We start from the raw sequence: 284,498 nt of genomic DNA on the forward strand, positions 1-284,498 counted from the left end.
AGAGAAACCCTGCACAAGGACTTGCAGAAGGTAACTGACCTTTGCTATGTTACATAGTTGTTGTTGGAAAGGGTCAGAGCCTCCCAACCCATAGATAGGATCACCCACTGCACTTCCCCATGCAACCTACAGTAACATGAGTTAGGCTGTTAACTTGTTTTCTGTTTAACCCTGTTTTTGCAGGTACAGTAATCTGTTTACGTTTTGAACGGCATGGCAAATAAAAAGGCAATTTTCTCTTTAGACGTCTCCTGGTCTGAAAACCCTCTGCACACATCTCCTACAGTACTATTCAAGTAGTAATTCAATATTAAAATATAACAAAGTGCAGCAATTGAATTTTCAAAGGGTGTATATCTATATATATATATATATATATATATATATATCAGAAACGGGGCATGCACAAAACAAAAAATTAATTCGGAGTGCATAATGTCCAAAAAGATACAGAAAAAGGGAAACAGGACAGGCACTCCTTGCATATAGGAGTGCCTGTCCTGTTTTCCTTTTCCTATATACATACATACATAAATACACACTAGCTACCATGTATTTGTAACCATGTATCTGTCATTATAACTCTGCCCAGGACATACTTGAAAATAAGAGGTAACTCTTAATGTATTACTTCCTGGTAAAACATTTTATAAATAAAATATCTTTTTAATAATGCCTCAAAAGTGTCCCTATGTGAGCATGTTAGAATGTGAGCATACATGCATGTCCTTTTACGGCATATCATCTATGGGAGACATCCTTTAATATACCAAAAAATTGATAATACAGTACCTATGTTAGGCAGAAAGATGAATATCCTTTGAATATTCAATTGCTGCACTTCACTACGTTTTGTTATATTTTAATATTGAATTACTACTTGAATAGTACTGTAGGAGATATATGAAGAGGGTTTTCAGACCAGGAGACGTCTAAAGAGAAAATAGCCTTTTTATTTGCCACGCCGTTCAAAACATAAACAGATTACTGTACCTGCAAAAACAGGGTTAAATAGAAAACAAGTTAACAGCCTAAGGCCTCGGTCCCGCTGCGCTCGTTGGCGCGGGCGGCAATGTAGCGAGTTCCCCACCAGCAGGGGAATCCTCGCGAGCCGGTCCCGGTCCCCCCTGGCTGCACAGAGCACTACACGCTGTGGCGCGTCAGCCGCTGGAGACACCAGAGAATGGTGTTTCCTAGCGTTGACGCGTGACGTGTGTGGCTGTGAGCCAATGGGGAGGGGAGGCTTCGGGAGGAGGAGAGGCTTCGGGGAGCGGGGAGGAGTGTGGCGTGAAAGCAGGTGAGTGCCTGTCTGTGTGTGTGTCCCTGTCTGTGTGTGTATGTGTGTGCCCGAGTGCGTGAGTGCCTGCCTCTGTCTGTGTGTGTGTGTGTGTGTGTGTGAGTGCCTGCCTGTGTGTGCGCGCGTGTGTGTGTATGAGTGCGTGAGTGCCTGCCTGTGTGTGCGCGCGTGTGTGTGTGTATGAGTGCGTGAGTGCCTGCCTGTGTGTGCGCGCGTGTGTGTATGAGTGCGTGAGTGCCTGCATGTGTGTGCGTGAGTGCCTGCCTGTGTGTGTGTGTGTGTGCGCGTATGAATGAGTGCCTGCGTGTGTGTGTTTAAACTTACTTTCCAGCTCCAGCCCGAGTCCGTGGAGGGAGGGGGGGGGAGAGTAGCGGGTCCCTCCGCTCAAGCCACGCCCTCCTCCCTGTCAAACCACCCGCCCACCTCCCGCTCCGGCTCCCGCTCCCTACAGACCGCATATCGCGGTCTGTGTATCTCAGCGCACCGCCTGTCAGCAGTGCGGGTGCGCTGACTCTGGGAGCGGGGCCTTAGCCTAAGGCTAAGTCCCCGCTGGCGCTGAGCGCGCTCATGCTTGGAGAGCGCTCCAAGCATGAGCGCCGGGTGTCTGGCTTGTGCGCGCGGGGGGCTATTTCGGGTAGTTCAGCGTGCGGGTAAGTATAGATTTTTTTGTTTACTTACACGCCGATCGCGGCTGAGCGTGTGTGCACGAGCGCCGCGCGCACCGCGTGAGCGGGGACGTACATATCTATATATGTAAGTCTCCTCCGCAAGCGCCGCCCGATCAGCGCTAGCGGGGACTTAGCTTACTCATGTTAGGTTGCATGGGGAAGTGCAGTGGGTGATCCTATCTATGGGTTGGGAGGCTCTGACAATTTCCAACAACAACTATGTAACATAGTGAAGGTCAGTTACCTTCTGCAAGTCCTTGTGCAGGGTTTCTCTCCTCCGAGGTCCAGGGTCCAGTTCCTTCCTGGCCAGAGAGATCCAGTTCCCCTGTGATCCCTTCACCAATCCAGACTAGAGATTCTCCCTGCAGTGAATGCTGCAGGCTTTTTCAAAGAACTAATTAGCCAGCTGAGCAGTTTAATTAGTACAGTCTCCTCTGAATTAACATGCTCAGTGCTGGGCCAAGCTCTGCCACAGGTTTTCCTACAAAACTACTTCATCTGGGAAGGCACCCTGTTACATTCCTCCCTTGTTTGTGAATAAAAACGGCTAGCCACGGCGGAGGCCACAACCGTTCACTCTCTCTTGAGCCCTAGGTCGAGGGAGAACGGTTGTAAGGAGAGAGACCACATATTTAGTCTGTGGTTTTCCCCAGAGCAAAGTCTTCTCTTAAGGCAATCCTTGCTCCAACCAGCAACCTTGCTTTTTTTCCCCCTTTGGGACAGTTATCTGAAAGTCAGGAGATGAAGCAGAGATGCTTGCTACCTCTCTAACAGTTAGTGACCAAGATATGTGGCCGTGGTTATAAATGACCCCGGTGACAATGTCCTTGAAGCCAGTGTAGATAATCAGTATCTCTTCACGTAGACTCTTGACTTCAGCGTGCTTTAGTCGCTCGTGGAGGACTTTTTCCAAGCACCGCTTTCCATGATGTGCTTAGCTTCGTCAACTATGCAGAGGACTTCTCGCTCAAGCTCCTTTTTCCATTTTACCAAGCCTTCTTTTATTTGCTTGGCAAAGAGTCTTTTCCCACGTCGTGTGATCGTTTCTTCCCTGTCACTAGGGTAACCACCCATGTCTGCCTATCATCCTTGATATCCGTCAGCTCAATGTGTGTAGAGTTTTTATCAACTCTGATCATCTCCTGTGGAAGCTTTGTTTGGAAGCTGGCAGATTTATGGTCTTGGGCCTCCCTTGCTTGATGCAATAATGTATCCAGCCTGTCTGCTTCTTCAATGTGTGGAGAAATTCCAATTGTTGTCTGTCGGAGTATCTCTACTAAAGTAGCCCCATTTTGAAGCTTCTTCAGTACCAGGGGACCCAAGCCTACAGCTTTGTCATCCATCACAGATTTATCCGCAACAAGCACAACCCCCAAATCAGTAGAGGGGTCATTTGCATATGGTTCATGATCCTTAAATTCCAGTACATCAATGTTGTTGTAGTTCTCCTCACACGCTATTTTTTTTTGGAGTTGGAAAACCTGTTGTCTTGTGCCTTTTTCCCTTACATAGACAAGTAGACAACAAGTGTTGCATCTTTAGGGGTCTGATCCCAGATAGTTCTGTCTCATTCTAGCCAAACAGATGTAGCTTTTGGGGAGCGCAGATATCACCATATGTGGAAAAATTATAATGATATATATAGTGTAGTAATTTCCAAAAACGAATGACAATTAGGTATTGACAAAAATGGGGACTCACTTTCCCAATCAGGTAACAGCAGTATGCATACAAATATGCTCTGGACTCTTCATATGAGTGGAAAGCAACTGGTCTCAGCGTGAAGAGTCCAGAGCATATTGGATCCTATGTCGAGTGTAATATAAACTCTAGACCCTGGTATTTTGGGAAATGAAGAATGAATGGTTCATCAAATACCCTTTACAGTCCATAAATACAAAGAATCCGCACAAAGTGGTAATTAAGGGGGAGAGATGATATGATCAGTTAACTTCAATGTTTGTGCATACACACTGCAAACGGTGCGGTCTGCAATAACCTCTGGTAATTGCCTGTAGTCAGGTGAAGATGTCTGTGTCTTGACTAGCTGGTGCCTGCTGTACTGCACCGTTGCTTACACTGGTGCGTGCTTTCTGTATTTGATTTTCGGGGTTTTTCATTTGCCTCTTGGATTATTATCTCGGGGTAATGTTTTTTTCCTAAATTTCTCTTTTAATACATCAGGCTGTTATTCAAAATGTTCTATAGTGCAACAATTGCATCTTACACGCTGAAATTGCCCATAGGGGACATTTGATAGACATTTTGGGTGATGGTTATTTTCCGCAAGGATATAGTTGTTTCTATCTACTTTTTTGTTGACGTTTTTTGTTTCTACTTTACCCTTATTGATGTAAAGGGGGCAGTTACCTTCTTAGGATTCTGCAAGTCCCAGTACAGGGTTTCTCTCCTCAGCAGTTCAGGGTCCAGTTCCTTCCTGGCCTGAGAGATCCATATCCCTTCAGCAGTCAAGGGCATCTAACTGGACTAGAGATTCTCCCTGGACTGGGCTCAAGGTCTCCACAGGGTTTCCTGCAAAACTACTTCAACAGGGATGGTATCCTGTTACAATTCAATGATAGTGATTATACTTTCCAGAGAACAAATGTTAACTGGAAGACAGCAGTTAACTACTTTTACCCAGTGAATTTTAATATTGAAATGTATGTGCACAATGTGCAATATACTGTACGGCCCAGATTTATAAAGCGACAATTTGGGGCATTGTAACTTGATCCTGAGTTAACTGTCAGTGACTTAAACGCCACATCGGCACTTAATGAATCTTCCCCTAACCTCTTCTCCAACGCTGAGAATTAAAAACTTATTCTTCCATGGGGACGGTAGATTAGTCCAGCAGAGTAACATTGAGGTACAACTGTATTAAAAAGTAATGCACTCTCATTGTGACTTCTGCAGCTGTGGTCCTTTAACTCTAAAGAGTAGAAATTCAAATAAACAGTGGAAGTGTAAATATTTAGGATTGTAAATTTGTTAGGAACGCACATTTTACCCAGCGTAAGAGGGTATCTTTAAACCTTTGTATCAGTTTTCCTCCAAATTTCCTTGATATGTCAACCACAGTCTCTTAGTTTTTTTTATTTATTTTTTATTTATTTCTTTCTTAAAATGCTGACGTTCCGTAATCTTTGCTGCAAAATTGATTGAATAGGTACAAAAAAAGAAAAAATTATGTTTGAAGAAAAAATGAATGTTGCATTTAATGAGAATTTTGAATTTGATAAACCTGTGCTATTTTTGCCCCAGTTTTGCAACCAGGAGACTTAAGTAATTACCTCCCAAGAGCACATGTTAAGGTTTTATACAATGTGTTCTGGGGTTAACAATTATCTGAAGTTTTTTTTAATGGGGTGTATATAGTTACAGATTCATAAATGAAATTGCCTGCATTGACTGATTTAGTCAGCCTCACTCAGTGGTTCTGTGTATCTCCAGTAAAATGTTTAACATGTCCCAAAATCCAACAAACTTGGACGGAAGTGTTCACCTTAATACACAAGATCCTAGAAATCACTGTCCCACATGACTCAGGATATATATTGTTAGGCAAGCCAATAGCCAATATTCCCCGAAAAAAAGCTAGAGTACTAACCCAAAGGTTAAATGCTACACGGTGTACAATTGCCAAAAATTGGAAACAACCTGCCCCCCCATCCTTAAACCAAATAAACAATAAAATCTGGTATATAGTTTATATGGAAAAACTCTCAGCCTATCTGACTGGCTCGACCTCACAATTCTCTGAGATTTGGGCTCCTTGGTTTCGCCATGCAGGTATATCCCCATATATAGATTAGAATACTTGGAACAGAGTGATATATGTGACAATTAAATTGTTGTGTACAATGCTATATTTTTACAAATGCTATCCCTTTCCCCCCCTCCCTCCCCTATCCCCCCTTTTATATGTTATATGTTTTGTTAATTTTTCTTTTGTATGAAAAAAAATGTTTAATAAAAATTGAAGTAAAAAAAAAAAAATGTTTTAACACAACGTATTTTTGCAAAAACCACCTTTATAAAAAACAAAAACAAAACAAATCATTGTCTTTGGTAGATGCTGGTTATTTTGCTTCAGTTTGTCAGCTGGGAGACTCAGACATTGTTGCTATCTATATGCCTGACAGGAGGCAGGCTTTGCTTTACTTCCGGCCCAGTCACATGAGAGTAGAAGCACTGACTGCACACAAGCAATACAGCTGCATGACTGGAGGAGCAGCTGCTGTGCTTGTGCTCCCCAGGACTGTGAGAGAGTCACTGGGGGCTTATCTCTGCCATTACCATCCAGCACCTGCTGAGATACAACTGTCTGACTCTCACCACGCCTGAAACATAACCCTGTAACAAACAGCTAGGTGCGGCAGAAAAGGAGTAGTGGTGATAGCTGTAGTCTTGGTGCATTTCTGCATGTAGTCTATGAACATTGCACTTATTTAATGAATCGCGGCGAGCAGGTGATTGCAAGGCATTGCTCAACCCCCCCCCCCTCGGCTCCTTGCTTGTGCCCTGCAGCTTCTGTGATTGCTGCTCATGATCACGCCTCATGTGCTGCTGCTTTTGCTGACTTGTGTGAGATCAGCCTGAGCAGAGACAGTCACTGAGACTGGGGAAGGGAGGAGGAGGAGGTGCAGAGCTCCATCGTCAGCCCGTGCTGTGCTGCTAGGGTGGCAAGACAATCTCATTAGCCAGGACAATAACTCCAGAGACAAAGGGTAAGAGTCCATTGTGGAGATGGCTTCACTGAGCCTGTCTAGGAAGAAGAATGCCTCCAGGAATGCTGCAGTGGAAAGGAAGAACCTGATCACGGTCTGCAGGTAAAGCAATTGATGTTTAACCTACAATCTATGCATGCAAAATAATGCTGGTCCTACTTCCAGCTACTGGGCACAAAAGTTACCACCGAGGTTCCTTACAGACTAATGTAGTTGGAGTCTGGTGCCTTTCATATTCTGGGGGGGAGTGTTTGAAAGGAATGGACATTCTTTATGAACACAAACTGATTATGTCAACCTACCCTTGCTCCATAAAGAGAAGAAAAGAGCAAAGCCAGAAACTGAAAATGTCAGTAGAGTGGGGAAGGTGACTGTTGGGATTTGGTTTCAATATTGTTTTCTCATTAATGCAAAACTCAGCAATTTTTATATAGAAATTTCCTTTTTTTTTTTTTTTTTTTTTTTACATTTGAACTTTGTCTCCTGAATTCTGTGTCTGCTATCTCTATCTCATATCTGTGTGTATGGTACTGAGCTTGGAGCTGTGTTGTTATGAGAAACACTACCAGGCAGTAGCTTTTATTTTCACCAGCAGTGCCATCACAGACTGTAGTGCAGTGTATCATGTGATAGAGTATGATGCGGAGATGCAAACTACCAAGGACCAAAATCGGTGAGAGGGTTCTGGGTAACAACAAAAATGCATTTTGAAGCTAACGCGCTGCAGACTCCTTTCCGAGGTCTATTAACCTGATGCTAAAAAAATCAATTACACAGACTCCCAGAAAATAACTGAGTTGAAAGGTCTGAGTATGTAGAGATTTTCTTGTGATCTAGCTGATCTCTGCAGTAAAACTGGGTGCCTTGTTTTAAATAATGTAACATCGCAGTATTTGTACCGGTTTATCCTAAAAGGTCCGATCACACACACTATTAAAGGGACGGCTTTCAATCATGTAACTCTTTCTATACTACTAGTATTGTTTGAACCAAACGCAGAATAGCACAACAAATACAGTGGGATATACAGTATCTGCAATATTTGAGGTATTGCACCTGCAACATACAAATTGATGGTAGTTAAGGACCATCAGGCCAACCTAGCCAGTTCATTCTTCCTACTCCTTGGAACATCAGACTTTTTTTCTAGATGGCTAATAAGTAAAGGCCTCTTATCAAAGTCCTTTTATGTTTCAGAATTTGTAGCATTAATAATGCAGCGCCCACAGGATTTCTCTTGTTTTTGCAAATGTTTTTCCTATTAGTTTAGTAACACCACGTGGGCGAAGAGATGCAATCTTGGAACCGTCAATGTTCTCTGAATCACTTGTCCAAGTGTAGCATGGTTCATATACAGGTACACATGCTACGGTACAGTGATCCCGCTTTACCTTAACCCTTTGGGAGACAGCGGTACCAGAGTGCTGCGGCCCCTCTGGCACGTGCAGTTAAGTGACCCATTATCCTGGTACCTGAAGAGCAGTCCTTCCCTTCCAATTTTCTACAGGCAGTTTAGGGGGGGGGGGGGGGGGAATGACGTAGTGATTACATTTTGGGTCATCCAAAGGGTTAATGTATAGGACTGCAGTGAAGTCACTGGAAGAATATTACTCTGTCGAGAACAATATAAGCCTTGGAATAAAAAAATGAAAGTGCACTTATTTCTCTTCCCCCCCCCCTCTCAAACTTTTCTCAATATAATTCTTTAATTTTTCAGGAAATACAGGGTTTAAATATGGTGACAGGTAGACCTAATCTTCCTCACACACAAGCAACATCCTACTAAGAATTTGCCTAAAAAACAATGACTACATTGATAGTGTGTGTAACATCCACCTGGAACACAATATTCTAGCTCCGTCACAGACACGTTAATTAGATTGTAAGCTATTTGGGACAGGGCATCCCTTTGCCTTTATGGTGTCGTTTACTTGCTGCTATTATCCAAATTGTGTCTACTTTTATTTATTTGCCTTGTATGGTAAAGTTTTAAATATCTACATATACTATTTGCGATGTATGCAAAAAATGATTTATACATTATATGCCCATGATAGTCTTTCGTCAGAAGGCAAAACAGTGCTGTTTTCGGTTCTTTGGAGAAAAAAGTGGGTATTCTTTTAATGTAATGTAGATTATTTCCACTCCAAATAACATAAATAATCAGCAGCAACATTTAGATCTAATTAAAAGTAAACACCAATCTTCCTTATTTATGTTGTCTTCAGTTTCCTTTGCTTTCTATTTTACTGCTGACACTCGAAAGTGTCATTTTGGGGGGCTTTTAAACGTATCTATTGTTGTATTGGTTAGAAAATAAATTTGTCGACTGCTTAATAGAAACAAAAATCAATAAACAAAGCAGTTATCTATACTATATTTCTAAGTTTGTTATTCCGTTTGTTTAGCATCGAAATCTCACAAACGGCACGACGTAGCACAACGAAACTTTTACTGGACATTGTGCTGTGGATTTGATGTGCCGGCAGCGAGGGGAGATGCGGCAGCAACGCGGGGAGATGTTCTGGCAGCAGAGGGAGATGTACCAGCGGGGGAGGGGGGTACGGGGGGGGGGCGCGAGGAGATGTGCCGGCAATGAGGGGAGATGTGCCAGCAGCAGGGGGGGAGGGGGTTGTGGGGAGATGTGCCAGCAGCAGGAGGGGGGTGTGGGAAGATGTGCCAGCATGTTTGTATTTGAAGATACTGTATTTGAGGATGGGACCTTTTTGCAATCATGAAAGCACATGATCTTCTCCACAGAACTTTGCATCTTTGGTCCACTTCTGCTGCACTGACAGCCATTTAGTGAACCCTCAAGCCGAATCTTCGCAGATCGACCATATGAGAACGGATTGATTGGCTAATTACTTATTGTGTGAACTGTATTGATGCACATATTAAAGGGGAGGTAAAATAATAATATAATTTTTTTTTTTAATATTTTTATTAGGCAGATATAAAATATACATACAGAGGTCAATATACACAGCTTAATACAGAAACATTTTTGTATTTTTTGGAGGAGAAGAGTGGCAAAACCTGTTGCTAAAAGTTGGTGGCTTTCCGAAAAAGGAAAGACCAGGGAAATAGGAAGAGGGGGGTGGGGGAGAGGTGTCTACCCTGGTCACTGAGTGTCCACCTTGGACGGACTCTTACTAAGCACTGATTGTCACCGGCTTCCTTTTCCCGGCATTCTATCTTCTGGGCTATACCTTGGCAAATTTGACTTGTTCTATAAAGTTATCCATGGTTCCCAGATTCTGTAGAAAGCTGTTGTGTTTTGCTTCAGGAGCGCAGTTAGTTTTTCCATAACCATCACCTCGTTTATTCTTTTTTTTTTTTTTTTTTTTTTAGCATTCCTTTGGAGGGGGGAGCTACTTTCTTCCAGGATTCCGCTACCTCACACCTCGCCGCTGTGAGAATATTACTGGGTGGTCAATTTCTTTCATTGGCCTAGCCAGTAAGAAGGTCAGTGGATCAATAGGTAAATCGAGGTTGGTAACTTCTTTTAATAAAATTTGAACCATGTCCCAATATTTCTTAATTTCTGGACATGACCACCAGATGTGGGCCATGTCCCGCTTTTGTCCACAGCCTCTCCAACAGAGATCAGATGCCAGAGGATAGATTTGCTTTCGTCTCACTGGAGTGAGATACCAGTAAAACAGTATTTTATAAATATTTTCTTTGGTTGTGGTGCAAATGGAAGTTCCTGAGGCTGCTTCCCAAATATCGTCCCATTCCTCTCTGTTGATATTTATATTCAGGTCCGCGGCCCATTTCAGCATATAGTCATGAGTTGGAGGGTCCGCTGTTGTGTCCAATTCCGTGTAGATTTTTGATATTAGTCCTTTTTGGTGAGAGCTATCTTTGCATAGTCTCTCGAACTTAGTGAGAGGGGGAAATTCTGGATTTGGGGATATTGTTTGGGTGAAATGTCTAATTTGGAGGTACTTGAATGTTTCCAATTGTGGTATATCATATTTAGCACGTACGTTTTGGTAGCTCAAGAGTTTCCATAGGCTCAGAATGTCTCCGATCGTCTTGATCCCCTTTAATTTAAATTGATCATATAATTTAGACGCACATCCGGGAGGAAATTTAGGATTATTAAAGATTGGCGTGGGTTGCGAGCTGGTGGAAGCAAGTCCGAATCTAGTCTTGGCTTTCAACCAGACCTCCCATGTGTGTTTCATCGCTCCCAGCTTAAATTTGTGCAGGTGCATATCTCCTCTATCTAAGATCCAAAGGCATGCTGGCAGAGAAGGCATTTTAGCATATTGCGATTCTATTTCGAGCCAGCAACGCTGGTCTGGGTCTGCGTTCCACATGGCCGCTTGTTTTAGCTGGGCTGCCTGATAATATTTAGAAATATCTGGGACACCCATACCCCCCCTTGCTCTTGATGCCATCAGTACCGATCTTGCGACTCTGGGTCTTTTGCCCCACCAAATGAAATTAAATAGTCTATTTTGGATGTTTTTTTAGTTAAGAACCAGGAACGTGGACTGGAAGTGTTTGAAAGAAATATAGTAATCTAGGGAGTATATTCATTTTAATCGTGATCATTCTTCCAATCAAAGAAATCTGGTAACCTTCCCATTTATCCAGGTATTTTTTAATTTTTCCAAACAGAGCTGGGTAATTGTGTTGATATAAAGAATGGTAGTTCTTTGATACATTTACTCCCAAATATTTGATGTACGAAGAACTCCATCTATAACTGAAATTCCGTTTGAGCAGTTTCACTTCTGGTTCTGAGAGGCTTAGATTGAGAGCTTCAGATTTATCGCTATTTATTTTATATCTAGATATTTTGCCAAAATCTCCTAGTTCCATTTGAAGGTTAGGGAGGGAAGTCTGGGGTCTGGATAGGGTCAGGATAATATCGTCGGCAAATAGGGACATTTTGTAATTTGTTTTTCCAATTTCTTTGCCTTGGATGTTTGTTTCGTATTTTGGACGCTAGAGGTTCAATAGTGAGAGCATAGAGGAGGGGGATAAGGGGCAACCCTGTCTCTTGTTCCGTTTTTGATTTGGAACCTTTCAGTGTTCCCTCCAGGTAGTCTAACAAGGGTCGATGGGTTTTGGTAGAGCGCCCGCACACCTTCTAGATAAGAATCTTTAAAGCCGAATTTCTTCATAGTATTATCGAGAAATAGCCAATCAATTCTATCAAATGCCTTTTCAGCATCTAAACTCAGTAGCATTGCCTTGGTGCCTGTGAGGTGCACATGATCAATTTATGTTAATTATCTTACGAGTATTGTCCGAGGCTTGACGCCCCGAGACAAACCCCACTTGGTCTAGGTTTATTAATCTGGGCAAAATTGAGTTTAGTCTATTTGCTAGGATCTTGCTGTACAATTTAAGATCATTATTCAGGAGGGAAATTGGCCTATAGCTACCACATTGAGTTGGGTCTTTCCCTTCCTTATGTATAATAGCAATGTTTGCTAGTGACAATGACGATGGGATCGGGTTTCCCTCCATGAATGAATTAAACAAATTCAGTAGGTGAGTGGAAATATTGGTAAGAATTTCTTATAATAGACATTGGAGAAGCTGTCTGGGCCCGCGGCTTTAGAGGTTTTTAGTGTTTTCACCACTGCAGACAATTCTGCCTTCGAGATTTTGGCATTGAGTAATGAAGGAAGATTGCAATCATCGAGGTAATTTGTGATTGCCTCCAACCCAGTTGGCTCTGATGTGTCGCTCCGGGTCCTCAGGTTATTCAATTTGGTGTAAAATTTGGTAAATTCTTCTGCTATTTTTTTTTGTTGTATAGTATCTCACCAGACTTACTCTTGATCGCTGTTATTTGGGATCTTTTCTGCACTCCTCTTAACTTGCTAGCAAGAAGTTTGTCGGCCTTGTTGCCCTTATCATAGTATTTTTGGTTAGTCCATTTAAGAGCTTTTTCTACATTCTCCAATTGAATTTGCTTAAGCTCGTTTCTATTGGTGGTCAATAGTTTATATATATTTTTTTTTGAAGGGTTGGTTTTGTGTTGTTTCTCCAGTTCGAGAATTTTGTCTGTTAATGTTTTTATCATTTTTACTTTGATTTTATTTTTGTGGGAGGTCGATTGAGATGAACGTGCCTCTAATTGCTGCCTTATGGGCTTCCCACAAGATTGCTGGGGATGAGACCGATCCAAAATTGATATTAAAATAGTCTTTGAGGGCTTTTTTAATTTCTCTTTCCACTTCCACATTGTTTAATAGGGAGTCATTTAATTTCCAATTATAAGTGGTCGTTTTCATAAATGGTATGGAGATTGTCAGGGTTACCGGAGCATGATCCGACCATGTGATCCGGCCGATCTCTGATTTGGTGGCGGCCTCTAAGAAATTCTTGGTAACTAGAAAATAGTCGATGCGTGAGTACGTCTGGTGAGGAGGAGAGTAAAAAGAGAAGTCTTTTTGGCCCTGGTGGTGGGTTCTCCAAATGTCCATCAGAGAGAATTCTTTAATTATCTCTTTAAATTTTTTCCCAATTTTAAGCGATTGGACAGAGTGTGAGCAGCATGGAATAAGTGATTTATCTGCAACAGGGTTTAATACCACATTTAGGTCTCCACCAATAATATAATTTTTTTTAAAATGTCAGCTTGGACTGCTGCTTTAAGCTCCATTCAAATAGGAGTGGGGTTTCTTTGTCACGAGAGCTTGCGACAGGCTGTAATTTACACCAAAACTATATATAAATATATATATATACCTGGGTTTGAACTGGGACGAGACTTAGATATAACAAATATAATTTATTCCTTGATAAAGGTGAACACAACAGATTATACAATAACAGGCAAAATATAGACACTTACTTAAAGATTATGGCAAGAAAGTCAGCAGGATTACAGACTGCCACCTCTCCCATAATTCCGTTGACATCTCAGCAAAGCAGGCAGGTCATAAAAGACACAGGCCTGATGACATGCAGACATCAAGACATTTGCATCAAGACAATGAACAGCATGAACAACTTGATAGAGGGTGGACAGCTAGTTTATATACCGTTTGTCCCTCTATCTGTAACCTTAGGTGCCGAGACGGCTAGCAAATGTCCCTTTGAAGCTAGGTGGTCAGTGTGAAAAGTTCCACTTCCTCTGGTTAATTCCTTTTGTCCGTTGGGCCAAGCATAAGCAATTAGCCACTTAGTCTTTGATGATCAGGTTTGTAACTTCTCCTTTCCTGCTCATCACAACAGGGGTTCCTCAGACTCAACCAAAATTTCATATTTACTGCAAATCATTGCATAACTTCCGTTCCGTAATACACACAGTCAGGTGAGATATATTAATACGGCCGGTGACACCTGACGTTCGCAGGAAGACCAAAAATTACATTGTAATATGAACATTAATAGAGATATTAATATCTGGCATTTAGCAGCAGGTACCTATACAGGGTTTAGACTCCCCAAGATCGTCTGACTCCCGCCAATACACTTATGTAATTCTTAGCCGGTTCAGCCAAGGACATCTCATAGTATTCTTATATTTAATAAAGTTACTCACTTTTGATATCCTGTTGGGGGTAGCCCCCCCCCCCCTGGCCCCATCAATAAAACCTTTTGAAGTGGGCTATTGGCTTTTCGCATAACCAATTAGGTCAGTTACCTATTGATCAGGGCGATGTATCACACCTCTCTGTTGATATACACTTCCAGTGAATAGACTCACGTGAATACTCATATGAGGCACCATTTGGTTCCTTACGCATTACAAAGACAGGCATTCTGCCTGTACATTAGCACACCATTAGCATTCTGCCTGTGTATTTCAAAACCTGCAAAAAGTCACTTTATCAAAAATATATGTCCCTCTTATGACAAAGTTATATTTTTAATATGTGTGTACTTGGGGGCTGACCCGGAGGCTGTACCCCAAGGCTCAGAATACCTTGCTGGCAGGCAAGACAGGTTAAAATATTCCCCTCATGTTCCAGACATCCCTGCCCTGCAGCTATTCCTCATAAGAGGCCACCCATACAAGGCAATCCACTTACACGCTGACACAGGCAGTTGCAGGCCCATGAGGCAAAGGGAATACACAGATAACGCATTAACTAGCCCACTGGGCTTACACCATTAACCCCTGATGACCCAGTGTGTGTGTTATGCAGGTACTGATTAACCCAGACATTACAATGGGACAGGGACACAGGGGAGAATACATTTACAGGTTATAACAAGGGTAAAATCACATTTCTGGGCCTCAGCCCAGTTAACCCCTTGTCTCCCTGGCGACGTTAGAGGGGGGCCCTTGGGGGGTAACCCCGTTAACCCCGGGCCAAACCCTCCCTACTGCCACACCTCCCCTGCTCAAGGGCCCCTGGTACCCCAGCGGCCTCCCCATGGCCCTGGGATACCACTGGCGCTCTTGACGCACTCCATACGTCCTGAGGAATTGGCCTGGCAAAATTGTCCTCCAGCATTGACCAGTACACAGTGGATTGTAAAGTCCAGTTCCTGCAAAGCCGGGCATTCTCCTTTGCCTCCCTCTGCCCCAGCAGGAGACCAGCTATATAGCACAGACCGTCGCTTTCCTGTCAACCAAGTCTGGGACAGGGTTATGTCACTATTCTGTAGGGACCCTACCTGCCCTGGCTCTGTGCCCACCCGTAGCTGCTCCGCTATACTCCTGACTCTCCTCCCTGGCTGCCTATCTACCCACAGCCCTTCCTTTGGGGACCCGGGGGAATCTGTCAGGGGGGTCACTCCTGGCCCGTCATAGCAAGGGACTTTCTGCCTACCTAGCCCATCCCTAGCTTCTGCCAGCTGCCTGACACCCCACTGACCTCCTATCTCCCCCTGCTCCATGGTGCCTCCCTGCCTAGCCTCCCCTAGGCCCAGCACCTCAGCCTGCTGCTTACCTCCCTGCAGCCCACCTGCACTCCTCTCCTCCCTGGGCAATCCTACCCTAGACCCTGGAACTACCTGAGTGCACCTACCTCCCTGAACTTGTCTCCCCCTTACCAGGGATGAGCTCAGGGGCACCTCTCCAGATGCAACCGCCTTAGCGCTTGGCTGGCAGGTATCCCTGGGGTGGCACAAGCCTGCCACTGCCCCGGATACCCCCAGCCCATAGCTAGGCTGCAACAGGGGGTTGCTGATCTGAGAAACCCCCTGGGGCTCTGCCAGGGTAACGGGAAACTCTAGCGTCACTACCTGATGCTTTCCCTCCCTGGCTACCACTAGCCCTCCTTCTCTCACTGAGATCTGCTGCTGGCTACCTACCTGCAGCCTCCCCTCACTCCGCTTCTCCCTAGCTAATCCTAGCCTGGACCCTAGGGACACCTGAGTGAGGCCATCTCCCTGACACTGTCTCCCCATTACCGGGGATGAGCCCAGGGGCATCTCTCCAGATGCAACCGCCTTAGCTCTTGGCTGGCATGTAATCTGGGGGTGGTCTAACTGTGCCACAACCCCTGGTACCTCCAGCCCATAGCAAGGCTGCAACAGGGGGTTGCTGATCTGAGACACCCCCTGAGGCTTTGCCAGGGTAACGGGGAAAACTGGCTGGCTCACTCGCTGCCTTCCCTCCCCGGTTCCCACTGGCCCACCCAACCCTCTCCCAGGCAATCCTACCCTAGAGCTGGGTGCTAACGGGGCTAGCCCCTCTCCCTGAAGCTGTGGCCCCTTTACCGGAGGTGAGCTCAGGGTTGCTGGTGCAGATGCACCCACCTTAGCTTCTGGCTGGCAGGTAATCCGGGGGTGGTCTAACTGTGCCACAACCCCATGTACCTCCAGCCCATAGCAAGGCTGCAACAGTGGGGCTCTTAACTGAGAGTCCCCTTTCTGCTCCGCCCAGGTAATGGGGAAGCCTGGCGGCCCTACAAGCTGCCCTTCCTTCACCACCCCTGAGAACTGATGCTGGCTACCTACCTGCAGCCTCCCCTCACTCCGCTTCTCCCTAGCTAATCCTAACCTGGATCCTAGGGACACCTGAGTGAGGCCATCTCCCTGACACTGTCTCCCCATTACCGGGGATGAGCTCAGGGTTGCTGGTGCAGATGCACCCACCTTAGCTCTTGGCTGGCAGGTAATCTGGGGGTGGTCTAACTTTGCCACAACCCCTGATGCCTCCGGCCCATAGCAAGGCTGCAACAGTGGGGCTCTTAACTGAGAGTCCCCTTGCTGCTCCGCCAGGGTAATGGGGAATTCTGACTGCCCTACAAGCTGCCCTTCCTTCCCCTGCCCTGGTACCCCTATTTCCTGCCACCCCCCGGTCACCCCTATAGTGAAACAACAGGGTACAGTCATGGGGAAAAATAAGTCAGGGTCAGTCTGCGACTTGGTCTGGCTTACCTTGCTGGTCCCCGCAGAGACCGCCACCTTCGTTGGTCCCAATTGCAGGGGGACTGGAGCGGCCGCCGCCGGCCCCATCTGGGCTGGGCAGCACCGGGCCGCTGCCACAACAGCGCCCGGGTTGGGTACAGGTAAAACGGTGCAGGACAAGGTAAAATAACCCCCTCCCACAACCCCTGTCCCTCCCCCCGAATAAAACTGCCGCCGGCAGGATGCCGGAGTGGCGGCGTCTTCTCTGCCGCCGCCACTGGTTCTCCGCCGGGATCAGGTGGATGGCCGCTGCTCTCCGCCACTGTTGCTGATGCAGCCTGTCCAGGTTCTCCAGGAGACGTCCCGAGGAGGGTTGTAGCCCCGGCTGGGCGGGAGCCATCAGAGGATGCCGCTAACTGGGTCATCTTTTCCGCAGCTCGTGAGCGTTGGCCCTGAGGGGCTTCTTCACCTGACCGCGCACGGTCAGGGCACTGGGCATTATTGTGGCCCATTTGTTGGCAGTGCCGCAGCAGCTGCCGGTGCTTCTCCGCCACCGGTGGACTAACCCCAGCAAGGGGCAACGGAGTCCAGAGCGGAGTTGCCTGAGCGCCGGGCTCATTCCAGAGCTTCTCCGCCGCCGGTGGACTAACCCCAGCAAGGGGCAACGGAGTCCAGAGCGGAGAGGCTTGAGCGCCGCCGGGCTCTGGGAGGGGATATGTGGGTCGGATCATCGCCAACTTCAGCTGCTCGAGCCGCTCAGCCGGGGACATCTCTCCCTGCGCAAACATCAGGGCCAGCAATTCTGGGTAAAATGGACTGGTCGCCGCAACGGCCAATACCTCTCCTGGTGCAAGACCACCCGCTCCCTCCACAAGTCTCTGCCGTCCCGGAGCTGGGTCCCTTCCCCGCTCTCCGGGCGGTGTGATGGTTACAGCAGCTGCAGCTGTGGATCTTTGCTCAGCCTGCCGGGTTTCATGCTCACCGATTTGCTGTCTCTCTCTCAGCCTTGCTGGCTGCTGCTCCCCGCGCCGACTTGATGCACTCCTCTGGTCTCAGTGCCCGGCTCCAGTCAGACGGATGGCCGGCACTTTGGTTCTGGAGGAAATGCTTCTCACAAGTAGGGGAACAGTGAGGAGGTGCCATATCTTGTGTTATATGTTGTACACTGTGTGTTCAATATCTTTAGTCCCAGGAACTTGCAATTACCATCAAGTTCCCACTGGATCACAGTACCCCGCAGAATACTGTAATCCAGGTCCAGTTCAGTCCCGCCAGCTGCCACCAGTTAATTACAAGCCTGTCACGAGAGCTTGCGACAGGCTGTAATTTACACCAAAACTATATATAAATATATATATACCTGGGTTTGAACTGGGACGAGACTTAGATATAACAAATATAATTTATTCCTTGATAAAGGTGAACACAACAGATTATACAATAACAGGCAAAATATAGACACTTACTTAAAGATTATGGCAAGAAAGTCAGCAGGATTACAGACTGCCACCTCTCCCATAATTCCGTTGACATCTCAGCAAAGCAGGCAGGTCATAAAAGACACAGGCCTGATGACATGCAGACATCAAGACATTTGCATCAAGACAATGAACAGCATGAACAACTTGATAGAGGGTGGACAGCTAGTTTATATACCGTTTGTCCCTCTATCTGTAACCTTAGGTGCCGAGACGGCTAGCAAATGTCCCTTTGAAGCTTTTGAAGCTAGGTGGTCAGTGTGAAAAGTTCCACTTCCTCTGGTTAATTCCTTTTGTCCGTTGGGCCAAGCATAAGCAATTAGCCACTTAGTCTTTGATGATCAGGTTTGTAACTTCTCCTTTCCTGCTCATCACAACAGGGGTTCCTCAGACTCAACCAAAATTTCATATTTACTGCAAATCATTGCATAACTTCCGTTCCGTAATACACACAGTCAGGTGAGATATATTAATACGGCCGGTGACACCTGACGCTCGCAGGAAGACCAAAAATTACATTGTAATATGAACATTAATAGAGATATTAATATCTGGCATTTAGCAGCAGGTACCTATACAGGGTTTAGACTCCCCAAGATCGTCTGACTCCCGCCAATACACTTATGTAATTCTTAGCCGGTTCAGCCAAGGACATCTCATAGTATTCTTATATTTAATAAAGTTACTCACTTTTGATATCCTGTTGGGGGTAGCCCCCCCCCCCCTGGCCCCATCAATAAAACCTTTTGAAGTGGGCTATTGGCTTTTCGCATAACCAATTAGGTCAGTTACCTATTGATCAGGGCGATGTATCACACCTCTCTGTTGATATACACTTCCAGTGAATAGACTCACGTGAATACTCATATGAGGCACCATTTGGTTCCTTACGCATTACAAAGACAGACATTCTGCCTGTACATTAGCACACCATTAGCATTCTGCCTGTGTATTTCAAAAACTGCAAAAAGTCACTTTATCAAAAATATATGTCCCTCTTATGACAAAGTTATATTTTTAATATGTGTGTACTTGGGGGGTGACCCGGAGGCTGTACCCCAAGGCTCAGAATACCTTGCTGGCAGGCAAGACAGGTTAAAATATTCCCCTCATGTTCCAGACATCCTTGCCCTGCAGCTATTCCTCATAAGAGGCCACCCATACAAGGCAATCCATTTACACTCTGACACAGGCAGTTGCAGGCCCATGAGGCAAAGGGAATACACAGATAACGCATTAACTAGCCCACTGGGCTTACACCATTAACCCCTGATGACCCAGTGTGTGTGTTATGCAGGTACTGATTAACCCAGACATTACAATGGGACAGGGACACAGGGAAGAATACATTTACAGGTTATAACAAGGGTAAAATCACATTTCTGGGCCTCAGCCCAGTTAACCCCTTGTCTCCCTGGCGACGTTAGAGGGGGGCCCTTGGGGGGTAACCCCGTTAACCCCGGGCCAAACCCTCCCTACCGCCACATTCTTCTTCCACAAAATTCTCAATTTGCAGCTTGCATTCTATAGCTGCAGAAAACCTTTTTGTGCATTCCCCCCCCCCCCCCCCCGACTTTGTTCCAGAGTTTAAACTTTATAGCACATACAGTACAAATTGGTACATTTCATAGCATCAATGAAGGTAGGAGTTTGGTTGTGCTTTTTATGTACTGTAATATCCTCCAGTCAACAAAATGCATTCTAGGCTCTCATAGATATTGAAATCCTGTGTTTCTTGTTTGCAGCAGGCCTATCAATATAGTCAAAGTATACAGAATCTATTATTTGATTCCCTTTGACTTTGTTTCTATTTCACATAATCCAATATTATATTACATGGAATTCATAGAGTTATGTGACCCGGTCCCCCCTGGATCCCCCTTACCCCCTTACATTCTGCTGCGTCTGGCAGCGGAGGATGGGGAGAGTGTGGGGAGGTCTGTGGGCAGTTGGAGCAGCGATCGGATCGCCGGCGGCTCCCTTAGCAGGGCACTGCCATTTTTTGCATGGTCGCGCATGCGCAGAAAGAAAGTGGAGTTGCGGCGGCCATCTTGCTTCACCCGCGAGCATGTGCAGCATAGCACAAGCGGCGGCGATTACACCCAACAAGCCCCATAATGCGTAGGGGCTGTAAGATACATTTCGCGCGCTGAGACCACGCCAGCAGTCAGAGCTGGGACAAAGAAGGGGTAAGTTATGTATGCAGGTGTCTATGGCACCTGCACTAGCCCAGATAACCCCTGTTGGGCCCCAGCTAGGCCCGACTCCACTTTCAGCTGGTGGTTGCTACAGGGACAGGCCCAGTAGTTAGGGACCACTGCCTTTGTAGCACCAGAGAAAGGGACACAGACAGGACGCGGCTGCGCTCTGGCGTCAGGTGGTTTGGGACCAGATCACCACCTATAGCAAAGGACATTCTTCATGGTTACAACGTTCAGACGGGACACCAACCAACGTAGAGGCAGAGGCATCGCAGTTCCTCACTCCGGATGCGTGGATCCCATCGTTACCATCTGCGAGCTCGGGTGTGGGAGCACCCAGCAGGTACCCAACTCACCAGTGCACCAAGTCCACACTTTAGTGGGGCAGCGCTTGTCATGGGAGAGGGGGTTTGGCCCGGTATTAAAGGGGTTGCACCCCATATGGCCACCCCCCTGACCTCACTTGGGAGGCAAGGGGTTAACTGGACTGCGGTCCAGTAATGTGTTTTTACCCTGCTTCAGCACCCAAATGTGTATTCTCCTGTAACAATGTATTTTTCCCATTCCAGTGTCTGCACCAACACATACACTGGGATCTATGCTGGAGGGAAAGGGTTAATGTTAATTCTGTGTTTATGGCCCTTTGTCCCATTTCCCGCCTTTGCAGGCTCCATTTTGCAGTTTCTCCATAGGTCGCCATGGGGGCTCAATACAATCCTATGGAGATTCCGGCGATTTGGGCCCGTTTCCGTAGAAGACCTGCAGGTGGCGCTCGAGAGGAGGAGCAGCGGTTCCCCATTGAAAGTGAATGGAGTAATGCATTTCAATGGGGATTCCTGGAAGCCGACCTCCGGAGACGAGCTGGCAGCCTGCCATACTGCAAAACCGCAAGAGCGGCAACATTATAAAAAAAGAGCTTTGATCGCGCAATTGGCGTGGGAACTAGGGCCTCGGTCAAGTTCACGGCCAATTGGCGTGGGAACTTTTGTTCTAGGGCACCCAGAAATAAAATTCCTGTTGCCCCTAGATGTTGGGAACCCCCTCACTTGACCCCAACAGGGTCCGACAATTAATGGCGACGAGAAAGGGTCCCGCCGGCCAGGAGGGTCCTACCATTGACCGTAATGGTGGAGAAAGCCACGTGGCGTTCAAACACTAAGTGTGAAACAGGGTAAACTGAAAACCCATAACTCTGGTTCCGTGGGGACCCGAGGGTTGGGAGTTGGCAAGGATGTAGTCACTGCTCCGGCATGACTGCGTGGCAATTTCCAGCCCTCTCCCCTCAACCGAACGGAGTGGGGTTAACTGTTAAAAAATGTGTGTGTCCCATGTACTTCAATGGTAGCGGAGGTCCCATTGAATCCTATGGCGGCGCCGGCCCATGCATTTCCTATGGAGGCGCCGGCCCTATTGATTTTAATGGAGGGAAGCCGCGTGGAAAAAATGGCTTAGTCAGAATGAGCAGAAACCTGGAACCCATAACTCCGGTTCTATTCAACCTAGAGGCTGAGATTCGGTCACCATGTAGTCCTAGTTCCGGCAGGATTGCATGGCAAATAGCGACCCTCTCGGGGCAACAGAACGGAGTCAGGGTAATGGTAAAGTTTTTAGGTTTCTGCCATTGACTTGCATGTCAGAAAAAAGCCACTTTTGTAATGTGCTTTTAAACTGTATTTTTGTATCTCCGGTTCTGGGGGTCGTAGAAGGCTGATATTTGGCCACTATGGCAAGTGTCCTCCGGCATGAGGACCTGGCAAATTTCAGCCCGCTCAGACCCACAGATCAGATTATTTTAATATGTGTAGATATTAAAGAATGTATTGTATTTTGGGTCTAGTATAAAAGCCCAGAGCCCATATGGGCTCAGGGGGGAGACAAGTGGTCTACAATAAACCCAATAAACCCCTGATCAAAGGCTTCCCCACCCTGCTTGTGTATGCTACAACAAAACAGAGCAGGACGTGGGTACTTGGGATAAGTGTTGTGTTTCACACCTTGGAACAAAGGGTTTCCTATCCCAAGCAGACTGGGTGACGCCAGTCTTGTGGGAAGGGGGCTAGGGAAATAAGCCCATGATTAGAATACTGTCCACCCAGTGTTCAGGTATTACTTTACCTCTCAGGTGAGGTGACAAGGAGGGATTGGGTGCAGATAATTGTCCTCCAATGACTTGCACTCAATGCCAGGGTATAGGACTGAAATCACATATAAACTAGTGTCAGCCCTATAGCCAGTGTCTTTCGTATATATTTTCATTTGAACCTGTATTGCTGAATGAATTGACAATCCTGTACCTGATTGCTTCATTGTCCAACCCTTAAGTAAGTGTCCATTTCTTGTCTGTTATTTGTATCATCTTGTATGTTCTCCTTTTTTAAGGAATAAACTATATTTATTATATCCAAGTCGTGTTCAATTGAACCCAGATATTTTGGTGTATATTATACCCTGTCACAAGCTACCGTGACAGCGCTGTCTCACACATTTGGGTGGGTTTGCTTTTTGGGGGACACTGGGACGGTTTTGTGCCAGGAGCACCTCAGTATATTGGGGTAAACCCCACCGGAGTATGGACACGTGTTGGGGAGGCACGGTGAGGAGTTGCGGCCCTGGAGGCCAGTTTTACAGTTGTGGCACTATTGCATGTGGTTTATGATCATTTTTATGCCATCAGTAAACTTGTTCTAATTATACCATTGTGTATTGTTTGTGTCCTGTAACTGGATAATTCAACATGGCGGAATCCCGTACAGGTGGAGGCGCTACCGATCACCAACCCAGATACACCCACGGTTCCCAGCAGCGAAGGGTCAGGTTTCCTGTGAGCCACAGGTATCACACCGCACCACATACACCGTAGTCACACATCTCCCAGGGGGTGGGGGAATGTGTGCTAAACTTGGAATGTTAGTTTATTTTAAATCCTACAGATTTCTACTTATTACGGATTTCAAGACTGTATTCTGATATGATTTGTAACTTCATGATGAAGAACAAGGGACTACTAATGTGTGAGATTCAAATGTTTAAAACAAACACTACCACAAGAGAGCACGCAATATATATGTAGTAGGGTATACCTCTGGGGGTGCTTACGAAGCTCCTCGGCCTTGCTCTGAAGGGACTGTTGCAGCCATGTTGGAGGAGGCAGAGTAAGGGGCTAATATATATTTGAACTGTGACGAACAGTCAGTGCTGGAGGAGCCCGCGGAGCGCACAGACTGTCCTGGGAGCCAGTTAGGTATCCCAGGACTAGTACAGTGGTTCCCCATAGGCCTGAGCTAGGCCCCAACCCTGTAGCATGAGTATTGTAGGGCGGCCCATAGTTGGGGACCTTTCCTACTAGTGAGAGTTCCGGTGACACTGCGGAGCGGGACGGACTCCATTGAGGAACTCCTCGGCGTTTAGAGACCACGAGTAGTGATGCCGTTGGTAAGGAGTGAGGGGAGTTTTGTCTGAGGCCCCAAATCATGGGACACTGCATCTGCCTCCATCCAGGGAGTGAGGCCAGTGTTTCCCAAGCTTCTGAGGGAAGGTACCCAACTGTGCGCCAACAACACTAAGGGGGTAGCGCTACCTTTCATACACTACTGGACCTTGTGGGTGACACGTGCTATCCTAGGGGTCTGGGATAGGACTAGGAGGGAGAAGAATTATTGCTATTCTTCCTGTAAGAGGAGAAGGGGTTGTGTTTACTGTCATTACTACTGTTTTCATGTGTGTTATGTTTTTATACCTTGCTGGTAAAGTTTACTATGGTTCATATTATTGTATGAGTGGTTATTCACCAGGACTATAGTTTCCTGTGAGGGATCATCCCGTCTGTGGCGGGATCCTCCACAGGTGGAGACGCTGTACCTTGCACCCCAAGCTCCCTATGCGCGGAGGCTCAGGCCTTCTGTATACCAAACAGGTTAGCACCATAATGCCACATTACCTGCAAATATCCCTTGGGGGGTGGGAGGGGTATAGGGGTTGTGTGTATAATATATTGATATATCTATCTCTCTTTTTTTTTTTTTAAAGCAAGCTACAATTTAGTATAGTGATTCTTAGACCTATATATTTTTTTTATTCTTCACTTAGTGATGGGCTTCAATGTTTATTCAGCACAGTGGATTCATTTATAAATGAACGAATATGTGGAAACACATTTATTACCATTATTTTTCTAAGACTAATCAATTATACTAATGCTTAACAGCTTTAAAACAAATAAGCATAACATTGAAATTTGTCAGTATTTTTAATTGATGTTCAGATGCATCTCACCCTATAGGAGGGGTATAAATAATACACACCTCTCCTTACCTCTGTACTCCTTGAAAAAGCACCAATTGGGTGTAAAACGCGTGGGAGGAGATTTTTGGTCCGTTTTTGTTATGTTTAATGTTTTTTATTATGTAATTTTTTTTATTTTTGCTACTGCTGGTGAGTTCCATTATACTTTATGGGTCCGCTGTCCCACCAACCTACTGCTTTCTTCTTCATACCTTGAAACTGGATATCTTCTTGCCACACTGTTCTAATAGTCTTACAACAGACATTATAGAATAATAAAGTGGTTTATTTGCAGGTTGCAAATGCACAACGTTTTTGGGGATATCCCTTACTCAGGTCTAATATTTATCTTCTTCATACCTGCTCGTGATTGGAGTGACACACTCGGGCAGCACTGGTTTACTTTTCACTACACGCTGATTCAGCGTTGTGCCCACTGAGGGGGAGACGGTGCCACACAGTGAGCAGCCCTGCTCCACACCGCATACCGCATTGGACACAGGGTAAGACTACACAATCCAGGCTACGATGTGGAGGTAATACATGGACTTCTCCCTGAGTGCCTGGCAATTGGTCTTTACACCCATACTGTTTTCCTGCTTCTCTTTCCCCTTGATATACCTTGGCTTGCTAACCGCATTTTTTGACCTTATATTTATTTATAAAATGTTTTACCAGGAAGAATACATTGAGAGTTACCTCTCGTTTTCAAGTATGTCCTGGGCACAGAGTTAAAATGAAAAATAATACGTGGTTACATATGTGAACAGAGTATACGTTATATACAAGACATAGCATGCACAGTTAGAGATAATATATATTCTAGACTTATGTAGCAGTTACAGACCAGGTGAAAATGTGAGACCGCTTTGGTTTTGAAAGAACTTAGACTGGTAGAGGCTGTGAGTCTCCGGTAGATTGTTCCAGTTTTGGGGTGGACGGTAAGAGAAGGAGCGGCCGGATACTTTGCGAACCTTGGGACCATGAACAGTCTTTTGGAGTCAGATCTCAGATAAGTGCTGCATGTGGTAGGGGTGAGGAGCTTGTTCAGGTAGCTGGGTAGCTTGCCCAGAAAGTATTTGAAGGCAATGCAGGGGAGATGAATTTTGCGCCTAGACTCAAGTGATGACCAATCTAGTTCTTTGAGCATTTCGCAGGGATGTGTGTTGTAGTTGCATTGGAGAACAAAGCGGCATATTGAATTGTAGAGGGTGTCATGTTTGCTAAGGTGGGGTTGAGGTGCTGTGCCGTATAGTATGTCCCCATAGTCGATAATTGGCATTAGCATCTGCTGTGCGATGCACTTTCTGACCAGCAGGCTTATGGAGGATTTGTTCCTATAAAGTACACCTAGTTTGGCATATGTTTTTGATTTCAGGGTATCAATGTGCATCCCGAATGTTAAATGGGAGTCAAACCATATGCCCAAGTATATAAAACTAGTAACAGGAGTTAGGGTGGTTTTAGCATTGGTTCTGATCTGGAGCTCAGTCATTGGAAGCTTTAAAAATGTAGCCTTGGTCCCAAATACCATTTGTCACAGTCCTGTCAGTGTTTAAAACAGTTTGTTTTGGGAAATGCAATTTTCAAGTCTCAAAAAGTCAGATTGAAGTATGTGTTCAAGGTCGGAGAGGCAATGGCTGTGGGTATAGAAGATTGTGTCATCTGCATACATGTGTATTGCGGCTTCCTTATAAGCTGTAGGATAATCATTGATGAACACGGAGAAGAGAAGGGGCCCCAGGACAGAGCCTTATAGTACTTAAGCCGAATGTGTACCCCTTATTCTATTATACTGTGGTGGTTTTCCTTGAGCTTTTATTCAGCTGTTTTGTTTGCTAATACAATTTGCTTCCTTGGTATATTGCCAATCCACCAAATTAATGGTGTTTGGGCTAAATTTGTGTAACCCCCTGTGTGATGAGCTCCACACACACTCACATTGCCCCCTGGCTTGTTCCTCTCCAATGTGCTCTGGACATGTAACTATAATGAACATGAGAGCAGCCAATGATCACGGCTGTGGAAGAGGCGGATCTCTGAGGGCGAGGAGCTTTTAAAAAGGGGGCCGGCCATGTTGAGTCAGCTCTGCGCGGAAATGAGTGCCATCAGGTTCGGTCGAGGGTTGTAGAGCGTGCATGTGGCAGCAGGAGTAGAGCGCTCCAGTGCCACACGAGTGTTCCAGCGCCGTCAGAGGGGGCCCTCAATGGCTATAAAGCACTGTGGTACTGAAGCACTCTTTTCAAAGCACAGTGGTACTGAAGCACTCTTTTCAAAGCACAGTGGGTACTGAAGCACCCTTTTCAAAGCTCAGGCTTGCAACAGTTAGTACACAACGAGCTCCCACAGCGTGCCGGCACCATCACAAGCCAACATACCCAGGATTGGGTGGCTGATTCACCACTGACATTGATTCACACCAGCGTAGCGTTTTTTTGGGATTGTGTTATATTTGTGTAGTGATCCTTGCTATAGGATCACAAGGTACCAGAGTTGGAAAGGCATAAGTAAACTAGTTGTATCATCCATATACTGTGTGTGTTCTTCCTGCCATCTGAGTGTAGGCACGTGTGGCCCAGTTAGTAATACGGACTGAGGCCTCACAATAGTCATTAGTCTAAGAGCTAAAAGTAGAGGGGTTACATTTGAAAAGTTACAGATATGACTTTCCCAAGTGATACTGCTTTATTATAACCTTCAACTTTGAGTAATATATATATATATACAAAAGGCCACCCTTCTCTCACCCCTCCTCTCCAAAACCTACTCTCACCCCATCCTCCTCCTCTTCTCCTCTCACCCTGTCCTGGAACAGGATTGTTTATATCTGCGTATTTTTCCTGCTCTCAGGCTGCCAGCCCTCCCCAGCTAAAGTTGCATGTTTTTCCCTGCTCTGAAGCAGGCAGAGCTGTGTATATTGTAACATTATTGTTACAAATAATAATTCCCTTTACACAGCGATTAGCCAGTTGCCATGGCAACCTCCCAATGCTCATTTTTGAGATTGGTTTAGGCCAGGGCCATGGTCAAAAAGACCATGCTGAGCCGCGCTGAGGGGAAACATCATCCCTATTGAGCACGGCTTTAGATGGCGCTTCCGCACGCTTGTAAAATTGCAGCCAACAGCACAATTAAAAAAATTTCCTGTGAGGGAAGCGCGGGGCCGGTCACGTGACCGCCAAAAGCCAATGGCAGTCCGTGACGTCAGCGACGTGGCGCGCTAGCCCCGCCTCCCACCAGGCTCACAAGCACGCACGCTGACGCTCATGCAGGGACATAAAAAAAGCTCCTGCTTGAGCAGGAGAGCATGAGCGTCAGCGGTGGGAAGGTCACCATGTCCGAGGCCTAAGTCCTCTCCCCCTGCCTTTTTCTGTATGTTGTTATGCCCCATAGCCGGTGGTGGGATTCAACATTTTTAGCAACAGGTTCTCTCTCACCAGGGGGAGGGGGAATGGAGACGGGGGGTGGGGGTAGAGAGAGAGCCGGGGGGAGGGGAGAGTTAGAGACAGATGGGGGAGATGTTTTATATATATATTTTTAATGTTTTATTCAATTGAACAGGACTGCATGTGGGTGGTGGGGGGAGGGGTGGGTAAGAGAGACCAGAGCCCCCCTCAGATCTCTCCCAGCCCCCCTCAGATCTCTCCCTGCCCCCCCCCCCCCCTCAGATCTCTCCCTGCCCCCCCCTCAGATCTCTCCCAGCCCCTCCCCCCTCAGATCTCTCCCTGCCCCCCCCCTCAGATCTCTCCCAGCCCCCCCCCCCTCAGATCTCTCCCAGCCCCCCCCTCAGATCTCTCCCAGCCCCCCCCCCTCAGATCTCTCCCAGCCCCCCCTCAGATCTCTCCCAGCCCCCCCTCAGATCTCTCCCAGCCCCCATCAGATCTCTCCCAGCCCCCATCAGATCTCTCCCAGCCCCCCCTCAGATCTCTCCCAGCCCCCCCTCAGATCTCTCCCAGCCCCCCCTCAGATCTCTCCCAGCCCCCCCTCAGATCTCTCCCAGCCCCCCCTCAGATCTCTCCCAGCCCCCCCTCAGATCTCTCCCAGCCCCCCCTCAGATCTCTCCCAGGCCCCCCCTCAGATCTCTCCCAGCCCCCCCTCAGATCTCTCCCAGGCCCCCCTCTCCCAGGCCCCCCTCTCCCAGGCCCCCCCTCTCCCAGGCCCCCCCTCTCCCAGCCCCCCCCTCTCCCAGGCCCCCCTCACATTTCTCCCAGGCCCCCCTCACATTTCTCCCAGGCCCCCTCACATTTCTCCCAGGCCCCCCTCACATTTCTCCCAGGCCCCCCCTCTCCCAGGCCCCCCCTCTCCCAGGCCCCCCTCACATTTCTCCCAGGCCCCCCTCACATTTCTCCCGGGCCCCCCTCACATTTCTCCCAGGCCCCCCTCACATTTCTCCCAGGCCCCCCTCACATTTCTCCCAGGCCCCCCTCACATTTCTCCCAGGCCCCCCTCACATTTCTCCCAGGCCCCCCTCACATTTCTCCCAGGCCCCCCATACATTTCTCCCAGGCCCCCCTCACATTTCTCCCAGGCCCCCCTCACATTTCTCCCAGGCCCCCCTCACATTTCTCCCAGGCCCCCCTCACATTTCTCCCAGGCCCCCCTCACATTTCTCCCAGGCCCCCCTCACATTTCTCCCAGGCCCCCCTCACATTTCTCCCAGGCCCCCCTCACATCTCACCCAGCCCCCCTCCATGCCTACCTTGGTGGACACAGGCACGGGGAGGGCTCCCCCGGTTTAGTAGAATCTTTTGTCAGAGCAGGAACAGTACGGTGAGAGGAGCGCTCTATAGCAGCAGACAGGAAGTTCCCGGTCAGGCTGCTAGATGGCGCACCTCCCCTGTAGTCCTGCTCTGACTCTCACTCAAGTGATTATGTTACCGGCAAATATTTCAGCCCGGTGCCGCACACCATCTGCCGCCGCCGTATTCCATCTCCTGCGCCGCCTACCATCTTCCACCGCAGCATATCATCTCCCCCTGCACCTGTTAAGCACCGGTTCGGCGAACATCAGAAATCCTTGGAACAGGTTCGCACGAACCGGTGCGAACCGGCTGAATCCCCCCACTGCCCTTAGCTTGTTCCTGTCTGACAGGAAAGTGTGCTCTTTCTTTTCCATCAGCAGACAGTGAGTAAGACATTTCTCTCACAGCTCCCTTAGAAAGGAAATCCTTTTAACCTTCCCCTCAGAGAAGCACTTCCCTCCATAGCAGAGCACCTTTATCTCACCAAGATAATTCTCCTGACAAAATACTATTACAATCCACATATAAGAACTTTTCTACTTCTGTTAACTCCTCCCAATAAAGTTGAAGAAAATAGAAGGACTTTATGTGCTGTTAAAGGGGACGAGTTAAGCTACATGGACTTACTCACATGCTACAAGTTAGCCTGGGTCCAGAATACACCCCCTCCTCCTCTTCTCAACCCCTCCTCCTCCTCTTCTCAACCCCTCCTCCTCCTCTTCTCAACCCCTCCTCCATCTCTCAACCCCTCCTTTCTCCTCTCACCCCTCTCACCCCTCCTCCTTCTCCTCTCAACCAACGTGTCCTCTTTCTCCTCTCAACCCTTCTCCTTCTCCTCTCACCGCCTTCCTTCTCCTCTCACCGCCTTCCTTCTCCTCTCACCGCTCTCCTTCTTCTCTCATCACACTCCTCCTTCTCCTCTCACCGCCTTTGTCCTTTTCCTCATCCTCTTCCTCTCACCCCAAACAGAATCACTCAGAAATAAAGTTTATTTTCATGTGAAAGTGCACTACCCCAATGCTATCATCCTGGATACCGTCAAAGAATTTGTAAAGTGGTCTCCATAACATGACGTTCAAGAAGGGAATGTGTGAAAGATTTAGTAGATGCATAAACCTTTTCAGCAAGAGCATTGTGGAAATGCAGTTAATTAAAAGGTGTTTAGGTCGGGTCCAACCGACCATTCCATCATGTGAGACCATAGGTTCCTAAATAAATAGACAAAATGGACAGACTAGGTACACCAAATAGTCCTTTAGTGCCGTCACTTGTTTCTACTGAATAAACAAACGTGCATCAGCCTGTTTTCTAAGCATAACATCACAGATTGTGAGTGTCTCAGATGAAAACTCTCTGCACTCGCAGCAACAGGTCCATGGTACTTCATATCAAAAGACCACAGGCTTTGTTGATGAGGATGATTGGATCTAGCGAGCAGGAAATAAATGGCAAATGTTGCTAATATCAGGAGTCTGAATAAAACACAAGGGGGATATCAAAGTGACACGTGAGCTGTGGTGCTGGCTGTTGCATTTTGCTGCTTTGTAATCTTTCAAGTGTTGGTATAATGATCCTGGGTATAGTTGGGCTCCTGGCTAATTACATTTATGTTACTGTCAGCAGTATTGTATTTATTTATGTACATTTTTATTTTATTTAAAATGTAGCCTCCCGAGTGTGAGACCTATTAGAAATAATGTATGCATCTTTCTTTTTGCAGCATATTTATTTTTAACAGCGTCCTTCTTCGAACTCAGTTTTATTGAAACATTTTTGTTGTTGATGCAGCTTTCTAACTAGCTTTGATATGAATTTTGCCCTGTTGCCATAAAGAGATATGTCAGATTTTTGTCAACATAAAAAAATCTGCGATGTTTTCTCAGACGTAATAATTTTGTAGCTATCGTGCTTTATATACTAATTCTGTACACTTAAAGTAAAAATGGAACACGAAAAAAAGACCAAATTTTGGATTGCTGCTCAGATTTCTTGTGTGCTCCCAACGTGTACCGAAAGACGGTTGCAAGAACCAAAACCTGCACACAATGTACGTGTGTATAAACAAGGGGACTGAAACTCCAGTTCTCGAGGGCCACCAAAAGGTCAGGTTCAGGCTATCGCTCTTCAGCACAGGTTCGTCAGTCGAAGACTGGGATATCCTTAGCTTGGCCAGTTGGTGGCCCTTGAACTGGAGTTGCCCACCCCTGGTATAAACACAGATACAATTGCTGTTTAAGCACCTTTCGTCTGATGGTATTTGGGCCGTTTTACGGCCCAAATTTTTTTTTTTACGTAATTATCTTCATTAGACAAAATAACTATGCTACAAATTAATGTTTCACATTTTATTCTCAATGTGTGTAATGCATGTCAAATGTGTTCCTCCATCTTTTACATGGTACCATATCCAGCATCCAGTAAGCGGAGAAAGGTGGGTCTTGACCAACACCCTAAAAGGAGGGGCTTTATGAAATTAAATATATAGTGAAGAAATGTACTCAAATACCTTTGTTAATAAGTAAACAGAAACACTAGTAGTGAAAAATGGACAAAAAAAAGATTGTGACCGTGTCTGTGAAAGAATGTTTCTCCCTGGATCAATCTCCTTCCCATGTTTACTTATTGGCTATATCCCTGTATACATAGTTACATAGTAGATTAGGTTGAAAAAAGACGTACGTCCTCCAACCTTAAGGGATGCTCCCAAGTTCTTTGGGATGAATAGTTCTGCTGAAAGCTCCTTGTATTGTCCCCGAATATATTTGTATATAGTTATCATATCCCCTCTTAGACGCCTCTTTTCTAATGTAAATAAATCTAATGTAGCTAGCCTCTCCTCATAAGTTAGATTGTCCATCCCCTTTATTAATTTGGTGGCTCTTCTCTGCACACTCTCTAGTTCCATAATGTCTTTTCTTAGGATTGGTGCCCAAAATTGTACTCCATATTCAAGGTGTGGTCTTACTAATGCTTTGTAAAGGGCATAATTATGTTTACTTCACTTCCATCCATTGCCCGTTTAATGCAAGATAAGATCTTGTTTGCCTTTGCAGCTATTGCATGACATTGGGCACTATTGCTAAGCCTGCTGTCTACAAGCACTCCTAAATCCTTCTCCATCAAGGATTCCCCCAATATATCTCCATTTAATTTGTAAGTCGCCTATTTATTCTTGTATCTCAAATGCATAACCTTACATTTATCTGTATTAAACCTCATCTGCCATTTACCTGCCCATGTTTCCAATCTCTCTAAGTCCTTCTGAAGAGAAATTACATCCTGCTCTGATTCTACTACCTTACACAATTTAGTATCATCAGCAAAAATGGAGATTTAGCTCTCAATCCCAACCTCAAGGTCATTAATAAACAAGTTAAAAAGCAGGGGTCCCAGTACCGATCTCTGAGGTACTCCACTCACGACTTTAGCCCAACCCGAAAAAGTTCCATTTATGACAACCCCCTGTTGTCTGTCCTTTAACCAGTTTTCAATCCAGGTGCATATATTATTACTGAGTCCAATTTTCTTTATTTTGCACACCAACCTCTTGTATGAAACCGTATCAAAAGCCTTTGCAAAATCTAAGTAGACCACATCAACTGCATTACCCTGGTCTAAATTCCTACTTACCTTCTCAAAGAAACAAATAACGTTAGTTTGGCATGATCTATCCTTCATAAATCCATGCTGACTATTACTAATAATTTTTTTTTCCATTAGGTATTCCTGAATATGATCCCGTATTAAACCTTCCAGTAGTTTCCCCACTATTGAAGTCAGGCTTACTTAATGTAAATAACCCTTTCCTTTGTTGCTGGTGAAATCTCCTTTCATCCAACCTTAAGGCTGGGTCCCTGGTGGCTGCTGCGTGCGTGGCGGGTGCAGGGCCCAGTAGCTTCCTGCATGCGCATGTAGAGATCGCGATGCGCAACCACATTTTGTAAAAGACAAGGCGTTTGTCTTTTCTTGTGGCGACGGAGCGCTGGCCACGTCACGGCGGCAGTTCAACCAATGTGGGTGAACCAGCCGCGTGACGTCATGGCCACGACCCCCACCCCTTCGCGATCTCCCGCTCTTCTCTTGCAGCTCAACCACAGATCGTGGCCTTCACCCGGGCACGCGCCGCAAAAGCGTGTGCAGCAGTGAACACTGGGGCCGTAGCCTAATGGATGACCCTGTGTTGTTTGTACTGCCCTTGGGATGAATAGTTATTTTGAAAGCTTGTGTTGTCCCTTAATAGATTTTGTGTATAGTTATCATATTCTCTCTTAGACGCCTCTTTTCTAATGTCAAAGAATCTAAATTAGCTAGCCCCTCGTAAGTCAGACTTTTCCATCACCTTTGGTGGCCCTTCTCTGCACTCTGTTTTTGTTCCATAATGTCTTTTACGGACTGGTGCTCAAAACTGTACTCCATATTCAATGTGTGGTCTTACTAATGCTTCACAGAGGGACATAATTATGTTTACTTCTCTTCCATCTATTCCCCATTTTTAATGCAAGATAAGATCTTATTTGTCTTTGCAGCTACTGCCTGACATTGGGCACTATAGCTAAGCCTGCTATCTTCAAGCACTCCTAAATTCTTCTCCATCAAGGATGGACCTAATTTAGCCCCATTTAATTTGTAAATTGCCTGTTTATTATTGTTTCCCAAATGCATAATCTTACATTTATCTGTGAGATGAAAGACATACCGCACAACAGAGGTGAGTATCGGCTAAATGTATTAAAACACACAACGTGTTTCCAAAACGTACAATTAAGTCATAAAATGTGCTCCAATAAGTTGCAATTCAGAAAGGACCTGGTGCACCGGGTCCCCGGACCACAAGTCGCCGCCTGCAAGCACGCAGGAAGGTGGAAAGAAGATATCCGAAGCAACGGCAGATGAACCGGCAATCGGACAGACGAATCCGGATAGAAAAAGGCTTTATTGGTTGCACACATGTTTCATGCGACAAGGGCGCTTCGTCTAGGACCTAGTCTGTGCCGATTGCCGGTTCATCTGCAGTTGCTTCAAATAAATTCTTTCCACCTTGCTGTTATCTTTGGGATCCAGGACACACGCCAGGAGAAAGCATTACAGGGGAGCCTTTGGAAGTGCCGAGCCACCCGCACCTGATCACAAGGATCGTGGGACTGATACAGTCACTTGGGACTTTTTGCCTGAAGCCTGAATAGGATCGGAGGACTAGCTACAGAGGTGAGTTTTACCTGAGTATACCTCTGAGTCCCGATCACTGAGCTTGACGGAAATGTCCCCACACTTCTCTTCTCAACAGACGGCATACCACATTACATATTAACTATGTGTATAAACATATAAACTGTGTATAAGCAACCTACCAGAGCGCAAGACAGCATCAACATTACTTTGGAAGGATGCAGGAGCTGAGACGCATCACAGCATGTGACTCAAAATACTTTTTCCTATATTTTTATTTACAGTATCTGTCTAAATTTAGAATAGGTTGAACTTGATGGGCAAATCGTATTTTTTTTTGTTTGTTTCAACCTCCTTTACTATGTAACTATGGCCTTTGGTCGATACGGTCAATTGATGCTGAGGACTGAAACTTGGAACTAAGGCTACTAGTGACATATCATAAACTAGAAAGTGGAGCGGTGATTCATTACATTTGGAAGCCTCTGTGAAATCTATACAAATCTGGATGATTAAAAAAAACTAAAACAATAACTGGTGTATAAGAGCTCTCCAGTGGCTGTTGTATCAGCTAATGGCATAAGATCCATAAATGTCTCCTGATAAGTCTGTAGATCCTCTAGCCTTTTTAAAATGAGTACATTTCATGCTGTCGAAGTAGTCTAATTACTAAAATGTTTTGTAGTTCTCTGACATTTTGATGGAAATAATTTTTGCTTTCAAAGTGTCACATTCTGCATGCGAGTCCTTATTATGTTTTAGGTTGACCACAGCTGCCCTACAGGTACACAATTCAATCTGATTTAATGACTGTATAGGTTAAGCACATTAGAAGGGGCAGGCATTACATTACAGATGAGAGCCAGTCATAGTCAAGAGTTGAACACATGCTAAAATGTAAAAGCCATCAGTAAACTCTGTTTAAGTTTTCATAGAAGTATCATATAAAATATTAATGTCAAGCAACAATATGACGTTATAGGGATACAATAACCATGTTAAAATGTACTAAAGCCAATTCTTGTCAGTATTAGATGTGGTGAAAACCAGGGTTAATGGGAGGCACCTGGGAGATGCCTGGGTAACACTGGATGGATTTGGATTTTGAAAGCAGTGATACAGCTCTGTTTGGGAGGTGGTGGTCACTCAAGGGTTTACTGGACTTACTCTTGCAAAAGTGGCTATTATCACGGAAGATCTGAATCAGAGTTTGGCTTTGTATGTATGCCAGGGAATGGAAACGCTTTGTATGGGCCTGTTATGGTTTTTTTTTTTTGTGGCACGTTTGGGAGGCACAGGGGGGAGGTCGACCGTTTGTTTGTATCCTGAAGCCAGAGCATTTTCCTGCACTAACAGCATGGCGTCAAACTCAGCTGGGCACCTAACTTCAACATTTTGTCGGCTATATGCAGCTGAACAAGCACTTCATCGGAGCTTACAGGATTGTCACAATTCATATTTCCCTCCCCTCTGTGATACTACACTCCGATGTGTTTTTTTTTGTAACCCATCCCCTTGTTTTAGTGACCAATTTGGGTCTCCCCACTTGTACCTGACTAGATCCAGATTTAAAGGGTAAGCGCTGATTAATTGGTCCCATTCTCCAGTGTTTTTGAATGGCGCCCCGGTTACTATAACAGGCAGGAACTCCTCCCATGGGAGGCAGGAAACGATGCACAGCCATCATGAAGAAGCGAAAGGAGGCTGGAATGGTGACTAATAAAACTTTATTGAGACAAAGTGTAGTACTGACGGATCTTCTGACGCGTTTCAGCCCATGAGGCCTTTGCCAAATAGCACGCCGGGCTGCTGTTCATGCGACTCCTTACCAGTGCAGTCACCGCCGGTCATGTGACCACCCTTCGCGACGGTACAGTTGCTTGAAGGGTTGGCGGTTCAACGGACTGCATTTAAAACGGAGGATCATTATGCACGGCGCTACAAACTTCATGAACCGTGAGTCTCTTTAACTCAACTTTATTAGTGCTCTTATGGGAGCCAGTTGCTGGGAGAGACTACCACACTTATTTGCTCGAAGTTGCCGTGACTAACTTTAAGATTGCATTTGCTAGCATTACTCAGCTATCAGTTTTCTTCTGGAGCACCTCTTGGGTTAACCCTTTGTTCACCCAGTTACATGTTTACTATAACAGGTAAGCCAGAATTCTGTGTGTGTTGCTGGTAGGTCTCGGTGACTGGAGACCCTGTGGATTGCATCAGGACACCATTGGGCTATCAGCAGGAGAGCTACCTAGAGAACTAAACTTTGAGGGCTTCCAGGAAGGATTTTGAGCTGCTTGGGGTATTCTGATTTTGTGGGTGGTGGTCCCTACCGCAAAGGCAGGAGTAGCCAGGAGGCTACCACGATCCCCCTGGAAATCTGGGAAGTAGCCGGAGGGCTAATCTGTGTTCTGGACTGAAACGTGGGCTCACTGGAGTTACTTATGTGGTCTGAAATGCCCAAGATTGCTAAGCTTTGGTGGCATCCGGGAGGAATGTGACTGGCTCATTCTGTGAGTGTTTGCCCATTCAATGTTAGACCGATGTTGAGATACCATGTTGTTACCTGTTACTAAGAAATACTACAACTTACTAACTCCCTGTGTCTGGCTAATTGTAACCTGGGTCCATGGGACAGCCTCCCCCAGGTGAAAGAGTGGGGGGAGTGATGGGTTGAGCCTACCCTACCTACCCTACAGGCTCTGGTGGCAGCGGATAGTGACACCTCCCCACCCCAGGCAGTGAGGTCAACCCCGTTATGCGACCGCTATCTAAAAATGGGACAATATATTCAATAGATTGTCATCATGTGTATTACTTATGTAGCCCTTTTTCTGAACCCTCCCAAAGGAACTACTGGTCACTGTACAACACCTGCGGCTCCAGGAGATCTGAGCCTCCGCTAGCTGGGAGCCTGGGGTAACACTTATACACTTACGTAGTGCAGCGCCTCCACTTACCCAGGATCCCCGTGATGTGAGATTCCCATGGGCAAGAAATACAACAACACACATATATGATGCAACCAGTTTTACTATATGATAATGCACGGAACCTTATCACTCTATTATAGCAATATAACCTTAACGTGTAACCTTAGTGGTTCGGCCACTCATCAGGAGCAGCGTCTCCGTCCCCTCACCGCGTGCCCCACACACTGTGTCCATATATATTTTAAAGTGATGGTATAGGCTCAGTTCTTTAACCACTCGCTTAGTGTTCCTAAAGAGTTTAGCCTAAGGCGGGATCAGCGCCTGTTGACCGGTGTTGGTGCACTTGATGTTATAGTACCTTCCGGTCACGGCGGTGATGGTACCTCTTCGCAAAGGGTCAGATGAATCAGCGGTCTGTCTCCTGGGTCCCAATGTCCAGTCGTCTGGTCCCAGACGGCTCGCCAGCAAACCTGCTCCGCACGCTTGTCCGTTTGTCCCTAGCTGTCCACACGGTAAGGGGTGATGCTCGCTCTCACTATGGGCGTCCCTGCAGCACAGCAACCTATGGTGACTTCAGGGAACACTCCTAGGGGCCTACGGGGTAGCCTGTCCTATGCAGGTGGGTCACTGACCCCCTGCACCCACACTACCTCTCCCTTCACCTCCCGGATCCCCTCTGACTACTCAACCTAAACCTGCAGCAACCACACTGCACTCACACAGTACCTGCAGCAACCGCACTGCACTCAACCGGTACCTGCAGCAACTGCACTGCACTCACACACTGTGCCTACTTGTCAGCGCTCACAGCACTGCCAGCCGTGACACTGACAAGACTGCACACTCACACCTAAGGGCAGGGTCCCTAACCTAGGGGCCGTCCCTCAGTACCTACCCACTACCCTGGTGGGGATTGGGGCCTGCCTGGGATCTGGGGAACTACCTTACCTGGTGTAGGAGCCACTTGCTCCCTACACCCTTCCTTCCCCTTCTTGCTCCCAGCTCCAACTGCCGTGCTCCAAAGCCCGCGAAATGTATCTATTCCACTGTCTGGGAATCCTGGGCCCTCATTGGCCACTATGAGGCACCTGGTGCCAGCCTCCCTATGTCTCATGGGACTTGTAGTCCCATGGAGGCTGTCTTTGTATTGGGACTGCGTGCGCGCTTGACCTGCGCATGCGCGAGTCCCTGGATGGCCGCCGCAACTCCCTGACTGTTCCCGCGCATGCGCGATCACTCGCACGCTCGCGCAACCTGTCATGGCGGCCCCCGCTAGCCGGGTATGCCGCCGGGACTCCAGGGACTCGGATCGCTCCCTGCACCGGCCTCCACCTTCGCGAGTAGCCGGCGGGTCCGTCGCTGGCTCCGGCGGGACCCGCGACCACTCGGCAATCGCGGAAGGGGGTCCCTGGGGGCAAAACAAGACCGGGGCTACACTTAATATAGCAAATATAAATAAATACACAAACACAAAGCCTTATAGTTTTTGGGCAGCAAGTTATAAGAAATAGAGGAATTAAAGGAATTTGGACTCCAAATATGATAACAGGAAAGGGGCATCAATAAACCATTGTTGGGCTTGTCAACAAATTCAGTTCTGAGGCAATATTTTTTTTAAACACTTTTGTGTCCTAGTACATGCCACTGGAAATTTGTATCATGAATAAAAGCTAAATGGAACGGAAGGATTTCCCTTCTGCTCACGTCATTGGTGGATCTCTGTCACAATGCTGGGTGGGCTGTGGCACTTGGTTCCATCAGACTTTCCTGCACAGCAAGGGTTAAGTATATCTGTAGCAAGAAACCTGTAATGCGAGTCCACAGGGAGACATTGCCATTGCCAAGAGTTTACCGGAACGCTTTGCACTTGTCTTCAACTCATGGTGAAGCAACTACAGTAGGGTACATCCATGATCTATGTGATCGTTATATGACCGTGGAAGAGATAGTTGAGCTAATAGATAAGTAAACATTAACAGGTGCAGATGCTGTTAAGTAGAATCTGAAATAAGGTATACATTAAATTGCAACTTATTGTCAAAAGGAATGTGTAATGTAAGAATTTATCAATCTTTACAAAAGTCTGATCCTGAAGGGTGAAAATATTGTTTAGATACCTCTCAATATCTATCTATTCTATCTATTCTATCTATCTCATCTTACACATAAAGCAATAGATGAAGCGGTGAATCAAGGGACTTTGGGCTAGGAAGAGACTTGGAAGTGTAAGAGAAGAGTAGTGTGTTACTTTATAGCAATACACAGATGCCCTGCTTGGTCCGTGAGTTTTCTGCTGCTAAGTGAGCTTATTACTGATTACTTGATTTGATTGATTATGAACACTTTCAGGATTTAAAACCGCAGCTTCCGATGCGTATATCCTGAAAGGATAAAATATCAGCAAGTCTAAATCATCTGAAAATATGCATGTTCCGCAGGTGTCTCTTTAAACAATGGACAGTTTGCTTCTAGCACTACTGTAACTCAAATCATTCAATCATATCTTATTGTGTCTGCCAAGTCACATCAAACGGGGCAGTATTATGCTGGAGATGGAAGCATAAAGACTTGGTCAGAATCATAAATATCATATTAACCTGTTATTTCACGTCCCTTCCTCCGAATGAAGATTTTGTTTTCTCAGTTTGTGTTCGAACAACATTTAACCACATGCAGTTTTTGCTTTTAAAGCTGAAATCCCACTCTGCCACAAATATTGGAAATTCCATCAAATGAAAAGCACTTCGATACACAGCATGTCACAGTAAAATCTGTGATTATGGCAAAGGAGTGACAGTAAAGGCCATTTATAGAAGAAAAAATAATTTATGATGTAAAAATTAGAAGGTTAAAAGTGGCAACCCACAGCGGCCATATAGTTTCCCCAATCAAGAAATATACTCTGAGGAAAAACGAAGTATTTCTGGAACAGAGAAATTCTGGAACTCAAAATCAGTGTGATTCGGCTTCTGTGCAATTAAAAAAATAAATGAAGATATAAATAAGTATTTTTTTTAATGAGCAGATTGGATTGCTGCTTTAGATCTGCCTCTTGTGAACATTGGCATAAAATGCTTGCATACTGCAGCTTTTATTCATATCTGAAGTTGCATTTCTGCTCATTACAGTTGCATCTATTTCAAATGGAAATAGCGTATACGTTTTGATACTGTGAACTGGCCTGTTTGTGCATTGCAGAATTCTGATTTACAGCAAGTATGTTGCAGCAATGAATTGAATATCGCTGCTGGAGGCACTGCAGTATGAGTTACATGATGTCAGAAGACATTTCTGTTGGGATCCTTATCCTATCACGGGTGTGCTTGTGGTCTTGTGTTTACAATTGAAGTTTTTTAGATTTTCATACAGTATTTGTGTTTCTCAAATTTGGATGGAATTAGACAACAACAAAAAAATGGACATTGGCACCTTGATTACTGGACCCAGATGTGTTTCATGTGTTGGCTTTCTGTGCTCTGTTGCAGTATGAGAGCGAGACTGCCTTACTGTATGTTTGAAAAGAGCGTTTCTCCAGGGCGCGCACACGACACTGCTTTTTACATTTTGCACTGTTTGATAGTAGTCAGTTGTGAAAACTCTGCATTCCTTTTTGTATCAGCAGAACCAAGACATAATTGGAAAATAACTAAACTGATTTTGGTCATTATGAAACTAGCAGGACCTGTGAACTCGCAAAGCTCTCTAAACGGGAAAGCACATCTTGTAAGAAGGATGCTGCTGGCTAAGTCAGTGTGATGTTCTTACAAACAGGGTTTTTATGTGGGAGCACAATGGCAAAGCAGTGCAATCATGCTGCTAGCTTTTCCCTTGGTTTTCTCATTATTGGTGCATTTTTCTTTGCTTTTGAATCGTGTGTGTGTGTGTGTGTGTGTGTGTGTGTGTGTGTGTGTGTGTGTGTGTGTGTGTGTGTGTGTGTGTACTGTGTCCAAATCAATTATACAGGCAGCCAATTATTGCAGTATCTTTTTTTTTTTTTTTGCTTGTTTTTTGCCAGGATTATTTATTCTATTAATAATTTGCGTTATAGAACACACACTGATACAGATTCCTGCACAGAAGAACAAACAGACATGTACAATATCTGCCCCAAACAGCTTGCATTTTATTGTTTTGTTGTTCTATCATTAGAGGGTTGAAGTGATCAAACAAAAATGCATTTTAAGGCACCGCTGTTTATTTTGTTCAATGTTAGTGGTTCCTTACTACTGAAAGATAACCAAAGCAATAATCAGTTTGACAATATTGGCTCTAGTGTATGTATACCAACTATGTCTTCTAGTTGGAGAGAGGACTGACCGGCAGTATTGGTTCATAAATTTCAGCTGCTTAACCTCATTGGTAACTCCTTGATAAAGTGCCTTACAAACACAAAACGCGTAGGAGTATTGTACCCTCCACCATTTTTTTTTAATGCAGCCTTAATAAATATTTTTCATTTGCCACGTGACCTGTTCCTTGTTTGCTGTGCGCCTATACACAACTACTCTTGGATATCTTTGGACTTTGGATGAGGCTGCACGCCTGTGGACACTAAGGGGTAACAGTGAGTACTCCATCTTTTTCTATGGGCCATCCCAAGGAGGAGGAAAAGTTATAATACTTTCGTCCCATACCCTCAGGTATTATTGAATCTATGCCAAGACCGAGTACTACACTTTTAACGCATATATCCCCCCACCTGTCTACGTCTACATGGAGAAATGATGGGACCAAGCATTTGAGCTCCTACATACCTATACATATCACTGCTTAACCTCATTGTCTGCTACTGACGCAACCTAAACCCCATAGAACAGATTCTTTTTGAGATGGCCACCTCCGTTTAAACATGGCATTACTGGAAAAATGGTCTGTTTCACCAGTTTAGCAAGACATAATTTATATACTGACACCCAGGCAACCCCTTGACCTCTTTCCCCCTCCCCACCTGTACACCAGCTCTGGACCTCTGCACCGGCTCCTCCCGCTTCTTGCTCCTCTTGTCCTCCTGCTTGTACCAGCAAAGTAAATAAGTAAATCACTGCTTAATTTGGCAAGGTACCAAAAAGTCCAGGAATTTTGACTAATCAGAGTGTCGGAATTTTTAAAAATGCCTTGCATTTCAAGTCAATTAGCCTATAAATATTAGTAGTTTTGACTTACAGGTAAATTAATCAAAATATATTTTCTGTAAAGGTTATAATCCCCAAATCTTGGTTCTTATATTTCTTTTGTGTGATCTTAATAAATTGAGAGCAGGGGGGCCCCTCCAGCCCTTGTAATCACACGACTCCTTTTGGAGATGTTGGCTGCTACGTCACTGACGGAAGAGTCCTTCCATTCCACTTACGGCAGAGCGCGATCTCCCCTAGAATAACAAGCAAGAACGTTCACATACTGTAGATACTACGTCATTGTGCCCCTGCTGTAGTATATGTATCTGTGTCTTTAAAAAATAGTAATGTTGGATACTAGGGGGCGCATTGTGTATCTTGTGTTACAGCTCAGCTATGCAATGGCTTCAGACTCAACACTGGTAGTGAGCAGTTTGCATGTACAATTTAATTATGTTTAATGTTCAATAAACATCACCGTTTAAGAAGCAACAGGTTCCTGGTATTCTGACGTGGTCGTGGAAAGATCAAAAGGTTTTAAACTAAACAACATACTCGACACCTGGAGTGCGAGATGCCATGACGTTGTAGCTACGTCTAAAGGGCACCCAAAAGGTTTATGCAACTGCAACCCTCCCCCCGCCCCCTCATCCCCCACTCCTTGTGTTGGTTACTAAAGTAACTAGGAGTTAACAGTGAGAGTAGATGTTGAGCTGCACATAGTGGTGGCACAGCCGTACTGTCATCCGAGGTATAAAGGATAGGAGCAGGGGTTTCTGGGAGAGTTACAGCATGGCATTTTAAGAGAAGCTTCAGAGAATTGGGTATGGGAGATGTTCCACAAAGTATAGCATAGACCAGGCCACCCTTTTATTGTGTTTCAGGTGGGATCCAAAAGTATGAACAAAAGCGATAAGATCATGTCTCGGTAACGGGAATGGAGAAGTGCCCCCAGGATCCATAGTATTGAGTACTTCCTGAGGAAGTGGCAATTCCAAAGCAGGGGCTGAAAAGTAACTGTAACGTTGCACAGAACAGACCAGGATCTCAAAATGGGCCCACAGTAAAAGGGACAATAAGCATATTACTAAGAAGGGTGGCCTGGTCCACCATATGAAGTCCGTAAAGTAGCAAGTAACTCCCATGTGTGTTAAGAGTGGGCACCCAGGGAAGGCTATATCAAGAGTGGTTGCGGTATGAATGAAATGACGTGTAACTATGTCAATCTACATGTACTGTGACTGCAGTGTTCCCAAGCCTGGGAACATAAAGATTGAAGTTGTACTATAAAAGCTCCTGGCGCCCATATTTCCCATCACCCTGCTGACCAGACAACCCACTGGGACAAGGTAAATCACTGCGGATGTCTAATACACCACTACACCAATGTAACCTCCCTAGGGAGCCGGGCAGGGAGGGGTAAACAACATATCAATCTTTTTCCTTAATGTATTCTCTCTCTGCCCTTTCCTGTATTCATGTTTCATTATTTGATATTGTCTCGGTCACATTTCCGCTCTTGAATTTAAAGGTTGCAAATGTCTGAAATACATTTAAATTAAAGCCAAATATATATTTTTTTACCAGATGCTTTTTTGCTTTTGTCTGTGTTCCATAACACTCCCAGAAAACACTCTTGTATTTGTTTATTTTTTCCTCTTGAAAATGTTGCCATAAAACGGTGGTCCCTTTTGATGTTCAAGGCTAGTAAAGGAAGTGACATACCTAACAAGTTCCACATTTGGGAACTTAAATATATGTCCGCCGAAGCGGCCGACCGAAGTTTTTAGCTGAAATTCTCCATTGAAGTCAATGGGAATGGACTGCTTCAGCTGAGGTAGAATAAGCACTTTTAAATGGGAGGTTAAAAATAAAAATAGAACTGGCTGTCCCAGCTGGGGTCATATCAAACCAAATAACAATAATTATCTCTTGCATTTGACCCCTTGTTACTAACTGAGGCTGGTTGTAGTGGAAATCTTATGACAAATATGTAGGTGAAAGACAAGCAAAGTGAGCAAATATGATGGTAAAATCAATTGCTTGGAGTTTTATTTCGATGTACAGTTAGTCAACCTCCCTAATGCTAACAGCACAGAGAAATCTGTTGCTTATTTGCATGTCAAAAGAAAAGAACATCGCTTAATATACTATTGTTAATTCACAGCTGAGAAAAGTCAATTTACTTTTCCCTGCACCCAATTTTTTCCCTCACAATGCGCTGGGCTCTGCGGCTCGAGCCGAAGTCTAATTTTCATGATGCTAGCGCACAACAAAAAATATTCAATATCCTGTTTTCCAGTAAAGCCACTCTCCTGGTTTAACACCTGGAAGAACCAATCAGCCGTATTGTGTGCTAGGAGAGGGCCATTGTCCCCACCATCCGTTTAATTAGAGACACCTTGGTCTGGTTAGCAACTTTTGTGCGAACACTGGGATGGATCTGGGAAACGTGAAAAAAATGAATAAAATGCCAGGCTGCTAAAGTAACAACTTTTGCCTCTTCCCTGTCAGGGTGGCCTGTAACGCAGGCCAAAGAACTTAACTACATCAAATGTATCTCTGGGGAGAGCCGTTGTTGTGTTTTTTGCTTCATCTTTTGATGTCGTGCTGCACCTGATTGTGAAATTGTCTGTTTTTACAAGGCTCCTCTCTCACTAAAATCTTTAATATGTTATCTAGGTAAAGGCCACTTTTTTTAATCATCCAAGTTTAGACTTGACTGATTTAAAAAAAAAAAAAGAGCCCTTTACCTGGATAACATATTAAAGCAGTATAGTATTTCAGGAGGCAGATCCAAGCAGCTCTTAAAATGATTATTTTTTAAATATATATTCAGCCTTTAATTACCTTAACTGAAAACTAATTACCTAGGCTGCCGATCGATTCATTCTCCTGTTTCAATCAATCCTTCAGCCACTGTAACGCGGTAGCTACAATATATTACGAAGGTAACATACTGAGCATACGTATGTCCCCCGCACTCATAAGTGAAGAAACGTAAAAGTCAGTAGGATGAATTTAATCAATGATTATTTACTGCTCCTTAAGGTAGAAAAAATACAAAAGGGTACAGTAGAAAAAGAAACAAACAAGATGATAGACGCCAATCGGGCACACAACCAAAGTTTTGGCACGAAAAAAATCATAAGCGGGTATTAAGCATCACACACACAAATCAAGATAACGGTCAAATAAGGGGGGGGGGCGATGACAAATTCAACGTTTCATGATTCTAGATCCTTTTTTTTTTTTTTTTTTTGCCCTTTCCCACGTATAGTAAAAGATGTGCAGATGTGTCCCTCCTCAGAGTTGTACAGTGGCAGACAGCCACTGCGTATATATCCAGATATCTCATTCCCGTGTGCAGAGTGATGTTACCGCCTGATAGTCTAAGGCTGCGTTCACAATGGCGCTGAGCGCGTTTACTTCAGTGAATCTGCACGGCCACGCTCACGTGGTGCGCTCGTGCACTGGCACGTATGCTCTCCCAAGCTCGGCGCTAGGGGAGTCAATGAAAATTGATTTTGAAGCGCGCTCCACAGCAGTCAATGCACACCGCTACACACACATCAACACGCACAAACACACACATTACACACAGAAATGGCCCGATCCACGCCCACCCCTCACCCCACCCTCTCGTGCTTGCAAAACTATGCAGGACAGCTTGCGCTCATGCTTGGAGAGTGGGTGATGTCACCGCACTCAGCGGCAGCGTGGCCGCAGCCTAAAGTAGCTGCAGAGTGTCTGACGTCACCCATGATGATAGACACTATCATGTCTCTACCACAGCTGATACAGATCAAAGCAATTGGAAGTCCATAGTAATTCTGCCCCGATGGCATAGCGTCTCTGCTGCATAGCGGGTTGTCATGCCGACCGAAACCTGGAAGTCAATGATGTCAGTAGTGTCCAGAGAGCACATGGACAGCGTATCCAAAAAGAATGAAAATACGGAAAAGCATTACTAGAGTGCAGAGAATATTATAGTGTTATTGGATTCACAGGGATCCTTCCTGTTCCCTGCATCACTATAGAATATAGTACATGATTTATCACATATTGGCAGTGCTGGCTGTCACTTTATATATACTTTACTAAGGTAATATTATTATCTATCATTACAGTTTGCAGCTCAAACTGCTGGGAATATTGGCAACAAATGATCACAAACAGCTTAATGCTACAAAGATCTTGCATTGCTGGGGTGGTGGGCTAAAGCCTGCTATAGAAATCAAACGATACTCCGTATATTAAAACTCATATTAAAAATGGCATTGAGATGAAATACAAAAAACACAAGTAGGATATTGCTTGCATTGCACCTTTAAAGCAATAACCTATATCCTGCTCAACCTTGACACACAAAATATACATGTGAATACGTGTAAAAGATTATTTGATTCCAAACGCAGAAGCACTACAGAAACGCTACAAGAAGTGTATATTCTAGGAGATCTCCGCGATGTTGTGGGGAGGACATCAAGACCGGCTCAAGGTGGTTCTTTAGTGGTCAACGCCTCCAGTCCAAGAGGATCCTGAGGCTTCAGGGTGCACCTCGTGGACACTTCTTCTTTGCTCTATAGCCATGCTTCAATTACTACGCCAGGTGTTGGTATGACTGAGGTTTATTGAACAGCAAGGCACATGCACTAGAACGCACAGCTTCTGTACTCTAGCAGGAGAACTCTCTTCAGTGTATGCACACTCTGAAGTCTATCCCAGAACCACACACTCACACACTAACTACTCTACATAGAAGAATAACCCCTCCTTCCATGGGGAAGGGCTTGTAAACCAGCCTATTCATTGTCATAGACCCCCCCCCCCTTACAATCACAGGCTAGTCCTTTATTGAACATGTACAATGAACAATAGAACATACCCTACTGCTAACACTGCCCACATAATAAAGGGGGCTTACAGTGTTACTGTATGAGGCCTAGAAGTTGGTAGTCCCAGGAAACTGGCCTACATAGATAGATCAAGAAATGTAAATGAAAGAGCTTGCATAACATCAGATGCAAGTCCTCAAGAGATCACTCCACATTATATGAAATATCTGTGCCATATGGTTAAGGGGACCATATAAATCTGCATGGATTAAGACCCCACTTCACCATGTGTTTATAAGTCATTGGTGTTTATATTTCAGTACAGATGGTGGTTGGTGAGTTAAAAATGTATTATAACAATTTAGAAATGTGTAGACAAGTGTGTATATTTTTATAGCAATGCAGATTCTCGTTAATTGTTGGCTTTTTCTCAAATGTTTTGATATTTTTTCTAGAGCAGCCCTCATATTTTTGGTTGCCTCTTTCTCACAATAAGTACAGTATTTTTAAAAGATTTATTTTTGAAGAATTTATAATCCATTGCTTATAAATATTTTAATCTGACGTTTATAGTGATTTTTACTGCACTTACTGCCCTGCCTATTCGCACTCCTGTCATAGCCTGCTTTTTGTGGTTAGTATAAATCCTATTACCTTTGTATTGAGGTGGAATGAAGGTGATGGACAACCTACAGTATAACCCCCTTCATTCCTGTAAAGTCCTTGTTTGTGGAAACAGATCTAGCCAGACTCTGTTTTAATTAAAACAAAAACAAAAAAATTAAATAGTACACCCAATCACCTAATTTTCAACTATTACACATTACTTTAATTACTTCTGGGGATCGCAAACATTGGGAGTTTTAGAAAAGGAAAATAGAATTCCCTTTGATACCAACCTTTTATATCAGAGAAGAAAGCGGATGATCTCTGCTAAAGATGGAAAGCAGAGTATCAGCAAGTCCCCAAATTGCATGCACTCTGTAACCCACACAGTATGTTTTGAATAGTAACTTGCAGTAGTGCAAAGGTAATTGAATAATAAGCTAACTAATAATTACGTATTGGTAACCCAGGGTAGTAATGATGGAATATTGGTGGATTAAAAGGAATGTTCTTTAATAGAACAATCTAAAATAATTGGGATGATGATACCAGAGAAAAGCGTTACTGCTATGAGGAGGCACATAGGCATGAGGCCAAATAACAACTTGTAACAATGCATGTGTGTGTAACCCTGTTTCCCCCACCCAATCTCACATAGGGTCTCCTAGAGGAAATCCTACTCTGGTTACATGGCTTTGTGTGGTGCATACCTGCTGGTAACAGGGGCCCTGAGTCTCCCGCATGGTGGTAAAGGGGAATAACAGGACAGGCTTCTGGGGTCTTGCCCAAATTCTACTCACAGGTGCAGCGCCTCCATCTTGTGCAGCCCCCAGATGTATGGGGTGAAGTCTGTAAAATAATTCTCGTCCCCCTCCTCCTAATATACTTCAGTCTCAGGCCAGGAGGTATAGGTAAAAAGCACAGGATACTTTATTTGGGTTCCTTGATTCAGCAGCCTCAGATTACAGCAGTTCTTAGGGTATCCACCAACCGGATGTCCATGAACCCACTCCCAGCGAAGGGCACCGAGAGTGGTTATTGCTCTTCCACTATCCCCTTGTGGGATAGGGGGTATGGTTAACCCACACTCCCCGGAGAAGGGCCTCAAGCCTGCCAGAGCCCTGACAGCTTGGTACGGGTAACCTGTCTCTATCAAAGGTAGAGACCAACTGTCTAATCAGGAAGTACAATGCATTAAGTACAGCTCCAGTAAGCACCACCCCTGTGTCTCTAATTGGACACAAGGCCTGATGACACTACCTTCACTGACTCACTGCACTGCATGTGTGAGGAAACCCCATGATTGCTCCTGGCAACCTGCCCTTACTAGGTATTACTGCCAGGAGGAGGGCAGACCTATAGCCCAAAACTACCCATGTATGTGTGTGTGTGATGAGCTCAGGGTGTAACCTCAAATAGACTGTCTGCTGTCAACCATGTGTAAGACAGCACTGGGGATAGGTATATTTGTCGTGTCGTCTTTGTGTCTGTATAGTGGTGGTAACACTATTGCTATGCGTATGTATAACATTGAAAATAAACAATAAACAATCTGGTCCGTGGATGAATTATAACAAATGAGCAAGTCGATCTCCCTGTAATGCGTCTATATATTTTTTTTCCCCCTCAGATGCTGGGAGTAATTTTAGGGTAGTGGCGGCTCATGGGGCAGCACTCTCAGTAATACAGATTGGAAGCGCATGTTTAGAGAATAGTTCCGGGGCAGACTATTTTATTAGATACATTGTATCCCTCGATAAGGCAGACTTTATAGGGACAAATCCTCCCTAAGTTTGCTGGTCAGAAAGCGAATCGCCCAGCAGATGCTAGTACCAATTATAGACTATGGGGACATAGTATACGGCTCGGCACCCCAAACTTATCTTAGAAAACTTGATACCCTCTACAATTCAATATGCCTTTTGTTCTCCAATGCAACTACAGCACACATCACTGCGAAATACTCAAAGAACTAGATTGGTCATCACTCGAGTTTAGGCGCAAAGTTCATCTTTCCTGTCATGCTTTCAAATACTTTCTGGGCAAGCTACCCGTCTATCTGAACAAGCTCCTCACCCCTATCACATGCAGCACTTATCATCTGAGATCTGACACCAATAGACTGTTCATGGTCCTAAGGTTCAACAAAGTATCCGGCCGCTCCTCCTTCTCTAACTGTGCACCCCAAAACTGGAACAATCTACCGGAGACTCTCGCATCCACCACCAGTTTAAGTTCTTTCAAAACTAAAGCTGTCGACATTTTAATCTGATCTGTAACTGTTACATATGCCTATAACATATACTATCTCTTACTGTGCATACAATGTCTTGTATATACCCTATTTCCTCAATTCTAAGACGCACCTTTTTTTAGATTTTTCACATGTCTGAAATCGGGGTGCGTCTTAAAATCGATGTATTAAAAAAAAGTGTCTACAGTACTAACCCCCTCTTTTCACCTAACATGTTTCAGGAGAGGTCCCATGTCAGCAGAGGACGACGTGTGCGGCGGCGGCAGGAGAGGTGGTGGTGGAGGCGGCTAATAGATCATAATAGCAGGAGCATAGCGGCATAGGGGAACGGCTTGGGACGTGCACACTATAACACCGGAAGTTGACCGGTGTCTGACTCCGGGTACAGTGTGCACCTCCCAAGCCGTTCCCCTTCGCCGCTCTGCTCCTGCTCAGATCTCCTGCCACTGCACCACACGCCGTCTTCTTTCTTCATTCACCTGCAGACTTAAGACCTGTCCTGCTACCGCACACCCACCCGCTGTCCATCTTCAACTATGTGCAGACATGGGTCCTCTCCTGCCGCCGCCGCCCGCTTCATCCTCCGCTGACATGGGACCTCTCCTGAAACATGGAGAGTGGAAAAGTAATTTTCCTCGATTTTGTAAGGGCCAAATCGATGGTGCGTCTTACAATCGAGGAAATACGATAATGTATTACCTTGCTCACTTAATGTAACTACGTATTTGTAACCATGTATCTGTCTGTTATCATAACTCTGTGCCCAGGACATACTTGAAAATGAGAGGTAACTCAATGTATTACTTCCTGGTAAAACATTTTATAACTAAGAAATAAATAACATTATAGTATACGGATCATATCTTATACTTCCCGTGGATAAAAGGATTCAGTTACAGCGTTGCATTTATTCATTTGTGCATTATACATACCCTTCGGTGAGTTATTGTAGCACTAGTCTCACGGGACATTGTCCTACTTGCGTACTTTGAAAAAAACAATACTGTGCATACAGTACATATGTAGCAAAATTATGAAACTGGCTTGTGCAAAAATGCACAGCCTTGTTTTGGGGAATATCTATTCAGATTTTTGTTTGTTTGTTTTTTAGTGGATAGTTAAAAGCATAATTTGTGATTTTGGTGTGCAATGTTTCTAGCTCACATTTTGTTTACTTGCTGAATACTTCAGGCACCGCCATGGTTCATGATGTGTGCATCAAACCTAAATTTATGCATTAGGAATAAGGACTTGAAATCACTGGAGTCCCTAGAGTTTACAGGATATGTTGAGAGACTTAGAAATACAGAACTGTATACGTTTTCTGTTTTGCAGTGTTTAGACAGTAGGGTAAGTTTTTGTATGGAAAAAATCTAAAGCTATTCAAACACATAATTTATAAGGTGGTGAGAGTAGGGTTGCCAGGTGTCCAGTTTTGAACCGGACAGACAGGCAAAATACCGGTCTGTCCGGTAAAAAAATGAGGTAATACCGGACATGTATGTGTCCGGCATTTTCCCTCTCTGGACGTGCGGGCAGCGGGATTGAAGGGTGACCGTGTGCACTGTCCCTGCTTTTACCTCTGATTCAGAAGCAGGTTGCAGCGTCTGGCAACCAAGGCAACGGGCGGCATCATCCCCCTCCTCCCAGCTATAGAGAAGACTAACCAATGAGAGGGCTCCACGTCATTAAGGAGCATGCACAGCTCCCTCCATTTGCATGCTGGAAAATGTCGTTTCCTTCCAGCTTTGCTTGTGGGGGAGGAGAGAAGAGCTCCACTGAGTCCCTGTCTGCCAGGAGGACCACAGATAAGATACCAGGAGGGGAAGGGGAAGAGGAGGAGGAGGAAGGAAGGGGTGATGGTGGTGAGGAAGGAGGATGAGGAGGTGGTGACAAAGGAGGGGGTAAAGGTGAGGAAGGAGGAGGGGTGGTGTGAGAGGGTTAGAGGATGAGGGGGGTTGCAACATTCTTGGAAGTAGTGGGAAAGAAGCATTAAGATCAGTATAGCTCACCATGTATGACTGCAGGTATATTATTTATCAATTATGTGACCGTTTATGGTTTTTTTTCTTCTAAATTTCACTCCATGTATGCACCGATTTGCACTATTTCATATTCTATTTTGTAAAAAATGCTGGGACGTCACTCAATCCCCAAACCTCTCCCAGAGTTTTTTTTACGTAATAGGATGTGAAATAGTTTTAATTGGTGCATAAGTGGAGTGAAATGTAGAAAAAAATTACGTAACTGTCTGAGACTGTATAAATAACATACCTCCCCACCGACTTGTTGACCGTGCCACATTTTTCACTATTGCGTCCAGTATTTTTTGACAAGCCACCCGGCAACCCTAAGGGAGCGAAGGTGCTTGACAAGTGCTAATGGGATCAGAATTCCAGGTATGGGGCCAGTGACTTAGCAAGATTTTAAGCTTAATAGAGCAGTAGAGATGATGGGGCTGAAAGAATCAGAGTAGAGTTGGAAATAAAGGAGCTCAACAGGGTCAGTTAACATCTGAGATCTCCCCAAATCTGTGTGTGTGTTCTGCTGGATAAAAAAAGTCAGTGACTTTATTTCAGGAACTTGGCAAATAAACAAACAAACAAACTTAAAGAATGGTCACCTGATAATTTGTACAAAAACAGGAAGATGTGATTTGTGCTGTGTGCAGTTTTGCAATCCATAGTATACCAGCTATATGAAATGGTTGCAGACTATACAACTGACATTATAGTTTGTCTGTTAATGGCTGGTGTGGTTCACTTTTAAAGGGGAAGGCCCACCTAGAAACAAAACTAGCTAATAGCTGTGGCTTGTTCTATAAATTAAATGTTGTTTTTTTTTTATTATTATTATTAAATTGGACAAGTATACATTTAAAGTGGCAATCCAAACTGGCAATTTTTTTTTTTTTTTTTGAGGATTGAAGCGGGGCGTCTCCGATGCCAAACGTCATAAATGTCAACTCCAGGGACACCCTGCTTCCGAAGATACTTACCTTCAGGGTAGGTGCCGGTAGTACGGTTGTCAGGTGTCTGGTATTGAACCAGACAGCCCGGTATTTGGTTACTTTGTCCGATAAATTAGATAATTACCTCTCTGGACTTAGTAACCAATCGCAGGATTTTCCCTGGGAAGGGATAGAGCAGGGCCGCTGCTGCTAGGGGGCTGGGCAGCTTCCAACATCCTGATTTGCTGCTGCTGTGTAATGCAGCCAATCAGGAGGAGGTGACTGGAGCCCGGGGGGTGGGGCCAAAGAGCGAAGGAAAAGCATAGAGCAGAGAGGTGAGGCTGTGTCGTGTGTGTTTTTTCTGTGTGTGTGTTTTCGGTGTGTGTGTTTTCTGTGTGTGTGTTTGTACTTCTCCTGTTTTGTGTGTGTGTCTTCTCTGGCTGTCCTGTGGGGGTGATAATGACAGGGGGGGGGAGGATAAAGGGAAGGTGGGTGAGAGAGGATGAAGGGAGGGGGGATGAGAGAGGATGAAGGGAGGGGGGACGAGAGAGGATGAAGGGAGGGGGGACGAGAGAGGATGAAGGGAGGGGTGTGGGAGGGTGAGAGGATATGAAAAAAGAGAGAGGATGAGGAGGGGTGCAGTATTGCTCGCCATAGGCCTTTATGACTGCAGGTTTATAAATGTAGGTTTATGACTGCAGGTTTATATAAATATAAATTATATTTATAAATGATCTGACCATTACGTCATTTGTTCTAAATGTCACTCCAAGCATGCATCAATTTGCACTATTTCATATTCTATTTCCTAAATAAAATCCTCGGCAGGGCGCTCCCTCCCAAGACCCCTCCCCAGATCTTTTACGAAACAGAATATAAAGTGGTGCAAATTGGTGAATACTTGGAGTGAAATTTAGAAAAAAAATACGTAACATTCAGGTCATTTATAAATGACACCTTTCACCATTTTGTCCAGTAATTTTGGACAAGCCATCTGGCAAACCTAGCCTGTAGCCACTCTGCTCAGCTAGCAGTTATCACGTATTGGCTGCTTTTCAAAGCTCCTGCGGGCTAATAGGTAGCTGTGACGTTATCCGGTGCGACTTCCTGTGCGGCGCGGGAGCTTTAAAAAGCAGATAGACACCAGCACCAACTACAGCGGTAAGTTTCTCAGTAATCCATGGTCCCCAAAACTGAAATTAACAGAGTTCAGTTCCGGAGACCCCTGCTTCAATGCTATTTAAAAAAAAAAAAAAAAAATATATATATATATATATATATATATATATATATATATTTTTTTTAAGTGGCACATTTACAAAATGGTGCTCTGCCATAAGATGCCTTCCAGTGTTTGACAGGGCCATAGTGTCTTCGGGTGCTAAAAGGTGTCTCTTAGAATAACACGCTTAGTAAATATGGGCCTTAATGTCTTCATGTTTGGAGTATTTAGGCTAGGTCCCCACTACAGCCTCTCACCAGCCTCTTACCTCCTCCCTAGCTGTCCCCAGTGACGCCTCGCTTCCTGGCTCACTGCACACTGTGACGCGTCAGCCAGCAGGGGCTACAACAGGATTGTGATCTTGTGCGGCGACGCGTCACGTGGTGCGCTAGGGAGCCAATCAGCGGGACCCTAGCCTCTGCCTCCGCATCCTTTCCACTTTCTTTTAATTAAGTGCTGCTCCTCCGTCTTGTGTCTGGCAGCTGGTGGGGGGTGGGGGAGTGTATTGATTTTCAGCCCCTATTCGGGGCTGGGAGGCTCAAAAGGCAGCTCGCCCTGGCAAAAGTGTGTGTTTGTGTATTTATGGACAGCAATCTTGCACATTACCCCGTCATAGCTGCGCCCACCCGGCCCGTTTGGCCACGCCTAAAAAACCTCCCTACAGACCGTAGATCGTGGTGAAGTGCCGTGCACGCGCCGCTAGGACGCAAGGCGGGCGCGCCGGAACGTGCAGTGGGACCGTAGCCTTATACGGTAGAGTCTTCTCCTAATCTTTTCTGTGGTACTGTAGCACTCTTTATAAACTGTCTGTTGTATATGCAGAGAGACTGGGGATGAACAGTCTTTTCTTTCATGTATTATTTGTGTATGGCAAATTAAAAATACCACTTGTGAGCACATTCACATGCCTGACAGGTCTGCAACCCTGCCTTCCCCAGTATCTCTTAGCATACAATGTGCTTCCACTGCAGCCAGGGATTCTGGGTAAATGTATTGAGGGTAAATGGGTGTTACAGCTTGCAGGGATTGTGTGTATTTGTAAATTGTCAACTAGTTAGTGACCCCTCCTCCCAGGGTTTAAGCTCACTCCTGCCCACTTTTTAAGTAGCAGGTTTTTTCATGCACGTGTGGAAGACTGGTCTACTGTATCTCGACAGTTCTCCCTTCACTGGAAAGCTACATTAGAATATTCACAGGTGGTGGTAGGAAAACACTGATAGCATGAATATTCATGTAGAGAGGAATATACCCCTCCCCTTTACATTTTCCAGCATGACTATTGGTGGCTGAGGTGACCAATGGGTTGCGCCCTTTGGGTATTTAAGTATCCACTATCCTACTTGGCATTTACACCCCCTTCCCCAGAGAAGAAGCGCGTAGATCGCGCGAAACGGTCGTCGGGCATTAGTGACGTCACTGCGGTGACGGTCACGTGGAAGCGCGACGGATAACACTTGCAGCCTCTGATTCTGATCCATATTGAAGATCTGTGAGCTACCTAGGACGTTTATCTCAATGGTGTCTTTGCAGCAATTCACATCCGGTTGTATGCTCTCTGCCTTATTAGAGGTGATTTAGTTCCTAACAGCAGTCTCATTCACTGCTGTCTGTGTGGGTATTTGTTCAGTCCACTTTACAATGAACCCCTTATATCCACTCTGCACCATCATTATGGTGGTTACTAATGTATAAGTGACATATCAACTGTTACTTTTGGATATGCTTTATTTTGAGCCTTTTTGGGAACCAATGATTATTGTGATATGCTGCTATCCTGCAGTGTGTTGTGGTGAAGCTAATTAGTGATGTTAGTATGTTATGGACACTGGCCCCTCATGTTCTGATAGGGTTTTACACTTGTGTTCATACTAGCATTCTTGTTCACCTTATACGCTCCGTTTCGTTCACATGGGGACTTTTTTTATTTATGGTTTATTAGTTGTCATTTTATGCATTTCGTCATTTTTTTAGCATGTAATAAAATTGTATATGTTTTAGTTGTGTTATAGTTAGGTTTAGGTGGATATTTCCCATTTGGTCTGTATTAATTTCATATCAGTGGTACTAGTTAATTAACTGGTTCTTTGTGTATATTTTACTATTTACAATGAGTGCAAGTTATAGGGACTTTTAGTGACAACCTTCTGTCACTTATCAGTGTTTTCTAAACGACTTTTCCCTATGCACCGTGTATTCATTTCTTTGTAGTTGGTGAGCAAGGTGTTTCTGTGTTATCCTTTTCTCAGGTGGTGTTAGGACCTGCATAGTGGTAATTTTGAATTAAGATCGCCTAGGGTAAATAGAAACAGACTAAGGTTTACACTGATGAATAAGTGAGAATTTTACTGCGTAGGAGACTTAAATATTTTGAAGCAAGCACCCTTAAAATTCTGTGATTTAACAGAATTTTATGGTCACAGGTTATATCTGCTATTTTTAACTCTCAAATTTTGGTGTTTTTGTTTGGGTTACAAAACAAATTCTTAATCCCCAGGTGTAGGCTGCACAGAGACGCCTGTTGGGAAGAGACGAGGTTGAAGGATTAAGCTGCTTCTATTGAATCATTTTATTTTTAGTCTTCGCTCAGTTTTACCTATGTATTGCAATCCACATGTACATTGAACCAAATAAACAGAAAATTGAGTGTTGCAATTGATTATCTCGATATATTATGCCAGTAGCAAAAGCCTTCAATTCACATGCTGGTTTCATGGACCCACAAGCTTTGCAACGGGAAGATCAGAACATTTTTTTGGTGGGGGGGAGGGAGGTTAATAACGTCGAAGGATTTAGCCATACCCCCAGTTCAAAAATCCAATGCCATTGTTGCCAAGTACAATTTTCTTCACATCTACTGATCTACTATCTCATATACAGTATGGTAATAAATGGGATCCTCTTTGTGTCTTTAACTTGTTTAGGGCCTAGGAGGGTGTTCTTGGATATTTTTATTTTGCTTGTTTTAATATTTCTTCCTTATATCCTCTATGGGTAAATGTATTAACCAGTCATTAGCCCTTTAAAAAAATAAAGTAAAAAAAAACATTATTTCATCAGATCCTATTCTCCTTACTCTTATTGCTCTTACTAGTTGACTTCTTGGTAAACCTTTTTACTCGTGGAGGGTGAGAGCTGGAGGCCTGCAGCATGTTATTTGTATCTGTAGGTTTCTTAAAAATATCAGTAACAAATCCCGGGCTTCTTTTAATTTATTTTCCCTTTTTTTTTGTAGTTGCATCTAGATAACCATTGCTATTTCTTTACTATATTTCATTGTATATTTGATCGCATTCTGCTCTTTATTTGCCACTTCCATTGCCATAAGTTCCTTTTCACTACCTGTCCACACCATAAAGATCCACATATCTATACCATCTTGGGATATGTGGCTATATCCTAGGGTATCAGGAAGGTGTTATTCTTTATACAGTAGTGGACACAAAAATATCACGAGGGGCCCATGTTGGCCCCCCATTGCCGTACCTTGTTTCTGTAGATAGAAATCCTGATTGAACCTAAAATAGTTATTTTGTTGAACAAATCTCAATAACTCTACTGGGACATATACAGTACAACATAATTAGTACACTTTTCTTTAAGCAGGGCTTCCTCTACACATCTAATGGGCTCTTGATGGGGAATTGATGTATAGAGGCTTTGAACATCAATCGTACATAGTATCTCATGTCCCTTCAAACCCCTATGGTTCTCAATTTCTATGGTCATTTTCTACTATCAACTGCAGAAAATGGGCTGGTCTAGAAGATATTTAGTCAGCAGCACTACGGAAAATACAAGTTAATAAAAAATTAAAACTGCTGTATGTAAGATATTTCAAAAGGTTATTCTAAATATGATTTATCTATCTTTACATTTGTACATTTGTGTGTATACCTTGTAATTTACATATCTTGTATTTTGTGTTTCGTTTGATATTTCCTTTTCATAAAAATGTGACTGTGTTCTGATGCCCTCTCTTCCCATTGGAACAATGTAATGTCTATTCAGTTGTAGAACAGTTAATATAATATAAAAGGGAGACTATGCTGGTGTGTATATATAAAAACAATTGATCAACAAAGTTTCAAACTTTCCGAAAAAGCCATTGGATCATTAAAGGGTAATTGCTTCAGAGTAAAGGAGATTTCCAACTTAGAAAGAGTGGTTAATTACTGGACATGTGATTAAAGTCCCAGGATGATAGAGTAGGAGGCATCAGAATACTATTGCAAAACCTGATGAAGGGAGGCGTGGCCCCCTAAAACATTGTGGCATTTCAGATTTTGGCACCTTGGTAAAGGACACAATAAAGAGGAACATGTTTTGAGTAAACCAAAGTGTGGCGTGAGTTCCTGAAGTGATCGCCCATATTAACAATTCATTGGAGAACTGCAGCTGAAAGTGCTAAAGCAGGGCACTTGCGTGAATCGGCTCGAGAAGCAAGATGACTACTTCAAATACCTAATATTATATGTGAGTGTGCTGAGAAACAACCATGTATACCTCTGGAGTGTGGGACACAAGTATCGAGGGAAAATATATTTCAGAAGACGCTGACTCATGAGATATTTTAGTAATATTATCTCCTGATATGTTAAGCTTCCTGTCACTAGAACTGTTGCAGTGTGAAAACCTTCAATACATTCAGCGGCTGTTCTCAATTGTTGCTTAGCACTTAGGCGGTGTCACGCTGTGCTCACCACAAACAAGGCGGGAAAGTGCTGAGGTGGGAAAGCATATTACGCCACCTACAGCTACGACGGCGCGCCTGGATTGTAGATTTGGTCGGGGTAGCCGGGTTGGGGTTGGAGAAGTACGGATGGTCGATATACTTGCCGGGGTCAGAGTAGGAGAGGTGTGGAACGTTGCAGGTACTATTAGCCGTGTTCGGGTTTGGAGAGGGTAGAACCGTTGTTTTCAGGTTGCCGACGTCCGGTTTGGAGAGAGTAGAATTGTCGTTTGTCCGAATGCTGAGGACAGGTCTGGAGAGGTGCGTATCGTCGTGGAAAGCCGGGTCAGTACACAGAATAAGGAACAGCAAGACAAGGCGAGACGGAGGAGGCAGAGAAGAGGTAAGTACAAATCAACTGGTTCTATGGTCAGCCAATTTGCCAGTGGGGCAGCTAAGCATAAGTAGGATGGAGCGTCCAATGAGGACTCTGCAGCATGGACGTGTGTGCAAGGCGAGGGCTGTGGTAGGGCAGGGTGCAGGTGCCGAGAGTAGAGCCGAGTGAGGAGCAGACCTTCCGTGCTAGAGCGCGCATGTGCGCCCGTGATTGGCGCTATTTAGGATTGCCGCAGGTGTGCCAGTGCAGCGGTGGTTGCCCGGTGAGGTGGGAGCGAGCAGCGCGGAGGAGCCTGTGGTGGTGGAGGTGAGTGGGGAGCACGCTGATGCAGCGTGGCTCCCTGAGCCTCACAGTACCCCCTCTTACCTTCAAAAGCGACATCCGGGTATTTCCAAGCTGGTTTAGAAGGATGCTTCAGATGGAAAGCCCGTAGGGGGCGTGAAGATAACGGTGGAGAACCCAAGACCATTCTTCTGGTCCAAAGCCCCTCCAGAAATCCTAGAGTACACAATAGACTGGATCTCGTACTTCTGTTGCCCTTGTACGAGTTGAGGAGGAGGTGGTGAGGTAGTAATGGAGAAACGTGAGCTTTGGAATTCAGGTTTTAGTAAGGACAAAGGAAAGGCAGAGGGGATCTTCATCGGACGAAGGCGCAGTCGATATGCCACCGGGTTGATCATTGTATCACGGGATAGGGACTGAGAAACCTGGGTGCCAGCTTGTGTGGGCACCTTGAGGCGTATGTTTTTGGAAGATAACCATACCCTGTCTCCTGGGCTAAATTCCTGGATCTTGCAACGGTGTCGGTCTGCTTGAAATTTTTGTCTATTAGTTGAGACTTTCAGATTTTCCTGGATCTTTTTCCATGAGTCCTGTAGAAGGTGAATTCAGTTATCCACTGCTGGTACCCCAGAGGAAGGAGAGGCCAACGGCAGTCGGGATGGGTGAAATCCATAATTTATGAAAAACAGCGACTCTTGGGTGGACTCGTTGCATAGGGAATTATGTGCAAATTTGGCCCAAGGCAGAATGTCCGTCCAGTTATCCTGGGTGTCGGAAATGAAACAACGCAGGTACTGCTCCAGAGTTTGATTAGTTCTCTGTCTGACCATTTGTTTGTGGATGATATCCTGAGGAAAAATGTAAGTAGATGCCCAACCTTTGAGAAAAGGAACGTCAGAACCTGGATATAAATTGTGACCCCCGGTCAGAGACGATGGTCTGAGGTACCCCATGTAGGCAAAAGATCTCCTGTACAAAAATATCTGCGAGCTTGGAAGAGTTAGGAAGTCCTCTTAATGAGATAAAATGTGTCTGCTTGGAAAAGCGATCGACGATGATAATAGGGCTCATCCCTTTGGAAGTGGGTAGATCTACTATGAAGTCCATAGACCAATGGTTCCAAGAGTGGTCCGGAATTGGAAGAGGATGTAAGAGTCCCAGGGGTCTGCTTTGAGGGGTTTTGTTACGGGCACATGTTGCACATGCTTTGACGGATACTTTGATGTCTCCTTGCATACCTGGCTACCAAAAGGTTTGCTGCACGAGGTCGAAGGTTCTTAGAGTACCTGGGTGTCCAGACGATTTAGAAGAATGGCACCACTCAAGGACCCTCCTTTTGGTATAGAGGTGCGGTGAAGAGGTGGCCCTCTGGGACTTTGAGACCCTCTGGGACATGAGATTGGTCCAGACGGATGTTGTCCATAACATCAAAGGAGTTGGCGGAGATTATAAATTTGGAAGGGAGCACTGTCTCCAACTGATTTTCGGACTTATCTTCAGCGAGGAACTGACGTGAAAGAGCATCCGCCTTGAGGTTTTTGGAATCATGTACAAAGGAGATGGTGTAGTTGAAGCGGGAGAAGAAGAGCGACCAGCGAGCTTGTCGAGTGCCTGGGCGACGAGCCCCCTCTATGTAAAGTAGATTCTTCTGGTCAGTTGATGGTAATGGGATTCTCTGTACCCTCCAGTAGGTGCCTCCATTCTTCAAGAGCAAGTTTGATTGCCAGGAGTTCCCGGTTCCCACATCATAATTCCGCTTAGCAGAAGATTTTTTTTCGAAAAAAATGCGTAGGGTTGTAGTCTTGCCAACGGCGACTTTCTTTGAGACAAGATGGCACCGGCCTCAACATCGGATGCATTACTTCCAGGGTAAACGGTAGTTTGGGATCTGGGTGGATGTGGATAGGAGCAGACACAAAGGCTTTCTGTAGATGGTCGAAGGCTTGGATAGCATTTGCGGACCACGAGGAGGAATCTGCGCCTTTCTTGGTTAAGGCCGTGATGGGAGCTACCGTAGCCGAAAAGTTCTGGATAAAGCTGCGATAATAGTTCGCGAAGCTCAAGAAGCATTGTATGGCCAAGAGTTGTCGGCCGAGGCCAGTCTAGGATAGCCTAGAGCTTAGCTGGGTCCATAGAGAAACCGGAATCGGAGATGATATATCCCAAAAATGCCATGGAGGTCTGATGAAATTGGCATTTCTCCAATTTGGCAAATAGATGATTCTCCCGAAGACGTAACAGTACCTGTTTTAATGTGAGTGATGTGTTCCTGGGCAGACTTGGAAAAAAATCAAAATGTCATCTAGATAAACTATGAGAAATTTGTTGAATGTCCCGGAATATCTCGTTGACTAAGTCTTGGAAGACAGCAGGAGTGTTGCATAGGCCGAAGGGCATGAGCAGATACTCATAATGGCCATCGCAGGTATTGAATGCTGTCTTCCATTCATCGCCTTGGCGTATCCTCACCAAATTGTAGGCACGCCGCAAGTCCAACTTGGTGAAGATAGTTGACCCCTGTCGGCGGTCGAAGAGTTCCGTGATCAAGGGTAAGGGGTAACGATTCTTTAAAGTAATCTTATTCAGGCCTATAATCAATGCATGGTCGGAGGGACCCATCCTTCTTGACAAAGAAGAATCCGTCTGGGGAAGGGGATTTCTGAAAAAAGCCCCTTTCTAGATTCTCTCGGATATAGTCATTCATAGCCTTGGTCTCTGGGAGTGAGGGTGGATAAGATCTTCCCCTGGGAAGCACTGAGCCGGGCAACAGGTTAATAGGACAATCAAAGGGACAATGTGGGGATAGGACCTCGGATTGTACTTTGTCGAAGACATCGCAATATTCTTCGTATACATCTGGTAGGAAGTTCGCCTCATTCACAAACATGCACAAGCCACCAACCTTATGGACCGACACCATATAAGACTCTGCACAACGGGTACTCCACTGGATAGGCTCTCTATTGGTCCAATCAATGAGAGGATTATGACGTTGGTGCCATGGAAGACCCGGAATCACTTCAACTGAGGGAGTATGGATCACGTCAAGATAAATCTCCTACTTATGGTCCCCTCCCATCTGTAAAAGAAAGGGAATGGTCTGCAGGGAAATGAAGGCTGGTTGTAGTGGTCGGCCATCGATGGCCTCCAATCCTACCGGTACCTTTTTGCGGGTAAGTGGAATGTTATTCCATTCTGCGAAGGCTTGATCAAAAAAGTTGCCTCCCGAGTCAGAATCCACAAACGCCAGTACAGGGCCGTGAAAACTGTCCCCTGTAAGATAAACAGGTATCAGAATTCTGGTTGGGAAGATTTCTTTGGTGATAGGGGAGATGGACAGTGTTACCAACGAGACTCCCTGGGATCTCATTGGGAGTTGGCATTTTCCGACTTGTGTGGACACTGGAGCACTTGATGGCCGGAATTGCCACAGTATAAGCAGAGGCCAGCACTGCGACGGCGTTGCTTCTCGGATGGGGACAACTTATTACCCCCAAGTTGCATGGGTTCCGGAGCATCAGGGTGGGTAGATAGCGAAGTGGCAAAGTGATGGGAGGGAGATCCAGGTGCCTGTTGTCTATTGCGGGAACGTTCTGCCCTCCTCTCTTGCAGGCGTTTGTCTACCCGTATACGGATGGCGATTAGTAGGGCTTCCATTAGGGGTTCCGAAAGGCCCTGCCGGAAGGTGGAAGACAATGCCTCATTGTTCCATCCAGTCTCGGATGCGATGGTGCGGAACTCCAGGGCATACCTGGCGACCGGTCGGTTTCCCTGGGAGATGAAGAGAGAGGAAGCTACGGTCATCTTACGTCCCGGAGTGTCGAAGACCCTACGGAACTCCCTGGCGAAGAGACCGATGTCCTGCGTAAGGTCCGATCTCTGCTCCCAGATGGGGGAAGCCCAAGACAGGGCGTCGTCAATAAGTAGTGAGATAATGTAGGCCACCTTGGATCTTGAGGAAACAAAACTAGAAGGGGTGATCTCAAATTGTATAAAACACTGGTTTAGGAAGCCTCTACTCCCATGGGGATCTCCGACATAGCGGTTGGGCGTCAGAAGGCGGAGCTCTGTAGCAGTCGTGGTGGGCAGGGTGCAGGTTCTGAGGGTAGAGCTGAGTGAGGAGGCAGACCTTACGTGCTAGAGCACGGCTGTGTGTGCGTCCATGTGCGTGCCGCGCGCACCCGTGATTGGCGCTATTTAGGATTGGCGCAGGCACGTGCCAGTGCAGCGGTGGTTGCCCAGCGAGGTGGGAGCGAGCGGCGCGGAGGAGCCTTTGGATGTGAGTGGGGAGCACGCCGACGACGGTGTGGCTCCCAGAGCCTCACAGGCGGTAATCAATATACTCCGAAGCAGCCGTTAAGGGTCGTTTTGGCCTAAAATCCCCATTGACATAAAATAATCCGTAAGTGTTTTTATATACACATTTGTTACAGGTGTAACCCGGGGCGTTGTACTGTGAAGGCCCATCCAGCACTTCCTTGGATTTCTGAGTCTTTGATAGGTGATCAGCTGTGAACCGGCTTTATAGTGGTTGGTGGGACTCCTGCACCAGTGGTTACACACTTATGAGTGTTGGCTATAGTACCGCGTTGTCTGCACCATTGGGAACAATAGAGGTATCTGAGCGAAGCATTCTTGTACACTTCCCCAGAGACTGTTTAGGTTTTAAGAATGAAAGAAAAGCTTACTGCCTTGACAGATTGGTCATTGTCCACCTCGCACGTGACAAGCTTTCAGCCCTATACTTACCAGAGGCCGCACATGCCATATTGACCAAACCACTCCTTATAATTGATTTTGAACTGATCTGGATACTTCACCTGGCTCTGTAACCCATCTCCGTATCAGGAGGAAAAATCATATTACTTATGTGATCTCCAACATGATCTTCATATACATTTGTCGTGAGCATTGGGAGGTTCACCTGCTCAGGCGTACCTAATGTGGTCATGAATAGATTTATATACATCATTCATTTGTTTTGTATTCGACCCTTATATTTCAGGTTCCGCGTGGACTTCCCCTAAGGTAGGACTTGTACCCCTTTGTATCTTTTTGGTTTTTATTTTTTGTTAGCTACTCATGGACATTTTATATGTAATATGTTCACTGCCACATATAAACTGGATTTCCTTTACAAACTGGGATTGAACGTTCTATTTGTATTTCTGGTCTGTTCTAGCATGATGTGCTTATCTTGGAATGCATTCCTCTATGTGCTATTTCTGCCTGCTCATGTGCATATACTTTATTTCCCTTATTACATTTTTTTTTTGTGTCATACTTTCTAACCAGCACATAAATAAGGTCCTATTTACTGGAATGTCCAGTCGGGGAACATAAATAGGCAACAGTGACACCAGCATCACTTCACATGTCGTTGCTCCCTCCCTCTGATTTGTGTTTACACTCAACTGCTGTTGCCTAGCAACAAATTCAACTGGGGCCCCAGCAATTGTACAGTGTTTTTTGGGTCAGTAGTGTTTCACTTGGGTTTATATAGTGGTGGGCAATGGGCTCCGTGCGCTCCCCCTCAGTTTGGAAATGTTCCTGGGTGAGGCCCAGAATGTGGATTATTTATGAATAAATGAGTTCAAGATCAGGAATGCCAGTCTTTTTTTTCCATTTTGTGTGTACACGCATATCTTCAAACACCTGCTTACATCACATATGTGTGTATTTATATAATATTTATAGCTATGTAGGGTTATTCCTTAAGTGCTAAAAATACAATATTATGAGTCTCTTGTCCATAGCCCTAACCCCCTTGAAAATGGGGTCATCATTAATTCATACATTTTATGACAACTCTGTTCTGTAATCTGCTGGTACCGATATCCTTTATTATATATTATATCCTATAAACCTAAAGAGAATTGAACCACTACAGAATCCATCAAAGATGAGCTAAGATGGCTGTTGTCATAAACCTCCACCAGTTGGAAAGGGAAACCCACACATTAATCTTTGAACTTGTTGATTAGCTTTTTGTAGGAAATTGTTCAGCTGCCATTTAGCAACTGTACAAAACAAAATGGAACTGAGGGATCTCAGTTTTGTACCACTACAGTCTAGGGATCGGATTGCGGTTTTAAACCTTAAACCAGCAATTGCCATTACAGTGCTGCTTTTATTTTACAAGCGCTTGAATTATGGGAAAGAATAAAACCCTCAATCCAGGGATTTCTTTCGACGGGACATTCTGGTAAATGGGGACCTAATTTATGTTCAGCTCAGCACTGTTTAGTATCTTTGACTGTGCTAAATGTAAAATATTTGTAATTTTTATTGTTGGCAATGTATATGAAGAACTGTTGCACAAGTATAATTACTATGCTTGTTTACCTACTCTAGTTTGTGTAGAAATAATATATCGACTAAGATAGTAGCACTAAACAGCTCTTATTATGCTTAAACTTGGAATACAGTGAATAAGATTCAAAACTCGATGAATATCAGATCTCTTTTAACTGTATGTCACTGTTCCTTCAATTAAGTGTTAAATGTCTTGATTCGTTGCTTATCTCTTCATCAGGTAAGCTTATGTCCAGCTTTTCAGAGCAGATCATGCCACTATTGTCTTGCCCTTCACAATGAAACAGTCCGAGTGCTTGGAAACATGGTTTGAGTTGCACAATTTGCCACGCTTGGTTAATAAGGGCACTGGAAGAGCTACTCTAAAGGATTTATTTATTTTTTTAAGCAGTTTACAAACTTGTGAGAAGGTTTTGGCAACGCCATAGCAGAACTGGTAGGTGTCCATACAAGACATAACGTAACATGCATCAGAACTGTATGGATAATCTGCAAATCTTGTATTCAAATAATTTGCAAGTCTGATACGAACTTGCAACCTCTGCGCTCAAGCAGTAGCAGTGAAGTGAATCGGCTGCTATATGGCTCCACTGCTCCTTTTGTACTGAGCTCTACTTGCCCAAGCCTGCTGCCGCACTAGTTTCATATCAGCCTCTTGGACACACCACTGGTTTAATGTAAAAGCAGGCTGTTTCCTGTTACCTAGTTGGCAGTTCAATGTGGTTCTATTTTGATCCAGCCTTGCTACAAGTCTGTTCCTTATCACTGACTGTCTTGACTTTGGCTTGCTTGACTAAAGTGTATGCTCCTGTCTGCAACTTGTCCCAACCTCGGCCTGATTTGACCATCGCTCTTCCTAGACTTCAGGCTAGGACCAAACCTGCTGGCTTCAGCCACTGGAATCCACTCGTCTTGGAGGTCACCATGTCCGGTGCCTACCAGGTTTTGCCATCCCATGGCTGAGCATTAATTTAAGAGCATTATATTGTGTCCACACAGTAACAATTAGGTATTCATGTTTGCACAGACTACAGCAAATACGTGCTAGACAAGAGAACATTGCATTAAATAGAAGCAGAAGCAGGTTTTCAACACTAATCTCGGTAAATAAATCCAGACAGGTACCTTAAAATAGTTAAACCCAGATATGCAAATATGAAATACCTTATTGATCATTGCGGCAAGCACAAATATAACCAAAGAAGGTGCCTGTGGGCACATTACTATAGTGTTACAAAAAATAATATAGTATGTAGTATAGACCAAAACTTGAGCAACCATCTTTTTCGGCTGGGATCTACCTGCCATTAAGAGATTTGGCATAATTGTGCTGCCATGTAGTAGGACAACAAGCAAGGTACCGCCAGCCCCCCTGCCAAAATTGGTCTATTTAGTATTTTCCCTTTTACTCTCAGTTTCTTATAACCCCATATACACTTACAGATCAGAGACTGAAGCGAGAGTATGTCCTTCAGTCTCAGTGGCACCGTATTGTCTGGAATAGGTAAAGAATGCGAGGGAGAGGATTAATTTTGATGCAATATATTTTACAAATACATGAAATATTGTTGGTAGACCATACTCTGATGTCATCGCTAAGAATCTGGAGTAATTTGGGGTAGTTGCCCCTATGTAAAGTTTTATAGTTGTTTGTGATATGGATCCCTAAGTATTTGATGTCTTTCTGTTGCCATTTAAAATTAAAATGCATGGCTATCAATTTTTCCATCTCTTTTGGTAAAATTATGTTCAGGGCTTCCGATTTCGTTTGGTTAATTTTAAAGCCTGAAACTTTGTTGAACTTTCCCAAGAGATCAAACAGATTGGGCAGGCAAGCGAGAGGCTTAGATATGGTTAAAAAAAAAAACATCATCTGCGTAGAGAGCTACTTTGTGAATCTGCTGGTTAATTTGTATTCCCGAAATATCCAGATTGTTCCGAATTTGTGCTGCCAGGGGTTCCATGCATAAGGCAAACAGCAAAGGTGAGAGTGGACATCCCTCTCTTGTACCACTTTTCATTTTAAAAGGTTCCGATGGGAATCCCTGATGTATCACTCTTGCTGTCGGGCTGGAATACAGTGCCAGTATTGCCTCTAATATTCTACCCCCGAAACCAAAAGCCCCCAGCGTGGCCTTTAAGTATTGCCAGTCTATCCTGTCAAACACTTTTTCTGCATCTAGACTCAACACCATAACCTGTATCTTTTTTGTATTGGCTCTCTCTATCAGAACAAAAGTTAGCACAAGGCCAACCCAAGAACCCAGATACCGGCACTCAGAGTATAATACAATTTCAAATAGACTACAATAGCCTGGGATATCAATTGTCCCACTAGTGGGGTATTTAAGCCCCTTTCCAATGACACACTAGAGTGAGTATTGACTCGCATAACCAAGAAAAATAATAAAGTTTTATTAATATTAGACAGAGACGACGTTAAAAAAAAAATATATATATATATATATATACTGATATATATACTGAGTTAAGTTATGGTGAGTAAAAAAAGTGACAAAAACCCTCCACAGGAAAGCAAATATGCAAATATAACTGTATGCTCATCTGCATGTCTTAGGCAGGTCTGCAACCCCGCCTTTCCCCATTATCACCTAAATGGTTATTGAGGCAAAAAGTGACACTGTGTGCTCATTTGCATGTCATTTCCCAGAATCCCTTGCTGCAGTGGAAGTGCTGTATGCTGGGTGATAATGGGGAAAGGCGGGGTTGCAGACCTGCCTAAGACATGCAGATGAGCATACAGTTATATTTGCATATATATATATATATATATATATATATATATATATATATATATATATATATATATATATATATATATATATATATATATATATATATATATATATATATATATATATATATATATATATATATACACACACACACACACACACACACACACACACACACACACACACACACACACACACACACACACACACACACACACACACATAGTACAATAATGTTAAAATCCCCTAGGAGGCGACTCGTGATGTTACAAATCTCACTGGGATAAATGGTAGCTATGTTGGCAAATCAATGCTATACTACAAGCAGCAGCTGCAATAATAGTTCAATTCACATTGCCATTTCTTGCAATTATGAAGTCTGTTAAATCTCTGGACTTCAAAAAGGTGTACATAAAGCTCTCATCCAGATGCTCATTAGCCACCTTAGTCCACAGTGGAGTTGGTATCGTAATATGTTGCTAGTCAGACTGCAATCTAGAAGCACTGTATTAATACACGTTAAAATCCTGCATATGCAAAGTTTATAGTCAGACAGGTATTAAAGGGTGTATATGTACATTAGGCTCCGTTGGTAGAATACAGTGCAATTAACCACTTAGTCTCCTAAGACACTGTAAGCATACAACACAATTCAATGCGTAAGGAAGTAACAAACAATCAAACACCTACTGTATAAGGACAACCACCCTAGAGCCACACACATATATGCAATCTTGTCTCCGTATACATGGGTGAAGAGAGAAGTTTACTCCGTTTTGAGGCAGTCCGTTATCAGTGAGTGCATCACGCTCGCAGCATGCTTGAAGAGATCCAACAGGTAAAAAAAGCAGAGCACAGCAATGACAAAAATATGGGGCTACAAGCCAAAACGAAATAAAAACACCTTTATTTTATCGTGGTGACGACATGAACAGGTCAATCGCTCTAATGCGTTTCACGCATAGCGCTTTTTCAAAGAGTGTTTGGCGCCCCAACATTTGCCAACCTATATTTAGGTTGGTGGGAAGAAGTAGAGGTCTTAAATAAGGATTTGGTACAATATACACAACATATTTAACTATGGACAAGATTTATTGATGACATCCTGCTATTATGGAATGGTTTCACATTATTGGAAGAATTCATCAATAAACTTAACAACAATACCATTAATCTAAAATTTAGTGTAGAAATCAATAAAACTACACTCAATTTTCTTGATCTGAAATAGAACGCGGTCATCTCTGCTTATTGCAGACCTCTATTTGTAGAAAGGAAAACTCAACTAATAGTCTATTTACGGCTAACAGTCATTATCCAGATCACCAAAAAAATGGTATTCTCATAGAGCAATATCTGTATACATCGCGTCGTCATTACGTCACTAGCATGTGATTCTCTGAGGGCACTCAAACGCATTACCTGCTCTTCCGTTCGACTTTGTTACCAACGGAGAATTAGCAACAAAGTGTTTAGTGTTTATGGGTACTGCCTAGCATATTAGAACAGCAGCGCAGGGTCCGCATATATATCCCCTTCCCATGATTTGATCAGGGCTTGGAACAGTGACTGACACACACACACACGCGCTCTCGCTCTCTCTCCCTCCCGGCGCTTTCGCTCTCTCTCCCTCCCCGGCGCTCTCTCTCCCTCCCCGGCGCTCACCTCTCTCTCCCTCCCCGGCGCTCACCTCTCTCTCCCTCCCCGGCGCTCACCTCTCTCTCCCTCCCCGGCGCTCACCTCTCTCTCCCTCCCCGGCGCTCACCTCTCTCTCCCTCCCCGGCGCTCACCTCTCTCTCCCTCCCCGGCGCTCACCTCTCTCTCCCTCCCCGGCGCTCACCACTCACCTCCCTCCCCGGCGCTCACCACTCACCTCCCTCCCCGGCGCTCACCACTCACCTCCCTCCCCGGCGCTCACCACTCACCTCCCTCCCCGGCGCTCCACTCACCTCCCTCCCCGGCACGCCACTCACCTCCCTCCCCGGCACTCCACTCACCTCCCTCCCCGGCGGGGGAACAGGCAGTGGACAGGAAGGCTGCAGCTGCCTCGCGGCGCCTAAGATGGCGGCGCCCGGAAGGACCCCCTTCCTCCCTCGCGGCGCCGAGTGCTAAGATGGCGGCGGCCGGAAGTAGAGGTAGATGTCGCGTGTGTGTCGCCTGTGTGTCGCTCTCCCACTCTCCCACTTCCCCCCACCTCTCAGAGCACGCTCTCTACGGCTCAACATCCCCGAGGAGCAGGAGGAGGGCGGCAGGGAGTTGATACCTCCTTTGTGCCACCGGGAGTCGGCGGAGGCCACGAGGGGGGAGAGAACCAGTGGCAGCCCGAGGAGCGCGGCATGCTGGCAGGAGAGGAAATGCAGGGGGAGGAATCCATGCCTTTGACGCCCCCCCCTGCCTTTGACGCCCCCCCTGCCTTTGACGCCCCCCTCGCCTTTGACGCCCCCCTCGCCCTTGACGCCCCCCTGCCTTTGACGCCCCCGCTGCCTTTGACGCCCCCCCCTGCCTTTGACGCCCCCGCTGCCTTTGACGCCCCCCTGCCTTTGACGCCCCCCCTGCCTTTGATGCCCCCCCTGCCTTTGACGCCCCCCCTGCCTTTGACGCCCCCCCTGCCTTTCACGCCCCCCCCTGCCTTTCACGCCCCCCCTGCCTTTCACGCCACCCCCCTTCCTTTCACCCCCCCCTCCCTGCCTCCGGGCAACGCCGGGTATATCAGCTAGTGTACACATATAGTAACTTACATGTATATACATAAAAAACACACCACACTCTAATAATTACCCTTGGTTTAATCACATTTTTATTTGTGCTATTCACTGTATATATTATCACCAATTTGTTTTATTAAGTATTCTGACCATATTTTAAAAAGGTTAAATATTAAGAAATGTATCATTACACATTAACTGTATATGAGAGTGCAGCATACAAAGATCTGTTTTCTTTTGCTATTTATCGCTAAAAAATCCTGTTTTGCACCTCTATTACAAACGAAGTGAATTAACTACATGCTGATCTAGGAGAGTCTCTGGGAACTATAGCTCTATACTGGCTTGGTGTAACGATCACTTGGTTGCGACCGGCCTGCATTGATGTGAATGAAGTGTTCTTCTGATCAACGTAATCTTCCCCCTAGAAAACAAGCAATAATAGCATGAAGCTCCCTGAACGTCCTAAGGGCCCCTGGCATACCAGAACTCATGGCATTCAAGGCACACCATAAGGTTATCCTAGGGTTATATAACTATGGACAATAACTCAGGATCGAGCTCGAATACATCTTATTGGAGCTTTGTGAATACAAATGTTTGGACATGGACCGCAATGTTGATGCAGATGGTTTTTGTCTGGGGGATTTGGATAAAGCTTTTAGCTAGGTTCTCATGTAATATTTGGGCAACCCTGTAAATCATCACAAAGTAAGGAAACGCTGGCGCGGGTGCTCTATGTTAAAGGTGATATAGAGGCTGGTTTAAATAACTCACAATTCAAGTAGAAGAAAGTATGTTCCGGAGCAAATTAACTGCATGTAGTGGTACCTGGGTAAAAGAGAAAGATCTATCCTAAACCACTTTTGCTTGAGAGATGCGTTTGATATGACCTACTGACCCTTTCCAACCATGTTTTAAGCGATAAATTCTATATATTTGGCAAGCAATTATTCCCTTCCTCTCTCCACTGGTTTCACCAATTATTAGTGTCTCATTGCACTGCTTGTTTATGGCATTTTTCTGACTCTGCAGAATTCTGTCAAGTCTAGTATTTTATTTGTTCTAGGAGTGTTAAAATGGGAATTTCAATTGACCATCTGTAGAACTGTCTATTAAGATGAATACCGAAATTGTAAATATCTGTTAATCTTTTAAATGATTAAATAATAAGGATCAACTGTTACATTTGTTATTATGGCGATGAGCAAATCAAATTGCATTTGACTCTGCAGGAGTCTTTGCTTCGATGTTCTAATTTAAATGACTGTAAGTTAATCTTCTGAAAAGATGTTCCTTATGCTTTTAATAGTTTTATTCAAAAGCCTTTAGTTGGATCATTGGAAAGAAGCTAAAAAAAATAATCTTATTAATCTGGCATCAATGCACAAATCCATGGCTTGTTCACCCTCATCCTCCAAGAAATGTAAAAAAAAATATGGCAGATCTCTTATAGTGAAGTTGTGTATAGACCACTGGATAATTCCAAGAAAGACATAAGTAGAATGGAGAACCGGTGTCATTTATAGGGCAGCTATGCAGTACTCAACATTTTTTTTGTTGAGGTATGAAGCAAGTGGTCTCTAGCGCTGAACTGCATTAATTCAGCTCTGCTTCCCGAGATACTTGCGCCCGGAGGTCATGCCAGTAGCAGCCCCGGCTGGGTAAATAATATGGAGGTTTAAATGTCACGCGTCATCCGTAGCGGCTTCCTATTGGCCTGCGTCACGTGAGGGTGCTTGAAACGGGCATAAGGAACCAGCAGCACATTTGGAGGGAAGTATCTCGAGAAGCAAGGGTTCCCGGAGCTGAAATTAATGTGTTTCTGCTCCGGAGACCCCATGCTTCATACCTATTTTAAAAAAAACAATTGCATTATTCGAACAGTGATGACAAATTGAATAATAGCAGCAGTGCAGCAAAGTTAACTTTGCCATCTGATTTGGAAAAGACTTACCATCCACGATAAAATACGAAATCAAATGTTCCCTTTTATCTGAAGTGAATTAAAGAAGCAATCCTCCAATATATTTTTTTCTTGCTTTGTGTATTTTTTTTAGTGTATATCTATCTGGTGACCCCCTGGCTTGCAAAAGGTGCCACCAGTACTTCCTGGTTGTTTAAATCCTCCCCGTCACGCAGGCCTCAAAAGGACATGACAGATTCCTATTGGCTCGCGTGACACTGGAGATTTAAACCTCCATTTTGTTTACGCTAGAGGGGAGGAACACAATCTAGCTCTCGAGACCCTCTACTTTCAAACCCATGTTACAAATAGTGTGTAACTTTTTTTTTTTTTGTAGTGGGAAGTGCTCCTTTTATTTATTTATTTATAAAATATTTTACCAGGAAGTAATACATTGAGAGTTACCTCTCGTTTTCAAGTATGTCCTGGGCATAGAGTTAAGACAAATAATACATGGTTACAAAAACAGTTACATAAGTGAACAGGGTATACATTATATACAAGACATTGCATGCACAGTTAAAGAAAATATACATTATAGGCGTATGTATGTAACAGTTACAGACCAGATTAAAATGTGTGAGAGCCTTAGATTTGAAAGAACATAAACTGTTGATGGATGCGAGAGTCTCCAGTAGGTTGTTCCAGTTTTGTGGTGCACGGTAAGAGAAGGAGCGCCCGGATACTTTGATGAGCTTTGGGACCATGAACAGTCTTTTGGAGTCAGATCTCAGATAAGTGCTGCATGTGGTAGGGGTGAGGAGCTTGTTCAGATAGCTGGGTAGCTTGCCCATAAAGAATTTGAAGGCAAGACAGGAAAGGTGAACTTTGCGCCTAGACTCTAGTGATGACCAATCTAGTTCTTTGAGCATTTCGCAGTGATGTGTGTTGTAGTTGCATTGGAGAACAAAACGGCATATTGAATGGTAGAGGGTGTCAAGTTTGCTAAGGTGGGTTTAAGAGCTGGGGAGATCCCATTGTGTTTTTGGTTTAGTCATAGAACAGATATTCATCCGTAATATTAATTCTACTAGCTGTACCCGGCATACCATATGCCGATCTAGAAGATTTGAAAGGTTATTAATTAAACATTCATTTTTTTTAACTTAGATTTTTTTTTAGTCAAAGATTTCTCTAAAGACACACTTGTCAATTTCTGAGTTCTTTTCCGACACTACAGTAAGTTAATGAAATGATCTGAGTCTTGATAGTGCAACATATAATTGACCATAAATAAAACCAGGCCTAGGTAGGTAAAAGCATATTTTATCAAATTTGGCCTTGTGACTTATTGATGGTCATTGAAAAAGCCAATCGTATGGGAAATTGTTTTCGTTTGAAACTGAATGGGAAATCAATGGCTGTCTCTGGGTGAGTGACAGGCCTTTAGCCTATAACAGAGGGGGAAAGATGTGTAAGGCCCGGGCCATAGAGGGGTGGGGAGAGCGGAGGCGCGCTAACGCTGAGGCTCGCCTGCTTCAGTCAGCGCGATTGCACGGACTTGCAGGCGAGCCAGCGTGTGCGAAGGGAGCCGGGGGGAGGTTGTTGGAGGCGGGGCAGTGACGTCGCTGGGCCAATCGCCCGCGACGCACTGACGTTAATGTCACGGCGCCGTGACGTTGACGCTGCTGTGCTGTGATTGGAGGTTTTCAGCCGACAGCGTTCTGAAAAACAGCTTGGCGCTCGGTTGAAACCTCCAACGCCTCAGCACGCCTGCGGACGCTCGCGTGAGCCCCCTCTCAAGGCATCCTCATTGAGGATGCAGGGGCTCAGCGCGGAGCGTCCGCACGCCTCAGCACGGCTGTTCCATCTATGGACGCAGCCTAACCTACATTAACAGGACATTAACACTTGTCGGTCTACCTCTGCACCCCGTTGTCATTAAAATTCCTTGGCCAGTGAGAGGCCACTCAGCCGATCACAGATGGGGAGGGATATGCAGTCTCATTAGCTGTCTCTGGGTGAGTGACAGGACGTTCAGCTTATCACAGAGGCATGTGCAAACACTCTTAATATAAATATATAATATATATATATATATATATACAGTTAAGTCAGGAAATAATTGGACACTGACACAATTCTCATAATTTTGTTTCTGTACGCCACCACAATGGATTTGAAGTGAAACAACCGAGATGCAATAGAAGTACAGACTTTCAGCTTTAATTCAAAAAGTTGAACAAAAATATCGTATGAAACGTTTAGGAATTGCAACCATTTTCATACACATTATTTCAGGGGCTCAAATGTAATTGGGCAAATTAACACAATCATAAATAAAATGTTCAATACTTTGTCGAGAATCCTTTGCAGGCAATGACTGCTTGAAGTCTGGAACGCATGGACATCACCAAATGCTGGGTTTCCTCATTTGTGATGCTTTGCCAGGCCTTTACTGCAGCTGTCTTCAGTTGTTGTTTGTTCGTGGGTCTTTCTGCCATAAGTTTTGTCTTCAGCAAGTGAAATGCATGCTCGATCGGGTTGAGATCAGGTGATTGACTCGGCCATTGCAAAATATTCCACTTCTTTGCCTTAAACTCCTGGTTTGCTTTCTCAATATGTTTTGGGTCATTGTCCATCTGTAAAGTGAAGCGCCTTCCAATCAACTTCGCTGAATTTTGCTGAATCTGAGCCGGCAATATATCCCTATACACTTCAGAATTCATCCGGCTGCTTCTGTCTTCTGTCGCATCTTCAATAAACAATAGTGACCCAGTGCCATTGGAAGCCATGCATGTCCATGCCATCACACTGCCTCCACTGTGTTTTACAGATGATGTGGTATGCTTCGGATCATGGGCCGTTACAAGCCTTCTCCATACTTTTTTTTTCTTCCCATCATTCTGGTACAGGTTGATATTGGTCTTTATGGTAGACTTGGATAATGATATGTCTACCTCCTGGAGAGTGTTCTTCACTTGGCTGGAAGTTGTGAAGGGGTTTTTCTTTACCATGTAAAGGATCCTACGATCATCCACCACTGTTCCATCCACTGTGCACACCACTTCCGTGGACGTCCAGGCCTTTTTGTGTTGCAGAGCTCACCAGTGCGTTCTTTGTTTTTTGTTTTTTTCAGAATGTACCAAACTGTTGATTTGGCCACTCCTAATGTTCCTGCTATCTCTGATGGATTTGTTTTTTTTTGTTTTTTGCAGCCTAAGGATGCCCTGTTTCACTTGCATTGAGAGCTCCTTTGACCGCATGTTGTGGGTTCACAGCAATAGCTTCCAAATGCGAATGCCACACCTGGAATCAACTCCAGCCATTTTACCTGCTTAATTGATGATGAAATAACGAAGGAATAGCCCACACCTGTCCATGAAACAGCTTTTGAGTCAATTGTCCAAGTACTTTTGGTCCCTTGAAAAAGAGGGGGCTACATATTAGAGAGATGTAATTCCTAAACCCTTCCTCCAATTTGGATGTGAATACCCTCAAATTAAAGCTGATAGACTGCACGTTAAGCCCATATTCATTATTTAACTGTAACTTGAATTTATTTTGGTACAAAGCCGAAATAACAAAACTTGTATCAGTGTCCAATTATTTCCGTAATCATCCAAAAATCTGCTCGCCGAACAAAAAAAAAATCTACTCGCCACGTCCCCAGTCCCGCCTTTAAAAAAAAAATTGAATAAATTCCTAGTAAGCACTAATAACATGATTTTGACATAACAGTTTATTGTATTACATTTATACTTTACTACAATTAGTCCTTGGTGTGTGTGTGTGTGTGTGTGTGTGTGTGTGTGTGTGACCTCACTAATCTAGAAAAATAAAAGCCAGATATGAATGACTAGTTTCCGGAACCCCTTAACCAGTGTCTGGATGCCCCCGCTTCACAATTTTCTAAAGCTGCAATCCCACCTGGGATCCTACCTGATCCGCAGTCCCTCAATATCCAGGTTCCCTCATTCCCGCAATGTTGTATATTGGAAGGGAGGTGTTCCCTACCTGCCTTCTGGGTTAGGGGGGATTCCAATGTGTCCCGAGTGAAGCTTGAGAGTCAGATCTGGAAGAAAGCAGGGTTGGTTATTTTGGTGTAGGTATAGGGCCGTTAAGGCCTAATATAGGTTAATATAGGGTAAATAAGATATCCAGATACAGAGTGTGAGAGAGACATAGTGTGACAGACACACACAGGGAGAGGGAGCGGGTGGGCGAAACAGACACACACCGGGCGAGGGTGGGGGACACAGACACACACACAGGGAGAGCGACACAGAGACACACACACACAGGGAGAGCGACACAGAGACACACACACACACACAGGGAGAGGGTGGGTGACTGGGGGGATACTTCTGGTGTCTCACGCTCTCTCACTCTCTCTCTCACACTCTCTCCCATACACACACACACTCTCCCATACACACACACACTCTCCCACACACACACACACTCTCCCATACACACACACACACTCTCCCATACACACACTCTCTCCCATATACGCACACTCACAAAGTGGAGTATGAGAGGCAGCGATGGGTGTGAGTGACGGGAATGGGGGGGGGAGAGAGAGAAGGGAGGGCATTGTCCCCCTTACCTCTGCAGAGAAGGAAGGACGGGCTTGACTTGCAGCGAGTCAGCTCTATCAGGTAGGGGGATTTTTTTTTTCGAGCAGGAAAATTGTAAATCGCCAGCAGGCAAAATCCGATCACCCGTGGCGACAGTGCGACCGGATTTGTCGAGCAGTGTGTGTGTGTGTGTGTGTGTGTGTGTGTGTGTGTGTGTGTGTGTGTGTGTGTGTGTGTATATATATATGTATATGTATGTATATGTGTGTATGTATATGTATATGTATGTATATATATGTATACAGTGTTCGACAAACCTATACATTTGCTCGCCCCGGGCGAGTGGATTTAACATCATGGCGAGCTTTTATTGGCCCAAGCAGCATACGTTTGGTACTAGGTGGCGAGTAGATTTTTTTTGTGTGGCGAGTAGATTTTTTGGTGATTTGTCAACCACTGTGTGTGTGTGTGTGTGTGTGTGTGTGTGTGTATATATATATATATATATGCCATCCCATGATGAAATCACTTGATGTGAAGAAACTAGTAGAGTGAATTGCTAGTGAGAGCAAGCAAACACCATACCTCTACATTTGGGACTCAGACATTGATGCTGACAGCTTACTCCTCACGGTTCCTGTTTTGGTTTACCCGGTCTGGCACCCATTGCACATGCGGATTGTTTCCAGAGGACACTAAGAGAAGTGACACGATACCCGAGTTCTTGCTGGACGGTGGCTCAGAGGGGTTTTGATCGCGTCCTGATCGTGTGCCGTGGAGAGGCGTGTGAGCAGAGCAGCAGAGTTCCTCTGTTTGGTGCATGAGTATTACTCATAAAATGCTCTTTTATTCATGTTTGTGAGTTTTAAATTGTTGGATTCTTTTTTGTATATTAAATGATATTATTTTACATATTGCACTTGGATTGGGCGCTCTCTTTTTTCGTATATATGGATATATATATATATATATATATATATATATGTATATATGTGTATATATATATATATATATAATGTATATATGTATGTAACGGGTTTCCCCCCCCCCCCCCCCCCCAATCTCTTATTGGCCTGGGTACGTAGTCTAACCAACCCCCATTACGTGTTTTGTGTTTGGTGGTGCACCTGTAGGCAACAGGACTCCTGAGTCTCCCGCTTGATGGTATTAGGGGACAGGTAGCTGAGGTAGTGGGTGCGAGTTCAACTTACATCATGTGCAGCGCCTCCACCTCATCAGGATCTGTGCTTCCGCAGGGAGATGGTCCTGGTGAGGAACTCCTTCTTGGTGGTGACTGCCACTGTTGAGTAATTTCACACTCACACAGTGGAGGTTTCGTTAACAAGGTCATCTTTATTGCAGATTGGGATGTAGCAGACTGCCCCATGCAGCTGCCGGCTCTAGCCGCACATCTCTCCGTGCTGTCCCTTTGCCAGGTACGCCCTCCCAAATTGAAGTGGGATTCCCTCTTCTCCTAGGGAGATCCTCTCTGTGCCCGGTCCCTGGACACAGATTGGCTTAGACAGGCCGATTGGTCAACCTGGACCGCTAGTTACTGCACTAGGGTCACAAAGTGTTCCTACAATCCCTTATGCAGGAAAATACAACCTCCCAACAACTTCCCACAGCTGCTGGAACACACTGTCACTAACTGTGTTGTCCCTTATATACTTCAGGAGGCAGGCGCATCCCTGATGTCACTATCCAGGGACTCAGAGCATACAGCTACTCCCCTCCATACTCAGGGCACCTCACCATGGTGTGAGGGAAAACCTCCATAACTATTGCTGGCATACCTGTTCTTACCAGGACTTACTGCCAACAGAGAGGAAAGTAATATACCATTATTATGCATGGCTATATACTCCCCCTGGTGAATCCCCACCGTCCCGGCTGGGGCCTAAATTTGGTGTACCTTGCTCCAGGAAACACTGTAAAAGAACACACAAATTAAGAGTCAAACGTTATTACCTTTACATAATAATGTAAGAACCTTTCACTCACTGACCAGCAGGGTGCGTTAAAGAAAAGGGCAGACCACTCTTTGACGGGACCTAATAGTAGTGTCGAGGGTCTGGTTTCTTCACCTCCCGCCCTGCTGCATTGGTGACTCACACTATACTCTCGGGGCAAGCCTCACTCATTACAATACACCACCGTGTGCATATAAATGCTGCGCCCGATTTTCCAAACCCTCATCAGTTGGGAAACCCTCTGCTCAGCCTGAACTCCCTTAATGGCTCCTCCCTTATTAACGATATAATATTCTATATCATTACGAAGCCACCTCTCTCGATTGTCCTCTATTTCCCTCATCAGAGGTTCGGGGACATATGGGTATTCAAGCCCATGAGACCTTTTATATTTGGCTGTAATAGCCCGTTCAGCTCGACAGGCCCGGGTTAATTTAGTTTGCCCAGCCTTTCCCGGTAACACCCATGACAGGGGCTCATCTAACTCCACTGGATCATCTAACCCTTCAGATCCCTTTGGGGTAATAAGACCCCCTTGAATTCGGTCCCACCTTACTCGTAGCTCCTTGAGGTAAGCCTCATCATCGAAATCCCCGGGAGCCCACCAATGGTCAACCACCCCATCCCTTTCTAGAATGAAACGGGTGCGGTCTATCCAGGCGACATAACCCTCATATAATGGGGCCCACCATCTAGTTTCCCGTACCTCTTCCGAGTTGGATTCTAGTGGCTCTTCCTCTTCAGGCCCGCCCGATGATACCCCTGAAGTACCCTCAGATTGCGTAATCTTTCCCCGCCTCTGTGACCAGTGTCCACCCGTGATGCTCATCATACTGGCACAATCACTGGGCACCGACCCTCGTCGGGAAATCCTCCCTCCACCCTCCGACCCATCATTCGAAGTTCCCCAGTCCAGGCTTCCAGTCCGTTCCTCAGTAGGACCCCGGGAATCCCCTGACATCCCCAGGCTAGAGGTTGACCCGATGGAACAGGTGACAGGGACAGGGGATTGAACTAGGGCCTTGGGGCTAACTTTGGGGATGGACGGGGTTGGGGGACGAGGCCGGATGGTAGGTATCGACAGGGTTACGGCCTGCTCCTCAGCAATACCTGCCTCACTTCCGCCACAAAGTCCGTTCTTTCCTCCGGCAGCTGAGCCTCTCGCTCTCCGGCTCGAACGCCCACTCCGTCTGTCAGTAGGGGATCGACTCCCACTGCTCGACCGTAGAGGCACGATCACCTCCCACTCGACACCGCTTTGGTCGTCCGGAACTGCCTCCGCACACGCACGTGCTGCGACGCCATCTTGGGTTGGTTCCCCAATCGAGACCTCTTCCTCCACGAGGACATCCGGCAATGCCCTTCTGCTGCGCGGTCCAGCCTGACCCTGGATCCGCTCTTCGTTCACCTCCACCCCTGGGATCTGCGGCGAGCACGGAGTTAGCCTACTGCTCCACAGCGTCGGGGTGGATCGACCTCCTTCCGACCCGCTAGTCACCACGGCAGTGGGACTCCGGCGATCGGGTTTGCGCGGTACTGGAGACACTCGACTCCGTGTCTTCACACCACGAGGGATAGCATCCCGCCACGGGATACCACTGGTATGGTACTCCATCAACAAGTCCTGTGCATCTGCCAGCCTGGCACACTCCTCGTCCGAGGACTCTAATTTACAGTTCGGGCGGGGTATTCCAGTAGGGGACCGTCAATGGGCTCCTTTCCAGTCACCTCTCCGATGGCTGGGTTTCTCTGCCTTACGAACTCGGCTTAATTCTGGCTCCGCTGGACCTGCACTCGCACTCCACAGTGCACGCGGAAGCTCAACTGCCGACATCGGGGTAGGATCTTTCATCCCCACGGCTTGTACCGGCACAAACGTCTTCATAGGCCACATATATTGCAGTCCACAATGAGGACATCGAGCCTCGCTGCCCACAGCTCCGCCCGGCAGTCTGCACTGCAGGCAGAGACAGACCACTGTCTCCACACCCTCTACGTGGATAATCAGGAAGTCTCCTGGAGCCGAATCGGGATGGGTAGATATCAAGGGACTCTGTTCTACTTTCTCCGCTTGCTCAGCCATGGTCACCAACGGAGGCACTCGTCTTAGCGGTCTGTATTGATCAATGGCTCTTCGCAACTGAAGTGCAGGGGATGATTGAGCAATCCTTCCCCCCACTTCCTCCATCGGCATCCGGTGGAACTGCAGACCACTCCCCCTGGTTGAAACTAGGGGGATGTCTCGTAGGCTGACCCAGCACAGGGGCGGAGTGAGTCATAGTCCATGAGGGCGCGGCTCCAGCTTTCGCGCCAAACTCCCCGGCAGGGTGGAGTTTTCTCGTTGCCGCCAATCCTGGCCAACAATTAGTAAACTGCAAAGTTGCAAGACTTTCTGCAGCTGGCCCACGCGGTGTCCCGGGAACCGCCATTTTGGTGAGTACTGTCCTTCATATTTGAGGTAGCGTCTGGCTGTTTGTTTATTGGTGTATAACAAAGTCCATTTCGTTCCTCCCATTTCGCAAGGCTGTCGTCCTCACTAGTCTCGAGGTTATCTTCCCGAGAACATAGGCAGGACAAACACGGCACAGCCACGGCTTTCACGCCATTCCATAACAAACACACAAGAGTCTCTCCTGTAGCTTGTTCTTCTTCCTCATTCCGGCATCCTGGACCTTCTGCTCTTTGCAGATCCTCCATTCTGACGGTTGTTTCTCGATCACTGTATACTGGATTATTGTACATGGAGCTCCGCTCTGCGGGGCAGTTACCACATCAGTACAATAATCATGCCTTGTACACCACCTTATGTACCTAACGTAGATCTAACTCGTGTTTGCACTACCTCAGGCTAGGCTCACTCTCTCAGTGTCTACTGTATCTCCTTCCTCCCAGTCTGTGCTCCCTTTGGTAAGTGATCTGGAATGGGCTAGAGTACTCTGGGGCTTCCATGCAGTACTTGGGCGTCTACCTCTCTTGGTCAGCCTAGTGCAGACCCTCTCCAGGAGTCCTGACCTAGTTAACAGGCTATCCCTTCAGGCATCCTACCCCTAGCGCTACCTCAAGGTGACTCGGACAGCTATAGCCCCTCTCCAGACCCACTTACTCCTCTCAGGTTCCCAGGTTACTCCTGCGGTTCCATCCCAACACAGCACAAAGTGGCAGCATACACTTTCCCTGTTTCCTAGCGTGTGCCTAGCAAAAGCCTGTCCTGTTGACAGATATCATCTCAGCAGCACCTCCAATTGTAACGGGTTCCCCCCCTCCCCAATCTCGCATTGTCCCGGGTACGTAGTCTAACCAACCCCCATTACGTGTTTGTGTTTGGTGGTGCACCTGTAGGCAACAGGACTCCTTAGTCTCCCGCTTGATGGTATTAGGGGATGTCATCAGGACAGGTAGCTGAGGTAGTGGGTGCGAGTTCAACTTACATCATGTGCAGCGGCTCCACCTCATCAGGATCTGTGCTTCCGCAGGGAGATGGTCCTGGTGAGGAACTCCTTCTTGGTGGTGACTGCCACTGCTGAGTAATCTCACACTCACACAGTGGAGGTTTCGTTAACAAGGTCATCTTTATTGCAGATTGGGATGTAGCAGACTGCCCCATGCAGCTGCCGGCTCTAGCCGCACATCTCTCCGTGCTGTCCCTTTGCCAGGTACGCCCTCCCAAATTGAAGTGGGATTCCCTCTTCTCCTAGGGAGATCCTCTCTGTGCCAGGTCCCTGGACACAGATTGGCTTAGACAGGCCGATTGGTCAACCTGGACCGCTAGTTACTGCACTAGGGTTACAAAGTGTTCCTACAATCCCTTATGCAGGAAAATACAACCTCCCAACAACTTCCCACAGCTGCTGGAACACACTGTCACTAAATGTGTTGTGCCTTATATACTTCAGGAGGCAGGCGCATCCCTGATGTCACTATCCAGGGACTCAGAGCATACAGCCACTCCCCTCCATACACAGGGCACCTCACCATGGTGTGAGGGAAAACCTCCATAACTACTGCTGGCATACCTGTACTTACCAGGACTTACTGCCAACAGAGAGGAAAGTAATATACCATTATTATGAATGGCTATATATATATATATATAGAGAGAGAGATATATATATATATATATATATTTATATATATATATATATATATATATATATCTCTATATATATATATATATATATATATATATATATATATATATATATATATATATATATCACATTTAATTAGGACATTAACATCATCACTCTCCCTCTGCACCCACTGCCATGTAAATCACTTCTCCCAGTGATTCCTGCGTGAGTGACAGGCTGCTTAGCCTACTGTATCACAGAGGGGAGGGATGTGCATCCTCAGTGGCACAGCCACATTATTATTATTATTATTATTATTAGTATTATTATTTATTTATATTGTCGCGCTCAGGATGTGTGACAGTCTGATCCTTGGAATGATTGCCAATCACAGTTTTATAATTCATAGATTTTAACCACTATTATCATAAATGCAAATAGTACAGCACATTCGGCTGCTATTTTCATTAACATATTCCCTAAACCTATTTCCCTGGTGCCTTTTCTCCATGCTGTCCTCTCACTACTGTTTCATTTTCTTTTTCATATTAAGAACAGTCTGTGGTCTTATGCAGGACTTTCGTAAATATGGATACGTTTGAACATGTTGGGGGTACAATAGAGGGTGGTGACGAAGTGGTGAAAAACTTAATCTTTTACAAGCTATTTGAATTCTTCCTTCCAATTGTGTATACTGCTTTATGTATGGCGTGAGCATGGTGAGTGCTCTAGTGATAATTGGTGCGGTGCAGTATGGCATGAGCATGGTGAGTGCTCTAGTGATGATTGGTGCGGTATGGCGTGAGCATGGTGAGTGCTCTAGTGATGATTGGTGCGGTATGGCGTGAGCATGGTGAGTGCTCTAGTAAGGATTGGTGCAGTATGGCGTGAGCATGGTGAGTGCTCCAGTGATGATTGGTGCGGTATGGCGTGAGCATGGTGAATGCTCCAGTGATTGGTGCGGAATGGTGAATGCTCCAGTGATTGGTGCGGAATGGTGAGTGCTCCAGTGATTGGTGCGGTAAGTGAGAAAACCTTTTAAATGTGAAAGAGCAGTAGACACGAGGGATCATCTTCTAAAGCCTTCTAGTGTCAAAACGGAGGCAAAAAAAGAAATATCAAAAGAGCATTGTATTAATCAAAGAAAATGAACTGCCATTAAAAGCAATTCCATTTTTTTTTCCATGGGCAAATCTGGACAATTATTTGCCCTAGTTTTGCACTGGGGAGAGTTTAGTAAATAGTCCGCACAAATAAGAAATGAGATACGCACATAGCACAGAATATGAGCAAGATTATTGCAGGGGGTCAGATATGAATTATTATATTTATTGTATTTGTTTTAAGTCGTATGCGCCGATGGCTTTGAAGTCAAGTAGCGCATATGTATAGACTGGTCATGTCTTTATGTGCTAAACGCTGTTTAAGTCACTATTGAGTATAGTCTGATACTCCTAGTTTGATTATACATACAATTTTATTTAGAGCGCCAACACTGTATGCAGTGCTTTACAAAACTGAAATTCAAAGTAAAGAAAGTACAGACAATGAGGATATGCGCAACAGATAAACAACGACAAAAAATCAAAAGGAGACCTGTCCCAAAGAGCTTACAATCTATGCAGACACAGTAGGAGTAAAAGTGCAGACGGGGAAGGACAAGTGCACCTGGAGTTAGTAGTCGAGGCGCAGAAACTTTAATGAGATGCTGCTTTTAAGAGATGGATTTGACTGTAAAGTGAACGTGCTTGATGAAAATTGAGTGGAAGATTAGTGAAAAAAGTTTGACACGAGAGCGCTGTAAAGTTAAAAGGTACAAAGATGAGAGAACCTTGGGTTGAGCGCAAGACGCGATATTAGATGATCACCAAACATTTATCATTCTTGCAAAAGGATTATGGTCATAAGATGATGCATGTAAAATCACACAGGGTGGAAAAGCCGGCAAAAATATATTTTTATTTGCTTTTGAGATGAACAGAAACAGGAGGAATGTTAGTACTGTGCAAAATAATTTCCTTGTAGACTGTAAATCCCTTTGTACCAGCCTTTCAAGTAATGAACACTGATGATGTAGGAAATCTCAGTAGTAAACCAAAGTGCAATTGCCAGCAAACACCATGCTTGGGAATATCTGTGTATCCACACATCCGTGTCAAGCATGAAAACAAATATGAAAGGTATTTATATATAGCTCACTTTTTTGTGTAGCAAACATTTTCTTATTGATGGAGTTCTTCGTGTAGACTTGGTCAGGTTCAGCTGCTAGACCAGTGGTTTTGTAACTTTTTTTGGCTACAGTAAGTAACCTTCTTTAATAGCGCGTCTAAGATGTGATGCATTGTAAGGAAACCCAAACCTCTCTAATAACGCGTCTGAGATGAGATGCATTGTAAATTGTTCTGTATTTTGTACAATTTTATAATGACCTGTAAATTCCAGGGAACCCTCAGGCTGCGCTTTTAGTGCCGGCTACGGCTACAGATGACGTCTCCCGTCTCGGAAGCCAAAGCAAAAGTTGTAATTTGAGTTTGGGAGACGTCTCTTGCTACAAGGTGAGTGACGGATGGCAGAGGGACGGGGGACAAGGGCAAGGGTGAAGGCTCTTTGAATGCTGAATTTACAGTACTTTTACTTTAAATTACGGGAGAATTTACTATTTTAAAGTTGTTCATATAGTGTGTTTCACTTGACAGACACACACACACACACACACACACACACACACACACACACACACACACACACACACACACACACACACACACACACACACACACACACACACACACACACAATCAGGGCCACCAACAGAAATCATGGGGCCCAGGACAAATGAAAGGAGCAGGGCCCCCCCACCCCCAACCCATAGCGCACCTACCACAGAAAAACAAATTTTAGCGCACAACTTTTACTTAACCCCCCAATACATATAAAAATACACCCCCACCCCCCCCAATAAATATAAAAATACACCCCCAACCCCCCAATACATATAAAAATATACGCCCACCCCCCAATAAATATAAAAATACACCCCCAACCCCCCAATACATATAAAAATATACGCCCACCACCAATAAATATAAAAATACACCCCCAATAATAAAACACTGTGCCGTGTCTCTCGAGGGAGGTCCGGCGCCCGCACGAGCAGCCATTGTGGGAATGAGAGGTACCTGCAGTTGGGCAGGGCCGGCAGCAACTGCTGTGTCCTGCAGCCGGGCCCCTGCCACTGCCAGCCCCCAGCAGTCCCGCCAGCCGCCGGGCCACCGCCACCCACCGGCCCCCCGCAGTCCCGCCACACACTACCCCCCCGCAGTTCCGCCGGCCCCCCACAGTCCCGCCAGCTGCCGGGCCACCACCACTGCCATTCCGCCAGCTGCCGGGCCGCCGCAACCGCTAACTACCGGCACACCGCCCCTCCCCCCCCCCCCCCCCCCCGCAGCCACCGGCTCTACCTGAGATCCCCAAGGTAAGCCTGATTTTTATACGTATTGGGGGTGTATTTTATATATGTATTGGGGGTGGGGAGTTGGGGTATTTTTCAGATGTATTGGGGGGTTGGGGTATATTTGTAGATGTATTGGGGGGGAGTGGTGTATATTTGTAGATGTATTGAGGGGGGAGTGGGATATATTTGTAGATGTATTGGGGGGAGTGGGATATATTTGTAGATGTATTGGGGGGAGTGGGGTATATTTGTAGATGTATTGGGGGGGGAGTGGGGTATATTTTTAGATGTATTGGGGGGGTTTATATGTATTGGAGGGTTAAGTAAAAGTTACGCGCTAAAAAAATATTTCTGCGGTAGGTGCGCTATGGGTTGGGGGGAGGGGGGCCTGCTCCTTTCATTTGTCCTGGGCCCCATGATTTCTGTTGGTGGCCCTGTTCTCACACTCTCACAATCACACTCTCTCTCTCACACACACTCTCTCTCTCACACTCTCTCTCTCACACTCTCTCTCTCGCACACTCTCTCTCTCGCACACTCTCTCACGCGCACTCTCTCACGCGCACTCTCTCACGCGCACTCTCTCACGCGCACTCTCTCACGCGCACTCTCTCACGCACGCACTCTCTCACGCACGCACTCTCTCACGCACGCACTCTCTCACGCACGCACTCTCTCACGCACGCACTCTCTCACGCACGCTCTCTCTCACGCACGCTCTCTCTCACGCACGCTCTCTCTCACGCACGCTCTCTCTCACGCACGCTCTCTCTCACGCACGCTCTCTCTCACGCACGCTCTCTCTCACGCTCTCTCTCACACGCTCTCTCTCACGCTCTCTCACACGCTCTCTCACACGCTCTCTCTCACGCTCTCACACACACACTCTCACACACTCTCACACACTCTCTCACATTCTCTCTCTCACACTCTCTCTCACACACTCTCTCACACACACTCTCTCACACACACTCTCTCACACACACTCTCTCACACACACTCTCTCAAACACACTCTCTCACACACACTCTCTCACACACACTCTCTCACACACACTCTCACACTGACACTCACACACCCACACACCCACACACACACACAATCCCACACACACAATCACACAATAACCCCCCCACACACACACACAATCACACATCCCCCCTTTCCCTGCACTCACACACAGACACATTCCCCCTCTCCCTGCATCAGAAGCTATCTGATAGGTTACAGCCTGTCACATGATGAGACCGTCTCTGTAAAAATTCTACTGATTTCAGATATTCACGTCGCGCCGTCGCCATCGCGCCTACTATAAGCGCATGCTACGTATTCAATGCATTTGTTTTGAAGCGACATGTGGCACTGTATGCGCAACCTTAGGGATGCCCACGGAACTCGAGGGTTGCTAGGAACCTCAGTTGAAAAAATCTGTGCTAGACAATGAAATACTACCAGTCTCCAGAGGGATGATGCAAACAGAGAAAATGCTGTTCTGCTTTAGCAGGGGAGCAGGTATATTCACAAGTCTGCATGAATGATGAATGCACTACAGTTGACAAAATTGAGATTAAAAGCCTACAATGGAATTCCTGAATATGGCTCATAGGAAATATCCTTGATGAATTTTTTATTTTATTTTTAATATTGATTTCTCCTTCGTGAAAAGTAATGCCCATTTCTTTTTTCCACAATCCATCTTTACTTTCAGTAAACACTTTTCTCACATCCATTATGATTTTTATTATGCACTGTATGCTTGGAAACATTATAATTAAAAATGTATTTGAGGTGTTTCTGCTATGCATTATATTTTTAGGTGTTGCTAACTGCAAGTATGCTCTGTGTTTTTCTATGGAAACCATGCTTGCCTATGAATATTTTAATCATGTTCATTTTACACAATGGTGACAAAACACACATTGTTGCCATTTTATTTTTTTAGAGAAAAATTGTCAAAAATCCCTTAACTCAGACAACTGCCAACATACAATAGGACAAATGTATAATACATTTGGCACTCAAGTGGTCTTGTGACAAAGTATCAATAGATTTATTGATACTGTAGTTGAGCGATGTTTTGGTCCGCAATTTACTTGGGTGCCAACTTTATTATACATTTGGACTGATGGTGGGATCCACTTTGTTGCGGGACCACTTGTACTGGGCACCGGTGGCAAGTATACGGTTATCGTGAGTGCACCAAGCTTTTGAACTTCCGGCATAGGGATAGAATGAGACAGTAGAAATGTCAGGAAGTTCCATACATGGCAAAGCAGATGGGTAAATGTGCTTGGTGAAACATTTTGATGCTCCTTTTTTGGTTAAAACCCTTCTTTGAAAAGGTGTTTTTGTTTAGGACTTAAGAGGGGAGATGAGAATCTCTGCAAATAGTTTACTCCACTCGTTTCTGCTACTTTCTGCTACTTCTTCTAGTGGGCAGAACCATGTGGGGCAAAGCGAAAACGTGTGACGCAGACAAGCTTTGTTAGGCCGTGCCTATAGTGCCGTCGACACGACGGGTGACGTCACCCGTTGCCGTCGCCACCGGCGAAAGTTATATTTCGCCAGGCGGCGGTGCGTGTTTCCGGCAATTTGATTGGTTCAAGGGCCGTCACGTGACACGACAGCCCTTAAAAAATCAAATTTTGCCGGCTCCCAGTTTTCGCGACGGCGACGTCGCTCCGTTGCTTTATCGCCGTCGCGTGCACTATAAGTGCACGCGGTAGCGGCAATGCATTTGTTTTCGGGCAACATCGCGTCGCCGCCGGCACTATAAGCATGGAATTATGGTGAAGGTTGAGGCAGAAAACTGGATGTCCCCAAACAAACTGTTTTTAAACACTGACAAGACTGTAACAATGGTATTTGCGACCAAGGCTAAATTTTTCAAGCTTCCAATGACTGAGCTCCAGATCAGAACCAACACTAACACCACCCTAACTCCTGTTACTAGTTTTAAATACTTGGGCATATGGTTTGACTCCCATTTAACATTTGGGATGCACATTTGATACCTTGACATCCAAAACCTATGCCAAACTAGGTGTACTCTACAGGAACAAATCCTCCCTAAGTCTGCTGGTCAGAAAGCGTATCGCACAGCAGATACTAAAGCCAATTATAGACTATGGGGACATAGTATACGGCTCAGCACCCCAAACCCTCCTTAGCAAACTTGACACCCTCTACCATTCAATATGCCGTTTTGTTCTCCAAAGCAACTACAACACACATCACTGCGAAATGCTCAAAGAACTAGATTGGTCATCACTTGAGTCTAGGTGCAAAGTTCACCTTTCCTGTCTTGCCTTCAAATACTTTCTGGGCAAGCTACCCATCAATCTGAACAAGCTCCTCACCCCTACCACATGCAGCACTTATCTGAGATCAGACTCCAAAAGACTGTTCATGGTCCCAAGGTTCAGTAAAGTATCCTGCCGCTCCTTCTCTTACCGTGCACCCCAAAGCTGGAACAATCTTCCGGAGACTCTCGTACCCATCACCAGTCTAATTTCTTTCAAAACTAAAGCTGTCTCACATTTTAATCTGGTCTGTAACTGTTACAGACGCCTATAATACTATATACATTATCGCTTACTGTGCATGCAATGTCTTGTATATAATGTATACCCTTTACACTTATGTAACTGTATTTGTAACCATGTATTATTTGTCAACTTAACTCTATGACCAAGAAATATTTGAAAACGAGAGGTAACTCTCAATGTACTACTTCCTGGTAAAACATTTTATAAATAAAAATTAATAGTACCAGAAAATCTTGGTAATAAATATTTAGCTCACCATTCTCTTCTCTTATATATAGCTGAACCCAACTCTTCGCTGTCTCCATTGTTGAAAAACTTTTACGCTTCATTAGTTATAAGTTTTAAAGCAAGTCTGAAAGAATAAGGTTTTGCTCATGTAACACTGACATTTCTTGTGGACAGTCCTACAACATCTTCTTTGACATTTGTATTTTCACCTACAATCGAACATTTTAATTGCATCCAATTATTCAATAGTAATTCATTATTTAAGTACCAACAGTGTTGCAGATCATTAAATATTGATGTGTACAGACTTCAGTTGAGAAATCTATCCAACAATAGTATATCTTGTTCATTATTAGACAGTCGTTCCCATTGATGGTTTTTAGGGATTAAAGTCCGTTTTTGTTCAGTTTATTGTTTAACATGTTTGTTTATTGTAGGAATGGCTAATAATTGCGTTAGAAAGTGATTCTCCTTCTACCTATTAAAGGTGCAGTCCCTCAGTCGACAGACAAAATGTTACAAAACTTAAGAATCAAATTATTTTTATTAAACAAATATAATCATACTTTGAAAAATGACTTAGCTGCTTGTGTTCCTTTGCAAATTAAACCATTGTTATCTTCCTTGTGGCCTCAGGATGGGGAAAGTATTTGTTAAACCAGTATTCCTCTATCCTTGGCCCACTCCTTATCAGTGAGCCGATAAAGATTGGAGTAGAAAGTGGGGGGATTGCCTGAGCAAACGCTTGTTGAAAGCACTGACATCAGACACGAGATTAGCCAGAGGAAATCAACCCCCCTCATTGCTCTGTATGGTATGTTTACAAACTAACTTATTACAAATAATAATTTTAAAATACTTTTAGGTATTGGACTTTGGTAAAAATTGCATCATAACCTCCTAAACATTTCGCTACCATTAGTATACTTTCGTGCTAGGAGACACTGCACTACTACGTTTTTCCAGGGCTCCACAGTTTTGTATGTATGTATGGTTATACATTGTCCTAACTTTTATTAAAGTCAGCAATACCACTTACTTTTATTTCATATTGTTTTGTATTTTTATGCAGCAACTTAATTGGTATGTCGGAAACTTGATGGATCTTTGGAACTAAAAAAACACTTAATGCACCTCTGGAGGCCCCCTAGTTATGTATCAAAATAATTCTATTCGAAAAAGGGTGAGATTGATGCTTTTAAATTGGTTTTAATTTTGTGCCCAGGATTCTCATATTAATCAGGTTGCAAAAGGTACTTTTCTCATTAACAACCATAACAAATATGATTATCTTATTTTAAGGTATAAAAACTAGTCTAAATGCTAGAGAGGTATTAAAGGTGTGTGTGTCTTTCTGAATGAAAAGAAGGGGCCCAAGGGCATGAACCTCCACGGAGCCCTAGGTGGGGGGGGTACCCCCTGGTATATACGGAGGCCGAGATCATGAAGGAGGAGGTTAGTTGTGGGTGTGCAGATGGAAATACCGGGGGGATGGTCCCCGTTCACCAACGAATAGCCCTAGCCAGGGAAGGGGTAGTCCCTAAGCCCAGGGTAGCCCTGTGACAGAACCCATACTAACCGAAGTACTGCGGCGGCTAGCTGACACCCTGACCACATCTTCCCAAGCTCACCACTACCGCAAACTAAAGGCCTTCTCTGGGGTTTTGCCCACCCCGCCGGGTGAGGAAGAATTCGGGGACTGGAAAGATCATACTCTCCAAGTACTTGGGGAATGGTCCTGCTCTGAGGCCATGAAGCGGCAGACAATTGTAGAATTCTTGCGACTGCCTGCGGCCAATATAGTCAGATTGTACCGCGAACAGTATGTGGATACTGGTGCCCGTGACCTGGTTACGGCTTTAAGAACAGCCTACGGCTCTAAAGACGATGACGTTGAGTTACTGAGCAAAGTCCATGACCTTAAAATGACGGGGAAGATAAGTCAGTGTTTCTCTGACGCTTACAATTAAACCTATGGACCTTTGGTCCGAGTTGTGATTGAAGGGATCTACGCGTATTCTCTATTGGACACCTATTCTCATGTAATCACTGTCAACAGGTCCTTCTACGATGACCATCTGCAGCATCTGACATTGGAATCGGCGGAGACCATGACTGTGGGGGCTCAGCAGCCAAGATTACCCAATAGATGGGATAATCTAAGTGTGGGTGGACATACCTCAATCAATACTAACCTTACTCACCCTATGGAGGTGGAAGCACTGGTGTGTCCCGAACCCAGGGAACACCCGAATTCACTCATTATATTGGGCACCAATGCCGACATAGTGCGATCCCTAATCAGGGCGTTCCTCAAAGAAGCGGGAGAAATGCCCTTGTCCTCTGTGAAGATTCATCCTTCTTTCATGGAGGAATGCCACTGAATTTCTGATCAAGAACGACACGGACGATTCTTCAGTCGGGAAAAAGGAGTGACGAGTTTCTGACAGAGGGAGTACGGCATATGCTAGCCGGCACCAACTACCTAGCGATGATGAAATTGACTGGTACTTCGCAGTGTAGTCGAAGCCTGAAGAGGATCAGAAGAGAGGCTGGAAGGTGGTGCCGGAGGTAAAGGAATGGAAGTCTACGTTTCCCTCTCGGTTTGCCGTGTCCATACAGAACATCTCCCTTCATCCTGTCCAGCTTGACTACAATCAGGAGCTGGGAAAAATATATTCTGTGACGGATGTGAAACCCTGTCCTCACGTAAATGCTGCATCAGTACCGGGAATTGACCCCGCGCTACAGTTTAACTTCGGAGACTCCCCAATACCGGCCGAATGGAAGAAGCGCCTTCAGGCAAAGTTGACTGAGCGGGAAGAAGTCTTCTCAACCCGTAGACGACATCCGTGACATTCTGCAAAATATGACAGGCGCCGGTATAGTAGAATCCCGCAGTCCCTACACCTCGCCCATTATGGTGGTACAAAAGAACAAAGGCTCCGTACGGCTGTGTGTGGACTATTGAACCCTAAACTGCTGGACTATACCCAATCAGTATACCTTACCTCAAATTGAAGAGATCCTAGGCGCCTTGTCCGGCAGTCAGTGGTTCAGCGTGTTGGATCTGCGCTCTGGGTACTACCAGGTCCCCATGAGTCCCGAAGATCAAGAAAAGACAGCATTCATCTGCCCGCTGGGGTTCTATCAGTTCACCTGCATCCCACAAGGCATATGTAGAGCCCCAGCCACCTTCCAGCGACTGATGGAAAGGACACTTGGTGACCTGAACCCCCGAGAGTGTCTAGTCAAGATTGTGTTTGGACGGATGCTGGAAGAGCACGAGGAATGCCTCTTGAAGGTTCTGGATCGATTTGAAGCAGGAGTGCTTGAAGCTATCCCATGACAAATGCAAATTCTTCGATCATCGGTCACTTATGTGGGTCATATTGTGTCCATCAAAGGGGAGGAAGCAGTGGTGAACTGGCCTCGCCCCGAGAAAATGGTGGAGCTCTGCTCCTTTCTGGTGTTCTGTGGCTATTATAGGAGATTTGTCGAAGGGTTCACGTGTATCTCCAAAGCTCTTAATAATTTGCTGAAAATCTGTCCCGACGACCCCCACCATAAATCCTAAGACTCCTTTCGGTGCAAGATGAACTCCCGTCTGCGAGGAGGCTTTCATAAAATTAAAGAGACTCACTGAAGGACCGGTTCTGGCATATGCCGACCAAGACCAGCCGTATGTGCTACATGTGGATGCCAGCTGTGATGGACTGGGAGCGGTGTTTCATCTGAAATATCCTTCCGGGTTGCGCCCTGTCGCCTACGTGAGTCGCATACTGACTGAGTGAGAAGAACTTCCCGGTTCACAAATGAGAGTTTCTGGCGTTGAAGTGGGCCATTGTGGACAAGCTACATGACTACCTCTATAGGGTATCATTCGAAGTAAGGACAGACAATAATCCACTTACCTACATTTTGACATCCGCTAAATTGGACGCCTCCGGTCACAGGTGGTTGGCTGCTCTGTCCAACTACAGTTTCACCCTGAAGTACAAGCCGGGGCCAAAGAATATTGGAGCCAACGCTCTGGCGGAAGGCCCGGATTGGGTCAGTGCCTGAAGATGAAGAATGGGAAGAAATATCGGGTCCCGGGATTTGTGCTATGTGTTCTGCCATGACCATTTTGGACGGAAAAGTGACCACCTCTGAGTTGCGAGTGGCGGATTCTCTGGGATGTCAGTCCAATGCGTTCTTGGCGGTATATTGCTATCCAGAGGCACTATCAAGGGCGGAAGGACCCAAAATAAGATGGAAGGATATCATCGAAGCACTGATGGCTGATCCAGTGTGCGTCCCCTGAGGAGGACAGTACAAAAGAACCCTAACTTAATTAAGTGTGCTCCTGGACATACTGTGGGTGCTCTCATGAAGGAATGGGACAAATTTCAGCTGGACAAAGGGTTGCTATACCGAATGGTCCCTTACCATAATCATCCGGATAGGAGGCAGCTAGTGCTAAAAGAAATCTGCAGTACATGGCGTTGAGGTCATTACATGATGACCATGGACACTTGGGCATAGACAAAACGTTTGGGCTCCTGAGGGACAGGTTCTACTGGGCGAAAATGAGGGAGCATGTGGAACATCATTGCCAAAGATGCTTAAGGTGCATTCAGAGGAAAACACTGCCTACGCGTGCAGCCCCAATGTGCCATCTGAAGAGTTCTGGTCCTATGGACCTAGTATGTATGACTTCCTGTGCAAAGAACAAGACTCCAGGGATATCAGGAATGTCCTAGTAATCACCCACTAAAGATCAAAAGGCTCTCACGGTAGCTAAGGTGTTGTGGGAGAAATACTTTGTCCATTATGGATTGCCAAACCGCATGCACTCGCACCAGGGCCGTGATTTCGAGAGCAGGCTCATAAAGGAGTTGCTAAAATTGATTAACGTCAATGTCCCGTACAATACCCTATCACCCTGAGGGTGATGCATTGCCCGAATGGTTCAATCAAACTCTGTTTTATGTGCTGGGCACCTTGAAAGACACCGAGAAGGTTAGTTGGAGCAAGCACATGGAACACCTGGTGCATGCCTATAACTGCACCCGGCATGAGTCCACTGGGTTCTCCCCATTTGTTATGATGTTCGGCAGAGAAGCAAGGCTACCGGTTGACATCCGTTTGGGATCTCTACTGATGGAGTGCCCAATAGGACACACTACCAATATGTCAAACGACTGAAAATCAACCTCCAAAGAGCCTATCAGTTGGCAGAGGGGACCACTGCTAAGATGAATCAAAATAACAAACGACAATATGACTGTAAGGTGCGTTATCGGGAGCTTTGTCTTGGAGACAAGGTCGTTCTGAGAAATCTGGGAGTGCCAGGAAAACATAAACTGGCTGATCGATATGGAGAGAGAGAGCCCTTTCGAGGTGGAGTCACAGCTACCTTGGATTCCTCTGTACCGAATTAAGGACTCTGATGGACCGATACAAGTTTGGCACAGGAACCATCTACTGCCCATTCCTCAAGTTGGTGAGCCTGATCAATCAGATTCTTCTTCCAATGTGCAGGAGGTAATTAAAGACGAGCCTATCGCTTGTCCTAGCGATCCCCTGCCTAATTTGTCTGATACTGCTACCCAGACTCTAAATCCTGAAAGCCCAGCATTCACCCCAAAGGGTGGTAATAACAAGGACATTCGCTCTTTGAGAGGGCTGGGACCTCAAGCCGCTGGAAACCTCTCCGACCAAGAAGATGAAGAAGAGCTTTCAGGGTTATCAAACGTACTGGCTCCCGAAATGAGGAGGAGTCAAAGAGTTATGTGCCCCCTCCAATTAGAATGGCGTATTATTCAATAGGCGAACCCCACTGAGTCTCAGCAGACGTCTAGGGACAGGTTTGCCTCTATCATTACTGTCCTGACTGAGGTGTTTAATGTAATTTAAGAAGTACTGTATAATGGCTGTTTATTTTCATTTTATATAAGTCGTGTGTTGTGAATATGTTTCTCATGCGGGGACGATGAAGTCTTTGCCAGAGGGAGAGTGTAGCAGGGTACCTTTCCTTGTCTCCTCCCTGGCAGTGGTCCCGTCGCTCGGGAGGGTTTGAGTGACTTGCGTCGGCCATGTTGTGGTTGGCGCAGCCACATACATATGGACTGTGTAAGGCATGGCCATCTTGGGGTTTGCGGTGCAGGAAGAGGAGGTCTGTCGTTAAGGATTTTCTCTGCGGACTGGAGACTGCGTGGTCAGTCCTAACGGAGCTGGCAAAGGGAGCGGTAGTGTCCAGGAAGCTAGTCAAGCCCCCTGGACTAGGCCAGACCCGTTCCACTTAGGCCCCAGTTAGTTTCCCCTACACCGTAGTGGAGTATAGTACGGCTGCCCAGTAGTAAAGGGTGTGTGTGTGTGTGTGTGTGTGTGTGTGTGTGTGTGTGTGTGTGTGTGTGTGTGTGTGTGTGTGTAGCAGACGGAACCGCAGTAGAGGATTCCCCAGGTCTGGTGGAACGGCTGTGCGGTGCTACAGGAAGTAAGGCGGATTGTGTCGGAGGCCCTGCATCGTGGGATCACGGATGCGGCCTGTCTAAAGGAATACTCTGGTGTACCAGAGTACCCAGGAAGGTACCCATGTGCACCAAACTGCACACGGGAGGGTAGCACTGCCCTCACATATATCCTTGGGTGGGGATTGTTCTGCTGGACACCGGGTTCTAGGTGCCCAAGGCACCATCAGTACTGTGGGGGGACAATTACCGTTATTGTTACCTGCTGGTTATTATTGTGTGTGTGTGTGTGTGTGTGTGTATACTGTATTACGGAGAATGCTATGGGACCATAGTAAATAGTGTTGCATATATATTGTTTGGATTGTGGTTATTTGAGGTATACCATATAGGTATACTGGTTCGTGTGAGGGGCTATCCCGCCAACGCTGGGATCCTCACGGGTGGAGGCGCTGCACCAGCCTCCCCTGGAGCGGAGGTTTAGGCCTTCTGTAAGCCGAACAGGTTTGCACCGTAACACATTGTCTGCTGTTTCCCTCGGGGGAGGGAAAGGATGTTACATAACCATGACAGGCCTTAATAGTTATCAATACCTGTCTCGGTATTGAAAATGGGAATGGCAGGCCATTATAGGGTTAAACGTTATTGACACGTCTCCATAATGTCAATAAAATACAGGGACAACAATGCATCCTTTGGTCTAGGATTTTTTTTTACCAACTCAGGGCCTCGTGATATAACCTTGAATTCTATGTCTTGTACATGGAGTTCTATTTGTGTTGTTGACTTCTAACTCTACAGATGTAACAAGACTTACTGTTCCTGTGACCATTTAATTCCCAAGCACTTCATTGCATGTCGCGGCCTTGTGGCTGCCAACTGGTTTGCGGCTGCCATAATACCTACCAGTGTGTGCTAGTGTGTCTTTAACCTAAATTCAATTAACCATATTCCAAGGCTTTTGCAACAGTAGTGCACGTTTTATACTATTCTGTGTAATGTAAACCACCCCTTTATTCCCATGCACTCTTTCAATGCTAGGAAACTTTGGACAAGTTTTTATAAACTATTACATATTTATTGAAGGGAACTAGAGAAACATGTACAGTATTGTACTGTACATCAGTGTAAGCTTTATGAATATATTTATTGCTTTATGCAATAACAGAAATGACAAAGACTTGGGAAACCGAATATAAATGTCCCACCAACAAGCTCTGGCTGTGTCTTGTACAGACCTGTAAGATAATCGAGAAATAGATGCATTCTTTAACCACTGTGTTGCTTTGCCCAAATACTGCTGCGCATGCGTGTGCTATGTAGACCGTATGGAACGCATGTACAGTAGCACCCCTCAAATTGTTTGGCATAGCCATCTTACCAAGGGAGCCATTAAGGTTTACATTTCTGTCACTCTGGGCATACATTTCAAAATGCACATGATGTTGGAAGATTAATTTGGCAATTCGATGTTTCTGTCCCCTGCAGCTGGTAGCATATCTTTCCAAAGTTTCCGTGAATATTATAGAAAGATGTCAGGTACTGGATCCCCAGTGATGGCAAGACAGGTGTGTCACCACCTCCGTGGTTGTGACTGCAGGTGTGCTTTGGAAAACAGGCACTAGTAACTGCTCCAAGATGCCACTTTCTTGCAGGTCTGTCCCAGTAGCCTGAGGGTCATAAGTACAATTTCATCATTGCTGAATGAGCAGGACGGTATGCACGGGCTGTATGGATTCCCAGCATATAGCTATTGCTTGAGGCACATGTTGGTGTGGAGAAGAGGCTTCCTGTAGCCATGGTCACTCTTGCAGCAGTCTATCCACAAGTGAATAGAAACATCCATGCACAATATGATCCATCTTTTCCAGGAGGTCTGTTTTTTTTTTTTCATCCATTAAGTTCACTCTGTGGTCCTGTTAAGGTATCTGTGCACGATCAGTGGCAGGTCTAGCCACAAGTGCAGAGGCGTAACTATAGCCTGGGCAAAGCCCTGGGACCCGTACTCTTGGGGGGGGGGCCTCAGGGCCGTCGACAGGGGAGAGCCCTCAGGGCCGTCGACGGGGGAGAGCCAGGATATTTGGCCCAGCAGTCTAGCCGACGACCACAGAAGTCTGGGCCCCCTTCCTCCTCGGGTCCTCTTAATAGCAACTTGCCGGCGGTGTCTTGTGCTCACAGAACAATATCAAAGCTGGATCGGGAGCTGGGAGCTGTGAGATGCGAGGGGGGGGGGGGGGAGCAGTTGGGGGTTGCAGAGAGCAGTCAGCAGATGCTTGGGGCAGAACTGAGGCAGAGGGCTTCAGAGCACTTCCCGCCCCTGCTCTCTATAACATCAGGGGGAGGAGTTACTGGGCTGCTGTGGGAAGGTATGCAGTGTGTATTTGTGTGTCAATTTGCTGTGTGTTTCAGTCTGTCAGTGTGCTTCAGTGTCGATATGCTGTGTGTTTGTGTGTAAATTTGTCAGTTACAGTTTGCTATCAGTTTGCTATTTGTGATTCAGTGTCTGTCAGTGTGCTGTGTGTGCCTCAGTGCAAGCTATTGAAGTAACACGTGATAATCTTTTTATTAGAGCATTTTAAAAATAGTTTCATTCTTTACACAGTTGTCTATAGTTAACTGTATTAAAGGAAGAAGTTACTGTGCAGTATAATGAACACCAGTGATTTCCGTGTGTGTGTGTGTGTGTGTGTGTGTGTGTGTGTGTGTGTGTGTGTGTGTGTGTGTGTGTGTGTGTGTGTGTGTGTGTGTGTGTGTGTGTGTGTGAATGAATGTGAGGGGGGGAGGATTGAGGGAGATGGATTGAGTGTGGAAGGGAGGGGGGTTACTGAGTGATAGCCGGGGGGTGGGGGGAAAGAGTGAGAGAGGAAAAAAGGGATAGTGAGGGAGGGGGTGTAAGAGGGGAGAGAGAAATACATGAGTAGGGAGAGGTGAATAGAGGAGAGTGAGGTGTAAACTAGGGGGGGGGAGGCTCGCAGGGCACCAATACGCTGGGGGGGGGGGGGGGGCGATGGAAACTCTGGAATGTACGGAATATGTTCACTCATAATGGGGCCCTGGAAAAAAAATGTGCCTTGGGGCCTGCACATGTCCAGCTACGTCACTGCACAGGTGTGCAAGTTATACATCGGCATCACCATTATAAAAAAACAAAACAAAAAAGGACTCTGGACAATGCTTTGCAATTCCTGCGCTACGTGTAAAATTGGAGTGTGCTGGGTTGCGCTAGGTTTGTGGGCAGGTGAATTGTGTCTGGAGTGGGGGGCAATGTTTCTGTGGTAGGGTGGAATGCAATGGGTCACAGGTAGGGTGCGATGCGTCCCAGGTGGGGTTAGATGGGTCTGGAGTGGGGTGCGATGGTACTTAGTGCAAAACCAGCTTTCCTGGGAAGTTGATGCTTCTCGCTTGTTGCTACTTCTAGATTTGTCTTCCCCTTTGGAGTTTTGGATGCTTCCACTCGGTTTTCTTTTCCCCACCTTATTGTTTGCATGATTTGTTTTGGGGGGTCACGGGTCGTCTGGTATCATCGACAAGTGTCCTGCATCTTTTTCTTGTCCTTAGTGCATTTAGTATTCTCTCTTTGTACACTATTTAACATGTATGTATTTTGGATATTTTGTTTTGATACAGTATATCCTCTTGATTTTGTACTTCAGTCTGTTTCTGATAAATTACTATTTATCTTAGGGATATTATCAGGGTTTTTTTACTCATTTATTATCAAACGGTAGAAGTGCAAAACTGCAACCTTTTGTACATAGTAATTTATCAGTAAAGTACTTGAGATACATCTACTGTAATCCTTTTTCTATTCTGTATTGTTGCCGATTCCTTTGGTAACCGTGTATTTGCTCTTTCATGATGCCCCTTCCCCTGTTGTTTTTATTTACCTCTCCTGTCGGGTTTTGCAAAGCGAGCATCATCGGATGCCTAGCAACCGTAGGTATTTGGATTCGTATTTGCATTTTTTCAGTCACTTGGTTGCACTGCCTTGTTTAAGTGCGTGTGCGCGCGTTTTGGTGTTTGTATTACTGTATGTTGGCCCTGATGAAGCTCTCTTAGGGGATCGAAACGATAGTCACTTGTATCAGCAAAACAGTGCTTTATCTTTTCTTGATACCTTCAGTGTGTTTCGCACGTACATGTACACGTATACACACACATGTACATACACACATGCACTTTTATTGGTCGATTCAGACGCCATTGGTTTTTTCATTTATTGAAAAAAATACAAAATAGGTACTAATTTTTAATAGATTTTAGAGTGGAAATTTAGTTCCAAAGTTTGACATCCAAACTTAGACCATGAAGTTTGAACTTGTGAACTTGCCAATCCTTAGCTATACATGTGTACTGTATATATACATATCTATATATTCACTACTGCAAATCTGTTTCTGCATCCTTCTATACCTACAGTATTATTGTAAATGCGTGAAACAAATAAAATGTAGATCAAATTAAGTATAAAATCTATACTAAACGAAATTTCCTCTTTGTCAGGTTTTCTGTGAAGACTCTGATTGACCGTTCCTGCTTTGAGACAATTGATGACTACGCTCCGGAATTTGTAAATTTTGCCTATATTCTGGAACATATTCTGAGTCATCGCCTCAAAGGTAAAAACTTTAACAGCGACACAAATTTATCAGTCAAGCTGCAAACAACTATTTTTGATATCTGATCTAAAGGTCCTCCTGTTGTAATGATGCTGACTGCAAACTTCGTTTTTTATTTATTATTATTTTTTTTAAATGCAACAACATTTCAAATGTTTGTTTTCACATAATACAGTACATTGCCAGCAATTTCAATACCCCAGAGTTGCTGGGGTAGAAAAAAAAATATCTACTGAACCTAGGGGAATATTGGAGGAAAGAGAGAGGTACTTTAGTGCTCTGTTACTGTATGTAGACCCACTGTTCACTCAAGATGGGAAAAGAAAATTAAATTTTTTTTAATTTTTATTCGTCTTGCTAAACGTTACCTGCAGCTTGTGAGCCATGGCATTAAGCAGATATGCATTATAATGTAACATTACTCCCTTTACTGCCTCAACACCTTGCATGTCTCCTGTAGTGAGGTGGATAGCAAAGTGTTGTGACATTTTTATGTATTGGTTTGTGTATGTATTGATTTTTATGAAGTACATATCCTACGCATTTTAAAGTGGCATTAATAGAAGTTCATAGAAGGCATGTCAATTCTAAAGTCAATCAGCATCATCCATTCTTTTCTTTTCTCTTTTGATAATTGTTAACCAATATTGGGAACCTTTTGTGGCCTCTGCATTGATTTTTTTCATAGACTTTTGAAATGACAGTAATACACAAGATGATTGGCTCCAAAGAAAAGGGAAGCGGGGACAGCACCATAGGAGAGAGAACAGAAAATGCACCATTGGGTAATGGCAATCAGACTGGATGGACGAATTGTCTGGTAATCTTCCAAATATCGTACTCACATTTTGAACGCTATTACCCTATGGGGCATTTTCTGTTTTCTCTCCTACGGAGGTGTCCCCTGCACCCCTTTTCTTTGGAGATATCGTGTGTAAGAAGAGACCATTGAAACGGGTTCTGATTCAAGGTTTGAGTGGAGGTTCTTTTTTTTCCGCCCTTTCTTGCCTTATATTTCACTTTTTATATCACATTGAAATCACTGTCACTATTATATTACGTTATTCACATTGACACTGTTAAGGTGATTGTTCATCATTCACTACTCACATTATTGTGGTTTATCTATTGACAAGGTAATTTTTTATTGCACGTTTGTGAGAGTGCCACCCTAGACTCTGTTTGGTACAAGATGATTGGCTACCACAAGGAAACCACTGCAAAGAAACTCTTGCGTGCATAAAATCCTACTGTAATTGTTGTATTACTACTGGCAGGAAAGGAGTTAAGAGAGAGAAGCAATAGCCGGCACTCCAGAGAACTTGGTATAAACGTTTATACCAAGTCCTCTGGAGGGCTGGCTACATTGCTTTTCTTGTGGAGGTCTGAGCACCCGTGGCAGCTAACAGAATTAATGTGATTTGCTCCTTTGAATTAATCAGGAAAGGAGTTAAATCAGTTTGTGGTCCCAGTGAAAAATGGTATTAAGGAAAGAAAAAAACTAGAGTGTTTTGTTTATGGGCTACGTGCTATCTGGCTCCCTGCAAAGCGATGATTGGGCTACTTCACATATCAAAAGAAATGTGTTGCTAGCTATCAAATGGGCCTACTTTGTATGTGATAGATATACATTGTAGGCTAAAGCTGTAAAATTCTGGGCATTATTGAAATCCCTGCTCTCTGATTGGTTAAAATTCCGGGCATTATCCAATCACTAATGGGCCGGAATTTTTGGCACCGTGCCAGTTTTTTAAGCCAATCGGCTTTCAGTTTTCATTCACAAAGAGTGAAATTTGCTCTTAGACAGGGGAGGTGATTGGATAGGGAGCAGCTGCAAGGCACTGACTCCTCCCCCACCCTACCTGCAGAGAGCTCCGCACAGGAGAGTGAGGGGAAAGGTTTGTTTGTCTGTGTTTTTTGTGGGTGTAAAGGGGGCCAGCAGAGTGTTTTATTAATGTGTGTGTGTGTGTGTGTGTGTGTCTTCTGTTGGTGTGTGTTTTGTGGATGAAGAGGGGACAGCAGAGTCTTGTTGTGTTTCTGCTGTGTGTGTTTTGTTGGTGTAGGGGGGAGCTGCAGTGTGTGTCTTCAGTGTGTGTTTTGTGTGTAGAGGAGGGGTGCAGAGTGTTTTGTCGGTGTGTGTCTGCAATGTGCGGATTTACAGGGGGGATGTAGGGAGGGTGCTGCTGGTGTGTGTTTTTGTGGATGTAGAGGTGGCAGAGCCTGTTTTGTTGATTTGTGTGTATCCGTGCAGTTTGTGTTTTGTTGGTGCAGAGGGGGGGCTGCAGTGTGTGTTTTGTGGGTGGAAGATGTGTGCAGTGTGTGTGTGCAGTGTGTGTGTGCAGTGTGTGTGTGCAGTGTGTGTGTGCAGTGTGTGTGTGCAGTGTGTGCAGTGTGTGTGTGTGTGTGTGCAGTGTGTGTGTGTGTGTGTGTGCAGTGTGTGTGTGTGTGTGCAGTGTGTGTGAAGTGTGTGTGTGTGTGTGTGTGTGCAGTGTCTGTGTGTGCAGTGTGTGTGTGTGTGTGCGTGTGCGCAGTATGTGTGTGTACGCGCAGTGTGTGCGCAGTGTGTGTGTGTGTGTGTGCGCAGTGTGTGTGTGTTCCGCAGTGTGTGTGTGTGCAGTTTGCATGTGTGTGCAGTGTGTGTGTGTGTGCACAGTGTGTGTGTGTGCGCGCGCAGTGTGTGTGCGCGCGCAGTGTGTGTGTGCGCAGTGTGTGTGTGTGCAGTGTGTGTGTGTGTGTGCGCGCGCAGTGTGTGTGTATGTGTGTGCGCGCGCAGTGTGTGTGTGTGTGTGTGCGCAGTGTGTGTGTGTTCCGCAGTGTGTGTGTGTGCAGTTTGCATGTGTGTGCAGTGTGTGTGTGTGTGCACAGTGTGTGTGTGTGCGCGCGCGCAGTGTGTGTGCGCGCGCAGTGTGTGTGTGCGCAGTGTGTGTGTGTGCAGTGTGTGTGTGTGTGTGCGCGCGCAGTGTGTGTGTATGTGTGTGCGCGCGCAGTGTGTGTGTGCGCGCGCGCGCAGTGTGTGTGTGCGCGCGCGCGCAGTGTGTGTGTGTGTGTGTGTGCGCAGTGTGTGTGTGTGCGCAGTGTGTGTGCGCGCACGCGCAGTGTGTGTGTGTGTGTGTGTGTGTGTGCGCAGTGTGTGTGTGTGCGCGCAGTGTGTGTGTGTAGTGTGCGCAGTGTGTGTGTAGTGTGTACAGTGTATGTGTGTAGTGTGTGTTTTGTGGATGTAGAGCTGGCAGAGTCTGTTGGTTTGTGTGTTTTGTGGGTGGAGGAGGGGTGCAGAGTATTTTGTGTGTGTGTGTCTGCAGTGTGTGGATTTACATGGGGACGCAGTGGGTGTAGAGGGGGCAGCTGGTGTGTGTTTTATGGATGTAGAGGGGGCAGCAGTCTGTTTTGTTGTCTAGAGGTTTGTCGACTTCTCAGATCAGTGACCCCTATATGGCATTTTGGACGGACTACATTTATATACACATTTGTCAAAATATGTTGCATTTGATCAGCAAGCCCATAATCTTCCAGGATTTGTCATCTTTTAGCCATAGATTTAATTAAGAAGAGTAATGTTTCTTTCATTTATAGATCATATCAGAGTAATGGCTGAGTGACCTTCCAGTTAATGAAATTCATATTCTGTGTTCAGCATGTTTCTTAGTGGAAGAAAGTGTTTCATGGTTAGTGTTCTATTAGAAACAAAGTATCAATGCAGCACACTATATATTTTGTTTTTTAATTGTAATGAAATTGAGTTATGTAAACGATAAAAAGTAAAGCACAGAGCCACCGTTCTTGACTAAATAATAGATTTTTTTTACATTTCTCTTCTAACCCTGCTTAAAGTATATTGGTACTATTTTCCATCCTTTGTGCACGGAAAAAGAGGGAACTGGGAATGGGATGAAATAACCACCATGTGTTTCAGAGAAGCCAAAGAAAATAGCACCATCTACTTTCTATTTCTAGGAAAGTTACAAAAAGTGCTCAAGGGTTGTGCTCAGAGAACAAATTGCTGTTTTATGGGGAGTCGGGATGAAAAAAGTTAAACATACTGTACTGATAAAAGGGGGAAAGAGGTGTAGGTGAAAAGGGATATAAATATTTACTGTAGAATAAAGAGATCATTGCGACAATGAATCCCTCCTGAGCTCAGTGAAAAAAGCACAAGTGCCTGAGAGGGGAATGTTTTGCCCACTATTCTTGGGGGCAAGAGATGATTGTATTGTTAATGTAATCCCCCCCCCCCCCCCCCCTCTGGGATTATGTGCAATTAAAGCGGCGTGGCTACTCTTCTACTGAGCAACCTTGCAACAAATGTGTAGCCAAGTCCCCTCTGGCTCCCCGGTCCTATGTTTCCCCCTCCCTTACCTTCGCCATGGTGGGGGTAGTTGCGAGTAGCGACGGGCTGGCCGGAGGCTCCCTCTGCAGGGCGCCGCCATCTTTGATGTATTAGCGCATGCACGGAGGTTCGCGCATGCGCAGTAGCAATGCCCTGGACATTTTGATTTTGGAGAACTGGCAGAAGAGATGCTCCATACTGCATGGATGGCCCACAGTCACGCATGCACAGTTGGCAGCGGCCATTAGAAGTTCGCGCACGAGCACATGTGATGCCACAACAGGAAATAGGGATTACAGCTTTCCCTGAGGGAGATATACATTGTTGGCTCTGCACAGGAAGAGTCAGTTGGAGCTGGGTCACAGACAGGAGAGGGTGGGTATGTGTAGGGAGCCAGTGGCTCATACACTAGGCCAGACATCCCCCTTAGGCCCCAGCTATGCCCCAAGTCACCTCAGCTTTTGGTTGCTGCAGTGACTCCCCTTAGGATAGGGAACAGGGTCCTGTAGAACTAGACGAGTGAGGGTACAGCCAGGAAGAGGAATATCCTGGCCAGTGTTTGCACGGAATCATTCTCTGCAAGAGCAGAGACTGTCTGGGTGGTGAGGTCCACAGCAAGGAGACTATCCCCCAGGAGGAGGAGGCCATCGCTGAGGCGTTGGACGCAGACCGATCTCCTGGTTGTTGTTCTGCTGAACCCGGGTGCAGGAGCACCGGGCAGGTACCATCAAATCACCAAGTGCACCACCTATACACATCATCTTGGTGGGCAGCGCTGTTCCACACTTGGGTGGGGTTGCAGGACTATTGGTGACTTTTGGGAAGTGAGGTGTGGGGTACAAAGCCCTGCGAGGTGACCAGGTAGTTGTGCCATTAGTATGATAGTGACACCCTTGCTAATGTGAATGTTATGTGTATGCAGTAAACTGTTTTATATATACCTTTGGTGTATTGGTTACTGTATGTGGGTCCTGTGTCAGGGAAATTCTACCCTTAGAATCCTACACAGGTGGAGGCGCTATATTTATGAGTATTAAAAATAATTAATGTTCCCAGCACACAAAAGAAGGATAATGGGGGGAATGGTGAACCAAAAAGTTTCTGAAGGGGTTCATACCCCGAAACATTGCTGTCCCCCTTTTCCCCTATACTTTTACGTTTGTTCATCCCCACCCTTTCCTCCCTCCCCCCTTTTTGTATTGTGGTTTTTTTCACTCACTTTGTGTTTTGCTCATTAAACTTTTTGTTTCACCATTCCCCCATTTTCCTTCTTTTGTGTGCTGGGAACATTTATTATTTTTTAGTATTTTGCTTAGGAGGAATTAGGTCCCCCTTGTTCCACATTGCACCTATTACCCTTTATACATTTGTGTGCGGTCTTTACTTTGTCCTTATATATTTATGAGTATTGTTCCAGAGGATACACCCCAGACTCTCACTGGTAGAGGCTCAGGCCTCCTGTGAGTCTTACAGGTAAAGCACCACACACCTGGTAATACATATAGATTCCCCACACCTGTCCCTATCCGCGATTGGGGGGGGGGGGGGGAGAGAATGTGTTGCATATGGAAAAGGGCACGGTACTTTGCAACAACCCATACACAGTTAACCTTTATGGGCCTTACCTCCTTAACTGCTCATAGTAATCACAGAGAGGGTGGGGGGTGTAACACTAATATTATACATTAAGACATTTTTATGAAGATGGGACAGGCTGCTTGTGACCATGTCAGATGACGATGTCGGTCCTGCAAAGTTTGCCCAGACAACCAGCTACATGATGAGGGTACAGTAAAAGGGGCTGTAGGGGACAGGATGAATGATATCGCTAGATTTGTAAGAATTCTGAATAGACTGTTTAACGTGCCAAGAAATCTTGCCAAGTCCATCACACACGCATTTTCTTCTGAATGAGTAAAGGTGCCATGCCATGTGTCACTTGAGTAACCTAAAGTTCTAAACTGTGAGTGGGGTACTTAGATAATTTGATATGATCTCAAGTTCAAAGCAGTGTTACTGAAAAGCATCATGTTATAGGGTGAACATGTCTCCGTATACTCCGTAGAACTTTATCTCTGCAGCCCCAGGATTATGCTGTAGTGCTGTGAACACCATGTCAAAATAATCAGGTGAACAAATAGATTCCAATGGCAGCAGTTTGTCAAAGTTTGAGCATAAAATGAGCACCTTGTTTGCAATGTTTCAAGTGACTGCAATACAAAAAGTTGTTTTGATAACTGGTATTTGAAAGTTAAACACAGTTGGCAAACAGGATTTCTCCAAAACATTGTGCATTTTCAGCTCTACTGTAGTGCTGACGAGTATTCTAAAACAAATCTGCGGCAATCACCAACAAGACTTGGGTACATGCTGCAACATTTCTGCAGACAGACTAATGGCCCATCGGATTAACAGCGGGGGTCCCTGGCAGCCCCATTCAAACTGAATGGGACTGCCAAGGACCCCTGCTGTGTTAATCCGACGGGCCATTAGTCTCTGCAGAAATGTCACTGAAATGTTTGCAGCATGTACCTGGATCTTGTTGGTGATAGCCCCAGATTGTTTAAGGCAAGTTTTAGAATTCTCGTCGGCGCACCTGTAGTTCATTTTTTTTTTTTATTTTTTATTTTTTATAGTCAATGTCCATCTACTGTAACTTAGATATCCAAAATCCTGAGTACGTTGGAAACGATTGTTTGATAATTAGACACTTTTGCCTCCTTAGAGAAACAAAATTAAATATATTTTGGTGTGTGTTAGATGCCCTCCACAATCACTGTTAACATCCAAGGCAAGTTGTTCAATGCTATCTGTAGGTTTGTACTGGAATAAAAGTACAAGAAGGAATAAACAACCCATTTTATCTGATTTTCAAGTGAGAACTCATGTCTAACATGATGTAAATGTCAATTTCACACATGTAGCAAGTAATATCTCTGCCTTCGATAAAGATTTACCACTCAATCAGAATCACAGTTCAACCCTGGACACTGCAAAGGAAATTGCAGAACAAAATACATGGATATACTGTATGGAAAAGCAGTGCACTGAAATAAGCATAACGGTCAAGGACCAGTCTTAAACTTGGAACTTGGACACAGTGCCTTTCAAGGCCGTCACAATCTTCATAATGGAGAGAGATGGGCAGATAATATAAGCCGTTAAAATGGAGGTCCAGTAGCAGGACATAAACATTACAGGAGATTCACACTCTTAGTCAACATGGAAACTGCCACCCATATAGAAAATTCTACAAATGGAACAGAGAAACAAAGTGGCACAGAAAGGTAGTCCTCCACAAAGACACCTGCAGTATCCATCCATATCATGGTTGGTTGTGTGACACCATCTCAGACTCTGCAAAAGTAAAATCTAGTATTTTGATTCAATGGTAATAAAACTGATTTGTTATGTAATGTAGTTTAAATTATTTTGAGGTTAATGCATTATATTTTGTGTTTAGCATTGAGTTAATTTAAAACCTAAATATGAATACTATATTTATTCACACGTGAAACACGTATAGGCTTGATGTCTGTATCCTTAGGCCGAGCTTATAGTGCTGGCAATGCGACCAATGCCGTCACCACCAGCGAGGGTCATTGATTGGTTCAGAGACAGTCACATGTGGCAATAGTCTCTGAAAAATCAAATTAACAGGCTTCCAAATTTTTGGTTGCCCCGTCGCGCTTTCTATAAGCGCTCGCGACGGAGTAATTTGTTTTGTTTTGGCCACGTCGCCATCACAGGCACTATAAGCGCAGCTTTACACTGACTCTGTTGGACCAGCTGTGGGACTGCTTCCTCGCCGGTAGATCCGGAGACCATTACGCAAGGTCTCTGTTGAATCATCGTCATCTATCACGGGATTTCCTACGTACTGAGCGGCTTGTCACAGTTGCAACTGAAAGTTTCTGATAGTACTTTGTTTTTATACACTTTCACCAACTCACCTTGGATGTGCTTTTTCTCTCTCTTCCTCTCTCCATTTATACATGTTTACGTTTTTAGGAGTTAAGAAGGGGTAAGAAGTATAGTTAAGGGAAGTTCTACATAAGTAGTGTGGCTGGACGGCCTTGTGGCAGGGTCTGTAAGATGCTTAGACAGTGGGTTAGGCTTAACTGCAGTGGTTTATTATCCAGAAACCAACGAAACATTAGTCACACTGTCTCTTTAAGCAAACCAAACCATAAAAAAAAACCTACTCCCCTTCATGAGACTGACTACACAGCAGGTCCCTCTCTAATTGACTGGCCAGCTAAACTGGTTACCAGCCAAAAACACACTTATGTTTAGAGAGATGATATATACGACAATATCAAAGTCCTTATCTGGTAGGTGGGAACACAGTCCCAGGAAAGTCCAGGAAAATCCCTCTGGATACAGCAATACAGCTTTAATCCCTTCGCAGAGTTGGAACCCCAGTTCCTTGGGGACAAGACTGTATCCCTCAGCTTGTTGGCCCTCCTTGCAATCCTCTGTTTCGGAGTGAGTCCCGGCTGGTCCCAGCAGACCCGGCTTCCTGCAGGCCTGGGGAACCTTTTTTTTCCTCTCTCCCCTCTCCTGGCTGGAGAAAATCAATCTCTTTCTAGGCAGCTTCCTGCCTGCCTTTAAAGCCCTGTTCATTCAGGAGACCAATCTGATTAGCTTCAGGTGCCGCTAGCCTCTACAGGAGGAGGTTAACCATTTGTATGCTGGAAAGCACACATATGCCCCTCACTGCAGCTTACCGAGCCAGTGACTGTCACAGTAGTTAACTGTAAGCTTGTTTATGGAATATTGTTACATTGATTATAATACGTGGTGACGTATATTTAATTGGGAGTGAATGTGTCATTCCCAAAAGAAGGTGGCATAGGCTGTGTGTGACAGTGTCAGCTGACCATGTAACGTTATACAGGTTACTGAGGATGCTATGTTATTAGGATGCTGAGAGCACATTCAGAGAGAAGTTGGAGACACACCTGAACAGATAGGTATGTATAAGATAACAGGATAGCTAAGGGCTAGAAGTAAACAGTTTATAGCCTTCTTGCCTTGCCAGTCCTATCTTCTATCTCGCATTGGTTGTGAGGGAAAGAAGTTTATTATTCTGTCTCCTATTCCTGTTGAAGCATAAAGCCTGCAGTCAGTGAAAGGAAGCGAGGGGTGCATATTGGTAGCGGTATCTATCTGTGTTTGTGCTTTTCGGAAAATAAATTGACTGCGTTAGTGTGTCCATATAATTTGGGAAGAGAAACGTTAAAACCTCATTTCCCCTTTCTTAGTTTCCCAAAAAACGCACTGTAAAATCCTCTGACAAATGATCAGCTTTGTGTGCATCAATTTAGAACATTAATTTTGATCAAGAACAAGGTAGCCAGGTAACATGTATTTGGAATCAAATAATTCTTTTAAAACAGTAATACTACATTCTCTCCCCTGCCCACCCAGTCCCCAAATATAATCTCATGTGACAATGTATAATTCTACATTTCTTACCTAAGCTGAAAATCGTTTGTTGCTCCTGTACCTAAATCTGTAAAAATCCTGATTGCGTGCCTAACGAAATGGCCGTCTTCTAAATTTGTGCTGCAGTCTGTGACATGCTGCAGCTGATCTGTAACATTATATTACGAAGTGTAACACATTTTTGTTTCCGCTTACAGAGTAAAAGGCAGTCTGCTGTTTGGATCACAGCAACTGATCTGTTTGATACTTTGTTGCCAAAGGGCAGACCTCAAAAAGGTGCGTCGGCCCCTGTTTCAAAAGAGGAAGCGGATGTGACTTTCTAAATAGTTGCTGTAGCAACCAAAAGATGATCAGTACATTAAAACTGGCATTAGAAAAATGCAGACGGTATAAATAATACCATGGATCCTGTATAAGAATGCTAGTATAACATCAATAATCTCTCTGCATTAACAGTCTGATACCAGCTTTCATAAATCACTAGTTACCTCAAAACTTAAACATTATTGTTTAATTTATTGTTTCTTGTGGTTAGCAATGTCACTGTAGCTGTATTTCAGATATGCTGTGTGATTCAGCTCTCTCAAGAAATTACTCTCAGAAATCTGTTTTGTAAACTATCAAGTGTACACTTATCCTGGACCAGATGGTTTAGCAAGTGAATTCTCTAAAACATGTTGGCATATTGTCAACATAACTTTTTTTTTTTTTTTTATGTCCGTAAAAGCTGCTTTTGGTGCATTGCCAGTTTCTTAAAAACCACATTGAATACCTTTTATTAGAAAACAAGGATATAAAACAACATACAGCTGAACCCCGTTATAACGCGGTACTCGGGGTCCACAGACAGCGTTATAACCGGGATCGCGGAAGGAGAAGAATTTTTTTTTAAATGGCCGCCGCGATCGGGACTTACCCGGAGGTGCAGGGTATCCGACACCACGGGGGGGGGGGTGCAGTGCAAACTCCTCCTGTGTCCATGACTGCTAACCCCTTCTCTGAACGAATGGCCAGCAGTGTATTGCAGAATGGGGGCAAACTCCTCTTTTGTACTTGGCTGCTAACCCCTTCTCTGCCCGAGGGGCCAGCAGTGCATTTTCTTCAGCAATATTAGTGAGGTTAGCGGCTGCTGGATAACTTAACTCTTACACTGCCCTGATTGGGTAGTGTCAATTGCTACCTTATTATCCTAAAGTCCTTTCCTGTCAGGTGTAGGTGGATGAACTGTATAGTTAAAGCACTTTTCCCCACACTTCCAACTACAGTAGCAGCAGCTTTCCTACTTTGTGAGGGGCTGCAAAGACAGCAGTCTGTAAGGTTAAGGTTTCCCCATGGTCCTAAAACCCGACTGCTTCAACCTAAAGCTGTATTCCCACTTATGCAGTTCTCTCTCTGCTATTAAAGTTTGTGTCATGCTATGGAACAATGTGTTACCAACCAGGGTATGTTATAGTCATGCTCTGTGTCTGTGTGAGTGAAGCTTGTATGTTTTACTTTGAAAACGGGAGCTACGCCCTTACCGCGTTATAAGCGGATCCGCGTTGTAGCGGATCGCGCTATAACGGGGTTGAGCTGTAGTTGTTTTTTACATACTGTACTGCCATAACCTGGATTCACACAACATATGCGCACATAGTTACATTTGTATTAGATGTTGAACGTTCTGTTTTTCTTTAAAGATAAGTGATGTTTTATGACGTAGCTTTAAAGTAGCCAAATTGCTTATAGAATAATTTGTCAAGCTTGAACGTCCAAATGTATTTGAGACTATTCTTTTCTTTTTAAACTTGATCTGAACAAAAAACTTTTTTTTTTTTTTTTTTTTTTAAAGAGAGCATTACATTGACATCCATCATTTAAAACCATCCCAACTAAAATATGAAAACCTTGTTAGGAAAATCCATCACATATGTTTATGCAGATTTAGACAAGTATACAAGTAAAACTTTATAGACACTTACAGTATTATTGCAAACAACTATTTTTTTATGTTTTAATCTTTTGTTCTCCTAAAATGTATAGAAATATGAATTAATCAACATGCAAATGTATGGCACTTACAGGTGAAGCGGAAAACATTATTTAATTAATATTACAATACACCGTGCTAAAATGGTAGTGGAAATATAGATTTTTGAATTGCTTAATTAAACATGCAGAATTTGTTTTGATAAGCGAAACAATTGGTAATCCAAAATCAGGTTGGTTGAAAATAACATGTCATTACATGGATTACATTTTTTCCTGATTTTTGTGAGTTTTCTTAATGTCAAATACTATAGATATCTTTTAGACTACTATGAGTAGACTTTGGGAGCATGAAAATACTACAGTACTTCCCTACTGTCGTTTAAGGGAATCATTCTGTCAGCAATCAGTACAATTGGAACCCAGCAGGGTCTACTGTGGCACTCCCACAGTCATAAAATCGTTTAAGGAAGCTGAAACGCATTGTCCCATTACCCAGGGCGGTGAGAAGCCGAGAGAGGACCATGAGAGACCCGTCATTTGTTTCCGGGTGGCCGTAACCAACACCATCAGACGGCCAATCGTCGCAGACACCAGTATCCACGAAGGCGGTGAGATTGCAGCTCATTCTTATCCCGGGAAATCACAGCTTGATTGATTGTATTTTAACTGCTCAAAAGAATGGACCTCTCATCACCTGCACCCACCAGATCATCCACAGATTGCAATGAGTTTGATTAATTCTGTTAGAATGTGTAATATAACCTCTGGAAGATTATACAAAACTCCACGTTATCGAGTGCCTGCAATATTACCCTATTGTGCTTCTTGTGTTTCCTCTGGTCTCTCAGTGCTGCCCCAAGCAGTTGGGTTTCTACTGACTTCTATTAGCTCAAATAGTTCTACAATAAGACAAAAAAGCTCCAATTCTACTGTACATCCAACATGACAAATTATTAAATACGATCTGTTATTCTCATAACTAAGGGTCATTAGTCCATCCTTTGGCAAAAGCATTATAAGCTTAAAGTATAACCACCACGTCAAGGTGAACACTTTCTGCAGGTCCTACACCACCTGCACGTTCTCTTTACCGCATAGTCCTACCCTGAGCCATGATAGTTTCCGGCAGAATTTGGTTGTGGCCTGGCACTTCAGTAATCAGTAATTCAGGAACACACATTAGTATGCTTTCGTGTTGTATGGGCTTAAACGTTATAAAGTGATGGTAAAGAGTTACATTTTCTGTCAGGAAGAGCGAAAATGGAAACATTATCCATACATCAGCAACATAAAGGCAACAATTAAATGTTACATTGTATATATTTATTGTTTGTATTAATATTGTTCTCTTTAACTAGGATTTTTCTTTTAATTGGCAGTTTTTTCCCCAGTATTGTACATGTAGCCAGGTCACCTTTTTCTCCCTGGAGACCCCCCTTCCCTGACGCAGCTCGATCGCGGGTACTGAAAACCCTGACGGCTGCTTCCAAGGGTGGGGGCTGGAGCAGGGAGCAGCGCGGCTTCTCCTGCCTGTGGCCGGTTGCCGGGGACGCGATCGGGCCGTTGCTAAGGCCGCGATCGCGTCTCTAAGGTCCCGGCGGCCGCAGAGCAGGGCGCCGCCATTGCGCTTCGAGTCGCGCATGCGCAGTGAGTCCCCGGCGGCCCAGTTATCTCGCGCATGCGCAGGGAGGCTGCGAGAGGCAGGGAAGAGTCGCGCGAGGGCAGAGACAGAGCAGGAAACAGTGAGGCGGCCATTGGTAGTTCGCGCAGGCACAGGAGAAGCGCGCACGCGGCCCCAATGGTGTAGCAGCCCCCTGGGAACTACAATTCCCAGGAGGCATAGGGAGACAGGCACCAGGTGCCTGATAGTGGCCAATAGGGCTGGAGGAAGCTCAGCCCGGGAAAAGAGATACATTTCCCGGGCTTTGCATGAGTCACTTCAGTCAGAGTCAGGAGCCCAAGGAAGGAAGGAGGTAGGGTGCAGGAGCCGGAGACTCCCTGCACTAAGGCCCTAGTTAACCCTGTATTACCCCAGGTTAGTGAGTGTTGCCAGGGATAGTCTCAGAGAGGGACCCTGTCACTCATGGTAGTCAGAGCTAGGGGATAGCCAGGGATAAGGGGGCTTAGGTTAGTCTGCAGAGCGTTGCGGCAGGCGTTTAGGTGAATTAGTGGCACGAGACAGCTGGGGGGTTCATAGCGGTAACCAGTCCGGGGAGCCATAGCCCAGGGTCCGTGTTGCGAGTGGCGAGGCGAGGGGGGGGTTCATAGCGGTAACCAATCCGGGGAGCCATTGCCCAGGCCGGCGTTGCGCGTAGTACGAGGCAACTGGGGGGGGTTCATAGCGGTAACCAGTCCGGGGATCCATGGCCCAGGGCCCGTATTATGAGTAGGGTGGGTACAAGACCTACCTATATAGGATAGGCAACCCCGAATGCCCTAGTAGATTGACCCTTAAGCCACTTAAGGATGCTGTGCTATAGGGACGGCCTATAGTGCAGGGTGTGTCACGTTGCTGTTCCCGGAAAGCGGTTGGACCCACGTTGGGGTCCACAGAGACTGTGTTACTGTCTGCAGGAGTTCGGTTGGAGGATCAGAAGGAGGCATCGCTCGACTGATCCTTTTAGAAGCTTGTTGCTGACCCGAGCACCGGAGTGCTCGGCAGGTATTATGTCATCACATGTGCACCAACAGGCCTAGAGGTTTAGTGACTGCGCAGTCACCCAGTGACTATCTCTGTAGGAGTACGGGACATTGGGTGGGGTTCTTGGGACACTGGGTGGGATCACCTGGTGTCGGGGAATCGTCCTGCGAGACGTCACTGTCAGTGTCCCCTCGTGAGAGGGACACAGGTTATTATTATTCTTTGTAGTAAAGTCATTAGTTATAATATAAATCACTGTGTGTGTGGTTTCTGATTGAGTTCCTATGTAGGGTCATTCTACACTTCCCTAGAATCCTACCTAGGTGGAGGCGCTGAACCAAGAAACGTTCCAGAGGATTCACCCCAGGCTCTCATTAGCGGAGGCTCAGACCTCCTGTGAGCCTACAGGTATACGCACCACACCGGTAACACTACATGTTCTACTCACCCACACTATATATGAGATTGGGTGGGGTGGAATACCCGTTACATTTGGAGGCGCTGCTGAGAGAGACCTGGGGTGCCCTGTTCCATTTTTTTCCTCTAAATTGTCCGATTCATATTTTTCATCATGTCGGTGCCGTCACAGCAAGACGTCGATGACTGGGCCTTAGCGCGGCAATTATCCCCAAGGCGCGTGTTTGTAGTGGCCGGAGTATCCCATGATACGGCCTTGTCCACAATGCGCGCACAAGTAAGAACTTGCCCGGAATTGGCCACTGCCCGGGTGACAGACTATAAGCTGGATACTGACGGCCGGGGGATTACCTATCTCCTGTTCACCACGCGTGACATATGCCTAGAGACTGTTCCCCATGTATTAACCCTACCAGAGTCCTCCGCAAGGGACTGTCTCATGATCTATGCAAAAAGCTGCAGTGTAGTTAACAGGACTGTAGTCAAAATGGAGGCTTCTGCAGCAGGGAATACTAACAGTGAGTCACAGCTAAAATGGCGGCTCCCGCCCACTCAAAATGGCACATGTGCTTCTGACTGCCAGGCTGCTCAGAAAAAGGTTGCAGAAATCTGTCCGGGGTTGGCGGGAAAACCAGAGCCCCGCCCCCGCCATGTGAGTGAGCACAGTGAACAGCTATCAGCAATTTCTGTTCCTCCTAAGGAAAGTACGGGATGCAGAGAAACACACCCGCAGCTGTATGGAGCATGGCGTAGAAAAGGAGGAAGCTTGTCTTTTCTTTTGTGCCCATGTTTGCAAAAGGACTTAAATTTGTCTGGTGGTATGGACTTTAACCCCTGTGGGCCACCAATAGACAAGCAGGTGGTAAGGGTGGACAAAGAGGTGTGCATACAATGTGTTTGTACTCAGTGTGACTTCCCAGGTGGAAAATTGACTTGGGGACCCAAGAGTGTTTGCTGCGGAGCACAGTTCCTGCAGCCCATGATGCTGCGGCCTACGGAACCCACCGAGGAAGATGCGATGAACCCCTCTACTGAGCCGGTCAATGCTGCTAATATACCTACCTCAAGAGCGGAGGTTTTGGAGGGCCCGTGTGCCCTCGTGAACATTCTAGATCCGGTTCCTGAGCAGGAATCACCTGCCAAGCTAGCTATGGAACCAAGTGACCCATCGGTGGCGATGCGCCTACCGGCGAACCACCCCAGCGGTGATGCAGAGGATACAGAGTCTGCTGTGGGTCCGTGTACCCTGGAAAAGGTGTATCCCGATGTTGCGGACCCTGCTGTGGGCCCGTGTGCCCTACAATGGTCAGTCCGACCTACTACAGAGGTACCATCGGTCCTAGGCGTGGGACCAGTACCTACAGACGACCAGGGTGAGTCGACTGCCCCAGGGGTGTCGGGGGTGAGCCTCCAGGTGACCGCGGAGCGCGATGGCTCCTTAAGTCTGGTCGCCCGGGCGAAGGGCTCCCCTCTGCATCGCGTCCTGGTGGAGGTGTCCTCATTAGAAGGTAGCTGTCCAGAGATGAGAGTGGACCAGTGTCTACCGTCGATCCTTCCGGAAGAAGGGAAGCCCATCGTCAGCCAGCAGAGTGGTAAGGACCCCCCTTGTTCCCCACCGACTCAGATGGAGGTGGCCGTGAAGAAGGCCAAAGCTACGGTTCCTGAGCGGAGTGTGAGCCCGTGTGCTCCGACGCCAGTGGTCCCAGGACTGGGATCCAACGCTCCCGAAGTTCGAGTCCGTGAGTGGACTGTCCCAGAAGAGTTGGGGACAGGTCCCGATACCACCAAGGTGGAAACTGACAGCGTCCCCGAGGACCTGTTGGCCACTGTGAATCACCGCAGGGGTAAGGTGTCTACTCTTTACCCCCTGCCAGGTGAAGCAGAGACTTTGAGTAAAGAGACAGTGTCCAATTCTCGCTTCTCAGTGGAAGCTGAGCACGTATGTAGGGACAAGGACTATGTGGCAAAGGAGCTAGTAGAAGTTGCCTCCTTTGCGCCCAAGAAGAAGCGGCCCATTCGTCAAGTAGTGGACCGAGGGAAAGGTCCTGGCCGCCTTGCCTGCTGCTTCCAGGCCATGGATGATCAAGTAAAGGTTGGTGTGAAGGACACTGTGCTATTCCTTCCACCAGGGGGAGGAAGTAGCACTGAACCAGTGACTGTTACTCCAGGGTGTGCTTTCCGCGAGATTCACTCCGGGGAGGCTCACGGACGCAAAAGTGAGGTACCCCCATCTGATCAGTTAGGGGCACCCCACAAATGGTCTCAGCAAGCAGCTGATACTCAGCTGGCCTCGGGTAATAGTGGGTGTGATATGCCATGTAATTTTTCATTGTGTGAAAATGTGCCATGTTTTGAGGATGTTGCAGCCGATCTGTTAAGAGTACGGGTTATGCCATGCCATTTTTCACTGTGTAAAATTGTGCCATGTGATGTCGTTCCCCAAGCGAGGGCGTTGGGTGTTTCACCAGGGGGAGAGTGTAGCCAGGTCACCTTTTTCTCCCTGGAGACCCCCCTTCCCTGGCGCAGCTCGATCGCGGGTACTGAAAACCCCGACGGCTGCTTCCAAGGGTGGGGGCTGGAGCAGGGAGCAGCGCGACTTCTCCTGCCTGTGGCCGGTTGCCGGGGACGCGATCGGGCCGTTGCTAAGGCCGCGATCGCGTCTCTAAGGTCCCGGCGGCCGCAGAGCAGGGCGCCGCCATTGCGCTTCGAGTCGCGCATGCGCAGTGAGTCCCCGGCGGCCCAGTTATCTCGCGCATGCGCAGGGAGGCTGCGAGAGGCAGGGAAGAGTCGCGCGAGGGCAGAGACAGAGCAGGAAACAGTGAGGCGGCCATTGGTAGTTCGCGCAGGCACAGGAGAAGCGCGCACGCGGCCCCAATGGTGTAGCAGCCCCCTGGGAACTACAATTCCCAGGAGGCATAGGGAGACAGGCACCAGGTGCCTGATAGTGGCCAATAGGGCTGGAGGAAGCTCAGCCCGGGAAAAGAGATACATTTCCCGGGCTTTGCATGAGTCACGTCAGTCAGAGTCAGGAGCCCAAGGAAGGAAGGAGGTAGGGTGCAGGAGCCGGAGACTCCCTGCACTAAGGCCCTAGTTAACCCTGTATTACCCCAGGTTAGTGAGTGTTGCCAGGGATAGTCTCAGAGAGGGACCCTGTCACTCATGGTAGTCAGTGCTAGGGGATAGCCAGGGATAAGGGGGCTTAGGTTAGTCTGCAGAGCGTTGCGGCAGGCGTTTAGGTGAATTAGTGGCACGAGACAGCTGGGGGGTTCATAGCGGTAACCAGTCCGGGGAGCCATAGCCCAGGGTCCGTGTTGCGAGTGGCGAGGCGAGGGGGGGGTTCATAGCGGTAACCAATCCGGGGAGCCATTGCCCAGGCCGGCGTTGCGCGTAGTACGAGGCAACTGGGGGGGGTTCATAGCGGTAACCAGTCCGGGGATCCATGGCCCAGGGCCCGTATTATGAGTAGGGTGGGTACAAGACCTACCTATATAGGATAGGCAACCCCGAATGCCCTAGGAGATTGACCCTTAAGCCACTTAAGGATGCTGTGCTATAGGGACGGCCTATAGTGCAGGGTGTGTCACGTTGCTGTTCCCGGAAAGCGGTTGGACCCACGTTGGGGTCCACAGAGACTGTGTTACTGTCTGCAGGAGTTCGGTTGGAGGATCAGAAGGAGGCATCGCTCGACTGATCCTTTTAGAAGCTTGTTGCTGACCCGAGCACCGGAGTGCTCGGCAGGTATTATGTCATCACATGTGCACCAACAGGCCTAGAGGTTTAGTGACTGCGCAGTCACCCAGTGACTATCTCTGTAAGAGTACGGGACATTGGGTGGGGTTCTTGGGACACTGGGTGGGATCACCTGGTGTCGGGGAATCGTCCTGCGAGACGTCACTGTCAGTGTCCCCTCGTGAGAGGGACACAGGTTATTATTATTCTTTGTAGTAAAGTCATTAGTTATAATATAAATCACTGTGTGTGTGGTTTCTGATTGAGTTCCTATGTAGGGTCATTCTACACTTCCCTAGAATCCTACCTAGGTGGAGGCGCTGAACCAAGAAACGTTCCAGAGGATTCACCCCAGGCTCTCATTAGCGGAGGCTCAGACCTCCTGTGAGCCTACAGGTATACGCACCACACCGGTAACACTACATGTTCTACTCACCCACACTATATATGAGATTGGGTGGGGTGGAATACCCGTTACATACACAAAATCAATAGTGAAAAAATAAGGGGCGCTAAAGTGAAATAACTAACAGTAATAAAAAGTGGTTATTAAATTATAATCTGTGCAAAGGTTACCTCAAACGAGAAGATTTGCGGGTCCTTGAAGAAAATTGGTGTTCTGGAGCTGGAGTAATAGGAGATCTCGATTTCCCCTATAAATAAATAGGCAAATAGGAAAAAAAAAACCTCTGGCGTATAAACCCAATTATCTCTAACGAATGCAGAGCCTACTGTGCCGAGGGGCCTAAGGATGAAGCATTCAAAACAAGTATATAAAGTGTGAAATACACATTTTTTTTAAAAATACACAACAGTAAAATATCTAGAATAGTAATTGAGATACCTGAACCTTACATGAGCTAAATGATATATAGCAGTATTATGATCTAATAAACATCCTACTTAATATATGTCCATATATCCTTGATGCATAGTGACAAGAGTTTAATGTTGTGTAGATAAGTAGGTAGGATCTTGAGACTCCAACAGGGGGTCCCCGAATAACTTCAATAGTTGGTCGAATAAAGCGCTTTATTATAATTCCGGAAACTGAAGCAAACAGAGTGACCTCTATCTCTCTGGTTAGAGTTGGGTTCCTCCTAGTTGGTGTATAACTACACAAAGTTGCGTCACTTTGAAATTTCAACAGGTAGGTATATGCCCAAATCAATTTTAAAAGTGATATCGTAAAAAATACTTAAACACCCTGTAGGTGTAATGCATAGGAAGAGATATATCAATGTAGATCCCTGGATATACTAGCATATGAAAAAGTCCTCTTGGCACAAAGATGTCCTTGTATTTACCTTGGCTTCTATGCAGTGTGTTATCCCAGCGTGTAGGTTTTTCTTTTACTTGGGTAACGGCGGTGTGACATTGTCAGACGTGTGTGCTTCACGGCTTGCCCGGTCGAACGTGGGTTAGATTTGTGGGGTGGGTGCTCATGATGGAAAATGGAGGGTACCTGTGCTATGCTGGCAGAGGTGATTCTCTCTCCACGTTATCCGCATTGCAGCTGGAAGCTATTGCACCGGTTCTTTCCTCCCCAGTCTGCTGCCGTGATCGTCCGTCCGGATCCGCGCACAAGTGGCTTGCATGATTATATTTGCTCTAGGGAACAAACACTGCTGTGGGAAGCCAAGAATACCTGTGCATATGTATTGAGGACATTCCTCCTCTGGGTTCTTCACTACAGTAATGCTGTAATGTGGTGCAGCGTAAACTGCTGTTCCTTGTGTCCCAGTCAGCCTCTGTCCATCCAGGTTACTCTTCCTCCAACTCTGTATCCACAGGTGATGTTCCATCAGGATTCAAAGTTTGCCGCCAAGACAGAGGATGTGTATCTGATTTAGGACTTGAGCTCAGTGGTTCAGGATCTTCACCCTACACATTTCACCTGTATGCAGACTTCCTTTACATACAGGTGATAGGTCTAGATCCAAAAGTCCACATAATACAAAATGGTCTGATGCTTAGTCCTCTAAGACTAAGATTATAGTCTGTGCGATGGTGCTCGCGCGACAACAACAAATTGCAGAATGCCTACCGCGATGGCGTGACCACGTTTTGAAAAGACAAAAAACTGTTTCTCTTCAAGCGACAGTCGCGTCACGTTAGTGGTTCAGCCAATCACGGCGAACCAGCCTCATGACGCGTCCACCACACATCCCTGTTGCCTCCCCAATCTCTTACATTTGAATTCACACATCGCTCGGGCAAGAGGCGCCCACAATGTGCTGAGCACGGACTATATGCGTAGCCTAAGGTTGTGCTACTTAGCTCTTCAGTGTCCTGCCAGTACACCCCCATAGTCAGAGAAAACAACAAAAGGAGGACAAGCACAGCCTTTTCTTAGTAAAATAGAAAATATATTAAAAAAAGCTATATTGGCCTCTAATACTCACATCTAGGATAAAAACAAGGTGCACAGCCAGGAGACTAGAGACAAATGAGCTAGTCTCCACGGGGTATAATCACCATTGTGCGGATCTTGGAGTAACGGAGGATGCACCAGGGATGTATTCGCCCCTTACCTGTCCTGCTATTAGCCGGCTTGGAGCAAGACTTAGGTCATTCGTGTCCGCGTACAGTATATTGCCCCATTCACATCTCCACAATGCCTGCACAGTGCCACCAAGCGACCCTACGTGTTTCGCTGTGCTCAGCTTCGACAGTTTTGTGTTGCTTTTTATCATGTTTGTGCTTTTCAGAGCTGCACGTATTTCCTTGTGGCATAGGAATTGAAACATATTTTACCAATCTCTGGGCTACCATCTACAAAAGATACCTGTCAAAATATGTTGCAATGTATTCACATAAGCAGACATATTTTAGTGGGAGTGCCTTTTGAAGATTGTAATGTGTGGTGTTTTCTGCAGTTTAAACAAATGCAAACATATTTATATTCTGTCAAAGGACTGTGAGCTGGGAAAAGAAATGTAATTTCAATGGTTACAAAAGAAACCTTTCGTCATGCATATTTCTCCAATTAAACAAGGATATAAACAAGTATGCTGTTAAACATATTTACCGCGGGTGTTTCATATTACTCCAATTCTATTAAGTTTGCAAAAATAAAAACCACATATATTTATCTTGCATTTGTAATGACAGGAAACCAGAAATCCGTGTTTTGTTTCACTTGGCAAAGTACATTAAAAATGAAGCGTATTACAGATATACAGAAAAGCATCATCCTGTTTAAGCACTTTGTACCAATTATCTGAAAGATTACTTTTGAAAGGAAAAATTACTTTTGCAGAATTTATTTACTTTTAAAAACAGCAAGCTGAAGAAGTAGTGATGTGAGAAAGTAGTGCAAATATTTCGTAAAAGCACCGGGCACAATTATATTTAATGTAAACTTTATTTGTAATCTTTAAGTCTCTTGATCCCATGCTTCGTGTTCTTGAATAACCGTTCTGCTTTCATATATAGATATAGATACAGCTCAACCCCCTTATAACGCTGTGCTTGGGGTCCAAAGAATCACATCGCGTTATAAGCGGATCGCGTTAGAAATAATGTTCAATTGTATGCATTATACAATAAAGTATTTAAGATAGCAATAATCGTATTGTAAAGTATTCATAAATACAGAAATTGGGAGCCACACTTGCATCGCGTTATAAGCGGGTTCGCGTTGTAACGGATCGCGAGTTGATGTGTAGTTCTTTTGGCAAGCCTGATTTATGCCAAACCTTATTTGGCAGCTTCATTCATTTATAAAACAGGAGAGAAATGATGCCAAATCACACTAAGGACTGAATTGAATACAAGTCGGTAATGCCGCGTTATGTAATATTGGGATTGCCGCGATTATTTGTTTTGGAATTTCGCCGTATTTACAAAGTTTTTTTGTGTGGTCCGAAGTGGGTGCCGATATGAAATCTAATTTGCATACACCAAACAAGTGGTAACGCTGTGTTGACGCTAGCGTTACAAATGAGCGTCAACGCATAGTGATGCAATTGTGTGTCGAGGTCTAACGGTTATACCGCAGAGCTATGCAATAGGCCTTTTAATTAATCCTCATGGTCTCAAATGATTTAACCCCTTTAGTGCCAGAGGCTAGCAATGCATTGCAAAGGAATTACCTCCGGCACAAAAGGGGTTAACATACAACACAGCCTACAAATAAAACACACACTGCATAACATGTATTTTTTCAACTATTAACCCTTTAGTAGCCTAAGGGGACAGCTAGTCATGGGCTAGCCATACTTGGCGGGCCACTTCCGTTTCTAAAGGGTTAATATGTTAAGTTCATCATTGGTAATGTATTTTTATCATTCATTCTTGCTTGCCTAGTCTTACTTTGCCTATGTCTGTGTCAGCCATTATAGACATGGGCATGACCAGCCAAATGCCAGCCTGGGATAGGCGATTAAACATTGGTGATATTTGTAGGCAGTATCCCAATAACCGCCAGGTATCTGAGGGATATTAGCAGTAAATTACAGTAATTTGCAATAATATAGTAAAATGTAACACTGTTGCACATGTAATTAGGCAACGTATACGCATTCAATAGGGTAATTGGCGATCCTGGAGTTAAATTTAGTCCACTCAGATCACTGTGATTAAAGGAGTTAGCGCAGTGTTATTTCAGTGTTAACCCTTTTAGTAAATACTGCTGTAGAAGTATCTTGCATCGATGTCAATATTGAAGTTTAGCAAATCTAGGCCTAACACTGATACGGTTGAGTTGCGTCAAGTAACTATTAACTCTCTTACTCAGTGGCGTAGCCAGTCACGTGCGGGCCCCCAGCCAAAAAAAAAATTCAGGGCCCCCAGCCAAAAAAAAAATTCAGGGCCCCCTCATGTGACTCGCTCTCGCTCTCTATTTTCTCTCGCGCTCTCTATTTTCTCTCGCGCTCTCTATTTTCTCTCGCGCTCTCTATTTTCTCTCGCGCACTCTATTTTCTCTCGCGCTCTCTATTTTCTCTCGCGCTCTCTCTCCCTCATGTCTTTCTTTTCCCTCTCTTGTACTTCATTTTCTCTTTGTGTCTCTACCTTCCTGTATCCTTTCCTTTTCGTCTGTTTTTACCCAAGGGATTTAACCCTTCCCCTCCCTCTCACCTTTCCCAGCCTGTCTCTCCGGCTGCAGCTCCAGCCCCACACTGCACTACTTGAGGCCTCGCCCCCTGACCCAGGCCCCGCCCACCTGCAGCGGCTCAGCAGAGGAAGGAATTTCCCCCCTGTCCTTCCTACTGTATCTCAGGGCCCCACCCCCTGACTCAGGCCCCGCCCACCCGCAGAGGAAGGGATTTCAATCTGTGCTTCCTGCCCGCTGTAGGGAATTAATGTGTGGGCAGGGGGCCGGGCTGCCGACTGGGGCGGAGAGTGGGCCCAGAGGCTATAGCTATGCCCCTGCTCTTACTGTTGTTCTTGTGAGTAATTTGCATATTACTTCGGCAGATACAAATCGATGTACAGCAACTTATAGTATTTAAATCATTACTCTTAGCACCCATTGATGTGAGATGTTACTAAATAGCTGGAAGTGACAAACTGGTTCATAATTGCTACAAATGAAACAGTCTGCTGGATTTACCTACCATTGGTGGTTTGTCTATCAGGGACACATCTCCAAAGGTTTCTCCTTTGTTCTTCTAAAAGTGATTGCAAGGTTAATCAAGGTTGGATTTGTTGAAGGTGCCAATGCATGTGTTCAGTGGATACTGACACCTCTTCATCCCGTTACGATTAAATATTGGCATAAACGAAATAATTTTTAATGTTACATAAGTTAAAGGTGTGTTATGGCCAATGTATGGGGAATGTAAAGATTAAATCAATCCAGTAAAAGACCTTCCGAGATTATGATAGTTGATGAATATTAGAAGCCTCTCGTCAAACGAAAATACTTTCTTATCATTAGTTGGGGGGAAAAAATTAAAAATCACCAAGATATGTCGTGACATTGGGTGGGATAAACGAGGGATTGTGAGCTCACAAGACGACCAGGGCCCCAGTCAATCACTATGAGGGCCTGGTTTTAGAAAGTGATCTAGTCAAATTGTGTATTCAGAAAATGGGCAATAAAGTAGTTAAATGTGTATGAGGAAGTGACTTTACATAAAGCAAAGTCTGTTTTTATACCAGTACAACTGCTTTTCCTAGTTGCACAAAAGCCTCTCCCCTAACAGCCAATTATAATGGCCAATGTTACAAGATGTTCAAGTGGAAAGTTAAATAAGAGAGCGCGATGTCAGCTAAGCTGAGAACCAAGGTTAATGGGAATGTTTTGGGTACATCAGACACTGAATTAGAAACAACCATTTAGTGCCTAGAATAATTAACTCTAACACACTAAATGTTAACTATTAGGCAGAAATGGCAATGAGAAGTTGTTGGGACAAAGCTGTTACATTTTGTTTTATGATTTATATTTTATTATATTGCTATTTGTTTTTACTCTGTTTCGCTGCATGTGTTACTATGTTAGACTTTAACGCTGTAGACACGGATTTTCTTATAGTTTAGATAATGGGGTACCATTTCATACAAGTGAGTGTTTGTGGGTGGTAATGCAAATTAATTGGTAATTATATTGAAACAAGGCAATGTAGCCCCACTACTGAATTCTCAAAAGAATGGGGTCAATTTTTGGCAAATCTGACAATTTAACAGTTTACAAATTGCACAATTAGACATGGTTGTTCTATACCAGGGGTGTGTAAACTGGGGGCGCGAGATTTTTCTGGGGGGAAGCGGGCGGTTGCAGAGGCCCTGCGCTCTTCCCCAAGGCATTAAAATTAAATGCCGGGGGATCGCGTGAGGCCTCTGCAACCTCAATTTACCTTGCTTCAGCCGGCGTCTGGAAGAGTCTCCATGGCAACGCAGTGTCAAATAACGCCATGGGGTCATGCAGCGTGACATCACGTGCGCATTGCCATAGCAGCGCGCCATCAAGTGACGTCACATGACCCTGCGCATCATTTGACGACGCACTGTGCGAAGGGGGGGGGGCGCGAGCACCGTGGACAAGAGGCAGGGGGAGCGCAGGAGCAAAACTTTGCGCACCTCTGTTCTTTACCATAAGGTGGTTTGTATCATAAATCATTATATAAAAAATATGCCAGTTAAGAATTTCCCCTAAACATCCAGTGTGGGGCCTTTTTCATATCCACCTTCTATCCTAATTGCTGTAATTAAGATGCCCCCCCCAAAAAGGCTACTACTTTGCAACTTTTGAAATCTACATATATAAAACTCAAAAGTGTTTGATTGTTAGTAGATGTGGGAAATCTCATTGGTCCGTCGGTCCACCCGCCCCCTCCACGCCTCTCATTGGCCATGACATCACAGACACGCTGACATCACAGACACACCTACTCCACTGTGAGACACACAGACATACTGCCACAGACTCCCACCCCTGCAGACTCACCATACCCCCTGAGACTGTCACCCGAGACTGTGAAGCCTAAACTGAGCCCTCAGCATAGCCTCGGAGACTCTCTCCCTGCGGACTCACCCTACCCCCCTGGGATCACCCCTGCGGACTCACCCACTGACCTTGGTAAGTCTAACCCACTTTCCAACCCTCTCTCTCCCTGCGCCCTTTACTACCTCTCCACCTCCTCAATCATCACACGCCTCACTTTCAAACCCTCTCACCACCTCTCTACCTCCTTTAACATCACACACCATCAATATAACCGCCTCTGATGTCCACCCCCCCTCTTACCCTTCCACTCCACCGCTTACACCCCTCACAAATCACGACCTCCGCTCAGTAGGCCTGACTAATGGCCGACTACACCCCACCACGGCTCCGATTAGCAGTTCCACTAACAATCACCCTCTCGCCGGCACCGCTATATACAGCCGCTCCCCGCTTACACTCTCAAAATGGCCACTTTCCCGCTCGCTCCACTATCACGCTCACCATCTCCGCTTTGCACCCCACCTTCCCGCCCGCTCCTCTATGTCCCCGCTTACCCATACCAAATGCAACAATAATACTTTCTTTCACCATCTCCGCTGTGCACACCCTACAAAATGGCCACATACCCCAATAACTGCCTCTGCTATGCATCCCCCTGTTACCCCTCACAAATTCCTTACCTTCACCGGCTTCACACCATTACCGCCATATACCCTTACCGCTACACTATACACGCCCTTCCCTCCCCTGCTCCTCTTTCCCGTCCGACAACCCTGCCTGCGCTTGCACTGGACATCTGGCCCCATCATCGCCGGCACCGCTACTGTGTCAAAATGGCCACCTTCCCGGCCGAGACCCTATTCACCCCCCCTCCATTATCCCCCCTTCCTTCCCACCCTTCACGCAAACGGGGGTGGGGAGAGTGATGTGGAGGCCACGGGGGGAGACTGATGTGGGGGGCAGACAGATGTGGGGGGCAGACTGATGTGGGGGGCAGGGAGGGGAGACCGCACCTGTGAAGGAGGGGGGGGGGCGGAGCTGTCAAGTGGGGAACGGAGTTGTGACCGTAGGGGCAGCTAGCTTTGAAGGTGGGTACATCCGGCAACGCCGGGTCTCTCAGCTAGTGTAATATATTTATTCTATGGAACTGAGAATGACCATCAAAAATTCAAGGTGAGATTGGGAGTTTGGTAGACGACTGAATAATATATTCATTAACCCCTGAGTCAGAAAAAAAAAAAAAAAAAAACATTTTGTGCCATAAAGCTCCAGCATTTTTGGTTTCCTGGGGATTTTCATCATTGCTTTGTGTGAACACAATCTCATAACTTCAAGTCAGAATAAATATGACATTTGCAATCAGATAAAGATGATATTGATGATTTTGAACTTCAGAATGATAATGCTACGGAACCCAAAATACGAATTCTTCATTTGAGAACAGAGGGGGGAATCATAACGTGCTTTCCCCCTGCAATTGAATGAGTAATCTACTTGCAGTGCTACAAAGCTCCAGCAGCTTAATTGGATGCAGCAGTGTGCATCTTCAAGTGTAATCGCACCGTGAGTATGAAGTACCACACATTTTCTGTATAGATACCTGGGTACCCCTTTTATTGTTATTATTATTATTATTATTATTATTACTATTATTATGCCTATTTTTTTTTCTTTTTTTTTTTTTTTCCCTAAAGATAAATGGGTTTATTTTAAATGGTTTATACCCTTTTCTATATTTAATACATTATAATTTTTAAAATTAGCTCCAATAAGCTTTTGTTCCATGTTAACACCGTTTAACATTTCTTAAAATCAAACTCTCTAAAATGCCACTAAGTATTTTTATTATTATTAAACATAATTTAAAAGCTATCGTCTTTCATCCTGTGTATGTACATAGGATCACTGATGGCCCACTGATAATTCTATTTCCACCATTATTATTAAATAAAACATAATGGCATCATACTTAATGCTGAAGTCTGTGCTCTAAAGATATTGTTTCTTTAAGTATTCACTAACAAAGACATATAGACGCGGTTTATAAAAATCAATACCATTTACTGACCATATGAATGACTCCAATCACGCAAAATAGCAATGTGCTGTTCTTAAGGGTTTAATTTCACATTATCTCTCTCACCCTTCGACTCCTCTCACAGTCTCCGTGTCTGGAAGGTGGTAACTGGTATGGTCACACTTGTGTTTGTGGGTTCTACCAGACATTCAAGGCTATAACCATATACCTGTCTCGGGGTATATTAAGTCGATGCTGATGATTTTAGTTTGCGGATGCAGTAGAGCTAGTGAAAAGTTTAACCATGCACAGTAGATGAACCAAAACAGAGGTAAATGGTGAACTTGCATTTTGATAGTGTTCTAGAGAGCTCATTATAGTGTTGTATATCTGAATAATTTCAGAACTAAAAATTAAGGTTAAATAAATATATGTAGCCCCTCTGCAGTCTTAAAAGAAACACAAAGGAATCTTCTTATTAAAGTGCACTTCTACGTTAATGCATATTCGGTAACAGATTTAGCCTTAACTATATACAGCTGAACACCGTTATAACATGGTGCTCGGGGTCCACATAATGAGACCGCGTTATAACCGGGATCGCGAAAATAAAACAAACAAATATTTTTTAAACAAAATGGCCGCCGCGAGGACTTACCCGGCATCTGCAGCTCTCTCCTCTCCCTGCTTCATCAGCTTCCGGAGAGGGAGAGTAGGGAGCTGGGAGAGCTCAGCCTATCGGAGTTGGTACGGCACCTGCAACTTGCAAACCTTTGAGCACCCACATGGCATTATTCACCTACACACCAGTTTGTCCGTGTTTGGCGCCAAATCAGATCACAGAGGAGAAGGTGTTCTACCTGCTTGGTGTGCCGGTGATTGACGCGTGACGGATTGGAGCGGATCCTGGTGTAAAGCCTGAGTTACCATCATAGCGAAGCACGAGAAGCTAAGCGGCAGGTGCGAGGATCTTTGAGGTGTGAGTACAAAAAAGCGGATCTGCATTGTAGCGGATCGCGCTATAACGGGGTTGAGATATATATATATATTTGTAATTAAAGCAGCAGTCAAAGCTGCCGTTTCCCCCCCCTCTAATATGTGCATCAATACAATTCACACAATGATAAATAATTAGCAAAGTTGGAGATCGATCAGTTCTCTTGTGATCGATCAACGAAGATTCGGCTTGAGAGTTCACTAAAAATCTGTCATTGCAGTAGAAGAGGACCAAAGATGCAAAGTTCTGTGTGGACGATCATGTGACCAGGCATTCACTAGATAAAATTGATACACTGTTATAGGACAGGACTCAAAAAGGGGTGTGCCAGAGCCTGTTTCAAAAGAGGAAGGAGATGTGACTTTGTAAATGTTTGCCATAGAAACAAAAAAATTGTTACATTAAAATACATTAAAGATCTCATTCAGAGTTTTTTTTTTTTAATGCTACAAGTATTTTCTCATAGTACAGAACTGATTTAATAAAATAAAAAAACACATAGAATATTGCTAGGTCTGCAGTTTCAAAGCGGTGCAATTTATCTGAATGCTTTGTAAGGCGCTATATTTGTATACCTAAATAAGTGGATAATTGGAAGCCGCACCGGATGAGGGTTTCCTATTGGCCCAAGGGACGCAGGAGTTTTAAAGCTAACATTTAGATATCCCAGCAATGCCCAGCCGGAGCTACTGCTGGTATTTTGGGAAGCAGGGGGTCCCTGGCGCTGAAATTAAGTGGAGTTCAGCTCCAGAGACCCCCTGCTTCAGTACTGCGTTAAAAAAAAAACACGGCTTCCTCAAGGCCAACATTTTTTGTCTGCAAATGTGAAGAAAATATTACTGGCTCAGGCATCAAAAGTAGTAACAAAACGAGTTTACTTCATTTTTCTTATGACTTCGAGGTCGTATGAAGAACAGTGCAAGCTGCTGTTTTCTTGCTGACTTGAGCTTTCCACCGTGATCTGTACATGTGAAGTAGGCATTCCCTGAGGCCAAAAGCATGACAAGGACTTACAGTAACCTTCATATTTGCTTATTTTGCCTGGTTAACATTTGGTATACTGATATTAGGAGACGGCTTAGTAACATTAGTCTTTTTTTTTTTTTATTTATTTTTTTTTTTAAAGAAGGACCATGTCATATTTTAAATCTACAATACTGCTCTACTTGGATATCAACAATTCTTACATTTCTGAAACATAGTTATTTGTATTAACAGTAGCCAATACATGTTTATATAATGGCTTAATCCAAAAGATTATTTTGTCCTCAACTGACCTTTTTATATTTCAAGAAAGATAAGACCATTCAATTCTACCCAACACTTATTTCAATATTATAAATAAATAGACAGCGTGTCCAAATTATGAGCGGTGTGTAAGATCTTTAGATACTTTGGTAGACCAACATCAATATTTTATTCTTAATTTTTATTTTTTTAAACAAATCAATTGTGTAATATTAGAGTGTGTGTGTGTGTGTGCGTGCGTGCGTGCGTGCGTGCGTGTGTGTGTGTGTGTGTGTGTGTGTGTGTGTGTGTGTGTGTGTGTCGCGCGCGTCCGTAAAAAGCATTGAATGTTATAAAAAAAAAAAAAAACCTTAGAGATGTGCACGTGGACGCAGCCTGATGAAGCAGGGAGAGGAGAGGGCTGCAGATGCTGGGTAAGTCCTCACGCTGCGGCAATTTCACAATCCCGTTAACGCGATCCCGGTTATAACACGGTCTCATAATGTGGACCCCGAGCACCGCGTTATAACGGGGTTCAACTGTTTCTATAAATATTAACTTCTCTATTGCATTTATCTATGCAATATTTAAACATATTGCTATGTACACTGTGTAATTTGTTTCTGCAAGTGAGTGATACTCATCAATTTGGATTCAGACAGTATGACTTCAACTTTCCAATTTGCCTACAGGAGTGCCAACTGCTCTATTTTAATTTATTTATATATATATATATATATATATATATATATATTTCGCATTGCCTCGTTAAAGGTGCAGTCCTGCTTATGTCCCAGTTGAGTAAAAGGCAGAGAGGCCTGTGGTAAGTGCACCATATTTTAGTGCTTTGTGTTTTTTTTTTTTTTTTTACCTAACTCAGCCAGAAGGCATATGCATGAAAGGCAGCTTCTTCCTGTGTGGAGAATTCCCTTTTCTGATGACATGGTCTTCATTGAATATCTTTCTCTGCTGAGTCGGGTGCAACTTTCGCTTCCCACAATGCAATAAAATCACAAAGCGTAAAAAGAACGCTCTCTGACCACTGATGTGCAAATGTATTATTTCATCAGACAGACAGAAAACAAAAGATTGTGTTATATATTAGTTCACGCATAGAAGGACGGGTCGCTGTGTTGGTCCTTTCTTCCATGTGGTAACAAAGGAGGAGAGGGAGTAAGTGCCATGTAAGTATGATGCCTTTTATTGGACCAACAAGCAGTTGATAAAAAGGTATCATACCATTTACCATACCAATTCATACCATTTATTCCCTCCTTTGTTAATATATAAAGGTGAAAAATGGTAATGATAATAGTGTATACTAATGTGTGAGGGTTAAAGAGATCAAATTAAACAATAATTTGTGAAAAGGTGAAACAAATTTGACAGAATATTTAGTGAGCCATTGAATGTAAGGTCAAAAATGTTGACTTGAAAAATACAAAATATAGAATAAGGGATATAGGTGTAGTCCACAGTGGAAAAAGTCTCAAAAGTTGATCCTTAAGAGAGTGCTTGTAAGAAATGAAAAAAAGGGAAGGATTCTTCCAAAAGGGTCTCGGGGAGCAGCTGCAGCTTCACAGAACGCCGATCAGGACCAGAAAGAATCTACAAACACAGAAGGAAAGAAACGCAAGCTGCCATACTGTGATCCATGTCTAATAAAATATCACTGAACATGAAGTTCAGAATTCTGAACCGCCTGTTCAGTGATATTTTATTAAACATGGATCACACTATGGGAGCTTGCGTTTCTTTCCTTCTGTGTTATTTAATCAAACTGCCTAAAAAGTCACTGTCTAAAAGTCTATAGTACTCTAGATATTTCAATATGAAAGTTTTTTTTAATTTATTTTACAATTCCATGGGCTAAAGAATCCTGTAGATCAGGTGGATCATCAAATCTGTGCCCGACTACAACAGCCACACACAATATAAATCTGTACACTAGTGATCACGGAATAACTGATCTTTAGTGTTTTTGTGATTGTGTAATATAGAAGATTGTCGTAATGGTTTCCTGTATGTTTTTGAGGTGTTGATTTTTGTTTTTATTGCTGTTACATCAATTTGCATGGTGTGTTTTGGATTGTCATGCGTTAATCTGTCGTTTTGGGTTTTTACTTATTACACAATCTTTCTCAGTTCAGTCTAAATAGAATCTGGGAATATAAAATGTATACTGAATGACATAAATCCCATTTACAAATCCTTAAATGGATTCTAACCGACAACGTGGATTCGGAATCACTTGAATTTCCATTTACAGCTGTAGGCCCAGTGCTGTGATGGTGGTCCTATATCAGGCCTGCACAACTCCAGTCCTCGAGGGCCGCAAACAGGTCAGGTTTTCAGGATATCCCTACTTCAGCACAGCTTGCTCAATTAGTGGCTCAGAACGACTGACTTAGCCCTGACATTTTTGTCTTTTTTTTTTTTTTTTTTTGTGGTTGCTACAAAATGACATCCTGTTTCTTTTAGTTGTAACTTTGACCACAGTACATTTGATATATTTTTGTAATGCGTCGACTGTTAAGTTAAATTAGAAATAAAATAAAATGTGGGTAATTTAAAAAACCAATAACTAGTACATGAAACAGAGAAATCTGTCCAGTTTGGCTCAGGCACGCTTTTCAATATATGGTGACAGCACTGGGAGGGTTGCACTTGATTTGTATATGAGTTATTCATGTGTAACTGCACTGATTTATGTTAGTGATGATACTGATTTAAGGTTTTTTTGTGTGCGTGATCTTTTCTTTTTCTTGTGCCATTCACTTTTTTTTCAATGTCTACTAGAAGATGATTTGTGTGTGTGTGTGTTTACATTTTAGGTTTCTAAAGTCTGAGTCCTAGCTTTGGCAAACTAACACTCTGGGTTGGGTCTGCTTTCCTCTTCATAAAACCGCTCTAACCTATGTGCCTGGAATGGAACTAGATTTGCTGACCTTTGCTGCCTGTGTTACTAATGAATAAAGAAAGCTTGCTCTACCTGTAGTGTGCTCACCCAGGATATATAAACTTGCTAGGAAGCTTAGTAATTAGACACAACTCATGGGAAACGGGGAATGGGGAAGAGAGAAATATCCTTTTGAATGGGGGCACTCCTAAAATATCCCAATTGCAACTGGTTTGCTAATATGATACATCAAATACTTATTACACTCAAACTTTAAAAACTATTAAAATGTGAGGGTGATGGTAAGATGTAACACGGCTAATAGCAAACAGATTTTAATCATTTTTAACATTTGAGTGAAATAAGTATTTGATGTATTAAAGTCATTTTACTTTATTTGTATGTGATCTCACCAATATCCTATACTTGTACATCCAGATATTGGTGCCCTTCAATTCTGTACCGTTAATAACCAGCCTCATCATTGCTGGTCCTAAGGAACAGTCCGAAGTTAACTGTACAAAGTGATACCTTAGTTGGGACGCATATTATTGGCAAACCAGTTGCAATTGGGGTATTTTAGGATATTTCTCTCTTCCCCATTCCCCATTTCCCATGAGTTGTGCCTGGGTTACTAACAAACTGCTAATTCCAAAGATAAAATGAACAGTACTTCTGTGCAGTGCATTGCAGGCGCCTCTGCCAGTGAATTGGTTACATATGTAGGACGATACTAGGGCGCTCCAATGAGGCTCACTCTGGAATAAGGCATATATAGTAATGTGTCTTATAAAATATACAGACACACGTGATGCGGGCGATATTAAAATAATAATCAAAACAATACTGGTCCGGTGTAGATTCTGCAGCTGAACCCGAGGAGCTTCGTCCCAGCGATCCTTAATAGGTAGTAGTGTGAAGGAGAATAGGGGAGCGCAAAGAGAAAACAGGAGTGTAAATATTACACAACTGGAAACAGCAGCTAGTGAACTAATATCAGCATGCAATCCAAAGGTCGCAAACAGGGGGTGTGCAAGGTAATATACACAAACCCAAAGGCGCAAGCCACAATGCTATCCACCCTTACTGGGGAATGACCGGGGGAAATAGGAAGATAAGTAATAAATCAATAGAATAAGGACCATGTGTGAGTCTGTACTTCACAGTGTGTCTTGAGCATTGGGTCTTCTGGCGTGACGTCCCTCTGCATGTGTGGGGGTTGTGGTGTAGGGGGATGAACCCTCGTGATGCACCAGATGCCAATAGGGTAGAAAATGCCCGGATGATGTGGTTAAAATACAATGTTTAATAAAGTCACACACATAAGTAACAATGCACTCACATGAGTAAAAACCGCAATGCCCCTGACTGGTCCGGGCTGCGACTCGCTACAAACTCCACTGTAGACCGCGTCCGGTCTGCAGAGCTGGAGGGTAGTGATGACTGAACGCTACAGTAGTCAGCAGGAGCCAGGAAAGTGAACGTTGCCCGAACTACGCGTTTTGTATCTTGCGATACTTTGTTAGGTTAACCAAGTCTCCAAGTTAGTCAGAGTACTTTGTGTGGTCACAGATGATTATAGAGTAAATACTGATGCTTGCCTTTGTGTGCAGAGAAAACGTTTTCCAGATCTATACAACATTTTCCTTGTTCTTCCTTTGAATGGAAAGAGGTTACAAAGGATTAAAGATGCTGCATCAAGTTTTGTGAAAAGAAACGGCATCTAAAATGCATCATTTTGAATATGTAATGTTAGTTTATTGGAGTGTGTTTTAATCCGCCCCCAGTTATTTCAGTCATCAATATATATGTGGATATCCATGTATGAGTTGTCTGCAAATATGAGAATTCTCTAAATCAATTCAAACGATTATTTTCACCTTTCGGCTACCCTTATTTTGCCAGTGATGTCAAATAAAACCACAACGCACTACACTAGCTCTTTTTCTCAATGAATCTATAGAGGTAAATTACAAATGAGTAGTGGTCAGCATCCCACACACACAACAAATGCTGACAACATGTCTATGCTTTGAAATCTTCGTGCATTTGCAATAAATTTGCATGCACAAAATTAAAGGATGGATCTGTTTTTTTTAGATTTATAAATATACATAATCTTTATATTGGTGTGTTTTTTTGCGATCTACATTGATACGAACCTGGACTTGTAGAATACAACCTTGTGTGGATAATTTGTCCTGATTGTTTCCTCTGGCTGTCTCCTCAGGTCATATCACCTGGTTTGGTTATGAGAGTCCTCGGAGCTTTTGGGATTATATACAAGTTGCCTGCTCTAAAGTTTCTCACAGCTGTATCTGTAGCATTGAGAACATGGAACATGTTAGCTCTTCAAGAGCCAAGGTAAGAGCACCCAGAGCTTTTAGCTTCTGTTTCATAGTTTATCATAATATGCATTATACGCGTCATATGATTACACAATCATTTGAAAATATTTTTGATTCTTCACGTGCTGCACTGATTACTTTATTCTTGTACGATGAGTGTAGAGTAATACTGGAGATGTGTGATGGAATCGCACAAACTGGATGAATTACAGTACGGTAGCAGACCATGCAGAAGATGGAAAAATAAATCATTTATACATTAATTTGTGAGCAATACTTGTATTCTATGATTATGATTCATCATTTCTTGTTGACCTTCCTAAATAGAAAATAGTGACATCTTCACCCTCAACTATCTTCAGTCACGCATGATGTAATGATTATGATGTAATATACCACTTGTGGTGGACGTCCTATCCTTTAAATGGGATGTTTAATTAAATGTTCATTAAGCTTAAACATGAAATTGTAAAATGTACACTGTATCTTTGTCAGTCATAGGAGGTTATGTATCAAAATGGTTCAATTTGCACAGAACACGGAGGAACGATCTGCATCAATTTGCAGTATATATGAATCCTTCACATCTTGGTTCTTACATTTGGCGCAGTTCTATTTCGAGAAGAGGCCAATGCCCACCTAAACCTGGCCGATTTCTAAGGTGCAAAGAAAAAGAAAAACCACCAGTTATATGCATAACTATTGATACATCTCATTGTAATATTTCTAAAGCGTTCTCCTTCCCCCAACTTTTCCTACAACCACGCTGCAAAAGTTCATGGCATAAGTGGAGCACAAATGGTGCAAAAAATGGAGCAGAGCACCGTGACAAATTAACCCAGAGCCGGCGTCTTAAAATGATGCACCGGTTTGGGTGCAATAAGAGTATTTGCAGTTTGCAACACTTGCTACATATCTCCCACTAGCTGATATACCCAGCGTTGCCCGTGATGTAATGTTCTGCCTCCCCCATCCTCCCTCTCAACTCCCTTCCCCCCCTCTTCATAGCTGTTCAGGCTTCCCCCCCTTCTCTCCTGACTCCCTCCCCCCCTCTCTCCTGACTCCCTCTCTCCCCCCCTCTCTCCTGACTCCCTCTCCCCCCCTCTCTCCTGACTCCCTCTCCCCCCCCTCTCTCCTCTCCCCCCCCCCTCTCTCCTGACTCCCTCCCCCCCCTCTCTCCTGACTAACTCCCCCCCCCTCTCTCCTGACTGAATACCACCCCCCGCCTGTCCGCTGTGCGTCGCCATCTTAGCGGGGGCAGCTGCAGGAGGAAGGGGCTCCTTCAGGAGGCTGCCTGCCCACTGCCTGTCCCTCCGCCGGGGAGGGAGGCAAGTGAGCGTTGGCGGCTGGGGCAGGAGGGCCGCGCCGCGCTTCCCCTCTGTCCGGGAGCCGGTGGGGGGGAGGGAGAGGGGGAGAGAGAGTTGGGTGACGTCATAGAGCCACCAATCTGATTGGCCAGAGGCTGAGGACCAATCGGATTCACCGCAGCTAGTACCAACCTTTCGATTTTATATATCTTAATATATAAAATTGAAAGGTTGGTACTAGCTGCGGTGAATCTGATTGGTCCTCAGCCTCTGGCCAATCAGATTGGTGGCTCTATGATGTCACCCGGCTCTATGACATCACCCAACTCTCTCTCCCTCTCCCCCACTGGCTCCCGGACGGAGGGGAAGCGGGCGCGGCCCTCCTGCCCCAGCCGCCAACGCTCACTTCCCTCCCCGGAGGGGGGACAGGCAGTGGGCAGGCAGCCTCCGGAAGGACCCCCTTCCTCCTGCAGCTGCCCCCGGTAAGATGGCGACGCACAGCGGACAGGCGGGGGGTGGTATTCAGTCAGGAGAGAGGGGGGGGGAAGTTAGTCAGGAGAGAGGGTGGGAGGGAGTCGGGGGAGAGGGGGGGGGGAGAGGGAGTCAGGAGAGAGGGGGGGGAGAGGGAGTCAGGAGAGAGGTGGGGAGAGGGAGTCAGGAGAGAGGGGGGGAGAGAGGGAGTCAGGAGAGAGGGGGGGAGAGAGGGAGTCAGGAGAGAAGGGGAGAAGAGAGGGAGTCAGGAGAGAAGGGGAGAAGAGAGGGAGTCAGGAGAGAAGGGGGGAAACCTGAACAGCTGTGAAGAGGGGGGGAAGAGAGTTGAGAGGGAGGATGGGGGAGGCAGAACATTACATCACGGGCAACGCCGGGTATATCAGCTAGTTAAGATGAATAGAAACCACAAAACATACACTGTTCTAATCCCTACTCATTCCACATTCTACATTTATTGACTGAGTGAGCTACAATGATATGTGAAGATTGCTTGATTTGTAATGTTTCTTCTTATGGCCATCACACAACTTGTAACCAGTTGTTTTCCAATGAACAAGTAGACATTTGTAGAGTAACCGCAGTAGCATGTGGTCCCTGAGCATTAGCCTATTACATCAACTTCAAAACAAAATATTACTGTAGCGTGTTAATATTAATGATAGTAGACATGTATGTGCAAAATGAATTGAAACGTGCATTCTGACATTTAAAAACAATTACATGGACATAAAGTAACATGCTGTAAGTAATATTAGCATTTTTTTTCTATGGGTTGACAGGCAATGAAAAAATATTTTAATGAATGATAAAAGATCTGTTCTGAAATTAATTGGTAGAATTTCTGCTGCAATGAGGCATTGCTGGTGTATGTTTAACTTGTTAAGAAATGTGCAGTATACCTGTAGGTAGGTTTTATTAATGAATGCGTTACAGAATGATTTATTTAATTCTTTGCTCTGCACCAGCAGAAATGTTATGCATAGAATTTTACTGTATGTTCTGCTTTATTTGTGTTTTGCTTTTCTTATAGGGTCGGGCCTGGATTAGACTTGCACTGATGGAAAAACGTCTGTCTGAGTATGTTACAGCAGCGCTGAGAGACTTTAAAACAACTAGGTATTGTAGTGTTTATTCTTAAAAATGGACTTCAACCTGCCCCCCGCTCCCGAAATAAATGAATAATTTTCTCATTTTGTGTAGATTTGTTTAACGCAGAGTTTCATATATCTAACTTAGGACTGAACAAGTTTTAGGAATAACCAATAGGTTTGTAAACACCTGTATAGACTTACTATACTTTGCATACAGGATTAACCCAAATCAATGCACTCGGTATATAAATGAGAAACTGATTAGTTCTTACAAATACATTGGCTTGATCCAGGTCCAGGATAATCTTAGACATGAGAGAGGGAGAAATTTCAATTTGCTGCACTTACAGTAGTAGTGAGTGTGGGAGGGTGCTGCCTGGGATAAGTGTGTCATATATACGTGGTGACCTGTGCTAGCACAGAGAAGAAGAGGAATCCCTATGGGCAGCGTACACCTCACCAAATGATTTATGATTTGAGTGTAAACATTTGTGTGTTCACTTGGGTGTCAGACACCCAACAGTATTTGTTCATTGTGACAGTATTGTTATATACGGTCTGTGCCATTTTTAGCGACCAATGAGACAATAGCTGTCTATCTAGACTGTCTCTTAATTTTATCATAATACCAATAAAAGTTACTTTTTTACATTTAAATCCTAAATCCGTTTGTGAGATGTGCGCCGTCCATAAGGATTTTTCTTCTCCTCTGTGCTTGCCCAGGTCACCCACGTATATTGATGCACTTAGACCCTAATATTAAAACTTAGCATTAATTAAATAAGGCGACAATTAAAAAAACCTCAAGTGGATAGTTATTTAGAGGGCAGCATTAATAATAGATCACTGTCTACAATACCACCAGTAATTCAAGTCTACGGAGTATACAAAATATTATGTCCTATATGTTAAGGGGGAAAAAATGTGTGTGTACATGTATAAAATGTCACCGGCAGGAAAGTGCTGTAGTGTTCACAGCAGGAGACTGTGGCTGAGCTGCAAGCTGTAACAATAGACAATGTTACCCATGGTAATATAAGGTTATATTGTAGCTGTAGCACTGACTGAAGGATTGATTCAGCAGCCATTATGTGAACCCAAAGAGCAAGGTATTCGCTGATTTGATCGGCAGCTAAGGTAATTCGTTTTTATTAAAGCTAATCAAATGCTGCATATATTAAAACAAAAAAATAAAATAAAAAAAGTGCTGCGAGGGATGCGGCTTTACACACCATTTCCCTTGTCCTGAGCAACGTGTCTGCCCATAAACCTTCTTTCCTTCCTTTCTTTCTCTTTGTGTCTTTTCTTTCTCTCGCTCTCTTCTTTCTCTTTCTCTCCTTTCTCATTCTCTCTCCATTATCCTTCTTTCCTTTCTCTCTCCCTCTCGTTACCTCTTTTTCAAATATCAATTGTTATTGTGGCTTATTAAACAGATTTGTTTTCTCACTTTTGCCCTCCTTGGACAAAAGAATAGCTGGAAAACATTTTGGTGTAAACAGTGATGGCTGCAAACCGCTCTTTGTGGTCTTATTCTCCTCTTCAAAATCCCATACTCCAGATTTGACCTTTAACTTATTTACAGCAGATATCTTTCAATGGGTGTTACAATCAAATATTGACCCAATCGCATGGTCAGACCAGGCACCGGTTGAGTTATTACTCAGAATTCCTTTTAATCTCCTGAGACACGGCCAATCTCGGCTAAATGAACACAAGGTGAAACTAATCCAATGAAAGTACAATTATAAATGGAAGGAAACAAAAGTTAAATGTTTGGGGATATATCTTACAAAAAAGTATCAGGACTTGTTAAAGCAACATTTCCCAGACCTTTTTTTCACAAATTAAGAAATACCTGGCTAGGGTGTGTTACGGCGGTGAAGATGAATAGTCTACCGAGATTACTTTACCACTTCCAGACCTTTCCTGTAGTAACCTCCTTGAAACTCTTTTAAAGATATACAGAACAGTATATTCCAGTTAATCTGGGGGAAGAGAGAGCCTAGATCAGTAATACTCTCCTGAAAAGCCAGAGAAGGACTCGGGGTCACAGATGTCAAAAAATATTATCTTGCGTGCCATTTAACAGAAGTCGCATACTGGCACAAATCCCAAATCATACTGCTGGGTGAGCATGGAAGCATCAGTCATAGTTCCAATTTCTTTATCAGCATTAAGAAGCCTAGATAAGGAGAGATCTAGGAATGCAATGATCCAACTCCCATCAGAGGTGATTACTTTCACCATGAACATATGGTATCAAACAAAGTCGAAATTGAGTTTAATCCAAGATCCCTCAAGATTTAGACCAGTCCTGGACAATCCAGACTTTGCCCCGAGTTATTATTCAAAACCGTTTGACATATGGAGAAATAAGAATATTCTCTAGCAAGACTTAAACATTAAAATTACTAGAGAGGATTGGGAGGACATCTGAGAGGTTGCATCAGACATTAATCTGTACAACAACAAAAGAAAAACATATATAAGATGTTTCATTGGTATCTGATGCTAAAAAGATTAACCATAATTATCCTGTTACCTCAAACATGCCCTGGAGACTCTGTGGACAGGTCGGTGACCATGTACATATCTGGTGAATAGGTACAAAGGTACTGGAAAATAATACAAAGAATGATAGAAGAAATTGTACAAATTAAAATCCCTTGGGACCCATTAACTATTGGATTAGCTAAACCAATAGGAAACATAGATCAGCAAGAACAAGAAATGAATATCCCATATTTTAACTGCCGCTAGATGTTAAATTTCGGCTCTGTTGAAAAATCAGAAAATCCCCCCATAAAGTATGGTAGAGCGAAGAAACGATGTAATGAGAATGGATAATCTGACAGCTTCCCTAAAGCATAGAGTAAGAGCTTTTCATAAACTCTGGGACCCCTGAATAAATGCCGATGATCCTGGTTCTGGAACATTAAGAGTAATCTGGAAACCTGAGTACATGAAAAGGAAACTTTTACCATCTATTTGTCTCTCTTCTAAATTAAAAAGGCTTATTAATGGTGTCAACTGTTAAGCGGGAGTGTTGTAAAAGTTTCTGATTTTGATGACTTTTTCCGTAATTTTCCCCTCCCCTTTTTCATTTCTATACCCAAGTGTTAAAATCTCAATAAAAAATATCTGAACGAAAAAGGAAAGTAAGGCAGGAACAATGAACACGTGCACATTATTGGGAACGATGCAAGCTATTCATTCTGTAGTAAACACTTCCAGCTTTATTAGACAATGTAACCATTATCCTGTGCACTTGGCAATGCTCTGCTGTAATGGAAACTTGTTCAGTCTTCATTATATTGCGTTATTTGCACAGAAATTGACTTTTTTTTTTTTTAAGTCAGCCAGTGTATTTGAAGAATAGTGTTTTAGGTACTTATCTTCAGGTGGCTTAAGTTAGATGCAGGAATCATTTTAAGGAAATCCCCGTTTCCTTCCCTCATTTACCATGTGATAAAAGCCCATGCTGTGTACTGAATAAAAACACTTTAGATGTATAACACGTAGAAGCAAAATGGGAATTTTAGTCTGTGTAAAGAAAGCAGAAGCTATCATAAGAGCATCAGTTTACGGAGCCTGTTTGAAAAGCCATCTTCATTTATCATACCTTTGTTAAACCAATGCAGAAAGCTGTACAGTGGTGACATGCAAGCATAGCTGTGGGCTTATTACATTCTGTTACTGGCTTTTATCTGGAGAAACACAGCTTCATCGGATTTTAAATAGGAGTCTAAACGTGACTAGTTTTCAAGACCAGAGTAAGCTGAAAATATTGAAACTATTAAGAGAAACAAATGTACTTGGATTTAGAGGAAATTCAAGAGGGCAATTTTCTTTTAAACATAGTATTGAACCAGGGTGTCTCCAGAGCAGAACCCCATATATTTCAGCTCCGTGGACCCCTTGCTTCCAGAAATATCTGTGTAGGGGGTGCCGGTATCCACACCGGGCAATGGCCGCTTTAAAAAAAAAACTCCCGCACCCTGCGGGCCAATAGGAAGTCATGACATCATCTGTTGCGGCTTCCTATTGGCCCATGTGACGGGGGAGCTTTGAAAAGCAGAGAGATACCGGCACCACCCCTTAGAAGCAGGGGGTCCCCTGAGCTGAAATGAATAGGGTTCAGCTCCGGAGACCCCCTGCTTCAACCCTATGTTTAAAAAAAAAACAAAAAAATCCCAATTCAGATTGCACTGCTATGGTTCTCTAACCGTAAAGGGGACTAACATTGTGGTTAGAACACCGGCTAATGTATTGGAAGATACAGGTCAGCAGCTTGTGACATAGGACAGAACCCTTGCCTCCGGTATTACAAATTCGCATTCAAGTTATGTGCAAGTGCTATAATTATATGTACATTTATGTTGGGAAACAAGAGTACACAATGTCACTGCCACATTTACAGAGCTTTAAACAATTGTTTAATAAAGAAGGGCAATGACACATTAACGGTTCAATTCGATGAGCTGCGTGGTTTATGAAGCATAGAAAAGAAAATGTTCAATGATTCCATGTACAGTAAGTGTTTATAATGAATATTATTGTCATTGTATTAATTATCATAATTGTATTATTTTCCACAACTAACATTGATTCTTCCCCGCCGCACTTTTTTTCGTCCCCACGTCGCGCTTACTCCTCGCCATGCACTCTTCCCCTCGCCCCGCTCTCTTCCCCTCGCCATGCTCTTTCCCTCGCCCCCTCCTCGCCATGTTCTCTTCCCCTCGCTCACTCCTCGCCATGCTCTTTTCCCCCAGGACGCGCTCCCCCCTTGTCGCGCTATTTTCCCCCACCCCACGCTCTTCCCCTGCATATTCCCTCCATGCCATGCTCTCCTCACCTTGCTCCCTCATCGATATGCTCTCTTCTCTTCAACTTGCTTCCTCATCGCCATGCTCTCTTCTCTTCAACTTGCTTCCTCATCGCCATGCTCTCTTCTCCTCACCTTGCTCCCTCATCGCCATTCTCTTTTCCCCCACGCCGCGCTCCATCCTTGCTGCGCTCACTTCTCACCGCGCTCTTTTCCCCCCTGGCACGCTCCCTCCTCGCCATGCTCTTCCCCCGCGCGTTCCCTCCTCACCATGCTCGCATCACCCTCGCCATGCTCACTCTTTGCCATGCTCTTCCCCTGCGTGCTCTTTCTCCCTCCACCATGCTCCCTCCTCGCTGAGCTCCTGATGATATTGTATATAAAGAGAGAAAATATACAGCATACACACAACAGCATATCCCATTCCCTATATAACATTAAGCAATATACAGTACAAGGAGTATGTATTCATCTGTATATACTGTGTATATACATACATACCCCCTGCATATAGTTGTACATTAAAATTAATTATTAATAATTTAATGATGCACAAGTTCTGTTGTCTTTTATCAAGTTAGTTAAAAAACATATATTTATTGAGTATCATATTTATACATATGTATATTGAGTATCAGAGTGCCATTCACAAGGATATAGCCAAGGCAATGTGAGAGTTAGGCGGTAGTTGAGGTTAGGGGTCGATATCACAGAGTACCATCTGCATAGACATGATGTCGTAGGTCACCAAGTGGTGATGTATAAAGCGTGAAATAGTGGTCTCTCAGAACGGACCCCTGAGGTACATAAGCAGATCAACAGGAGATATAGGCATGTTGGCAAAAGACCTGTGGAGGTAGAAGGGAGGGGGGGGGGGGGGATTTTGATGAGATTAAGGGCTTGACTATTGATATAAAGAGGGTGTAAAATCTGAAGAAGTGGTCAAAATGTTGAGGAGATAGGATAAGGAGGAAGAAATGGCCTTGAGATTTAGCTTCAAGGAGATTATTGGCCACTGTAGACGGACGTTCACAGAGGTACACAATTGGAGGCTTTTATAAGGTGAAATTATAATAGGCTTTATTGTGCCTTTTCCTTTTTCATCAGGAAATCATCTAAACACAGGGGGGGGGAACAAAGCTTCTATTCACTTGGGAGTATTTCTAGTGAAAATACCATGCAATTAATTCACATCTCCCTTAGTCAAGCATGTCTCGCAGCCCCAAAACATATAGGATGAAATAAGCAGATATAAGCAGTCTCTTAATAATGAAAGTCTTATCTGTTCCTTGGAGGGAAAATCTTCTCTGTTCAGCTCCCTTACCTCAGGGTGTGTCAGCATTCAGGTTCAGAAGTTTTCCCTGTGTCTTGTAAGCAGCTCTGCTGTTTCTTCTGGCAGGGCTCAAGACTGTTGTGAGAGTCAAAGACAATCTCTGCTCTCTCTCCCAAGTTCAGCTCTCAGTCACAGTAAGGAGTTACTTCCTGTCTCAAAGGCAGGCTTTTTCTACCACCTCTAATCAGGCAGGTGGTGTTAGTTAATTTGCTACCAGCAGTTAACCACCACACTGCTGGATTAGAGGCACATTTGTGAACAGGGATAAGTCCCCTGTTACATACCTCCCCTGTTTGTGGGAAGCTCGGGCTTACCACGGCCAAAGCCCATCCTTCCACTCTCATTCAAGATCTTTCTGTGACTTGAATGAGAGTGGATGGAGGAAGAGAACCCTCTGTCCCGCTGGGATTGGAGCCCTTTCTCCAGTTTATTTTTGTCTCCTCCTGAAGGTGCTTGAGATCAGCACTCCTCAGTCGCTCGAGGAGGACTTTTTCCACGTAAAGTCTTTTTATCACGTGCGCGGTCATGAGATTTCTGTTGCGTCGGGCACTCCTCTTTTTGTAGACAAAGTGTATGTCAACAGTTGTAGAGCAGTTAGGACTAGCCCTTAGAGTTTTCTGCTCTTGAAGCAGTCTTTCTGCAGTTTCTCCACACCACGGAGTTGCCAGTTCAGCTTCTTTGGGACTGAGTTGCACCTCCACCTCCTTTTCCAGAGAACGTCCTATTTTTTCAGCTTCCTCAGCTAAGGATTCTTCTGGCTTTGATTCTGCACTCCTACCTCTGTTTGTTGCCTGTTGGGCAGCTGTAGGTTTGGCTAGTGCTTTCTTAGGTGGCTCAAACTTCGTAATTTTGAAGTTGCGTGGAGTCCCCAATTCTCACTGTACCCTTGTCCTCACGGGCATTAGTTACTGTGGGATACTGGTGCTTGGGCAGAGCCAATACCTTTTTCCGTATTGGAGGAATCTGTAAGTTACTGGCCTGCAGAGTCTCAACCTGTTTGAGTGCGTCTTGCAAGTCTCTTCTTAGGGAATCTGCGCACTTTGCTTCCTCTGAGTCTGTATCAGAGTCTCCTTCATATTCTGGAGCTCTGTAATTTTTGTCAAGGTTGCCGCTGCGTCTGTTTTCTCCTTGGTGTACTGACTCATGGGAATGGAACAGTCTCTCTGTCTCTCCAGCTCTTGCTCCAGTTTCTGAGCCTTCTCACGCTCCCTCTCATACAGAGTCACCTGGTATCGAAGCTCCACTTCCAATGATGCTCTGAAGACATGCAGCGTGGCCTTTAGCTCCTCATACTGCTCTGTGGGGACGTACTGGGTATTCAGACGTTCCTGCAGCGCTTGTACCTCTTTAGCAGCCTGCAGTTTTTCTTCCTGCAGCGTTTGCTGCTTCTCCTCAGCATACTGGAGGTGTGTACGCAGACCTTGCAGTTGGTTCTGCAGTCGGTGCTCTGCTTCAAACTTTTCCTTGACTTCTGTCAACTGAAAATTTTCTTCTTTCAGTTTTAAGTTTTCTCTTTTTAATCTTGAATTTTCTCTTTTTTCAGTCTCTGTATTCTTCAGGGCTTCTTTGCAGTCCTCCTTCCATTTACGCACATCTGCTTTGAGAATGACACTCTCCTGGCGTGAGACTTCCTTCTCTAGGTTGAGGGTCTGAAGCTCCTTCTGAGAGACTTTGAGATCTGTATCAAGATTACCAATAGTTTCTTTAGCAATGTCCAGCTCCTCAGTGAGACTGTGTAGTTCCTTTCTGGAAACTTCCAGGTCTGTGCGGCAGCTGTTGGTCTCATGATGTGAGGCATCAAGCTCTATACGAAGAGTGTGAACCTCTTGCTGGAAGACTGTCATCTGCTTCAGTGCCTCCTCATACTTCCGCTTGTAGCCACCAGCCAGCATTGGCTCTGCTTTTCATCCATGGAGGAAATAGTAGCCTTTGCAGTATCTAGCTCAGTCTTGAGATCCTCCAATTCGGTCTTGGCCGCAGAGTAAATTGCGAGCACAGTCTTCTGTAGCTCAGCATTATTTTTTCTCTCCCTTTCCAATTCTTCACAGAGCAGATCACAGTCATGTCTGGCAATTTTCAGGGCGTCTTCAGGCCTGGTCAAGGGATCGTCACTCACTGGTTCCGGCTCCGCTTCCCTGGGATGACTGGTTGAGGGTTCCTCACTGTTTGCACCGGACAGACACTTATTTGTTGTACACGACTTCTGCCTTGGGTCCTCTGGATATTCGGTTAACCGCGGGACGAATTCTCCATTTTCTCTAGGCCACAGGGCAACTCGGTCCCCCTTTTCCTCCACAGGATCTGCGGACGTGTCTGTTCCTTCCACGATAAGTGAAGAACTGCTTTTCTTTTTCCGCCTTTTTCATTTGGATGACACCGTCCCTTCAGGGATATTGGGGTCTCCATCTTCATTTGAAATTTTAGTGGCTTCATTATATACGCCAGGCTTTTCTTGCAGTTGCTTTAGCTGACAGAAATATTGGGTGATCTGCTGCTCCCGCTCTGTCTCCTGCTGATCATATTCGTCAAAGGGAGCGGTCTTTTCTGTTCGTGCCGAGTTCAGGCACCCCCACCATTCTTGGGGTGTTTTGTGGGTGTGACTCGGTTCGGGTTCCCCGTAAGAGATGTCTTCCTCTTTATTGGACTGGAAGGGCCACTCTTCCGTGGGGTAGGGTTCATTACAGGAACGCTGCATCTTGTCCTCCATTTTTAGGCTATCAGGTGTAATTTTCTTCCTGACCTCAGGAGGCACTATTGCAGCTGTTGCCACTGTATTTGCTAGAACCCCCAATTGTGGTTGTCCTACAGATGGGCATATTTTGCTTGTAGAGGTCGTAGCTCTCACAGGCATCTCTGTAGAATTTTCTTTCTTGGGATATTTTTTTTTCCCCAATATCTGCAGTATTGTGCATGCATTTTCTCTTATCAGGTATACAAGATGTGCAGTTGCTAGGTAAAAAAGTCTATTTGCTCTACACCATTTACTTGCTAGGTGCAATCTCTCCGCTTCAGCAACAGAATTTGGTTTTCTGCCTGAGTTCAGTAATTTTCAGTCTCATCTTTGGGTATTATGGCATTCACACTTCACACTTTGGGTGTCTGTTTTTGCTCCCAAGATATATATAGGCAGACTCTTTTACTTGCAGAAAAAAAAACATTCTTTGCAGTGCACTATTTCTTTCATTCCCGGCAGGGTGACTCAACATTCAGCAATTGGTTTTGAAAAACCTTTTACACAGTTCAGAAATCACTTTTCCCCTATAGGGCAATTTTACACTCAGCATTTGTTTGCTAAAAATTCCCCTGCTTCAGCACAGTCTTGTATCAATTTCCACACTTTTCTGTTCTTTCTCCATTCACAGCTGGTAGCCCTATGCGGTGTGGCAACCTTTATTTGCAAAATCAGTACCACTCGTGGGTCACCATCTGTATTCACTGCTTCAGCAAAACTTTTGAAAACAACAAACACCTATCCCTTTTTAAGGGCTGATTCACTTCTTGAACCCTGACTATGGCTGGAAGGCAAACCCCCTATTTCAATGACCATATTACACTTTGTGATAGGCAAAATAAGGTTTAGCTACTTCAGCAGTCTCTTCTGAGTTTTTGTAAGTTTCAGAGCAGTGAGTATCCCTTTAACTGTAATCTCTGCTGCATGAGGGGGTTTTTTTTTTCCAGACTGTTTGTAGGCCAAAAAGTATAACAAAAAATTTCACATACAAATCTCCGGTCCTTTTTAACTTCAAAGACACCTCTTGTCCCACCTCGGACACCAAATGTAGACGGACGTTCACAGAGGTACACAACACAATTGGAGGCTTTTATAAGGTGAAATTATAATAGGCTTTATTGTGCCTTTTCCTTTTACATCAGGAAATCATCCAAACACAGGGGGGGGGGGGGGGGAAACAAAGCTTCTATTCACTTGGGAGTATTTCTAGTGAAAATACCATGCAATTAATTCACATCTCCCTTAGTCAAGCATGTCTCGCAGCCCCAAAACATATAGCATGAAATAAGCAGATATAAGCAGTCTCTTAATAATGAAAGTCTTATCTGTTCCTTGGAGGGAAAATCTTCTCTGGTTCAGCTCCCTTCCCTCAGGGTGTGTCAGCATTCAGGTTCAGAAGTTTTCCCTGTGTCTTGTAAGCAGCTCTGCTGTTTCTTGTGGCAGGGCTCAAGACTGTTGTGAGAGTCAAAGACAATCTCTGCTCTCTCTCCCAAGTTCAGCTCTTAGTCACAGCTAAGGAGTTACTTCCTGTCTCAAAGGCAGGCTTTTTCTACCACCTCTAATCAGGCAGGTGGTGTTAGTTAATTTGCTACCAGCAGTTAACCACCACACTGCTGGATTAGAGGCACATTTGTGAACAGGGATAAGTCCCCTGTTACAGCCACTCTGTAAGGATTGTTTCAGTCAAAGGTGGTATAAAAACCAGCCTGCAGATGGTCTAGGACAGGTGTCTGCAACCTCTAGAAAAAGTCATTTTCTAAAAAAATTTAAAAAAAATTGTGTGTGTGCCGATCACGTGCTTTTTAAGTGAAACGTCTGTCTTTTGTCACTGTTTTGTCACAGAAATTGTATTTGTAATGGTGATGTTTTTAATTAATAATCAAAACGCAATTTTAGTGCCAAAATGCAAAAAAGTTTGACTTAGAACATGTGTTTTAGCTATTTGCACTTCTATATTTATAGTAACTAAATTCCTTGTGTGTGTGTATCTCTCTCTCTCTGTGTGTGGTGTGTGTATGTCTCTCTGTGTCCTGCCCCCCCTTCTCTCCTGACTCCCCCCCACCCCCGGCGGAGCTGTGGACACGGGGGCGGGGGGGGGGGTTTGTCCGAGTCTCCCCTCGGCGGAGCTGCAGACACGGCTGTGTGTCCTGCTGCAGCCAGCCCCCCGGCGGACGTACGGGAACACGGGAGGGTGCTCGGCGGCTCACTGGGGGGGAGGGAGGAACGCATCACGGGGTGGGGTGTGTCAGTCTGTGTGTGTGTGTGTGTGTGTGTGTGTGTGTGTGAGTCAGTCAGTCAGTCTGTCTCACACAATAAGAATGACGCATGCGCAGTGAGACTATGAGAAAGGAATCATAGTACGGGATAGGGAATTGCAGCCATAAATAACATCCATATGACAGAGGGGTGTACCTTGCACTGTACCCAAGTTAAACGGGCCAAACACACACATGAGGTACTTGCAAAACTTAAACGCAATACCCGGCCAAAGCTACTATTGAAGTATATATAACTACATAAACACTAGCCACCATGGCCATTGTGATATCTCTTGCAAGGGATTATAGATTTAAAACACCCCTTCCTAACCAAGAACTACCAAAGTTATAACACCATAACTATAATAACCTCAATATCCACTCTGGTAGACCTACACCTCTAGAGTGGCATTATCTCCACCAGAGGTAATTATGAGAGCAACATGAACAATCACCAATCCTAATATCCAGAATAAGATACACATATAGGACAAAGAACCTCAAACACTACATCTCTGGCAAACAACACCTAACGAGAACGAAACGATCAACATATCTATTACTGTTTAACCATAAGGATCAACTAGGTGACTACAGTAGAATACATAGACTTACACATGTCAATTTTTAAACATTGCATATGAATGCGAATAAAATTGATTTTAGATACACCTTTTTTTGCTATCTCTGACCACGTATAACATAAAGGTCTGCGGTGCGCCATAATAGGGATCTCACTGTATCTGGCTATGGATACAAACTACAAATACACAATACATACATATACTACCCTCCCCAAAAAACACCTACATGACCCCCCGACATAAACACTACCCTCCCCCAATACACACATTATATATACACACACACACACACACACCTTAACCCCGTTATAACGCGATCCGTTACAACTCGAATTCGCTTATAACGCGATGCAAGCGTGGCTCCCAATTTCCATATTTATGAATACTTTACAACACGATTATTGGTATCTTAAATACTTTATTGTACAACGCATATAATTATACATTATTTCTAACGCAATGTGATTCTTTGGACCCCAAGTACAGCATATAAGGGGGTTGAGCTGTATATACGCACTCGCGCGCACACACACTGACATTGATTGGGCCTCTCTCTTCCTCGCAGTCCAGCCGGGGGGGTGCTGGCCAGGCCTCTTGTCACGATATACAATTGCCACGCTCAGTAGCTCTCTGGTTGACATAAATATATATTCACTTTGTGGTGGGTGTGGGAGTTTGAGCTTGCTGGGTATCTGTGTTAACCTATGTCTCTTTGGAGGCTGTGGCACCTCCCCCCAGAGCTCACTCCTCCTCCTTCACCCTTTTAACTTGGAAGGTCATTTCACTTGCTGCAGGAACAAGACCCATTATGGTTTCCCCTCTCACAGAGGTAAAAGGAAGTGTTCACAGTGTAGTGTAGGACCTGCATTATTTTGGTTATACCTTGACGTTGGTATGCAGGCTTATGACGCCTTTGGCCAAAGGGTTAACTAAATAACCAATTATTATTATTGAAGTATTTTACTTTATATGTTTTGTCAATTGGATGCAGCATTGGGCACCCCCTGTCTCTTGTTATATACAATTGCCACGCTCAGTAGCTCTCTGGTTGACATAAATATATATTCACTTTGTGGTGGGTGTGGGAGTTTGAGCTTGCTGGGTATCTGTGTTAACCTATGTCTCTTGTCACGTTGGCTCACGCCGCCATGAAAGGAGAGAAGCAGGCAAACAGTTGGGGAGGAGCCGGGTCCGGCGGCAACAAGTGGCCTGACCAGTGCTGGCCAGGCCCCCTTCCCCCCCGCAGCCACCACCAGGATAGTGAGGTTGAGATGCAGCAGCTGGGGATCTGCAGAGAGCCACAAGTAGGAGCGGAAAGAGCCACATGAGGCTCGGGAGCCACAAGTTGCCGACCCCTGGTCTAGGAGGACATGGGCATTTATGCAGTGGAGCATATGAAATGACCAGATATTCAAGGAGTTGGAAAGAAAGAGGCAGGGCGCTAGTTACTAAGGCAAGTAGGGCAAAACGTGTCATTTTTCAAAATTGCTGTGACAACTGAATGGATGTAGGATAAAAGGAAAGTGCCAGAAGACCATAAAGAGTTGAAGATATGGGTAAGAGTAGGGGCTAGGGTAGGAGCATGAGATTTGGTGATGAGATTTGAGGCAATTGGTAGAGTGGACATGAGTAACCAGTAAACAGCCACTTCCATAACGGATGATTAAAGTCAAGAGTGGAAGGAGGAGTTCTGGGCAGATGTAGTGTAAAGGAGGAAGGTACAGAAGGCAAATATCTAGGGGTAATATCCAACTTGACTTCAAAATGATCAGCAAAGGATTGCGGGGAAGTGAATGAACGAAGAGAGAGGTGGAGGGAGATTAACAGAGACAACGGCATATGTTGGATTTGTAAATTGATTAGTGAGAATTCGTGTTTGGCTTTGGCAAGGACAAAGATTAAAATGAAATTAAAAAAAATAAAGGCGAATTCGCCGTTTAGAAAATCAGCACAAGAGTAAGATTCCTTCTGACTCATTCAGAGGAGTAAATTCAAGTGCCAAGGACGTGCGTTTGTGAGTTTAAACAGGGTATCAGGTGTGACGGAGCTGAGGAATAGCCTAGAGCTAGGTGATTGGTATTCTAATACAAGTAAATATCTGGCCGTTTATATCCTGTCTAAATCATAAGATTGCATTCACAGTTGGCTATGCTTCAACAACCGCTTTGTGTAAATATATTCCCCATGTGCCAGCCATGATCATAAAACATTTCGCATAATGCACGTTCACATACAGATAGGTTTAAAAATTCAGTAGCAGTCACAGTTGGGGATTTTGACGTGGTGGTCATGTCCTGATAATGTATCACAGACCTGATGCTGTATTGACAGTTGAGCTGAAAGCTATTTTATTCCCCACAGACGGTTTTATGAAGATGGAGCTATTGTCTTGGGTGAAGAAGCGAACATGCTCGCTGGTATGCTGCTTGGACTCAACGCCATTGATTTTAGGTATTTAAGCCACTTGGCACATATGCATCATACTTTGCAGAGCCCCTCTGGAACTGATCATGCGAAGAGAGCACTCATTTACATTAGTCAAAAAGATCACATTTAAAGTTGAAATCGCCCAGATAACTCTTGGGACACAGCCACAATAAATCAGTTTGCTACCAAAACATTCAACATGTTTCAAATGAGATTTTTCTTTACGAATCCGACCATCTGCATTGCACCAGCAGACAGCAAATGTGTTACTTCGTGGAAACGGAACGATTTTATTGGGTTTCCTGTAGACCTGCATAGAAAGGTGTAGAATGCATACTTTTATGGCAAGCTCACCCAATATATACTATAGTTTTTATGTAGCAATGCATTAAAAGGTCAAGTAACCTGTTCAGTTCTGGAGGGGGCACTGCTTATACCAGCAGTTAATAGCTCAGTGTTACATTGTGTAGCAACATACTATGGCTTCTATGTACAAATGCACAGAAACGTTTTTGATGGACTGCACCATAATATTCTGCATCAAGTCAGTTATTCAAGGAGGAATATTTATCGTAACCCCACATCTGGTGGATTTTTAATGCAAAACAAATGGAGAAGACGCGATGTGTGCACAGTTTGGTACATTTTGTGTTATGTAACTCCTATTGACATTCCTCCAAATCACAAGCTGATTAAATTGGGGTAAAACTGGAGCAAACTACCTTGATAAATTGACGCTAATAATGGTAACGTGAGAATAATGCCTCTTTGATAGCTAATCTCAACCTTTTTACCTTCACAATACTATCAGGAGTGCTGCTGGGTGTGGTCAAAACATGCAATGGTAGCAACATACCAGGACATATTGTGTTCCAAAAAATCTCTGCATCATTAAGATTAACTCTATATGTACAAAATTATACAAGTGTTACCTATGTTACTGTATGTTACAGGATATTGTGTTTTAAAGATCAACAAAGAGGATCCTGAAGAAGATGCAGTTCCCTGCAATCACCCACTTTTAATGTGTATTCTGGTAAATAATACCACCCTGGGCATTCTACATCTCAAGTCACTTGAGATAATAAATATATTTTAGTATAGTTACCAGTGCCCGGAATGAGCATATAGTGCAAATTTGGAATGCATGGTCTATAGTTAACATGGGTATTTACAGTTCACTTTGGGCCATATATATTAAGCAGTGCTATGCTACAAGTCACCTTTAGTTCAAGGGTACAGGCTGTAAATTCTTATGGCACTGGAAGGTATCTTATGGCAGAGCACTGCTTGGGGAAACATGGACATTGGTCCTGTCGGTTTTGCTGTTTTTATTTGATAGAATCTGCGTTTCTTTACAAGACAGTATTTTGGAATAAGGAAGACGACTGGAGGTCATTGAATTTTGAGTTAATGAGCAGGGAAACAGTTGTACTCAGCAAGTCAGAATGCAAAACGTGCGGCTGATGCTTCTTTACTGTGCCTATTGATGATCTACAGTATCTTCCCCTATAGTTTCTGCCTTAAAGGAGAGGGATTGGATGGGAACTTCCCAGCTGTCATAGACTACACTCCTTATCTGAAGTTTACGCAGAGGTAAGTGTTACATTTTCATCCTGGCCTTTGCACTCACTGGACTTTAATTTCATTATTTTTACTTTCATATAAAACTGCCAATTGTTACCGGTGTAAGATTGCAGGTAAAATTCCTGGCATGAAGTGGTGTCCTTCCAAATCTAATCTTCAGTATCTGAGGCCGTCAGGATAAAGCGTAACAAGATCACACTGATTTTGGACTCTCTTCTTGATCCACTTCAGCAACCAGAGGGAATAATCCGTAACGTAACAAACTAGGAGAGGAAATTTATAGAACAGACGTCATTTGTAATAGAACTCAAACACTTGGTATCTGAAAATGACACCACAAATCCGCAATGGTTACTTACAAACTAGAAATGCAAGCATACTGAAAAAAATCCACCACGTCTTAGATTTCATATGTGAGGGTATATGTGCAAGTATATGAAAAAGAATATTTTCAAATAGTTTCATTTTGATGTAATGCAACCTGATGTAATACAGTAGATTGAAACAAAATTGTGCGTTTCATGTGTCTTGCTTCCTCTGATTACTTACTGCGTTCAGATATTTAAATCATAAGGGCTAGAGAAATTTCTATTGAGGCTTTGCACTGATTTGAAATGCAATGTTCAAGGCAGGGACATTGTAATTGAATTTTCCAGCCAGAACAGATTGCAAAAACTGGAATAATTCAGCACAAGGAAATAAATGGTACGAGATTATCTTAACCATACTGTAAGTTTTTCAAAGCATTCTTAAAAGGTTACCCCTGTTTTACTGCAGAGTTGGCCTGTAACACATTGATTTGACAGTGCCCTTCTCTGCGCATCAAATAAAGGGAAGACAGGTGCCATTCCAGTTTCAGTAACGTGAAAGCACTCAGCTGGGCAACACTTTTTCTACTATTCTCGCTCTCTCTTTTTGTTTTGTTTTTTTGCAAATTTCATCATGAAAAGTCTCGCTGCAAAAAGCACAATAGTAAACCTCAAACACCATAACCTGCTGTTTTTAAGGGTTCATGGCTAATTGAGGAAAAGAGGCAATAACATGAATCACCTAAATGGTACTACTGCTTTAAAGGTGACGCCTAACAAGTTTTAAAAACTAGATATACTTCAGCAGGGGCCACCAACAGGTCAGGTTTTGATGATATCCCTGCTTCAGCACAAGTTGCTCAATCAGTGGTTTAGTCGTTGACTACCTGTTTTGAAGCAGGACATCCTTCAAACCTGACCTCTTTGTGGCTCTTGAGGACTGGAGTTGGCCACCCCTGCACTAGAGTATGAAGCACGAGTACCCACAAAAACATGTGGCTCTCCCCAAATATTATAACACCTGGCCCTCTCTACCTGTCCACTGAAGTACAGATTCAATAAACCCCTAATGTGTGGATGGCCTCTCCTGTTGGCTTTACCGTGGTGTAGAGGTCAATGGGCAGCCAAACAAAACCAAGATTCCAAGCATGCTGGCAGGTTGCATGCATTTTTAAATGTCATCTTCTAACGTTGGCAATGTGTATGGGCATGCAATGTACATGTAAAAATAAATTAAATATTCTTATCGTTTATTTGTAAAACTCCACCATATTCCGCAGCGCGGTACATTAGGGGTGCAGTGTGACATCCATTCCATAAATAGAATGGCATACAAATAAGGAAAGACGAGTGCAAACAGATACAGAAGGTAATAAGGGCGCTGCTCATGAAATCTTACAATCTAGAGGGAATAAGGGGCAATGTTGAAACAAAAGGTGGAGTGGCTGCTCGTTGTGGGGTGGAGTATGGTTGAGCCGCACAGCTGATCCCATCAAGGTTTGGGGGTGAGGGTGTTAGTGTGGAGTTTGGTCCAGACACACAGCTGGTCCCAATAGAGTTGGTGGGTGGTGCTGAATGTTAGGGTATGCCAAACAGGCTTCCTGGAAAAGACGCGTTTTCAGAGAGTTTTTAAATGTCTGAATGCTGTGGGATAATCTGATGGTGCGTGGTAGGGAATTCCAGAGGAAGGAGAGGCAGCACGGGAGAAGCCTTGGAGACAATAAGGCAGGAGAGGCGGATGTCATGGGCAGAGCAGAGGGGGCATTTACAGATATATTTGGGGATGAGGTAAGGGGGGGGGGCAGCGTTGTTGAGACCTTTGTGAGTCAGAGCTAGGGTTTTCAATTTTATTCTAGAGGATATACTGTAGGAAGCCAGTGTAGGAATTTGCACAATGGCACAGCAGAAGCAGAGCGGTGAGTGAGGTAGATGAGCCTGGCGACAGAATTTTGGATGGATTGAAGTTGGGATAGGCGGATGAGGGGAATAAGTAGGAGAAGGTTGCAGTAGTAAAAGCGGGACAGGATAAGTGAGTGAATTAGGATTTTAGTTGCATCATGAGTTAGAGGGTGTGTCCTACCTAGCAATATTGTGGAGGTGTCAGGATTTAGGGTGGGCTGAACGTGAGGAATGAAGTAGAGCACAGAGACAAAGATGACCTCTAGGCACCGGGTTTGGTGTGTTGATGGGATTGTGGTATTGCAGGGAGGGAGAGTTTGGGTTTATGGGTGACCGTGGAAGGGGGAAATATTATTCATTCTGTTTTGGACATGTTAAGCTTCATGTAATGGTGGGACATCCAGGAGGAGATTGTGGATAGAAAGTTGGTGACACGGGACAATAGAGCGGGGGAGACGTCAGGGGAGGAGAAATAGATTTTGGTGTCATCAGCATAGAGATGATACTGAAAACCAAAAGATTGTATTGGTTTACTGAGAGAAGAGCTATTGAATGAGAAGAGCAGATAGCCAAAGACGGGGCTTTTTCTAAAAGAGTGGTTGAATACTTAGGACTTTAACCAAGAGAGGACTGCGTCACAGAGGCTAATGGTATGTAGGGGGTGTAGGAGAATGGGGAGATCAACCATGCCGAAGGCAGCAGAGAGCTCTAGGAGAATTAGTAAGGAGAAATTACCACTGTTGTTAGTGCTCTCGGAGTGTAGAGAGTGGAAACTGATTGCAGGGAGTTGGGGAAGAGAAAGTGAGTCAAGCGATTTGTATACAAGCCACCTGCGTAGCTTGGATGCAAGGGGAAGAAGAGAGAGAGAGGACGGTAGTTTGAAAGGGAGGTTGGGTGAAGAGTGATTCTTTAGAATGGGCTTGATGAGTGCAGGTTTGAAGGAAAATGAGAGGTTAAAACTGTGAGTTAGGGTGGGGCTTAGTGTGCCACAGAGGGAGCAGAGAAGATGTGAAGAAATAGGATCATGGGGGAAGGTTGTATGGTGAGAAAATTAGCTAAAGGTGGATTTAGGTGTGCGACGGGAAGTGGGTGTTCCATGTGGAACATGACAAAAAGAGATGTCCTCTCTGATGGACTCAATCTTACCTGTGAAGTAGGTGGGATATGTGATAGAAATAACCGCTCTTCCTTCAATTCTATGTATGTGCTTTGTTTAACATGACATGGTGCATGAGGACGGGTATACAGAGTACAAGGTGGATCAAAAAGAGGATCCAAAAGATTCCTCCACTGGTTGCACTCTATGTTTGTTTATCAGGTATCATCTGGACAAATAGTCCGTGCATATTCTCAATATATGTAATGGCTTAATATTGAAGCTAAATCAGGAACCCAGTTAAAATAAAATAATAAAACTTTATTACATTAAAATAATAAGTGACTATGCGCCTTTATTTACAGTGTATATTATTTAAAATCCCTTCAGGAGTTGGGTAGAATATAAGTTCCAAATACCAAGTTTATAACTTATAACACATTAAATAATGTGTCTATGGTGAGGTAACTTATATCTACTGAGACATCTCAAAATAAGGTAGGTACACGGAGTATATAGATATATTTTACTGGATATGCTATTAATATAGCTATCAAATATACTCTTAGTTATGACCTTATTTGATTCCCAATGAATGTGCTTAAATATGTAGCTATATTGTCTGTCTGTATAGAGTGTAAAGTTACATACTGTAGTAGCTGGATACACTGTAGCCATTCACAACACAGTGTAATAGAACCATAAGCATACTGTTCCAAATACCTTGCACACAATTGCCTGATACCATACATACAGATAGGTGTATGAATATATCCCCCCACTGTAAGATATCAGAGGCAAACCTTAAAGCTGCAGTTCAGTCTTTTATTTTTTATTTTATTTTTTACTTCAATAGTTTTATGTGTGCAATCTCTAATTACCTAAAGAACTGTATAGCTGCAGCTCAATTCGTTCACCATGTATTGATAGGTCGAAATTTGGTGACATAATTAGTGAAGGGATCTGTTTATATTATGCTTGTCTGTCAGTGGAAGCTCATGAATATTCATGAGCAATTCTACACTGACATGTGCTAGAGGGAGGGCAGGGCTGACAAAGGGGTGTGCCAGGGCTTGTGACAGGACATGAAGGGGCAGTGCCTTAGCAAATGGCTGTTAAAATAGAATACAAGAAAATTGGTCTTTCAAAGTTGTTTTTTTTTAAAACAGAAAATGCTAAAAGTATTTTTTCTTACTACAGAACTGATTTATTAAAAAAAACACACATGCAGGATATTGACTGAACTGCAGCTTTAATAGATTTAAGGAATATGTCAATCAACATAACATGAGTCTCCTATATGGGTACATGGTCTCAGCAGATTATGCTGTGCTTGAATATCAGACCAGGTATCCTGGGTATATGTGCGTGGAACGGAGTAAACAATAGCAGGTTCACATGGGTATAATGGGTATATACATATAGACGCCACAAAGAAATTTCTCCTGGTCACAAATTGCCTATAATATAAATCTTAGCGTCTCCTCAGATATTACCCATAACTTGTGGTCTCAGCAGACCAAGGATGTGTATTTAGTAGCTCTGCACAATTCAAAATAGGTTCAGCACAAATGGCCCAGTAAGCAAGCAAATAGCTCAGTACTAGTAGTGCTATCTAGCATAGGTCCGCCGGGACCACAAGTTATGGGTAATATCTGAGGAGACGCTAAGATTTATATATTTATAAGGTAAGTTAGTCTCCCAAGATGACCGTAGGCGTCAGAAAAGAGGAAGTGGGCAAACTTGTCAAGAAATTGGGGAATGTTATATGCCAACTCCTCTGCCCTGTCTATCCCCTGGTCTGGGGGTGTGGCTAATGGAAAGACCACTGTAGGAGAGTGCAGCAGGAGAGGCCGTGTCTGAGGGGGTAAGCCAGGTTTCTGTAATAGCTAGAATATTGAAAGGAAGAAGATGTATATTGCTGTAAGTTTGTAGCAGACAGATTGTGTGTTCCATAGGGCAGGGGTGCGCAAACTTGGGGGGGGGGGTGGGCACGAGATTCTCTGCGGCGGTCACAGAGGCCCCACGCACTTCCCAAAAGCATTTAAATTAAATGTAAACTTCACTTACCTTGGCTCTGGCGGCTTCTGGAGACAAGTCGCCATGGCAATGTGACATCATGACGCCGGAGCCAAGGTAAGAAGGGAGGGACAGCCAGCAGGGGGGGTGCAGGGGAAAAAGATTGCCCTCCCGTGCCATAGGGCACAGGAAAAGGGAAGAGAGAAGTGAAATGTACAATAGAGGCAACGTTTATTCTAACATTTGCTGTAAACTAGCCGGGTTACATTCTGGGTATGTGCTGGGTATGTGCTGGGTATGTGCTGGGTATGTTCTGGGCTAGTTTGAGGCACGTTTAAGGCATTTCTGCATTGACTAACGACCCATAGGATTAACACAGCAGGGATCCCTGGCAGTCCAATTCAGTTTGAATGGGACTGCCAGGGAGCCCCGCTGTTAATCTGATTGGCCATTAATCAATGCAGAAATGCTGGGGCTAGTTTAAGGAAAGTTTAAGGCATGTATTCAGAATGTACCTGGGTGTTTCATGGGTCTTTTGGGGAATTGCCACTGGTTTTTGTTAGAATAAGAGTTGCCTCTACTGTAGATGAGGTTGGAGTGTTTGGCAGTGCGTGGTGAGGAGACCTTGGGTAGCGTGTGGGACGTGGAAGGATTGGTATGTGGGTAGGGCCATTATTAGGGGAACATGTCGCCTCCGAGTAGGAGTAATAGTGCTTAATAGTAAGGAGAGGAAGAGTGAGTAGGACAGGGAGTATTTTTGGTGATGTGGTTGGGATATAAGAAGCAGATGGATTTGATGGCTCAGTGTGAGAGATGACTGTTGGGGATGGGAAAATTGGGAAGGAGGATTTAGGAGTGAGTGTGTGGGAGTTTGGGCTGGAGGCAAAAGTGAAAGTTGTGGATAGGCGAGCATTGACTGCCACATAATGAATATCTGTGTGTGTGTGTGAATATATATATATATATATTCACACACACAAGGCAGGTAAAAAGCAAGCTCGGTATGGAAATATATTTTGCTTGGATCAGACGGCGAAGAGCCCAGAATATAAACAACCAATTAGTGTCTAATAGAAGAAATTCCAGTGAAATATTGAAATTATAATATTAATGAGGAAGTGATGAATACTGTATAGGTTTGAGTGCTCTCATGTATTTTTTTTGTTATCGTTTTTTTCCTTTCCCACGATTTCCTTTCTTGAAGCAGAATAAATGCTATACTGAGACAAACCCTACTTTGGTCATTTATGATACTGATGCAGCAGCCGTTATTCGAACACTTCACGCGTCATGTACATCGGAATCCCGATTTGAAACCGCGGGATGAATTCCAGCCTCCCCGCACTAAGATGCGAGTGTGGCGAGTGCAGAAAAACGAATTGTAGTGTTCTGGCTTTTAAAAACATGAAATTGACACAGTAGCACAGTACTGTACACATTACAATTCATCCATTTTATTGCAAACGAAGAAACAGAATCCATGAAATTCAAACAAAACATCTGCGATAAGCGCGGGTGCCTGGGGCGATTGGCCACGTTCATGCTGCGTGGGGAACAGCAGATAAGTCAAAATTGGCGCCGAGATGTGTTCGAATAACGGCCGCTGTATCAGTATGTCATAACTTTAGAAACACTACATTGGACTGACTTGTAAACTCCTTATACTTATTGGGGACACACAAACTGGTCTATTCTTTCACAGAAACCTAATGGCTGGGTGTGTCGGCATCCAAAGTGACAATTGGCAGATACTCATTTTCAATTAGCAATAATCAATCAGCCAGATCTCTGACACAAGTGAATGAGCAGAGGCAGATAGGTGAGAGTAGAGTAACAGTGTTCCAAAGCAGAGAGGTGGTTGAAGTCATACTTAACATGAAGCTGTAGTGTTTCCAGATGGCATGTGCAGTACACAAACAACAAGTGTGTGCCATTTAGCTGCATTCGAAAGCGTGCCACATTAGGCAGTGCCAGGGTGTGTTAAGAGGTCACATAGGGAATTGGAGGATGGGATAGTTGGGAGAGGAAGGTGTGATTTAGTGTGTGCAAACAAGTGGGACTGCGAAAGATGGAAGACGTGGAGAGTGGGGGGAGATTAATGATGCAGGCTAACAAGTGTGTAATATGAGCGTGGAGAAGTGAGCTCACCATAAACTGTCTAGTAATATCCTTGTGTAGATGAAGTTGCTTAAGGATGCAGACTGCAGTCTAACTCCTGCCAAACTTTAATAATCTCCACTTAAAGAAGCTCACTTTAAGATGGGAACTATTTAAATACTATGCTTCCCCAAACTGAAGATGGGGGGATTTCATGCCTAAACAGGGAAGCCATAGTTACATAGTAGATGAGGTTGAAAAAAGACACGCGTCCATCAAGTTCAACCTATGCTAAATTTAGTCAACAGATACTTTATCCTAGATCTATACTTACTTATTGATCCAGAGAAAGGCAAACAAAAAACCCCAGTGAGATACCATCCAATGATATCTCATAAGGGGAAAAATAAATTCCTTCCGGACTCCAAGAATTGGCAATCGGATTAATCCCTGGATCAACATCCTTCCCATGTTTACTTATTTGGTATATCCCTGTATACCTTTCCTTTCTAAAAAAGATGTCCAACCTTTTTTTGAAAAAAATCTATTGTATCTGCCATCACAGTCTCCATGGGTAATGAATTCCACATTTTAACTGCCCTTACTGTAAAGAACCCTTTCCTTAGTTACTGGTAAAATCTTCTTTCCTCCGACCTTAAGGGATGACCCCGAGTCCCTTGTACTGCCCTTGGGATGAATAGTTCATAATGTCTTTTTTAAGGAGTGGTGCCCAAAATTGTACTCCATATTCAAGGTGTGCTCTTACTAATGCTTTGTAAAGGGGCATAATTATGTTTACTTCCCTTCCATCCATTGCCCGTTTAATGCAAGATAAGATCTTGTTTGCCTTTGCTGCTACTGCATGACTTTGGGCACTATTGCTAAGCCTGCTGTCTACACGCACTCCTAAATCCTTCTCCATCAAGGATTCCCCCAATTTATCCCCATTTAATTTGTAAGTCGCCTTTTTATTCTTGCATCCCAAATGCATAACCTTACATTTACTGTATCTATATTAAAGATTATCTGCCATTTACCTGCCCAAGTTTCCAGTCCCTCCAAGTCATTCTTGAGAGAAATTACATCCTGCTCTGATTCTACTACCTTACACAATTTAGTATCATCAGCAAAGATGGAGACTTTGCTCTCGATGCCAACCTCAAGGTCATTAATAAACAAGTTAAAAAGCAGGGGTCCCAGTACCGATCCCTGAGGTTCTCCACTCACAACCTTAGCCCAACCTGATAAAGTTCCATTTATGACAACCCTCTGTTGTCTATCCTTCAACCAGTTTTCAATCCAGGTGCATACATTATTCCTGAGTCCAATGTGCTTTATTTTGTACACCAACCTCTTGTGTGGAACTGAATCAAAAGCCTTTGCAAAATCTAAGTAGACCACATCAACTGCATTACCCTAGTCTAAATTTCTACTTAAATTTCTACTTACCTCGTCAAAGAAACAAATAAGGTTAGTTTGGCAAGATCTATCCTTCATAAATCCATGCTGACTATTGGTAATAATTTTGTTTTCCATTAGGTATTCCTGAATATTATCCCGTATTAAACCTTCCAGTAGTTTCTCCACTATTGAAGTCAGGCTTACAGGTCTGTAATTCCTCGGTAGTGATCTAGCTCCATTTTTAAATATAGGCACCACATCTGCTTTACGCCAATCTTGTAGTACTGAGCCTGTGGAAATTGAGTCTTTCAATATTAAATGTAATGGTTTGGCTATTACTGAACATAACTCCTTGAGAACTATTCGATGTATACCATCGGGGCCAGGTGCCTTATTTACTTGAATTTTTTCAAGCTGCCTATGAATTTCTTTCTCAGTTAACCAATTGTTTGTGTATGGTTAACCAACCATATTGTCTGTATTCACACTAACTGCATAACTAGCACCTAAATAGTTAACTGTAGGAATAGCAGATAAATGTAATAAGGTCATAATACAAAATGTCCATAGAAAAATAATGAGACGGTGAGAGAATGTAGGTGAGGACATATGAGGTTTTAACAAACATACTGATAAGTTCACAGCTGGAGAGCAAGAAGGTTGAAATTGGGGCAAGTCTATATTTGGGCAGGTCCTGATGTCCATGAATGAGGTATTAATGTTTTGTCTGTATGTATTGAAATCAGAACTGCTGACAACTATGTTTAAAGTGATAACAGAAATTGCAGCTCTTTACTCATAACTGAGGATACTTATAAAGACTATACAGGCATACCCCGCATTAACGTACGCAATGGGACCGGAGCATGTATGTAAAGCGAAAATGTACTTAAAGTGAAGCACCACCTTTCCCCCACTTATTGATGCATGTACTGTACTGCAATCATCATATACGTGCATAACTGATGTAAATAACACATTTGTAACAGGCTCTATAGTCACCCCGCTTGTGCACAGCTTCGATACAGGTAGGGAGCCGGTATTGCTGTTCAGGACATGCTGACAGGCGCATGCGTGAGCTGCCATTGTCCTATTGAGCGATATGTACTTACTCGCGAGTGTACTTAAAGTGAGTGTCCTTAAACCGGGGTATGCCTGTACTGTATGATGCAGACTGCTTTCTATTGTCTCTGAATAGATATTGGAACAAGAACCAATCCGTGGAATTATTCACGGAGGTGGAAAACCCATCTTCACAAACTAACTTCAAACTTCTACATCTAAACAGTCACATGGCCCCCAATAAAACTGCCCAATTATACAGATTAATAATTGTCAGACAATAAATGTAAGGTTCAAACATACTAACCCAAAACATACAGATATAAACACATACATTCAGGGAGGGGGGTGATGGGTTGAAATGAATGACCAGATATAAACAAATAAATTCAAGGTTGGGGGGTGATTAATGGTGCTCTTCATTTCTTTGCTGACACGAGGAAGCAGCGTTCTTGGATTTGTGCTGGCATTCACAGTGTGACATTGGGAATATCGGGCTGAAATTTATTACTATTGACTACTTAATCCTCTATGTCTGATGCACCCCAAACACATTATTTCCTCTTCGTAGTGGACCTTTCTCTCCTTGAGAAAGGTCCCCACAGAGTTTGTCATTTAATTACCAATGTTTTAGGCCAAACTGCATTGGAATCGAACTCAGGAGTGCTACTCTTTACATCAGGACTGCTACTCTTTACACCAGGAGTGGCCAACTCCAGTCGTCAAGGGCCACCAAAAGTTCACGTTTTACAGCTATCCCTGCTTCAGCACAGGTTGCTTAATCAGTGGTTCAGTTGTTGACTAAGCCGCTGATTGAGCCATCTGTGCTGGAGCAGGGATATCGTAAAACCTGACCTGTTGGTGGCCTTTGAGGACTGGAGTTGGCCACCTGTGCTTTACACCATTGGACTGATGTTCACAAGTTTCTACACCTGCAAGTATTACTAAAGTAACACTATATACTGCTCGTATGTAATTTTGTAAATATATATTTTGTATTATTTCCTCTTCACCTGATTGTACAGTGCACTTTAGGCCATATTTGCTGGGTAGTGCTAAGTCGTAAGGGATCTTTTAGATGAGAGCCCTATAGCAGCCATGTTACACTGTACTAGCTCCGATGAGCTTGATCTGGTTCAATACAGAGCATCAAATTCTTATGATTTCACTGGATCCCATTTTGCCTCAGGAGCCAAAATGAAACTAGAAGTTCTATAGAAGAATCCGAAGAATAAAATCCTAAGTCTACGGCCCCAGTCCTCTCTGCTGCACGTGTGCCTGGCAGCATGGCGGTGCGTGCAGAGACTACAGCCGTGATTGGCAATCTGTAGGGGAGATCTAGGGAGAGCGCGGGGCGGGCCATGATGGGGGGTTTGACCATTGCGGGGCATATCTGCCCTGCCATTGGCTGAGCGCGGCCACGTGACCGCGGCACGGGAAGACAAAATGATTGTCTTCCCTGCCAGTGTGCGTGTCCACAAACAGAGCCACTGGGCCTGCCCTACAGAAGGCTGTGGTGTGTGGCGTGCATGCCGTAGCGGGGACTCTGCCTAAGGTGTGTAGCACCCTTGGGGATATGCCAAGTTATTTTAGTGGGTTCCTGGCTCCTACAGGGAGTTAAGGGGTTAAATATTTGTACTGGCCCCTAGTATAATGTTGCTAGTTTAATGTTGCAAGTCACATAGACAGGTGCTTGGCCGCTCCCTGTATCCATAATGTTCTGGAAGGGTCACCTGATGGAGGGTGGTGCAGCAAAGGCTGAGCTTTCTTTTATTCTGCCCAGTTAAAGGGCTAAGGATGGTGATGTCACTTGGGGTATATAAGTTGGGGATGGAACATCCCATCCTCAGATCTTAGTGAACCCACGCAAGTGAGATCTCAAGGGCTAACAGTTCAGTAGTTCAGGGTAAGTCCCATCTTACTTGTTTTCTAAGGCAGGGAAGTATCCCAGAGTAAGATATAGATATATATAAGAATATATAGATATATTCTTTGGAACTGGTCCCTACCACATCAGAGTCTGTTACAGGTTCTCATCAAGGGGAAACTATAGGTGATGCTGGGAAAGTTCTTAGGGAAGACCCCAGTTCTGTTCCCAGTAGTAAGGTGGAAGGCTTGAAAAAGAGATGTCCCCTGCTCAGATTGCGTATGGTGTGGAGGTATGTTCACATATGTCTATGATGTAACAATATGCTACGGATTGCTTTGCCTTGTTCAAATAAATCAAACAAGTTCCTGGCGCCCTGTTCTAATATTGCTCACCATACCGGCCCGAAACGAAGTCCAGCACCCTGAGTAATAAGGTAACCGCTGAGCATCACCTACACCAACACAAGTACACCGAAACCTATTGGTGTGGCCCCTTTTCTGTTGGCCGGGGGTAGAGGTGTTACATGTGTATTGCTTTCAGTTATTTTGCTAATTAAATTAAAAAAAGCTGTAAATGTTTGTAGAAAAACGTGTAGAACAAAATCTAATCTCCACTGCAATATAATAAAAACAAGACAGACCTTGAAAGATTCCATTCAAGTTCTTCTGTAGATCATGAGAACATTTGCAAATAAATGGATTTGTATAGACGTTAAATGAACGTGTGTATGTATATAAAATCTAATAATTGTATTTAATTGTATTTAATTTCTTATTATTAAAGTAGTCTCGATCTGATATTCCGTTTTAGCTCGGATAGCATCAGCAGTGATGAAGAAGAGCTCCGGACACTAGGTAGCAGTGGCAGTGAAAGCAGTACTCCAGAAAATATCGGCCCTCCTTTCATCATGGATGAAAACAGCTGGTACAACAAGTGCAAGAGAGTGGAGCAGAAGTATCGGCTAGCTTTGGAACAAAAGGTAATTGAGCAGGTAGAGTGGTTGTTTGGGATATTGATACCTTTGGTGCACAGCAGTATGTTGCGTGACCATTAGGTTAATCAAAAAAGGAAAACAGAAGAAAGTTAAACTATTAATACTTTGAGGCATAGTCTTAAAAAAAAATAATAATACAGGATTGAAGCCGGGGGTCTCTAGTCCTAAACACCATTAATTTCACCTCCGTGGACCCCTCCTTCCGGAGGTTCTTACCTTCGATGGGTGTGCTGGTGTCGCCTGCAGTTTGAAGCTTCCGCGTCACATAAGCCAATTGAAAGCTGCACGAGGTGATGTCATGGCTTCCTATTGGCCTGCAAGGCCTGGGAGCTTTGAAAATCGTCCATTATGTGAACCGTGGGGTGGCTACCGTCACCCACTACGGAGGCAAGTACCATTCATTCGAACTAGCTGTTAGGTGTCTTGACACTTAAGCGCAGTGTTGTAAACCTGCCTCTGAATCGTTTATCATGCAAAAATCATAACGCTTTTAACTAAAGAATGTAGTAACGTGTGACAAGCTTGAAATACCACTATATTACATAGAACCTGCAAATGAAGACTGGATTTTTGACAGAGGTTCTTATTTTTGTGCTTTAATGTTGTAATCCTCCCTGAAAATGTTCTTATGAGGTTCCTGTGTATGAACGTAAAATAAAGGACCAAATGGAGTGCTGTATAAACAATATGGAAAAGTGAAAATTATTTAAACTTGTCTACCTGTATCCATTGGATAATAATTTTAACTTTTTCTGGGTTGTTAAAATAAGAAACAAATCCTGTTACACAGAATGTGCACTAAATGTGTCGCACTAGATGGCATTTATTAAGATAACAATGTAGCCAGCATAACATTCCTCAGTAGGCCGTAACCTTTAGATAAGACTAACCAAGTAATATTTAATTCACATGTAATGTGCATTAATTAGTATATGAGAATTCATCATTCACGTGGAGAGCTGCAAGTTCAGTTCTTTTACAGACCATGAGATGAGCCTTCTATCAAAGATAAATTGTGTGGCTCACCAAGAATTTAAACTTAGCAACTATCTTTAACAGGTTGTGGTAATACAGAATAGTTTTTGGGCCAGCATTTCTGCGTAATCCTTTTAGTCCAGAGCGATGCCACGTATACCCCTTCAGCAATGATTGTATTTGTTAAAGTCATGTAACACGGCTTCATATCCAGAAGTGTTTCATTTCTAGGGTTATGTCGAGGAGCTGGTTCGTTTGCGGGAAGCTCAGCTCTCTGAATCTGTGTCTCAAAATAAACGACTACTTCAGAGGATTGAAGATACGGAGATAAATCATAAAATGGAAAAAAAACAATTGGAGTACATCATAGTAGAACTGCAAGACCAGCTGTGAGTATAACAAAAAATATCTGATCCTAAGAATATATTGTGCAGTTGTCTTAATGAACAAAAAACTGTGACTAAAATGGTTAAAAAACTACTGTCATCAACTGTTTTAATTCGGCATTGCGTTAAAAAAGAATATATAAATATAATTGTGATGTTTGGTTTGTCGTTCAGTCATATATATGGGGCAGGTCTGGATGGTAGCTTATTAAAATGTAGTTCTTCCCATGCGAGACTGCATTATATTGGAACTTTTGAAATCTTTGGTAATGTTTGTTTATAATATTTTAGAAGAAATCGGTATGTTGCACTACACAGAAATAATGCTTGGTCCACAAGATGTTAACGATAGATACTGAAAGTGAGAGTAGCATTACATATCCCACCAAGTGTACATTATGTTCACGTTGCCCAACACAGGCAATTTGAGGGCATTGGATCCATAAATAACTTAACGTTGCATCATACAGTAGGTCTTTATCAATAAACTGGATTGTCATTAATACATTTCAATTCTACATGGCACTACATCACTTTATACAAAAAGTAATGAATGTGTCTTGGTTTTACTCAGTAGTTTGATTTTAAAGTAGAATCCCACCCAGTTCAGGAGCCCTCTGAACTTTGGCTTCCTTTCTGAAGCCATTTTTATATCATTGGTAGGACAATCAATGTTGGCAAGCAATGACAACTTCCATCTCTAAAGGACTTTGGTAAACTGGAAGCTTGGGCACGTAATTGGCAGATAATTTAAAACGAATTGGGACAAAATTAGGTCGATACATGACGGAGAAGGATTTAGAATTGGCGTAGCAACAGTGCTCAATGTCAAACAGTAGCTACAAAGGCTAATGGGATATTACAATTCATAAAATGGCGTAGGGAAGGATAGACGAGCATCATTTGGCACCTGAATCCTTAGTAAGACCACACCTTGAATACAGAATACAGGTTTTTGGGAAACACAAGTGGAAAAAGTTCAGAGACGGACAAATTAAAAAAGGGAATGGACTTATGTGGAAAGGCTATCCAAATTAAGTTTGTTTACATTAGAAAAGAGGATTCTATGAGGTGATATGGTAACTATTTACATATACATTCAAGGTCAATACTTTTTCATCTGAAGGACAGTACAAATGACACATGGCCATCCCTTGAGATTGAATGAAAGGACATTTTACAAGTAGCAAAGGAAATGCTGCTTTACAGTAAGGGCAGTGAACATGTGAAATCTACTTCTAATGGAGACTGATTGCAATAGATATCTTTAAGACGGCTTTTTAGAAATAAATGGTATACAGGGATAAAACACATAATTTAAACATAGGAAGGATGTCGATCCAGAGAGAAATCTGATTGCCATTAGTGGAGTTGAGAAGGAATACAATTTATCTCCTTATGAGACATAATTGCCATGTTTCACTAGGGTTGTTTTTTGTTACTCATCTTATATTTGAATTAAGAAGACCATTTCAGCTGACTAAATTTAATGTGGTTTGAACTTAATGGACCTGGCTTTTTGTTCAACCTCCTCTACAATGTAACTATACAACTGAAGAAGACTTACTTTTATATGAGGGAACTGAACTGACTGGGATCCAAACCAGTTTAGTGAGCTGTAATAAAAGGTCAGGTTTTTCATGCTGAATTAGAATAAACTAACTAAATAAAAGAACATATCAATGTTTTTTTCTGCATAATAGACTCTAGTGTTGACCAATCTAGTTCTTTGAGCATTTCGCAGTGATGTGTGTTTTAGTTTCATTGGAGAACAAAATGACAAATTGAATTGTAGAGGGTGTCAAGTTTGCTAAGGTGGGTTTGAGGAGCCGAGCCATATACTATGTCTCCATAGTCAATAATTGGCATTAGCATCTGCTGTGCGATACGCTTTCTGACCAGGAGACTTAGGGAGGATTTGTTCCTGTAAAGTACCCCTAGTTTGGAATAGGTCTTGGTTGTCAGGGTATCAATGTGCATCCCGAATGTTAAGTGGGAGTCAAACCATAAGCCCAGGTATTTAAAACTAGTGACAGGAGTTAGGGTGGTGTTGGCGTTGGTTCTAATCAGGAGCTCAGTCACTGGAAGCTTTACAAATTTAGTCTTGGTCCCAAATACCATTGTTACAGTCTTGTCAGTGTTTAAAAACAGTTTGTTTTGGGAAATCCAGTTTTCGAGTCTCAAAAAGTCAGACTGAAGTATGTGTTGAAGGTCAGAAAGGCTATGGCTGTGTGCATAAAGGATTGTGTCATCTGCATACATGTGTATTGAGGCTTCCTTACAAGCTGTAGGAAGATCATTGATGAACACTGAGAAGAGTAGGGGCCCCAGAACAGAGCCTTGCGGGACACCACAGGTGATATCCAGGGGGTTGGAGTTAGAGCCTGAGATGGACACATGTTGGGATCTTCCTGATAGGCAGGACTGAAACCAGTTTAAAGCATGTTTCCCTATTCCAGAGCTCTGGAGTTTGTTAAGCAGGATAACATGATCAACTGTGTCAAAAGCCTTTGCAAAATCTTGGAATACTGCACCAGTGAGTTGTCCCCGTTCCTTTCCACACTGGATTTCATTGCACACTTTTAGCAGGGTAGTTACAGTGGAGTGTTTGGGACGAAACCCAGACTGGAATTGGCTAGGGAAATTTGTCTTGGTGTAGAAATCGCTTAATTGGGAGTGGACACATGTTTCCATGACTTTGGATAGAATTGGGAGAAGTGAGATTGGCCTGTAGTTTGAGACAGTGTTTTTGTCCCCACTTTTGAAGATTGGGACAACTCTGGCAGTTTTCCAGGTCTTAGGGATATGGCCTGCAGACAGGATAGAGTTGACTATGGACGCAATTGGTTTGGCAATGGCTGGGGCACCAAGTCGTAGGAACCTAGATTGTAGTAAGTCGGGTCCACATTGGCTGCTTAGTTTTAGTTTGAGGAGCGCTTGTGTAATCTCCTCTTCAGATACTGGGCTAAATTGAAAATTGTGGGCAGTGTTGGCAGGGAGTGGGACTGTAGGGATACTCCCAGGATGAGATTCATGTTTGGGGTTTGTGCTGCGTTTCGCTAATAAGTTAGTGGCACACCCCACAAAGTAATCATTGAATGCATTTGCAATGTCAGTGGGGTTTGTCAGAGTAATATCCCCCTTAGTGATATTACTTGGTTGTTGATGATTAGGAGGCTGGAATATATTGTTGATAACCTTCCAGAAGTTAGCTGGGTTTGATGTATTTTGGTGGAGATTGTCAGAGTAATATTGTGCTTTTGCCTGCCTTGTTTGCCTTGTGCACATGTTCCGCATGCATCTGTAGTGATTGAGATCCTTAGTTGTGCCAGTTACTTTGTAGCTTTTCCACAAGGCATCCCTGAACTGGTAGAGTGCTATAAGGTCAGGTGTAACCCATGGAAGGTGGGCCCCCCGTACCCTTATTTTGCGTAGTGGAGCATGGGTATCGCAGAGTTTTAAGAACTCGGATTGGAAATAGTCGAGCGCAGAATCGGGGTCGGGAATTAAATCGATTCTGTGCCATGGGCAGTTGGTAAGGTCATCCAGAAACTGTTGTGGGTTAAAGTTTTTAAATGTTCTAGTGAGGAGAACTTTAGGGCTTGAATGGGGCGGTTTAATTTTCCTTACACAGTACACTATTGCATGGTCACTGAAAATCTCAGGAAGGATGCCAGAGGATTGGATTCTGCTGGGATTTGAGGAGAGAATCCAGTCTAGCAAGGAATGGAATTTTGCAGCTGTGTGCTAGCAGTTAACACAAATGTAAACCAGAGGCTTGTTGAACCTGGGGATTGTTTTTGCCGAGTTCAAATTGAATCTCTTGTGCTGCTTATGTAAAGACTAACACTGTATAATCATGTTCTCTGCAATTATATTGTACGAATGAGGCAATTTGTATGGGCGTGGAAAGGTGTTGGAAATGAAAAAGGGCATACTTATCAGCATTAACCCTTTTCAAGTACAAGAAATTCTACAGAAATGTTACCTATATTGGAAGAATGACCTTAAAATAGAACTGAATATATAGTAATCCTATTACTTACTATCCCTACTAGATATGTGTAAACTTGTTCTGGTTTACTGGTTTGCCTTACAAAAACTCCCAAGATTAATTTTTTATTTAAGGAAATTCATAGATCATTTGGGCAAAGGCTATTTTAACAGAGTAAAGAAATGCATTCTTCTCTTTTCTTATTGTGAATATTGGCCAATTTCACAATTCTTTCCACCAACTTAAAAAAATAATAACGTTTTAGTCAAAAGTGCTGTTTAAGGGATATATGTATTTCCAATTGGTGATTTGAGTTTGTTTCATATCATTGCAACTTTTTCACTGCCCATGTTGTCCCAACGTTACAAACTTGCACTTCTGTTTTGCCAATCCCAACTGATGAAGATGAAGACATATAGATGGAGCAAGACTTGCTGTCTCAGTCGCGCTGCAGGGATCTATGTTTCTGGATGAGACCTTACACAGCGTTAATCCTCCGGGGCAGTCACATGACCATAGTTTACACCGGTGCCGTAAACATCAGCACCGGTTTAAGCTGTACATCTACAGGAGGCCATATTTACTAAGCCATGCGAAGGTGTAAGGCACATTATAGCTCCTTGAAATGAATTACACCATGAGGTTGGCACCCTGTGTTGCTTCTGATTGTTAAAATATATGCTTTCTAATACATAGTTGTGATTTACCCCAGGCCCCTCTTTTGCTGGATGTACATATACATTTGTATTTTTCACATACTAAGCAATAAAACTACTAATATTAGTATAACAGGGTAACACTGTCAGGCTGTTGCTGCAGTAGAAATGTAATTTCTAGATGCTTCCAATTGTAGTGGTCTTATAGCTTTTATTTTAATTGGCTGCAGAGGTTGACTAAAGACTGAACATCTCGTGCGATTCCACTGTGGCGGCTGTCGTTATGTGGGAGTAGTAGTACTTTTCTGCTTCGTGATAATATATATCATCATAACCTGCTTCCAAAACCTCCTGCTCCTTTTTATCTTTGATTGACAAGACTGGATTTATGAGCCCTACTCACACTCCCAGTGTGCCGACTGTTATTCTGGCACCAATGTTAATAGAAGCTCTTGCTTCATAGCTTCATCCCTTTGCAGCCAGAGGGGCAAGCAACAGATTGCTTTACAATGTGCTGCTGGCCCCTCTGACAGTAAAGATTCTGTAGAAAGGTAACCTTGGTTCTACTTTGTCTCAGTGATGGGAAACATACGACTGCCTTTTTAAAGGAGCAATTTATACACGGTTTGTATTATAATTTTTTTAACATCGGTTTGATGCAGGGAGTCTCCGGAGCCGAAACTTCATTAATTTCAGCCCCGGAGACGCCTTGCTTCCTGAGATACAGATATACCTCCAAAAAGGGGTGCCGGTGTCTTTTCAAAGTTTAAAGCTCCCGCGTCAGACTGGCCAATAGGAAGTTGAACCTCATGACGTCATGGCTTCCTATTAGCCCGTAGGGTGCGGAAGCCGCCATTACGTGAACCCTGCTAGTTGAGCGGCTACCGGTACTCCCTACAGAGGTAAGTATCTCCGGAAGCAAAAACAAATTCACCCGCTTGTATTGCCTCTTTAAAGGTGCAATCTCGTGGGTGGCCACATTTAAAAAAAAATAATTATAGCGGCTCTTGCGAGACGCTGAGGAGGATGGACGTCTGCTAGTGGAGCTCCTCAGAGCGCACCAGTAAATACAAAATATAATACCTGAATCCTATTTCCAAGTATAGGAAAATAATTTATTTATAAGTCAAAGTAAAGAGGAAATAGATACGCCTCCAAAGGGACCTAAAACCAAGACAAACATGGCTCAGGAGGTCTCGCACTTTTTTCCGTAGAGGTCTATTACTAGCCGCGGACATGGAAGATGGCGGTATACTGAGTCGCACATGCCCTTAGGTCCAGGAAGGTGAACAGGGAAGAAGAGAGTCGAGAATTATTACAATGGAGGAGTTGGTGGACGGGGTGTTGTGGAAGCGTTCCTAGGGGCATCACAGAGCTGGTTCGCCCTCATTGGGCGAACCGCTCACATGACCGGCCTGTCGCTCCAAGAAATCAGTTTCAACTGATTTCTTGTGCAACGTGCACCCCCTCCCCGCACGCCGCATGGACGCGATCACTGCCTTAAGGCAATCTAATCGCTCATCGTGTGGACGCCTCTGCACGGTCTGCGGCACCATGGCCCCAGCCTATTAATACTATACACTATAGTGACAATTATGTCTATAATAAGATGCCATCTGTGTCATGTGGTATAGGTAAACATGCCCCTCAAACATTAATGGCACTGAGCAAGATTAAAACAAAGGCTAAATGAAAATCCAAAAGTCAGATGCATTGTCAGCATCTGACGGTCATGCCCTATATGTGATGTCACGGACCACCTCCTCAGAATCGCTCACTAAATGTAAGTAAAGTGCCAACATGCCGACATACATTCAACGCAGTATGCACACTTTCTCAAGGCAAAGAGAGTCTTATGAGCCTAGGGCTCGGAATACCAGTGTATATATATCCATACTGCAATTGGTTCAGTGCCTGCCCAGTTAACGCATTGGTTACCTGTGAAAGGCGTGTTTAACAATGTTATGACAATGTCAGGTCTCTAATGGGATTAGAGAGTTGAGGCCCAATTATATGGTAAGACCATGTACCTGTTGAGATACTACTCCGAATCCCTTTTAACCTTCCAAGACAGTCAAGGGAGGCTAAATGAATCCCTCTACTCCCCGGAAATAGAAAAAAGAATAAAAGAATTAATAGAAGAATTTTTTACGCAAAATATAGGATCAGTAGACTCAAGCTCCATCTTTTGGGAAGCCTATAAAGCTACCATTAGATGTATGCTGATCTCAATAGCATCACACAAAGACACCTAAAATAAACTATTAGAAGATCTTATAAGAGTAAATTCTAATGCCAGAGAGAAAACAAAGTCTCCCTAAAAAAACCCAGTATAAAACATTGCTACAAGTACGTGAAGATTCAAAGCTATTTCAATTAGAAGCTATTATGGAGAAAACCGTTATACTATGATAAAGGGAACAAAGCAGACCTTATTCTGGCTAGTAAATTAAGAGGGATTTGGATGAGGACCCAAATGAATGCTATTAAACCTAAAAATGGAGAGGTATCATATGATGCCAACCAGATAGCGAAATAATTTTATCATTTCTATTCTTATCTCTATAATCTTAAGAACAAAGCTTGCCAAATTAATGATGAGGACCATAAAATGTAGCATTTTCTCAACTCATGTAGACTGCTTGGACCTTCGGGTGAAGGTAGTAAAATATTAAATACAAAAATGATAAATATAGAACTAATGGCAATAATCAAAGAATTGCAATCATGGACCAGATGGCTTCTCAAACCTCTATTATAAAAACTACATTAAAATACTATCTCCTTATCTTCTAACTCCTTTTAATTCTTTTCTACAGGGTAAGTAAATCCCAGAATATATGGCGAGTATACTCCTCCCAGGGTTTAAGCTCACCCCACCCCACTGTTAAAGTAGCAGGCTTTTTCATGTCCTGTGCAGGACAGACCCACTAAGGTCATTCTCCCTCCACTGCAGTGGTAATTGAGTATTTTCACAGGTACAGTAGTGTTAGGACCTGGGTACTGGTCATGCCGTGACGTGGCTGCAGGCTTATAACACTTTGGCCAAAGTGTTTAACTAAATGACCCTTACTCAAGAGAATATTAACATTGAAGTATTTAACTACGTATTTTGTCACATTGGATGTAGCACTGGGTATTTTTGTCTTTTGTTGTACATATACAGTAGGTATCAGATTTGGATAAAAATAGGCATCAGTCACCCAAATATAACTTGAGGGATTGCCCCTTTAAAGCAGCAATCCATACAAATTATTTAAACTTGGAAACTGGGTGTCCTCTGGTGCAGAAATGTGCGATTTTGAGCACCAAGGACCCACCTAGTTTCTGATCTAATTGCCTTTTTCAGTTCTGTTGCCCTTTGTGAAGAATCCACCATGGCCGCTGCTGTTGACCAGTAGGAAGCTGCAACCAATGAGGATGCAGACTTCTATTGGTCACGGTTCCTGTGAGATTTGAACAGCCAGTTTTGCACCCGCAACTTCCATGATAATGATCTCAGGAAAGGGGGCGTCTAGGCGCTGAAGATACCATGGTTTAACACCAGAGGACCCTCTGGTTTAAATTATGTAAAAATACATTTTAAAATCTGATACAACACACACAACCATAACAATCACAAGTTTGTTTTCTTTCTCAGGATCTGTAAATACAAATATAGGATAAGTATCTGTCTTCTAAATTTAGCATAGGCTGAACTTAATAGATGTATGTCTTTTTTCAACCTCACCTACTATGTAACTATGTAAGTGTGTGATGCAAGGTTGCCTGTAACACACTCACACGTTTCTTCGGTCTGCTGCTATATAGAGCAACTGAAACGTGCACTTTGCAGTCAGGGTGTGTATAGGAAGCTCCGTAACCGGACAACTGACAGGTTACAGGCTGATCTAATATCTCCTCTTTACCACAACATTTCTACTTTTATTAATTGTAACACAAACTATGTTGTATATTATTTAACATGTGGTTGTGGGAGGGGCTATGTGGGAAGGACCATCAGACCTCTCAATGTGAGGATGATGGAACACATCAGATCCATCAAGAATAAAGATGCTTTACTTTCAGTATCCAAACATTTTGATAAGTGCCATTTAGGTTATATTTCACAATTTAAATTCACAGGTATTGAGCATATACAGTACCTATTCCAGTGCAGGAAGGAGACAGACTTAATCTTCTCAGCCGCCGGGAGATGTATTGGATACATCAAATGGATACTCTTATCCCCTATGGGAATTAATACAGAATGGGATATTAAGCATTTCCTATAAATGGACATAATATCTTCATGGGGAACCAAGGAGGTCTGATGGTTTTTCCCACTTTCCATACGTATATACATTTTTTCTGTTTTTTGTTCATCTATCTTTTTGCTGGAGTTAGATTTGGGCCTGATGATCTCTTTTAATCTGCAATGCTAGTCTAATTATATATGTTATTGATTATCACTTTTGTTTAAACCAATATATTAGACTATCTAATGTATATGTGATTGTTATTATAGATATCTTTATAATATTGTTCGCTATATATTTTCTATGGTGAACGAATATGGATTTAATAACTTTATTATGATTAGTTTTGCGCTGCCCTTATATTGCCCCAACTGGTATCTAGCTATTGTTTAGATTTAATAATATCACTTTTGTCGAGATTCTTTGAACATTTTTGTATCTAGACTGAGAGTTTTGCAGTTGATACTATTCTTGCTACATTTTGTTGCCCTGCAAAGGTATAACTATTTGTTTATGCTAAGGGCTACATTGTTGCATTAGTGTCTATGGTACAATTTTTGTTTTCCTTATATTAGGTGGATATTATTCCAAGATAGTATTAATTAATGCTGTTATGATTTCATCTATTTAAAATAGAAGGAAAATCCTGGGATTGCAGCGGTGCACAGCCAAAATAGGAGGAGGGGACCAGCAGGGTGTGGGTTAAAAAATTACTTTATTAGTACATGATATCGGGCTAACAAACTCTGACGCGTTTCGGACGTGAAATGTCCTTTATCAAAGAGCTGATTTGCGTCTCTCCCCCATTGCAGTCTTATAGATCAAGCCCCGCCTGCCCGCGTCACCGCGCTGCGTGGTATTGGCGTGAAAACCGCCGAGCTACAACCTTATTGGTCAAGGTCAGCAACCAATGGGAAGGCTCCTTGTGAGTGGTGTATTGCAGAGCGAGGATGATGACGCGCTGCTCTCGCCGGCGCGGCACCTTCTCCGCCATGATGCATAGCAACGCTGCATAGTTACCATTACTCATTCCTAACAACAACAAAGGGCCTCCCCTTAAGGTGCATGAAACCGTATATGAACGGATGAGCGGGCAGGAACGGAGAATGAGGGGGGGGGGAGGGACCAACAATAAGACTGTTGAGGAGGAGAAAAAAATACAATAACATTAACATTAGCATAGCAATAGTTACTAGGCTATATACATAACAACATTGACAAAAAGATATTAAAAACAATAGATCATTGAATAGCAAATCTAAAAACTGAAATGGAGGCAATACATGAATTTCAAGGAACAATGTTGGAATGTGTTTTATTTCAAGTGACTATAAATAAAGGGTATTTTTGAAATCAATTATTCAGTCTATGTGTATTTGTTGGATAACCTTGATTTGTTTTGTTTTATTTATACTCTAATGGGAGAGACACATGTCTGTCCCTATTATAACACAATGCATTATATTGTATGGGGATCCTCATATTACCCCCATATATGTTATGTCCTTTCTCAAAAAACATTAATCAAATGTGAGGACAAAGTCAGGTTTAATACCACCAATTGCTTATTTGGAATATACCTATATCATAATGGATGTTGAGGTGCAATGAACAGTGGTATATGTAAAAAATAGTTTTGAAACACATTAATTTAAACTTATATGTCCATATGGACACAGATGTTGATTTTAGTAGTTATATAGAGCCAAAGTATCCACTAAGTCTAGGAAACCTTGACCAATGTTTGTACATTTATTTAAGGAAGTGTTTGAGATCCCAGTACTGGTTCATGCCCCTGGGTGCCAGCGTCCCAAGGGCATAAATCCAGAATATCTCCCTACAATTTAATGATGCCTCCCTGTGGCCTCCCCTAGGGTGTATGGGGATGTTTTCAATAGCGCTGTATATAAATGTTTTTATAGATCCCACAGGACATATATTTAAATGGCGCGCCACGGGAAAGCGATCATCACGGTTCCTAATACTACGAATATGCTCATTAATTCTGATTTTGAGTGCTCTTGTTGTCCTGCCAATATAGCCACTCCCACATGCACATTTTAACAAGTAAATGACATAATTTGTGTTACATGTCATAAATGACTCGATACGGTATATATGACCAGTATGTACATCTTTAAGAGATTTAATTGGTTCAGCATATCTGCAGAGATTACATAGTCCACACTTGTAGAATCCCTTTGGTAGTTGTTTTTTGCTAGTTTTCTTAGACCCATTCATACTTGGAGAAACAAAGTTTCCAATGGTCTTCGCCTTTCTGAAGACCATTCTTGGATTAAATCTGGTATACTGATCTAAGTCCGTATCTAACTTTAAGATTCCCCAATGTTTCTGCAGTATGAATCTAATTTGCTCAGATTGCTTAGAAAACGTGGTTATGAACAGTGGACACTGATCTGTTGCAATTCTGTTCATACTTTTTGTAGCTGTTTTTTTGGGAGTCCTCTTTTTAAGAAGGTGTTCCCGGTCCATTTCTAGGGCATAGTTAAATGCAGTTTCTATGTCTCTCTTTCCATAACCACGTTCTCTAAACCTGTTCTTAAGATCTTCTGCTTGTTCCATAAAGGACTCTTGTGTGGAACATAACCTCCTTAACCTCAGGAATTGTCCTTTCGGTATGCCCTTGATTAGTGATCTAGGATGGGCGCTGTTTGATCTGAGCAGAGAGTTTTTGGAGTTTGCTTTTCTGTAGATATTGGTCTGTATTTGTTGACCAACATCTATATATAAATGAAGATCTAGGTAATCAATCTGTGTATCGTGGTACGAGTGTGTAAACTTCAGATTGTACATGTTTGCCTCAAGATATTCAAAAAAGCTGTGCAGTGTATCGGTGTCCCCGTTCCAGATAAATAATAAGTCATCAATAAAACGACGATAAAAAATAATATTTTCTCTAAAGGGGTTAGTGTCACCGAAGATGTGAGTGGTCTCCCAAAATCCCATGAATAGGTTTGCATATGAAGGTGCGAATGATGTGCCCATAGCTGTGCCTTGTGACTGTAAGTAAAATTGAGTGTCAAACATAAAATAATTGTGCTGTAATAGAAAAATAACTGAATCCAATAGAAACGTGCTTTGTGCCAAATTTAAATTGGAGTGATTTAGAAAGTGACTGATTGCTCTCGTGCCCAGGGTGTGATCAATTATAGTGTATAAAGAGGTTACATTGAGCGTAACCCACATGTAACCATTTAACCATTTGATTTTTTTTAATATCCTGAAGCAAATCTGCCGAATCCCTCAGATAGGCCGGTAATGTTTTGACCAATGTTTGTAAAAAGTAATCAACGTACCTAGATAAACCATCTCCCAAAGATCCAATACTTGAAATAATAGGTCTGCCCGGAGGGCAGACTAAGGTTTTGTGGATCTTTGGCTTCTATACGATAAGCTTCCGTATGCATAATCACCACTGCTCCCCCTTTATCCGCATTCTTGATGATGATATCCGACCTCTTTTTTGTGTGAACTCAGGTCTGATCTTTCTTCTTTGGTCAAATTGTCAAAAGAGGGAGCAGTGAAGGTATAGCCTTTGGCCAGAATCTGTAAATCCTTCTCCACTAGTCTCTCAAAGGTTTGTAAATGAGGACCTCTGGAGAAGGATGGATAGAAGTTGGATTTACTTCTAAAATCTATGTGTTTGGTGCCACTCAAGAATGTGAATTGTTCTTCATTATCTAAAGAATCTGAGATCCTATCTTCCATGTCTAGGTCTAACATATCCTGGAGCACTCCATACTCTTTGAAAGACAATCTATCGTCCTGAAACTCGTCAGTTGACTGAGAGGGGTCTGCAAGGCCCCTGTCATCCAACGGAGGAGGTTCAGGGCGAGAGATGTCCTTGGATGCAAAACATTTTTTCAATGATAGTTTTCGAACATATTTCTGTATGTCAATAACCGTGTTGAATAAGTTAAAGTCATTCATAAGGGCAAAATTAAGACCCTTGCTCAACAGGGCTATTTCGCCTTCTGGAATAGTGACCCCTGAAATATTAATGACATTTTGATTTTCCATTAAAAGTCGGCTTTCTTTTTCTTTTGTGCCCCGTCTTTTGTTCGAGCGCCTTGTCAAAGTGTTCAGTTCAGCAGAGTACACAACAAATATTGGTATGTTAACCCTTTATTTACTCTTGCTTATGGACTATTATATCCTATAAAATCACTGCTGCACTTCAAACACTGGGTCCAATACTCCATTATTCTGGCTTCATATGCTTCCTTTACACCATGATATGTGGACAATTCAATTCATCAAGTGATACAGAGTCCAACTTGGATTGAGCACTGTTTACTGGGACTTGTCCCAAACTTTTTATCTATTTAAAATAGACTACTTTATGTATATGCTGTGATATTATTTTGTTCAGTATTTGTTGGTTTAACATCCTCCGTTTCTAATTTCAAATATTTCTAATATACATTTATTATGTTAATTATACTAAATAACCTATGTTTAATGCATTAATATGTTTTTTAAATATGCACTTGCGCGATCTTTCTGCGATGCTCCGAGGGAGAGGTGGCCATCTTTTATGTGGTCTCATCCATGCCACGTTTGTGTGTGGCGGTCAGTTTACCGGGTGGGACACTGATTGCAGCCTTTCCGCTGGAGCAGCTCCAATTTAAGGTGAAAGCGCTAGGGACGGCGGGAAACGCGTCAGTTTGACTTAAGTTTCTGTACGGGCACTATGCCGTAATAAGTTTTCATTTTTTTCCACTATTGATCCTGCTTCCAGTTCTCCATTTTTTTTCTTGCTGTGCTTCATATCATTTGCTCTATTCCTACGGATCTTTATCTACTGGATGCACGCTGGGATTACATCTTTCGTTACTACAAGCAAATGGGTCTGTGAGTACATCATTCACCTTCTGTGCTTGAACAATATTGATAAAAGCTTTGTTACCTGTTGTGCATACCTCGATCTAGAGTGGCGGGTGTTAGTTGACTTCATCTGATGTCCAGCTTGATTGTGGTGTTTCTATTGTGGTTTACACCGGCACGCTTATCAGTGTGATTCAGAGGTACATTATACATTGAATATATTCACTTTACGCACTACATCCCTATTATTTCTAATGGAATTCAATATCCTGTATCGATGTGTGGTCTAACAGATCTTTTGGAAGCGCTGCTTTGGAGATTCACTTCTCCGTCTCTATATGATGCAAGGTTGCCTGTAGCTTATACAGCTCAACCCCCTTATAACGCTGTGCTTGGGGTCCAAAGAATCATATCGCGCTATAAGCGGATCGTGTTAGAAATTATGTACAATTATATGCATTGTACAATAAAGTATTTAAGATACCAATAATCCTGTTGTAAAGTATTCATAAATACGAAAATTGGGAGCCACGCTTGCATCGCGTTATAAGCAGCTTTGCGTTGTAACGGATCGCACTATAACGGGGTTCAGCTGTACTCATAAATTTCTTCGGTCTGCTGCTATATAGAGCAATTGAAACATGCACTTTGCAGTCAGGGTGTGTATAGGAAACTCTGTAACTGGACAATTGACAGGTTACAGGCTGATCTAATATCTCCTGGGGTGAAGTTGACTCAGATATTGGGAACCTACTAATAATCTGTGCCATTTTTCTATCATGACAAGCGAGCGTGGCTTCTAAAGTAAGTTCACTGTACGTAAACAGCCGTGAACTTAACAAGGGACCTAATGCTTGACCCAAGGGACATGCATTCAGAAACAGGTGCTTGGTTATCCAAGAGCAGGGAGAATTCAAGTTGTTTGCTACAACAGTCTTTCCAAATAATCAAGAAGCAAAGAACAGCAGCTTTGTCTAAAGGATTTATTGCTAGGCCTTGTAATTAATATTGTGCTGTAGATTACAGGATTTCTTTTCTAGCAGCTCTGCTGTTCTGATTTCCTGTAGTGCCGCTTTGGTGTCTCGCTGGTATGGTACATTTGTCTGGTACACTAGACTAGATCCGCAGTGAACCTGCTGTGATCCACTTTGTCACAGTTACTAGCGAAGAGAACTTTGCTAGAACTTTTGCCATAAACAAATCTAGCAAATTGGCCCAAATTGTTTAAAATTCAGCATTTCGCTTTTTTTTTTTTTAATGCAGCCCTGCAACTTTTAAACTTAAAAAAGAAATGTAGTCAAATTTGGAGAGCAAAAGTAATCAAAATTAATCGAACATGCAATGCCCATTATCTTTTTAGCATTAAGTGACTGTTGAAAACCTTTGGCTCGAAGTTGACTCTTTCGCCGAACTAAAAAGGGGGAAATTCGCAAAGTTTGCTTAGGCGTGCAAAAAGATTGCCCACACTTTCACTGGGACTCCTGATGTATAGCTGGAACAGAAAGAGAGCCAATGTAAATGATAGTGTACTACCTTCTGTACCCATTATTTTCCTTGGCTAAAAGGCTGTGCCCCATGTAAAAGAATAACTCATCTATGTTTACAACCCATCGATGCTGTGATTCCTTTCCATGCTCTGTGTTCTAGAATCTTAATAGACCTATTCTATCTGACATGTGAATAGTCTGTGATAAAGAGCAAGCACAGGTTGTGTTGTAAAGGAAGAAAAAAGGTTTCATATCAAACTGCTGGGAGTGCATTATGTCAAAAGCTTAGTCCCTATACAATTGAAGATTACAAATCCTGATATGTACAGCATGCTTTTTACTGTAAAGGATCCATTGATGTTAAACTTAATCCCTCTGCCCCAATCAGTACAATCTCTATTTTAAAACTGGAGGAGAATGTGTGTTGTATTGTCACGCTTAAGAAGCGTGAGGTGCATCTTTCACAGATCTGTCTAAATGCAGCGAGCACAGATTTCCCACATACATCTGTAATATGATTGCAAAGTGAATTAGATCATATTTATTTCTACTGAAGAGAGAAAAAAAATCAAATAAAACGATCTTTAAAATAGTTGGCATCATTAACTAATTACTTTTCAGGTGTTGTATTTATTGTGTTAATGGAATAGCCTCAATACGATCATTTCGGTATCAATTACTAGCGGTTGTTAAAATAGAATTGACCATGTTTGATTGTTATGTAGTGTACGACAGTGTTAGTCATAAAACTTGAAGCACATACTATTACCATTGAACACACACAGTACCTGAAAGTTCTGAACGAAAGAACAGCCACTATATATACTGTATACAAGAAAAAAGAGCCCCAATGCAACATCCAAATGACAAAGTATATAGTTAAACACTTTGTCTGACAATCAACAAACACACAATCTCTGCAAGCTCTGAACCCCTCATCCCTGTTTCATAGCTCACCCATAGAGGTGAAATAAAAACATTTTATATTAGAGGCAGGCTGCTTTAAGATTTCTAGATTCACAAATGGACGCATTAATCTCAGAAGAACAAAAAATTGCTTTGCATAATTTTTGTTTAACCATTTGTGTCCCTAAGTTATTCAACAAGTGTGAATAAGGGAGGAATTTCTCTCCCACTTTATAATTGGCCGCCCTGTCAGGTGTTGTGTAATTTGCGCAAGTCTCGTGCATTAGACTGTATCTTCTAGTCCCACGAGACAGTCCTAACTCCACCCCTTCACTTCATTAACCAAGCGGTTACACCAGTGTGGCCTTCCCCGCTTAATGTTATTAACCCGCCTCTGATGTAAAAGACTCTGTACCTTCTCCAGATCTCATATATGTGTGAGGCCCTCTCTCGCGCTCCGGAGTAGGGGACCATCAATGGGACCCATCAAATTTGTGTCTTCAACCCCTCCAGTTTCCTTTCACTTTGTGTAAATTAAAATCGCCAGGGCTGAGGTGGCATTAACCTAAGAATTTACTTTCAAATGTACAGTATGAACGTCAAATGATCTTTTAAACATCTAATTTTGGCAAATAATGGTCCCAAGGGAAAGGTCTTCCACCGTGACAAGGAGCCACTGATGTCGTTCTGATACTTCTATTTTCATTTACATGGTTCATTGAAAGTATTTGTAATATCTATGACTGCTGGATGAGTCATTCTTTTCCCGTCAACGATTCCAGAGTGACAACAGCATTATTCTGTCATCTGACTATAATACAAAATGAAAATACTGTAGTAGGCATAGCAGACCTGTGCCTTTTTTCTAAACTTGCAATTCCCCTAAGATGACATATTTTTGATGGTTTGTTTTTTTGTTTTTACGCTGAGCTGAAGGCTTCTCTGAAGCTGAACAGTGCCACCAAACACTATTCTCCAGGTCACCGAACAGAAAGCCATGACGTCGAGTCCTTGGGGGAGTGGGGGGTGACCGGGGAATGCTAGTTTTTAAACTGTGCGGTCCGTGAGCTTCTAGTAGCACAATTCATAATGTTAAAAACATTGAAATAAAGAGCATTTATGAGTTGCTGTTGTTACTTACCTTCACTCATTTGAATCTGCAGCATGTTGTATTGGAAAAGTCCAAAGTAATTAATAAAGCCGTAACACTTTTATGTCCATTTCAATTGGCGTTTTAGATCCTCAAGCCAGATTTTCAGGATATCACTGCTTCAGCACAGGTGGCTCAATCGGTCCCAACTTCAGCACAGGTGGCTCAATCAGAGGCTCACTCTTCGACTGACCCTCTGATTGAGCCACCTGCGCTGAAGCTGGGATATCCTGAAAACCTGACCTGTTTGGGGGACTTAAGAACTGGAGTGTAGGAACAGTGTAGGAACAGACATGTCATTCCTCTAACATTTAACTGTACCTGATACATGCCCTATAACCAAAATATTGTGCTGTTTCAGAAGAAGCAGAGCATTTGGGGCCATATTTACTAAGCAGTGTTGTGACACAGGGCCCCTTTTAGCGCTGGATGACACTTTACCACTAATTCAAGTCCGTGGGCTGTACGGCGTCTTTCAATGCCAACCCGTGTCTGATAAAAAAAAAAAAAAAAAAAACTTTGTGTTCACCTCCTGCCCACTTAGAGCGTTAGTCTATATCTGCCGACGTGGCCACTCGGGCTGTGTTCAGCCAAAAATCCCCATGGAAGTCTGGAGATTTTCAGCTGGAAATAAAAACAGCCACTTCAACAGAACTAGAATGACTCCCTTAGTATTATATCCCCTGAATGAAGCAGCAGATGTTAAAAAATAAAAACCGTTATGGAAAGGACAAGGAGGGATCTCCTAAAATAATAATTGAATACAAGGAAAAACATTTCCTAAATACTACTTTCGTGTGTTCTGTAAATAAGTCCATACCTTTTTTTGGGTGCGGGGGTGATAAGGCGATGGGCTTTCGGTTTAATGTGTGGTTATTGTCCTGTTATATTGCCTTCCTGTTTCAGGCATAAACAGGGGAAAATAATACAAAAAGGAAGAGCCACTGGATTAAAATGGATTAATTCCCCTGAATGGGGCTATGGACATTAATTAAGGATAACTGTGATTTGTGAGAGAGAGAGCAATTAATTACAGGAGCAGATTTTTATGTTGCCAAGACATCATCTTAAGCCTACATCACTATAATTTGAAACCGTGTACCGTAAATGTGAAAATGAGAAAAGATGGCCAAAGTTATGCGTAACCCTCTAATTATGAAGTCACTGAATCCTGATGTATTCAGACATGAATAGTTGTGAGTGCAAACACCCAGGACAGGATTAGTAAGTAGCCTTTTGATGAAAGGAAGAAAGCAGAAAAGCAGCTATGTCTGTAAATCCATTACCATTATCTTTACACAGATCAAAGTGATGACTAATGTACAAATAGGAATTGAAAAATGTTTCAGTGCGCAATATTGACCTACTGTATATGCTGTTCTGTTGCATGTAACAAATAATTATGCTCAGCAGTAGATATTTGTGCAAAGCTAAATGTAAATAATACGGTTATTTGTAGACTGGTTGCACTCCTCGTACCCTCAGGCAGCCTCTTCTGTTAGATGGAATGAGTAATGTAAAGAAAATTGATAATTGAATTGTGATGGTAATTGTAGTAGAAATAGCAGAAACACGTACGAATTGCACGTTACTGTTTGCTGTTGAGGTTAATAAAAATGCCACTTGTGGGTACATTTGCATCTCTCAAACAGGTCTGCATCCCTGCATGGTGTAGGGTTTTTGTCACTTTTTTTTACCCACCATAATTTATTTGGTTATTCCCGCTTCCAGCTTCACATTGCAAAGCCGGTGTCCAACCTCACACTGATGAGACCCAAAAGATCAAAAGAGCTGTCTGTGAGTAGGTTTACTGACTATGCACTTCTTACCTACAAGGTAAGCCTCTTGGTTCTCCTCAGCCTAAGCTGCTAAGCCTCTTGGTTCTCCTCAGCCCTAGTTTGCCAAGGTCTAAAGCGATAAGACATCAATGCATATGCTTAATAAGCGGTCAGAGAGCCGAAAGGTTTCTTATGGCATGGTACAGCTTAGTAAACATGAGCCCATAGGTAAACATGCTTACCACTATTTCATTCTAGTCTATTCTATAGCATTTCCTAGTCATTGTATGAACAGAATTATTAGCAAAATCAAGGGAGCTCTAATGTGAATACTGTGTGAAAATGAGTTCTTCACCTAAAAAATACCTGAGCAGCAGTAAGTGGCTGATTGCGGTTATACCGGTTAACTTGATACACACATTCCGGAGCCTTGTAGGTAATTAGTTAGCTGTACTAAAAGGCTGTGTAATACGTCAAGCATACAGACGCAGCGGCCGTTATTTGAACACTTCACGCAGTGTATACCTCGGAATACCCACGTCATGGCGCGGGATTTCTTCCAACCGTTCCGCCTTTAGACACGAGTGCAGAAAATGGCATTTTAGTGTTCTGGTTTTTAAACACCTGAAATTGACACAGTAGCAAAGTACTGTACACATTACAATTCATTAATTTCTGTCACGGATAAGAAACAGAATCCATTAAATTCAAACAAAGCAACCGCGATAAACACGAGTGCCTGGGGCGATTGGCCGCGTTAATGCCACGTGGGGTACAGCAGCGCACACAAAATCGGCTCCATGAAATGTTCGAATAACGGCCGCTGCATCTGTAAGCGTATAAGGGTCCATGTTAAAATGGATAAGAAGTAAAGAGTAACTCGCTGTGAGTGCTCATTTGCATGTCATTACCCAGAATCCCTGGCTGCAGTGGAAGCATTGGTTTTTAAGCGATAGTGGGGAAAGACAGGGCTGCAGACCTGCTTGAGACATGTAAATGTACTCACAAGTGGTATTTTTATTTATTTATTTATTTACGGTCAGGGTTGCCACATTCTGCTGAATGATAACCCGGGGACTTTTATTTTTTAAAGTTTTTTATTTATATATGTAACACTTACCTTTTCCGGCGGTGGCATCTCCTCCCTGCATGATCCCGTCAAAATGGCTCCGCGACGTTAAATGTTGCGCTGCCGTGACAACGAAACATCACATGCCACGGTGTCATGCGGCATCATCTTGTCATGGCCACGCTGAGCCGCAGGGCATCCCGTTGTCATGGCAACGTGACACATGGCACCACAACATGGCAACGCAGTGCCATTTTCGACGGGACCATGCAGGGGAAGATGCCACCGCCGGAGAAGTCAGTGAACACTTCCGGGTCGGAGCTGCTGGGGCGCGCTCCTCCCAGGCCGTTGTCCTCGTGCCGCCCTGCGCCGCTCTGGCCGTCCTCATCCTCTTCTCCCACCGCCATACCCCAGCTTGCGCACCTAGTCTGCAGATTTGAAATGTAAACCCGTAGCCCGGAGATTGGTTAGTGAAACCCGTAGTCTCCGAGTCAAACCTGGAGTGGTGGCAACCCTGTGGACGGTGGAGGGTTTTTCTCATTTTATTTTACCCACCATAACTTTTTTAATATCTGAAGTTAGAAACGTAAATCCTTAATTTGTAAGAACTTTACTGTTTAAATCCATTACCATGATACTCTCTTTTCTCTGTCACTCTACTGCTAAAACTCTAATGCATGCCCTTATCCTCTCCTGTCTGGATTATTGAAACCTACTACTAACATGTCTCCCTGCCTCGCAACTTTCTTCTTTGCAATCTATCCAAAATTCTGCAGCTAGACTTATTTAACTTTCTCCTTGAACCGTCCCTTTTTGTCTCCTCTTCAAATCCCTCTCCTGGCTTTCCATCAAATTCCAGATCGCATTCAAAGTTTTTCTTATCTTTCAGGCTCTCCATTCATCTGCTTCAACATGTCGGCTTTGATCTCTCCTTATACCCCTCCTAGTCTCTTTCGCTCTGCTCATTGCTGTCTCCTTTCCACCTCTACTGATCTGTCTCTCCTTAAACCTTTTTTCCCTCAATGCCCATTACCTGTGGAACTCCCTCACACTCTGTACGCCAAGCACCTTCTCTCCCACCCTTTAAATCCATTATAAAAACACACCTGAATGAAGCTGCCTGGATTTCACACTATTGCAGCACAGTCCCGCTTACCAACTATTGTGATCAAACACTGCCATCTACTGCACTTGCTCCTTTACCTGCGGTCTCTATAAGTCTCCTAACATACCACATAGATTATAAGATCTCCAGTGCGGGGATTTCTTTTCTTAATGTCTGATTTTGGATTTGTTGCACCTATTATGAGATGTATATTTCCCTGTATTGCATTGTCTCTTTTGTAAAGTGCTGCGTACACACATGCCCTGAGCTGTTAGGGTTATTGCAATGTTGGAGAGAGGATATTTTTCTTTGTCAGCTTTCCTTCTACATACCAAATCTCAAGAGAATGAGGTTTGAAGTTGCATGATTGGGGCAAATTGTATGATCTGTATGAATGGGTGTGGCCCTTTTCTGTTTATTCCTACACATATTTATTCCACCAGTTAGTCATGAGATTCCAAAGAAAAGATTAGCTCCTTTATTATAATATTTTGCTGCTGATACTGCATTGTACAGTATACTAGATTCAGTGCCATATCCAAAGGCTTTGTGATTAATATATACTATTCTGAACAGTAAAAAAAAAAAGTGCTAATTCCTTACACATGCGTATGACAATTGGAAGGTTTGTATAAATATTGCTTCTGAATACTTTTTGTTTTACAAAATTAAAATATCTGAGAAATAATATTTTTGATCATCACCTATGTAATATTTGAGCATTCCAATGCTGTGCTATTGTGCAGAAGTTATATACTTTTTTTTTGTTATTTATAGAACAATATATATGTAGCCCCCTTTCCCCTGTGTCAGGGCGACCTACAGTACTAAGGGTGTGTTCATTCCACAAAACGATCCCTTCTTCTCCGGCGGGTGTAGGGGTTATCCCGGAGAAGGCCTTGAGCTTCCTGTAGTTCTGAGACTGAGAAGACATTGTTAAAGCCTCCACCAATTGCGGTAGGGTCACTCCCAAGTCAGAGCTGTCAGTTGACAGGCGACTGGGATATTCGGGCCTCGGGCTAAGGGCCTGCGCAAGTCTCACCCTGACTGGGGGTAGATGGCGGGTGGGGAGTTTCGGCCCTACGGGGTGTCTCTAGCATAGTAGTGGAAGTAAAGGCCACCTGCATTATGGGTGAACTTACAACCGAAGTGCTGCTCTTCCAGAGAGGGCAAGGGGTATGTAAGAGTTCAGCCTGTTAGGGTGCACCAACTGGGAGTTCCGGGGTAGATGTCATGGGTAGGGCGGGGTATATCACTGGATAGCCCGTGGCTGTGGCCTCCGGTAAATAGAGGGCCCTCAAGGGGCCTTCTTCACATGGTCATGACAGTCGGATGCTAGGACCATACTCCATTGGTGTGTAGCGTCATATTTGCAACCTAAGATCTGTGCGTTGGCTATGTCGGGAGTTGGTGGAGATATTTGCAGATCTCATGCGAGGGCGTATTAGCGGGAATGTCTCCCATGGCGAGCACGTGGCGGGGCCTCTCGTGAAGCCCCAAGGCCCAGTCGCGGACTTCTCTTTTGGATGGTACAAACATGTTCTCTTTAATTTGGTACTAAGATTCGCGGACACCCCAGGTCTGAATCTCATCAGCTCCTCCAAATATAGCCCCCTTTCCCCTGTGTCAGGGCGACTACGTGTGCTGCTAATACCTGCGTGGCAAACAGGAGGCCTGATACTCCGCCACTGGGAGCCTGGAGTGTGTGTATCAGTATCTACTAACAGCGCCTTACGCTGTAGGATTGCCCCTGCCAAGACAATATGCCCAGTAATGACACAGATTATATGCAACAGTATTTACTGAACAATGCTTATAAACATAACCATAACACATACAGTATATTGGATACCGACCCGTGCAATATGCCCACAGTACTTTGGTGCAGAGCCACCAGTGTCCAGGCTTCTATAGTCACTCCCACCCCCAAGTGTGTAGCAGCGTGTGTTGGTGCACTTGTAGGGATACCTTCCCGTGGCTCCAGCACACGGGTGCCGCTGGGTAACAACAGGCAACCGATCCGTCTGTTCCACCGAAGATCCGCCTCCACGTGGGGTGGTCTCCAGCCGGAGCGTCCCACCTTAAGATAGTCTCTGAGTGGATGACCTGGTTTGGACACAGATGTAGGTTGCGTAAACCGCGTGCGTCCGTCACCGCTGTGCTAGCTACTGTAACACTAGTGTGCTAAGGGAAGCGTCCCTGCCTGGGGTCTGCCCTACAACACACATACTAATGGTGAGGTGTTTAGCTGGGACCTAAGGGGAATATTCTCGCCTAGTCTAGCGGGACACTTCTCCCTGGACCTTACCTATCCCTTTGCTGTCCTGCTTCCGCCTGGCCTGGCTCCTCTAGCGCACCAAATGTAACTACTTAATTCTCCCGAGAATCCTGCAGCCCTATTGGCTGGTGCGCGCCATGTGGTCTTTGCCCCAGGGGCTGCTGGGGATTGTAGTTCCCCTTGCGGTGCTATTTCCTAATGGCTGCCGCTATCTCCACAATGTGCATGCGTGATCCTTCTAATGGCCGCCGGGTGCTCTGCTGCTCATGCACGAGCCTTCCTGTCATGGCAGCGCCCTGCAGCAGCGTTCGCCATGGGTCTCCGGCGACCCGCTGGCCAGTACCAACCTCCCTCCACCAGAGGTAGGAGGTGGGGGAACGCAGCGAAACCGGGGGACCAGAGGGGACCTGATTACATCTATTTCTTCAAACTTTTATTCCCTCTGGAATACTGCAGTAAAAATTTAGATCTGTTTCTGTTCCAGTTTTTTGAGCTGCTAGTTAGACGTCATTTTATGTAATAAGCTATTAAGATACATTAAGGAAACAAGGAAACTTAAATATTATCAATTGTAATGTCTTACAAAGTACAGGTGTTTATTTTTAATGTAAAAAGAAAGTCTATATGTGATTGTTGCTAAACTGATGCAAAAGGCAAATGTTTTAACTGCAAGGCTTTATCGTTGTATTTTTTTTTTTTTCTTACAAATCTGGTTATACAGTATATGGTGAAAAAAATTCTCTGGTGACTGTTGCAGATGTAAAATGGAGACTCTTTGACCATTTTGAGTTGCTTATATTTGTGAATCCCCTTGACCTTTTTGATTGCGTCAATAAAGGTAATTAGCAAACGAGGAAAATGCAGAAAACCAATTAAGCACAACATGTGTTTATTAACTGCATCTGATCACTCTCTTGCAGAACTTTTCATCTGTGGGGTAAAAAACATAGGTGCCTCTGTAGTGTTGTTGGGACGTGCTGTTTCTGGTTACGCAAAAAGCTTGCACTCCCCCGGCTGTCGTAGAGCCTTGGTTGTTCTAACGTAAGCAGAGTCCCTATTGGAGGACGAAACGCGTCAGAGTTTTTCTCTGTAGCAGAAGGTTCCATGTATATGCACTTAATAAACAACCTTTTTATTTGATTGCGTTTGGCAACCAGTTTTGTGCCCCTACGGTAGCTGTGAACCGCCTGATACTTTCTCTTTAATTACTATTACTATTGGCTGGAGCACGCTTCTCTGCGCACCTGATCAGCATCACCGCCATCATCATTCTGGAGCTTGAACCCGGCGAGTCAACACCGTGAGTACTCCTCTCTCTGGGGATTGTGTAAGAGACGCCGTGTTTGTGAGGGCAGTGGCGGAGGGCAGTGGCGGTCAGCCGCATCGGGTTCCCACGCAGGGGACACGGCTTGACTACATTGTCGGGTTCTCCCTACCACACTCTAGCCCCTTCCCGTTGGTCAGTCTTACATACACAGTCTCACTCACCTACATGCCTATAATGGATGTTTTATTGGGACACTGATCGGGAGTGCATTTAAGGATTTATTTCTCTTTGGATACGTTGTGGATATTATATGTGCACGATTTGCAGCATCAGTCTTTTTCGTGGTTTACTCTCGGATATCTTCTTCTAACGTAAGCAGATTGAGGCATTTGTATGTTAAGAATGTTTCACATTGATTATATTACCCCCACCTGTTCGGGGCCACTCACCACCACTCTTGATGGTTACAATGCGGAGTGCCCAGCAAGGGTGAAGTTTCAGCAACACTGCTGCCACCCTCCACTGACACTTTGACACAATACGCAGTATGTAAAGCTGCAGTGGGGAAGGCTGAATAAGGCTAAGGCCCCGCTCCCTCAGTCAGCGCGCCCGCACTGCAGACAGGCGGGGCGCTGACAGACACAGACCACGATATGCGTTCTGTAGGGAGCGGGAGGTGGGCGGGAGTGGCGTGGCTTGAACGAGAGAGGGGGCGTGGCTTGAGCGGAGGGACCCGCTACTCCCCCCCCCCCCCCCCTCCCTCCATGGGCTGCTTCTGGAAGGTAAAAAGCACACACACACACAGCGCACCACGTGACGCGTTGCCGCTCGGGATCACCATTTTCTTGAATCCCGTGGCGGCTGACGCGTGACAGTGCGTAGTGAGCCGACAGCGATGGGGGACTTAGACCGGCTCGGGAGGATTCCCCTGCTGGTGGGGAACTCTCACGCGGCCGCCCGCTCCGCCGAGCGCAGCGGGTCCCAGCCCTAAGTCTTAAAGCAGTAGTTCAAACTGGGTTTTTTATTTTTTTTTTTTTACTTCAATATTTGTACTGTATCAGTGCAATCAAAACATACCATGTGATTTAGCAAAGCTGCCAATCGATCCGTTCTCCTCTGATCTCCTGCGATCGATCGGTGCAATTCTACCGGGTGGCGACCTAATTCTCGATGTAATTCATTCAGTGGAACGCATATTCATATGCGAGTCACTGACTTGAGCTCGCTCCCGACCCCTTGTCCAATCACATGGTGCAGCAAGAGGAGAATCAACCAATGAGAAGCAGCAGCAGGAGAATTGGCAATCATCTCCCTGCAGTAAGTTGTCTGTTTAAAAACCTGGGGGGGGGGGGGGGGGGCGGAGGGGAGGAGGGTGCACATTAACATGTCTGACAGGTCTGCATCCCTGCCTGACCCCATTATCTCTTAGCATACAATATGCTTCCACTGCAAGCAGGGATTCTGGGTAATGACATGCAAATTAGTAGTCACTTTTTTGTTGCTTGTTCATTTTAACAGAAGAAAGAAAAGTTGGTGCTGGTCTTTAGGTTCAATAGAATGTGATCCTCCGTACAAACTGACTGAGAACAGGGTTTATCAGATTGGGAAAGGTTAATTAATTCAAAATGTTAGAGAGATGGCTGTCAGAGAACTGAAAGCCTCTGTAGCTTGTCATGATGTCAAAAAAATAATGCAGTCTCTTCATCTTCAATGCACTTGAATTTGAGGTGGAGAGCCTCCCTCAACAATAGAGCATTGAGTTGTTAGCGGTACCGTCAGTATCATTAATATGGGTAATTATCCTCCCTAAACAACTTCTATGGCAATACATCTCCTCCACTTTCATTTGGTGTTTTGTGAGTATTCTTTGTTAATGCATAATGGAGAGATAATAACGACGCTGGGAATGATGCTTCTTTTATACATAAATATGGTGTATATATATATATGTGTGTGTGTATATATATATGTGTGTGTGTGTGTGTGTGTATATATACAGTGGTCCAGAAAAGGTGAAGGGAAACACAAAATGGATGTGCCCCCTAAAAGAATTCACTTAAATGCACACCAAAACAGTGTAAAATGTAACTTTTAATAAATTTACTTAAAACATATATTACCAAAGTAATGTGTAATGTGAATTAAAAATATATTAAATCAACATTATCAGGCAACCGTGTCGTCTATTTTAAGTATATACTATCCCATTGAACCACTTGATAATGGTGGGATAAGAGGACACAGGTTGCTAGAAGTCAGGGTGTTAACCCCTCTGGAGCAACGATGAGACCCAAAAATAAAAGTGTATAAATGTACACAAGTGAGTGGCCAGTGTGTTAAATGTCCAGCTACCTTGCTAGAACAACCAGCACTGCGCACTATAATAGAGACTTTAGTGTGTTAAAGTAAGAGTGTTGGAGTGATAAAGCTGGCAAGTGCAGTGATAATGGTGATACATACACTGCAGCATAGACCTGCCAAAAACAGCAGTGCTGTGCAAGGAAAGCAGGCACACTCACTATAAATAAAGAATAAATAATTAACTAATGGGATCAACAAAGTTAGAGCCAGGAGACTGCTGACACTACATTAAAACAGCTCCAAGTAGGAGACTGACAACATTGCGCGTCCAACGCGCGTTTCCCTCCAGCAAAGGAGCTTCCTCAGGGACAAATTTGTCCCTGAGGAAGCTCCTTTGCTGGAGGGAAACGCGCGTTGGACGCGCAATGTTGTCAGTCTCCTACTTGGAGCTGTTTTAATGTAGTGTCAGCAGTCTCCTGGCTCTAACTTTGTTAACACACTAAAGTCTCTATTATAGTGCGCAGTGCTGGTTGTTCTAGCAAGGTAGCTGGACATTTAACACACTGGCCACTCACTTGTGTACATTTATACACTTTTATTTTTGGGTCTCATCGTTGCTCCAGAGGGGTTAACACCCTGACTTCTAGCAACCTGTGTCCTCTTATCCCACCATTATCAAGTGGTTCAATGGGATAGTATATACTTAAAATAGACGACACGGTTGCCCGATAATGTTGATTTAATATATTTTTAATTCACATTACACATTACTTTGGTAATATATGTTTTAAGTAAATTTATTAAAAGTAAAATTTTACACTGTTTTGGTGTGCATTTAAGTGAATTCTTTTAGGCGGCACATCCATTTTGTGTTTCCCTTCACCTTTTCTGATTCACTTTTCAGTTCACAGTTTGCACCCATTACTTGATTACCACATTGATGTATTTGACCACTTTATTCAATTAGTATGGTTCTGTGATCACTCCCTATCCCTTTGTTGTTTCTTTATATACAGTGGTCGACAAATCACCAAAAAATTTACTCGCCACCTTGTACCACACGTGTGCTGCTTGGGCCAATAGGAACTCGCCACAATGTTAAATCCACTCGCCCGGGGCGTGCAAATGTATAGGTTTGTCGAACACTGTGTGTATATATGTGTATATATATATATATATATATACATATATATACAGTGTTCGACAAACCTATACATTTGCATATATATATATACTAATCTGGGGGTGAGGGAAGGGGACAGGGGAAGGGGAAGCTCCCGCGTCAGCAAAATGAGGATAGTACAGGCATACCCCGCATTAACGTACGCAATGGGACCGGAGCATGTATGTAAAGCGAAAATGTACTTAAAGTGAAGCACTACCTTTTCCCACTTATCGATGCATGTACTGTACTGCAATCGTTATATATGTGCATAACTGATGTAAATAACGCATGTGTAACAGGCTCTATAGTCTCACCGCTTGCGCACAGCTTCGGTACAGGTAGGGAGCCGGTATTGCTGTTCAGGACGTGCTGACAGGCGCATGCGTGAGCTGCCGTTTTCCTATTGGGCGATGTGTACTTACTCACGAGTGTACTTAAAGTGAGTGTCCTTAAAGCGGGGTATGCCTGTATATGAAATTAAATAACACACAAACTGGTGCAATAGAGGATAAACTATAATAACAACATAAACAGACAGACAAGTTCCTCCTTGAATGCACTCAGAAAGGTAAGTCAGAGCGATATGGTTGATAACATCAAAACCTTTTAATCACCAAATAGTAAGAACATATTGTATAGAGGGAAATGGTAGAGGTAGTCCACGGCCAGTCCCTTAAAACAAACCAAGAAAAGATCTTCCCAAATAGGTGTATGGAAGATAGTGGGGACAATACACCACCTAGGTGTGGGCTACAGAAAACTGCAAAGTCTCGCCACAAAGTAACTTCAGACTTGAAAACCTGTCCTGTTGGCAAGAATTCTATTATCAAAAAACCGCACACCTATAGAAAAAAGTATGCTGATACTAGATCTGAAGAGGCATACTTTTTTCTATAGGTGTGCCGGTTTTTTGATAATAGAATTCCTGCCAACAGGACAGGTTTTCAAGTCTGAAGTTACTTTGTGGCGAGACTTTGCAGTTTTCTGTAGCCCACAACTTCTTCAGATCTAGTATCAGCATACTTTTTTCTATAGGTGTGCTGGTTTTTGATAATAGAATTCCTGCCAACAGGACAGGTTCTCAAGTCTGAAGTTATTTTGTGGCGAGACTTTGCAGTTTTCTGTAGCCCACACCTAGGTGGTGTATTGTCCCCACTATCTTCCATACACCTATTTGGGAAGATCTTTTCTTGGTTTGTTTTAAGGGACTGGCCGTGGACTACCTCTACCATTTCCCTCTATACAATATGTTCTTACTATTTGGTGATTAAAAGGTTTTTAATGTTATCAACCATATCGCTCTGACTTACCTTTCTGAGTGCTTTCAAGGAGGAACTTGTCTGTCTGTTTATGCATATATATATATATATATATACACACACACACACACACACACACACACACACACACACACACACACACACACACACACACACACACACACACACACACACACACACACACGCCTGCAACAGACCTATATAAATAAGCTGTGCTAAAACCAGTTCAATGAGGTGTAAATAATGACACTACTGGCAGTGCTGGGGATGGGAATAATATGAAATCCAACACAGAAAAAAAGAATCCCCTAATAGCACTCTAGCATACAAAAAGTAACAACATTTATTAATCACAAATAGACATACATGAGTTAAAAGAGGGAGCGGTGGTGTCCTACCTGCTGTGAGATGGTACTAACGCCCCTTAAAGACAAAAATAACAAGCTGAAATAGGCTGTTACTGAATTTAAATTGGTCTAAAAGAAGAACATATAACTGAACTATAATGTGGAGACGTGATGAAATGCTGGTACTGAATGCTTCGCAAATGAAATAACTGCACCAATAAGTAATGAGAATGTAGAAGCAAACCAATGTTTGCCTCTAACAACTCAGACTGGCCGGTCAGTGACTGCTGAGATAACAACCCCTATGGTGAGTCAGTGTGTGCATAACAGCAATAATATGCAATAGATGAAATGAGTATAATTTGGCACACACAGAGGTTGACTATATGACAGATGATATGCAACAAAGTCAAAATAAGGTGCAAAAGATACTTGGCACAAGTCCAGCAGTAAAAAAATGTCCAAAACCGAGGATGATACTCGTGGGCTTAATGTTGGTAAGTCACGGCCGCAACCGCCACACTGCGCATGCTCCCTGTGTAGTGGGAGCGTAAGGCGGAAACAAGTGATGCGGCAGGAGGAAGTGATGTCAGCTGTCCTTCCTTCATGTCTCTTCTTCATGATCTTGTTGCAAAGAAACAATCTTTATTGAATTTATATTGTATGAATTAGATCTGTTCTTCTATCCAGTTAGAGTGTCTCTAGTAACATGCATATAACATATACAAAATATCCCCTTTTTTCCCCTTGCTCTAACATTATTATATAATTTAATTTAATGAGTAATATGATACTATGTATAAATATCCATCTGTTACATATGACATACTATATCCATAGAGTACAGTCCATGTATAATTGTATCTTTATTGGTTGGTGACTATTACTGTAGCACTGACTGCATATAGAGAATCTCTTACAGTGATTTAATAAATTAAAAATATATATTTATCTTCAGTCATTTACAAGTGCAAAACGTCACTATAGATATAAAGAATATATGTACTTATGACATTAAGCACTTTGTTTACATTTGTTTTTAAACTTTTTACATCTTTCAACACACACATACTTTACATATGTTTTTCATCTTTTGTCATTATTCGTTTTGTCACATCCACGGGTGTTTCGTCATGTTTTTTATTTAGAGTTAAGTGGTTATTGTTGCGTATGTTTCATTATTTCCTTTTTCTGTCTTTTAATTCACTCAGGCACTATTATGGACAGCTGGGGGCTTTGGTTGATGACACCAGGCTAACATTGACTATACCTCGCGATGTAATCTCGCGAGACTCTAGCCATGTGACGTATGGGGACGGTCTATCAATCCACAGTTGCCATATATGCCTGTCTCTCTAGGGAGGTTAATACTCTTTGACAAAGTGCCGGTAGTGCACGAAACGCGTCAGAGTGCCCCTCCGTGAGGTGCTTGCTTTTTTGTACATGTCCGGTTTACAATAAATACATTTTTAAGTGATCCAGCAGCATCAGCTTCTCGTTTGGTGATTTCCACGGCAGCAGTGCAAGGCGATTTCTCGCAGCTGGGAGTCTTTTCTCCTGAAAGTCCTTCACTGCATTCTGTTCCCTATACCTCTGTATGAGGGGGAAGAACCATAATAGATTCCTTACCTGCAGCAAGATGAGAAGATCCACCATTAAAAAGGGGGAGGTGACGTGAGCTCTGGGGGAGGTGCCACAACCTCCTTACAACTGATTCCAGTCAGAAATTAAATATATACTCCTTTATCTGAAAATGGATTATCTAACCCAATAGTTATTTAAATGAAAGGTCTTAAACAGTATGTGAGTGTTGGATGTAGCTTTTATTTTCACTTGTTTGATATTTCAGTATTTTTTTGTTTCACATCCTTCATCTGAGCTGGATCTCACTGGATTTCATTCACTTTTGTCCGTCTCTGATCCCACTGGTTAATACCTAGAGCCAGGTACAGGGGGGAGAGCAGTGACAGGTGTCCCAGGCCCGGTGGCTGTGGGAGGCCCAGCCGGCCCTGAAAGTTGGGCCTGACCTCTGTCTGGGCCCAGCTGCCGGTCCTCTCTGTGGGCCCAGCTGCCGGTCCTCTCCCCACCGGGCCCTGGCTCTCCCCAGCTGCGGGCCTCCCTCACTCTGTGCCACGCTGAGCTACTGGCGCGCGCTGGGCCTCTCTGATGTCGACGGGCACCGGAAGCAAGCTGGGCTCTGCTTCCGAAGCACACCGGCATGAGAGGGAGGCCTGGCGTGCGCCAGCAGCTTGGCGTGTGACAGAGTGAAGGAGGCCTGCAGCTAGGGAGACCGGGGCCCGGCGGGGAGAGGACCGGCAGCCAGGCCCAGCCTGAGTTCAGGCCCAACTTGCAGCACCGGGCCCAGCCCGACCATACCCAAGGTAGATAAATGTATTTGGATGTGTTTTAATTTTTATTTTGTTATGTAATGGGGGGGGGGGGGTGGTTATATATGTATTGGGGGGGAAGAGTTATTTTATATGTATTTGTGGTGGTTGCCTGTATTTGGCGGGTGGGGTTACCTGTATTTGGGGGGGTGGGGGTTTCTATGTATTTAGTGTTTTTTTAATTTATTATTAATACATGTTTGGAAGGTGTTTATTTTTGTTTTTTTTATATATATTTGGGGTGTGGGAGAGGCCCAGGTCGTAACTCTAGTCTGAAATAACGAGTAGAGATGTGCTGTGTCAGTGATTTCCAACCTTTTTTTGGGTTAAGGAACCCTAAGTAAAATTCTGAGGAACCCCCAAACCTCTCTAATAGCAACTCTGTGATCAGATGCATTGTATATTCTTCTGTATTTGATACAATTTTCAATTGACTATAAAATTGTACGGAACCCTTTAGGGATGTCGGGGAACCCAAGGGTTCCTAGGAACCCTGGTTGAAAAACACTGTGCTAAGTATTCATATACATTGGTGTAGCTCTTGTTCCCCCGTAACTAAAAGGGGCTACCGGTACTGTTGTTACCTGTTGGCTCACAGAAGACCGGAGCCTCCGCCACAGGGAGCCTGGGTTGATCGGATGTCCACCTCGGTGAAGCACCCTCACCTGAAAGGGATCCTGACGCAGCAGGATAAGCCCAGGAACAATACCAGTAATACACACACGCTGGTATATAATATCAGCCTTTACTATACACACCATAAACAGTACCCTGTACCACACAGTATAATAAGCCCAAACCTAGTACCACCAATGAGTATCCCCAAAGTACATAGGGTGCCAGGCACCAATACCCTGATGTCCTTTTCCCCCAATGTCAAGGCCCACCCAAAGTGTATGGAGTAGCGCTACCCCGTGAACTGTTGGTGCACTGTGTTGAGGTACCTGCCGGGTACTCCAGTACCTGGGGCGGCCAACTTGGCAACAGGGATCCGCTGATCCAGCGACGTCGTTGTACGCGATGGCGTCCGCCTCTGCGTTGCGTGATCTCCAACCTTTAAGAGGTCTCTCACCTTTAAGAGTCTCTTTAACGTAGGTGGTCGCAATTCACCGTGCGGCGTCTTCACCGTGTTCCTGACACTATACAGTAATTGGGGAAGCGTCCCTATCTAAGGAGGCCTTCCCTGAAGCAACCACAAACTACACGTGAGCCGAGTCCTATCTGGGGCCTAAGGGGACAAACAAGGCCTAGCCTCAGAGCCACAGGCTCCTGAGACACTACCTACTTGTCTGGCTCCCTACTCCGACTGGCGTTGTCCCCCTGAGCACCAAATGTATCTCTCTAACTGCCGAGATCCTAGCAGCCCTATTGGCTGATGTGCGCCACTTGACTAACAGCCCCTGGGGCTGCTGGGAGAGTTGTAGTCCCCGCGTAGCACCTTTCTGTAATGGCTGCCGCTATCTGATGTTCTGCGCATGCGCGGGGGTATACCAAGATGGTCGCCGCAACTATTGGGCCATTGCGCATTTTAAGATAGCGGCCCCCGCTAAACCTCCGGTGACCCGGTCGCCTTGCGCAACCTCCCTGCTCCTGCCAGTGGTTCCCCTACTATGTGGAGGTAAGCCGGGGGTGGGAAACCAAGGGACCAGAGGGGACCAAGGGGACCTGGCTACCTTGGTAAAAGTGGTGTACTCTGGACACATTACGACTAGTGAAAAGAGCAACATTCTGGGGAAAAACTCTTGCTACATGTATAGTACTTGCGGATTAAAACTCACATCTTCAGAAGCATTTGTTTTGTGACCACTTGGCAGAGACACTGACAAATTCCCAAATGCTTTTATTAGAGGGAGAAAGCTTTCAAGATTTTGCGGCTTCTAAAATATTTCAGAAAAGTTTTACCTCCGTGCATTTCCTAATAAATTTGTAAAACGTTGGTAAGGTGAATTGTGCCAAATCTCTAACAGAAGGCTATTTTCCCTGTTTATCACTCCTTCACATAAATGCCAGTAATTGTCTGAGAAACCAGGAACATCTTATTGGGATTTTAATATTCAGGCACAAAATAGGATTATCTCAATGAAACAAAGTGTGCATATTCATGATGCATTAAGAACATAAGTATGGAGATTGAATTAATTAAATGCCAATCATTGCAGGGTTTTAATTAGTTTAGGAACGTGTGTGTGTGTGTGTGTGTGTGTGTGTGTGTGTGTGTGTGTGTGTGTGTGTGTGTGTGTGTGTGTGTGTGTGTGTGTGTGTGTGTGTGTGTGTGTGTGTGTGTGTGTGAATAAACTACTGAAACATCTATTAATCATTTAAGGCGCAATACAGACATTAACACAATTTTTTTTAAATTCATTTTGTCATATTAGATGATACATACTGCATTTCACCCCGTCCCCCAACACTTCATGCTATTTTGAATGAGTTCTAATGTACTGCACATCCTTTGGGTGCTATTGCAGACTATGACACAGCCCTCTTTTTAATCCCTGCCCTCTCCCCAGCAGTGCAAGAGCTTTGGTAACATGATCAAAAAACGATCTGTTGTGTTCCCAGCAGGAGACTGTCTATTGTTACAGCTTTCCCCTGAGCCCCAATGTGTTACCCTTCGTGATGTACGGTTATATTGTAGTTGCGTTCTACTGACTGCGGGATATATCCAAAGTCAGCCATTACGTGAACCCAGGGAACAGGATCTTTGATGATCAATCACAGGAGAGAGGATCGATGGGCAACTTAGGTTATTACTTTTTCTTTAAAGGTAATCAAATGCTGCATATATTACACCAAAACAAAAATGTAACCTGGAATAATCCTGCACCAAAAAAATGTAGTCTGTACTGAAGCAAAATGAAGAAACTTTAGCCAGCGGCGAGGCCGTAGTTTCCATTTAGGAATTTGTGGAATAAAATAACATTTATCAAATAGAAAATATCTTATTGCTTTCGGTTAGTTTTGCAGCAGGAAGACTTGGATAAAGTAGTCTCTAGGGTTTCTTCAACACTTAACCACAGTACCGTTATGAAGCAATCATTAAACACGTTTTTAAGGCACTTAGAATAATCTGAGAATTAGGAATAGATAATGAGACTGTAATGCTGTATTTATAATCATTTCAGCAACTCGGTTAAAATATAATTTGATAGCCTCTCACGATTTCCTGCCATTGGAAGTTACAAGCAGTGCAGGCTAATTTCACTTGGTATTGATTATGTATTGGCATCCTCTATATAGAGTGTTTTAGCTGTGAAAGAACAGAGTTTTGTTATACACTCACTTTGCCATCTATCCAAGGTTTCCCATAGATACACCAGTGGAGAAACTCAATGTTTTGTTGGCACATGCCATTTAGGACTAAATAGGACAAATCCCACTCAGGAGCGTAGCTCTAGCCTGGGCAGCCCAGGCAAAGCCCGAGGTCCGCGCACTTTGGGGCCTGCTCTCCCCCTCCCCTCCTGTAAAGACAGGCGGGGGGAGATGGTATGCGGTGGCCGGCCCCTGGCGTTAGAGGATAAGCCGGTAGAAGAATCAGCACTTGTTACAGAAGCCGAGCAGGACGGCAGGGAGGAGCGCGCCCCAGCGGTCTGACCCGGAAGTCTTTCTTACTTCCGGTGTCTTCTGCTAGAGCGTGCTCCTCACCTCGTGCCGTCCTGCTCTGCCTCAAGTGCTGATTCTTTTACCGGCTTTAACACCGGGGCCGCGCCGCCGCTGCATACCATCTCTCCGCGCCTGTCTCCATTACCAAAGGTAGGCATGGACGAGAGGAGGGGCGTGGGGGGAAATCTGATGATGATGCGGATGAGGGGGAGATATGATGATGATGATGATGATGAAGGGAGAGCTGATGAGGATGTGGGGAGAGATGATGATGATGATGGTGATGAGGAGGGATGATGAGAAAGAGGATCAGGGAGAGGATGGGGGGGCGGGGGAGAACAAATTGCAATCAATAGTAATATTAATGGGGCCCTGATAATATGTTTGCCCGGGGCCCGCACATATCTAGCTACGCCACTGATCCTTGACAAAGCGCCTTGCAGGCGTTAAACATGTTGGAGGTGTTCTTGGAGAATGCCATTTTGTCCAACAAAGCTTTTCTACCTTTTATTACCTGAGTGCTGTTTGTTTTGGATCCTGTCGTATAGTTGCTGCACCGGATATTCTTTGTTTCTTGTATGCCACTGATCCCACTGACTTCTGCAAGTACTGCGCTCTTTAGTTAACAGTTGTACCTTTGCTCTGTTCGTTCCTTGGATTATGAACCCCAACCCTCTCAAATAGCGCGTGTGAGATCAGATGCATTGTAAGGAACCCCAACCCTCTCTAATAGCGTGTCTGAGATCAGATGCATTGTAAGGAACCCCAACCCTCTCTAATAGCGCGTCTGAGATCAGATGCATTATAAATTCTTTTGGATTTGGTACAATTTTCAAATGACCTGTAAATTGCAGGGAAGCCGTTAGGGATAACCTTGGGAACCCAATGTTTCCTAGGAATCCCTGTTGAAAAACAATGCATGGGTGTTTTAGTAATTAAGGGACAGAGGAAGGGGCGTATCTTTGCTATATTACAGGAAAGAAGCAGCCACAGTACATTTTTTCCGAAAATAAATATTCTGACTGCTAATTGAATCAAATAATTGTAACAAAAATGCTTGTAAAAATATTACTGGGGAAATCTTTAGAGTAAATGAAAATATGCAAAAGGACGGGGCAAACTATTACTTGTAGATGCTCACACAGTATCATAGCACTTGGTATTGTCTCCTTTACTTGGGAATGAAGTGTTATAGCGGCTGAATTAACTTGAGTGAAGCTCTTTTCAACAGATTCTATATTGTTTAGGATTTAGTTGCTCACCACTACATTCTAAAGTGGATTTGAGTTGCTGTACATCCAGCACTATCAGGCAGATGTACAACTGCTTTGAAGTATATAAAGCCATATATACTATATGTAATCAGCAGTTGGAATCGGACATTTGGTCGTGACAAAATCGCCGGCGGTCGGCTGCAGATGGACCCTCCACCGTATCTGCTGGAAGCTCAGCCGCCAGCCACTTCTCCAAGGTAAATTAATTTAAGGGTAATTTGGTGGTTAGGGTAAGGGGTTAGGTTTTTAGGGTAGGGGATTAGGGTAAGGGGTTAGGTGTTTAGGGTAGGGGATTAAAGTAAGGGGTTACGGTTTCTAGGGTTGAGTGCAGCATTGGTATTAGGGTTTTTAGGGTAAGGTTAGGTACTTACCTTGGCGGCAAAACAGCTGGTGGCTGCAGGTCCCTGTGGCAAGATGTTTAGCAGCTAAACGGCTGCAAACAAAGACCGGTCTAGACCGGTCACAGTTGTGCATGGATTTGCTAACTTTGTACATTAAATTATTTATATTACACACTTTCTCTTTGTGGCTGTAAGGTTCAAAATGTGACAGATGGTGATATCCATAAGAGCACAGAAAGTGATTTCCCCTAAATGAAGCACCTTTTGGGGGGATATAGCTACTACATCATGGTGCACCCAGGGTGCCAGACCCCATGACCTAGTAGCTACTGTACATCCCAGGGCACTCAATGGGTTAAAGTGATGCAAAACTATACCCCTTTAATATAAAGCAAATGTATTTCAGAAATACACTCAAATAAAAAGTAAATTTCACTCATGCAGAGTCTGTGTTCCTCTCTAGTCCCAAATATGTAATAATATACTTTATAGTATTATGACCCCCAATCGGGTGTTTTGCCACAGGTGGTGTAATCGTGCTGAAAATAATATATATATTCTTATTTCTGTCTCTTGTGCATCTGAGCAAAGAGATTGTAGATCATTTCAAGAAAGAGGATGTTGCGCCTGTCGTGGTCTTGTGGCTGGATATCTTACCGTCTCTCCACAAGCTTTTGAACGATTAGCATTACACTCCTCTCCTTAATTAGGCTGCCGTACTAACCATGGCGCCATTTATTACGTTATCTACAAATTCTTACATTTGTTCTGTTCCTGGTTTTCTCCCTTTTCATTTCTATTGTTTTAATGTGCAGGTCTCCTCAAAGACCGAGATGCAAAGTAGAGCTCTGCTCACAAGTTCATAATGAAGTTCTCCATTTAATGTGAAAGCCAAGAACAGTGGAATAGCAAGGTTTCACCAGGTGATGAAAGGTCCATATGGGACCTGAAACGTTGTCTTTCCACTGTTCTTGGCTTTCACATTAAATGGAGAACTTTATTATGAACTTCTGAGCAGAGCTCTACTTGGCATCTCAGTCTTTGAGGAGACCTGCATTTTGAACAAATTGTTTGTATTGTGTTGGCTGCACAAGCTGGTTTCACCTCGCCTGAAGCTGTTTCCCTGTACTTCGGAAGTGTACTATTGTTTTAATGTGACACAGTATGCTGAATTGATTTAAAAAATAAAAAAAAAAGTAAACCCCATATTAGTGTATTTTTTATATCTGCATGCAATGTTACTGCATTTCTGGCTTTGATCATAATCTCCATTTATTTTCTGTCACTGAAGAGCATTCTGTACACAAGTTTTTCCACCATGGACCATTCTCACTGTAATCTACAAAGCATCAAATTTCATACAAACATAGCAGCATATACCTGTCGGTTAACAATAACTTTTAAGAGTTTATGGAATTTTTTTTAATCTCATACCCTCATTTCTCTGTACATTAACTTTGTAAAACCCAGTACTGTATATTAAGAAATACTGTAAGAAGGACGGAGTTTTAGGCATTAAAAAACATAACTTTAGGATCAGCACCCATCATGAATTATTTAATGTAATTGGTGTGTTTGTGTGTATGTATATATAAAAAGTTGTATGGAATAAGTATCCATTGATTTTGAATAGAGAAATCTTTGTCATAGGATAAACATTGCAATACTGAAACATGTACACACACACACACAACCGCTAAAACTACCTTGCCCATAAAATATATTAGGTTTGTCTTGACTATTTTGTAATCGGGTAAAATGGGTTTGTGGGACTGTACTCATTTTTGAGCCATTCATCATTCCGATCTAGTTTTCCAGTGTGCTGTGATTTTAATTGATTAGCCTTTATTTTGGTAGAAAATAAAGGTGTTCCCTGTCTGTATTTTCACAGGACTGTACTAAGGAATAATGACTTAAGATCAAGACAGGAGTTAACCACCCACCTCACCAGTCAGTGGCCTTCCCCACGAGCTCTGGATGTTAATGCTGTTGCCCTGGATACATTGCTCTACCAAAAGCACAATGAACAGTGGGATGAGTAAGTGTAACACGTCATGTATGTCAGTTGACAGACTCCTACAGGGGTCCTAAGTTCCAAACATATCCCTCAGTGTAAATAGAATGATCAATGGCAATCTCCTCACAGACAAAGAACGTTACGATTCCGAGGTTGGATATACTTTTGTACAAAGGAATAGTTTAGAATGGCTGGAAAATGTTGTAGAGCCTCAACTGTACAAGCGAGCTCAGATTTTTTTTGGCAGTGCCATGGTGATGAAATGTGAACGATCTCCCATAGATCCACAGTTATGTGAATGGACACAGCATGGATAATTCTCATATATTTAGGGCTATATAGTTATTTTTGACTATGCTTCTGTTTGTTTACATGTAAAGTAGTGTTCAGTTGCTTATAATTTCTGTACTCTCATATGTGAAAACATATATTTTCATTAAGTCTCGTGAGAGAGACGAAAATGATGAAATGCCTGGTTATGTTTTTGTTCTGTAGATGTAAGATATAGAATTTTGTGCGTTCATATCCCCTTTCTTTCTTTCTTTCTTTCTTTCTTTCTTTCTTGCCTTCCTTCTTGCCTTCTTTCTTTCTTGCCTTCTTTTGCAATTTTACTTTGCCTTGTCCATAATGACATTATTGATGCTAATTGATGACTGCATAGGGATGAAACCGCGTGAGTCTTTGCACAAAAATGTACTTCAGGCATTTTGATTAAAGGCCACACTACAATAGTTTTCATGGAAAAAATAAAATTGGATGATTGAAAATAAAAACAGCAAATCAGTGGTTTCAAATACAGATGATCTTCTAAACACAAAGGAGTTCAAATGACTCTGTTTGATAATAGATGAGGCTGCTGCCTGTCTGCAGTTGACCTAAGGCTTTCCTAGTGATCAGTAGCTTAAAGCTGCAGTTCAGTCTTTTTTTTTTTTTTTACATTTATTTTTTTACTTCAATAGTTTTATGTGTGCAATCTCTAATTACCTAAAGAACAGTATAGCTGCAGCTCAATTCGTTCTCCATGTATTGATAGGTGGAAATTTGGTGACATATTAAAAGCTGGGATTTGTTTATATTCTGCTTGTCAGTCAGTGGAAGCTCATGAATATTCATGAGCATTCCTGCACTGACATGTGCTAGAGGGAGGGCAGGGCTGACAAAGGGGTGTGCCAGGGCTTGTGACAGGACATGAAGGGGCAGTGCCTTAGCAAATGGCTGTTAAAATAGAATACAAGAAAATTGGTGTTTCAAAGTTGTTTTTTTAAAAACAGAAAATGCTAAAAGTATTTTTTCTTACTACAGAACTGATTTATTAAAAAAAAAAAACATGCAGGATATTGACTGAACTGCAGCTTTAAATAAAAGATGTATTGATATTCTTATAGTTTAAATGCACAAGAAAGATGTATTTTGCTAGCACTCCATAATGGCTCAGATGACATGTGGGATACACAGGAGTGCGGCAGGGACCATGTTTAAATTGGTACTGGAGGTGTTTGACAGTCACTCTCTCCTGCTCCCAAAGACTTTTACAGCTCCCAAGATACATGTGTCATTGTTTACAACATCACTTTGGCTCAGATAGCATCGCAATAAAGAAAGAAAAATGTTATCCGAGTCGCTATTAACAGGGGATAGACATTTTCACAAGTATCTTGGCTGTTTTCACATATAACCCTTTTTAAAAGATTATTATTAAAATCTATACAAAAAAATTACATTTGTATCAATGCATGATTTAATTTCATTTTGCATTTAGAAGCAGAAATGTTACCTAAACACACTCCTGAGATATGAATTGTGTTGCTCATAAAGTTACACAGTTTATTATGACTATTACATAGAAACTAGCCGCTCAACCAGCAATAAACACATAATAAAATGACAAAGGTGCATAAAGGGATAAAAATATATACAAATTCACACTGGCGTGTCAGAGTCACAAAGATCCCCTCTCAGCTGCACTGAATTGTCAAAATTGATGTGTAATATAATGGAAATGGGATATAAACCTCCCTACACATGACTGGGATGTGGTGTGGAGCCCACAGGGAATGTTACACGATAGAGTAAACTAATAATGACTAAAACCAAGATAAATAATACAATTTTATTTAATGATCAAAAACGACGAGTGACGAAGGTATACTGTATAAAGTGACAATAAATGTTAAAATCCCCAGGTACTCTGGGATACTTCAGCAGATAGATAAACATACTTAGGCTGCGCTTACAGTCCCGGCAACGCGACGTTGCATCAAAACAAATGCCTTGAATCCGTCGCATGCGCTTATAGTAGGCGCGACGGAGCGACCTAAATCTCTGCAGTCAGTAGAATTTGATTTTTACAGCGACGGTCTCACCATGTGACAGGCTATAAACCAATCAGATAGCTTCTGATGCAGGGAGAGGGGGGATGTGTGTGTGTGTGGGTGCAGGGAGAGGGAGAGAGGGGTGTGGATGCCTTTGGGTGTCTGTCAAGTGAAACACACTATATTAACAACTTTAAAATAGTAAATTCTCCCGTAATTTAAAGTAAAGTAAATTCAGCATACAAACAGAAATTACAACTCCTCTGTTTCAACCTTCCCCCTTGCTCTTGTCTCCACCCCTCTGCCTTCCCCCTTGCCTGACGTCACTCCCCTTGTTGCAAGAGACGTCTCCAAAACTCAAATTACAACTTTCGTAAGGGCTATAGAGACGGGTGACGTCATCCGTAGCCGTCGCCAGCACTATAAGCGCAGCCTTACGAAGCAGATATCAGGAGACTAACCAAGATACATATAATGGAGTAGCGTGTGCCAAATAATGTTAGGCCGCGCTTATAGGGCTGGCGACGCGACCGATGTCACCCGTTGCCACTAGCGAAAGTTATAATTTGATTTTTAGCGACGTCGCTGGCGACAAGGCCAGTGACGTCACTAAAAGGGGCGGGCCGTGCAATTTGATTGGTTTAGCGATTGTCTCTAAAAAATCAAATGTACCTGGCTTCAAAGTTTTTGTTCGCTCCGTCGCACTTACTATAAGCGCTTGCGACGGAGTCCATGTATTTGTTTTGGAGCAACGTTGTGTCGCCGTCGCTTGGCACTATAAGCGCAGCGTAGCAATGTATTTATTGACCCTTAAAATAGAAGACCTATAAATTGGATACTTGTCATGCTACATAGAAGGTAAATAAAATATATTGCATGATAAAAAAAACTATTGCTTGCATATAGTCTCACTACAGCATCGGCTGTGTGAATGATGGTATATAGGATACACAAACTCACACTATCTACAGCGTGCACTAAACAGTGGTGCGCAAACTGCGGGGCGCGAGTTTTGTATGGGGGGGGGGCGCGGGCCATTGCAGAGGCCCCGCGCTCTTCTATGCCGGGGGATCGCGCAAGGCAAATGACGCCGCGGGGGGCCTGTGAAGTGACGTTACCGACGTCAAATGATGCAGCGGGTAACGTGATGTCACAGGACCCCGGAGCGTCATTTGACGCATGTGGAAGGTAGGAGAGGGGGCGCGAGACTGGGGGAGGCCTGGCAGGGGAGCGCAAACGTTTTACACGCTTCTATACAAACAAAGCCATGAGTATCATAACGGCTAAATCAAACCTCCAGCATGTGTAATAATGTACATCATAGCATATCATTGATAAAGAGTAACCAATCAAGACATGCCCTGAGCTGTTAAGTGGTATACTATGTGTCAGTGTAATTTATACAACGGTTCTCCCTGCGAATTCTCAATGTGGAGCCGTCTCACTTGTGCCCGCCACGTCATGATGTCACCACAACCCCCGGCGTATGTTTCACGCGACAGGCGCACTTCTTGAGGGGGGAGAAGCTTCCTAAGTATGTTTATCTATCTGTTTATCTGCTGAAGTACCTACATTCAAGTATATTTGACACATTACCTAATTTAGGGTGTCTTGTACTAGCAGTGTTCTATACTTACTAACAGACTGTCAGTGTACAACCTTTATTACCAGACTTATTATATCTACGTCTGCTCGTATAGGCTTTGAATATATTCATTTGTGAATATTTATGCCATCATCACACTGGGGATTTTAACATTTATTGTCACTTTATATACCTTTGTCACTTGTCGTTTTTGATCATTAAATAGCATTTTATTATTTTTCTTGGTTTAAGATGGTCATATTAGTTTACTCTATCATGTAACATTCCCTGTGGGCTCCATACCACATCTCAGTCATGTGTAGGGATATTTATATCCCATTTCCATTATATTACACTTCAATTTGGACAATTGAGTGCAGCTGAGAGGGGATCTTTGTGACTCTGTCACGCCAGTGTGAATCTGTATAGTCATAATAAGCCATTTCTTGGTTGGATGGAAGTGATTCGGGGCAAGTATCTTGGCTCGCAATCATCCTCCTCATGTATTTCTTTCATCTCTCATGACCCCTAAAGTGGTGATTCACTTAGGTCTGCTGTGGGAGAACTCTGCAGATCTGGCATTAGCTGCCATTGACTTGAATGCAGTTAACGCCGGATCGGGTGCATTAGCCCACAGCAGACCTTTGTGAAACACCACATTAGAGAGCAATTTGTTAAAACACTTTCGCACTATGGAAAATGTACAGTAGTTCATTTTTGTTGAAGTGATATTACATGGTTAACCCTTTTACCACCTGAATGGCCAGCAACACATTGTATATCACTGCATTGCAGGTGCTTCTGGCAGTGAAAGGGTTAGCAGTTGCACTTGGGACGTTGTTTGTGCAAATTGTCCTTACTTTACCTTTTCTATCCCTACAACATGCTATGAGAACCCCAGCCGTGGGTTTTTTTTTATATCAACATTTCTAAAGCATAGAAAACATGGACAGAGGATCTAAAAAATAACCTCTATAGCAGGACTGCTATCAATATATATATATTTTTTCTCCTGCTTTTGGCCTTTGAAAATCCTTACAAATTCGGAAAACCCCCGTAAAACACAATCTACGTTTTTGCACAAAATGAGGAAGCACAAAGCTTTCTAACGTGTTTGTACACTCAGTGCATTGTGTCCTCACCAGTAAATTAAGTATATTCATAGACCACTTGCAGTGCGTCTTTTTACTTGTACAGTAAGTAGAGTATAAAAATAAAAAACAGACTGCCCCCCCCTCATTCTCGCACAGACAACCCCCTCATACACGAACAAGCCCCTCACCCCTTCCCCCTCATACTCACACGGACATCCTTCCTCATCCCTTCCCCACATACTTACATGGACATCCCCCCTCATCCCTTCCCCACTCATACTCACACGGACATCCCCCCTCATCCCTTCCCCCCTCATACTCACACGGACAACCCCCACACACCTCCTCGTACTCGCACAGACAACCCTCTCAACCCCCCTAATACTCGCACAGATAACCCCCCTCACGCCTCCCTCATACTCGCATAGACGAGTACGGCCTCATCCCTCCTCATATTTGCATTGATGACGCCCTCCCCCCTCCTCATACTCGCACAGACGGTAAACTTTGGTTACTTTAAGAAATTAACCATTGCAACCATGATGTTACTAGGTGGCCATCCTTATGAGCTAGAACAAAGTAAGTTTGCAGGTCATAGATTTCCTATACTCTGTTTTCTTCTTCAGGAGTCTTGCCACCTAGTAACAGCTGGTGGGAGAATATCCCTCACCTGGTGCTTGCTCTAACAAATGTAACTCTGTCCAATTCGGATGTTCTCCAATAGTGTCGCACAGAAGTGTAAGTAGATGCCCATCTCGTCGCGCACGTTATTGGTAATGTTAGAAGTTCCTTTTGTAGCTACTGCACCCATAACTGAGTTCATCTTAAATTGCTCTGTATCCATTCCTGTGTGGTTCATAGTGCATAGTATCCAGCCTCTTATGGTGTTAGAAATGAAAACAAAAAAACGGGCACTCCTCGTCTTATTTAGTGTTCAATAACAGTGAGTGACAGTGTATAAATCAGCAATAAATGATATTGTATAATAAAGTGCTCACAGCTCAAAACCCAAATTATCCCCCTCAAGGCTCTTAGTGACAATGTGTGAAAAATATATGGGGAGCACTAGATGCACTCTACCAATTAAATATAAAAACTAAAAGTAACTGTGAAAAAGTGATAATAGGATTGTTAACGTACTCGGATACAATTTAACCACATAAGTGGATAGGAAATAAAAAAACAGGACCGTCTCACAGGATCCTAAAGGTGGATATTTTCATACACTCAAGTGCTATTACAGTAGTTGCAATTACACCTCCACCCAATCAAGCGGCATATACAGAGAGAAAGAAAATCAATAAGCTTTTATGCACGGAAAGAAACACAGCAGCAAGGCATCGCATCCCAGCGGGGTGACTGCAAAATCCTGAACACTCCATGAGACCTACAATTTGTACCCTTATGCTTTAAAGATCTGGAAAGTGTGAGTGTAAAGAGAGCTGTGTTCCTTTCGCTGCATAAACGCCCATTGATTTACACTGTGTTCCTCTTTTCTCTCCCTGCATATGCTGCTTGATTAGGGGGAGGGTAATTGCAGCTAATTGCAATGAAGTGCATGAAAGAATCCACCTTTAGGATCCTGTGATACCGTCCTGTTTTTTATTTCCTCTCCATTTACATGGTTAAATAAATTGTTTGAGTGTACATGTCAATCCTATTGTAACTTTTTCATATTCAATTTTGTCATATTGTATTTTATGTGCTCCTCATACTGTATATCTTATGGTTTTAGTTTTGGCCGGTCCAAATGGTTTTCTTGAGGTTATAAATAATTGAGATGTCCTGTCTAACTATTGGCTGTTTTCTCTAAGTATACTGACAGACATCAGGCACTTCCCTTTGTGTAGTGAAATGTATCGCTTACAACGTCCAGCTTGCGCGTTTGCTGTTTACCCTAATTTTGTTGCTTTTAATATTTTAAAAACCACAGGAGTATGATCCAACCAGGGATCAGATATGTGAATTAAATGTAACTCTGCTCCCCCAACAGGGTTGCCCTCCAACTGGATTGCGGAATCTCCTGTAAGAGGACCTCCATTACATTTGTTGCTGTTTTTTGTTTGTGCCCATGACAACATTTCTAGCACTTTGGTACATAGGGCTTTGGAGCAAGTTCTCCCCCCCTCCCCCCCCCATCCTGTTTATGTAAAACACCTCTGTCCTGTTGTCCATCTGAATCAGAACCTTTATCTTCTGGAACTAATGAGGGACTTGAAATTGAAGGACTAGTTTGGCAGCTCTGAGCTCTAATACATTTATTTATTTATAAAATATTTTACCAGGAAGTAATACATTGAGAGTTACCTCTCGTTTTCAAGTATGTCCCGGGCACAGAGTTAAGACAAATAATACATGGTTACAAATACAGTTACATAAATGAACAGGGTATACATTATATATAAGACATTGCATGCACAGTTAACGATAATTTGTATTATGGGCGTATGAAACAGTTACAGACCAGATTAAAATGTGAGACAGCCTTAGATTTGAAAGAACTTAGACTGGTGGTGGATGTGAGAGTCTCTGATAGGTTGTTCCAGTTTTGGGGTGCACGGTAAGAGAAGGAGGAACAGCCGGATACTTTGTTGAGCCTTGGGACCATGAACAGTCTTTTGGAGTTTGATCTCAGGTGATAAGTGCTGTATGTGGTAGGGGTGAGGAGCTTGTTCAGGTAGCTGGGTAGCTTGCCTATAAAGAATTTAAAGGCAAGACAGGAAAGGTGAACTTTGCGCCTAGACTCGAGTGATGACCAATCTAGTTCTTTGAGCATTTCGCAGTGATGTGTGTTGTAGTTGCATTGGAGAACAAAACGACAAATTGAATTGTAGAGGGTGTCAAGTTTGCTAAGGTGGGTTTGAGGTGCCGAGCCATATACTATGTCTCCATAGTCAATAATTGGCATTAGCATCTGCTGTGCAATACGCTTTTGACCAGGAGACTTAGGCTAAGGCCCCGCTGCCTCAGACCACGCGCCCGCACTGCAGACAGGCGGCGCGTGGAGAGGCACTTGGGGCTTTTTCCGGTCCAAAGGGACCATTTTTGCGGGGGGGGGGCATGACGTGGGGGGCGTGGCCATGACGTGAGGGGGCGGGACCGCCCCTCAGCCATTCAGCCCCTCAACCATGTATTGATAGACACTGTAAGTTGTTTTATGTTGCATTTATTTAATGAATGTACATGTACACCACTCCATAATAGCTCAACTGTTCAGCCCCTCAACTGTTTAGCCCCTCAACTCCTCAGCCGCTCACACACACAGACAGGCACTCACGCACTCAGGCACACACATACACACACACAGACAGGCACTCACGCACTCAGACACACACATACACACACACAGACAGGCACTCAGGCACACACACACATACACACACACAGACAGGCACTCACGCACTCAGGCACACACATACACACACACAGACAGGCACTCACGCACTCAGGTACACACATACACACACAGAGACAGGCACTCAGGCACACACACACATACACACACACAGACAGGCACTCACGCACTCAGGCACACACACACAGACAGGCACACACATACACATACACAGACAGGCACTCACGCTGCTTTCCCCCCACACTCTCCTCCCCGCTTCCCGAAGCCTCCCCTCCTCATTGGCTCACAGCCACACCACGTGACGCGTCGCCGCTTGGGATTACAATTCTCTTGAATCCCCTGGCGGCTGACGCGTCACAGCGTGTTGTGAGCTGTACCGTGAGGGGGGACTGGGACCGGCTCGGGAGGATTCCCCTGCTGGTGGGGAGCGCTCGTGCGGCCGCCCGCGCCGTGGGTCCCAGCCCTAAGGGAGGATTTGTTCCTGTAAAGTACCCCTAGTTTGGCACAGGTCTTGGTTGTCAGGGTATCAATGTGCATTCCGAATGTTAAGTGGGAGTCAAACCATAAGCCCATGTATTTAAAACTAGTGACAGGGGTTAGGGTGGTGTTAGCGTTGGTTCTAATCTGGAGCTCAGTCACTGGAAGCTTTAAAAATTTAGTCTTGGTCCCAAATACCATTGTTACAGTCTTGTTGGTGTTTAAAAACAGTTTCTGTTTATTTATGTAGAGGTGTGTTTCTTTTTGTGCCCACACTCCCCATGTAACTCCCTTCTGGGAGAATCCTACCCTACATGAAAGGGGCGTCTGTTGTGATGATGTCCGTAAATGATGCCACTAGAGGCTGTTTGGGAGGAAGGGGCATGCAAGACCAATGACTTGTGCCAGGAGAAACTGAGATGGTTTGCATAGTCGTGGAACTTGGTGAAAACCCTTACTCAAGGCCTCAAATCTACTTATTATCGCTGCTGTTGTTCGTAATGAAAACTAGGCTCCTCTATAAGATCGGACATATATATATATATATATATATATATATATATATATATATATATATATATATGTATGTAACACGTTTCCCCCTCTCCTCTCCCCCCCTCCTCTGGGAGATTTCACTGCTACATGGTGTGGTGCATACCTGCTGGCTCACAGTATATCTGAGTCTCCTGCGGTGTTGTAGGGGAGGTCAGGGAGGCTTCTGGGGTAGTAACTGATTCGTACTCACGGTGACAGCGCCTCCATCTCTTGCAGGCCCCAGGGATGTGGGGGACAAACCCTACAGGAGAACTTGCTTCTACTTCCCCTGATAGATTTCAGTCTCGGGCAGAAGTATAGTAAACACTGGAACACTTTATTCTTACACTGCAGATCTCCCTGTGACTCACTGAAAATGCTGGGGGTGGGGAAAACCCAGGATTAGTCCTTGCAGGCCTGCTCTTACCAGGGCTTACTGCCAGGTGAAGGGCAGACTGATAGTCAGAAACCAGTCCTGGCTACATATATATAATCTGAATGAATCTGAACTTTTGTGGGGAATGCTAAGGTATTGCGAGAGGGTATTTATCATAAATCCCAGGTATTGAATATTCTGTGCTGGGTTTAATATTGATTTTTCTTGGTGGTCCGCATGGCAGTAGTGACCAATTGGTTAAGTTCCACCCTGCAGGTGAAATAGGGCAGAAATCTCTACCTGTGTGAGGACCATAAATAACCCCTCCTTTCTTCCCCAAGTAGTCTTTTTCTGTCCTATTTTAGCTGAGGTATCTGTTTCTATTTTTCTGTAAGATAGAAGGGGACTTACCTGACTACCAAGTAGTCAATTCACAGGAGTTGTCTGCCACACTCTGCTGCTGATGCCGGACATCCACACTCCAATGAGTTGCTTTATTCGTGGGGCCAATGGGAGGCCATGCTTAGGCTCACAGCTCCAGGATCCTGGTAAGAACCGCTTGTGCAGGCGCACGCAGCAGTCCTGGTAAACGCATACCACCACATGGACTCAGAACTCAGCAGGGAACGCTCGCGAGAGTCGTGATGGTGACGTCACCAAGGGAATAAGAGCTGAGGTTTTAAAAGTGCTCAGCAAACAAACGCTGTCGCTGCCCTGCTACTCTGGACCTCGTACAAGGATCCCAGACACGCGGAGGACAGCATTTATGCTGGGAATCCGGCTCATGTGCTGCAAAGTGAGGTGTAAGTGGTACTAGCCTACCTGAGGATATAGGCACTGATTGCAAAAATGCAATCCTATCTGACGCAAGCCAATATTACCTTTACAATCATGGATGCAGTCTCCATAAAAACTACTATTACAAGGATTCCAAGGTAAAGCCCCAGGGAAACAGTAATTGTCAGTATTGTGATTTTTGTTTTTATAAAAGAAATGGCTATTAGTGCTGATATTTGTATTGTCAGTACTCCAGGATCATAATAAGAGGATCCAGTGGCCAGAGCCGGCTGCTAGGAAAGAGCAGCAAGGAAAACAAACATTGTGCTGCTTGAGATAAACCAGCACTAAAAAAAAATAAAATGTGAGAATTGTGGCAAAGGATCCAATTGAACCGATGTCAGATTTCATAACCTGGAGGAAAGGATGTGGGAACCCACAGGAAGGCAAAGAAGATTTGATGCCCAAACCTCCTGTATGAATGAGAGGGCTAGCAGCTGAGGCGTGAGAGCCTATAGGCCCAGAAGAGTTACTCAAGAAAAAAACCCTGGCGCAGAGCTCTTTTTTTATGGGCCAAGAGAAAGTGGACCCCAATATAGAGCGACTGGGAAGGTCGCAGACGATGAGGTTAGCCCGAACATCCCACATAGCAGAGAGACTCCAGCAATTTTTTTTAGATGTTTGGGAGCAAACGATTATGTATTCCTGAGTGCTAAATATTGTCTGCGTGGGATATTGTCTGGAGTTTGAGACGTTATCCGGAAAACACAAGTTTATAAGATCCTGATGGAAACAAGCTGGCCAGGCAGGCCTGAACGATCGAGCGATCCAAATGGTTCCGCGACAAAAGACCATTGGGACCTAAGGGGAGTAAACAAACTGCTCAAAGTAAGAAGGTTCAAAATGGAGCCCTTCGAGACCATTATGACCATAGAGAAGGGCTTGTGTCAGTAGATCTGAAAAGATGCCTACTTCCACATGCCTATATGTTACAGACACAGAGGGTATCTAAGATTTGCGATAGGGGTAACGCACTATAAATTCAAGGTGCTTCACTTTGGCCTCTCAACTTCTCCAAGAAGATACTGTACAGTGTACACTCCTCGCCAAATTAAGAAAAGAGGGAATACAAATATTCCACTACCTCAACAAAGAAAGGGATAGGACAAAGTTCTTGAACCAGTGCTGCCCAGTATTGGGCATAAACAGCATACGAATAAAGCTGTAGTTAGCTGTAATTGGTTGCTTTAGGGGAGACCCATGAAATGTGAGAATGATGATGAAAAGGATGAAATCTGTAATCTTCAGACCTCAAAGATTGGGGTATACAGTATATATGCCTGTTGCAGGGGATAATGCAGCCAGTAGTGGCCTAACTGGCAATAGTGATAATAGGATTCTCCTCTTGTGTCTTGGGAAAAATACCCCTAGAGCTGAATAATGTCATCTTCATGCCAATATGCCAATATGTAAATGAAGAAATTACCTGCTAAGCTACTCACTGTGTGGTCTCTCTTCTGAGGCGTGCTTCTGGCTGTATGCTGCATTAGAGGAATCCAAGGTTGGAAAACACGGAGCACAGTAAGCAAAAACAGGAGCTAAGCACAAGCCAGATGGGTTAAAACATTTTATTAGAAAAAGGGTGACAGCATGGAGGGCGGCATTGGGGAGTACCTCTGATGCATTTCGCACTATTGGCGCTTTGTCAAAGAGTGTCTCCCACGCTCGTCTACGAAAATATATAGAATCCGAAACTGGAAGTGACGCAAAGTGCACCACGTGGCATCGTCGGTGTCAAAACCGGAAGAGGACTCGGCGGTCACAATTTGCGCCCAGTTATGCCAACCTGTTCATGGGAAAATGGGAGGAGGCTACCATATGGACAGGTGGCGTGAATGGCGCAAACCTTGTGCTCTGAAAAAGATTCATAGATGATATTATTTTTATTTGGAGAGGTGGGAGTGAAAGTTTAGCGCAATTGTTGTTGGACATTAATGATAATCTATGGAATCTAAAATTTACAACAAAATTCAGTCATGAACAAATAGAATTTCTAGATTTATGTATATACATAGAAAATGAAACCATAAAAACCAAAACTTTTAATATACCCGAAGATTGTAATAGTTACATTCTTTTGACAAATAACCATCATTCCAGTACCGGTGGAACATTCATATCCATTCTAGGTTCTGACTCTCTTCCCAGAAGGTATCTTTTGATGGTTAACTTACGGAGGAATTTATTTGCGTCAATGAATAGGTCGAAGCTGCTATGACCCTTCACCAGGTGCAAATGTCAGTCCTTTGGGGATTACACTCCTTTGAGAATCTGTTAATGGAATAGAACTCAAAGGTGGATAGGTTAAATAGAGAAGGCCTCTTGAAACCCAAAATAAAGAATTCCACTAGAAACAATCAATTTGACTTTGCTTTCCTCACTGGCTACTAGGGAGGCTAAGGAGATTAAAAATATTGTGCATAAACATTGGGGCATCCTGAGGAATGACCCCATTTTGGGCAGAGAGATTCCGGAGAAACCTAACATTATCTTCAGAAAAAGCATGCAATCTTAAGAATAAACTGGCACCAAGTGCCTTAAGGAGGAAAACAAATAACCCTACCAATTGGTTCCAACAAAGTAAGGGATTCTTTGGCTGCAGAACATGCAGAGCATGCCAGTTTACGTCAAATAATAAAATGGAATTTTGTTCAAACATCACTGGAGAAAAATTTCAGGTAGAATCCTGCATAACCTATAGATCAGACCATATAGTTTACATCCTAGGGAATTCCCTCAACTTTATATATATTTGTAAAGTTTTTTTAATATTTTTTAGAGAATTATACTAGTGTTAATTACTCCATTGATTAAATCATCTATTCACACCTCGTTCCTGATGTTGGCCAAACTACATTAAACCTCCTATAAAATTAATCCTTCCTATCAAGCACATTACGTGCTTATAGACTGTAGATGAGTTTATTGATATGTTACTTACCTGTGTGTGTGCTCAATATATCAATTGTTTGTAAACAATGATGTGAATGTATAAAGTACGAGTTCTGATTGCCCATTAGAGATCAATAGTAATCACAAGAGGCATTAGAGATATTTTAATTGCACATGGTATATAAAGTCATGTTGAGGAAGGGGGCGTCATACTCCTGACGAAGCCGCATACGCCACTGGCAAAACGCGTAGAGTAAGACCGCCCAGAGAAGGAGAGACGAGGTGCCGAGTGTCTGCCTACCCCAGAAGCCCAACCGGAAGTGACGCGACGCCCTGGAGACCGCGACGGCACTGAGCCCCAGAGAGTGATCGGGAGGCAGACAGCTGAAAGCGGAAGCATCCCCAGAGTACACCAGATGCCAAACGGAGGCGGGGGGGGCGGGGGAAGCTAAGGCACAAGTCAAATCTCCTATTATCACATTGGTAATTCATGCTGTTTTAAATTAGATTTTATTGTAAGTGTGCATTTCTGAAATTTGATATAAACATACCTTTTATACGATTGCAATATGGAAAATAGCTGAAGCGCTCAAATGCAGGTATATCTCAAAATGATAACAAGCCAGACCACTGTACCAGGGTACTAACAATTGATATAGTACCTATTGTGTCATATAATGGGTACTATCCTCCTGAAGACAGGTGGTGTGTGGTGCAACCCACTCACCATCAGTCTCATTGGCAGGTTCCCCTGAAAAATATACAAGTACTCACATCCTGGTAGGGCAGGCAGGCAGGCTGTGCAGCTACTCAATGCAATACAGGGAAAAGGGAGACCAAAAAGCGCACCAGCACAAACGGAGCAGGAAGAATCCAGGACAAAAAAATGATTAAAAGGGCACTTTAATGTGGCAAAAGACCCATCCAATGCATTTCGAACGTCGCAGCGTTCTTTTTCAAGGATAAAACACAATGTGATAACATCCATTATATACCCTCTTACCTGTGGGCCGTTTCGCGCCAAAAATCAGAACCTGATGACGTCATAACAGAGCGACTCAGTGCCGATCTAAGGGCAAAAGGAAGTACCAAAGGCAGTGTGGCCATCTTGGATGTGGGCAAACATAGGAACACAATAACAAAGCTTTATTGACCATTCCAGAAGAACAAAATACATTGCTGCTAACTGGATAAGCATATTTAAACGAAATAAAGCTATATTAAACTAAACTAATGCTTAATAAAGGGTACTATTATATCAAGAAAAAACATGAACAAGGTGGATTAAAAAACTAGCTGTGTTGCAACTAAGTTATATACAAAAAAAAAAAAAGTTAAAAATAAAAACCTCTAGACATGATTAAAAAAATGTGCAAGAAAAGTAAATTTAGAGACATATTACACATATATACTGCATAACACAGATTGTGTACCTAAATCATAGGAACCAGGGAAATACAACCATTATAAAATATGAAGTATTATCCACAAGATACATCAAAGAACAATTCAAGCTTACATATTAGCATAATATTTGCATGATAAGGCATAGGTTCAAAGGTTATAATGATAAGAATATAATGTCCAATATAATGACAATTGTCTTATTTAATCTGTATTACCAACTAATTACACCATAATACGTCTATCACAAAAATGTTTACAAAAAATGTGTTAGTTGCCAGTCAATGTTCAAGCCCATAGGGAAGCGCGTTTGGAGAGTGAAGATCCAATACGCCTCCCTACGGTCCAGAAGGTTGATATGATCACCTCCTCTAGATTTAGAAATAACTGATTCAATCCCCAAAAAGGAAAAATTATTAATTCCTCCCTGACCACATTCAGTGAAATGTTTTGAGACTGGATGATTAGTGTCTCTCAATTTTATGAGCCTTAAATGTTCTAATATCCTGACCTTAAGGGCTCTAGTCGTCCTCCCCACATACCTCTTGCCACAACCACGTTATTAGATAAATCACAAATTGACTTTTACAATTTATAAAACTGTTAATCTTAAATTCCTTATTTGGTAATATATTCACACCATGTGGCGGTGGCAAGGCAAACTGGGAAAAACTTTTGGCAGGCTTCATGTGTTTACATGCACTACAAGAGCCACATTTGAAGGAACCCCTAGTGATAAAAGGTTTTTTGAGACCAGAAGATTTGAGTTCACTAGGTGAAACATGAGATCTAATTGTTCTCGCTCTACGATATACAAAAGTAGGACCAGAATCCTACCAAATCACATTTAGCAATTGCATTTGAAAATGCATTACATACAGAGAGAGCATCATTGTTGCCCACACATCCAATTGGAGATTCTCGCCTTGCTAACAATGTTAAGACAATTGGTATTAAACAGGACTCACATGGACTGACAGAATTAAAAAACAAATGTCCTCTTTTTATTTCACAATTTAGTAAACAAAGTGGAAAAGTAAACGCTATAATTTCAAAACATTGGAATGTCTTATCCATGGACCCTGTCCTTAAAAAATATGTGGATTCTGGTCCTACTTTTGTATATCGTAGAGCGAGAACAATTGGATCTCATGTTTCACCTAGTGAACTCAAATCTTCTGGTCTCAAAAAACCTTTTATCACTAGGGGTTCCTTCAAATGTGGCTCTTGTAGTGCATGTAAACACATGAAGCCTGCCAAAAGTTTTTTCCAGTTTGCCTTGCCACCGCCACATGGTGTGAATATATTACCAAATAAGGAATTTAAGATTAACAGTTTTATAAATTGTAAAAGTCAATTTGTGATTTATCTAATAACATGTGGTTGTGGCAAGAGGTATGTGGGGAGGACGACTAGAGCCCTTAAGGTCAGGATGTTAGAACATTTAAGGCTCATAAAATTGAGAGACACTAATCATCCAGTCTCAAAACATTTCACTGAATGTGGTCAGGGAGGAATTAATAATTTTTCCTTTTTGGGGATTGAATCAGTTATTTCTAAATCTAGAGGAGGTGATCATATCAACCTTCTGGACCGTAGGGAGGCGTATTGGATCTTCACTCTCCAAACGCGCTTCCCTATGGGCTTGAACATTGACTGGCAACTAACACATTTTTTGTAAACATTTTTGTGATAGACGTATTATGGTGTAATTAGTTGGTAATACAGATTAAATAAGACAATTGTCATTATATTGGACATTATATTCTTATCATAACCTTTGAACCTATGCCTTATCATGCAAATATTATGCTAATATGTAAGCTTGAATTGTTCTTTGATGTATCTTGTGGATAATACTTCATATTTTATAATGGTTGTATTTCCCTGGTTCCTATGATTTAGGTACACAATCTGTGTTATGCAGTATATATGTGTAATATGTCTTTAAATTTACTTTTCTTGCACATTTTTTTAATCATGTCTAGAGGTTTTTATTTTAAACTTTTTTTTTTTTTTTTTTTTGTATATAACTTAGTTGCAACACAGCTAGTTTTTTAATCCACCTTGTTCATGTTTTTTCTTGATATAATAGTACCCTTTATTAAGCATTAGTTTAGTTTAATATAGCTTTATTTCGTTTAAATATGCTTGTCCAGTTAGCAGCAATGTATTTTGTTCTGCTGGAATGGTCAATAAAGCTTTGTTATTGTGTTCCTATGTTTGCCCACATCCAAGATGGTCACACTGCCTTTGGTACTTCCTTTTGCCCTTAGATCGGCACTGAGTCGCTCTGTTATGACGTCATCAGGTTCTGATTTTTGGCGCGAAACGGCCCACAGGTAAGAGGGTATATAATGGATGTTATCACACTGTGTTTTATCCTTGAAAAAGAACGCTGCGACGTTCGAAATGCATTGGATGGGTCTTTTGCCACATTAAAGTGCCCTTTTAATCATTTTTTTGTCCTGGATTCTTCCTGCTCCGTTTGTGCTGGTGCGCTTTTTGGTCTCCCTTTTCCCTTTTATACGATTGATCTGCACTATGGGCATATTTTCTATCTTTACATCCCACCATCTCGCTGGAAATGGAGTATAACACCATTTCAAACTCAGAAGATTACCTCTGATCCATGTTTACTGATGTTGCCTGATTAACACTGAAATCCTGTGAGTAGGCTGCACATAGGCGCCAAGATTGCAATTGAGCTATTTCACTCGTCAATATTGTCTGCACTTAGATTGTTGTGTTGTTTATTCTCCTTTATGCTCCCCCTGGATTGTGAGAACACATGTCTTCCGTGGACGTCCAGGCCTTTTTGTGTTGCAGAGCTCACCCGTGCGTTCTTTTTTTTTTTTTCTCAGAATGTACCAAACTGTTGATTTGGCCACTCCTAATGTTCCTGCTATCTCTCTGATGGATTTTTTTTTTTTTGGCAGCCTAAGGATGTCCTGTTTCACTTGCATTGAGAGCTCATTTGACCGCATGTTGTGGGTTCACAGCAACAGCTTCCAAATGCGAATGCCACACCTGGAATCAACTCAGACCTTTTACCTGCTTAATTAATGATGAAATAATGAAGGAATAGCCCATACCTGTCCATGAAACAGCTTTTGAGTCAATTGTCCAATTACTTTTGGTCCCTTGAAAAAGAGGGGGCTACATATTAAAGAGATGTAATTCCTAAACCCTTCCTCCAATTTGGATGTGAATACCCTCAAATTAAAGCTAATAGACTGCACTTTAAGCACATATTCATTATTTAACTGGATCTTGAATTTATTTTGGTACACAGCCGAAATAACAAAACTTGTATCAGTGTACAATTATTTCTGGACCTAACTGTATATTTTGTGGTAATTTTGGGGGGTTTCTGAGAGCTTGCTGGGTATCTGTGTGAGGAAACAATAGGGGAGCCCCTGCTACAGCAACAATGGTGATAATGGTGATATTGGTAAGCGGTGCTATTGGGTAATAATGTATAGAGAACTGGTAGAGAAAAGAACCCAAATATAGCACTCAAGCTCGCCCTCTGGTGATGAATGTGGTAGTTAAAACATAGTCTTTATTATGCAACCAAGATAAAATAAAGGGTGTTAAAAAGTGGACTGAAGGTATATGCTGGATCCAAATACTGATAGCCGTATTGGCTCAGGATCCTTAGCCAATATGGCTATCAGTATTTGGATCCAGCATATACCTTCAGTCCACGTTTTAACACCCTTTATTTTATATCTTGGTTGCATAATAAAGACTATGTTTTAACTTCAACATTCATCACCAGAGGGTGAGCTTGAGTGCTATATTTGGGTTCTTTTCTCTACCAGTTCTCTGGGTATCTGTGTGTTTATAATAAAAAAAATAACATGATAAATAACAGAATAATAAAGAATAAAAACAAAGACAAAATGAAGCAAAACAAGTTAAGTTAAATGTGCAAGGTTCAGCGAATGTCATATTTAAGGATAACAATATAAATAATGATCATCCTATCATAGGAAATCAAAATGAATATACTGTATGTATATCTTCTATAAAGCAAAATCCTATATCATGGAAGACCATTAAAAAAAATTAATGAATGGTAAATCCAATAGGACAAAAAAATATGTTAAACTATCTGCAGATAGAGGTGGTGGCAATACTCCTGAATTGGTCACACAGAGACTGCTTCCTACAAATAATAGAACTCTTAACAGACTAGCTATGGCAACTGCCAGCGATTCAAGGCCTGCTGTCTCAGGAGCCCTGATTTTGATAGCATGGAGGTTGAGCAGAAACTGCTCAAATCCAGAGAGCTGTCACACAAGGTGTTATTGGTGGCAGTAAGGAAGAAAACTACTTCTACAGTGTACTATAGAATCTGTCAGTGATTTACATCTGTGGATCAACCCCACAAAATGAGCTGCTTTGAACCTCCTACTCCCACAATTCTAGGATTCCTGCAAGAGGGTCTAGAGCTGGAACTCAGCACTAGCTCACTGAAGGTACAGGTGTCGGCACTGCGAGGAAAGCACCTAGCTGCCATAGATCTCATAAGTCGATTCTTCCAAGCTCTGAAGAGAATCAGATCGCAATATAAGGATCCAGTTCCTGCTTTGGATTTACTGTTCGTATTACTGGTTCTAACAGATGCCACTTTCTCAAGCTTGCGATATGCAGGATTGGTGAATTACAGGCCTTGTCTGGAAAGGAACCTTTTCTTATCTTGCATCAAGACAAGGTAATCTTTAGGCCAGTTCAACTCTACTTACCCAAGGGCATTTCAAAATTCAATCTCAACCAGATGATATTACCTTCTTTTTGCCCAAAACCGGCAAATTACAAATAACAGATTCTACACAGGTTAGATGTGGTAAGGTGCTTAAAACTTTACGTTTCCAGAACAGAAGGATTTAGGAAGGTAGACAGGCTATTCATCCTCCAAAAGGGACCAAGGAAGGGGCAAGCAGCCTGAAAGTCTACGATAAGTCTCTAGATAGTAAGAGCCATCAAGAAGGCCTATCTATTGCTATAATCTGTTAATGGAGCAGTTTTCTCTGCCAGACTGATTCTCTCCATTTGAATCTTGCTCTATGTCCCTCTCTCTAGAGGCAGTTCATCTGGAGATTTTTTCAAATTCCCAATTAGGTTGGGCCAAAAGCAAGTAGGAAGAACCGGTTATAAGCTCCTTTTCTGAGGGAGGTGACGACAACAATTTTGGTACCCGAATCGTACCTGGAAATGGCACAGAGCGGTTCTGATGAACGCTATGCTGGCTATGGGCCTCTGTAAGACTTTCCCCTTAGAAATTTTTTTTTTTTTTTTAAATTTATTTCTTTTTCTTCAGATGGTGAAACTTTTCTTTTTGTCCTATGTGATTTTTCTCTCCTACGAAGTTTATTGGACAATCTTGCTCTTTTCCAGAGCTGAAACTCTTCATCTGACCCTGAAGATAAAGTGGAGCTTAGTGACCTTCTTGCCCTTAATTTCCCGCATTTACAATATTTTTTCCCAAAGAATCTGAGGGATAAAGTGGTTTTGGCCATATACACACACATCTATTCTTGCGGAGGAGATTACATCAGCAGCAGTAACTGACACTGCATCCTACATCTGCTGCTGCAGAGAGAAAATAACCCTGGTGGTTACGTGATTGACATACCGTGACTAGCACATTTTTTTACTCCTTTAGTTTTCCGGGAGGCTTTGCCATCCCACAAGTTATTGCTAGGTGGCAAAACTCTTGAACTGCAGGCTGCATGAAGGCAGTATTTGTCACTCATTGCTGGGTCCTCAATTCCTGTGCCCCACAATGCCTTGCACTTAAAGGAGACCGGCTTCACACAGCCTGCAGTTCCGCGCACACGCAGACTAAAGTTTGATGATAGGACGATTTCAAGCTGAAAAACACAGACGCCATATTGTCTATGCACAGTATATGCATATATAAGATATATACTGTATTCGGTGTACAATTGGGTAATGGAGAATGATACAGCGCTGAAAAATAATTAGGCTTATTTGTTATCTATAAAGAAGGCTGCTGCTCTCGTTGTATTAAGGGAGGCAGGGCTTGTTATCTAGAGGCGGGAAAAAAGTATAGTGCGGCCTCTTTGGTATCTACAACAGGGTTTCGTTCTTGTTATTATTAGGGAGTATAGGATGGTATGGCGGAAAGGTAATAGACAAACTGATAAAAAAAGCACAGCTGGGGTAAAGACTGTTCTAATTGGGGCAAGCCCATATTTGGGTAAGTCTAGATTCTCTTGGTAAGGTACAAGTGTTCTGTCTGGGTCTATTGAACTTAGAACTTCTAACAACCCTTAAAGTGATACTAAAAGAATTTGCACGTTCTCCACTCATAACTGAGAATGCCTGTATTGACGTATATATGATTCAGATGGCTTTCTATTGTCTCTGAATAAATACTGGAACAAAAACCGATCCGTGGAATTGACAGTAGAGATACCTACTGTATCTTTACAGTTACACCTGCAGTTCCCCGCACAGCCAGCAGTTCTAGTATGTATACAAGCTTAATATTAATATGTAATGAGTAAACATCACTGTTCCCATGTATTTCATTAGCCTTCTCAGTTCGGTGTCTGTTAAGCCTTTGGGTGTCCTTTAGACATAATACATCATGGGGTCTGGCATTCCAGGGGCGCCACGTCGTAGTAGCTACATGAAAACACGTTTTGCGTGGTAAAGGAAGGGGGACGACAACTCTCCCGTTCCATCATCCGTGATGGAACAATCACCTGACCGCATTGGAGAAAGTGGACACGTGATGGGAATGCTGGAGGGTCTGTGGGATGCGCAATTCTCGAGCAGACAAACAATTTTGTGTTTGTCACGCGATGGTCAGGTCATGTGCGCGCGGTTCAGCCAATGAAGGCAAACCGCTCACATGACGTCACGGCCACGCCTCCCAGTCGCAGTGGATCACAGGCCACAGTTCGCTTGTCCGACAGGCGCGCGCAACGCCATGCACTCCGTCGTGCGTGCCTACTTATATCCGCGGACTAAGGGATAAAGCAAGTTTCAAGAGTTTTCCACACACTATGAATATTATTCTATCTTCTGGGTACCGTACAAATTAGATCAGTTAATTGCCCCATTTCACACACCCTTAAAAATGCATTCCCACTTTGTTTTCCATTTTTAACAACTTAGCACTACCTTTTATTTTGTTTTTGTACACTTTGGTTAAAATCAGCCACTTAAATAAAAAGGCACCCTGCCCTAAACTGCATATGCATCTGTAGAGAGTCGGGGGCTTATTCTATATCTGCTGAAGAGGCCGATGAGGCAGTTCAATCTTGAATTTTGCTTGAAACATCTGTACGTCATGGCCTTTTGCTTGTGTTTTTAGGGGCTGTTTGAGAGCAGCGCTGATTGTGGACTACACAGAAAGAAGCAGTCACTCACTTTCTGCTTTGGCCACCGGAACTCAGGAGCGATCACGTGATCATTAGGAAGACTGATCATGTGATCCGTCAGTGGCAGAGGTCTGTTACCACCAAGGTGGTAGGACCCTCTGGCGCTGAAGGGGTTCATCTCTCTACTGCTGGAGAGACTGCAGTGTGCCATTCTAGCAATCAAGGCATTAACAACGATTAATTTCCACTAGCTAGCAGCGCTCAACCTGTACTGAAAAAGCTGAGCATGTTATTAACATATGAATAGAAATGTGCTGCTCTGTAGCAGGGATGAAAGGAATCAACATGATGCCTGAGTTCAGACAGTCTTTTATGGAAAGCATTCATCCAGTGGCACAGTAAATTGCTACCTTCACCATTCTACAGCATTTAATCACGGCAAAATCAACATTGTTCCATTTGGGATTACAATACATAATAGCACCCATTGAGAATCAAGGATTTGTAGAACTGTGCCAAGAGAAATGGCAGATTCCTACAATTAAGATTACCTAGAACATGTACATAATATGCATACTGGGGTCGTGTCCTTGGTAAAACATTTTGTTCATAGCCATTGTATTGCCTGCATGTTACTACATCGGTGACGCCCTCTCTAATTCTTCTGCATTGTAAAGTCAGTATGTGGTGGTGGTTTTTAGTTTGTTGGAGCTGTCAATGTTAAAGCATCCGTGCCACTTACTCAGTGATTTTGCATTATTGATTAGATACGGCACTCCTGAAACCCATCAAGCTTGGCTGTAACGCTAACCCCTAATTAGGTGCAAAGGAACAATCGATCTCTAATGGCGGAACTTACTATTTCGCTACCTAGACTTGTATGTTTTGGTGAGGTTACTGCTATAAACGCAATGTATTGTGACCTACAGTATAGATTGGTGAGTGAAACACACTGAATAAACATTTGGCTCTGGTAAGATTTAGGTCCTATTTAGATTTCCATGGTTTCATCATATTTAATCCATGGTCACTGGCCTTGCGTGCCACAATACAGACACTACACGTTTTTAAGGCGAATGTGTGCAACAGAAGTGAAGAGGTTAAAGCGCAAATTTCACGTGTAAATTAAGGTATTTTTCAACCAACCCAGTGACGTGAAAAATGAATGCAATAGGAATAATATATGTCACAATACAAAAAAACATGGGTAGTGCAGCTCCGATGGAAAAAAAATATTTTTCCAATCGTCTTTAGAATTGTTTGGTACAGGAAACGGAGCACAAATACTCTCAGATGTATGCAAGAATAAAAAAAAGGCGGGGGGCCCAGGACAAATTTGATGAAGAGTCTCACTCATCTGCTGCAACAGACCTTGGATTTAGCCCAGTATAGAGAACACACATGATGTCACAGTGGATATAGCACAAGGGACCACATTCAAGTCATACAGAAGGGATTTCCCAAAGTAATAAATGACTTGCCACTCCGCTTAGGATTGATAGGTTATGATTTGGTCTACACTTGACATACATACAGTACGTACATACACTTCAGCGGTTCTAAAAAGGCATTAAGAAGCCAGAGTTGAAGATGGGTACATTGTTATTCTTAGAAACATATACACGAATGCCACATCGGCCATTAGATTACATGAAAATACATGCAATCTCAAATTATGCACTTCTTTTTACCAGCCTCAGTATGTATCAAACTCTATTCATATATCTCCATCTCTCCTTTCTTCACCACTTCTCAGTTCACATGAACTCCTTTCTTACCTGCGTCCTCTGACACCACACAGCTATATCCCCTGCACTAAAACACACCCCTACAAATCCTCCTCACACATCCTCTTTCTATCCATGCTTCTCCTCCTTGCTTCTGGGGATATCTCTCCCAATCCTGGTCCCTGTCTTATTTCAACTTGCTCTCGTCCTCGCCTCCCACATGCAACTTCTACTCCTTCTGGTGTCAACCCCTCCAACCTCATACCCATCCCCTGCCATCCTCTCTCCCTTTCTCCTGTGCCCTTTGGAACGCACGCTCTCTTTCTAACAAGTTCCTCTCTGTACATGACTTCTTTCTCTCTCACTCCCTGCTTCTCTTTGCTTTAACTGAGACCTGGCTCACTCAGTCTGACTCTGCTCTGGAAGCTGCCCTCTCCTATGGTGGCCTTTCCTTCTCCCACACTCCGCGCCCTGATGGCAGGGGTGGAGGCGTGGGGCTCCTGCTCTCCTCTGTCTGCCGTTACCGAACCCTTCCTATTCCCCCTCTCTTGCTTTTCCCTCCTTTGAGGCTCACACTGTCCAGATCTTCTCTCCTCTCCCTGTTCATGTGGCGGTCATCTATCGCCCACCTACCTCTACTCATCCCCCTTCTGCCTTTCTCTCTCACTTTGAATCCTGGCTCTCTTTCTTTCTCTCCTCAGACTCCCCTGTTCTTCTCCTTGGGGACTTCAATTGCCACATTGATGACCCCTCTCTCTCTTGGGCTTCCCGCTTTCTTTCTCTTACCTCTTCTTTTGGCCTTCAACAGTGGACTGCAGCCAGCACCCACAAGGATGGCCACTACTTAGACCTGGTTTTCACTAAAAACTTCTCTCTCTCTGATTTCTCCATTTCCCCTTTTCCTCTCTCTGACCATCATCTCATCTCATTCTCTTTATCTCGCTTCTCCCCTTCTCCACCTCCATCTACCCCCCGGTTCTGCAGAAACCTGCGCTCTATTCACTTACCTGACTTTGAGTCCACTTTACACTCCTCCCTCTCCTCTCTCAGCTCTGCTACAGACCCTGACAACCTGGTCAGAAAGTACAACTCTGTCTTGTCCTCGTCTCTTGATCTACATGCCCCGCTTTCTCTCTGCCGCCCTCGCCCTTCTAACCCTAGACCCTGGCTAAATTCCCACACGCGCATGCTGCGTTCCTCCACTCGTTCCTCTGAACGCCTCTGGAGGAAGTCTCACACTCTCGCAGACTTCCTTCACTACAAATTTATGCTATCCTGTTTCAACTCTGCCCTCTTGCAAGCTAAACAAGCCTATTTTTCTGCACGAATCAACATGCACAAGTCTAACCCACGCCGACTGTTCTCTGTCTTTGATACTCTACTCAAACCACCCTCAGCTGCCTCTCCTTCCTCCATCTCCGCTCAGGACTTTGCTGACTATTTTAAGGAAAAGGTGGAATCCATACGGCAGAACATCCCCTCTGTTTCTTCCCCCCATCCTACACCTCTTCCTAACTCTCCTCCTGCCTTCCTTGAGTCTTTTTCCACTGTCTCAGAGGAGGATGTGTCGCTGTTGATCTCCTCTTCTCCCTCTACCACTTGCCCTCTTGACCCCATTCCCTCCCATCTCCTAAAACCTCTAGCTCCTACTATAATCCCTACGCTTACACACATTTTTAACTCCTCCCTCTGCTCTGGAACCTTTCCATCCTCCTTCAAACATGCAACAGTCATACCATTACTCAAAAACAGCAAGCTTGACCCTACCTGTCTTTCTAACTATCGACCTGTCTCCCTTTTGCCTCTAAACTACTTGAACGTCTTGTATTCTCTCGCTTGCTCCATTTTCTCAACACCTATTCTCTCCTAGACCCTCTACAATCTGGCTTCCGCACTGCTCACTCCACCGAAACAGCCCTCACTAAAATAACTGACGACCTCCATGCTGCCACAGACACCGGTCATTACACTCTGCTCATATTACTCGACCTCTCTGCAGCATTTGACACAGTGGACCACCCTCTTCTCCTCCACATTCTCCATACTCTAGGTATTCGGAACAAAGCTCTATCCTGGATCTCATCCTACCTCTCCCATTGTACTTTTAGTGTCTCTTCTGCTAACACCTCCTCCTCTATTGATCTCTCTGTGGGGGTACCCCAGGGCTCTGTCCTGGGACCTCTTCTCTTTTCTCTGTACACACTCTCTCTAGGTGACCTAATAACATCTTTTGGGTTTAATTATCACCTCTATGCCGACGACACACAAATATACTTTTCAACACCTGACCTTACACCTGCTGTACAAACCAAAGTTTCTGAATGTCTCTCTGCTATATCATCCTGGATGGCCCTCCGACGCCTTAAACTCAACATGGCTAAAACAGAGCTCCTCATACTTCCTCCCAAACCTGGCCCTACTACCTCCTTCCACATTACTGTTGGAACTACAATCATTCACCCAGTAGCCCAAGCACGCTGCCTAGGGGTCACATTCGACTCCTCTCTCACATTCGCCCCTCACATTCAAAACATTTCTAAAACTTGTCGCTTTTTCCTCCGCAATATAACTAAGATACGCCCTTTCCTCTGTTTTTCGACTGCTAAAACTCTGACTCAGGCCCTCATTCTCTCTCGTCTTGATTACTGTAACCTCCTGCTGTCCGGCCTTCCTGCCTCTCACCTGTCTCCCCTACAATCTATCCTAAATGCTGCTGCCAGAATCACTCTACTCTTTCCTAGATCTGTCTCAGCATCTCCCCTCATGAAATCCCTCTCCTGGCTTCCGATCAAATCCCGCATCTCACACTCCATTCTTCTCCTCACTTTTAAAGCTTTACATTCTTCTGCCCCTCCTTACATCTCATCCCTAATTTCTCGGTATGCACCATCCAGACTCTTGCGTTCTTTTCAAGGATGTCTTCTTTCTACCCCCTTTGTATCTAAAGCCCTCTCCCGCCTTAAACCTTTTTCACTGACTGCCCCACACCTCTGGAATGCCCTTACCCGACTAGCACCCTCTCTATCCACCTTTAAGACCCACCTTAAGACACACTTGCTTAAAGAAGCATATGAATAGCACTGTGGATATTCTAAACACGATACATAAAGCTTGGACCCCTGCAGACGCACTTACCAGAACTCCCTCCTACTGTCTCTGTACGTTCTCCCTACCTACCAATTAGACTGTAAGCTCCTCGGGGCAGGGACTCCTCTTCCGAAATGTTACTTTTATGTCTAAAGCACTTATTCCCATGATCTGTTATTTATATTATCTGTTATTTATTTGATTACCACATGTATTACTACTGTGAAGCGCTATGTACACTAATGGCGCTATATAAATAAAGACATACAATACAATACATGCAAGATAAGGATCAGCAAGGGAGTTAGACCGGGAGACCGCGTGTTACCAAAGCGTTTTTAGAGCAACACTTGAATTGTTCAGGATAGTGAATTGGGAAGAAAAGGGGACTAAAATCACGAGTCACGTACAATTTGCAGATGCCATTGTTATTTTTGCCCCAAGCCCAGAAGACCTCCAGCAAAAAAATTAAAAGTCACCAAAGAAATTAAAAAAGTGGGTCTCCGTATGAATCTCCGCAAGACCAAAGGGATTTTCAACAAATAGATTCTACAAAGATCGAAAGTCAAAATCGGTCTACCGTGGCTAGCAAGTATCAATAGATGGGAACATTTCTAATGAAATCAATAGGCAATGTAGATAGGATGCATTGGAAGAAACAAGACAATCTTACAAAGGAACCTTCCACTTCACCTAAAAAGGAAAGTGTCTGACCAGTGTATCCTGCTTTGCTTATGTATGGACCCTAAATGCAAAGATAATTCAGAAGCTTCAGACAACTCAAAGATGTATGGAGAGATGTATGCTGGGTATTACCCGACGAGACAGGAAAAATAATGAATTGATCTAAAACCAAAGGAGTCTGTAACTTTACAAGGGTGACAAAATTCAAATGGCAGTAGGCCGGACATATCACAAGCAGAAATTACCATTGTTGGACAGGGATGGTACTAGACTGGATTCCAAGGGATATCCAAAGACCAAGACGACGGCCAAAAGTACGTTTAGAGGATGAAATCCTTTTTTTTTTTTTTAATTGGAGCAACGTGGAGAAGAGCTTTTCATCCACAGTACCTGGAGGATGACTGGGGAGGCCTTCATTCTCTCCACTTTCAATGCCATGGACCCCCAGTTTCCAAGATAAATTAGTGTCCTTGCCGGGGCACCCTCCTGGTGAAATAATAATTGCTGCCAAATCTTGCGTGATCTGCGGGCCAGTGGAAAGTTGAAAAGTTAGACGTCACACAGCGAACACCGACACCTTCGGGGGGTTTGGGGGCTCTCGGCCCCGACAATAGCAATGTTCAGCACCGGAGGACGCCATGGTTACAATTATGTAAGAAAATAAAAAATTAATTATTTAAATGTAAAATATTATGTATTTAGTATGTTTTCATCACCTAAGTATTTAAAACCATTTACTCTAGCGACAGGTTCTCACAACCATGTTGTCTGCTTGCACCTGTTGCTACAGGATTTTGTGTGGTTCTAATTTCAGTTACTCTACTTTCAGGGGTGCGCAAACATTTCCCCCTGCGCACCCCTGCCTGCTCTCCTTACCGGCTTGCGCCCCCCTCCTTCCTTGTCTTCGGCGTGAAATGACGCCGCGGGGTCACGTGACATCACGTTGCCATGGCAATGGGACGCCTTGTGATCCCGCCGCGTTGCCATGGCAACGTATAGCCGAAATCAAGGTAGGAGATATTGCAGAGGCCTCACGCGATCCACTGGCATTTAATTTGAATACCGTGGGGAAGAGCGCGGGGCCTTTGCAACTGCCGCGCCCCCCCTGAAAAATCTTGCACCCCCCACTTTGCGCACCCCCTGCTCTACTATTTGGTGTATACTTGCAGCGATTTCCCTCTGCTTGAAGTGATAAAGATAGTGGAAAGGCACAATGTTTTTATGGCGGCTCTTGAGCCCTTCATTCGTTTTATTACCACTACTTATTCAAACTTGCGAGTATTACTACTTTTTTAATTTAGGAAACAATATATTTTTGTGAAAAGTGTTTACAGCATTGTATAGGCCTTTCTAAAACGAGGTTTAAAGAGCTTTGCCACAATGTTTAATGGGTTTAGAATTTGTTTTAAACCTTGGGACAACATTACTCAAGTCCAGAGCAACATCCAATGTGACAAAAATACACAGTGAAATACCTATACAGTATATCTCTTGAAAAAAGGGTCATTTAGTTAACCCTTTGGCCAAAGCGTATAAGCCTGCGAGCCACTTTCAAGGCATGGCCATAATATCGCAGGTCCTAACACTAACTGGCACTCCTTTTGACACTTATACACATATATATATATATACAGTATATTGTGGTAATTTTGGGGGGTTTCTGAGCGCTTGCTGGGTATCTGGCTATCTGTGTGTTTGTTAGCAACACTACTCTAAAACATTTTGACCATTGCGTTGACCGTATTTACTAAGCGGCGGTATAGCTAGTGTGTGAGTATATGCGTTAAATGTGCATACCGTACATGTTTTGATATAGGAAATCACCTTAAGTGTTAAAATAGTTTTCATTATGAAAAGAGGACGGACAGGTCTCCACAGTTACTGGTGACCTGGGATAGGACAAGAACATTAGCAACTAGACTTGCCTACAGCCATCATTTTGGAAAACATCGGTTGTTATAAGTAGGAAAATACATTCTAATGTGGCCAGATCTGGAAGTCCTATCTATTTGATATTGATGAAAAATATTGCTGCTTTAATCCCTCTGTACTTGGTGGAATGCCAGTGTCAATCTGTTGTGGACATGGAAGAACAGTGTAGGCAGGCTGCGCTCTTATTAGATCAGTACAAAAAGACCGAATGCCTTATGAAATATTTATTTCTGTGTTTCAGAAAAAGTTTCCAAAGCTTCAGTCAGCTATCTGCAGATGGCAGCCTCTCCCAGATCTCGTTTGCCCCCGGGCATTTTCAGGACGGAAATGGAAAGCATGATGGATCAAACTTAAGTGAAGGTCTGTTTATTCTTAACGTACTTAATTTCAGAATAAAATATATAGTCTAGTGCATGAGTACTTGTATATTTGTAATAACCCAAGCTCCTGCCCTAGGTTTTCTTTCGGGCATTTTATGTTTTCTACTCGAGGCAGCCCCATCATACCGGTTCCATTTTAAAATCATGTCAAAGTGTAACAAAGTAGATTTTATCATCTATTCAAAGTTAAAAACAACCAAATGACGAAGATCCTTAATTCCTCTTCTGCAATTTGTAGTACGCATTAACCAAGTAGAAATGAGTATATAATATTGGTCTAAGTGTCGTACGTGTACAGTTTCTCGAATATCAACTGGGCCGTCGACAGCTTTTTTTGTGGGTCCAGGACTAGTCTCGACCTTGGCCCTGGCTTGTTGAGCAGGGGGAGGAGGGAGGGCACCCCCCCATCCCCCTCTCACAAACCCCTCCCCCTTTTTCCCACCCTCCCTCCTCCTTTTTCTCTCTCCCCCTCCCTTTTCTCTCCCCCCTCCCCTTTCTCTCCTCTTCTCCCTCTCCCCCCTTTCTCCCTCTCCCAGCTTCTCCCTACCTCCTCTCTCCCCCCCCTTTCCCCCTCCCTCCTTTCTATATCTCTCCCTCCCCTCCCTTTTTGTCCTCTCTCCCCCTTTTCTCTGAGAGAAGTGTACTGTCATCACGTCTAGGCACCTGACCCAGCCACAAATGCCTCATTGAAAGTAGCATGTAAGGATTTAACTATAATGTACAAAGATTGGAATAAATAATTATCTTGCATTATAGACACAAAATACATCACTAGATAACACATACCCATCATTTATTTTGGTCTACTATATGAAAAAAAGGATAGATGCATTAATATTTTAGTTTCAAAATACTGTTCTTAAAGGCCATTCTTTTGAAGTATATGAGTATATTTGTATAGATCTCTGGTACCGGGGGGTCACCTGGTTGCAATTGTATAAAAATTGTGTAGGCTTGATTCCTGCTTTTAAGATAATGGGCAAGGTAAAAATGAATAATAACAATGATTGGTCTTTACACTGGTATGACAAAGAAGTAATGTTTTGGATGGATTGAAGTTGGGACAGAAGGATGAGGGGAATGCCAACTAGGAGAAGAATGCAGTAGTCCAGGATAAGTGAGTGAATTAGGATTGTAGCTGCACAATGAGTGAGGAAGGGGCGTATCTTTTTCAGACGCAACGTATCCGCTTGGTGAGAGCTAGAATGTGAGCCGTGAAGGAGAGGTCAGAGTCAAAGATTGTTGTGGTCTTGACCGTGTGGGAGAATTTGGGTGTAGGGGTGACCACGGAAATAGGAAAGATGTATTCATTCTGTTTTGGACATGTTGAGCATCAGGTAATGGTGGGACATTTAGGAGGAAATTATTGCGGATAGACAGTTGGTGATATGGGACGAGAGGGGGAGATAGTTATTACAGAGGAGAATCCTTTTGGATTGTTATACTTTGGAAGCAAAAGGCTTAAACAAAGATATTGAATTAGTCGTGTCTGTAGTTGATTGTCTCCTCCTTACATCCGCAAACACATAATATCCTATTATTTACTGGTCATACAGTATCTCTTCGATTGATGGTGAAAGGGTTAATGGTATGAATTGGTAACTTCGGTTTGTGTGTTTTAAGGAAGCGGAAATAGTATTGTGTATGACTGCCCTTGAGAGCCCTCTTTGTAGGCAGAAACGCGTCGGACTATTGCTTTTTGTATCTTTCAGATTGTTTAATAAATTAAGTGCTGTATTCATTTTTGATTCTAGAACAGGGGTTCGCAACTCCAGTCCTCAAGACTCCCAACAGGTCAGGTTTTAAGAATATCCCAGCTTCAGCACAGGTGGCTCAATCAGTGGCTCAGTCAAAGACTGCACAACCTGTGCTGAAGCTGGGATATCCTTAAAACCTGACCTGTTGGGGAGATCATGAGGACTGGAGTTGAGAACCCCTGTTCTGGAGTGCCAATATTTGTTTTGTTTCCTAGCTGCCGATGTGTTTTTTTGGGGAGGATGTTTTTCTTTAAACACCTAGTTTTGTGCTTCTGTCACGCTCTGTTTTTTCTTTCTTTTTTACTTGCTTCCTCTGTATAACAAACAGATGATCTGTTTTCGCAGGGAAAGAAAACACCCCATCATTACTTGGCCTCTGTGGCTCCCTTACATCTGTTGCAAGTTACAAGTCTCTTACAAGCCTCAAGTCAAGTGAGTATCTTGCAAGCCCTACAACAGAGATGACAAGTCCAGGCTTAACTCCCTCGTGAGCCAAGGATTCTGGGAAACAAGGACAAGCTTTTTGTGTTGTACGCATCCAAACTACATTCCATATTTCAATGGCCGTGAAGATGTCACACCATGATATTAAACATTTTGTAATATTTTCTGGCTGCTTTGTTTTATGGCACTTTTTTTCTCCCACAACGTCTTGTTACAATGGACATTAAGAACTGGACGAACAATAGTTCATTGTTTTCATGGAACATTTCAATTGTACACAAAGTTCGAAACACTGGAGCGTTTCGCGCCAAATGATACCATTAGGATGATATTTCTAAGAATATTCATAAGTGAAAGCATCCCAACTAGTTCTATCACACATTTTTGGCCCAGGTGGCAGGTAAATTGTGCAGATAAACTAAATAGCACTGGTTTTTTTTTTTTCTTTCTTTCACATTCATAGAAAATTATCCAAGTAAAATTTGGATTTTTTTTTTTTTATTATTCCTTTTGACTTGTTGCAAATATATGCTGCTTATATCCAAATGAATGTTACACAATGTAAATGCTTTCATCACCAAAAAGTGTACAACTGTGCCAGCGTTATTTTCAGCGCTTATTCAGTGCCATCTGCCTGTTCTGTCCCAACTGTGTTGGATTTTTCGGCTGTCACTAATAGCCGCCAATAAATTGTAAATCTGATACAACTTAAAGCAGCAGTCTGCTCTTCTCAAGTTTTTTTTTTTGGGGGGGTGGAGAGTGGGTCTTCTTTATACAGTGTAAAATAAATAAATAATACTCTTTATTCTTATTACTAAACTAGTATCTCAGGAACTAGGTGTTCTGGAGGTTAGAGGTGTGTGTGTGTGTATGTATAAATACATACATACATACAGTACACACATTTATATTCTATTTTCTATCTCCAGATCCAGGGGTCCCGGAGGTCAGGTGAGTGTGTGTATGTTCGTATACATACACATTCTCTCTCACACCTCTGACCTCCAGAAACCCTGGTTCCTGAGATACTAGTTGTGTAATAAAAATAAGTGTGTCTCTGTATATGTACGTACACACATATACACTCACTCACGATGTCTCTCACCTGACCTCCAGGACATCTAGTTCCTAAGGCTACAGTTATACCAGATGCTGCTGAGCGGCAGCGTGATCTGCTGACGTCATCCTCACGCTGCCGCGAGCGGCATCTGAACAAGCAGAGGAGACAGGAGAGGAGGCGTGGTGGAGGTTCGCCCTCATTGGCTGACCCGCTCACGTGACACGGCTGTCGCCTGCCAATAACAAATTCCTCTGTCTGCTCACCAGTCTGCCGCCCTGCAGTTCCAGGTGGCGCGCACGTCGCTCAAGGTATGTTTCCTTAAATTGGATTTATGCATTTTGTTTTTGAGCCGCGTGACCCCACCGGCGTTTTTTGGTATAATCATAGTTTAAGACACTAGTTTAGTAATAAAAATATTTGTTTTTAAATAATTCAGACTGCTGCTTTAAAAGTACAAAGCATAGAAGCGTTTGGTGTTATTTGTGTAACAAAAATCTGAGACGTGGAGTGAATTGGGACTACATGTAATGTTGTGCATTCTCTCTTGCATACTGTATGCAAGAAATAGTAATTTACTTTTACATATCTTATAATTCGGGGGTGCTCAACTCCAGTCCTAAACCTCCCCCCGCCCCCACAAACTGGTCAGTTTTTCAGGATATCCCAGCTTCAGCACAGGTGGCTCAATCTGAAGCGGGGACTGATTGATCTCTGATTACACAGGGGGGGGGGGCTTTGTCTGCCTCGTGCTTTCTAAACCGTTTTGTTACACAGAACCACAGTACACGACCCTTAGGGCTGGGACCCGCTGCGCCCGGCGGCGCGGGCGGCCGCGTGAGCGTTCCCCACCAGCAGGGGAATCCTTCTGAGCAGGTCCCACTACGCTCACTACGCACGTTGACGCGTCAGCTGCCAGGGGATGCAAGAAAATTGTGATCCCGAGCGGTGACGCGTGGTGCGCTGATGAGCCTATCAGCGGCGGGGGCAGGAGCTGTCAGACAGCTTCCTACACAAGGTAGGGGGTGGTGTGTGTGCGTGTGTATCAGCATGGGGGAGGGGGGAAGGGGGAGGGAGCGGGAGCTTACCTTCCTTCCAGCAGCCCGCAGCAGCTCCCTCCTGCAGCCCGGGAGACCGAGCCCGTGGAGGGAGTGGGGGGGGGAGTAGCGGGTCCCTCCGCTCAAACCACGCCCCCCCCTCCCGGCTCCCTACAGACCGCATATCGCGGTCTGTGCCTGTCAGCGCGCCGCCTGTCTGCAGTGCGGGCGCGCTGACTGAGGGAGCGGGGCCTTAGGCCTCGTTCAGGGTGCCAGAGGCAGGAGTTGGAGGGCGGTATTTCAGGAGGGCGGGCGGTAGTCTGCTGGGCGATGTGTGTTGATCCTCCCAGCAGACTTTTTCAGGAGTTGGGGAGGCGGCGGGGCTACAGACCTGAGGTTAGGGATCCAAGTTGCAGTCTTGAAATCATTCTCAAGAATGATTTCATTGGCTGCCGAGGTCCCAGTGACGCTGCTGCAGCTTCAAAAACCGACTTGGTTTGTTTAGTGAAACTGTAGCCAGCGTCAACTCCGTACTTCGGAGACAGGGCAGCTGCTACCCTGACAACCAGTATTCAATTTGAATACATTGTGTCCCACGGCAGCTCGCACGGCAGCACGCCCTCCCTCCCTGCGAAGCCTGCACCCTGAACGAGGCCTTAGCCTTAGTGCCAATGTGCGTATTTTACAGGAGACATCACAGAGGCAGCATTTGCCTTGATCAACAAATTGCAAACAATAACGTTTTCTTTTCTTTTGAAGCAGCTACTATACCCAAGTTTCTTTCGTATTTTAAAAGATCTGTGGGCATTTTGTACCTTTATTACATATACTGTTTACAATAAGTGAAAACATAACCATATGATTCATAAAATGGTTTAATTTAGGCCAATTTAAAAGCTTCAGCTGAGTTCCTGTACTAAATGACCTTTTTTGCAGAAAAGATCTAAAATATGTCTGTTCATTTTACATTAGGAGGATAACTCCAGTCCTCAGGGGCCACCAACAGGTCAGGTTTTCAGGATATCCCTGCTTCAGCACAGGTGGCTCAATAAGTCCCAACTTCAGCACAGGTGGCTCAATAAGTCCCTGCTTCAGCACCGGTGGCTCAATCAGAGGCTCAGTCTTTGACTGAGCCTCTGATTGAGCTACCTGTGCTGAAGCAGGAATATCCAGAAAACCTGACCTGTTGGTGGCCTTTGAGGACTGGATTTGGCCACTCCTGCTTTACAGCAACATGTCACTGTGACTCCCCATTTTGCGGAGCTGCATAGCCACTGATTGTATTGCAATCCGTTGCCTTCCTCGATATTTTGCGCCACATTAGTCACCAGCTTGTGATTAAAACGTAATAGACGGTGGTGATCGTTCTTCTACGTGTAAAGCAGAGATGTTCCAACATCAGAAGTGTTTAAAAAAAAAATTCTAAACGTGATAAAACTGTACACAGGGAAATTAAAAACAATTCACTACATTTCATCACCGTCATTAGCTTGTACCATGTTTGTTAAAATAAATTATAAATGAGTGCCAGGCCAAAAAATATGATATGATTTCCCAATATATTTCCCTTCATACCCTCAATGTCTTTTTTTTAATTATTTTTCTTTAAAAAAAAATATAGAGAGACAGAGACAGAGAGACACAGAGACACAGAGACAGAGACACAGAGAGAGAGACACAGAGAGACAGAGAGAGAGAGACAGAGAGAGAGAGAGAGACAGAGAGAGAGAGACAGAGAGAGAGAGACAGAGAGAGAGAGAGACAGAGAGAGACAAAATAATACAAAACATTATTCATAATATCTCTAAAAAACAAGATTAAAACAGTCTCTCTACACCTGTCTGATACTAAACCTGAACAAATAAAGTGATGCTGCACACCTCAAAAATAGAAAAAAACATACAATTACCGGTGCTCCAGTGTTAGCACGAAAGCCTGCAATCAGTCCAAGACAGATGAATGAAGGAACGAAGGGCACTGCGGATTTGAACAAAATAAACTCATTTATTGAGCCAACACGACGTTTCGACCTAAGTGGACCAATTGCCATTGTCACTTGAAAAAGACCACTTAGGTCGAAACGTCGTGTTGGCTCAATAAATGAGTTTATTTTGTTCAAATCCGCAGTGCCCTTTGATACTAAACCTGGCCATACAAAAAGTAACCTAAACCCAGAGATGAACAGGTAAGCTAAATACAAAAATCACTGTGCATAGTAATGTGTGCTATACTGTATACGTTTAAAGCACAGGAGGTGTAAGGCAGCAATGGGCCTCTCACCTGGACCGGCTGTCATATGATGGTTTAGGTTACTTTTTGTATGGCCAGGTTTAGTATCAGACAGGTGTAGAGAGACTGTTTTAATCTTGTTTTTCAGTGATGTAATGAATAAATGTGCGTTTTGTGTACACTGGAGTGCTCTTTTGTGGGATATTTGTCTTTTGTTTCTATACTATTCCATCCCCGAGCACCGTCAAGGGCTTGCCATAATAGCCTGATTGTACCTGCCTTCGGTACTCTTTATACGTGGGGATCTGTTTAGGGTTGCCAGGTGTCCAGTATTAAACTGGACTGTCCTGTATTCGGACACTCTGTCCAGTAAAACATTAGAGTTAATACTGGACATGTATGTGTATGCCGGTATTACTTCTCTGGCCATAGTGACCTGACCGGATTGGGGGGGCCGTGGGATTTCCCTGAGCAGGTAGAGAGCAGGGCTGTTACTAGGGGAATTCCTGATTGCCTGGGTAATACAAACAATCAGGAGGAGGTGCCAAGAGCCTGGGGGCAGGGCCAAGGAGAGAAGGAAACAGCATGGAGCGGAGAGAGGCGTGTGCGTGTGCGTCTCAAGTGTCGTACCTTTCACCATTGTGTCCAGTATTTTTGGAGAACCCTCCTGGCAACCCCATCTTGCATATTCAGTAAAAAAGAAAAGAACATTTCAATGTAGATTTCCCTTATACACTTGTGTGGTTTATAATTTTTAATGGACAATAAAGCAAAACCGGTGTATGTTTTATCCGATACTGCTGCATATGTTACACGCAAACTACTGTTACCTTACAATATCGGATCAATAAATGTTGAAATCTTTTGTTGGTAAAGAAGGAACGGGACCACTTCAGTGCTGAAACAAAAAGCACTGCCAAAAAACAGGAGGAGGCCCACGTATAAAAATAAAAATTATTTATTCAATAAGTGGATCATAACTGACCCCTTGGGTAGCAACAATGCAACGCACCTACGCGTTTCGGGCAACACGCCCTTTATCAAGGTGTAATTGCTTACAATGCAACGGCATACAAATACAGATCCAGATCGCGCCAATGAGTGATGTCACAACTCAATGTCCAATCAGCTTAGAACTTTTGTTGATGGGAATGCAATAACCACCTTTGAAAAAAATGGTGGAGAGAGATATATCTATTCTAGCCACAGGGTATAAATTTACTGTTGGGGCTATGAAACCCCAAAATAAAAACTTTGCATAAATAAAAGCGTTAGAAACATTAAAGACTAACAAACAGCTGATCATCAAAAATGCGGATAAGGGGGGGGGGGCAGTGGTGGTGCAGCATAGGAGCGACTACCACAAGGAGGCCAACTTGGGGAGACTCCTATGCTGTACTCCCATCTGATCCCACCCTTTTGTTCATGTCTGATTTAAGAGAACTTGTTGATGAGAGGAATATTCTGGGTGTTCTTGATGCCAATGAGATGGATTTCCTTTACAATTCATTTCCGATCACGGCCGTGTTCCACCATCTCCCAAAGATCCATAAGACATTGGTCTCACCGCCTGGGAGACCTATCGTCTTCAGTATTGGATCTTTGGGAGATGGTCTGCCCCGGTACGTGGATCACTACCTGTAGCGTCCTGGCGAGATCCCTCCCCTCAAACATTTTGGATAGTGGAGATCTCATTAACCAAATTAAGGACATCTCTTGGAAACTAAATTTTGTATGGTTGTCTATGGACGTCACATCGCCTAACACCATAATTGACCAACTGGGGATGGCAGCGTCACGACAATTTTTGGAACTTTCTGACTTGTCACCTTCACAAATCACTTTCATTCTAGATTCTATTCACTTTTTGTTAACACACAATTATTTTTTGTTTGATGGTGTTCACTATCTCCAAACACGTGGAACAGCAATGGGTACCAGCTTTGCCCCATCCTATGCTAACTTGTTCGTGGGATGGTGGGAATCGTTCCACATGTTTGGCGGTGGGGACCCATTTAGGGATCACATTATTTTTTATCGTTGTTTCATTCATTGATGATCTTATTTTTATTTGGGAGGGTGATGTCACTACACTTTTATTGTTTATAATCATTTGTGTTAAGTGAATCTATAATCTAAAATTCACTTACACTTATAATTATCAGAGTCTACAATATTTAGATCTGTTATTTTACATCGATCTTTCTTTGAATATACACACATTTTCCGAAAAGAAAACTCACAGAATACATGTTTGAGAGCGGACAGCTGCCACCCTAGGAACCTTATTAAAGGAATACCGATGGGGCAATTTGAGATGGTCAAGCGAAACTGTTCCCAGGAGGAGGACGTCCATAGACAATCAGATGATTTGCATAAGAGGTTTCTTGCCAGGGGTTAGAGGCCCCATGATTTATTGCAAGCACGGTGGGAGGTGGAGGAAATGGATAGAGGTCAGTTATTAAAAAGGAAGTCTAAAAAGGTCTCAAATTTTGAGAGCCCATTTTTTGTTACGCAATTTAGTCAGCAGGCAAAAGATATCAGGTTAATCCTGGAAAAACACTGGGATATCCTGCGCCTGGATCCTGTCTTGGGGCAGGGTTTACCACGAGCCCCAAAATTGTGTTCAGAAAGGCTAAAACCATCTCGAATTCTTTCATCCAGTTATATTTACATCACATATTGATAGATCTAGACAATTGACCAAGTGATCATATACATGTGGTTCCTACAGAGTTTCATCAATTGTAAAACTGTATATGTTATCTACCTCCTCACTTGCGGTTGTGGGAAACATTATGTGGGACGGACCACGAGGTGTTTTGAAGTTGAACATAAAGATATCATTCATCCGGTCCCACAACATTGTACCCACTGCCCCAAGGGGGAGAGTAGATACTTGAAATTCTGTGGAATTGAGTTTATTTCTCCTCATGTGAGAGGAGGTAATTGTATTAAAAGGCTCGACCAGAGGGAGGCCTGTTGGATCTTTACTTTGAAGACCCAGGTCCCCCTCGGTCTCAATACGGATTAGGATCTTGGACATTTTCTTTGATCCAGTGGTCCTCCCTCTGTTCCTGCCATTCTGTTTTATTTTAGGGTCCCCTTTATGTACCTATGGCTTAGGAGTCAGTGTGGAATTTGAATTTCCCTTTATGATAATATTAACTCTTGGGATTATACCTCATATTTTACACTTCTGGCTAATGAGCCTGTTGGATATGTTTAGGGTTTAGGTATATATGGATTATTACTCTCTTCTCAAGCACAGGATGTGTCTGTGTTGTGTATTGTCTAGGTCAAGTAGTGATAAATACACTTAGTGATAAATACACCTGGAGCTTTTACTAATAGTGTACCTTCATGGACATCTTGGATTTATATTTGAGAGTATATATAATTATACTTTTTTGATTAAAATGTAAAAATTTGTATGTTTATATAATCAAAGTAATTAATGTTTAGAGTTAGTATATGTGTATATATACAGTAGGACAGCATGTATATAAATCCGTATTGGATTTTTTTCTGATCTTTTTCTTCAATATCTCACTGGGCACAAATGTATGTATTTCTTCGTTGTTTCTTGAGGCTTCTGTGCTGATAGCGGAATGGATGATGTTGCTGTTATTTTATAATACTATCATTCATTTTTCTGGATTTTAATTTGTGTTTGTTCTCTTAAATTGCTTTTTCAGTTGTTATTTTGGTAAAAGTTTATTTTGTTTATCTTGTTAATTTTTGATTTTTATTATTTTTTGACTTACTGAGCAGTTTTGTATATGCTGATGGCTGAGTGACTGACGTCACAACTCTACAACTTTTCTATTATTATTGTAGAGGGATGTCTGCCTTGATATTGTGTACATAAAGTTTATTCTATTGAGATTTGGGTTATTCAATCAGAATGTATGTCAATTGGGAACACATCTGTACTCTGGATTGAACACATCTATTTATGTTCATGTGTGCCTATATTGTCCTAGTAAAGTTTTTTACATTGATATGGCACGTTGACCTATCAGAGCCTCTGCACGAAGGAGTGCTAAGCTGATTGAACATTGAGTTGTGACGTCACTCACTGGCGCGATCTGTATTTGTATGCCGGTTGCATTGTAAGCAATTACACCTTGATAAAGGGCGTGTTGCCTGAAACGCGTAGGTGCATTTCATTGTTGTTACCAAGGGGTCAGTTATGATCCACTTATTAAATAAATAATTTTTCTTTTTATACGTGGGCCTCCTCCTGTTTTTTTGGCAGTGCTCTGCCTTTTTTCTATTTTTATTTGCTTATGTCGTTGGGCGGATCAGCACGCGATTTGGAACCCGCGATCTGGACCACACTGAAGGATTATGGAACTGATACAGTGAGTTATTCCTATTTCCTTACGCTTTATGTCAGCTTTATATGGGACATTATTTGTACTCATAGATATGTGCTGGTGAGCACTAGGTACTAGTCCCCTAATACCTGGCAAGGGATGCTGAATTATACAGTACATTTATCACTTATTGGAGAGGTCCTAGTGGAGAATCATATATGTTATAGGGATACAATTAACCATTGAAGCACCGACTGTACATATCTCTGTATACTTCAGTGCTGAAAACCTGCTGATTTAGTTGTCTAAATGCATATTTTCTGCTCCGTTGCTGGGGGTAAAATAAAATAAAATGTGGACTTTAAGTACATAAAATGACGACCACTTTCAACCCATGTTTTAACTTTTGCTGCTGTGTACTACTGCTATTGAGATCTTTCTATAGGGCCTATAGTACCCTCCTTCTCACATAAACACCCCCCATATCCTCTCACACAACACCTGTACTTTCTCTCACACCACCTGTAGCCTCGCTCTCCAACATCACCTGTACCCCATCTCACACACACTATGCGTACCTCTCTCTCGCACACCACCTGGTACCCTCTTCAACACCACCCATCCCCTCTCTCTCCAACACCACCCATCCCCTCTCTCACACCGACCACCCATCCCCTCTCTCTCCAACACCACCCATCCCCTCTCTCTCACACCCCACCCGTCCCCTCTCTCTCTCTCACACCACCCGTCCCGTCTCTCTCACACCACCCGTCCCCTCTCACACACCACCCGTCCCCTCTCTCACACACCACCCGTCCCCTCTCACACCACCTGTCCCCTCTCTCACACACCACCCGTCCCCTCTCTCACACACCACCCGTCCCCTCTCTCACACCACCCGTCCCCTCTCTCACACCACCCGTCCCCTCTCTCACGCCACCCGTCCCCTCTCTCTCCGACACCACCCGTCCCCTCTCTCTCACACCACCCATCCCCTCTCTCTCACACCACCCGTCCCCTCTCTCTCACACCACCCGTCCCCTCTCTCACACCACCCGTCCCCTCTCTCTCTGACACCACCTGTCCCCTCTCCGACACCACCCGTCCCCTCTCTCTCACACCACCCGTCCCCTCTCTCTCACACCACCCGTCCCCTCTCTCTCACACCACCCGTCCCCTCTCTCTCACACCACCCGTCCCCTCTCTCTCACACCACCCGTCCCCTCTCTCTCACACCACCCGTCCCCTCTCTCTCACACCACCCGTCCCCTCTCTCCGACACCACCTGTCCCCTCTCCGACACCACCCGTCCCCTCTCTCTCACACCACCCGTCCCCTCTCTCTCACACCACCCGTCCCCTCTCTCTCACACCACCCGTCCCCTCTCTCTCACACCACCCGTCCCCTCTCTCTCACACCACCCGTCCCCTCTCTCTCACACCACCCGTCCCCTCTCTCTCACACCACCCGTCCCCTCTCTCCGACACCACCTGTCCCCTCTCTCCGACACCACCCGTCCCCTCTCTCTCAGACCACCCGTCCCCTCTCACGACACACACACACACACACACACACACACACACACACACACACACACACACACACACACACACACACACACACACCCTCTCCTTATGTTCTGCCTCTCAATCCCAGCCCTACCTGTTGTGCGGGGGTCTGGACCCTACACGGCCAGAGTAGGGCTACAATTCCAGTGGGCTCAAACTTACATGGTAACACCACACTGATAATACTGTATACTGGATATCGCAGTGTGAATATCGGCATTCTTCTAGTGTAAGGCCCTGTGAGGAAACGCATGCAGAATTTATTTAGAAACTAATTTACTTAAGAGTTGCTAAAAGCAATGGAATATGTAATTGTGTTATTGAAAATGTAAAACTGTCTGCAGGTTGTAAGATGAAGGCACAGTAGGAAACCGATTTTTTTGAAGTGTAGAGAAGCAAGGGGCAAAGTTTTTAGCAAGTAAAAAAAATAAAGTTGTGTGTCTTTTATTTTTATTACGAGATAAGGTCTATGTTTCAAAATCACCACTGCAACAATGTTTAGGAAGACATGGTGTGATGCTTTCAGAATGAAAATTATTGTTGCAAGCAATTGAATAGACGCAAATGTATCACTATGTTCAATCCTTGTATACTGTGTCTGTAACGTGCTGCCAAATGGTCAGCACTGTACATGAGGTAAAAGCTTGCACAGGTGTATAATTTATAGAAAACAGCTGATTCAAGTGACATGAATACATAGAGCAGGCCTGCCCAACTCGTAAAGTGAGAAGGGCCGAACTGCTCCAAGGAAAAAAAAATTTGGGCCGCACGGGTTAACTCATCATCATCATCATCATCATCTCTCTTCCAGCACCTCTCATCATCATCATCATCATCATCATCCTCATATCTCCCCCAGAAACCCTCACTATCAACCTTTACGATACTCCCCATCTATCTCTCATACCCCCATCTCTCCCCCTCACCCACACAATACCCATCTCCAAATCAAACACACAATACCCCCCTCCACATCAAACACACAATACCCCCTCCACATCCCCCCAGCCCATTCCATGTCAACAGCCCTCCCCCCCCAAGTCAGCATCCCATGTCAGCATCCCCCCCCCACAAGTCAGCATCCCCCCATGTCTCTTCCCTCAATGACACTCTCCCCCTCCCCTAAATGACTCTCTCCCCCTCCTCTCAATATGACTCTCTCCCCCTCCCCTCAATGACACTCTCCCCCTCCCCTCAATATGACACTCTCTCCCTCCCCTCAATACGACACTCTCCCCCTCCCCTAAATGACACGCTCTCCCCCTCCCCTCAATATGACACTCTCCCCCTCCCCTCAATATGACACTCTTTCCCCCTCCCCTCAATATGACACTCTCTCCCCCTCCCCTCAATATGATACTCTCTCCCCCTCCCCTCAATATGACACACTCTCCCCCTCCCTCAATATGACACTCTCCCCCTCCTCTCAATATGACACTCTTTCCCCCTCCCCTCAATACGACACTCTCTCCCCCCCCTGCAACTCACATCACGCTCTCCCCCCCTGCACCTCACATCACTTCCCCCCCTGCCCCTCACATGTCAGCAGCCCCCCTCCCCTCACATGTCAGCAGCCCATCCCCCTCACATGTCAGCAGCCCACCCCCCCTCAAATGTCAGCAGCCCACCCCCCCTCAAATGTCAGCAGGCCACCCCCACTCACATGTCAGCAGCCCAGCCCCCCCTCACATGTCAGCAGCCCAGCCCCCCCTCACATGTCAGCAGCCCACCCCCCACCAGCCCGTTTTTCACACCCACCCCCCCACCAGCCCGATTTTCACACCCACCCCCCCACCAGCCCATTTTTCACACCCACCCCCCCACCAGCCTATTTTTCACACCCACCCCCCCACCAGCCCATTTTTCACACCCACCCCCCCACCAGCCCGTTTTTCACACCCACCCCCCACCAGCCCGTTTTTCACACCCACCCCCCCACCAGCCCGTTTTTCACACCCACCCCCCCACCAGCCCGTTTTTCACACCCAACCCCCACCAGCCCGTTTTTCACACCCAACCCCCACCAGCCCGTTTTTTACACCCACCCCCCCACCAGCCCGTTTTTCACACCCAACCCCCACCAGCCCGTTTTTTACACCCACCCCCCACCAGCCCGTTTTGAATGGCCGCCATTTTTTTAAACTTTTTTTATTTATTTAATTAACTGGCGCCCGGCCGGAGTCATCGCGGGCCGCACAGAGAGGCCGGGCGGGCCGCCTGTTGTGCAGGCCTGACATAGAGGATCAGTAACTATTTTCCAGTATTTTTGCAAAAGAATTTGTCCATAAAAACATGAGATTTAAGTTAAACAACTGCTTCACTTTCTTTAACACAGCAGTAAAACGTACTTAATTTGAAATAAATTACGTGTTAGAATTTAGGTAAATTACTAGTGCAGCCTTGTTAAGATCAGAAGGCATTCAATTGAATATTGCATGCTGATATCAAGCTGAGACCTCCTAAGGAACCCCATAAAGAATGTTAATGCAATTTAGCTAAATGCAAAAGTCTTTTATAGCAGCTGTCCATTTTTTTTTTTTGTACAGAATAAAGAATGGGAAGGACAAAGTACAAAAAGAATAGACAATCTGTACAAAAATGGGTGTATGGGGGGAGAGAGTCTGTTGGTGCTGCTATATGACCTTACGTCAAGACTGAAGCATGGTGAACTTACAGTGCCCCCCATTGTACAACATTGGTGAATTTAGGGTTCTGGAACAGAGGGACCATACGTGAATTCCGGGTTGAAAGCTGAAATCAACATTTCAGCTGGTCCCACAGATTGTCTAATCGTGTGGTGCATCAGCGCTCCTTTGGGATTGATTGCATCGAGCCAGAGGAGAGAGTTTGTTTATTGGCGTGGCAATGTCATTTTCCCCATCTAGCCAACCTCTAAGGTTGACCTGGGAATTCCAGAGCTGGCTGGTAGGCTTGTAGGTATTTAAGAAAATTTGGGGAGGCTGGACCTCCCATTGTGGTCGGTTTCTGGAGAATCACAGCTCTGACCCTAGGCCTCTTACCTCCTCCATATAAATCTTGAAACATAGGCCTCCGTGTCGTTCAGATCCCTCTAAGAACTGGGATCGGGAGAGTGCAGAACAAGTATCAGCATTGGGAGGCGATTCATTATAACTGAGATTATTCTACCTATCGAAGAGATGCAGTACTTCCAAGATTCCAGAGAATTTTTAAGAGTTCTCAACAATTTGGGGTAATTGGCATTATGTAGGGTCTGAAATGATCTAGTAATGTTGATACCGACATAGGGGAGGGAATCGTTGCACTAGGATAACTCAAAATTGATAGCAATTTGATTAGGTTGATAAGGGCCATAGATTTGGCTTGCTTAATTTTAAAGCCAGAGTGTTCCAAATTGTTTAAGACTAAAAAAGATTAGAGGTAAAAGGCCTAGAGATTGTGAACAGAACATTCTCTGCAAAAAGGGACCATTTATATTATCTATTGTCCTCGAGGGCCGCAAAATGGCCAGGTTTTCAGGATATCCATACTTTAGCACAGCTGGCTCATTTAGTGGCTCAGTATGACTGAGCCACTAATTGAACCAGCTGTGCTGAAGTAGGGATATCCTGAAAACCTGGCCTGTTTGTGGCCCTCGAGGACTGGAGTTGTGCAGGCCTGATAGTCTATTATCAAGTAAAATACTTGATATATTCGGATTCAATCTTATGGAGGCTGCAAGCGGCTCAATAGAGAGGGCAAATAAGAGGGGACAAAGGGGACATACCTGTCTTATGCCATTGACTATATAGACAGTCTCAGGGGACATCCCGAGCATTTGATCTTTGTTTGCGGATTGGTAAAGGCCTTTAATTCCGGTGAGGAATTTACCTGTGATTCCAAAGCTTTGTAAAACTCTGAATAAGTATTGGTAGTCCAGCCTGTCAAGCTTTCTCCGCATCAATCGAGAGAAGCATGGTTGAGATCTCTGCTTACTGCGCTCTATGGATTAGATTGATGGTCTTTCTAACATTATCTGGGGCATGTCTGGAGGGGATTAAACCTGTCTGGTCATGATGAACCAAAAGGGGCTTAGCCCCATTTAGACTTTAGCTAGGATCTTGGACGTAAAGCCTTTTTATTTATGTGGAAGATAGGGCGATAGCTGCCGCAGCTCGTGGGATCTTTTCTTTTTTTTTTTAGGGATTAAGACAATGTTTTCTGTGAACATTGATGCTAGTATCGGGGTTCCACCTAAAAATGTATTAAACATGGCCGTCAAATGTGGTATTAAGGTCTTGGCAAATTTTTTGTAATATCCATTGGAGAAGTCGTCTGCGCCTGGGGATTTGGAGCTCTTTGAAAGTTTCAGTGACCTCCTCTGGAATAGTTGCCTCATTAAGATGGGCATTTTGGGAGTTGGTTAGGCTTGGAAGTTTACAGGAGTTCAGATACTGTGCCCGAAATCTGTCAGGTGTACTAATCTTGGGGTCAGTTTTCTTAGTTAATTAGGCCACCTTGAAGAAGCATCATTCATGACGAGAAACGTACGTCGGTGTGTGGTGCGTGTTGAAGACGCCAACATAGCGCGACCTCTGTGCACAGTTGGGGCGGCAGAACGGGCTGCCTCCTAAAGCCGTGACACTTAGTAATATTGTATATAAACAGCGGGCAATACACGCTGCAGCTGAGCTACCTATCAGGGATCCCTTAAGATGATCCGTTATACTGCAACAAGGCACTATATCTTTCCAGGTATCGTTCACAGTATCCATGGTTCGTATGCTGATAACTATAAGTAATTACTATTATTAATGGTTGCAGAAGCTTAATTACATTTCAGCTTTATTCACAAACAGTATGTTTCATCAGCGAAACTACTAATTGTGGCCTTATCCAATATTGTACAATTAACCCCTACTCTGGGGAGTGGGGCTATAACATTAATACTACACAGCATTATGTTTCAGCAACGAAACAAATGACTATGGCTACACCTGGTATTTAACCTCATAGACTCTATCTAGAGAGAGGTTAGAAGTTACATAATCCAGTGTTCTCTATTTGACTCCAATACAAGGAGCATATTTGCACCACTAGAGGCTATTATGCCATTTAGAATTCAATATTAATATAGGGGTGACACGAGTCATATTCCACTCTGCCACACAGCACTACGCTTTAGTCTGTACCTATCCATTAGCAGACTATACTGTGCATGAGCAGGTTAATCAGTATACAACTTAAGTCTGTACTCTGTACATATGAACCTGCCTTTAAATCGATATTACATGGGACAGTTGGGGATTTATGATCTTATACCCCAACTCCAATACCTACTATCTATCCGGCTCTAGGCATTATAATTTTGACAGGCAGATTTTGACCCTGTCTACTGAGGGTTAATATTATCACCCAATTATACAGTGCATAAACAGGTATTTCAGTATAAAGCCTTATACAGCTATTATCTGTATATCTATGCCTGTTGTAATTGACTATTCACTGGATACCTCGGACTAAACAAGTTCACCATTCTATCCCAGTCTATACTGGCTATAAACCTATAGAGTGGACGGGCCGGATGAGGGAGCGGGATACACAGTATGCAAGAGAATAAAGAAATATATAGTGCAATATTGTTGGTAAAAACGACTGGTGGTGCTTTAGATCTCCAAAGGTTATACTCACATAAGTATATCGGGCATGTCACACTCATATATAGGTGTGCAAGAACAGGTACGGTGTATCACAGGTGACATAGTAGAGATGCTGTGTGGGTGTACTACAAGAACAGATAGGAGAACACCATAGCGCAGACTATATGTAACAGTATTTAATAATGGTGAAACCCTCACAAGTGCGCACTTACAAGATGTGCAATTAAAACACGCATTAAAACAAATGTCTCGGAGCGACGACGTTCTCACCGCCCCTCTCTCACGATCGAGTCCGGTGATTTAGCACCGGTGTCGGACAGGTGCTGCTTCCTAAAGCGGCCGCTGAAAACCGCTGAAGTCCACGGGGCTCTCTCTCAGTGCTGCTCCTTCTCCAACTGGATTCTACGCGTTTCGCTAGACACACTTGCTTCGTCAGGAATCGTGTGGACTCGATCACACGAGTGAGGGGCGGTGAGAACGTCGTCGCTCCGAGACATTGGTTTAATGCAGTGTTTTAATTGCACATCTTGTAAGTGCGCACTTGTGAGGGTTTCACCTTTATTAAATACTGTTGCATGTAGTCTGCGCTATGGTGTTCTCCTCTCTTATTGTAGTACACCTACACAGCATCTCTACTATGTCACCTGTGATACACCGTACCTGTTCCTGCACATCTATATATAGGGTGTGACATGCCCGATATACTTATGTGAGTATAACCTTTGGAGATCTAAAGCACCACCAGTTGTTTTTTCCAACAATATTGCACTATATATTTCTTTATTCTCTTGCATACTGTGTATCCCGCTCCCTCATCCTGCCCGTCCACTACACTTCCAAGAAGAAAATACTTTTTTCTATGTAAAGGTTGAGTGGGGTCGCGTTTGCTTTCTTTCCTTTTATTACCATCGCTTCCCTTTTGCTCTACTCTGTGACCTGTCCTCTCGTTTGGAGTGTCATTTCTTCTTCTCACCACAGGGGGTCACTACTATCATATGTTCATATCCTTATTACCACTGAATTATTTTAGAGACCCAGCCATAGGCGCCAGTCCTGTTATTTTGTATAAACCTATAGAGGGCTACACAGCCCTGCCTGGCTAATCATAACCCTATCTATTTGGGATTTATGCCAATTTAGTAAGCTGACACTTGTGGCATACATTCGCTCCCTATTATTAATAGTATTGTTCTTATTTACTCATGTCTATGTTTAGTTTGTTCATATATTTTATTATCAAACCCAATAAAGGTTATATTTTAAATCAGTCACTATCCAATTTGAAAGAGTGCTAGTCTATAGGGGCCCTCTTCTTGTTTCGGCAACTTTGTTTTTTGGGTCAGATATCTTACCATCATATACTGTAGTTCTTGGTAGAATATTTGGAATTGTTTCGTGATTAGACTAGGGTCACGCGTTGAGGTTCTATCAGCCAACCTAATGGCATGGATATTATGCGCTGAGAAGATATCTCTGAGCTTTCTGACGAGCATTGTTTTGGCCTTCTTGCCCCCTTTCATAAGACTGATGTTAACTTCCCGCTAGTCCTGATTACCTTGGTTAAAGTTGCACCAGACTGTCTGTCCTGTGTTTTATCTCTAGCTTGTTTAGCTCTGCCGTTAAATCAGAGATGCGCTGCATCCTGCATTGTTTCCTATGAGGGGGCTATGCAGGCCAGTTCTGCCCTTATGACCGCCTTGTGTGCCTCCCATATATTAAATCTTGGGAATCATTTTAGTAGAAGTAGCCTAGTTCAGCTCCTAATTAAAGCAATACCTTAGGGGCACAGATAACTAATTCCTTTAGGTGCCACTTTCATATTTTTCTGCATTGTAAGTAATCTGTCAAACGGTTTGATTGCGGTTTAATAACAAAAATATATGTAATGCAATGCAACAGAAATAATCAGGGAAGTATAGTAAAAATAAGTATTTGTTTAAAAAGATGTGTATAAACCATTATATAAAATAAAATCCATCAAAATTAAGACATTACTTTTTCTTGGAGGTAAGCAGCAATTTTTGGTTTGTGGTATAGTTTGACACCAACATGAAGGCAAAAAATAATAATAAAGCATTCAAATGAATGACTAACCCAGCCCAATAACTGGCCATTTCTGCCCCTATTGCAGTGGGTATCTCACAGATCGGTAAGGTGGATGAGGACGAGTTTGTGGCCTTCCCAGAAAAAGCAGAACACCGGCGTGATGGGTAATTTCAATCTGTTTCAGCCTTTCTCCTATTTCCAGTGTCACAGCTGATATAACAAATGAAAGATGGCAATCTCCAGAGGCGGAAATAAGAATGGTATACTCATTCAGGAATTCATTTTGTAGAGCTATTTTTTGGCACTACATGTTGCCAATCTGCCTTGAATACTCTGCATGTATCTTTCTCCCCCCCCCCCCCCCCCCCAGAAATCATTGTTATTCAGTAGTAAAACCATTACATAGGATAGGAAATGGAAGCTATTTTAAACTCCGTATGGTTGGGGAGGAAAAAAAACCCAATGAACAGCATGAAAAACAGGGGGGGTGGGTGCCATGCATCAAAGCAATAGTTTAGCATCCTGGGGCAAAATAACAAAATAAAATCCCATTACTTTCAATGTGACTTTTTTCTTTGACCCATCTGGTGGTTATTTTGCCCCAGTATTGCTCCACCACTCTTGCCTTGATACATATGCCCCAATGTGTTTGTTTCACTCTAATTTAGAAGATGATTTAATCTTCAAGTGAATGGGATTGGATACCCGAGTTTGTAATGACCGGTGACTACAGACATCAAACTTCTAAAAATGTAATGTTTCACCTTTGGTGATTTGAGGGTAAAAGAAAAGTGCCCAAGAGACAGCTCTACAAAAATGCAAATGTATGTAAACTGTGCTGCAGCAAAATGTAAAAAAAAATTAAAGTATAAGAGGCTAAATTACATATAATCTGTGTGTCTGACTATATAACAGCTCTGACACCAGGCAGAATATATGGAGCACTCATCTGTCTCCCATATTACTCATGTGGTGGATGTAGCTGGATGAGATATTATGGCACAGGTAGATGTAGGCAAAGGGTGCAAATCGGGTGATGGTGGGTGTTCAGTGCATGTCCCTTTAGTAGTGAACGGATTGATTACCCCTAAATGTGTGTAAAAGTAGAAAATACAAATGTAGGATTGTGTGCGGTAAAAAGGATGAAACAAAAAAAAGGAACATGGGTTTCTATACAAATTCACTGACAAGACATGATTAGCAAAAGACGCATTTTTATTACTTTCAATGTTGGCGAAACGGAATCTAAATGGCAGGCAGTCATTCTTATAAAAACCATACGCAGTTACCAGCCACCCCCCTCAAACCCACGGAAAATCTAAAAAAGGCACAATGGCCAGGATACAGGAAGCCGTCACGCAGGATAACGTAGCCCGGCATGCACGGTTATTCAAGTCAATGGCAGTTAACACTGGATTGGGGGGACAATATCCCACATCGCAGCTTGAATCCCACCCAGCGAGGCATTTCTAAATATTAATACAGCTTTTATTGTAATATTTATTTTTAGACAGAATAGCAACTCACTGTATTTTGCATTACAAATGTCATTATTTTGATTACATGAACAAAAATACCTTCGGCACAAATACAAAGGCTGGCACGTAGGGTTTTTTTTTTAAATGTATTTTTTTGACTCCTGGGATGGACTTAAATCCCAAATTACAAAGTAGAAAATAGAACAGAAGTTTGCAAAAATATCTAGTCCTATTCTGTAAAGGAGTCTAAATTTATAACAGAATCAGAACCAAGTACAATGTTTTACAGACTGCAATTCTCAGTTGTAAACACCAAGCCTGGTACCGAGATCCTGAACGAGTCTCACCTGTCCTACAGGTGCAGTCCCACTCACCGAGCTCATGGCCCTGTTAGGGTAACTGGTTCAAACTAAGCATTTGATACAATAACTTGCATGACTTATTCAGGTTTCTGAACACCAGATAGTCATGACGAATATATCTTTATTTAAAGTTGCAAAATAAGTGACAGCACTGCTTTAAAAGGTGGCAATCAAAAACTTGTTTTGTGGATATTAATAGCGTGTTGGTATATTGTCAAAGGTTTCTGAATATTTTTTTTGAGGATGAGGGTGTGCACTTAAAGAAAATTCATGTAAAAGATTACTTTACAAAAGAAACATCAACTACTTTAGAGAGATGAACAGCCATTTAAAGCTGAAACTGGGATCACAATCTGAGCAACACAGATCACAGGAAAACTAAAATAGTGCATACTTAAATGTGAATGCCGTCTTATTCGCTATTATTCCTACCTTCTGTACACTGATTTTATCGGACCCCTAGAAACATTATTTTGCTAAACATGGTACACCCAGTCTAGGACTAAATTATAACTGCGGTAGTAAAATAAATTAGCATTTTAAAAATGTATGTGTTTTATATGGGTGTATTAGATCAATATCTAGTTTCTTAACTGTGACCTTATAATAAACTCAATATCCTTATGGTATATTTGTCATTATTTTCTTATATTCTGATTATGTGCGGTCAGAAAAATATAGCCCCAATACAAACAGTGATGTGACTGTTGGTCAACGACGGCTCCCAGCGTCAATGTTACTGCAGCCAAAAATAAACACATTCCTAGTGTCCGGTCTTGCGCCGACATTTGTGCGAACAGAAGCGCTTCGATACATTGACGCTGAGAAGGTGTGTTCAGACTATTTTGCCCGTTTCACCTTTCTTGCACGAGCTCGTACAGTGGGGAATGGGTACCTGAACAAACAGATGCGTGAGAAACTAGAGCACAAATAATATAGGGCAAGAAAAACCTAATTGCAACCAAGTCTGCAGTAGCACAAACGTCCTGTGTCAAATGTAACAAGCTTAGGAAGTATGATATTTCATACAGCTGCAAAGGGGAAAAAGAAAAAGTACATGGTACAGAGGGGGCTGAGAGGACACTGTACTATAATGAAGCACAACATCTGAACAAGTTACGTTGTTTTAAAATATAGATGGAATTTTAGAAGTAAAATAAAATATCCCGACCCCCCTCAATAGTTTGGTTGTTTTTAGCTTTCATTTTTTAAATGGCTCTCTGAATACTTACAGAACGCTCTGAAATAATAGGGCCTCTTAGGCGCTTAAGAGCAAATTATAAACAAACACTCATATTTCATTGACTTAAGAATGAAATGGTATGTATATATATATGGCTTCAATTTAGATCAGTTAAATTAACCCTTCCAAAGTTGTTGTTTCCTTCTTCTGTACATGTGTTTAGAATGTTGGCAGCTTTACTTTTTTGATTCTTATAACTTAAATCCCAGCACAGACAAGATGCTGGAAAAGCACAAACCGCTGCAGGGCAATCTGAACCATACCGCCATTTCCTCAGCAGCAGTGTTACCCCTTCACTTGGCAGTGTCTAGCAGCAGCGATTCACAGTCATTTCTGTTCCGACTTTGTACAACATGATCAAAATATATTTATAGCTATTACTGCCGCACTACAGAGCCAGCTGCAGTTACTACACATTTGTTCTAAAATTGGGAGGTGAATTTAAAGTAAAATAAGGTGTAGGGTTTTAAGGTCTTCAGGAGAAATTCACAATGCCCTGATGCTGGGTATCGCACCTGATGTGGTATTAACTAAAATTCAAAGTCAACCGTTAAAGCAACGATCTTCCCAAAATGATTGTTTTAGATGACCTAAAAACAAAGGGTGTCCACTGGCCTGGTCTGTAGTGCCCCCGATTCCTAAGATATTTGTAGTAGTGTGCAGGTTAATACAAACACCTACAAATGTCCACATGGTCACAACATCTGCTGCTGATGATGATGATGCAACAATTTATTGGCTGCTAGAGCAAGCCTCTCCCCGCAGCCATTTTCTGTTCACTGGGCAAGTATTCTTTCCCGTTGGGGGGGAGAAAAAAAACCACACGGTTCTTCACTCAAGAACCAGGGTTTTATGTAAAAATAAAAAATAAATACAAAAGGGGAAGAGCAGCACATACTGCTGAATTCAAGCGGGATTGCAATGTGATGACCCATGTTGGAATTTAGTAAATACTAGCATTAGTGAGAAATCAGACACTCCAGCAGATTAGGGTCTCCAAATACTGCCATGTGAGAGATATAGATATTCCGTCAGACATAACGCCCTTTGACAATTTCTTAAGACATGTCACCTCCTGCCTGGAAACAGGCTGTGGTTTTGTGTTAAGATTATGTACCTCCATTCTTGAAGAGGGAGTTTTCCGGTTGAAACAGATTTAAAATGTGCAATCCTGCCACCACACAGTATGGAGATGACAGTCTGGTCTAATTTAGAAAGAATGTAATGGTCATACTAATCCAGATGTGTTCGTTCACACTAGAATCCACCTGCAGTGATATGTACGGCAGTACATGGTTTCATAAATATCCGTCATATGGATTATGTATTCTTAATAATTCAGGGTGGCCTTCATAGCTAGATGTGAAACATTTATACAATGCCTCTTAAGACCATGGTTTTCATCTACCTGAAACCAAGTAGAAATTACAGGGTTTTTAGCCGCCGTTCATTATTTAACGTTCGAAAAAAAGACTTTCCATATTCATAGGTGCTGATCATTATGGCACAAGCAGGGGCCACTTTGATTAGACGAGGAATTAAACCTGCAATGAAATGGTGTAGCAAGAAATTAGTGCAGTAAAACAATACAATAATTCTGCATTATGATAAAGTAACTGTGACGGTAGGGGTAAATGTGACTGATTTTAGTAAAGGTCAAGCTTGTCATTGCCCCTACCTGTCAGTAATACATTTGTATTATGTTGTATGTGTAGATGTAGTCTGTAGCCTGGTTCCAGCACGTCAGGGACCAGGGGTTAATATTGTTTTCAGTTGGGAATGTCAAAGTGGGCTGTGATCTTCCCAAGTAACTGTTTGTTGTGTGGATACTTTGCAGATGTAGTGTTACACTGACTGAAGGATTTATTAAAAACTGAAAGGCGGCCATTATGTTAGGCACACAATAAGGATTTTTACAGATTTATAACAAAACCACCAAACGATTGCCAGCTTAGGTAAGAATGTAGAATTATACATTGCCACATGACACACACTGGGTGGGCGGGGGGCAGAATTTAGTATTGCCGCTATAAAAAAAAAAAAAAAAAGGAGGAGGAGCAAGCCACACCCTAGCTGACATTTTTATGGGATTGGAACCGGGGGTATGGCAGAGTTGAACTGCACTATTTTCAGCTGTGGGGAAGCCATGGTTTTAATTACCAATAGCCAAAAGGTTGGCGTTTGGATCATAAGGGGTAGTGTTGGTACACATCTATAATTACTGAAAGTTGTGTTCCAGTCAGTAATGAATGTGTAACTCTACGCACTTTTACACTGGGGCATATTCATTCTCAGTGATGGGAACTGGAAACGAGAAATGTTAGAGAAGTGAGAAACAGAAGAAGATGCTGAGAAAACACAGTAGTGAAGTTAAATCAGCAGGTTACTAAAAATGTATTGGAAACCCTATTTCTTGGTAACGAATGCATTACACAGAATGCTACATGCAAGTATATTTACTGATCCAGGGCTGTTAAGAGATTGTGTGGTTAAATATTTAAAAATGAGTCCTAAATACTCCAAAGACTATTATTAGATATGCAACAGCAGCTCTGACCAGAGTCTCCAATAGTAAGACACCACAAAACAATTAGTGGCTTTAATGAACTTACCAGCAAACAGTCCCCTGAAACCACTCTCAGCCATAATGGTGTTCATTACTTTCCATGTCGATGTGGATCTTTTCGGTGCATCTAAAATAACCACAAAACCATATTACACTTCAAAAAAGGCATTGAGGAATTGATTTAATCTAGATCAAGCAAATAACTATGGACACGCCTCTTCCAAGTTATCACTTTATTATGCAGGCAACAAGAACAGTCTGTTTACCAACAGAATATGGATGAGCTCCTCAAAGTTTTTCCAGAGGCTGTGCTATATTCCTCACAGTCCTTTTAATTATCAGCACTTTTATCTGTGGTTCATTAGACACCAAGGACTGTATTTCCAGCGCTAGTCCAGAATACTCCTCCATTTAAGATATATGGAGTTTTACAGCCCACTGACGAGTCCTTTGGATAATACTTTCAATAAGGGGCTATCCCTTGACCAGGCCGTAAGGTGCCTTCTAATCCAGACAGTGCTTTATGACATAGTACATCTTAGTAAATATGGCTTCTAATCTTTATACTGTAGCTAAGCCAGGGGAGCGCGACGCTTAGAGGCCCCCCGCTCTTCCCCAAAGCATTTAAATTAAATGCTGGGTGAGCACGAGAGGCCTCCAAGTTTCCTCACCTTGCATCTGGCGGCTTCTGGCGACGCCATGACGTCAGAAACACCAGAGACAAGGTAAAGTGGTGGTGGGGGGGGGGGGGGGACGAGAAAGTGTGCGCACGCCTGATGTAAGCTACAAAAAACAAGTAAAATAACGTTGTAAATGGAATGGGAAAACTTACTATTTAACATGTCAAGTTCTCCGACTTCAATTTGTCGACGGGTTTTAACAACATCAAATGGCAAAGTGGCAATAGAAGCAATCTGTATTAAAAAAAAAAAAAAAAATACAAATATGCATTATCATACAAACCCAAAATGTATAGGCTTTTAATTTAGTGGAAAAGCCATATGAAAAGATACTACTACATTTGGTCCAAATCTCAGGTTACACAACCTTTGTTTTAGCCTGTCAAACGGTTTGCATAAAAACTATTTCGTAAACATGCATGTAAATTATGGATGCAAAGCCAAACACTAATAACTACACAATACTCACCCTGCATGACCGAGTTTAACTCAGTGTTAGCATCTTTCCCCCTGAGCATGTCCGGCACTTTAAGAAAGATTTGTTGGTGCTACTATAGCTTGAGGACTACCAGCATATCTGTGGTCAACACTAGATGGCGCTCTGCTTCAGCTGGCAAAGCTGTAGGCACACTAGATGGACCCTACCCTAAAAAAAACCCTACCCTGACATAATTCAAACAAATGTTGCCTTTCTTCCCTCCCTCTCTGGAAGATTTACTGCTGGCTACTGATGTCTGTGGTGCGTGCCCAGGAGAGCTGAGTGATCCGCGATTATGTGGGGAACAGAACAGGCATTGGCGATTTCTACTTGCGTCTCAGGGTGTCTCAGCTCTAGCAGGCTCCAGGATTTCCAGGGACAGTCCCTGCCAGGGCAGACTTCTCCATACCCCTGCCCAATAGACTGTAGACTCATGCAGGGGCATATAAAAAGTGATGCTTTATTGAGACATCCACAGTGGATGGTATTACAGTGGATGCAGAGTAGATTAATCTGGGTCCCAGGCCTTAGTGAAATATTGAGGCCTATTGCTCAGCTTTTATCTTGCCTCTACTCCTTACCCCAGAAGGGCAGGAGCACACTCCTTGCATCCTCCCGAAGATGGGAGCTGAACTCTATAATTTAGTACTTCCTCTGAGACACCAGAAGGGGAGGGCACAAGATCTGCACCATAATTGGCAATACATAGACCCTGTGTCACCACCACTCCTGCCACTAAGTCAGCATTGGGGGGGGAAGAGGGGTGTCAAAGCCCCTAGGATAGCTTGCCACAGCCTGTAGCTACTAAAGACTTACGTGACATGGGGCAGAGAGGCAGTCTGGACTAGCGATTGCTACAGTAAATAAAGTATGAATAATTATTTAGCTCACAATTTTGTTTTCATATTGTAGTTTCATGTTTATATGGTTCAATGAATAGTAAAGTAAAATGCTTATCTCTCCTGAACGGAACATCAGATTTAAAAAACAAAAAAGCTCTTTGTAAAGAGCAAGATTTAAGTAAAAGCTAAACAAATGCTTCTTTGAATTGTTGCGAATTGTGATACTTTTAAAAACAGCCCAACGAGAGTACAGTATATGCAGATCTTGCAATACCTCACAGGTCTGTTCATTGTGCAGATAGGTTTGTTAAAACTGCAAATCCCCCACAAGGTTTTCTTGCCCAGGATTGCTAGAATGCCTTTCTCCACCTCCCATGGTCAGGAGATATGGACCCCAGCATACAACAGGCAACGATTTCCCATATTTACTTTCCAAACATTTCCCATATTTAATGGCCCTATTTATCAGCACCCATTTGTATTTCTAAAAAGTGCTGAATAAGGAAGATTGCTGATCCTGATCTTTTCCCTGCTTGCGCCCGTGACCGCAGGATGATTGCTTTAAAGAGATAACGGTGAAGAATAATTACCAGATAAATCATTAACAAACAAACAGACCTTAATAAAACAGGAACTATAATGTTTTTTCCACAAGTGGCAAATTGATAAAATGTTTTGGTGGGATTAAATATTTCCAATGACAATTACACTGATAAGATATTAAAATAATAATGTCTGCTATGCAAGACTGCCCCTTTAACTCACTTCAAGCATTAAATAAGACGCGCCCCCCCCCCCCCCCCCCCCATTGCTGAAATGAAAGAATACTCACCGCGCCGGACACAGCCCCAGCAATGAAACTAATTGTGAATGTTGGCTTCAGGGTGTTAGATCTCTGGCATAACCATTTCCTCCCAAGTTCATAGTTGTACCAGTACATCGCTGCACAACAGAGGAGAGGCAGGTCACGTAGGTCTCAAATAAAACATCACAGGATACCATGCACTTGTTACTATTGTTTGCACCATGAAGAGTATATTTGTCCTGTTTCAGAATGGTTTGACTAACAGCAAAGCCAGATGCTGTAAGTGTACATTCCCTTTCCACCACCACCCTTTCCAACCCCCCCGCCTGTGGTAATGAATCCTTACCAGAGAAAGGGACATCTCGCAGGACAGTGGGACCCCATCCTCTCCAGAGAGACAGCCAGCCATCTTTGGCCACCAAGCTGCTAAGCTCTTTGTAGGACAGAGCCCGGTACTGCATCTTGGTCCTAATTAATTCCAGTGGACTAATTAGAGTTGCTGAGCCCACTGGGAAAACAACAACAAAAAAACCCCAACAATTTAGATCAAAAGTGAAGCAGAATGTTTACAGTATCAGCAAACCTGGGAAACATGTTTTTTACCTGTTTGTGGGACATATAGTGGTGTGTGATAAACAGAATTATTTGAGATGTATTCACTAATGGCTAGATAGCTATTAGCAGTCTGTAATGGCTATTCAAATGAGTTGGACAATGTATACTATGGTATACTATGCAACAAGGTCCCACTTAGACACATTATAAATAGATATCTATACACACACCAAGTTATCATTTCATTTTCATTTCTGCAACCTTTAATTCACTGTAGTTGGGTATGATGAGGCAGTGCACTAAAAAGAACACACTATTGTTCACTTAAATGTATAAGGCGGATGTATATATATTTTGTAGAAAAGATTCAGACGCACTGAAAATCGAGATTTTAAGTGTATATTTTATTTTGCCGATAAATTAATTTATCTGCAAAGTAAATAAATGATAGTTGAAAAATGGCGATTTAACTGCATCTTTCGTAAACAGCGCGTCTAAATCCTTTCTACAAATGATATGCCTAAAACTTGTGAGTAACCCGATTGCCTCACATTTTCAAACAGCACTTGAGCATAGACCGACGCAAACAGTGAGCGCCTTCTCTGAAATAATTATGCATGGGGTAAACTATATTACAAAATAGGTACTATTTATTTTAATTTATTTATTTTAGCCTCTCAAGACAAGTTAATAATAATTCTTCTGATACCAAGAAATGGTGTTCTTTAATAATTTCACTAATACTACGGGAGTGTAATGATCTTTTGCTCAGCAGAAGATGTTTATGTAACATTATGTATACATTAGAGGAGCAGCTGCGGTCCCAGTGCGTTCTACTGGGTGTACAAGCACCGCCCCCAATCAGTCCGGGCCCAGTACATATGCGTCGGCGCGCATTTAGCAGCCGCGCTGTACTGCAAGTTTTCACACATACAAAAAAAAAATTGTATGTGGAACTTGCGACTGGCGGTTCAGCCAATGAGGGCGAACCAGCCGCGTGAGGTCATGGCCACGCCCCCACAAAACCCCCACCACGCCCCCTCTCGTCCCAATCTCTCCCTCTCTTCCAGGACCGCGATCTGTGGTGAAGCGCTGGGCACGCGCCGCACCCTCACCGGGCGCGCGTGCTGCAGAATGCCCTGGGACCGCAGCCCTGCTGGCGCTGACCGCGCTCATGCTTGGAGATCGGTGACGTTACCAGCTTTCCAAGCATGAGTGCTGGGTGTCCGTGCTACTTCGCAAGCGGGCGCGGAGTGTGGGCGAGTGTGTGTGCCCGCACTGCGTGAGCGGGGATGTCAAAATATAAATTGCGAGAAGTAACCTCGCCAAGCACCGCGTGGTCAGCGGCAGCCTTACATCTACTATGTGGGCGTTATTCATTAAAGAATGGGGTGGTGCCGATAAGGGGGGGGCCTTGAATAGAAGTTTCCTTGTGATTAGCACTATTGTGCTTTAATGAATAGCCCTGAATTACAGAATGCTGTGTTACCCTCAATCTCAGAATGTGCAAGATGGACAAAGTGTGAATCTAAGTTATTTCCAATAGATCAGTAGTGCTAAATATAAATTATATGAACTGGTTATTGCCTAATGACAGTGACAGAATGCCACACATTAGGGGCCATATTTATTAAGCAGTGCCAATGCCATGAGACATTCTTGCATCGGGAGACACATTACGGCGCATTTAGGTGGATGCAGCTGGAAGGTGTATTGGGAGCTTCACCGTTTATTAAATTGAACCCACATGGAGACTGATGGACTGTAGGCCAGGGTTACAAATGGGCTCTCCTACTGCCCAGCGAGACATAGAGAACCTATAAGGTACTGTACAAAAATAACAAAAAAGGGTTAGGCACACCATAAATATGCAAAAAAAAAAAATCATCTTTTATTGGCCTAACATTGGAGTGCTCTTGATAAAGACTCCAGAGGGTTTCAATAAAACAATTTTTTTTTGCTTATTTATGGTGTGTGTGTGTGTGTGTATATAAAAATACCCTTGAATATACGTTGATTGACGAATCATAGTTATTTATATACTGTAACTATTTCCATACTGGTTTGTTCGCTCTTAACGAACTGATCAGTTCATGATATTGTCTGGGTTACAGGACCCAGGATTATTCGTTGTCTATGTGTAATGACATACAGAGAACGGTCCTGAAGAAGGCAGCTGCTTCTGGGTGTCTTCATGTTATAATGTGATTGCTTTGTGATGTGATACATGACTCACATCTAGCTGTGGCTCCAGCAAGAAGAGAGGCACTTGCAGCATTATCCCCCATTCTATGCATCAAGATGTCCCGCAGCTGGTCATAACAGGTAAAATAAATGGCGGTGGCTGGCACGGCCATCACTCTAACGTAGACAAAACAAAAAGGTGAGTGAAACACAATGAACTCATTTACATAAAATTTAAACACAACACAGAAAAAAAAATTACACACACACAAGTTATGGTGGGTAAACAAAGTGACAAAAACCCTCCACAGTAAAGCATATTTCCATTTACTATGTGCTTCACTGTGGAGTGTTTTTGTCACTTTTTTTTTTAACCCATCATAATTATACGAAGTGTGGTGAAACCTATCCCTGCTTCATTTTGCAAAGCCAGTATAACTAACCCCACACTGAGGAGACCCATTAAGCTGTCTGTGGGTGGGTTTACTGGCTATGCATCTTAACCCAGGCTGTGCTCAAAGCTGTGAAATGCAGCAAGCTTAAGCTTATAGGGGACCATGTTAAATGGATATATATATATATATATAGATATATATAGATATATAGATAGTGTTCGACAAATCCATTAAAATACAGGCCCGTGGCGACCTCCTCATGGCCGACACCAAGCAGGGCGGGATTGGGAGCGGGACTAGGTGGCGAGTAGATTTTTGGGTGATTTGTCAACGTGTGTGATATATATATATATATATATATATATATATATATATATATATATATATATATTCACTTGTGAGCACATTCACATGTCTTAGACAGGTCTGCAACCCTGCCTTTCACCATTATCACCTCGCATACAGTGCTCCCACTGCAGCAAGGGATTCCGGGAAATGAAATGCAAATGAGCACACAATGTGTCACCTTTTGCCTGGAATATCCATATACATGGAGCCCATTTAAGCAGATGCATCGCCGTTCATACAGCTTTTAAACACAGCATGGGACTAGCAAAGCAAGTCAAACCACTCACAGACATGTTTCAACCTTGATGGGTATCATCAGTGTCAGGTTGGTTTATACCGGTTTTGCAATATTTCTAGGCTGGGAAGGTTTACCATATACATTAAGTTCCCAGAATCCCTTGCTGCAGTGGGAGCACTGTATGCTAGGTGATAATGGTTGAAAGGCAGGGGTGCAGACCTGTCTAAGACATGTGAATGTGCTCAAAGGTGATATTCTTTTATTGGCTACATACATACATTTTTAAATTAAACATCTTGGTAACTGTTAATTTTCAGCAATGTAAAATTGTACGTTGAATAAAACTGAAACACACTTGAATGTTCAGGGCAAATAAAAAATATATGTAGGCACGATAAAAACTAAATTTGTTACATCGGATTTAAGATTTTCTATGTAGCCCCTGTCAACAAAACATCATAAGACATACAGTGCATTACACAATGTATTTATGGGCTGTTTAGAGATTACAAATTTGCAGTGATCCGAGTGTTAAAACATTTTTTTTCCTTCCATAAACAGTTCCCACAAAGACAATTTGATATTACAATATTGTTTCAAAACACATTTCCACAGTCACTATTTTGGCAGCTCACTATTTTTATTTTCACCATTCTTCTGAGGCTTATCACCTCAGTCTTCCTATTAAAGTCTGTTGTGCGATAGGACAGCCTCAGGAAACCTCTCTGACATCATGGAACTAGAACAGCAATGTCTCCTAGATTCATGGGACTGGCCTGGAAACACTCCTGGGGAGCACCTCTTGGCACTATGCTCAAGCTGCAGCGGGAAACACTGAAACCGCAACATCATATGCAGCCACACACTTCTTTTACGGCTCTCGTTTAAAGTAGCAGTTTCCCCCTGCACCAACCACACACTTTTTCTAGAATCAGAACGGGAAACAGGGGGTCCCCAAAACGTGAACCATGTTAAATTCAGCTCTGGCCACACCCTGGTTCACAAAATACTTACTGGTAAAAGTTGCACCTGTACTGCCTTGTATTTAAAGCCCTGTGTCACAAAGGCCAGTGTAACACGCAAGATTGAAACTGCCATTTTGTTTTCCCTGAGATATAAGAAAAGCGCTACCTTCCGTGGGATCTTGGGAGCCAGCGGGTCCCTGGAGCTGCTAATAGCATCGTCCAGCTCTGGGGACCACCTGCTTCCCAGCCTGGTAAAAACAAACTGCTCGCATGACCAGCCCAGGTTGCTACAAGTGATTATTTAAGCTATTATAGTTTGAAACAAATATAAATCACTTACAGAGTTGGAGGAAGCCCGCTCCACAAGGACCTGACGCCTTCAATCCTGATAATCTGGACAAATGCATCCTGGAAAAAAAATAATAATAATTATATCTATATCTCAAATCTATTTCCAGTCTGCTCTGGATTTAGAATCAAGATAATGTCACGGTCATGTTTATCTTTTGTAGTTACACTGTGGCAATGGAAAGAAAATATAAATCATGCAACTCATTTTCTCCCCACTTTTGGCATCTGCCCACAGACACCAGTTTTGGGCAGATGCCAAAAAAGTAGGTGGTGGAGGGAGAGAGAGAGGGAATAAATAAATAAATAAATAAATAATAAGTAACCTGTGTATGTGCTATCGGAAAGGCAAAAATACTTCAGTAAATTAAGGATATCCCAGATTACTGCACCAATACAAAAAGGTGATGAGAAGGCAGAACACCCAGAAAGGTGATAAGCAAACAAAACATGAGCTTACTGAATAACACAAAATAATTCTCCCTGCAAAAATATATCAAAGCAGATATTACCAGTTTTGCTCCCGATAATAAAAAATAAATTAAAACAAAATCTTGTGAATAGGTAGCAAATTTATGTTTAACTCAACACACTGATATTCCTACATTTTTACCCAGTATACATTTATTGTTCAACTTTTTGTTTAAAAAAGGAGGGCATAACAAAGCAGGTACATGACCCATAACTACGTGAGCACTATTGCCATGCTCCACCTAAACGTGATTAGCATACTGCAGGGATAACAAAGGTGCATGGATCAGGGTTACGTTATAAAATCATAACTTCACTAGTCACTTATAATACAGGACTTTATTTTGTCACTGTGTTGATGTCACTTCTATTTTAAAGAGCGCTCAGTTAGTTCACTTACTTGCATTATGTTATAAAATAAAAGTTCTTAAATTCATAGTAGCAGCTATTGCAAGTTATGTTTTACATCAATATTCCTACAATGTACAAAATATCACCTCAAAACCATAGGGGGGAAAAAAAGTTATAAAGGTGCTTTTAAAACTTCTACTGTGAAGTATTTCACTTATCTTGTGTCACCCATGTCTGTCTCCATGAGATACGGTCAACAAGAACTAGGCTACAGAAAACCTCTTCCAATATGACATACAAATTCCCATAAGATTAAAGTTTGCATTGTATATTTCAGTGCTGCAAAGTGTTTGCCGATTAATCAACTGCAGTGCAAACTGCTATTGCCTGTAACACAGGGCTCCATCTCTGTGTTTGCTTAATCAATGAAAACACCATCAATTGCTGTACATGTGAAAGAGAGCAGTGGGCAAACTATTGTAGCGTGTAATCAAGATGTTCCTAGAACAGAAAGGCCATTGATTTCTGTATTTAAAATTAACCATTCCCAGTAGTTTTTCGTTTATGGATGGGATGTATTTTCTCATAATCTGGTAAAATGTTCTGGTCTTATCACGCTCATGTTATTCTAATATCTTTTGCAAGCCTCAGTCCTTACATTAGCATGGATTCTCCCCAAACACCTAACCATATCTTCTAATAACCTTCACCTAAGGAGTCGTCGTCCCCCACTCACCACCACCGCAGGTCAGCACATATTGGGTTAAGTCTAAAATGTGCTGTCCCCTCACAGTAAACATTCAGTCTTGTAAAAGTTGCTATAACATTTCCAGCATGCAAGGAGTCGTGTGAGGCGGTGCAACTGCCTTGGAAAGAACGTGTGACCAATGATTGCAAATAAAATATCTAGGTACAAAAATTTATTGGCACATAAGGAAAAAGCAAAAAAGGACTTTTTTGCTTTTTCCTTATGTGCCAATAAATTTTTGTACCTAGATATTTTATTTGCAATCATTGGTCCCACGTTCTTTCCAAGGCAGTTGCACCGCCTCACACGACTCCTTGCATGCTGATGATTTCTTCCGGTAGGAGCACGCCGGCAGCACCTGGATCTCCAGACAATCAACAAAGTGAGTAACTTTATTCATCAATTGTGACTTACTCTATGTGTCATACCATATTCATACTTCCCTATAACCACGGATACCCATATAAGATCTACCTATCAAGGCTATTGGGAGTCTATCAAGAGTGGTAACTAAGGGACATTGTATGGGACACTATTGATCTTGGCTAATGTGGACCATGGAGGTCTAGGTTCATTATGCTGTCTCTTTTGGGAAATAGAACAATGATTTAAAGGCTACAAATTGTACGTTCAATACGTGGACATTCCTTGTGAGCATTGCTAGGGGAGCATTCCCCTCACTCTTCGGCTATAACATTTCCAAACTGAAGCGTCCACAATTCTGAACAGCACCCCAAATATAACAGAGTCACCCATTTGGTTAGAGGCTGAGGATAAATGTTGGCACTATTCCAAAGTTAAGGAGATGGGTACCAAGCCAAGTGGTCTCTCCATAGGAGAGAAGGCAAAGAAAAAGTCCCCAGTAACATGCACTTGATAATCTATCGAATGGCAGCAAATCTATGTAGCAAAGAAACATCAAACTAGTAAACAGCGAGTAGGTGTGAAGTATGGTTTTGGTAAGTGACGAATGGCAAATGACCCCCTGACGAAGAGTATGGTATATGCCCAGAGGGCAGGTGGAAGTGAATAAATTAAAAAAGTCACTTTATTCAGTCTTATAGACAAATATAAAATAGGTGGGGGGGGCGAGGAACTACCATGTTCACATAGTGCAGATATACAGTGTTAACAAGCAATTCCCTAATGGTTGCAGAGAAATCACAAGGAGTCTAGAAGATCCAAACAAATAGGGATCCGAGTGACTGATAGAATCACTGGGCCGTGGAGTGGCTAGCTGAGTACTGCATGTACGGTGCTGTTGGCAGCACCACTGTCTGGGCTGCTGGCTCGCTATGTTGGCTCCTCAGTGATTGCTGGAACGCTGTGAGAACTCACCAGTGGTAGCTAGGCTGCTTGTTGTATATTACCAGATGTGGCACAGGGAAGGTACCCTGAAGGATTCAGTATAAAAAGTGGTCAGGCTGCTTGATACTCACAGTTAACCGCAGGGTGTGAGAAGGGCGAGAGAGCTGGGAAATAACTATTCAAAAGTTGTTGCAGTTGGTAAAAAAATAAAAAAATAAAAATAGGCCAATCCTTGTCAAAAAGTTCATAATTTTTTTTAAGAAACGTCACAACTTTTCTATGGTCAGTTTCCTCTTTCTGAAAAATATGGATCTTCAGATGGAACAACCAATATTGTAACGTCCTAAATACTATTCACATTCTAATAAGAACTTAGATCTGTTTTTCTGCATCTGATTAACATTTTATTTAAGTTAAACTGTCAAACTGAAAGAGAACTTTTCCAGGCCATAGTGTTCACCTTCAAGCTCTCAAGATGTTACCAATGACACCACTTGATTAAAGAGCACACCCTCTGTCCCAGCTGGCATTAAGGAGGACAAATAAAAAGGGTTCCTATTCTTACCGTGGTTCCTCTGAAACGGCCGGGCGCTTTGTACCACGCTTTGCCGTTTCCGTTTATACACAGGCAGAGATGATCCATTAGGCCATTGCAATAAAAAAAACATTTCCCTAGTAGAGAAAATTGGAAGAACAAACATAGGTCAACAATTCTTTCCTTCCCCACGTACATTCCTACAGAAGGTTGTAAAGCAGCCATACAGGTGTCAAAGATCTAGGAAGCACTATATCTGAACATCGTTCGGCTACTAGTATATACACCTTAGTGCTGGCTTCCGATTGTGAAATTATAAGTAGCAGCGTTAGCATATAACTAGGTAGCTTATGAGTATGCATCACGTACATTTTTTTCTTAGCAATTGTTCTTCAAAATGAAGACATTTTTTGTAACCGTTTGTTTTTCCAGTCACATATGGTACACAAGTACAGACTGGACGGATAGTGGGAAAATTGGGATATTTCATATATAAAATTATAGATAAAAATGTTTCTCTGGTTGAAGAAAGTCATTTTTAAATATGGAACTTATTCAGTTTTTTGATGGGTTTGAAACCTTGGTTGGTTTCACTTCACCAAGGATAAACCTGCAACACATCATTATAAGCAGTGTTCGACAAACCTAGACATTTGCTCGCCCCGGGCGAGTGGATTTAACATCATGGCGAGCTCCTATTGGCCCAAGCAGCACACAAGTGGTACTAGGTGGCGAGTAGATTTTTTTGTGATTTGTCGACCACTGATTATAAGGCATGCAAAATGCTCTTAGCTGGGTGGTTCTCAACCGTCTGCTATATGGGTGCCCATAAATGTTATACTTGGGATAGTTATGAGCAAAAAAACTGATGACACCAAATTATTACAGCAATAAGAACCACAGTACAGAGCACAGCACCCAAACACACAATGCACTATTACAGAACAGTCTTCTGGCCTTGCAGACAAACACAGAACTACAGCGACAGGGTTACCTGCACAAACTATTTGCTAGGAACTAGCTTAACGTGTATTTACTATTTAAGCGTTTGAAGATAATGCACAACGTTTCTCCCATACAGCATTTCATACTAACACATGAAACACTACAGCCTTTAGTTACCAAGCTGTGCTGTTGCATACGACACCTCCCAGTGCTGGAAAACACCAAATGGCCCATCTACTTGAATGGGCTGTAAGGGGTCTTGTGGAATAGGTCTGCTTAGTAAATATGGACCTTCCTCTTACCCAGAAGAGCACATAACCCTGTAACATGGATTTATAGCAGAGATGAGCAAGCAAAGAAGCCACATACCTTTGGAAAAGGGTTTGCTTTGAGCCTGGAGTCGAATTTTGACAACATCCAGAGGTGTAACTGAATAAAACAAAAGTGCTATTAAAATTTTTATTTTACAGGTGGTATGTAACCTCTTTCCCCCCTCCCCCCCACACAAAAATAAACAAAATGTTTAGAACAATATTATACACTTTTTTTTCAATTTATTTTTTTAAAGAAGTGTTTTAGACATGTTATAAACTATTCATGCTGTAATATGTAGTATGGTAACAGAATGGATTTTCTTTCAAATCGTTAAATTGTTTTTCACTAAACTCCATATGTGATATTAAAAAAAATAAAAGCAATATTAGCACAAAGACACTGTCCCCCAAATAATCTGTGGGACCCGGTTACCGGCCATCAATATTTTTAGAATATTAGAAAAAAAACAAAAAAAAACCCACATAGGCCCTTAATTAGCATAGGAGCTATTAGGTCAAGCTCTTCAGCTTGTGTTCAGGCTGCTATATATATCCAGGGTATATGCGGACCATTCATATTCTAGACCAGCGGTGCGCAAACTGTGGGGCGCGACCCCCAGGGGGGCGCGACACTGCCGACAGGGGGCGCGGGGTTTACAGAGGCCCCGCGCGCTTCCCGAAGGCACTTAAATTAAGTGCCGGGGGAGCTGCAGGGCCTCTGTAAACCTAACTTACCGTGGCTCCGGCGGCTTCCTCCCTGTGTCGCCATGGCAACGCGGCGTCAAAATGACGCTGCGAGGTCATGTGACGTCACGTTGCTATGGCAACGTGACGTCATTACGCCGGAGCGCGGGTAAGTTGGGGTTGGGAGGGGGGCGCGGGAGTGAGGGGACAGCCGGCAGGGGGGTGCAGGGAAAAAAGTTTGTGCCCCCCTGTTCTAGACCACTTTTTTTTTGGTTAAGGAACCCCATAATCTGGCTCGACAAATTGTAAAAAATGTCACTCGCCCGAAACGAAAATGTACCCCCCCCCCCAAAAAATGTAACCCCCTTCTCACTCTCACCCCCCCCCCTTCCACTGTCGAGTGCTTACCGGCAGCGGGGTGCAGCGTCTCCCGCCATTCTCCTGCAACTTCCGTGTCTTCCCCTCCAAATCCCGTGGAAATGGCTGCGCGGCATCATTTCACGCTGCGCAGCCATTTTCATGGGATTTGCAGGGGGAGACACAGGACTTGGAGGAATATGTCGGGAGACGCCACCGGTAAGCACTCGAGCAGGGGGTGCAAATGCATTTGTCGAGCCCTGCCTATAATTATATTGGGAAATTCTGCTGACCCCAACCCTCTCTAATAGCACGTCTGTGATCAGATGCATTCTAAATTCTCCTGTATTTGGCATAATTTGCAAATTACCTGATTACAGGAGACCCTTTAGGGATTCCTACAGTATGAACCCCCGGTTGAAAAACACTATTGGATTAAAGCAATACCAGAAGTTCAGCTGAAGAGAAATTAAACATCAGGAAAAGCGCCCACATTTCACTAAAGTTGCTAAAATCTGTAAATATGGCAATCAAATGATGTGCAGTACAGAAAACGGCTTTCAACTCTTACACAATTGAATGCAAATGTTTCTTACCTAACAGTGATGTAAGCAGGGCTCCTGCAGAAGAGGCAATAATCTGTTGACCTGGTGTGATGTAATTCGATCCATGGGCCAATTCTTCACATTCCTTCATTTTGCTGAAATAAAAACAAAAACACATTTAGCGTAATCCCAATCGTTACCAGGGTTTAATAATGATAATGTGTTTTAGGTGCAATGGGTGTGGGTGGGGGGGGGGGGGGAAGAGAACGTTGCTTGAGCATATTTGCTGTGCCGTTAATGTGTGGCCTGCAAAATGCTTGACCTTTTATAACCTATTAGAGGTCATGTGTATACAAAGGCAAGAAAGTGCTGCTGTGGTAATAACCAACCTACATAATAATAAACACCTTCAATTTATTACAGTGGTAACTGTTGACTAAACTGATATCATTCATATAGCACGTGCATTCTTTGGCGAGTGGCATTGATCTGCTGTCTACTGTGATCTATACACTTAGCTGTACAGAGATATCCACTTATTTCTTACGTGTCCTAGAAAAAAGAAATTGAAGGGCAAAAAAATGGTGTTAGGTGTCTATCAACTATCAATGTAACTGGTGTATATAATAATATTATAATGTAAAACAGATGTATATTAAATGAATTAAAACCTTTTTTCCTTGGATTTACAGTGGGTCGAAGATTTTAAGGGTCTTGATAAACATGTTCTGAAGTCCCATTTATGCTACTGTAAATATTGCCATTTGATAGCGGCAGGCTCTGTGCCCAAAGAAGTTCATGGCAAATTCTATAGACACTCTTTATCTATAGGGTCCTTTGGGTAAACCATTAACGTCAGGTACATTACAGGTATATTGGTTGTTTGGGTGAACAATTTTAAAGGTGCAATTTCGCTTTTTGACATACAGTAGGTTTGAGTTGAAATAAAATAAATAAATACAAAAATAAAAAAAACACTTGTTAAGCACCCCAACTAAAATATTTACTTTACAAGTTAAGATCTAGTTTTATCTTGTCAAACAAAATCAGCCAAAGCCTTAAAAACATTTTTGGATTCCCTGTGTGCTCTGCAAACGCTGAGGGGCTTATTATTCTATTTACACCAAAGAGGCAAACACTCATTCAAGTCAATAGGAGTTTTTCGGTCGATCGTGGTGCAGTCGGCCACTCCGGACTATATAGTATAAGTATATAGTATAAACCCTTTAGAAGCACAACTGGGGGGAAAGAATGGCTGTTTCAATAGGGTGAAAAAGTAGGTGAACACACAGCTAATAATGCTGCATCTTCAATTCCAGTGAATGGAACTGAATAGTGGGTCCCCAAAGCTGAAAAGAGTGCGGTTTAGCTGTGGAGGATCCCACCTGTTCCCGTTCTGTTAAAAAGGGGTGTTAGCAGCAGGGAGTGCTGCGTTAGGCCGTGATTATAGTGGCAGCATGCGCGCGAAGGAGCGCGTGACGCCACTTGCACCTGAAACCTGCCCTGAGATACTAGGCGACAAGGAGGCGTGGCGTCACGTGAGCGGTTCGCCCTCATTTGACCTGGCCATCGCACGGCAAAGACAAAATGATTTCTCTGGCCGTCGGTCGTGCGCTCTCTGGCCGGCCTCATAGAGGTTACGGCCTTTTGTTCACGGCACGCGCAGCCACTATAATCACGGCCTTAAGAGTAAAAATATATGAATGTTTTATAGATAAAACTCAACACACATTATATAATAATAAAACACGGGATTAGACTAATGTCTCCTTGTTTATTTTTGGGTTTGCTAATATTGTACGTTTTTATTTGAATTTGTATCGGATATTGCGGCATTTGAGCAGTGATCGAAGTGGCAAAAAAAAAAAATGTAACCAGTCTGTCAATAAAAAAATAATAAAAAAAAGTAGTGTTTCTGTGGGGCGCAGTGTAAAATTAGCTCCATCACACTTTGGCTACAGACCTAGAGCTTCTTGACAAGGACTAAGGCCGAGCTCAGACTGGCTGCGATGTCCGCGCGCGCCTCCGCCGCGCACTCCTGCAGCCCAGCGATCTGTGCTCAAACTGCAGGAGTTGGGTCACGGTGTTTGGGGGCATGGTGGTGGGGCCTAACGAACACGTCACGGAGCTGGTTCACCTGTATTGGCTGAACCAGCTCACACGATGCGAGTGCAGCTCAAATTCAATTTGAGTTGTGGCGGCAAAAATGTTGCAGCGTCAATGCTGTAGTTAGCTGCCACAAGCAGTTTCTAGTGTGACAACTGTCATCCACTAGACTCAGAGTGACGAGAGTGCGTGCGCACGTCGCAATGAGGCATGTCTGAGCGAGGCCTACGGCTGTTTCAGAAACAGATTTTTAATATGTATATGAATACAATCCACACAACGATAAGCAATTAGCTGATCGATCTGTTCTCCTGTAAAATCGATGGTGAAGATTCGGCTTGGGGGTTCACTAAATGGCAGCAGGAGTATTGGCTCAGTAGCTGTGACTTTGTAAATGGTTGCTACAAAAGCAAAAAAGGCTTGTTACACAATACATAAAAAATGTCAGTTGTATAAATAATAAAATGGCTACAAGTATTTTCTTATAGCACAGAACTGATTTATTAAAAAAACACACGCTTTAAGCCGTGCCACCATTAATCAGGCTTACATTACTATTGCCGATAATAGTGAGCGGACACACAGGCTTTAGCCGCCATTTTGATTTCCCAAACAGGAGCTTTACATACGAGAGGTAACTCTCAATGTATTCTTCCTGGTAAAATATTTTATAAATAAATACATTTAACATCAGCAACTAAACGAAGTATCCTCAAAAGAAACAAGTCGGTGAGATTGCTGCTTTAAGCATTTACACTGTATTTGCAGAATGATGCTCTATAACTGCACACTGAGAATGCACCTCTCCTTTATGTGCCAAAAAAAACAACCTAGGCGGGGGAGAAACAAAAATATCCTAAAAAAAGGGGACCACGTCTGTGCCACAGAACATGCAATTTGTGAGGAGAAAACAAACATTCAAGCTGTGTGTGGTATAGTATATATCATTTTTTTTTTTTTGTTTTTTTTTATAATGAAAAGGCAGAGGGACATCAAAACCATTGAGTGGAATGAGATTTCGGCGGTCTGGCTGACAATGCTGCAAGTTACATCGTATGTCGTCATTATCTTGTGTATACTGTATAGGAGTGTCCTGACTCAACAGCACGTCTGGAGTAAAAAGAGAAAACACTTTATTCATTGCAATGTCTAAATCCAAAGCCTTCCTTACATATGGTATGTTTCCAGTGCATACATACAATATATTTTCATAACCCTGTACCCAGGACATACTTGAAAATGAGAGGTAACTTGCAATGTATTACTTCCTGGTAAAATACTTTATGAATAAATTGTGTCAAGTCAATGCTAAAAAAAAAAGAGCATTTCATACATATGGTATTTAATCAAGAAAAATAGGAATCATTCAGCAACAATGAACCATATATAACTTTACACCTATTTTGCCCTGCGTGCACAGTTAAAAGCATCAATAGAAGGTATTGCATGATTTATTATAATTGGATGTATTACATTAGGTGCACCTTCCCAGCACATTTCTTAACAAGTTCTAGGACGCAGTTATCTGAAAATCCAGCTTGATCTTTATTTATATAGCGCCATCCATGTATATTGAGCTTCACAGCAAGTGATACACATGACAATAATCCCCACACAATGGGAATAAGTGCTACCGACAAAAAGTAACAATATGAAAATGAGTCCCTGCCTGAAGAGCTTACAATCTAAGTTATGTAAGGTTTTAGAAAAGAATAAAAAGGTGCCGCAACATAACAACCACAAATAACCTGGCTAAGCCTGGGAGGAAATGAAACCATCCAAGACCAAGTTATTCTGCCAACCTGTATATCAGTAAAAACAGGCATATACACCCCTCCTCTCAACCTGTATATAAGTAGGCACAGGCATATACACCCCTCCTCTCAACCTGTATATAAGTAGGAACAGGCATATACACCCCTCCTCTCAACCTGTATATAAGTAGGAACAGGCATATACACCCCCCATCTCAACCTGTATATCAGTAGGAACAGGCATATACACCCCTCCTCTCAACCTGTATATAAGTAGGATCAGGCATATACACCCCTCCTCTCAACCTGTATATCAGTAGGAACAGGCATATACACCCCTCCTCTCAACCTGTATATAAGTAGGAACAGGCATATACACCCCTCCTCTCAACCTGTAT

General features: G+C 43.6%; 2 protein-coding genes across 6 annotated transcripts in view; one reads left to right on the forward strand and one right to left on the reverse strand.

Moving 5' to 3' along the window:
• The first annotated feature begins 6,163 nt into the window (after positions 1–6,163).
• RUNDC3B (RUN domain containing 3B) lies at positions 6,164–243,392 on the forward strand. 5 transcript variants are annotated; one of them, XM_075587444.1, is made up of 12 exons: positions 6,164–6,800; positions 102,612–102,727; positions 138,027–138,160; positions 140,974–141,059; positions 155,127–155,216; positions 156,708–156,788; positions 169,342–169,510; positions 170,732–170,889; positions 208,112–208,216; positions 210,252–210,398; positions 240,279–240,397; positions 242,520–243,392. In XM_075587444.1, exons 1-12 carry the CDS (start codon positions 6,718–6,720, stop codon positions 242,663–242,665), a joined length of 1,434 nt encoding a protein of 477 aa, XP_075443559.1. In that variant the 5' UTR covers positions 6,164–6,717; the 3' UTR covers positions 242,666–243,392. The 5 variants fall into 5 exon arrangements, with proteins under 5 accessions (XP_075443559.1, XP_075443560.1, XP_075443563.1 ...); XM_075587445.1 differs by having other exon boundaries at positions 208,115–208,216; XM_075587448.1 differs by lacking the exon at positions 102,612–102,727.
• An 18,300-nt stretch (positions 243,393–261,692) lies between these two features.
• Positions 261,693–284,498, reverse strand: part of SLC25A40 (solute carrier family 25 member 40) — a 23,668-nt gene continuing 862 nt past the window's right edge. The window contains exons 2-11 of the mRNA XM_075587450.1: positions 280,292–280,395; positions 278,710–278,769; positions 277,426–277,532; positions 273,975–274,042; positions 271,741–271,865; positions 269,296–269,457; positions 268,977–269,086; positions 266,977–267,058; positions 266,191–266,271; positions 261,693–265,122 (exon numbers count right to left, since the gene is read on the reverse strand). Of these exons, the coding sequence (XP_075443565.1) occupies positions 265,004–265,122; positions 266,191–266,271; positions 266,977–267,058; positions 268,977–269,086; positions 269,296–269,457; positions 271,741–271,865; positions 273,975–274,042; positions 277,426–277,532; positions 278,710–278,769; positions 280,292–280,395 (1,018 nt within the window). The 3' untranslated portion in view covers positions 261,693–265,003. The remainder of the gene's footprint in view (positions 265,123–266,190; positions 266,272–266,976; positions 267,059–268,976; positions 269,087–269,295; positions 269,458–271,740; positions 271,866–273,974; positions 274,043–277,425; positions 277,533–278,709; positions 278,770–280,291; positions 280,396–284,498) is intronic.

Source organism: Ascaphus truei, chromosome 2 (genome assembly GCF_040206685.1).
Source record: "Ascaphus truei isolate aAscTru1 chromosome 2, aAscTru1.hap1, whole genome shotgun sequence".
In the NCBI taxonomy this organism is placed as follows: Eukaryota; Metazoa; Chordata; class Amphibia; order Anura; family Ascaphidae; genus Ascaphus; species Ascaphus truei.

Coding starts and splice junctions, on each gene's coding strand:
- RUNDC3B (XM_075587444.1), top strand. CDS start 6,718: ATGGCTTCACTGAGCCTGTCTAGGAAGAAGAATGCCTCCAGGAATGCT. Junction 155,217..156,707: donor CTCAACGCCATTGATTTTAG/GTATTTAAGCCA, acceptor CTTCCCCTATAG/TTTCTGCCTTAAAGGAGAGG. Junction 156,789..169,341: donor TATCTGAAGTTTACGCAGAG/GTAAGTGTTACA, acceptor ATTCCGTTTTAG/CTCGGATAGCATCAGCAGTG.